Source organism: Brachyistius frenatus, unplaced genomic scaffold (genome assembly GCF_029030835.1).
Source record: "Brachyistius frenatus isolate BFR_SWC_R1_liver_20210118 unplaced genomic scaffold, ASM2903083v1 Contig_6, whole genome shotgun sequence".
Classification (NCBI taxonomy): domain Eukaryota; kingdom Metazoa; phylum Chordata; class Actinopteri; family Embiotocidae; genus Brachyistius; species Brachyistius frenatus.
In genome coordinates, this window is record NW_027210605.1 from 437148 (window position 1) to 697895 (window position 260748).

General features: G+C 40.5%; 1 protein-coding gene across 2 annotated transcripts; it reads left to right on the forward strand.

Moving 5' to 3' along the window:
• The first annotated feature begins 20668 nt into the window (after positions 1-20668).
• LOC138635647 (cadherin-4-like) lies at positions 20669-242043 on the forward strand. Of its 2 annotated transcripts, XM_069723244.1 has the most exons (17): positions 20669-21058; positions 22354-22465; positions 118722-118745; positions 169098-169324; positions 177165-177362; positions 201398-201553; positions 207301-207445; positions 209584-209756; positions 213761-213898; positions 218701-218886; positions 222508-222764; positions 227941-228083; positions 233105-233344; positions 234112-234348; positions 235520-235659; positions 235751-235915; positions 237779-242043. In XM_069723244.1, exons 1-17 carry the CDS (start codon positions 21002-21004, stop codon positions 237983-237985), a joined length of 2805 nt encoding a protein of 934 aa, XP_069579345.1. In that variant the 5' UTR covers positions 20669-21001; the 3' UTR covers positions 237986-242043. The 2 variants fall into 2 exon arrangements, with proteins under 2 accessions (XP_069579345.1, XP_069579353.1); XM_069723252.1 differs by lacking the exons at positions 20669-21058; positions 22354-22465 and adding an exon at positions 58061-58109.
• Positions 242044-260748: the final 18705 nt, after the last annotated feature.

Below are 260748 nucleotides of genomic sequence, written 5' to 3' on the forward strand. Positions count from 1 at the left end.
GCAAATTGACTTCCTTACAACATCAGTGTGAAGATGTAATTTTGCCAGCGTACTCTTGCTATCTTTAGGTCGAAGTTAGGCACGGGTAGTGGAGCAGGAAAACCATAAGAGGTGGATATTCTTCTCAGGTATGGAAACGTTTAAAGCACATTAAAAAGCTAACAGGCTTCAAAGACATATTCCTGACTTCAAAGCTCCCTCACTCAACCCCACCTGTCACCAGCACTCACTCCTTCCACTCTCCCTCTGTTTTTCAAAGTCTTGTGAATCAAGATCAAAATAGCTTTTGACAAAACACTCGTAATTACAGATATAAGGCAGTTGGCAGGTCAAAGTAATCACCTGCATAAATATTACTATACAGTGGCAAAGAAAATGATTTAAACAAATCATTACAGAACATTTCCATTGTGTCCTGTGAAGTTATTAAGATTTTACACATATTTAGCAAAAAGTGATCCATAATCAACTTGACAGAGTTGACAGATTTAGCAAAAATTGCTGTCCTCCATTAAGTCATGATTATCCAAACTTAGATTGAGTATATGCGTTTGTCTTTGCTCTGTATTGCTGTTTTTTATTTATCTTTTCCATTCATTGTCCACTGTTTCTTTCTCCTTTAGATGACCTTCATCTATTATTCAAAATCTGTGTGGGATCGGTCATTGAACACTTGACTATTTCCAATATGTGAGTTGATTCTTTTGTTTTTCATGAATAATTCTCAATAGGAAATTTTAAATAACAACTAGTTGTTTAAATGTGTTAGTGTTTGCTGCCCTGGCTGCTGATAAGTGACATACTGTAAGTTTTAAGGGATTTTGTGCTGCATTTAAGTGATGTGCTTCTGATATAGAATTTTTTTTTTAACACCCTCTCATCTCTAAACCACAGAGCCAAAAGAGCTGTAAAACTGTTGATAGTAAAACTACCAGTAAATAGTGGAGCTGTAGATTAGAATTTTTCCGTCTGTTTTTCAGATGCTGTTACCACTTTGAATAAAATTGGAAACTTTGATCCCCTTTGATGAAATGATAACTGCTGGTGGAAGGAAAATGCACATCACTTTTATAAAAGAGGATGTATAATGTAGAAATACCTGCCTGAAATTAGACCTTGATAAACCTCCACCTTCACCTTTACTAAACTTGTTTTTTCAACTACAAATCAGATTGCTTTTGTCCTGTTGACAAAAGGAGGCCGCAGCATTGAACGCTGAGTACGTTCAAACTTTTTCATTATTTTCTCAGTCTCACAAATTAATTCGCTCTCCAATGATAGAATATCCTTTTAGAAAAATCAAAAACTTGTTTTGTAAAGTTTAACTTTTGGTCACAATAAATATAAAGAATTTCATGTGAATCAATTTGTAGAGGTGAAAAGTAAACGCACATTATCAAGCTGAGAGTGTAGGAATCCAATAAAATTCCATTCTAGAGATAGCCATTAATATCAAGAGTTGTTTCTTCAACATGGAATTAAACATGCGTATTTGATTACTTTCTAATCAGTCAACAATTAAGAGGGAATATCTAATATCTCTCATTGGCCCCTCTATGTGTCCTTTCTGCTAGTCTGCAAATCTGCAGACTTTCCTGAGGGACTTTCCCATAGTTCATAGTGGAATTGTTAATGTAGCCGTGATTATGACGTTGTCCCGCCCCCAAAAAATTCAAACAAAGCAAGCATGGATATTAGAGAAGAAATCCACTCAGAAGTAATAACACCACCTTGCTACTTGCTGCTGTGATTATTTATTGCACGTTTGTAAAGTTGTTTGCATTTAAATTCAAACTTATGCATTGTGTTTGCTAATGTTAACTCCTTTCCCAGGTTTGGGTAATTTAAACACAAACACATTTAATACATTTATATATTATCAATAAGGTCAACTAATATGAACCGTCAACTCCAATATAAAATGCTGCGATTGTCAGATACTTCCTGAAAGTGTGGCATTCTTTCTTTTCCAAATATGTTGCGTTGTTTCTAAGCAGTGTGTGATGTCATGATATTGTGTCCCATTTTGCCTTTTTATACCATTTCAAGCCCTCACAGACTCAAACACTCAAGCACTAAAGCTGCGCACACATATGACATCAGTGAAATCCATGAGGGTTTAGTGCTTAGGCTTTAGGGATTGGGCCTCAGTGTACAACCACGTAGCCAGCAGCTACTGATAGCATTTGAGGCGTTTAGGGAACATCTGTGAATTTTTACGTCTCACTTGCATGTGAAGCATTCAGGGGATTTCTTGCCAAAGAAAAAGGGTTATACTCTCCCCTTCTAAACTTTATGACATGTAAAGAGTTGTTCTGCGCAATTTTCTTTTCATAAAATGGATTTTATAAAATTAATATTGAAAAAGGTATTGTTCAGGAACCGGTATTACAGTTAAAGAGTTGGCACTGGTAATGGTATTTAGAGTCTAAGGGATATTTTAAGTTGGTTCAAAAGCACAAGCAACATATTTTCTATTAGAAAATAGCACACAAATATGACCAAGATTTAAGTGCTGAATCAAGATATGCAAATCATATAAAAGCTTTGTCACAAGAACTCTTTTTGTCTACAAACATAAGATGTGCCCTGTCTTACCCTAACAGTCTTTAATTTACAACAAATTCCCACAACCGCTGCTCAAAGATCCCACAGTATGTACGATTTAAACTCTGCAGCAGATACAATATGAAATATATCTTTAACAACATATGTCCTTGTTGTTGTAGTGCACTGATTTAGTTGTACAATGTCCATGAATACATAAAGATATCATTATGTAGCAACATTATTCTAAAGATGATTCATGTTTAATTCATACCAAACAGCAAAAAGCAAATACCGGTTCATCTTGCCAACAGTTGTGTTTCTCTACATCTTTATACATCCTCTGAGCTCACCTGTATTACAGTCTGTGTGTGAACAATGTGCTGGAGGTTCAGTATGATTTCAGCCTATGTCCTGGTCTTGAAATGTAACGTGTGCATTAAACACTAAGTAGCAGACCAGGGGGTCGACACGTAGATGTATGAGGTCAAACTAACTGTCAGGGCTACATGACAACACACAGAGGGAAACGGGCCTTAGTCTGTTATTAACTGTTCAACTGACCTAAGTTCAACTTCCCAGGTGGGCTGCCATGCACTAATAAGTCTAACCGATCCAAGTTCAGGCATTAAATAGTTGGAGTCGCAGACACCAGCTGGGTTAACAATCTCTGCCAACAGTGTCACTGACCTGAGTTCAGCTCAGAGTTACAGGTGCCAGACAGGTTAATCACAACACAAGCACAACAAAGAGACAAGACATAGAATCGACCTTATGCAGACCCGGCCTGTCTGTCTTCACACTATAAAAGTCTGTGACAACAAAACTCTTAAGCTCCTTTTAAGCAAGTGAGAATTTCTAGAGTTGCCATAAATAGATGTTATCCCCCCCACACACTCACTTCCGCATCTTCAGAAAAATTAATGTAATGTCTCCTTTAACATATCAATATAGTGTTAATGAGACAAAAGTATGTTTACATTGCCGTGTTAGTTAATGGTGGTGAGTTGTTATAACCCTGTTTACTGTTTACTTATATAAACACAAATAGGTCAGCCACGTTTTCAGGCTGTATCATATGTACTCAAACGTCCTGCAGTAATATGCATCTTTTCTATTTTTTAAGATATGATATCATATTTAGATGCAGAAGTGGGAGCGTTGACAGGAAAACCAACCAGGTCCAGATGCTTAACTTTTCTGAGTTATCCAGTAAAGTGTAGCATCACTGGTCATGCCCTAAAACTACACAACCATATGCATAATTCATGGAAATGAAGCTGCAATATGTGTAAATACATTTCTACATACTCATGCCCGCATGGATATGAGCAAAAAGAGCTTATATAGGATTTATAAAATTTGACTGAGGGCTGACATGTACTTTCTTCATTACAGACTTGTGTGTTATCAGCCAAAGGTTAGAGGAGAAAGTCGATTCCAAACTCAAGGTGGCAATATTGCAAAAATATCAAATCCAAAACTTTCTCAAGTGAAAATATATACTCAAGAATATGACAAGAATATCAATACAAAATTTAGTTAATTCATGTTATTATTGACACACTGTGCAGTGTGTTTTTTTTTTGATTTATTGGTATTCTTTGCAACTTGTTATATTACAATATGTGTGCATGCAAGGCCTAAAAGGCAAAATACAGTGCATCCGGAAAGTATTCACAGCGCTTCACTTTTTCCACATTTTGTTATATTACAGCCTTATTCCAAAATGGATTAAATTCATTTTTCCCCTCAAAATTCTACACACAATACCCCATAATGACAATGTGAAATACATTTTTTTGAAATTTTTGCAAATCTATTAAAAATCAAAACCGAAAAAAATCACATGTACATAAGTATTCACAGCCTTTGCCATTACACTCAAAATTGAGCTCAGGTGCATCCTGTTTCCACTGATCATCCTTGAGATGTTTCTACAACTTGATTGGAGTCCACCTGTGGTAAATTCAGTTGATTGGACATGATTTGGAAAGACACACACCGTCTATATAAGGTCCCACAGTTGACAGTGCATGTCAGAGAACAAACCAAGCCATGAAGTCCAAAGAATTGTCTGTAGACCTCTGAGACAGGATCGTATCGAGGCACAGATCTGGGGAAGGGTACAGAAAAATTTCTGCAGCATTGAAGGTCCCAATGAGCACAGTGACCTCCATCATCCGTAAATGGAAGAAGTTTGGAACCACCAGGACTCTTCCTAGAGTTGGCCGCCCGGCCAAACTGAGCGATCGGGGGAGAAGGGCCTTAGTCAGGGAGGTGACCAAGAACCCGATGGCCACTCTGACAGAGCTCCAATGTTGCTCTGTGAAGAGAGGAGAACCTTCCAGAAGGACAACCATCTCTGCAGCACTCCACCAAGCAGGCCTGTATGGTAGAGTGGCCAGACGGAAGCCACTCCTCAGTAAAAGGCACATGACAGCCCACCTGGAGTTCACCAAAAGGCACCTGAAGGACTGTCGGACCATGAGAAACTAAATTCTCTGGTCTGATGAAACAAAGATTGAACTCTTTGGCCTGAATGCCAAGCGTCATGTTTGGAGGAAACCAAGCACCGCTCATCAACTGGCCAATATCATCTCTACGGTGAAGTATGGTGGTGGCAGCATCATGCTGTGGGAATGTTTTTCAGCGACAGGAACTGGGAGACTAGTCAGGATGGAGGGAAAGATGAATGCAGCAATGTACAGAGACATCCTTGATGAAAACCTTCTCCAGAGCGCTCTGGACCTCAGACTGGGGTGAAGGTTCATCTTCCAACAGGACAACGACCCGAAGCACATAGCCAAGATAACAAAGGAATGGCTTCGGGACAACTCTGTGAATGTCTTTGAGAGGCCCAGGCAGAGCCCAGACTTGAACCCGATTGAACGTCTCTGGAGAGATCTGAAAATGGCTGTGCAACGACGCTCCCCATCCAACCTGATGGAGCTTGAGAGGTCCTGCAAAGAAGAATGGGAGAAACTGCCCAAGAATAGGTGTGCCAAGCTTATAGCATCATACTCAAAAAGACTTGAGGCTGTAATTTCTGCCAAAGGTGCTTCAACAAAGTATTGAGCAAAGGCTGTGAATACTTATGTACGTGTTATATTTTTGTTCTTTATTTTTAATAGATTTGCAAAAATTTTAAACAAACTATTTTCACTTTGTCATTATGGGATATTGTGTGTAGAATTTTGAGGAAAAAAATAAATTTAATCCATTTTGGAATAAGGCTGTAACATAACAAAATGTGTAAAAAGTGAAGCGCTGTGAATACTTTCCGGATGCACTATATAGAGACAAATGCTTTTAGCAACAATAAGATTGCAATAAACGAGGGGAAAGATAATTGTAAGTAATGCTCGATATTACAACTGCAGATGTATGCACAAAACATTTCTTTGGCCTTTTTTTAAAACATTATTGCCTATGCGGTTACACCAATGTTACACTACTAGACTATGATGCATCTTGATTGCCTACCAAGTTGTTTTGGATAGGCCAAAGATCTAAAACTCATTGTTTTACTTTAAAAGAGGTTACATTTACAGTTAAACATAGTGTCTTATTGCACGTGAGCTGAAGTGATGACATCAAAGGAAGAACTGTGTTAAACTTTTTAGAAGCATTCTAAATTGAACATTGAGTGAATCAAAAATGTTTTCTTCGTGGTCACTAACTGGGCCATGAATTCAGTTAATAGTAGTACATTTTGGTATTTTTGTAATTTTAGTTCCACTCGGGTGTGTCGTATTGTATCATTCACAACAATATATTTATCATTTTTAATATGGTTATTACAATTCATATTGTGACAATGGTAATATTTCAACTCTCAGACGTAATAATGTCATATTCTTCACAGCATAATTATATTATTTACATTTTGTTTCTTAAAAACAACAACATGCCTGGCTGAAAGTGGCTCCACAGTGGAGGGGTGAGTTCAGTTGTGGGGAGCTACTTAAGTTGCGTGGAAGTGGTTTGGTTACTAAAGATCAAATCTACAACAAACTACTGTGCTATGTTAGTTTTTACTCAATATTTTGATGCAGACTATAATTTAAATATGTAAACCATGTAAATATATGGTGTCACATGAAACTATAATACATATTTTTGCAATTGTAGCTTCTTGAAATTAATAATAAAATATTTTTCAGTATTTTGTCATATTGGCAAGAAAATCCCCCAAATATCCGGAAATATTGTGATATTAATTTAGGGCCATATTGCCCACCCCTTATTTGCAAGAGTTGTCAAAAATAACAATAACATCTACTTTTACAATATTCTACTACATGTGTATATCCCTTCTGTGTTACAAAGATGAACATAAATGCTACACTAGTCTCACTACCATCAGGACTTTGATGGCTCCCCTAATAAAAACATTCACAGCCCCAGCAGGAGATAGAGGGAGAAAAGCAGTGAGTCGAAGCACGTTAAGCTGAGAGTTGGAGAGATGGGCAAATTAAATTAGACACATCATGATGTTGCTGCTCAAGTTTCAGTCAGACAGTAAAGTTCACGATACAGACAACACAAGAATGACAGAATTTACCAAATTAAAATTTGATACCAAGTTTTAAAGAAACAGGTTTATCTAGATATGCATTATATTAATATATTTTTTTCCATTACAAAGAGTAATATACATTGAAATAGTAAATAGAGTCAGAACACAAAACCCTCATGATAGTATTATCAAACTACAACAAAAATCTCTGCAGAGTCAAGCTTTTTACAATGCCTGGAGCACTGCTAAGTGCAGTCCGTTTACCAAGATCCTATTGTGATTCGAGCTAAAGTCTCACTCCCTGAACAATCAAACAGATTTCTTACTGCTGTGAATACCACAATAGTGGGCTGCTCTTCACTTAAAGAATGCTCCTCGGAGGCACCCTTTGCCCAAACTTTTTTTGCACTTAGATAGCAGTAAAAAAAATAAAAAATGTCCTTTTTTAAATTTGCGAGTCAAGTCACACTACACAAAGCACACAATACCAGTGTCGAGAAAATACACCTTTTCTTCAATTCTCCAGCTCACCCACATCCATTTACTTATTCACTCTTATACTATATCACTCTGTGATATTTCAGTGTTCAATCTCATTTTGTGGAAATTATGTATATGATGCTTCTTTTTGAAGGTTTTATACTTGCTGCTGTGGTGTGCCACATGCCAAAGTGTCCTTGAGCAAGACACTGAACCCCAAGTTGCTCCTGGTGGCAAGTGAGCAACTTGCATGGCAGCTCTGTCACTATTGGTGTGTGAATGTGTGTCTGTACGGGTGAATAAGAAGAAAATTGGAAAGTGGTTTTGGACAGCTAAGGTGAAAGAATGCTCTCTAAGTGCAGACCATTTATTACAAACTGTTGAAGTTAAAGCACTTGGGTTAACATATTCTTATGATGCCAGCTGCCACAGAATACTGCCTGAACACAGTTGCTCCATATAAATGAGTAAGTTACAGACATTTCAAGATGTATGGGGAATGAATTCCAGCTATGGCAGTCTAATATATTGATTGGTTGATATTGTGAAATGAGACTGATATTGTCTTAGGTTTTACATATTGTAATATGGCATAAGCGTTGTCTTTTCCTGGTTTTAATAGATTCTTTACAGTAGAATGATGTTCTTTTCTGAATTTACCAGACTGTTATATTATTTATCTTTACCCTCGTAGTCATTATATCCATATTGTTATTTATATTTTAGTGAAAGCAAAAATAGTCCTCTCCATAATATCGAAGCCCAGTATTTTACCGGTGAGTGTAAAACATCTGTCAGTCCACAAGGGAAAACCATGTCAGTGTCAAGTTTCGCATGAATGTCCAAGGTTAAAGAAGGAGTTCAAGTGACAAAGTACATAGAGTGACAAAGTCCAATCAGGTGAAAGTCAACGGGTGGTTAGATGGAGGAAATGCTGGTCTCTCACCCCAAGGAACAGTCTTCAAGTCTGTGAAAAAACTCAAGTTAATGTGAAGTTACTTGCATAATGTAATGCAATGCCTGGAACTTTTGCAATGTCTGTGACAAATGTGACATTACTTACGTAAAATTATTTATTCCTACCAAAACCATGATCTTTACTAAATCTAGCCACATGGTGACAAAATGTAACACTGACACTGTATTTTGGGTGTATTACATGCCTCTTCATGGTAATGGGATGTATACGTAACAGCAAAGTCTAGTATAGTCATATGAATGCTTTAATCACATATAAATAATCTAATATGTGCAGGTGCTTATGCATTTGGAGACAACAAGGCCACCCTCGTAGTTCCTTAGGCGATATGTTTGAAGCTTCGCTGCTTTAGAATTTGGAACTTCTTAGCAAATGCAAGGACACAAAGTTATAGATGATTTGTGCTTAATGTTAGCCTTGCAACTTACCTTACAGGAACTGATACCTGGGTGGGGGTGGAGCGAGAGGGAATAAATTGAGTGTATTCTTCATTTTAGGTCCATTCTGTCCAATCTGTTTAACTGGGAAAGCTTAGTCTTACTTGCACATGTTGTGTAATAAAAGACAACAAAGGCAACTTCTCTTTTGTGAATCTTCACTTCAGAATTTTCACCACTATTATCATTCAAATATCAATGTAGTGCTATTTATTTAAAAAATGTTGCCATAATAGATTGTGTCCATATCACTCAGGCCTTATTGAAGCAAGTCAAATAAAGCCCCAATTCCACGCTGCCTATGTTTCCAGTAATCAAAACATAAATAATATGCAGGTGAAACAAACTATAATTTTGTGTTCAAATATTCCCAACAGTATAGGCTGAATCAATTTGTCCTTTCAAACCATATAATGCAATGGCTTGTCTAAATGATTTATGAAATGCAGTGCACAATTTGACTAAATTAAATATGGCAGGAGTTGAAATTAATATTGTCCAACTTGTCCTTTTTTTTCAACCGCATTTCCTGCTACATCATTTTGGTCTGTCAACATGTGGTTTTTTTTTTCATAAATGTCTGGTTGGAAAAAAAAACATAATTGTTATTGATAAAGTTGAAGGTCCATCTCTCAAAGAAAAAGGTCATTCCTTTTGGATAACCTCACATTCTTCCAAGGGCCACTGAAGGACACTATCACCATAATGGCCCCACATTGATTTTTATGTACTTTCTCCAATGCAGACAAAGCAAGAACATGATGCATTGCCTTCATATATTGAACAAAAGACTTATTTTTTTTTATATGCCTTTGTAAAAAGGTCACTATTCTAAACATATGCAAATCAGGCACAGCTTGACTCGACTCGACTCATCGATGCTTTGTGGTCAATAAAAAAAATAGAAACATAAAATGTTTTTGTCACTTTGTTAAAAAGTAGTGAGGACAAGTGGAGGACAGAGTGAATTGTTGTCATTGCACAAAGAAAGAAGCGTTAAGTTGCAGCACTGTCCCTCATTCTGCTCTGAATTGAGGTCTAGATGGTTGCTAACATTACCATGTACTGTGGAGATGTGTCAACAACGTGCAGGCCCGTATCTCAGTGTTTACAACCCAACATTAAAAAGCACAATGCCAGCATTGCACTCGGTCGCCCCAATTCTACCCAAGGGTGAAATTGCCTTTTCATAATTTCCATTAAACTTGGTCTTTGAAAAATGGCTCTTACAATCTGCAGTAAGATAGAGGAAGTTATTTTTCTTTCAAAGTGTGTTTTGATGATGTGCTGTTTGATGGAGTGTCTCGGCCCTGGTTTGCAAAATGCTGGTAACGGTGCTTTGTTTTTGCGTTTCCTTTCTATGCTAGGTGGAAGTGATGAATGAATGATCTTATTGTAAAGAAGCCTTTCCTGAAGACACCTGAAACTATGATCTGCAAACAAAACGCAATGAGGAGCTTGTGATTTCTGACAAGCCTTTTGTAAAGCAAAGTGAAGCGCAAAGCACCTGAGGGTTCGTTCAAGGTAACTATTTGGATCATTGTTTTGAGTATTCTGTGGTTGCAGCTAAAACAAGACCTGGCTTTGATTGAGTGGCACTGTTTTACTTTTGTAAGTAAGTCAAATCAACTATTGTGGCAACAAAAGCAATTTGACAGCAGCAACCAATTGACTTGAAAAGTGCTTACTCCTTTGACATTTTAGCTTTGAAAAACCTTCCTAAAGCATACTTCTGTTTATGTAATATCCTGACGGAAGCCCCAGCCACTGCAAGGTGCAATCAAAAGGTTCTGAGATGGAGCGTAGCCCAATAACACTCACAGAACAGGGGAAGCAATATGTTTCGTGAGTAACCATTCGAACTTAAGTTGCTTGATCAACATCAGCACTTGAGTTGCATTTGTTTTTGTGACCACTGGTATGTGCACATTACTGATTTCACCATGGACTTGAGCAGCAAGCGCACATCAAATTTAGTGTAAAACTTGGAAAATCACCTACAGTTAAACTTGAAATGCTTTAGAAAGCCTCGGGCAATAAGGCAGTGAGCCAAGCAACGTGTTTTCAGTGACATTTGTGTTTCAAGTGGGGCAGAACATCACTGTCCAAGCCAAGTTGTGCATCATGAATTTAGAATGTCAAGACTGAGTTCTACTGTGACGTTCTGAAGCGTCAGAGGGAAAACATTCTGCGCAAACAACCTGAACTGTGGTGCGATGACACTTGGGTTGTCCAACATGACAACGCATCTGCTCACAGATTGTTGAAAACTGTATTTTCTCTCTTTCTGTTCTCCAAAATGAAGTTCAAGCTGAAGGGTGTTTTGACTCTGTGGAGGAAATCCAGTGAAAATCTCAAGATGCTGCTTAATGCACTTATAGAACAGGAGTACTGGGAGTAATGTATCACTGCACAAGAGGACTGCTTTGAAAAAGATGACGGCCAGATTCAAATCATGGAAGGTTTTTGATTGTGTATATGCACAGACGCTTAACTTTTTGATTGCACCTCTTATTCCAGCCTACGCTAGAAAAAAAATCTGTAGCACCTTGTTCGTTTTAGGTTCAGTAAAGAAACGTTTTGTTTTTTCCAGAACTTGGCTCACAGTAGGTGGACTTGGTATTACAATTCCACACAGTATAAAAACACACTATTTATCTGTACTTCAGGGTAAATCAATGCACTAAAAATAAATCATCTTGTTGAAAGCCCTGTGGGTGCAAGGAAGTTGTAAAGTCTTGGACTGACAAGAGGCTGAATGTATGTGTCACTGACGATGATTTGGTCTATTACCAAAAACAAATAGCAAACAGATGTAGGAAGGCAAAGTATCAGTTTGATTTTATGCTTCATCCAACTACAAAGCATACCAATGTTGATTAAAACCTTTCATGCTGATCACAACAAGTTAAAGTAGAATATGTGTATACTTCATTCAGCCTAAATCTTTTTACTTTCAGAGATTTTTCAAAATCTGTTTTTCAAAGGCATTAAGGCCACTGAAGCACCGAGCTAAGGGAGTTAAGAAGATAGTAGTGTCTGCACATTGCAGTGCAGCCATATGTTCACATTTTGATTTGGACCTCCAGAGGGAGCGTGCAGGATAAATGAGAAATCCTTTGCTGTAGGTCTGTTGTCTGACAAAGCTGTGTGTGTGTGAGAGAGAGAGAGAGAGTGATTGAGGTCATATGGAATATGAACTAATGTGAGAGAGAACTCCCCCTGCAAAATACATTACGGACTAAAGTCATATACCAAAATCAGACAGCTAATATCTCATCTTTTCCAATTCTGAGTTGGAGCTCATGCATACTTTTCTCTGTTTCTATCCTCATGCTTGTGGCCAGGCCTGTTAGTCTCAGAAATGGGTTAACTGTTTGGGCAGTGGAAGAAGTGAGGGTCAAGTGATGGTGGACCCTGTTTTCATGCTCCTGTTGTGAATCCTGTCACAGTATTCCAGGCAGACGCAATTTAAGTGCCAACACGTCAGACGACCAGAGGCTTGGTATGAACCCCACAAGTCTGCCTCATTTAAGGGGGAATGGGGACTCGTTCACTGGGAATAGTTTAATAATTTAGTATGGCCTTAAACTAATCTATTTCAAGCACCCAGATGGTATTTATATTGAGCAAATGTTCAGATAATTGAATGGAATAATTTACTCACTACTGTTGCTCGGTGTCAGAGAATCCTCTTGCTGCACCGACCCTGGAAAAGACATAAAGTGAAGCACTAAACCAAGTCACCGGTAACGTGTTTATAAAATTAAATAAGCTGCTGTGGAATCAAAGCAGTCGAAATATCATATCAAACATCACACAAATCCAGGTGCAGTCAGTCGATATATATAGGTGTGTGTCTGTGCATTTTAATTGGATTTGTATGATTTATTAGTGGATATATATTGCAGGAAGTCATGTGCGTGCGCATGCCTTTGTGTGCGCTGTGTGCTTATTAATGCTGCCTGTCTTACGATTATGATGGGTGTCGTAGAAAGCTACAGGCCATCTGTCCAGTGCTCCTGCCTTCTGTAGGGATAACAGAGCAACCACCTGGGGATCTGGAATGAGCTGGAGCATAGAGGAAACAAGACGGCTCTCCTGACCCTTAGGTATGTGCGTGTTTTCATGGGAGACAGAAGGTTTGGAAAGCGAGAGACAGAAGAGAAGTGGTAGAGAGGAGGTCAGAAAAATGAGAGAGTGCGAGATATAAAAAGAGGAGATAGAAAGACAGAGCAACGGAGAGGTAGAAAGAAGGATCGAGAAAGAGAGGAATACAAAGAGATAGGGGGGGAATGGGCCACTGCTGATTTTTAACAGGCGTGTCCCTCCATCTCTGATCAAAGCACCCTATCAGCCTTCGGGGCAACTCCACTGAGTGCCTCCCATAGCTGCTAAAAATTCTCTCTGCCTAGGAATCATTTTAACACCTCTCCACTAGCCCTTGCATATCTGTCCATGTGCAGGCCACAGCACATGCATCACGCCTGCTGCACATGAAAACGCTAGTACATGCTTCCAGTGTTTCCATGTTCCCACACTGGCAAATATAAATGATAGAGCTTTTGTTAATGAAAGAGAATGGATGATGATTTGTGATTGGCATACTGGTCTGTGCTCTCAGTCCAGCTCTGCTAAAGTTAGAAATGTGACTGACAGCGCCACATAAAAGTTAATGATTGACTATAGATAATAAAGTACCATTCATATCACATTTCCTGTCTCATTTTGTTGCATGTGACTTCGTGGTACTTTAGAGATTTCAAAGGATATAGATAAATATAACGTGCCATAAATGTAATTCCATATAGTGCCTCAAATTATGAAAAAAGATTTTGGCTTTGAAGTGACTCTGGAACACACCACAGGATTTGCATGACTCATTTAAGAGATGAATAAATTTGAATGGCACAATGCCACATTCCCCTGACCATTTTTATTCATTTGCCATGTGAATTTCACAGGCTGTGGGACCCACTGTTCCACATTGTTCGGCTGACCACTTTGCAGCTGGCTTTCTGATGTCTGAATATCACAAGGCTTCATGCCACTGCTATGCCACTGGGGATATCCAGCTGTATTTTCTTTCCACTGTGTCTTCATCAAAGATGGGAAATCAAACAATAGTATTCTGTATTGCTCCAAGCCCAGAATTTCCCAGATCTCTGTCTGGGTCATTGTTCCAAAGCTGTCGACGAGTCTTTAAATCCATCATCAGCCTTTGACGGCCCTGCCTCCTGCGTCAGCCACGGGCAATACCACAGGATACCAGGTCGAGGTCAGGGTAGCCCCAGAGGCCACGTAATCCAAAAGGAATGGATAGGATCATATCCTTATACCCGATAAAATCCAATGCTCCAAAAATGTATGAGTCCTATTTTCTTACAACCTAGTCCAGCGGGTGACAAGAGAATCTCCATGTCTTGAGTGACTCTTCAGACGCAGAGGAGGTTCCCTAGTGGCACATAAAGAGGGAATAATTTAATGGTTTTTATAAAGATTGGTACCGCACTCAGTGGGTTCACTTTTTACCCTTTGCACTTTTACTCACTCTCTTTTTTCAGTATAATTTGCATTAATGGGCTCAGAGTGAAGTGGAGACGGGAATACAAAAGTGAAACCCAAACTGCAACCAAATCAGTTCACTGAGAGTGAGACACACACACACACACACACACACACACACACACACACACACACACACACACACACACACACACACACACACACACACACACACACACACACACACACAGCGATCCCGACTGATTTTAGTGTATGGGACATGCCTGGCATCCCAATGGCTAATGAAAGCATCATTATCAGGAGAGCACGATGACTGGCCCCCTTAGAATATGCTTACAGACAACTTAGAGCGATGACGCCTGTCTCCCTTACTTCCTTTTACTGCCATTAGACCCAGGCTGTCTGGCTGTTTACTACTCCCTGGGCTGGAGTTTATTTGAGTATTTTGAATGCAGTAATATAAGATGACATAATGAAGCACCCCGTACACAGTACAGTGGCAACCGTCAATGGGAGTCTGGCAGAGAGATGCTGTTTTTTGAAGAAATGAGGGCTCTCAATCCTCGCAGCTGCTGTAACTTCTGCTGACAGATTTTGATATCTGCAGTCCATGTGTTTACGTTGGGCAGTTCCTGCTTTAAAATAGGTTACCCAAGAAATGTGTTCTGAAACGTGTTTGTGAATGATCAGCCATATTAAAATTCAATTTTAAAAACAAATAGGCTTTAGTGATATTCATATATTCTAGAGATCATTCTTTTAGCATCCTCGCTGCAATTCTGCTGTCTTCAAACTGATAATAAAACTGAAAAATATAAGTAAACAAATTATATTAATTTAGATTCCACGTCACCACTGTCAGATAGAGTCAATCTTAAAAGACACTAACAATTTTCAACATTGTCCCTGTATAATAGTTGTTTGGCCAACGGTCCATAAGCAGCCCTAACAATGAGCGGTGTTCTGTTTGTGTTTCTGCCAAAGACGTGCTGAAAAATGTACACTACTTAACATCACTGGCAGAGTCTGTGAATTTTGAAAATGCAGCACTAAAAGCCTGCTTTTAAGATGCTGTCCCCGGTGTTTGTACATGTACAGTATACAAATTTAAAAGAAATGAACACACTTGTTTTAGGTGTATATATTGTAATTGTTTCTCCAATTTAGTGTACAAACAGATTTTTCTGGAGTAAACTTAATTTTTTTACTATTTCATTTGAACATACAAGAGATTCTAAACGTGTTCAGAATTTACAGGTCGGTGGTGGGACACATTGCTTTTAACAGAAGAAATCTTGACATGCCAGACTGTAAAGTTGAATAATATAACAGGATCAATGGCAAAGGTGTGCTTGCTTATTGGGAGCCTTAAATGGAACAGTTCTATTGTTAATGTCATTAGTTCCACCTTAGCTTTTGTTTGCAATTTCCTGCATTACAATATCTGTCTGCTGGCTGGCTAATATGTTATCCCCCATGGCTTCTATACCATTCCCGGCTTGTTGTTGTCACCTTGCAACGGTGTTCTCACAACTTAACCATTTGAACGCTAAACATACCACACTCAGGAGTTCCATTTGAAGGCAGCATATGGCAAGTCAAAACATTTCATAAAGGTTTGTTGCAGACATTTGTTTCTGCTGATAAATGCAATGGTATTTGGACTGGGTCAACACAATGCCGAAGACTGTCACATAACATAAACGGAGAAAAACAATAAATGACACCCGACTACTACTGACTACAAGTGCAGCCAATGTGATTTGTACTTATCCAACAATGGAATTACAATGTCATCTTCTGTATTAAGATGGTTGCTAATGTTGCTAACCTATCTTATCTGGTATGCATTAACCAACAAAACCTGTGACACTTTTAAGGTAGCCTATTTATGTGATACAGTTACATTAGTAATTGTAATGACAGGCACTGATCATCCTCATCATCTCCAACCATTACTTTGACTGCTGACCTGACTTTTTTGAAAATTTGGTATTTTTGCTGCAGGCCATGAGGCCATGAAGTAAAAGCTCAGAAGTTCAGTATGAAATGTCCAAAAACATTGGAAAACCATGTTTAAATAGTGAAACTGAACTTTTGCCTTCTATCAATACTGTAGATGTTCTGTTGTTCTTTCTTAAATAATCCCACAAAGGAATACAGGAAGGCTTCAGATATTTCCGAGCTAGTAAAACAAGTCTATGTTTGCATTGGGAGGAACAGTGCTGTAAAATCATCAATACAATATAATGCTGTTGTTCTTTAAAAAAAAAAAAAAAAAAAAAGAATACCAAAGTACTGGACTGGACAAACTCTGTGTTCAGTTTTTCTTTTTTCTATTTCATACTTAATGGGTAATGGACAAATGAAATATAACATCTTCAGACCCTTGAAAAAAAGAAAAAGAAATTGGCATTATATCCAGTCTTCAGTTATCATTCGATTGTAGTCAGTGAGATGGTACCTGTCGTCTGAATTTACTGTATGTCTCTCGTGTCCCCAGAAATGCAATTTTTCAGTGAGGGAATAATTTAGTTCTTCTGTTTGAGTTGAGTACCCGTCTTTTCAGTGACGTTCACAAATCCTTGTATTTAAACAATGAATACAACAACAATAAAAGAGACAGCTACCTGTAAAAACAAGAACAAACACCTACAATCTTTCTCCAAAAAGTTACTATTTCTTCTGTTTACAGACTAAAAAAGCTGTGTTGCATGCAATGTACAAAAATTATATAAAAAAAACCATTTGTACATACATTTTGATAATACCCAAGGTATCAATATACTACTTATGGCACATATGCTGTAATACAATAATATTTAATAATAAATCAAGCTAAGACCTGATAAAATGCAATAACAATACTGAAAGAAAATAATAACATTTGTATTTGTTCATGTAACTTTCCCTTTGTTTTACGGATGTCTCCATGCTGAAAAGTCTGTCTTAGTATAACACAGCAAAGTGTTCTGAGGAATTACGTTTATAATGAGCAGTTCTGCAGCACAGTTTACATCCCATGACAGCTTTCAGCAACAATGCAAAGTGTACTCTATAAGCCAAAATGAAGTAAGAAGAGGTCATGGTGTTAGCTGTAGGGTGACTTTCACAGCAGAGAAGTCTCAGATCATCAAAGGATATTTTTCAACACGCAGTGGTCATGCTGTCCTGGTCCAACCTGTGAATATATCCTTTTCTACTGACGTCTCACAGCAGGGCATAGTCAGGCTGTTGTGGTCCTGCTTGTTAGGGCCAACAGCCCCCACCGTGACATGTGACATACGTGTCGTCATGCTGTTTACTTAAGAGTCTGTCTGTCTCAGTTTGTCTGTCTGTCGGCTCTCTGTCCTTCTGTGGCTTGGACTTGAGTCTCTGTGGTTTGGAGTAGAGCACTTTCTACTTGGGTTTGTAACGATGTAGACCCGTATCATCACCTTTAGGGTACAGAGACTTCACTTTTGCTGTCTAGTGTGCCTACACTCGGTGGTCTACTGTGTGGTACATGCAGAAACCACAGCTGACTCTCCTTCTTCTGTGTTTCTCTGTGGGAAGGCCGGGGTCTAAGACTGAAGTGTGCGGTGATTGCTTGTTGCTGGTAAACCACTTAGTTCGCTTTCAAGTGTTTTATAAAACATTAAATTCGAGAGGAGTGTTCAACTTGACAGTTTAAGATGTAGCCTCTGGATCCTACCAAGCATGATGTTAAAAGCAACATATTTTCCAAGCGGCACATTCCCCCATTTCAAAAGCACCACAGAAATCAACCACATTTATTGACCCAGAGAAACAAGAAAATGTGGCAGGATGTGCTAAACCATTGGGAAAGAGGAATTCACTTTTGCCCCTGCCAACAATGTTTTCCAAGGATGTCAAAAATATCTCCACTACCCAAGAAGATTCAGGTATATCCAGTAATAATCCTGTCCATAGATTATTCACTACATTCCCTATTATTTGGAAGCATTAGATTTCTCTCCCAGGACCACCTGATGGGCTTCGCAGAAAATGTGGGCTGACCCTCTGTAGGCAATTGGGAGACAGGCCATATGAAACAACAGCAATGTGCCTTTGAGAAAACCAGGCAGTATGGAGACCCAGAAATTCCCAGACAAAAACACTATGCTCAGAAGCCAGAGGCCTCTCCATGGTTCCTGTAGAGAGAGAAATGCTTCAGGATGTCAGAGCAAAGGGCAGAGACCGTAAATAGGTTGGAACAGCAGCCTTACATTAGAGTAAAACAACCAACCACCAATGTATGTTATCAGGCAGGAGTTGGAAACTTTAATCAAGGTAGACCTGTATCATTACCTTCATGCTAATGGTTACTGGATGGACCTACAACTGTCCGCACGCCTACTGACATGCCCACAAACACACATCATTTGGCATTTGACAAGTGTATGTCCATGAAACGGTACTTGTAGACAAACAACACTTGTACTTTCAAAGGGTACTACCCCTTTCTTTTGATGTAGTCCATGAATTTGAACAATAGTTGTTTTACTTCAATGTGTGTGCAGTCAATTGCGCCCAAGCATTGCGGCATACGTCCGTCTCGTAGAATTTCATAACAATATCTTTCACTTCACCTCATCTCACTTTCTCTGAGGTTGATCTCCACACCACATAAAAAAAAAACACACCACAGAGGAAGATGGAGAGAGAGATAACTGACAACCATAGCATTTAACAGGACAAAAAATATAACCATGTCACACGGCCCATCAGGAATAAAAAGGTCTATGGATATGAATGCTGGGGCTCATCCTTGGGACCAAGGGATTGGGATGAGAGAGGTGGTAAAACGCCTGCTGGTCACAGAGAGGAAATTGGCTGAGCAGCTACCCACTAATGCAGAGTTGTATCCTTTTTGATAGGATTAGGGCCCATTGGCTCAGTAAGCAGATATGGAGACCGGTCTGCCAATCAGAGGCGGGACAATATAAAGGTCATTAGTTGCTCAAAAGGCCAGAAAGACAAGCCTGCCTCTGTATTATTCTGGGGTTTTTTTTTTCTTCAGTGAAAGGTTTAATATAGACACGAGACTCTGTTGAGGTACACACTGCTACTAGTAGCCTAATAGGTTGTAGGTAATAGGTTAAGCTGCATTTAGACTGCACGTAGACGTAAGGTAATACTTGGACATGGACTTGTCAGCTCTTTTTAGACAACTTTAGGGAAAGGAAGCTCAGTTCAAAGGGAGCTAAATTCCGTCTTTTTTGTGAGCCATTTGGGCTCACATTGAAAATCTTTTGAACTGACATTTGTTTCACTTTTCTTTTGATGAAATTTCTCTTTCATAGTCTCCGTCTCAGAAACTGTTAGATTTGTTGAAAAGGGTAGGCTGAGTGTTTTGGTTAGTTCGTCATAAGAGCCAGTAGAGCTCTCCTGTAATAATCAAAGTCCAACAACAGTGTTAACTACAATTTTACAAAACAAAATCTGCTTTTGAACATCACCCCACGACTTGGGTAAAAACAAATTCAGAAAAATAATCATATACCACACACAAATTCTATCATTAGAAATCTTTAACCAAAACAGAGTTTCTCTACCCTTAAATTCCCCTCACCCATTCACACAACTTTTGTCAAAATGATTATGAACTGTGGCAGTCAATTACAGATTATGACAGAAAGTAAAAAAAAAGAAAAGAAAAAAGAAGCAAAACCTCATTATCAAAAGTAATCCGCAAAAGCGTATGACTCGTGACATAATCATAAAATAACTAGCTACCAATATATTTTGTGTTTAGATATGTCATATTCATTGTTGATGTTGTTGAAATATTACTAACACACATTTCTAAATATGTTCTGTCGTGCTGATGCTCGAGGTCATATGCTACGTGAGGTGCAGCCTACTTGTTGGTTGTGTTAGTTTATCCAAAGATAATCCTGTGGGATTTTTAAATCACAATAATGGAAGGCAAATATTAAAAGAAAAAAAAAATGGAGCTGCGTACTTCTGTTCAATGAATTTACTGTTGAAATCTAATAATGACCATGTGTCGAAACTGCATGCTTGTAAAAAGGAAGTTTGATGTCTAATGGTTAATGAGTTTGCCATACACTCGGGCACAGGCACTCGGATCGTGGCTTGCAGACCCTTTCCTTTGTAACCATAAAACTGCGGAGCCTTTCAGTTCGCTGTAGCAGAGGGATTAAAATAGTGGGGTCCTCGGAGAGACGTCAGCGGTGTTTGATCCGGAGCTCCAACGAGTGTTTCTTTAAGTGCGTGTGTGGAGTTTTCCTGCACCGGGTGATAGGAGGGGTTGGAGAGTGACGCTGGCTGCGCCGTGGTGCTGAGCGAAGCGCTCACCTGCAGATGAGAGAGCCGGGGAAACTCGGGGCAGAGCTGCAGCACACTCACGGAGCGCAAGGAGGGACGTAGCGAACAGTCTGACCAAGAAAGGGGGGGGAATTAAACAATTACTGGAGAAGAATTACCAACCGACCCTCTTTCTGGTTCCTTGTCCAGGCAGCCTTGACTCGCTTGCTCGCCACGATGAGAACTGACTTCGCTCTGGTCCTGACAGCAGCCCTTCTTCTGGACACATTCTGGGTAAGAATGATCGTTTTATAGTACAGCTTGCGATACAGCACATACGCTTTAATAAAGTCATGCAGTCGTGTAGAGGGCTGCAGCAGCAGCAGCGGAGCGCTGGTCCGTATTTACCCGCAAGTACGCTAATTGGTTCCCTAATGAATTTTCAATGTGTAAGACAAAAAAAATAAAAATAAAATAAAGACAAAGTAAGACTTGAAGACCCCTCAGTCTGATCCCCAGGTTTTCTCCAGACTGCTGCCTGTTCATCGCTGGGCTGCAATATACTGCATAAGTAAAATTACGGTGCGTTTTAATCAGTCAGGGTGATCCTCTTGTCTCAAACTAATTTAGTCGTCTCGCTTATTTCAGCTGTAGCTTCCCCCAAAAGTCTTCTCGGACCCAAAAGCAATATCCTACAGAAAGTTAAACTTTGAAGCTGAAACGTGCTTTTCAGTCATTTCTCGTGATTTAATCAATAAAACCTGAAATTAACTCGGCGCGGGTGGGCTTCTCCTAACGGCGATCCAAGTAGCCCCTGAATCTTTCTCTCCGTGACAGAAGCGTCTTTCTCATATTATATATGTTGGAAAATGACGACGATATTTTACTCGTGCGGTATTCCCTCTCAAGAGCAGGGGGTCCAGTGTGTTATTCCCCCTCTTCATTTCAGTCCGGACGGTCTTGGTACCAGTGTGTGTGTGTGTGTGTGTGTGTGTGTGTGTGTGTGTGTGCGTGCGTGTGTGTGTGTGTGCGCGCGCAGCCACTTGCGTGTCTGTTGTGGCTGAAGAAGGTCAGATCGTTCAATTTAACCAACAGGGAGCACTAAATGTTGTGTGGGAAAGTTGTCTGCAGACCGTTTGAGTAGTGTACACACACACACACACACACACACACGCACACACTCACTGCTCAGTTCTTCCACAGGCCTGCACCTATAGTAAGGATGGAAAATTATGCTGCATTCATGCAGGTTTATTGTGTGTGTATAAGTTTGTGCCTGTGTGTGTGCGTCTCAGTCTCACTTTACCCTGAGCTCAATACTTACAACTAAATCTGTCTTCATTTGATTTGGGCTGGTTTCTTTATGGAGCGAGTAACACAGCACATTTTATCACACACATTGGATTGTGTGAGTATTTAATCAGCAGCGGGCCTACCCAGGAGCATGTAGTTGATAAACCTGTTGAATACATTTCTGCTAACTGCTGCTCTGTATGCTGCTTTTCTCCAAGGCGCAGGGCCAAAGAGAAGAAAGAAATCAATGGAATCCATGTTTATCGATGTCTTACATTGTATTTTCTTCCTTCCAGAGGAATAATGGGGAGCATGCTTCCAAAGGTCCCTGCCGACCTGGCTTCTCTCAAAGCTTCTACTCTGTGCTGATTTCAAGGGATATAATGCAAGGCCAGGGCATACTTAAAGGTAAGCCCTTTAATTGGCGAGTCAGTTATTTTACATTTTGTCACGACTGCGTGCAGTGTGAGGAAAAGATCTCCCTCTCTGCGCTACGGCCACTGAAAGGGAATCTGTGCGCGACGTGTTTCCTTCCGTGCCAGAGCCTGCGGGGTTCATATTAAAGTCTTAAAGGACTTGTGCATCTGGAAAATGGATGTAAAAATTGAAACATTTCAAGATTAAATTCAATGTTTTTGGAGGCTGAGCAAGACATCAAAATACTGTAAACAGGAGCAACTCAGTGAGGTAAATTAATTACACTGGTCTGATGTGTAGTCTGGTGTAGTAAAAAATGACTGAGGCTCCAGACAAAGTTCCACACAGATATGTTTTGAAATTTTTTAGCAGAAATGTTTGTGGATACAACACCTGCCTGTTATTTTTGCTCCAAATGCTTTTCTGTTTCTTTCTGTATTGATGTACTAGAACTTATTTTATATTTTGACATTGCTCAACCTCTTCAATATTATTATCATTATCTCCATCTTGATTACAATAATTTCACTCACTATCACCTTCACACTACAGTGTCTTACCCAGTGCGATGTGTGTTGCTCCAATTACACAACGAGCCAACCAAGTTTTGAGGGCCCGATAGTGCAGGAAATGGAATCGACATCCTGTGTCTAATCTGGCACTGCTCCTGCCAATGTGGGCTAATTGCAATTCTCTATTGATCCCAGTGTTTTTTTTCTCATTGCTCAGCTAAGCTGTATTGTTTTGCTGTGGGCGCACAATAGCTCTTTTGTGGGTCGACTGTGTCTTCGGCAGCTGCGCGGTATATATTTCTCACTCTCCTTAGCCGTGAGAGACCTGGCGGGGATACAGCTGTCTAGACTCTCTCTACTGAGTGTGCGCACGCGCACGCACGCACGCACGCACGCACTTATTTTACACTTAAGATATACGGTACAATACAGCATATTTTTGGGGGGTTAATTCATCTTATGTTTTTATATGCGTGTCTTTATTGCTGGAGTGATAAAAGACTGGAGGAAAGTATCAGTTTGATTTCAGTGTTTCATTTACTTCAGTGGATTGTATTCTGGCTCGAAGTGAGATTGGATGTGTGACATTGTCAGTGGTAGTGAGCTTGCTCTCGGTGTGGTAGTGATGTCTTCAGCCCAGCAGGGGGTGTCAACACAATCACAAACAATCACAGAATGAGCCATCACTGCTGCACAGGAGCCATTTATTTCAGAGAGCATTATTTATCTAGTTTGGTCTCCGGGAGATGAAATTGTCTGTGTCTCCCCTTGCAAATAAGCTAATCTTTAGTGGTCTGACATGGTTGTTTTCAGTATTAGGAATTCATTTTAGCACACCACCATGCTGCTGCAGTGTGTTTTTACTGCAAACTTCTAAAGTAAGCCAAATTGAAGTCACCTTCAAACCTAACCCACTAATAAACCACCAGTGTCTCTGCTCATAAATTCCAAACTTGTAATTAATTTGCAGCATCCCCTCACATCAAAATCACAGCACATGCTTTGATTTAACATTTATCATTTGTTATGTCTGCCTTGCTTGAAAAAAATCTTGCTATTGTAACATGTGCCCGTCTTTGCTGTGTCACACTCATTGCTGCAATATCGTCTTCATATGTGTTTAAAACACAGCTGCAGTGGCTAAGCAAGACACGCATCCAGACAAATACACACACACACACACACACACACACACACACACACACACACACACACACACACACACACACACACACACACACACACACACACACACACACACACACACACACACACACACACACACATCCTATGTGATTTACAGGGCTCAGGCAGTTGATTTATAGTTGGTAAGGGTGTCACTGTAGGGAGGCTAGAAGCTGGTCTGGAAAGGCTTTAATAATAACATTGTTTAACCCAAAACAGTCAGATGGGGGCAGGAGTAATGACACCCACTCACACACACACACACACACACACACACACACACACACACACACACACACACACACACACACACACACACACACATATATATTATATATATATATATATATATATATATATACTCATGTTAGCCACTGGGGGGAATAATGGGAAGGACAGAACTAGGACCTTGGGCATGATGGGGAGGATGCCTGGGTCTAGGCAGGAGGTCAGCAGAGAGAGGGGCGAGGGTGTTTTGTTTCACATTTTATAATTTTGACTCTCTCTGATGGACTAAATTGCCTAAAAATCAAAAAGCAAGATTTTGTTTTTGAACCCATCCCAGCAAACATGATGACAAAGTCACAGCCAAGTCTCTTAGCAAAGTCATCTTGCAATTTTTCTGGAACCACTTTTTTGGCCTTAAGAATGTAAAATAGTTTTTCATTTCCCCTTTTCTTTATGGCATTTCATCTTTCAGTAAAAAGCATCTCGTCATGTTTTCATAATTTCCTTTTGCTTCTCTAATGTGGTCAGTAGTCATTTTACATTTTCAGCCTTCTGATGAGTCATTAACCGTTTCTCACGACTTTGTTCTTGATTGATCCTCTTTGAATGAACAATGATGCTCATTTAGATCACTTTCTAAACATTCTGCATGTTGTGGCCAACTGAGGGTTTTCACTGATAAGCAGCACAGCCTGTCCAGTAAACATTTATAGTATAAATTCTGCTCACTGCATTTCTCTGGCTGTGGAAATTGATTTGCTTGCTATTTATCCAGAAAACCCCTGCCAGTTAGAAAAGTTAATGGCTGAAGCAAACACAAAGCAGGACACTTTTGTGCTGGTAGAGGAGAACACTGGATTGTAAGTGGCTGTTTTGATGGTTATTTTAACATTTGACATGCACATCTTACAGCATCTTGAAGACTGATAATGGTGGATGAGATTTAATATAAAAGATGAGTTTTTTCTCCTTTGACATTTTAGCAACAAATTGGCTAAAAAAAGAAATAGTGGATTTTAAAGAGTGATAATTGTGCATCGGCTGACCGACACAAACACACACTCGTACACACAAGTCACACTCGTAACTTTTTTCTCTCCTGTAAAATCAGCATAACCTATCTGAACATAATCTTCACTGAATAAGTTCATATTCTTTTTCAGTCGTGTAGAAAAAACAGTCAGTTGTTAGAATAATTTGAAGGTCTGCTTTCTGGATCATAAATGCTGTCCCGATATTTGGAGTGTTTTGTATCGGACAGACCAGAGACTGTGAGTTGGAACCTGGCCAGACTCACACAGATAAACAGAGCCAGCAAACGTAACCTCATCCCATGTGTCCCTCCATCCCTCTGCTGATTCTGTTCCTGGTAATGAAAGCCAGGCATGGTGGTTACAGCTCAGTGAGCCCACTCTGCTGACCTTGGACTTTGTTTGGGTTACTGGTGGTTTTGGGCAGCCCTTACTTTTTGTATGTGTGACTGTGGTTGTGTTTTTCCAACTGTGTGTTTGTCTGAGAGCGAGAGAGAGCGAGCGACAGAGAGAGAGAGAGAGAGAGAGAGAGAGAGAGAGAGAGATGAGAGAGAGCTTTTTTTGGATAGTACCTGAGTTTTAAGGATGCTGATATTAAGTACAGCTTCTCAGCACAAGCTGGAGATTTTTTCCCTGAAGTCATCACTTTTGTTTTTAGAAACTCCCCTTATGCTTGGTTCCACATTGAAAATGAGACCCCTCCGGTAACTCATCAGCCACATTGAATGGCCAGATTATCTGTGTTGAGGTGACCATAACTGTCTTTAACCCTCCCGGTCAGGCTCAGGGTTGCTATTGTGCTCATAAATACATTTTCTGATGCACTAAGCACTCTTTCACTCACCTTCACACACACACACACACACACACACACACACACACACACACACACACACACACACACACACACACACACACACACACACACACACACACACACACACACACACACACACACACACACACACACGGACTTATACAAACTTTCTTCACACATACAGATACTCTCAATGTCTATAATATGCTCACATTCACTGTGCAGTTGTTGCCATGTAAATCTATGCCTTGCCTCTTTGACCCAGCTCCCTTCAGTCCCACCTTGTTTCTATCACATTATTCTGGCATATTCTGTCTTTTGCCTAGTTGGAGAACAGACAGAAACCAGGAGAAATTCATGAGAGATTTTTACATTCTGAATAAAACAAATTGTTCAGAGCTGTAATTTTCTCCAGGATAATATTTCCAAAAATCTCTTCCAGCATGCGTGCAGAAGGCCCTGGGTGATGAGTCTCACTTGCTTTGGTTGGTGAAGTCTTCCTATGAGGTTTTAGGTGATTTTTCAAAATACAATAGCCAGGGCTGTTACTTTGCTATAGGCTTTGTATTGTGAAACATCATTTTTCAACTTGAAGTGAAGGAGTTGATATACAGCAAGTATCAATTTCACCCCCAGTTTACGGCATAGAACCATTTTCATATGAAGAAATGACTCACCATCACGAATAACCTTACAGGATCCTCTCCCATAGGTTTTGATTATACGCTAAGAACGACAGTGAAATTTCCATCCCTTCCTATCAAAATCAGAGCTCGCACACTCTTCAGTGTTTTAAAGTGCTGATTATGTGGGGACAGCTTGGAAGGAGTGACACCAGGGATCCTGAATAAAAGATACCATTTCTTTTCACGTGCTCCACAGGGATGGACAATACATCCGTTCTCTTTCTCCTTTCACCCTCAAACAGAATTAGATTGTTTTGATTTCCTGTTTACCTTTTCCCCCAAATCTCATGACATGCAGCCTGCAGTGTTATCTGGGTTGATAGCAGAAAGGTGTCCTCATGGAGATTAGACATTGTTAAAATGTTGCCCCCTTTGTTTCTTTCTACTACTGCTTAAATCATTAATTGTTTTCTCTCTGCCCTTATTAGTTTTGGATCATGGTATCTTACCTTATTCAAATTTGTATGATGTATTATCTCACTTTGATTTTCAGTGATTCTTTGCAGCTTCCTCCCCATATAACAAACTAATCTCTGTTATAATGCAAAATAATGACAAATCCTGATTTGGTCCCCGCCATCTGTTTGAACCATTACATGGTTTATGGTTATTTTTTTGTGAGGATATTCAGTCATAGAGACAGGAGCAGACGACACATCTGTTGTCAGCAGTTATTAATTACAGAAATGCACGAGGCTGACATTTGTTGGATGTCTTGTGAAGCGGAGAAGAGGCTGCAGATATGCAGATACAGTTCGGTGCTGCTTTATGCTCTTAAGGCCAAAGGCTAATGTGACCTCAGTGAGCTGTCACAAATACCAGTTGACATATATTTACTTAACGTGTAACCTTATGCATGATGTATGGGTTCAATAGTTGTAAAGACTTTTGCGTGGATTTTCCAGAGAGCCTTGTAAAGATGATTTTGCCACATGGTTGAACACTTCTTTCCCTGTCAGGGTCTAGACATGAGTAGTCTATGACATAAAGAAGGAGGTAAGGTCGAGGGGGGGGGGGGGACTTCTGCAAGAGTGCCTTTTGAATAATATTATTAGGCTTGGGAACCCATGCTGTAGAATAGTTATGTGCTTTTGTATGCTTGGTGTGTGCATTAAGTGGTTAAATTTACGACGTGCTCCGAGGTCGTTGACTGGTGCTCTGTGCATAGGCAACCTCCAGGTTTTTTCCAAGCTGGCCATTAGAAAGGCAAGCAGGAGAGAATGAGGAAAAGAAACAAAACAGGTGGAGGCCATTATTTTTTAATTGGATTTTTGACATCTTTTCCCTTTGTTTAGAGAGGAGGGACGTATGGAGACAGGGAAGAAAGAGAACAGAGAGGGCGCATGAAAAAAATGCAGGAGACTTCCTGCAGATTGAGTTACTCTGTGGCGTGTGTGAACTCTGCATCCTTGTCATCTGCTTGCTACATTAAGAGACCTCCTGCCTTGGCATGATGGGCCTTCTGGGGTTCTACAGGACCAAGGTTATGGCCCTTCTGAAGACATTAAACCCATTTAAATACTTTGGTTGGACTCTAGCTCTTTAATGCACAGATGGTGTGTATGGGCTCTGAAGGCTGTCGGATGACAAGGGGACACTACTAGCTCGCTCGCTCTCTCTCTCTCTCTCTCTCTCTCTCTCTCTCTCTCTCTCTCTCTCTCTCTCTCGGTCTCTCGGTCTCTCACACACACACACACACACACACACACACACACACACACACACACACACACACACACACACACACACACACACACACACACACACACACACACACACACACACACACACGCACATTTGGTCTGACGTTGAGAATTGTATTTTTTTGGGCGGTGGTGGTGTCAGAGTAAGACTGCAGAGCGGCTGTTGTAAGGTGTCCCTGTTGTCTTTGGTGGACTATTTTTTTTTCATGGAGAGCAAGCGCGATGCAAGGCGCTCCCAGGGCTCTTCCTTTGCCGGGACGTGGTGGACAGGGATTACACCAGCAGGATAATGATAAGCCTACAAGGCTGTTTCCTCTTTGCTTGAGAGTCACACCGACCATGTCCTTCAGCTTGGCTACTGTCAGAAGGAGGCTGAAATAGCGGCTGGAGTCGAGGGGAGAGAGACAGTTTCCTCTCAACAGGGTTGAAGAGGAAGTATAAGATAAGGCTCTGTTCCCTGAAGCATCATATGGTGCTGCTTACTGTTATAGAACATTCATGCAAGCATACACAAGGAAACACAGAAACCCATTATGGCACTATGAAACAAATGGGATCCAGATTTCCCCTCCCAGGCCGCCCACTACTCCAGTATAACTTTGGCCTGGGCCCAGACACCATGGTGACTTCTTCCTGCCCACTCACTCCTAACTCCTCCACTGCCTCTGTTTGTCTATTGCAGCATTTTAATTACAGCCTAATTGATTCAGTGAGAAACTAGAAAAAAGTGATTAGTCGGCTATCATGGCTCCATCACTTTTTATTTTGTCAGCGTGCGGTTGAAAGGAAGAGTTAAGGGTGACACCATTTTGCAGCTGAAGCTACTTTTGTCGTACTGTTGAATTTTTTTTAATTTCTATTACTCTTTAAGCACTGAGCAAATCAAAAATGCATGAGCTCACTTTAAATATTTCTCCCCTTCTCAAAAATCTTTAACTCTAGTTTCTTGTAACAAAACATAATTAAGGAGGATTGGAGTAAAATCTCATTTACAGCCATTGTCATGAAAACGCCTCATAACAGTGGTATAAAAAAATAATAAGAAAAGGTTCAGTGTTCTCACCTCTAACCCAGCACTCCATTAGCGCTCCTCTTTGCTGAGTTTCGCCAAACTGAGATCAGATCATTATTTTTAATTAATGAGACTTCTGTCCATTTCTCACACTTTTCTCATCAACAGCAGAAATATATGATCTCTCTGTAAGCAGGACAAATCCAAGAGCATTACAGCCTCATATGCTATTCCCTTTGCTTGAAGATCCCTTGTCTTTGTTAAGGGAGGATGAAACGAAGGATGGAAGCCCTCTGAAGACATGGCTGTCTGGTAATCACTAATTGTGTCCTGAACTTCATGTGAATGTTCCCCATTAAGTTCTTAAGTTCAGCACACAGTAGAATCATCGCCCCTGAACAAGGAAGCTGTGCAGGAACACAGGGGACAGAGGGAGAAAAGGAAAGAGGAGTTGAGGGTCGACAAACAGAGTGCCAGTAATGTTAATTAATCAGAAGACAATGATGAGTCCCATGGTGTCTGCGCCTACGCCATTCAAGAGGCTAAAAGCTAATAGAGGGCTAACAAAGGTGCTTCCACAGGAGCCCTGGTCTTTGCAGACAGTGTCTGTTGATTCATGTCAAGATAGATGTTGGCTTTTTGACAGACTTTATTGATTTCCCCAAAGGGGGAATTCTTATACCTCCCTGTGCTGTAGGGCAGCGTTAGCTGAATAGATCAGCACTCCATTGAGATTGTAGTTCAATGTTACATTTTTGCTCAAAGACTCACAAGGGGTAAGAATCTGTCAGTTAATATTTTTTCTAATTTACAAATATATTTTATCTTTAAATTAAACCAATACCAAGTGAGCTGATTTATTGAAATCACTACAAACTAAAGATATGACATTTCTAAATTAAACAGAAGTATTTTAGAGGGTTGAAACAAAAAAAAATGCGCTTGATATTTGGTTAGAAAGATTAGGTGATTGTCAAATAATTTCTTAGACTAATTATTAATTGACTACTTGCTATACTACATTTTATGGTAAGCATATTTAATGTACTTGAAGTATGATATCATTTAATTAAGCAATAGTGCACGACAGGCTTTGATATTGTGATTACATAACAGCCAAGGAGGTTGTTCAATGCCTTTCAGCTGTGATATAATCTCAATATAACAGTCTGAAAGGAACCATTGCTATTCTAAAACACTTACAAAATATGCCAATATGTAAGTTGTAAACGCATCCAAATTTAAACTGTTTTATTATGCTCATAAAGCATTACCACTAAGAATAAGTCCCTGCCTGCACATGCAAATTTTGATGGAACAAACTACAATTGGCTATTTTGGAGGGTCACCAATTCAGTATCTGAACAAATGGTTAAGTTATGGTCTTAAATAATGGCCAGAAATGTGTTTTTGCATAACCTTATTATGTCACAGAGAAGATGACCTTTTACATTTTTGATGTAAAATTTCATTAGTTTACCATTTCATCCTATACGTTATTTGAGTTCAATTTTGTCATAATGAACGTATGAATTCTTGACTTTCCCTCCAGCCAAAAGTTCTTATGGCCAAAAAAAACCCTGTTTTGTGAAGTCACCTTTGACCTTTGACCACAAAAGTCAGATCGGGTCATCCTCGAGTCAAAGTGAACATTTGTGGCAGATTTGAAGAAAGTCCCTCAATGCCTTCCTGAGATTGCCTTCAAAAGAATGGGATGGACATGAAGTTACAGTGGCCTTGACCTTTGACCCTCTGCTGCCAAAATTGAATCAGTTCATCTTTGAGTTCATGTGAACGTTTGTGCCAAATTTGAAGAAAGTGCCTCAAGGTGTTCCTGACAAACCACATTAAGAAGAGTTGGATGTACATTTGTATGGACAGCCCATAAACACGGTGCCTCTGGCCACAGCTAAGGCATCATAACTTTTACATACTCAATTACTCGGGCAACATTTGCACTGCACTAAGCAATTAATACGTGCCATTATAAACTGATGATGGCTGTTGAATTTAGGGTTACATTGCACTCCAGTGAGTCTATTTTGCATTTCTACTCCAGTGGCCACTGCAGTCTAGTTATTTAAAACGCAGTGAGGTGCTGTAAAAAGACAATTTCACTTGGGTGGGACAATTTTTTTGTGCCAAACAATTGATCAGTGGGAGGCTGCTTTTTCACAGTCTGGTTGTGAACACACTAATTTCTTTGTTAGATTCACTCTGTGGCTTGATATTTGGAGGTCTTGCATCCTTTCAGAACATGAAGAATCAGAGGCATGCAGAATATTCAACTTAACCTGTTGTTAATTTCAACATGAAGGCTACATACATACATACTCTAAAATACAGAGGATGACTGCTGTAGAGAACTATAATTAAGTGTTTACTGATATTCTTTACAACTCGTAACCATGAGCTGAATGCTGAAGATTGGTATGTGCCAATGCAGAATTTTTCTGTTTGTAGGGTTAATAAACCCCTTGTATCACTATTGGTCAAACCACATGATAAGTGAGCGAGTCGTTTTAAACCTTGGGAATAGCACGCTTTTAAAAAGCACACGGGTCAGAATCTCCTTCTTCTCCTTCTGACTTTTGTCTTTTTCAGCACATCAGAGGAGGAGGCAAAGAGCGACGGTAATAAAAGGCCTTGCTTTGCTCCTTTGGGCCTGGGAGAATGTAGAGTAGCAGATAAGTCGTCCAGCTCTGAGTCTGAGAATGATCAAAAACAAAGTGAATCCTGTGGCCGCCGAGGGAACAAGCGCCTGTGAGGGAGTGGGGGGGAAAGAAGGGGAGGGAGGGAGGGAGAAACAGTGGAGGGGTAGTGGAATGAAGGGCTAGAGGAGCAGCCACGCTCAAGTGAAGACAATGTTTGCTCATCTCTAAGGTAGAGGGGGATGAGGAGCTGCAGGCAGGATGACTTTCTCCGCTTAGTTTAGACATGGATGTAAAGGGAGTCTGGTTCACTCTGTACTATTCAAGGATTTATGGGCTATGCTAAATGTCGGTGGTCTTGCGTGATGATTGGCGTATTGGTGGCTTCAGTGCACAGTGGAGATAATGAAGGTTTTATTGCCCTCTTATGGACTCGGCTTTGGGAAATTTTAGTCACACAATTAAATATTTCACATGCACGCACCTTACATACACAAGCATGCACATACATTGTTCACTGTCCCAAGAGGCAGGAGACAAAGTCCCGGTCTGGGGGGGTGATTATCCTAAACAGAGAAATGAAAGGGTTACAAAGCAATGGTGTAATCCAGCTGTCAATCCCACACCTCATTAGCAAACATAGGTTCCACAACCAGCAAAAGTCGAGGGGGGGAGAGGGGCAGTGCTCGGGTAAAGGGGGAAAAGGCGAGGGATTTAGATAGTTGAAGTGGGAGGGGAGTAAACGTAGGTGAGGGAGGAATGACAAGGATATAAGAGAGTGGAAGGAAGAGGAAACGAAAGAGAGGCAGGGAGGAGGAGTAGACATAACAGCCTCGCTATTCTGCTCAGGGGGCTCTGCGGAGAGTTTTTATTAAGCTTTCATCTGCCTTTCCTCTCTTCCTTTACCTCTCTCTGCTTTCCCACCCTGGCAGCACTAACAAAAGCAGATGCAGGGAGCACTAGCCATGTCAGTCACGTTTCAAACCCACAGTTCTGCTTGTAATTCCCTGATTAATTAAGAACAGTGATTTGTTAATTTAATTGTAGGTGTTGGGTCGTTTTTTTTTTTTTTTCTTCCTCGTCGCTGTTGCTTTCTTCTGCCGCTTGCTCCCTATCATCCTCTTGGCAGGCTAATTTGCCCTGCAGCTTTGAGGAGGGGAAATGAAAGGTATAGCAGAGGAAGCCTTCAGATGGTTTATTAAGAATTGATTTGCCACGGTGGCAAAGGGACAGACCGTAGGGAGATACATGCTGACGTGCCTCCCAGGCAGACACCCCCGGGCTGTAGGGGAGAGAAAGAAAGATTGGGAGATGGGGAGAGGGCATGGGAGCAAAAAGAGATTCATGTAATATTGTCTGAGTGTTTTCAGCGAGTGCATTTCAGGGACAGTGCTGATCGACCACCAGCACCTAACACAATCTGGACCCCCTGAACTCTCAGCAGTGTTGATCCTTCAGCTTCTTGTGGCCAATGGCTTCCATATGATAAAGTATTTGGCAGCCCTAATAGCTGTGCGCAGTGGTAAATGAAAAGGCACTCTGTAAGAAAATGTCAGCACACCCCGGTGCGAAACATCTGACTTGTGCTGTTTATAAATGCATGCGCTTTAGATGTGTGTAGCTTTGACTAATCTGGACAAACTGACACGCCTTGCACAGCAGCCAACTGATATTTAACTGTCGCATCAGAATTTTTGTTTTTTTTAATAAATTCACATTAACACAGCCTCCTTGTTCCAAAAGACAAGCCAGGCCACCTTTCCCACTGTGTGTTGGCTGCAGTGCTGTCACATGAGCAGACGTGCACTGGACAGCATGGGAGGCGAGAGATAGATGACAGATCAGAGGAATTAGAGGTTCAAAGCTCGGGAGAGAACAGAGAAACAGAATCCCCCGCAGCTAGAGACAGCTAAGGAGGCAGTGCATCTTATCTTTTGCAGCTCATCTCCGCGTGTGCACACAGAAGACCCTGCCCCTTCATTTACAGCTGGTCAGACACCAGAGCCATGAAAGCTTATTGACTCTCCAGTCAGGTTTTTTTTTTTTTTTTTTTATCCCAGCATGTTTCTTATGTCAGGTGAGCTTGTTGATTCTTTTTCCAATCTTCATGAGTTGATTGGCCACTGCTGTGTTCCATTTCCTCTCATCACAGAAGCGTGGCATTTCTCATTATCCCCTCTCTTAATTTATGCACAAATTATTCATAGTTTGTTAAATCACAAAGTTTTGCGACAGCAATTTGACAGTTCCTGTTGTGTTTTAAGAAAATGGCTTTGGAATCAGGAATGTGTTCTTTGTTTGTTTCTTTTTTACATCAGTGTGTGCTTTTGTCTGTTTGCGTGCAAACTGGTGCAAATGCATATGTGTGTCAAATTGAGGGCGCTGGTTGATGAAGATTGAACTTGAGAAAGTTTGTTTTCCCTTCCACCAAATGAAAACAACAGAAGAGAATGAAACAGAAATGCACAATAAAGACACTCATTGGGACGGTGATAAAAGACTTGGCCTCTCAATGTTACAGTACCTCACAACAACAACACTATGCTATCTATGATGAAAAGGATTTACGGAACAGAGACAGAACATAATAACATCATCTCAGCAGTGTGACAAGCAACATGTATGAGTCTGAATTAGCTGCCAGTCAAAAAAGCTTCATATAACTTAACATAGATTCTCATTACTCACAACCACCTTATTTTGTATGTAAACACTGTACATGCCAGCCATGTATTTTGTGAGCTGAGTAAAAACAAAATTTACATTTTCTTAAAGTAAAAAACATTTTTGAGTTGAAGGAACTCATAAAGATGTTAAATATTCAAAATAAAAGACGTTTCCATAGCTTCTTGCTGTCTTCAACTATAAAGTAATGGTATAGCGGTTGACATGTTGCAGTACAATGACTGTTAAGTCAATAATTATCCTAGTGGTTTGGTTCCCACCTCGAAAGCTGGCAACATTTTAGTCCAGGAATTTCAATAGCTCTGGTCGACTACCTTAACTGTAATCTGTCCAGAAACACCGTGGAGGAGGGTTTGTGTTCTCAGAGGAGGGTGGGCAGAAACGCTGAGTCGGATGTGATAACCACTGGACGGAGAAAATAGAGACAAATGATACTGCATTGAAGGGCACAACTCAGTTCTGTTATAGCTAAGGAGGTAGAATATTCTTCATAGATGCATAGAGAAGAGGACACATCTTTCATCCATTTGAGACACATTTTCCACTCAAGCAGAGTAGAGGCTAAGGTCCTCTAAATGGAACCATGGAGAAAAGCCATTTTTCTTTGAAGCACACAAATTTGCATACACACGATTGCTGCAGTGTGCATTGCAGCTCCATTTTTACCATGCATGAGATTTAAGGTGAGAGCGGTTGCACAGAAAACAATTCGGAAAGTTAAATGTGATGTCACATCAAATCAGATAATTTTTCTGTTGTTGTTTATCTCACGGCGGTCGGCCGCTACAAGTTTCCCTGCATGGTTCTTGCTTGCGTGTGTGTTGCTTTTGTATGTCAGCAATGGAGTGATTTGTCCTGCAGATGCAGACTAATGAATGAGGCGTCCTGCTCATGGGCTTATATTAGCCTGGGTAGCAGTTCTTTTGATGTGATTAGCTCCATGCACTCTCTTGACAAATTGGGCTGTCCTTTCCTCGCAGCTGAAGCACTAATCTATGCCAAAAAAACCAAAGAAATTCCTTCCGCTTTACAGAACATGTAGCTATTAATGTGTACATGTCTGTGAATGTTATAGATAGCTAGATAGATAGCTAGATAGATAGATGGACAGACAGACAGATAGATAGATGACTTTTACAGTATGTTGCACACTAATTCTTCAGCTAACAAACTAGTCATTAGTTCTATCAGTTGAAGGAGGTTTGTGTGTTGATGTTTCTGTGAAGGGTAGCACTTCTCAGTCGTATCCTGTTGGGAAGAAGTCTAACCTCATTGTCCACCGGGTGGGTAATTTTGGTTTGCACTCAATGGCAGCACCCACAAATCGTGCAGAAGCTATCAACAGTTTCCCAGCTGACTAAAGTAAAGAACTGCGTGGCAATTAGCATTATTGATTGAAGGAATCGATTAGTGATTGTCCTCAGTTCCCCATCAATTTTCCCAGAATATTTTTTTTAATTTCCTCTATGTCTGGAGAGTTGAGGACTATTACCCATTAACAGAATTGGCCCCTTTCACCAACAGATTCACTGATTGCCTTCGTCCAGTTCCTGTTGCACACAAGGAGTCTCTGTTGTGTTGTAAGTCCACCATCAGGTCCTTGTGTGTGTGTGTGTGTGTGTGTGTGTGTGTGTGTGTGTGTGTTGTGTGTGTGTGTGTGTGTGTGTGTGTGTGTGTGTGTGTGTGTGTGTGTGTGTGTGTGTGTGACCATGTATTTGCATGCTTTCTTTTCTAACCGCCGGATGTTTGGCCAGGGAACACCACGGCGCTCAGGAAATTCCGAACAGACACACAGCAAATTATTTTCTTCCTTATCTATTTGCAGTCAGATTTATCTTGGAAATGAACACGTAAAACATCCAGCCCCATCCCTCTAGCGGATTTAGGAAGATTTTCTAAATATTTAACTTTGATTTAGATACCAGTGCTCAGAGGTAATTGTATTGGAGAACTCGCTCTGAAACTTTTTGTATAATAGAAGTCCATCAGTTCAGCCGCTTAGATAGTGTTTAATGAATTAAGCAGGCCCTCAATGGGGCGACCTGAGGTGGAAGACAAAGAGGTTGTATATATTACACCTATCTGATGGCACGTCTGCACAATAAGCATAACGTATTCTCATGTCATCATCAGGGGAAAAGGGATTTGCATATCTTGGACTTAAAGAAATGGGTTCCTTTTCTGTCACCCCGTACACGGCCGCAGAGAAAACTTCCCCTGGACTTAAAATGTGTGTTTGAACATTAAGGAAAGTCAAGACATGTTTACAAAATTGAGCATTGTGTAGTGACATTATGATTGTTTTTGGATCAGTTGTTGTTGCACAGATGAAACAGTGCTCCTACCCACACTGGGGTGTCAATGCAAGTCAGATACCGCCATCCCCCAAACACACACACACACACACACACACACACACACACACACACACACACACACACACACACACACACACACACACACACACACACACACACACACACACACACACACACACACACACACACACACACACACCTCAGTCCTTTACTGTGGCAAGTAGAGACTCTTATCATTGATTTTCTCTTTTCTCTCCTCTCCTCTGTTCACTCACTGCAGCGCCTCCCAACTTATCTGGCTCTGACAGAACAATGCTGCAGTAGGAGGGCACTCAAGGACAGATTAGATTGTTCGGGGATTCTCATGCCTCATTTTTTCATACGTTTTCCTCTATGTGTTCTTCTTCTGTTGCACATTTCTACCCCTGTGATATTGTTTACACGCCTCGATCACTTACACTTGCAACTACTTCTGCTACTCCTCTGCTTCTCGGTCTAAAGAATAATCGGAGCTTTGTTTCTGTATATGTTCCTTTGTGCCTGTATTAGTTAAGTTTTAGTTAAAGTTAACATGTGTCCGCCTTAACATGTGTTGGTTTTCATACATCTGAGTGTGTGTGATGGCAGTGCCTCCTCTGTCTGAGCCATGGTAATTACCGTGCTTCACTGCATTTGTAGAAGTCAATGAAGCTGAACTCATTGTCTCTCTCTACATGGAAGTCAACAATTGTGTGAATTCCCTGGTGACATCGCAGCCACCACTAAACCAGCATCCTGCATTTTTTTTGTTATCAGTCTCAGTTTGTTCTTTGTCTCTCTTTTACTCTCACGGTGCCTCTGTCTCTTGCTGTTTGTGTGTGGTTATTGTTTCCTCCTCTCATTCCCAGGGGTAATTGAACTTAAGACTGTTATTTAATTTCCATGTGTGTATTTCTGTTTTTAATTTGAATCATGCAGTCTATTTAAAGTTGCTAACAGCAGCTTAATCTTATTTCCAAACAACAACAGCTTGAAGGCATCTCGGTAAAATTGCAATGTCATCTAAAATGGATTTTAGACATTTAAAGTTATTCGTCTGTGCAGACTTAAAGTGCTAACAATCAGTTTTGTATCTGTTTATGTCTTTAAAAATGGCCCCACTCAGCCTTGTTACGGCCGCATGTACTGTAACTGCATCCCAGCGCTCCTTAAATGGAGAGAAAATGTTACCATTAACTGTGCTAAAGCTAAAACCACAGTGGCCGCACTGGCGTCTTAATGGGGGATTGCTAGTTGTTCGCAAACCCAGACTCCCTTCGGTGATGTTTAACCTTCACATTGCACTGCAGAGCACATTTGATGGGTATAGGTTTGCCTCAAACCCAAGCAACCACAGTAGTGTGTGTGTGTGTGTGTGTGTGTGTGTGTGTGTGTGTGTGGGAGCGGGTGGGGGGGTGGGGGGAGAGCACATCATAAAAAGGAGGTTAGTTGCATGGAATGTGTGTAATGGGATGATGAACTGAGGCCAGAGTGAGATGCTGGATGTGATTTAGGCCGCGGTGCCTGGGTTAGCTAATTGCTGTTTGGGAGAGGATGAGATAAGATAGAAGGCAATGGATGGCCTCTGAGAACTACGATGGAAGTTGACTCCAACTCCTTTTGCCCTTCCTGATGGTGGATGGAAACCTAACGAGGGATGTGTTGCCATGGCAAATGCATTAGCCAGCAGTAGTCTTTAATTATTTATTTGACTGACAAATTCCGTAGGTATTTCTGTAATAAATGAATGTATGTATGACAGAGACACGTTCAAGAAAAGAGGAGGATGATAGTATTTTAGGCTATAAATACAAAACTGCACAGGTAATTGGGGCCTTCAAAATTAAGCCAATAGTTTTTCCTAATAAGTGATGGAAAAAGAGTGCTTCAGTGAAAGAGAGCAAGGCATGGATTGGGGCAGGCACTACAATGCAGATGTTATTCAAGCGATTGTATTGTCCAATAAATTGGCTTGAGTATACTTATGCCTGCTTCAACAGCACGCACGCAATTAGTGCAGAGACAGAGAGAAAGAGAGCGAGTGCTTTGCATGCCAGTCGCATGCCGTGTGGGTCTTTTGGCACCACTTAACTTCTGTTGCCATATTTAGAGTGTATAAATTGGTCCACAGTTGTGTGCTGGCTCACAAACTGTCCTCTTCATTGTACATTTGTTTCCATCGTTATGGCTCCTTAAAAGACCAACTGTGGCATTTATCTTATATGGCTAGCGATGCAGAAATTTACTGAAAGCTAAGTAAAAAGATTTTTTTTCTCTTTAAGAGGTCTATTTAACCTTAACTATGCATAATGCCTGGACAGCCATTCACCAGTTAATAGTACAGAAAATAGAGCTTACAGGAAAAGTACTAGGAGACCCACGAATCCTGAGTCGTCTATCTCTCAACTCTTTAGTGTGGGACATTGTTAAGAGGGGACAGGGGGTTTCCTTGTGTTGTAAGAAAGATCTTCAAAGAAGAGATTAGGATAATGTTATCATATCACTGAGGGAAGTAGAGAATTTCTGTTGCTACTCCTTGTGGAGATGCTTTTGTTTACAATGGCCTTTACTAGGAAATGTCACACAGAGCACTCGCGCATCAAGGGCCGCTCTCAGGTCAGGGCCCCAGGCTGCAGCAACCAGGATGAATACAGTGAACAAATACAAAAACACCTGTGCCTGCACATGCACTCGTACATAGGTACACACCACATGTTTATATGAACACAAACAGATAATAAGAAAGGGCTCCATCGCAACATCTTTCATATACTATACAAAATTAGCGAAAAACAACTGTTTGAGTTCAAAAACATTACAAATACAAGATATGTTAACTTACTCTTAGTTATCGAAAAGACAAAGTGAGTTTTTATCTTAAGTACAGTTGCTTTCTTAAATTCTTTTGTAAACTGACAACTTACTGTTTATCTTTTTTTTTTACAAATGAAACAACCAGCATTGTCTCAGATTGATGGATTTGCAGGATGAGCAGTGAGCTTAAATGAAAGAAAGACTGTACTTCATTGTAATAGTCTCACATGACATTTGACTCATATTTTGTGCTTCTGTCTGTAGTTTTGCACTGTGGTTCTCAGGGGGAGAGGGGAATAGCCTGCTGAACTAGGCCAGTGGAGAGTCTGACATTTAGACTCAAAGGCTAATGGGATGCCTGCGTCTGCCTTGCGCTTGCTGGCTCTTTGTCGGGGTTCTCAGATCAGGACTGACTAGCCCACACTCGCCTTCCAGACCGTCTGGAGCCCTAATGTGCTCTCTCTCCAGACATAGCGTCTTTCAAACGTGCCAACTTTTTGATTCAGACTGTATGTCTGATCGTAGCTGCAGTCAGTATGGCTGTCTATCTGTCTGACTGGTGGCTGTGGCTGAAGACTTGACTCATCTCACACTGAGAGAGGGCCGAGGGGAGGTTACAAAGGAGAATCACATTGTCTCCTCTAATGGAGGCTGGGGACTCATGGAGTTCTGCCCTTACAGTGGTAAAGCAAGGCGTTCTTCAGACCAGCCATTTATTCTGTCTAAAGGTTCATTTATTCTAGCCCAAGGCTATGTTGTGAAAACATCTCTAATGATGATAGTAATACCCAGTGGGTTAAGATGTTGGAACGATCTTTCATGTCCCGTGAGATGTCTTAGTGCGACCTATTCTTGGACCCTCAGGGCCAATGCTGCCTATTGGAGCCAGAAGACTCATTTGACATAGCTCACAGGCTGTCTTCACCCCTGAGGTAAACTCGTATATGACAACTGCACATCCTCGAGAATTAAAGACTTAAATACTCCTCTCCCACAGACATTTTTACACTGTAGGGTAATGGCTCCTGTGGTCAAACGTCTAACACACCTGGTACAGTGGAAGTACTGGAGGGTGCTCTGTAACTCAGACACAATACAAGATTTGGAATGAGTTTTTAAATGACTGTACTTATCAGCATTGTTGAAAATTTGCATTAGTAGAGGACTGAACACCTTCAAATTACTCCACCTATGACTGCTGCTTAGTTGTAAGATGTATGGCAGGTGTACATTTGGCTGCACCATTAGATCACATCAAGTTTTACTCTCTTGCTCAGGCTTTTTATTTGTAGGTGTTTTGCTGTTTTAATTTTGAGTTAATGACTCTCTCTAACCTTTAGGACATTAGTACCTCAGGTTTGTGAGAGGACACCTGTTTGTGGAGAGTCCTTAAATGTTAGTGTTGTCTGTGCTAATGGAAGTGCTCTTCTCCCAAAAAGGCAATGAAATATTTAATATGTTAAAAATAAGTAAAAAAAAAAAAAGTGATAGTGAGGGAGAGAGGTTTGTTTTGCTCCTGGAAATATCAACGTAATTAGGAGTAGCATATAATTTTCAAATCAGGCCTGACATTTAGGAATCAGACAGGTCATATTGTAGAATTATATTTAATTTATCTGATGAGAGAAATGTTGTCCTGATTGGAGAGGGGTGATGTGTACGGCATAGCCCTTTTCCCAGGTGTCACAATCAGTCCTGTAGTACCAGATGCAACACCAGTCACTCTGTCCACTCTGCTCACTCAACCAGCACATCTAAGTTTTCATGGACTGTTTTAGCCACAAGGGAAGGCGCAACCCCAAATCCTAGTCAGTATTGTTGAGGTTTTCCTCAGTAATTAGTGGAAACTAGTGATTTCTTCCCACAAGCCTGGACCAACAAAAGACCAGACAGGTATAAAGAGAGATACTAGCCTGAATCATTTCAATGGAGCACTATGTGTGTCTTAAAAAGTAACCAGTGTTAGTTCAGCGTTGGAGTCAATGCACATAAAGGTTTGATTTGTTATAGGAAAAAAAACTGAGTTTACCAGTGACTTATTTCATTTATTACAAATACCCCTTCTTGGCTGCAATTTCAAATAATATCCTCCAATTTGGAGGATAGTAAAAAGAGAAAGCCATCAGTAAAACCAAACCTCTTTTCAGAAACATTTTAGTTTGCTTAATATGTCCTACTGCTGTTGGAGAACTTGCATAATTTTTGCATAAAAGATTCACCCTTTTAAATGACTCATGGATGTTTCCAGTATGACAGTTGACACTTCAGCAATTTTCACCTTTTGTCATTTTTTGTCCTCTCAAGTTTAATCTGGGCTTTTACAGAAAGCCTGAGTGGTAGCGAGTGAACCTCGAACCATCTGTTCTAATCATATCACCTCATCGGTGATCCATTTAGGCTGTGGCATGTTACTAAGAGATGCGTCCCAGATAGAGCATAAAACATCAATGCAACACCGCAGTGCTACATCTCTCCCAGGCATACACAGAGACAGAGTAGAGCAGGCAGACGTTTCTTATAAACACTTCGTCAACCAAAGTAAGGGCTACGCCGGATAGAAGAGCAACTACAGCCTCTGAACATCTCGGAAATTGCCTGTGTGAACGAGAGGCCCCTGAAGCCCGAAGAATCACTTGAAAAAATATTGGATGGATACTGAGACAGAGCTGTTCATTATCTGTATTTGGGGTCAAAAGAGTAGCTGATGGCGACCTATGATTCAAGTGCATGGTCTCTTATAGAAAGAGAGAATGATTATCCACACCCACTGCAGGCTGTAAGTAATACATGCACAATACCCACAATTAAATCTGTGCTTTATAACTGCATTTTTGGTAACAGTGCACTGGGTCTTGCCATGCTGTTTTATTATAATTTATGATGGGCTCTCATAGCAACAACTGCGGAGAACTACCAGTTAAAAATCTACTGTAGCGGGTTGCTGAGGGAGGCTGCCATACAGACCCAGAGAGCAATCTCACCTTAATACAAATTTGGTCTGCTTTCGCTGCTGGTGATGAATGTCCTCTGATCACAGGTTGTGAAGGTCTTCACTCTGAGCTAATCTCAGTTCGACAAAATGTGAATAACAAGCTACAGTGCATGATTTGTTTCTCATTTTAGCTATGCAGCATGCACTCATATTCATACACCTACGGTTCTTGACTCATTTGAAATGACAGCTAAAATTAAGCTCACATAACACTTTCAGCTGAACTGGATTGACAAATTCAGCATTTTCTCAGACAGCGATGCTGGACACATTGGCAAGCTGTGATAGGTAATTTCTGAGGAAGCAGCCTTATCTGTCTTCTCTCCCCCTTCCTCACAGAAAGAGGAGAAAAGTGGAAAAGAGAGGACAGGAGATGAGAGTAGTTGAGAGAGGAGGTAGATAGATGTTGTGTGATCTGAGGCAGCTATCTGCCAGAGTCTGCAGACCCACTCTGGAGATCCTTTATAGCTGCATGGACTAATCTGGGTCACCAATATACATCAAGTACAGAGACATACACTGAATCTCCATTAGATTCTATTAAAAATAATGAACTGTTATTAATCTGGCAGTGTTTAGAGGGAGAATAGTCTTGCATAGTGCTATCTCCACCATGCTGGGGCAGAACTGGAGAATGGTCATGCTGCACCTATATATTATTTTGGTATTGGGGGAAAAAAACAAGTTTTTTTGTCGTTCTTAAACCAATCAGTCAGTCGTCTTGGCCTATGCCGGGCCCAGGATGCAACAACGGTTCAAAATAGTGTCGTGATACTTGCTTTGGTAGAATATTTGCATGTAGGGAGGTGAGCTCTGCCATTAAAAGACCAAAAAGAACCAAGTCTTCTTTATTGCATGATTCAAATCTCCATGAAAACTTTCATAGTTTTTTGTTTTTTTCTGTTGAAGGAGAGCATTTGAAAAAGGTAACGCATGGATAGGGAAAGGGGACGAGAATGTCGACTGAAATAGTTGTCCAATGGCTCTGGTCAACTTTCTACATCCAGCGAGTCAGACTAGGGGGAGGATAAAAGAAAACCTTGAAGTGTAATATTATTCCTCACAATGGTCTGGAAATAACTAGCATGCTGGAATTGTAAACAATATTTACATGGCCAATTTGTCAATTTGTACAGTATAATTGTTCAGACATTTGTTATAAATTTCTGTTCGTGTAAACCTGTATATGCTAAAATATTTATCTCTATTCTGTTTGTCTTGCTATAGAAATACTACAGTGAAGAAAGAAAAGATGTAACTGCCCACACAGCAGCTCAAGTGAACATCTGTCACAGCTTTGTGCTTAACTGTTTGTGAAACCCTTCCTAACTTGTTTCTGCATCTTTTTGGAGGGATGGTTTAGGAAAGGACACATTTGAAGCGTCTGTTTTTAATTAAAATCCGTGCTGAGTGTGGTTGAGTGAGAGAGTGTATTCTATGATCCACTCGGGAACAAGCTCAGAATAGATCATTTGCCCTTTTCGCTTTAAACCTCTAACATAGACGTTGCTCCAGTATCATTGGTGAAATCTAATGCAGGCAGTTAAGGATAGGGAAAGTAGGTCGTACACTCACATTCATGTTTAGGATTAAAATAGACTGATGATAATCTATTGTCCATTAAATACCTGTCCATAAAGAATGTCATTAACTTTAAGGCTTGCCAACAATATCTGTCTGAATATGACCTTGTACCTCCACACACCTATTGTATGTGCTGGAGGGAGATTAGGTTGTAGTATCTGCTGCAGCCACAGAGCTTCAACAATTTGACATTTTCAATCTATTGGGAGGTCACTGTGTCTGAGATGCTGTTACACCAAAAACATTTAATTTGGCTTCATACAAAAATATATATAAACAGAAATACTGTATCGTTTGGTGACCTTCTGTCTTTTGAAAGGAGTCTTGGTTCCATCCTATTAGCTCAGCATTTAGAGGCTTTGCAGCTTTGTATGATTTGATTGATTTGGCTGCATCAGTGACACTCATCAAAGCTACAGAAGGCCTCGGTATTAGCAGGCTGATTTGCATGCCTCTCATGCTCTCCGGCTGCCTAGTTTGAACAATAGACAAAATTATGACACTGTCCTTGTAACTATATTGGAATTCATGCATTAATTATTTTGAATTGATTATCTCACTAATTATAATGCTTTTGCTTGATTGATAATAAGCAACTTTTAATGAAACTTTTTAAAAAGATCAAATATAGTGTGTAATATGCATTAGCTGAGCTGCAGTTATATGGCGCTGCAGGTGGTCCTTTGATCTGCCAACCTGGTTAACTTGAGGGGCCCAAGAAGGATTGAACTACGAACTCCACTAGCTTGTGATGTGTTTGTGCTGCAGTGCATAAGTCATGGTTAATTGCATGAAGTACATCATGGATACCAATAATATTTGTAACTAAAGAAGTGTTAAATTCTGAATTTCTATGTAGAAGAGTAGTGGTTAAACATCGAGGGTGGATGATGGATTGACTCTTTTCATTAATAGCTGTCATGTATTCTTGTCACTTAAAATAACACGACATAATGGCTCCTTTCAGCGAGACAAATATATGTTTTGTAGTACACCACTGTTCCCACATATTAGTTGTATAGAGGTTTACAGCTCAAAAGCCTTCTTTTAGTTGCTTCAGAGGAAAAACAGACAAGAGGAAACAGATGATGCTCCCTGTTCCCTGTTGACTGAGGCATTTCTGAAAAACTGATAATCTTTTTAGTTGTGAAGAGAGGATCAAAAGGAAGAAAAATGCCGAGAGAGCATTGCTGTCTATCCATCAAGTCATCTCTCTTTCTTCTCTGTGGCTGAATCTATCTCTGCATATCCCACGTGTCGTTCCTTATTCTTTCTGGCCATTCATCATATTCCTGTGTCCAACTGCATTTTGATCGCTTCCTTGCTCTTTTGTCTTCCCATCTTGCTCCTTTCTTCTTTTCATCAGCGTCTTCTGTCTTCCTGTCTTATCAAACAGGCCTCTGGGCTTCTTTATCTATCAGTCGAATTTCACTCTCATGTCATCCCCGCGCTTTCATCCCTCCCTCCCCTCACCTGACATTCCTACCTGCCTTCTCCGTCTCTCTTACAAGCTGGCCTAGATGGGGAAACAGCATAGGGTGCGCCATGCTTATTTCCTGTGGAAATCACTGTTGCTCAGATGTGGTGACTTTTCCGGTCTCTGTGGAAGTGACCTTGTCAGCCGAATCATGGAGTGCCAGAAGAGGAACCCAGCACGGACACCTACCTGTCAGTGTAACCAGAAAGTAAAGACCATTGCGTCACCACAGAGGATCACTCCAGAGAGGTTCCCTTCCACACAGCTAATTGCCATTCAGAGAGAAAATCTGAAACCAGTGAAACCACTAGAGAAGAAGAGAAGGAGATTAGGATCAATAGAGGAGGTGTGTGTGTGTGTGAGAAAGAGAGAGAGACAGTGAGTGAGTGACATTGCCATAAAAAGCATGTTTGATGTCTCTGTCAACACTCGAGCTACAGTATTTCCTCAAGAGCTTCTTTCTAGGCGTCATGTCAGCCCTCACTCATCCTCTCTGTGGTTTGACATATTGAAAGAGTTCAAGCAGAGAAAGACATGGAGTGGGGGGTGGGGGGAAAGACAGAGAAAAGAGAGTGGCCATTAATACTGAGGGAATTGATCTACTCCGGTCTCCATGGGTTTGCCTGTCTGCCAGTGATTGTAGTGTGCTCATTATCCATCTCTGCTCCAGGTAATTACTGGCTTGTTTTGATCGGAAAGCTTTTAATTAGTTGCTCATTAGCATTGTTTAATTAAACTCACCCCATGCCTTTTATAACGCAGGAGTGTTCTTTCCCTACTTCATTAGTTGTTGCTGGATGGGGTTATAGTCAGATTGAGAGATAATTGGTGGACAGGAGTAGTGTATGTTTATGCATGATTAGTATTTAGTAAAGCCGATAGGTATTATACATTTTTGAATATATTCCATTATATGCAAATGTGTCTATCCTTGTAATCCAGCTTTTAGAAAAGTACATGCTTCACCACTACAGTGAACTGGGGAAGATAAGAGAGTCGGGAGGGGATGTGAGAGCACTCAAACATACAGAAACTTTCTCCTGTGCCAAGAGTTTTGTTGGACAGTGACACACTGAGGAGCTGGTAGTAGGGGCTTAAGAGACTGAGAGACGGGGAGAGTAAGATGAAGTGGGAGGAAGTGGAAAAAAAATGTTGGAGCCCAAATCGAAAGGCTATGTGAGAGGCTTTTGAATGGCCGAGCTGCACAGTTGAGAAGCTGGACAAGACGGAGACGGGACAGCGAGAAGAATGCCAAACGCACCAGAAAAGACTGATCCTCTGCTTTTTTTTTTTTTTTACATCTCTCCTTTTCTTCTTTTCACCTCGTCTGTCGCGCCGTCTCCATTTCCTCTGAGCTCTCAGTCCACTCTTGTTCTTTATATTCCTTCGTGTTGCCATGCATCTCTCATGCTGCCCACCTCATGAATTCTCCTACATATTCAATTCTTTATCTGAGCTTATTTTCTCACTTTCTGCTTCTTTTTATCTTTCTGCTTTCCTCTCCCACCGAGCAATAGCTGACACAGTGTTCTTCCAGCTGAGTAGTTTACAGAAGGAGAGGTATTTTGTGTGTGTGTGTGTGTGTGTGTGTGTGTGTGTGTGTGTGTGTGTGTGTGTGTGTGTGTGTGTGTGTGTGTGTGTGTGTGTGTGTGTGTGTGTGTGTGTGTGTGTGTGTCACACACACACACACACACACACACATGCACACTCACTGATGTACGAGTGTATATATTTGTTCCTATATATGTGTCTGTTTGCACATTGAGTGAGTGGTCTAGTTTTGCTTTCTTAGCACGTCCTGGCGGAGTGTGACAGTGAACAAAGTGTCAGTGTGTGAGAGTGGACTGAGAGCCAGCCCAGAGTGTGTCATGGCATGCCCCAGATCTGACACTTGGAAGCCCATAGCTGGGGACAGTGGCTAGCTGTCTGCATCATGTGGATGATACTAAACTCGATGTAGGCCTGATGAAGAGTGAGGGAGGAAGCCAGTATGGATGTGAGGACATTAGGTGGTCAGGGTAGACTTAGTCTGTTGGCGGTGAGCTCTGCTTGGGAATCCTATTGGGAGTCCCTATGTCGGATTAGACAAACAGCCACAGATCCAGCACCCCCTGTGTTATCACTGCTGATCTGCTCATTTTCTTTTTGACATCATGTATGCACAAAGATGCAAACAGATGGAACAAAAACAACAATAAATAATTTAAATGTAAGATCAGCAAAAGAAAGCTTTAATCTTTTTGGTTTGAAAAAAAACACAAGATTAAAGTAATATTTGATAACACATGACATAAATGTAACCTTTTGGTTCTGCATCTAAAAGCACATGGCCTCTGGGTTTGAAGCTCGTACAACAGAGAGTATGTGTTCAGCAAAGCTATTTGTTTGGAGTTTTGTAAATAATAATTCTAACAAAGCAACAATTGAATGGTTTTATTTTCATCTGCTTATTTCGTGCTGTCACAAGAAATCTGCTCCTTATGACCCCTGCAGCAGCAGCAGCAAAGAATAAGCCAGAGCGGGCCATCTTCAGCATTGGGGCTATGTATTTGTGCTAGGGTAGTAATATATTGAATTATCTTGTATTATGTCTCCACTGCTTGGCTTTGAGACAGGCACGGTGATCCCCAATGCAGCAGTGTGTAGTGCATTTATATACATTAAGTTGCCATATCCTCGGAGGTGAATTAAATCTCTGCACAGCTCTTTCACTCTGCTCTCCTCGGCTCTTTTCCTCCTCCAGCTCATTCCGCAGCAGTGGTTTCCACTCCCGCAGCAGAGTTTGTCTCTGTAGGGGAAAAGAAACAGTGTGCCGTCAGCTTTGTGAATTCTCCCAGAAAGCTAAGGGGGTGCTCCTTGTGCAGTGGTACATAGAGACTGTGGCTTGGTAATTTAGACATCCATATCAGGAACTGTAAGATCCATCAATCCATTAAGGAGTGGGGTTAAAGTGCAGAGATGACCCTACGAGGCATTGTGGGCAAAGAAGCAAGCTACTCTTAAGTATACAGATTGGACAGCAGCGTGCCTTGTGTGTGTGTGTGTAAACGTACCTATGTGCACAAATACATGGCAACATGCTTCCACACTCATATTCACATAATCACTGGCACAGTGAGTATGCCCAGCTCATCTGCTGGCTCACTGAGTTTAACGGAGAGCCAAACACGCTGCCTCTTACAAATTCAGCTGAGCAGCAAAGAGAGACAGAGGGAGAGAGACAAAGAACACAGGAGTAAGTCTGCAGTGGAGGATACAGCAGAGGGAGGCGGTCAAAAAAAAAAAAAAAAAGGAAAAAAAAGAAAAATCAATGGTTTTACTCCTATGTTTGAAAAAAGGAAGTGCATGGTGAGCAAAGAGATGTGGACGACCTTCAGGTGCCCTGGCGCCTCCCTTTTATGTGCAGAGCAGATTACCAAGTGATTTTCAGTGGGGAAAAATGAACTCACTGATGCATTGCGCTAATTTCATTTAACATAAAAAAAAATTAAAAAAAAAAAAAAAAAATGAGAAGAACAGGTCCCAGAGAGTTGCCATTGGCGAGGTGGAAATGCGAGGGGGTGGGAGGGTGGTGCCAGCTGGGGGAAACATGGTGGAGTCAGCAGTTTGTGTTGAATGGACTGAGAATGAAGAGATAAGCCGGAAGCCATCAATTCGTTACTCCACATATTACTCATTTTCAACAATCTCTTTACATCTCTTGAACTCTAGTCCGTCAATTCTTCCTTGGACTCTCAATTGGACGTAATCCAGACTAAGAACTGAGCAGCTGCTTCTTGTTGTTCACCGTGGCTGACAACATGTGTACTGTACATGTGTCTGTTTGAGTTCAAAGGGCCAGAGCTCAGCATCACGGAGCAGAATCAGGATTTTTTTTTTCTTGCACCATCAGCACAGCTGTATTGGCTGTGGCAGAGATGCTTCTCAGCGATTTCTGCAGTAGAAAGACTTAAGATGGCCGTGCTCTTGACTTCTACTAATCCTATTACTTGAGAGTGCTGCTCTTAGAGGGCTCCAACCTCACTTTTATTGGAAATCCTTTGCCGTTATAAAGCCTTTTAGCCTTTGGCTGGGCTATTGCTCTCATAAATCTAGTTCCTGGCTTTTGGGTGATTCCCTCATGTTTGTGTTATTGCAATGTTACTTTCAGACATTTGTATACAGACCGAAACCAGCTCTCATGTAATTGTAATGCTCATATCATTCACTAACAAGTTTTCAGCTGAGGATAGCTGGTAATGTGTTTTGTCTTTTTTATTTATTAGTTGCTTTACAGTTTTACAGTTGCATTAGTGCCTTCCAGACAGAAACAAGTAAAAATCAAATAGAAAGAAAGCACGGAAACAACCACGGCTGCCTGTAATGCTTCTAATTTCCTCCTTAGCTGATCTCTAAATGCTTGTACTTTGTCACTGCCACTACACCACAGAATAAATTCACTCTTTCACCTCTCTGTGCCTCCTCCCTCTCGCTCTCTAATTCATCTCATTTCTGCCTCGTGGTTGGTTCAATCCCCACTTCCTTTCAGTGCTGGCTCCTCCAGTGTCAGGCTAGCGCTGCTGGCTGCTCCGTATTCTGGGGCCGTTGTGTCTCCGGTGGAGAGTGATTGTGCCGGTGGCAGGGAGGTCAATTGGAAGAAATTGCGTTGCAGCCACCGTGGAGCTGAGGCGAGAGAGAACAAACTGGATATTAGCCCAATCCATGTAGGCTGGCGTGTTTACACCATCTTTCCCCCACCCCGACCCCCACTACTGCCACCACCCTCGACGAACACACTTTCCCAAATTCCCTCAGTTTGGTCAATGTCTGACTGGGAAAATGAAACCGCGGCAGTGCACTATTACAGATTTTCATACGATCGTGCAAATATGATCGTGTTCAGACAAATACAGATTATATTTTTCAGAGAAATTCCAGCACTTTCTGCTTCATGACTTTGCGGCATGTCCCTGCAGCCTTGTTAGCCAGGCCAACAGAGTAAAGCCACACAGCTCAAGGTTCGTGTGGGTTGGTGCTTACAGTAGCTCAGGATTAAAGGGTGTAAATATCAGCTTCCAGGGGCAAAACTCTTGTTGCCTGCTCGCTTTGTTCTCTTCCTTGGTGGATAGAATTTTTTCTTTTCAAAGAGTGTTTAGTACACGGGTGTTATTCTGTGACCCCCATTTGATGTTGCCGGATAGGTTTAAGGAGGAAAAGCCTTTTTTTTCATGACAGGTAGCAAGTTACCAGATACAGCCAGTTAGCCTCATATTTCAAAAGGTAGGTGTAGTTTTTTTTAATGCAGTGCATATCTAATGTTGAGTTATACTTTATTTATATAACCCTATACACAATGTCATGTCAAGTTTGACTGAGATTTAAGTCTGTATGTGGAAGGTTTGAAATAAAATTTCTAATTTTGACCATGCCCAGCAATCATCTCTTAAAGTTAATCTATAAGTACATTGTTCAATTAAATTAAATTACATTTTATTTTCATATAGCCAAATCAGAACAAAGGTTATTTCAGGGCAGGGTAAAGTCATTACAACAGATGTTTATGACATACAGAGGAACCAAACCATTCCCACGTAAGCAGCGACGAGGAAAAAACTCACCTTTTTAAGGATTAAAACCTCCAACAGTGGGAAGGAAAAACTCCCTTTTAACAGGAAGAAACCTCTGACAGAACCAGGCTCGGAGGTGGGCGGCCATCTGCCTCAACCAGTTGGGGTGAGGGGAAAGCCGAGAGAGAATAGAACAGTGGGGCCAGTAATCAGAGACCAGAGACATGCCGCTCCATGGTCAGGGATATCTGTAAAAGAAAGCACTGAAACTACGCGAGCGAGGGAACTGTATGGAAAGACACCAAACAAAAATCAAAAACTATAGGAGAGAGAAAGCACTAAGTTAATGAGATGTAATGGTGAGATATGAGTACATATTCTTTAAAGACATCTTTTTGGAAAGTTCTGACAGTAAAACTTTTCACAGTTCTTTTGTGAATGCTGACCACATACTTGTGGCCCCAAGAACAGACAGAATTTCCATTTCTGTTCAAGTCATTATTCTGCTTCACGCAGTCTTCATGTTACCCATTTTCTAGTTGGGGGCGGGGGGGGGGGAGTGGGGGAGGGGATATCCATCCTGCCAACTTCATTTTAAGTTGACAGGAAAGCTTCAATTGTGGTTGCCAGGAGCAGTTAACATTTTTCAGAGTGATCAAAGAAATAGTGTCAATTTAAGAGTCATTATTTCTGTTAGACAACCTGTCCATGACTGTCGTATTTTTTTTCTGTTTCTCTTAAATGGCACTTGGTAGAAAGCTATGTATTACAGGAAGGTGACTTTGACAATATTAATTAAGGCCAATCCTGTAAGCCTTAAGTCTGTATAATTTATATGTGGTTTGAGATTCAAAGGTTTGGAAACAGGTGATTATTTGTAACACCAAGGCTGAATATTATACATAATAACTAAACCTGAAACAAAAATGTACTTGCAGCATAAAATGAGTCTCAAAGCATTACATCAAAGTGAAACTAAAATACTAAAACACCATATTTTGCCACTAGTTTTCCGCCCCCTCCTGCTTTATTCATGTATATGAATTCCCTTGTATTACATTATTGGCAGAAGATATCTCAAAACATTTGTACATGAAACCAAAACTCGGTTAAGTGAGATTACCTTTTTTTTTTTCATTCATTTCTTGACTCATGTAGGTGAGTTGATCCTTTGATCCAAATACACAATTTTTTAGCTGTGCTTTTTTTTGTGGTAGTTTCTGGGTAGGCTCCATCATCGGCTACAAACTGGACAGCCTGGAAAAGGTGGTGGAGAGGAGGACGCTGAACAAACTATTGTCCATATTGGATAATCCTGACCACCCTCTCCACCACCTGCTGCAGGGACAGCGGAGCACTTTCTCTAAAAGATTCCTCCAGCTCCGCTGTCACAAGGACAGATACAGGAGATCATTCCTGCCCACTGCAATAAGACTGTACAATAACTCACCTCTGGCAAAATCCATCACAGTACAATAACACTGTTGACTGTGTTTCTTGGTTTGTTTGTATATAATATATATAGATATATACTGTACTGTATATATATATGCATATATATACAGTACAGTATCTATCTATCTATCTATCTATCTATCTATCTATCTATCTATCTATCTATCTATCTATCTATCTATCTATCTATCTATCTATCTATCTATCTATCTATCTATCTATCTATCTATCTATCTATCTATCTATCTATCTATCTATCTATCTATCTATCTATCTATATAGATATATAATGTACTGTATATACTGTGCATTTTATATTTTATATTTTTTACTGCTATTTACTGCTATTTTATTGCTTTTCTATTATTCTATTCTATTCTATTATTTTATTCTATTATTTCTATTATTATCTTATTGCTTCTGTATGCTGATGTAGCGAAAAAAAATGTCCCCTCGGGGATTAATAAAGTAAATACCTACCTACCTAAACTTTGGTGAGGTCCAGTAGTAGTTTGACTCTTCAGCTTCTCAAAAACTTCTCAATCTTTTCTTTCTGATCTTTCGAAACCTTTTTTGGATTGTTGGTCTGCCAACAGTAGTTCCACACATGCCAAGCACACCAGTTTTCAGTAGCAGTGTGATTGTTTCTCTGTTCTGTGTTCTGGGTCAACCAGGAGGGTGTGCATAAAAGCTTCTCAAACACAAGATCTACCTTTGCTCGTTTAACAGGGGGCTATTTGTGCATTTTCAAATCTCATGAACTGAGAAATGGTTAGTAGATCTGCGTAAGGTACCAAGTGTAACCGTGACTTTACTCCTATCACAAAACCCAGACCGTGTCTGCCAAGGAAAAAGAGGACATGCAACCAGCCTTTTGATCTGATAGTGCTATCTGTAAGCTTCATACACTTTTTAATGGAGGTTGGCATTGGCAATTTCCGGCTGAGACCTTTCGTTGTTGTGATGAGTAATTAACAATGGCCTACAAAGATGTTGGTGTGAATATTTAATGGTGACAAAGCGGGGGAGTGAGCAGACAGTGTTAAAACTACAACTTATGTATAATTCATGGACGCTGACAGTGATTGGACTATCTCGCCTCCCTCTCTTTCTCTCTTTATGTGCCTCCTCCCATCCTCTCTCCCCCGTCTCTCTCTGTATCCCAGGGTACATTGGGCTCTCCTTGCGCAGAGGAGAATCCAATGTGGAGTGGCACTTCATATCTTGTTAGGCGATGTATTCATGGTAATGAAGGGTTTTAATGTACTGTACAGCGCAGAGCTCAGGCTTTGGTTGTAACACACTCAGCAATGATCTGTGGGATGGATTATTTGAGAACTGGCTTTAATTCAGATTCAATTACAAGGCTGCTGTTTTAGGATGGGATGTGACCTCTAATGTCTGTCCATGCTGTCTCAGTCTGAGCACAACAGAGCAACACCGGTTCGGGCTTCACAATGTTATGTCGGGGCTAGACAGCCTGCTTTTCCTTTCAGAATTACCCAGGTATTCATGCCCACCCTGTTACCTCTCTCAGTCTCTCTCTCTCACTTCAGCCCCTCCTTTTTCCATTACTTGTTCTGACTTGCTGTTTGCTGTGACTCTCTTATCTCCTTGCCCTCACCATCTCTGTCTCTCTCAGTCCAGGCTTGCCAGTACTGTCCCTCATTTGCAGAACTCTCCACCTCTCCAACACACTTCTTCATACAGGTTTTTGAGCACCCTCACAAACACAATCACACTTTCACAGACGTGTACATGTAGGCGCACATATTCATACCCACACCTTTTAAATGATCTCCCTTCCCCATTCATCCTCCCACTCTAGAGAATACCACTGCCATTTCCTCTGCAGCACTGCCTATCTGGGCAGCATCATCCAGGTCCAGAGACCAGATTTTTACCTGATTGGTTTCCAGCAGGCTGCTCAGACATACCATGCAGCATATGCAGCATATAGCAAGATGGATGGAGTGATTATAAAAGAACACATTATTTGACATTTATTAGTTGCTTCTTAGTTCAGATATTTTTTCATTTCCGTGCAGCATTGGACTTAGGTTCTTTTTCTTACAACTGAAATTGATTGCCTTGTTACTCAGCATCTCTCTTTTACTCACACATATTCCCTCTCTCTCCCACTCTCTTTCTGTCCCAAGCCAGTTGGAGGGAGTAAATAACTATTGATTTGGGCCAACTGCAGCCTGCTAGCTGTGATGCTATTGTGCTAACAGTTCCCTTTGTCTCTTGTCACTGTTATTTTGTGTTTGCCTGTTAGATCTCACAGGAAGTTCAATTTGCAGGTTTTTCAGAGTTTGTTTGGAAATAATAATAGTATAATAATCATGTGTTGGGGTATCATATTCACATACCGAGTTGATATCTTGGTCCGTCATCTAGCTGTGGAAAGGACAATGAGAACAAGGATTTTCGAGGTCCCTCTTTTCTTTAAAGAAAGCTGGCTGAAATTCAAAATATCTTTTGTTCAACAGTTTGGCCGAGCCTCCACAAAGGACCAGATTTTCTCAAATGCAAAAATGTAGATTTACACATTTTATCTCCATCTGAAGACTACGGTCATACATTTTCAGTGTACAGGGAAAATCGTTGTTTTCCAAGACAGCAATCTCGTACCGATATTTTTCAGAGATCTTGACCTTAAACTGACTCCTCACAGAGCAAAAAACATGAAATCAGCGGTTTCATTTGTATCCAGTAGAGGATTCCTTATGCTGACAACATGCAGATGTCTGTGCAGACGCTTTACGGTGAGTGTGCTGATGTGCTTAATGTGCTCATTAAATTAGCGACAGCTACACATGTGTTTCTTCGCATTCTGCCCATATGAGGCTGAGTGGTAATTCAATATGCAGCCTCCCTGCTTAGCCACATGTGCTAATACCTGCACCAGGCCTTGATGCAGCTTGACAATGCTGCGCTCACGATACAATCTGTATGGAAGCTGTTGCCAGAATGGCTCTGGTGAGATAGTGAGGCACTGGGATATCTGGTATTGGAGTGTGTATGTGGTGGGTGAATGGGGGACTTTAAAGGAGGTTAGGGACTGGACCACATCTGGCTTCTTTGACACGCTGGGGGAATTTTGGTGACCAGAGAGATAGCAGCTTCATTAGAGTTTTCATTTCATTTTTTAATCAGGGAATCCAGTGAGGTAAGAGAGCTAAAAAAAAAACCCACCAAAAAAACAGTTATTAATAGCGACACGCACTGTCCACCAGGATCTAGATGTCCTACAGTCAGGACGAAAAAAGAATTGGACAAAGCAAGTGGAAAAAATAACAAGGCAATTACAATTAATTTTTTTACATTTCTCCAGTCAAAACAAATTAGTCCAGGGCTGGCACACACAAATGGCTGACGTTTTTATACCCAGCTTGAAAGGGTGAGTCATCCTTGTTATGGTGTCATCCCTGTCACCTTTGCTTTGGCGCAGACACAAGAGAAATCTGTGTGTGCGTGACCTGGCACTGGCCTCGGTGTCACACTAGTGATTGAGACAAGGAGACAATGCGATCAGCAGGTCGTTGCTGGACTCCTGTTAGAAGAGAAAGCATCATTAGAAATTGTGTCAGCAATGAGACACATTCACTCCTTGGACAAAGATAAAGTAGCTGTGAATAAGCATTTCCAATTCACTACCTGCTCTCTTTTTTTATGTCCTCCCTCTGCTCATCGGATTCACCCATAAAACAACGAACCAGATTTGTGGAGCCAGGAATGAATGGAAGTGACACCCCATGTACCCTGCTAGATTCCTTCAAGTGACCTCAGGCCAACATCCCTACAGTGTATCAGCCTCTATCCTCTATTGCTCTGCTTTCTGTTGCAGCAGGGAATCCACTGTACTTAAGGGCTTTCCAAATCCTACCTGTTGTTTAAAAGGTCATAGAAAAGCCATGGACTTCTAACCCGTGTCACCTATAGCATCACTGTGATTCTAATTCTTAGATAATGTTATGATTCATTGTATTGGAAAGTTTTATATAGTGGCGATTATGTTGTCTTTAATCACATGGGCCCTTTATTAGAATTTTCAAGTATGGTTTGATAGCATTACCAACAGATTTAGTTTATTATGTACTAAGATGCATTTCAACTAATTCATTTAGAACTTTAAAACTTCATAATAATGCTGCAGTGTAAAAAAAAAAAGTGGATTTTCTCCCCAAAATAATCACAAATATAATAATCATAATGCAACTCATGTTTACGTACATATCCTGCTGCAAGACTCTAATGTTCTTTCATCACAACGGCAACTCAGAAAATGCTAAAGATGAAAAAGGAGAAAAACATTGCCGCAGATTAAAAAAAAATAAAACGGCAAAAAATAAACTTTGAAACTACAGAATGAATCTAAAAAAAATATCAAATATGTTCTAATGTTTCATAGACAAAACTGGTAATGATTGTCTTGTAAGGAAAGCCCAGAATTATTTTATTCTTTGATTGTAAGGATTAATTTCATCACTGTCAAAAAGAAAGAGAGAAGAAACAGATGAAAAGCCAAGAAACTTCAGAAAAGAAAAATGTAAATCAGATACATTTTCCGACTCTGTAAATGAGTATCTATCTGATTTCGCTTGTTTGCTTGTAATGTGTGTAACTACGGACGTCTGTGCGCATGTACAGTACGAGTAATAGAAGGTTGAGGATGGATGTGTCGGGTTCAGCTGCCCAGCATATGGCTGAGTGATGCTCTCAGCCTGGCTGCCGCCGCAATCCCACTGCACAAACAACAGCGTATTTCACAAACAAGTGTCGGCTGGTGGTTTAGCCTCAGCGCCACCTCGGATCAACAATATTAATGCACTCCAAATATTAGTTTTCTCCCTCATTACCAAGCCGGGTGCTCTACGCCTGAACCCCCAGCGATCCTTGAGGATGGAGACAGCAGGAGGTGTGTTTGTTTTTGTGTGTCAACCCGGTTTCGCTGTAAAGCCTCTGGTTTCGTTTGCCTATGTTATTTGCTGTTATTTATTCTTATAGACACAAGTAACCATATACTGCTGATGACAAATTCATATCATTGCACTGAAATGGGTGCACTTTTTGCTGTTGTTTTGTTGTTGCGGCAGACAATGAATGTGTTTAGACAAGAGCCATGACAGTCTCACTAAAAAGTTGCTTCTCGCTAAGCCTAAGTGGAAGAATAGTAAATAGAGAACAAGAGGAGAGCTGTATATTATGAAATCCCCATCTGCTGTAAAGTGGGGCGCTGACACGTTCTGTGCTCTCTCTCCTCTTCAATATTGCTCTCATCCTTGATCTTCCCTCCATCTCTGCTTTTCTTTCTCGTAGGTAAAGCCTCCTTGGTCGGCTTTATACAGTAATCACAGATCTGTAGCAGTGACAAGGCCTTGGCTTGAGTCCCACAGTGCAAGGGGCTCGCCGTTAAATGCTCCCCAATGCAATGAATACATTCGTGGTGTTTCAGCATATCCCTGGTGAAAGTCACCTCACATGGCAAGTAAACATTTGTTTTTTGACCATGTTTTCCCCACATTGTAATTACCTTGTGGGAGTTCAGTTTGCCTTGAGGGACCATAAGAAATGTTTTGCTCTGTGTGGGTATGATAAAAAAAAAAAGCCAACATGAGCACTTTCTCCTGGGGCATAGTTAACAAGCGGTGGGTTTTCTGCTGTTTAAATATTAGCATCTTTAGCCTCTTTCCATGGTTTAGGAGCATGAGAAACAAGCAAAGTTGTGAGAATAACCCAGTTGAAGTCTTCACATTTCAGCACAACGGGATGTGGTTTTAGCTTTGGCTATGTTTAGAATAACATAAGAGTGAATTTTGTGACATGTCTTATATTTACTGCAAATGCTGCAGCTGTGGTATTATCTGTCTGTGAGGAAATACTCTCCTTTGCCTCCTGTGTAGAGAGAGCAGTAGGTAAATTCATTCAATTATCAGCCTTTCAAGCTCCGTTGGGTCAGGAAAACCGTTACATTAGATCCAATCAGTCTGAGATAGCAGATGAATTTCTACCCAATTTGCTGGTGTAAATGTGATTTCCACACATACATAGATACATAATGCCCATAGTGGAGATATATTTCCTTTCTTGATTTACCCTAAAGAACTTGTTTATCTAGCAAATTAAGTGTGGAATAGAAATATCCAAGATGAAGACTACATGCAAATATAAATACATTTTTTTTTTCTGACTATTAAAAACACAATGTTTCTTTGACCTTATGTAATTTATCTTTTTATTAGAGTCTCTTTACCAATTGCTTTTGTAATCTTGTGACCCCATAACAACCTGTGACCCCATTAGCTCCATGGTACTCCTTCTATATCCGAGTCCGACTAAGCCAGCTGTGTTTGACGCACACACTCGCACCATTCTGCTTAGTCAAGGGCCTTCTGTGAAGCTGGAATGAGGGATGAGGTCGTAAGGGTCTGCAAGTGAAAGAGGGAGTGAAAGGGTGCTAAAAGGATCACAGAGACTAGTCTGCAATGCACAACCACTTATTCATTTTTCTCCTGGTTTTTATTTATATATATATAGGTAGGTGTGTGCGTGCATGTGCGTGTGCGTGTGTGTGTGTGTGTGTGTGTGTGTGTGTGTGTGCGTGTGTGCGTGTGCGCGCACCTGCTGCTTTTATTGGGACAGAGGCGGGTTTGGAGTATCCACAATGGAAGAGAGCTTTTGCCTGGGCAGATGCACATGTGTGGTTGTCCTCTTTCAGTGCATATTTGTATGTGTGAATATGCATAAATGCCCCAAAATATTACATTATTTTAAACAAAAGATCAGTCCCTAATAATTGCAGTGATGGTTGTGCCTTTGTTTGTTAGGTGGAGTGATTGCAATGGAGTGATTTGGATGCTCAAGCTTAACTGGTGCAGAAATAATGCATATACATGTCTTTCACACATCTGATTAGGAAACATAATTAAAGGTAACTTGAAAAACCTGAAAGTATAGATTTCAACACTCTGTATTCCTACTGCCTAGCTCTGGTTCAGAGTGTAAACACACAGATACACACTCACACCTTTCCTCTTCCACACAAACACTTTTTGCTTTTTTGGACATCCCTGACGGAGAGCGAGTTCCTTGCGAGGCTGTGGCGATAAATGAGGTTGGGATGGCAGTGGAATGGGACCGGATGGAAAATTAAAAAAAAAGGGTAGGGAACAAACAGGAGACACTAATGAAGTATGAAGGGCTGAACATGGCCACATGGTTCCTGCCAAGCACCACCAGGCCCCCTCCCCCCTGAGCTCCACCTGCCCTAGGGAAACAGGGGGGGGAGATGGGTCACTAAAGAGAAAGGACTGCAAATCAAATGCCAAATTAAAAGAAGAAAAACTTTTTAGTTTTTAAAGATTACTCCTCAACTTTTGAACATTTGTATAATTATGCTGCAGTCGTTATCCGAAGGAAGCATTCATGGTTTTGCCCTCTCTCTTCTCAGCATCTCACCCCTTTGTACCTGGCACTTTGTAGAGCTGTATAAAAATGACGTTGCAAAAATGTCAAAGCTGTTACTGTATCACTCGTACAGCCTACTCTCAACTCTGCTCTTTTCCTTTTATTTAAACTTGCCGGTCTTTATAAGTGCCCACTCATTTTTTCATGCACTCAAGTCCGCCCGTATGTACCACTTTGTCCTTCAAGCACAGTTGTGTGTGTGAGTCCAACCTCCACTCTGCCAACCCCCATTCTTTACCCTTTTCTGCTCTATTAATGTATGCCTATCACTTAAGCAGGAAGTGAGCTAATTTATCTGACAGCACATGACTGGTTCATACAGACTTCATCTACTACCCTTGTGGGATTCAGAACTGAATTATGTTCATCAGTTTCCTAAATCCTTCTCTGTGAAGGAAGAAGCAGGGAAGCGCTTCATAGGAAACTTGAGCTAGGAAACACAAGATCGTGGAAATAGACATGGATAAACCAGCTGATGAAACTTTGTTTAGGCTTAACTGGCACATTTGCAGAAATGTCAAGTAATGTCATAATGCCACATGTTTGTAACTTTAAACTATTCAAATAAAAACATATATAATATTCCCATCTCAAAAATTGTGGCTTTGAATTACAAGAACCATAAAAACAGTTTTCACTCTATTCAGGTCCACACTAGTCGTGTCTTGTCTACAGGGCTTCCTCCTATCATGGATGAGGACATGGCTGTAAAAATAAAAACACTTCCAGTCCTATCTGTGCACTCTTTTGTTTTGACAGACCATCATGTTTATCTTTGCAAATTCAAACTCCCAGACACACAGCTGTGTATCATCATCAGTTACTGCCACGGTTACAGAGGAAGCTTCAGTGGAAAGTATGTTTGATTTCACAAAATATGTGATTCTTCCTCACTTGCATCTCTTCCTCACATCATACTGCAAGTGGTGGAAGGAAGTGTGGGAAGTTGAGAAACGAGATGAGAAAATACTCAGGGAAGCTTAACAGGAGAACACTGTGTGTTTGTCAGATGTGTGACAGCTCGTGTACAGTAATGAAACGGACCTTTGCATTTCGGATTTTATTTGTGTGCACTTCAGTGTGCATGTGTTTCGTCGTGTGTTGCTCTACAGTACCTGTCATTGCATATTTTTGATATGCATCAGTGAATCCACATCTGTTGTCATGTCTTTGTTTTGACATGCCCTGAACATGTCAGGAGTGCGGACCTCGCCTGGCCCTGTTCTGTCAGCTGCAGGTGATTGGCAGGTTTTTGATGTGTCCCTTTTGTGTCCTCAAATTCTTCCTTTTGGGAAAAAAATTGCATTGATTTAAATAGTTTGCAATAATTATATTTTAGCTATACTATAGCAGACTCTGGACTTCATTGATATAGTTCTAAAACCTCTGAATTCCTATTTAAACCCAAAATTTAATTGTATTAATGTTGGGTTAAAGGTGAGTGTAAAACTTACATTTCAAATATCAAAATTCCAGTGTATTATGAGTTGACACTGCCAGCCATCACTTTTATCCATATTTGTGGAGGTGTGTATGATGTGCATTTCAAGCTTGACAGTGATGGTGGTTTGGAGTTTTGAGAAAAGAAGCCTGCAGCTTCTCCTTGGCCCAGTGCCAGACAGCAGGACAAATACATCTCTAATGGGGACAAACATCCCACTGAGGATGTGGTGCTAACATCAAACAGCCCACCACACTTTGAACAGAGTCCAGGTCCTCCTAAACTGGTTGACTAAGCTGTTGACAGTGACAGTGAAAAATTAAATTAGCTTACATTGGGGACTGTGATGGATAATCAACTGCTGCCACAAAACTTTTTTTTACAAATAGAAAACAAATAGTAACAACATATCTTTGTGTCAGAGTAGCATTTAATATTATTGAAATCGTAATTCTGCTTTTCTGAAAATATTTATTCATCATGTCCACATCAAAGGAAAAATCTGAAAATGTCACATTAATGACATCTAGGCAGATGCAACCACCTCTGTAAAGACTGCAAACACATAGTGCTGTGTGTGCGTGTGTGTGTGCATGATGAACCACAGTCAAATAAATAGGCTAGTAGTGAAAGGTGGAACAACTGTTTCTCTTGCAGTTCTGTGTTTACCGAGAAGTGCTTTGTGGCCTGTTTTCCTCCTGCCCTTCATAAAACTGCCTTAATCTGTGTTCCCCCCTCTCTATCTTTTCTGAGTGTATACAGTATGTGAATCAGTATGGATGCGTACACTGTGTGTGTGTGTGTGTGTGTGTGTGTGTGTGTGTGTGTGTGTGTGTGTGTGTGTGTGTGTGTGTGTGTGTGTGTGTGTGTGCGCCAGCTCAGGACTAGGCCCAGGGAGAGATAATGAAATAATAAGTCTTATCAAACCACTGCAGACTGAGTGGAGCTCTCTCTTTTGCTCTTCCTCTGCCTCCTTGTCTTTGCTGCTCCTCTCGCTCCTTCAGCACTCGTCTCTCAGGCTGATTCCCTGACTGATTCTTCCTGCCACTCAGATGCTGCTGCCAGTGCTCGTGTTGCTGCTGCTGCAGATGCATACACTGCTAATCCAGCTGTGGTGCAGCGTATGGCGAGTGTTGCTGTTTCTCATTCCCTGACGATAATTGTCGTGAAAAGCGTTCGTTTTGATAGATGCAGCTGTGTTGTGCTCTGAGATCTCCATCAGTGTGTGTGTGTGTGTGATTGGGCATATGGATCTACAGTACATAGAGAGACAGTTAAAATTGCACAGAAGATTTTATTTGGTGATTTTTTAATGCCGGGATAAGGGGCCTTTAGACGATGGAAGATAAAAGTCTTTCATACAGTGGCCTCCACCTCATTATGGATCCAGAGCTGCTCTTCATCCTAGAGATAAATTATTCACAACACGGCCCAAATGAATAATATTCTTTTTAACCCTACTTGCATCCCTTTATCTCGCCATCCCTCTAACTGGCCTCACCCACTGTGGAGAGGGTGTGGGAAGGGGACTGCAGTCTGTATCCTCTGTCAGAACCTTGAGTAATGGACAGTTTGGTGTCAGCCCACTAATGAACAGTGAGTCTTTTATTACCGAAGCTTAAACAGGCTTCCTCTAGTTCCTGCACATCTCATTTGTGCTTGAACGGTGGTTTGAATATTGTCTGGCACGATCAAGATGCGGCCCGCCTCTCTCTCTTTTACGCTTGTCTTTTTTTTTTTTCACCTTAAAGTTCATAACAGAACAGCTTCTCAGAAGTTAACTTGTTTTTGTATATCCGTAAGCTTTCTCCCATCCTTCATCCCCCTACTTCTACATTTTTCATTTGTCTATTGTCGCTCTCTTCGCTCATTCACTGCCCACCTCTCTCTATCTCTGTCTGTCTGCAATGGCGTAACCATTTAAAAAGAACATTAAAAACAGATAAGGAGGATAAGCTGAGTGAGGTTGGAGAAAGTGAGAGAGACGAAGGAGCAAAGGTGGAGAAGGAGGAGGAGGAGGATGAGAAGAAGACAAAGGGAGGAGCAGAGGTGTGAGGCAGAGAGCAGGCAAAGCCTAAGTGGTGCTGACAGGGACACATTTGCTCCAGAGCTGTGGAATTGTGTTGTGTGAAATTGAAACGGCAGAGCATCAGGAGCAGTTATTTGCAATAAATTTCAACTGCTTCAACACTTTGAAAGTGTCCCCTCCCTCCCCCCCCACCACTGCTTCCACGCCCACCATTCCAATTCCCACATATTTCTTCAGTTACTTCTTTTTCCTACTCTCTGTATCTCTTTTTCTGTCTTCATCCTGCTCTCTCTCATCTTTCCTGCTTTTGTCCTCTCTTTCCTTGTCTATTTCCCCTCCTCAGCTGTCTTTGCTCTGCTGGTGTCCCTCGGGCCTGCTGAGCGTCATGTCCATGCTTGACAGTTGACGTTTAAGCTTGGCTTTTCCACCACAGGCCCTTCTCATCCTTCGCTCCCCTCCCAGCATCACATTAAGCAACAGTGACAAACGCAGAGGCTGTCAGCCAGTCAAAGAGGAGAATTAATTTGTTTAATTTCATACCTTTTTCATTTAGCCACCAACACAGCCAAGGCATGGGGTGTCAATGCAGGGGGGTCAAAAGGACGCCAGCAAGGGGAGGAGGAAGAAGATGGGGAAACATTAGCACCTTTCATACAGCGCAGTTAATGTATTTATATCATGTAATAGAGTGTTTCTAATAATACATGGCAATTTCCAAAATCATTTTGCCCGGCTGATTATACAAGTTCATTTGCGCTCCTGAGGCCTTGTGATAACATTGCCCACAGACCTGTTACACAGGAAATGGGAACTGACACGAAGTTCAGCACTGTTACCTCATCTGAACCTGTCTGATTTTTTTTTTTTAAGGCTCTCGCTGATGCTGTGATGAAAATATTAATAACTGTGAATATTTCTAATGGTGTGCCCCTCAACCCTTATCCCTCTACACACACATAAATGCACGTGCACACACTCGCATACAGTAGTAACAGACGCACATGGAACTAAATACAAAGATGAATAAAACAGATGTGCTATTCCAATCTTTCCTACTAAGAATGGCCTCAACACCACTCCAGAGAGACATTGTAAAAGCAATATCCAATCTAGCCTGTGAATTTATGCAGTACTTCCAGCAGCATACGACATAGCTTCCCCTTGGTCTTAATGACACATCTGAATGAGATGTAATGACTGGGATCTATGTTAACACAGGGGATCTTGTCTCACATGACTGTGGTAAAGGGGTGGTTTCATCAATGACACAGTTTGCTGCCCTGCTAGGGGCCGTGGTGCAGAGGTTTGGTGATATAGTGTGCAATTAATGCAACGATTCTGCCTAATTCCAGTGCCTTGCTCACTGTGGGCATGTTTGACTGACAGGCCAAAGGGTTGTGGGAAAAATGTACCTCCAGTAAAGACAATTTAAAAGACTGACTCATTCACCCTGGGGGCATTTAGCAACCCTTTGACTTGGTGAAATAGAAAAAAGAAATTAGATTTGAAGAATTAAATACTTTTCTTTTTCCTCTTTTTTACCAAATGCACAAAAACTAAAACATTATTTGAAACATGTCATCTGTTGGTAAGAAAAATTTAAAAAACAACAACAACATAGTTTATATGTGAAATATCCCATACAACTACATCAACTAATGAGAGAGTGGACATTGACTTCAATACTTTGAAAAAAGTCTGCTCACTACTTCATCTCCTCCTGCTGTTTGTGTTTCTTGACAATACAATCTGTTACCTTTGGACAGCTGGCTAACTAGCGTAAGCTACGCAGCAGGGACAGACTGAGCAAAGTAGAAATCGCACGCCGTTCAATCGACTCCCGTGGCTTCACCCCTTGAAACCTGATAGTCTGTCCTTCTCATTGATGGTATTGTTTAACTCACGACAAGATAGCTCGAGCCACCTAACCACCTGGAATCAGGAGACACCTGGAGTTCAAAGAGTTCCATAAACTTCTGCAGGTGTGCTTAATGCAAAGCCATTCATAGTGTGCAGGACAGTTGGGACTCAAGACAGCTTCACTGCAACATCCATTTTTTGAGATATAAAGTAAATATTGCCTTAGTTTTTTGGCTACTATGCAGCAACAGTATTTTACGTCATATCTTGATAATATCACATCAGAAAAATCTTCTTGTGGTCAGGGAGAGACATTTCAGCATTCAGATTTATCGAAGCCATTAATGATGTATTTTTTACAGTTGGGTCGGTTTTCAGACAGATGCAGATGTAATGTTTTCAACAAGTTGTAGAGTAGGAGTCTTGCGTTGTGTTCTCATCTATTTTTGATTTATAGAAATTCAAAAAAGGGAAATCTAAAATTGTATTGAAAGTGTGTGTCTGTTTGTCCGTCCAAGACCTAATTGCACAATTTTACTGGCCCAGGGAACTCTATTGGCTCTGTGAACCCTGAAGGCTCCCAAGAGGAATGTTAACATGAAATATAAAACACAATATTTTACATTAATTATACCACACCACAAAATCACTTCTATCAGCAGGCATTAAAGTTAATCCACACTACTGTTTTTGTATTAATATTGATGTGTTCATAAAAAGCTGGGCTCTGATTAGTAGGACCTCCAGGCCTTTGATAGAGACTGTTGGGATTTCTGAAAAATGCATGAAACATAAAAGTAATATGAAAAGTTTATTAACTCTAAATTTCCTAGTGCCAAGCACATATATGATTACACAGTGCTAATTAAAAAAAAAATACACTCTTGCACTCTGTGGAATATACTTTATTTACAAGCTTTTATTATTGGTTTTTTTTTGCATACTTTGTTTACTTATTACAAAACATGAAGTGTTACAATCCATAGGGGGCACCTGAATACATAATGAGAATTAATAAAGGCCTTACTTGTTTTTAATAAAGTGAAGTAAACTCAGTGCTTAATTTGCATTTCTTTTTTCTAAATTTGCTCCCTTGAGTTCTGTCACTCTATCCTTTGAGACGCTGGGGAGGCAGCAGAGGTGATGCATCCGTAACAGACTAGCACTAGCTGCTCTTTAAAAGCACTGCACTCGCTCAATGCAGGGAGCTAATGTGTTTGACCCCTCTTTCCCAAAGGAAGTGCTTCCCGGCGCTTGCAGATGAATGAATCAGCATGTTTATAAGAGCTCCTCATCAGTCACACCATTTTCTTTTTTCTGTTCTTTTTTCTTTGCTTTATGTCTTCGTGGTGTCCTGACACAGCGATACTAAACAGTCATTAGCTGAACTCAATATATTGTCAGGGGGGTTTAAGTTAAAGTTACATCATGCTTTTGATTCTAAAATAAGAAATAAAAGCAGAGTAATGTTGAAATAAAACCCACAAGAGTCCCTGTTGGTCTCAGATCACTGCTCAGTAACTCATGTTTTTTAGGGATTTATTCAGTTTTAGTTCCTATTTAACCTCATCTTATGGCAGATATGAACTGTTTGTTACTTTTTCATCCTCTCTCTCTTCTGTCTGTGCTGCATCACGCAGGCACTTGAGGCAGCTGTTTTAATATTTCTCATGCATTTTTTTTTTTTTTTAAGATATTCACAAAAGCCTATTTTATTCTTAGCATTTACTCACATAGTGAAAATAGAAGTTCATGAAATGTTAACTCTTCAGGCTAACTCTCCCACTCCCTCACTTTGCTGCCCCCAGATCTCTCACTATTCTTCCTCCAAGACACTCATCTCTATTGTGATTCTATGTGTTTGTCTCATTTTCATATATATTAAATATTCACTTCTTTTATCCATTTCCTCCTCCCCTTGCTATAGAGTAGCTCCACAGGGAGTGGCTTTATGATACAGCTATCTGCAGTTTTGTGTGTATAATATTTGTGTGTCAATGTTTCTTTGTTGTGTTTGTTTGAGTTGTGTGTTTTTGGGTTGGCTTGTGGGATCCCAATACACAGTTCTCACCTTACAAGGCGGTCCAAGTATTGACTTCCCCCAAAAAGGTATTTTTTTGTGTATCCAGGTTTCTTCCAGATGCTCATGTTTCCTTATAATAGGCACAGACCTTTAACTTAAATACAGTGGTCACGTGTTACCTGTCCTGGTGTTTCTTTGCTTTTTATCGAGTGCATGCTGGGATATAAGCTTCTCAATAGGAATTACAGCTGGACCAGTTAATGGGCCAGGTAGATATGTTAATTAGTGCTGGATGCTGAACTTCAAAGAACCTTCAATGACTCAAAATTTCTTTGATACTATCTCATATCGACAAATGCTTTCAGTACATTCAGTACCACATTTCAATACTTTGGCTGCATTCACAATTATATGTTATCATTTCAAATTGCATAAAATTTGCTTAATTTATGCAGGAGTAAATCTAATCAGTAAATCTAATTAGTGAGCCAATACTATATTTCCCATACACCCGCCCTGGTAGATAAACTCATTGTTTAAACTTAAGCAGATCCTGCATTAACAACATCTTATTTCACTCTTTCCATGCTAACGTTGTAGCATGGACTGTAGAAAGTGACGACTATAGGCTTTTTTGCACACTACTAATTAGCGTTTACCAATCGCCTCTATGTGACGCGTTTGGGAAAATTGGTAAATTGTAGCTACAAAAATTAACCTGGGTTGCACTCTCCCTCTCAAACCTTATGAAAACTAGCTGATTTGTACTGGCAATTTTCTTGGATTTTATACAATTTGTATTGAACAAAGTATTGATTAGGAGCAGGTATCAAAGTCAAGGCATCAGTATCAAAAGGTTTTTAATGCTACCCATCCCTATATACAGTACATCACAACTGGTGTCATCAGCTGGGTTGTTATATGATTTATTGGGTGTCAAAAACACTGCATATATTTTCACATTGCTGCATATACTGGCTATGAAACTACTTTGGTATTTTGTCATTGCATGAAACTTTATATGAACAGACCATGGGTAAAAAAAAGAGCTAGACATTTTTGAAGTTGTCATGAAGGTCAGCAGTAAAGTGGCCAGCTCGTATTTCTGAGATAAAAGAGACACGGGTGTGCTTGTGCAAGCAGGATTCTGTCAGAATTGCCTCTTCATCAGTATTCTCTATCTGTGTATGTTTTTACTAAAAGTTTACATGTAAAACACACACACACACACACACACACACACACACACACACACACACACACACACACACACACACACACACACACACACACACACACACACACACACACACACACACACACACACACACACACACATCTATCTGATGGTCACACAGGCCAGGCTGTGCCCTGAACTTCATGCTATCCAGAGGTTTTGACTTCTTTGTCACCCTGCTTGTCACTGGAGCAATGACTGATGAGGGTCAGTGCTCAGGTTAAATGACCAGGCTCAAAATCCACTGTCCAAGCAGCTAGTCCCCCAGTAAGGGTTGTTGCAGAGAGAAACACACCCACAGCTTGTTGAGTTCCCCCTTCTTATACTCTCATGTATATTCCTGTACACAGATAATAAGATAGAGAATGATATCAAACCACTGGCTCAACCAAGGATGGATAGAAATAGATAGATATGTGCATGCTCATACACACTCAGACAGAAACGCACATTCAGCCCAGGTAAGTGAGCTTATCCCCCTGCGGCAGAGGCTGAGACGCTGCTCAGCGATCAGTGAAATGGAGTGTTGGTCAGCTCAGGCTGAGCTTTATTCTCTGGTCTGTCTCCCACTGAGACAGAAACACAACCACCTCCAACACAATATACTGTAGATCCTCATCCTCACGGGTCAGCAAGTCCAGTTCTGGACTTTTGGAGCTACAGCAATTGGTGGTGTTGTGTTGGCTTGCATTTCAAGTGATATTTTTATTACCTCCCTCTCTGTATGTATGCATTCAGTGAGGCTTGATTGTGTGTCCTTGTGCTTATATATATATATATACACACACACATATACAGACAGAAAGTGAGTGTGTACATTGTGTCTGTCCAGTCAAAATTGTGTTCACACAATGCATGTCACTGAATATGCATTTGTGACTTGTTTTATAGCCCTAGACTGGTGGTGTGGGTCTGTGAACTGGTTAGTTGATCGACCACTTTGGTCAAATCTAACACACTGTTAACAATGTTTGGGTGAGTTGCAATTAAGTATTCCACAGACATTCATGGTCCCTGTGGGATGACTCCTAATGACTATGGTAAGCCCATAATTTTTTACCTCGCGGAATCAGTAGGCTTTCTAAGTTTCACTTATCCAGTAAAATTAGATTGATTGGCTCAGAATTTAGTTCCTACATTCATGGTTTCCAGGGGCTATCCTCATAGCTCTTCTGATCTGTTGATTTATTTTTATTTTTCCGTCCAGCACCGTCAAAAGGTTGTGGTTATGAGTGAAATGTCATGAAAACTATTTGATTTACTGCCATTGAATTTTACATTTGTTGGGTGATGTGGGGGAAATGTATGTGCTTATTTGCTTTATCCTTTAACCCACGTCAACAAATACTTCAGTTCATGGCCAAATATCTGCAAATTGATGATTCCCATTACCTGACCTCAGCTGTACTCTCACACTACTGTGTGGTTACTGATAATTTGCATGCTAAAATGCTGTAAGTGTAATGTGGTGAATATGATAAATAATACTCCAGCACATGTTAGCATGCTGAAGTTTGCATTTAGTTCAAAGTACTACCAAACTCACTGTACATGAAAGCATGAAAGCATCTACACTGTGCTTTGTACTGCCTCACAGAGCTGCCAGCGCTGCTTTTAGTCTTGTTGGGTGAAGTTAAACAATCACATGTTTTGCTCTGAGTTGATAAAAGTGACCAACCTCTTCTAAAGTCATTTTAGGAAGCATTATAAATGATAAAAGGCATTTTTAACCAAGCTTGAGGTGGTCTTTTACAGTTTATATTTTGGAAATGCTAAGTTTTCACCTGTCAGAAACACATCTGAATCTGTCCGCACGCACGTGTCATTAATGTGTTTATGTGTGTGTTTGTGTGTTGGTGTCAGTATGTGTATCAGTTTGGTCTTTAGCAGAGGGCGGTGTCAGTTTTAATCTGGGACAAACCAGGGATGGAAAGGTCAACTCTGCAGTGAAACACAGCGATAGAGACACATACGCACAGACACGCACATACGATACAGACAGAGACAAGCACACATATAGACACATTGAAAAGGAAGCACACAAAAGAAGATATTTATGGGAAACATGACTCATGTGAAAAGGTCAAGATTCACACTTGGGATTTGCAGGTGTATACCACCTGCCTATACAGTGCGCATGCTTTTTTTGTGTTAGCAGAAGCAAGAGAGAAAGCGATGAGTGTCTTTGTGCTTTTTGGAGCCTTGTGATATTCCTCATGGGAGGTGAAAAGACAATGTAACAGTGAAGCAAAGAGCGAGAGGGAAGCAGAGAAGACAGAGAATGGAACAGGAAGAGAGCCAGGAGAGTTGAGTGTGAATTTCCTTAAAGTGCTCCATTTGGTGAGTCATTATTTTCACTAAAGCCACAAAGAGCATTTTGTTCCCCAAAGGAGTCGCTCCTACCCACTCCCTCCTGCCTGTTCTTCTCCCCCTTTTTCCCACAATGCCAGCAAGTGTCTATCATTTGTTTGTTTTTCAGATGACTTTTGCCCAATTGGACCTCAGTGAATGTCTGTGATCTTTTAAGATTTACCTCAACCCTGTCAGTATACCTCTCATGGAGAATACATCTGGAAAAGGAACACACAATCTATATTCAGCACGTCGTCTGTTGCACATCTTTGCTTATATTCATTTTTCTCAGTGAGGATTGCTGATCCAAGCTGATAGATTATGTCTGTGAATTCATGGAGCTGTATTGCTTACTCATGCATATCTGTCATAGCGGTGATTGTGTCCTCTCTGTGGGATCTGGCCGCAGCCATACAATCAGCTCAGTGTGATAAATAGGAACACAGAGAGAACAAACCTAGCTGTCACTACAAATAAACATCTGTGGGGGCACCTCAAGGCCAGCAGAGGCTTTCTCTTACACGCACGCACACACGCGCACACACACACACACACACACACACACACACACACACACACACACACACACACACACACACACACACACACACACACACCATAACACAGATGCAGAGACACACAAGGACACACACATTGACACACAATCCGCATCCTCCCACCCATTCAGTTGTTCAGAAGGTTACTATCCTCTCCTTCCTATTATTTCGATCTGCAGAAACAAATGCCTTCGCTCCCTCTGGATTTCTAGATAAGCAGATTGGTTTGTCTTCTGAAGAAGACAAAAGGAGCTCAGTCCATACAGAGGTTTATAAAATGGCGCCGGCGCAGTTTTAGAAAAGAGAGCAATCTTACAGGAGACTCCAAAGCCTACTTCTAATGCCGGAAAATGTCAAATACCATTTTAACAATAAAGACATGCAAATTCCTACGCAGGTGCTTTTGTGATGGTTTTACATCTGGTTCTCCTGCTGGTATGTGACTCACCATGTGACTACTTCACTGGCTGAATAAATTGTTATTGTTTGCTGGAGTTCTCTTTTCATATTTCAAATTTCACCACTGTTACTTCAGTTTTTTTCCATTAAAGAACAAGACATCAGTTTCTCTCCACTTTGGTTGTTGGATGGGAAACATTTCATTTCTGGTTTGATTGCTGTTCACTGCGTTTCACTCTTCTGCCTCCCTCTCTCTGTCTATTCATCTTTGAGAAGAAGAAGTTCAGCAGACTGTGTGCTTCCACCAAGCTCTTGAAATGCTAATCGGAATTGATCTGGATGGGAATATTAAAAAACTGGGGTGATTGCTGTCACAGAGCTCTGTATGGGGCTGATTCACAACACCATCAATATTAATGGTGGATGCCCGTCAGAGATGGCATGTCACTGACAGTCCCATGATTACCTGCTGAGTGTTGTGCATAGCAACCTGTAGATGTGATTGGTTCAGACACACAAAGATTTGGGTGAGTGAGAAGCCTAATTGAAAACATAAACAGTTCTGCTGATGTGTGTGCTGACAGGGTTGATTAGGTAGTACACTCCTACCTGGTTGAGCTTTATTAGACATCTAATGGAAGATGCCCGGTCTCTTATTGGCACAGCAGGAGACACTAAAGCCATCCACACACACACACACACACACACACACACACACACACACACACACACACACACACACACACACACACACGCCAACCTGTCTCTGGTTCAAATCATCCTGACAACAATTTGACTGATGGTTCAAAACCCTCATGTTTAAACAAAGTTGAATTTCACCACAGTTTGTCACGGGACAGAATCTGTTTCTTGTTTATATATCAGCTAAATTTAGACTCTCAGAACTACGGGACACACTGGACAACACAATGTAGTGCACTGAAAAAAATTCCCCTCGGGGATTAATAAAGTAAATACCTACCTATATAGTAAATAAGGATGTAAGAAATAATTTCAGTTTTAGTCTGTGTCTTGGAAATGATGTTTGGCTTCTGTTTTGTTTACATTTGAGTTGTGTTGAAGCTCGTTAGAGTACTCTACATGTATAAAATGTTTTTGTTTTTTTCTTCACAGTAGGTGAGAGTAGCATTTAGACTGTTGGTTTAACCAAGACAGCCATGCTCTCTAAAGACTCACACTGACTTTTTTAACACATTGTGTAGACACAGACTTGTCCTTCTCAGCCGGGAGACACAGAGTTTCTCATCGTCTGTAAACCGGGACAGGTGACATCTTCTAAGATGACCCCTGGACACAAACAGGCTCCCTCCTCCCCCCTCTGCCTTTTGAAGGGTGCCATTGGCTACGCGAGGCACGTCTGTATTGATGCACATAGTTGGCAGTCTGCAGACAAGATCCACAGAACATCCAGGGCCATGAAGAAAATCAATGGTTCCCATCTTTGCTTGCTCCTAACTGATCTGAGGGCAGAGGATGGGTTCTGTTTATGACTTCATTATTGGCTCTGTCCAAATTATTCATTGAGGTACACCACCATAATCCACTGCCTTCTCAGGTCAGCTCTTATTGTCCATAGTTCACTTTACCATTAACTGCAAAATGTTCACACTCTGGCAGTGACTTTTACACGACTTTTTGCATTAATAATTAAGATCGTTTTCCTTATGTCCACATCCTTGCCAAGTTCAGGTGATTAAAGTTTTACCTCCCTGAAACAGGAATGTAGCATACTGATTCTGCTGGAGATGGAGGAAAAACAACTTTTGAGAGCTGACATTTTGGTTTGATCCTGTGATTAAAAGGCCATGACTTGAGATAAAGTGTACACAAGTAATTTGACATGCTGAGCAGTGAGATAGATTTTATGTGACTATGCAGGTTGATATGATACGTTTCAGATCTGTCAGCACTTGTCTTCAGGTGCAATGAGGAGCATTCATTTTGACAGAGAGTAATTCAGTCATTGATACTGATAGTAGTAAACAAGCCGTAGATATTGTCTACTGTTTCCCACCTGATAATTCTGCAAGTGGCTGAGATGTCACTTGCCACAGTAGAGAAGAGATGTATGTGCCTGTCGGCCTCCCCTCCAGCTGTCAGCCCTAGCCCGGTCTAACGAGGAGAGGCAAGGCTAATTGAATCCTAAACACTTACTCCTTCTGCTTATCCCTGCCTTTCATTTCCACCGCCCCTGAATCTCCCACCTCCACTGCAGGGTACCGTTAACACTCAGGCTTCTAGGACAACACAACATTATGTTGTAGACTTCTTTTATTGCTCTAATGTTTGTTGTCTCCCCCTTTTATTCATCTCTCCTTCCTCCCCACTAGACATTTTTGTATTGTGGCTCCATCTCTCCTATGTCGCAGGGCTTAATTGCTGTTATCCTATTACTGTTTTAATGCTCCGTTAGCACTGAATTTGGTTGATGAAAATATATGAGCATAACTGTTCCGCGTTTACTCTCGAAGCTGAAACCGGCATAAACAACACAACTATGCACCATTTTTGCTTTTCTCCTTTTGTATGCATTTACAGAGAAGTGGGCTTTGAGTGGTCTGCTTTAAAGCTGCTGGGGTTGCGATCTCAATCTTGGCACAGCTTGCTGCAGGTTGCTGGGCCCAAAAGGCCAAAGCGATTACTTACTTTATTTATTGAAAATAATTTTCAATAAAAGAAAGTCCGTTAATGAATAAAGCCATGGTAACTGCATACCAGCTCCCACTTGGTGTGAGCGAGTTAAAACTGGTTGTACTCTGTGCAGCCTTTTTTCATGAGTGGGCTTTAACCCCTGCTGTAGCAGCCAAATAGGAGCTGCTACAGAGGAACCTCGATGAATATCAACCACGCTTGGGAGTCATAGAGTGCCTGTGCTTTTTAAAGTCAAACAGCGTTCCTTAGGCTCTGTGAGGCAATTTTCAAGGTGGACCAGATTACAATTGATTAAAGTCCTATGCTGCAGAGGTTTGATCTTTTATTATGAAAAAAGAAAAGAAACCGGAAGAGACCTTTAACTCATAGTAACTGTTTCTCTGAGAAATGTCTGCATTCTGGAGTACCAGAGAGCTTTGGTAGAGAGGGAGCGCTTTGTGTCCTGAGGGTCATCTTTTAAGTAATGACAGATGAGCCAAGGCTCCACTCTGTCCTCACTCACTGCATTCTCTGATGTTAATGGTCTCTGATGCTCTGATAGACAGAAGCATGTCCAGGGATAAATCATTCAGAGGTCATCGGTGAAGCTGTCACTCGTGTGCTCTGACGACTGGCTGTTGGTGCTTCTCAATCCCCTGTCTTGTTCTTTAGCTGTCTGTCCATTATTTCTGTCTGTGTTACCTGCTCTCGGTTTCTCTCTGTTTTTTCTAGTCTTTATCTCTCTCCACTTGTTCTGGGTTTTTCCCCATCCACCTCCTCTCAGCAACATGTTCAGTACTCTTGCCATTAACTAGTAATGCCTGGATTCCACTGGGCACAGGTTGATGATCTCGCGTCTGTGATGCTGTTTTTTTTTCTATCAATTGCAGTTTTTTTTTTTTTTTTATAACCCATCGGGAGCATTTAGGAACTGTTAAGTTTGAATTGTGTTGACCCAATTTTGTTGACTTGCTGATTTGGTCATTTTTCCTTGATCCCTGTGCTCCTGGCGTGGGAAACTAGGCTAATTGTTTTTCTTTGTTTATTGCTGTTATTACCTATTTTGTTGTCCCAACTGCCTACAGACAAAGTTAATACAGTACACAGACAATGGCAGTTAGCAAGACAAGATCATATTTATTCTGCTATTTGAAAGACGACAACTTGGGGGTAGATGATAATGTAGTGATATGATATAATCGTTCTCTATGCTGTTTCTGTATCTGACTTCCTGCCCGGATCATTGACTCCGTGCAGCGTCTTCCAAAAAAATAGACATTGCATGTAGTCTTAGTGAAGCACCGCTTCTGAGATGCTTCTGAAATGGCTGCGGTGCATCAGGTGGAATCAGAAACATTGTCTAGAATGGCTGCAATCAGCTCCAGTGGCTGTGTCACGATGTACTCGGTCCCGGTGGAATCCAGCTGTAAGTCAGGCCTTAGCAGGCTATTATGTGAGATGTAATGGGGACATTTCATTTTATTAAACATACTCTCATCTCTGTCCACAGAGAAAACCATTGTTATTTTGATATTGGATGATCAATTATTAACAAACAACATTGTGCTCATTGCAGGCTGACACAGTGGTCAGTACAAGCATACAAAAGGGCACATGCATATGCACACACATACTGTACATATATATACACAAACACACACCCTGCTATTTCCCATGACAAACACATCTTATAAAATAGATTTCTAGTAATTACTGCTGTCATGGCGTATTCCTTTTCCCTTTATTTTCTCCTGGCTGTTGTAGATTTAAGTGGCTGTTCTGTGGAACAAGACAAGCACTGCTCCATAATGAAGTGTTTAATATTTGATGCCATTGGATTTCACAGCTAATAAAAGCTGCGTGTGTGCCTCCATTAGCTCGCTGTCCAGGCTTGAGAATAGTGCTGCATGGCTGCGCAATGTAAATCACAATTTGTCCACCGCCAGCTAATGGGGCAACCCAAAAATTTGTCATGATAGAAAGGAACAATATGCACACTATGCTGGAGTTTTACAATCACTGATTATAAATTATTCACACCGGCACTTTGTGCTGTTTTGGTGCATGGTTGTTTGTGCCAGGGGACATGGAGATATTTTGTTGTTGGAGGAGAGCCTCTGTATACCGTTATCTTTTAAAGACTATTTGAGAGGTGTGAGACCATTGCCATTGCATAGCAGCTACTTCTCTTTGTGTAAGTAACTGTTCACAAAAACACTATGAGAGAGAAAAGTAAGTGTGAGAGACGGAGCAACAAGACAAAAGAGAGAACTGAAAACACCAGGGCTTGATCTCTTCGAATGTTGATGTTGCCAACATTTGGCTGCCAATGCAACTTTCAGAACAAACAAATAAAATAAAGCCAAGGCAATTCAACTAGATGTATTTTAAACGCATGCATATTTTTAAATGTATTTCTGTATTTATAGTGTATACCTAACAGAATTTTATTTTTCTCTTACATGTCTTTCCTCCATCTCGTTGGCTTCGTGGAAACCAGGTAAGAATGAAATTATTTATTTATTTATTTATTTAAAATGAATAGCCTCTCCACCATCCTCCTTCACTATCCTTCTTTTTCTTACCTCACTCTTGTCGTCTCCTCAGAGGAAATAGCAAAGGAAGTAAGGGCCAACAAATATCAATGCTAACAGCAGTGCAATGAGAAAGAAATCTGAGCTCATGTGGTTACATGATGAACTGAGTTTGTAAAGCCTTTTTGTGTCCCTGTGAGCATGTGCAAGGTTATTTGCAATGAAGTTCGCAGATAATGTGAAAATACACAGTTTTTAAATAGTTATTTATACCTGCATTGATAAAGAAAATTACATTCCTTCCTTTATACTGTATCTTCCATAGTGAACACATGGGCAACCTATTGTGACTTAAATGTGCTTACAGTTGGTATATGTGTGAATGACAGAAGGGCTTCTCATGAAATGGCAGCAGCAGCAACTCCAGATTTGAAGGACTTTCATCAGAGGGAGCAACAGAGTTAGCTACTAGCCTTAGGCCTGAAACGCACTGCCTGCGTGGCGTGTGTTTTACCTGTTGCTGTATGGCGTGTTTTCATTTTGATGTCCATGTTAACTTATTTGAGTAGCCACATTGCCTGCTAAGACGCGGGTCACTCCTCTGTCTCGGTGTGATTGCCTGTGTTACTTTGTGTCTCACTGTAAAAAAACAAAAACAAAAAAACACCTGTTTGATTTTGGTTACGTCTTACTTGTCAGACCTAAGAAATACTATACTTGTGGTCATTATCAACGAGGAACTGATTGATTCAAAGGTAGGACCTGCAGCCTCAGTGCCGCAGCCGACATGCAGCTGGTGTGCATGCACACACGCAACCAAGCCACAGCTGAGCAGGGCATGAGGGGTAACGCACATGCCACACAGGCAGTGTATCCCAGGCCTACGCTTGCATTCACTATCTATTTGGGATTCACCTAGTGCTTTCCCATCACCGTTGTCTAGAGCATCATCCACTGCAAGAAGATCCAGCTTCAGTCACTGAGTAATTCACACACTTGTTGCGTTGACATGGTTCTAACTGTGGTGGTATTTTTTAGTGTTATCTATTTACAATGCTGAAATTTCAGGCTTTTCTACTGACAAAAGCAACATGCTTGAAATAGATTTTTTTAGCAACCCTGTCAGACAGAAAAACTCCAGTTTGACCCAATTTGATTTGGTTCTTTTCGTATTGTATTCTATTAAAAAGTAGTGATTGCATTTATCTGAGCTTGCATAATAAATCATTCATTAAACATCCAATCATAAAACCGAACACGCATACAACGAATGGCGGCAGGAAGCTTGTCTTATGAGGTGAACTGTGAGGGAAATAGAAATACGAATTTGGTGCCCATAGTACTTGTGCAATTTAATATCATCTGCCAATTTAATCGTGCTATATTGTATTCATAAGTCCAAGATGCATATTAATGCAAGTGGAAGTAAATTGCCTACGCCTATCGGCAACAGACTAAAGTGACAAGATTCCACAGATACTATCACAGCCTTGCGAGCGCGAGCTGCATTTGAGGCGATACTGATCAGATATAAAGCAGGGAGGGTTTAATTTGAAGATACTAGCTTATAAAGACTCATATTCCCTGCTAAGGAAGTGGTGCTCCCCCTCCAATTATATTTAGATTACAGAGTTTAAACTAGCTGGTGTTAGAGCTATTATTTAAGGAGGAGTAAAGGTTGGAAAGACTCCCCGGAGTAACCACATGCAGCATAGTCATTAGCTGGGGACCGAGGGGCATTACAATGCACATTATATTTTCTTTTAGCTGCTCTCATTTTTTTATATTCTCTCCATCTTTTTGCATGAGGCAACACAGCACTATATGTCTGTGGGATTCAGACTGCTGAACAGCCAGTAGTACAGTATTTTTAGCAGCAGTTTAACATTTTGTCGCAACAAGTGACCACTTCTCCTTTTTGTAGAACGAATGACTGAAAACTTTATGAAGCTAAAAACTAAATTCAACTCACATAATTTAGTTTGAGATTTGTTTATTTTGAAACTGTGAATATTTGCTATGCATTTACTTTGTGAAATATACATCTTCTTATATGGAGTATACGGCTGTTATGAAGTGAAATATGTGACCGTAGAACTCCTTTCCCCTTAAATCACTAATGTCTCTGTGTGTCCAAGAGAGGTAACTGGCGGTCTCGAGGGTTTGGCTCCGGCCAACGCTCAAAGTAAACAATGACAAAGCGTAACATCAGCTGTCTTGCCAAGATGTTGGTCAGCCACATGGAGACACATGTGAATTAAGTGAGAACTCTGGGCAAGTGTGACTCAGGATCTTCTGTCAGATACTTTGAATATTAAGAATCATCATGTGACTTTACAGAAGGCAGGAAGGTGTGTCATTACATGCTACTACGTGTTGCTACTCGTCCATCTGCTCTTGTTACCAACTGTCACAGCAGATATCCTGAGGCTTTGACAGAATAGAGACACAAAGCATATTTACCACCAATGTTGTGACACAAGGTCAACAGTGTAACTGGAAGAGACATTTTGTAGAGTGAAATGATTTTTACAGTGTAACCTTCACTGCAAAAACAGTATGTCCACGGATTCTTTCTGATAAAAAAATTCAGCCTGTCACACACCAACACTAAAAGGCGTTTGCAAGATTGCAAGGAAAACTGGCCATACCGGCAGAATCAATACATTGTGCAAAAGTCTGTGAGTGCTAGAGAGGCCCTATGAAGTGTCATCACATCTGGCATCATATCAGTGTTGACACTAATTGCCACATTTTGCCCAAATCAAGATGCAATTTGGAACGAAACAACCTACCTACCATCAGCTGTAACCATCTGGGCACACAGCTCCGTCCAACAGCATTACACACTCACTCATACTGAGTTACACAAGGTTATTGTTGCCTCAGACATCAGCAGATTCATCATCAGGGCCCGACATATTTTACATCAACTGATGGATTCAGACTGATGAATGAGATATGTCATCAATGGTAAACAGTATGATTTATGGAGGTGATTTCACGCTTCGCTTTCACTCACACCTCTTCTAAACTGCCCTTTATTCTGCTCCACTATTTATATGGATTGGAGACGCATAAAATACTGCTTATGTAAAGTTTTTATTATTTTTTTCATCCACAGAAAGGTGACATATCTTCTCTCCGTGGCACTGAAGTTTAATATTTGATACTAGTGCTTGGCTCTTGCATAACAAAGCAGGTAAGCGGGCAATAGAATATGTTAATGTCAAAATAGTTATTCAGCAAAACAGCTCCCTAGGTAACAATGACTATAGAGAGACAGAGTGAGGCAAAGGGAAAAAGGGAGAGCGGATAGGTCTTGCTCTATGTGCCAGAATGAAAAAAGAATAAGCATCTTTTATTTCTGTCTAAAAAAATGATTCCTCGTGGCTTTTATGAAGTTTTTGCTCAGTGAGGTTCCCTAAAACGACAGAAAAATGATTATTTGGCATTTAATCTGTTATTGTTAGTCAGAAATGACAGGTGTGAAAAATCCCTGAATAGCTTCTTGTTAAGAGTAAGTTATGTCATTGTGAGAGTGTGAAAAGAAAGCAGGGTTGAAAGTGGAAATATGCCGGAAGAGGAGAAATATATAGAACTGCTATCTCCGGTTGTGAACTAATTCACTTTTTGAATTATTTATTGGAAGAACTCACCCCGGATTAGATTAAGGGCTTTCTGGTGATACGTAAAACATACAAACCAAACAGCCATGTGTGTAGGAGGTGTCATTAAGTGTTGCCGTTACACGTGTGTGTTGTGGTGTGAAAGAATGGCGTGATTATCTTCTTGGCAGAGTTTATCTGGGGCTTTCAGAAGATGATGACTAATGACCTTCAGCGGTACATTTGTCGCTGACACATCAATATATGCACGTCAGAAAATGTAATACATAAAAAGGGTAACGCACTCAATGACACACACACGCACACACACAAAAGGAAGAGGGACAGGAAAGAGGTAAGAAAACAGGCAGGAAGGAGGGAAAAGGGTTTGATACTTAATGCCTTCTAATGAAAGTATAAATCAGTATTTGCTCTGAGGGATAAGGAGGACCTAATAGTAATTAAGGAATTGTCAAGTTCTGTCGAATTCAACTATTGAACTCAGATTAGCAGATAATGAGAAAATCAGTCAGTGTTGAAGAAAAGCTTTGGTTCTAGAGAGAATACAAGATATCCACATTATCAGCTCCAATATCGTACATGTGCAACTGCGAAGGCATGTGTGTTTGTGCCAGACTGTTGGATATTACAGGCCCGAGTTGTGCGACTGTGTTCAGTCAGACTCCTGGGTTGATTTACTAAGCCTGCTGCAAATTACCTTTAGAGGCACAACCTTTTGCAGAGCCACATGTTCTGAATTTAGTGGGGTGTTTATGAACACCGGAGATGTAAATGGACACAGCCACTGTAGAGTTACTTAAAATGCACTTTGGTTAATGAAGACCTTATGGAGGACTATTTACAGAAGAGAAAATGCAGGTTTGCTGTTAGTGAGCTTTAAACACTGGTATAACAAACAAACATATCTGGTATTAGAGTCATGATCTTCTTTCCACTATAGAGGGGCGGCAGTGAGGAAGGAAGTGGCTGTTGCTTAATGCTGTTATTGTAACAAAAACTTGTAAACTGAGTTTTTGAAAATACGTTAGAAACATGTAGAATATTTTGTCTCTTCTAAATATTGCACCTAAAAAACAATGTTACCCTCGTCTTCCTCAAATAATATAACAGGTTTGCTGACTCTCAAGGATGTTTTGGTGGTTCTTTATTCCTGTAGATTTATTGTGCTGGTGTTTGTCCTTCAACAAAAATACTGCAGTATAGAGATCCATTCCAACAGATAATAAGGGGATTCAGTCTTAATGTTTGGGACAGAACCTTCTGTAATTGACTACCTGGAAGGGGAAATAACAAATTGCAGAAGGCAAAGAATGGTGGAGAATGTAGGATAAAAAAAAAAGCATGTGAATAAAAATCTTAAATGGATGCCAAACCAACACGTCAGAGACCACAGCCGGTCATTGTAGCTTTGTGGTGCTAAAAAAATGCATGTGCATAAACGTGTCATATTGTGAGTGTGTGCGGGAGTTTGCGTCGGGACTTAGTCTGTGTTTAAATGGTAGAAAGAAAACATAAGAGCTCAAAATATAATTAGCGAGAGAAGCCAAGACAGCAGCTGTGAATAATTTAAGGTGGCAGTTTATGCAAATTGTCCAAATCTGGGACATGGTGCAGAAGGTGTTAGCATTTTACTGCTGACAGAAGGAAACAGAGCTGAGTAGTATATGGGGTGTACAGTCCGCACGCAGGGAAAACACTGCCAGCGTCACTCCATTAGTTTCGCATTTGTTTGGGGAGGAAGATATATATTTTTCACAAAGAAGTGTCTCCTGTGTGCAGGGTGTTACTGCAACGTCTCGTGCTAATGATGCATTTAAAAGGCGAAAACACACTTTTTTCAGGACCACCTGGGTAGTGTCTGATGATCTGGCCTTTTGTGATTGATTGTGACACATTTAAATAGGTTATATATCTCATAAATGTAGAGTTTGTAGTTTAAATTTGATAGTCATGAAACAGTGAAGTAATGGCAGACACAGATCTCTGCTACCTTGGGTCATTCAGCATCACTCACTGCCTGGATTCTTGATGGCTACAGTCTCTCTTCATGAAACGGAACAAAGCTGGGAGTTGTCCTTAAACTGAGCACTCACCTCGAGCACAGAAACATTCAAAGTAAAACTTGTTCTTAGGTGAGCAGTTGTCGCCATGGTAGCATAGTGAAAGCACCTTCTCTTCTACCTTGAAGATCCTCACAGGGGAAAAGTTAAGGCTTGTGCTTACTTTGCTCAGAGATGACTTCTCTGAAATGAGATTTAGGGTTTGGAGTAGACTTTATTACCACTCTAATTAGACTCCAATTATGGAATTTTAATATGTATTATTACATGCAGTACCCGACACACATTACCACCTACTGAATTCATTTGCTGGTGTTTAGCCATGCTCCTAGAGCTGACAGAATGGAATTTAAAATGGGAGTCAATGAGAGGGAAAGGAGTGTGTGTGCACATGTGCAAGACAAACCAAAGCTACGTTTTTTTAATTTTTTATTTGATATTCCAGCATTATCGGGCCCCTGTCTTTTAAACGCGGGGGTTGACAGTTTCTGTAACCAGAGACATGTCGTATTGGCTGGATATGTTCAATAATTGTTGCCCTGTAGCGATCAAGAAGAGTGCTGAGCATTAGCCAGCATAAAAGGACCATTGTGGCCACGTCTGAGATGCTGACAGCCATATTGATTTGCATGAATCAAGCCTATATGCCTATGAAGCACAGACATGGCAAACGCACCCTTAATCGGCTCAATCTTTCTCTCTCTATTTATCTTCCTTTTTTGTTTTCTGACTGCTTCCCTGCCTCAGTATTTTACTCCTGCATCTCGGTCTCGCTCTCAAACTAAGCTTTTGTCTCTTGTGCTGTGCTTGTGGTTTTCTCAGTTTGACATTCAAACAGTAGCCATAAAATATTCCTCTGCATCACTGCTTTACCATTACCAAGGAATGCTATTTTGAATTCTAACATGTCAGCAGAAAGAAGTTAAAAACATCAATACCCATAAATCCCCAATATTTGAATATGGATCCAAGTACAAAGGGACTGACCACAGTAATAACAGCAGCAGGGCTAAACTGTAAGCCAAAGCAGAAACCCCTTAACTCAACATTGCATGCTATTATCTGTGTGTTTCAAAGCAAGCTGGAGCTGAGTTAGTTGGTTTTCTGGAGGATAAATGGATTCCAAGGCAAGATCCTTCTTCAGCAAATTACTACAGAATTCCCAGTTCTAAGTATATTCAGCGATACTGAAATACATTTTCAATGTCAGACGGAGGGATGTTTTTCCATTAAAAGACATGCAAATGAGTGCAGGAGGTAAAGGTAAAGGGGAGAGATGGTTCAGGTGTATACTAAAAGGGTAAAGATAGATAGATTATTAAAGAGAGAAAGAAGTACACATTGTGCCTGCCATCATAAATACTCAAACTTAGAGGCTCCTGCTCTCCCCGTCTGTCTCTTTTGTTTTTGACTCAGCCCTTTCTCTTTATGGCTACTTCACACTCACAACAGGGGGACTATTTGTTTCTCTGAGTGGATTTGCTTTTCTCAGTGGGCATCTGAGAGAATGGGAACCAGAATGACAGAATGAGTACACACTCAAGCACACATTCTCTCAGAAACACATTGTACAAACCAGTAGCAGCCAATACACGGTGGTTTGCAGTTTAAGCCCACAAACACACGCAAAGCGTACTACGGGAGTCCAGCACTGCCCTACTCAGCTTTAACATTGCTGAGGAGACGAGCACAACAAACACGACACATCCTGTAGTTCTTTAGTGCGATGAAAGGAGCGTGCTAAAGAAAGATGTGCAAAGAAATATAGAAAGGGAGCTGAGAGGTGATTCACTGAAGTGCAGATGTTCATTGAAATTTTGAAATTTTGTGCAGTAAGTGAATGCCAGACCATCTGCCTGGCTGTCATTCTTTGTTTGACAAATCATGTCAGCCCCCGTTCTCCTGGAAAACATTAAAACCATCCTCAATTCCAAGAGGAGGTAAGTAATACTTACTTCAATTTTCAGATGCTGTTTGGGCTCAGATGTGAACAAAAATTAAAATCTAGCTTTGTAGAAAATGATATCAAATGAAAGCGTTAGACCTTCTCAGATGCATTAAGAGCTAGTATAGGAAACACTTTTCATTTGGAGAATTACTGTCAATGAATTCGTAAGCATGGAGTTATGTAATTTAATCTTTATCATTTGTGGTCACACATTTGGATGACAAACCGAGATGCAAATACAAATGACACTCCAAGTCATCCTAGATTTGATGGCATTTTGCTCATTAGTGTTGGTACACTAACGTTATACATTTAAATGACTCTTATACACTGGCTGACTTATTTATATAAAAGATGGTTTTCCCAGAATACTCAGAAAAAGCCTTTCTATGTGTGTTTTCTTTATATATACATGTGGATCAAGGTAAAGATTAAAGACTGATTTCTCTCTTGGCAGAATTATATTTATGCCCTGAGTGCGTTTTATTTAATACTTTATTCTTGCTCAGGTTATCTTGTAGGTTGTGTTTTTCTGTCTAATTTAAAGTATGACTTTTGTCAGAATAATTCCTCTCCATATTCCTCATTTTTTTGCTGCTTTGTTTAATGTGTTCAGCCCGTGATCTCAAGACTGAATACGCAGCCAGTGTTTCACTCAAGGACGTCTAAGAAATGCTGTTGATTAAAGGACTGACTGCTGCAGAGAGTCCTTATTTATTACCAGTTTAGTTTGAATTCACACACTTGGGACATATAATGCTTAATGGCCACTGTAGTACTGATGTAGGCATCTGCCATGGTCAGCCTGTTTGGGCAGCATGGATTTATAGTTGCAGGATTTATGTAGAAAAGCCTCTTCTCCCAGGGCAACTCAATGCACCAATATTTTCAGCCGAGCTACTTTGTTGCACAAATACCTTATACACATGCATATGGTCACAAAACGGGTAGGATCAAAGCTATACCAAGCTTGTCCCCCAGCTAAACTTTATGCATGTTGACCCGCTCTGCAGTAAGACCCGAAGGAACGTATCTCCGGTGCAGTGGCTGAGTGGGTAATGGGAAACTAAGGATGAAATGTGTGGCCTTAAATTGGAAGTTTGTTCAAGTCAGATTAGGACTAAAGAACTCTGAGAACTACTGCATGCTGTATATGAGAAAAAAAAAATAGGCAAGAACAGAGCCCAGAGCAGTAAAAAATAAGACCCAGTGTGTGTGCTTCTTTCTTGATCATGCCTCCGTAAGTACAGTTTCAATTCTCCCACTCGGTACAGACTGTCATGACCTGAGTGACAAGATATGGACATGAAAGGCTAACAGAAAATGACTTGAAATAAATTGGGTTTAATCTTTGGAATTGAGTATAGAGACCCTCGCTACACATTAGTGTACATGCATTGCTTCAAACGTTCTGCCATACGATTGGACATTTATATATATATATATATATATATATATAAATATATATATTTATTTTTAATCATGCTACTACAGAGCTAAAGGCTGTGGCAGGCAAATACTGAGTCACGCAAGCCTAACTTGGCACACTGGAGAAACACAGAGGTGAGATGAACCACTGAGGTGTAACTCATGGGCCATAATTGTATTTTCTCACTAAATTGCCCAGAGGAGAAGAACAGTGACTGGTTGGGGATTAATTCAGTCTAAACTGATTTAAACGCAGTGCATTTCAGCAGTTGATTAATCATCACCTATGAGCTCTTGATTTTATGTATCCATTAGCTTTTAATATGATTGCTCTGTTTTAGAGACGTAACCTTTTCCAAGATTACATTACTCATCTGAGGCAACATGTTTGGAGAAAATGAGAAAGAGAGAGTGACTCGCAAGCGGAAACATGGGGCCCTGCTTTGCCAGTGCAGTCAAATAAAGGTGATGCTACAGAATCTGATGCTGTTAATATTATGTTTTATGTGCAATGAGACTAGAATTTTAAGTAGTTTGCTCTAGTTCATTGTTCTCTTCAGCACTTTAGAAGTACGTATAAGATGTTGTGCCGCCGTTGTGATGAAAGAGCAGCTCCAGACGTTTCTCTATCATGTGTGTTTGAGTTAGTGTCACGGTTGGAAATGTGCTGGAACATGCGCAAACAGTGATCTGGGAGTAAAAAAAAACTCAGAGGAACAGATTCAGGCGCTTTCTTCCTCTGAATAGTGTGTCACAGACAACTTTTTTCTGGTTGTGTCACATCCCCAGCAAGTTTCACTGATCAAAGTAGACAGCACTGAGGGGGCACATAATTATACATGATAGAAAATACTTAAAAGATTAGAAACTGCATCTGGAGCCAGAGCAACATTAAAATATACTTAGTGACATGTACCAAACATGAGAAAAAAAAATCAAACATATTAGTAACTTAATTGCTGTATCTGCTGTATAGCAAATTACATTTTTATGACCATGATAGTTCTTTAACAAAGTTGGTGTATTGTATTATTGTTTTGAACATCAACCAGGTGTTGACTGTACTATAAATAAAATGCACCTATCCATCTTATCTACAGAAATAACATTGTATACACGTTCTGTACACCTCTTTGATTTCTTTTTCAAGCACTAATACCCTTGAACTCACTTTACTAACTTCCTTCAGTAACATCTTCCATCTCTAGTTTTGTAAGTGTAATATATTTGCCTGTGTGGTACGTGTCGGTGTGTATTTGCAATGCTGCACTAAAGGGGGGGTCGCTGCATGCAGGTTTTTTAATGAATAATTTACAAAAGGGGTTGCATTATTAAGGTATAAATATGCCAGTCAGAGTCACCCTTAAGTAGTTGACCTCCCAGTCCACTAATTTACCCTTTATTATAGGTTCACAGAGCAACCTGAACTTTGACCCCCACCAACACTTAGCAGTTGTCACAGTCCTTGCATCATCATCTTCATCGTCTCATTCTCTGTTAGTCTGCAGTTTTTTTCATAATTTAATTCTCCTTCTCTTTTCGGTCTTCTTCAATTTTCAACTTCTGGAGTGAAAAACAATGTAAATGTTAAACCTCAGATTTCACAATGACGCAGAAACACAATAACTGATTGATGCCACAATAACTCGCTGCTAGAAGCTGATTAAAGTTACAAATGTAAATATTAACAGCTATCTTTTACATTTTTTTTAATGAGCAATAGTGGTACAGCTGTTACGGTGTAGAATTAATCATAAACATTTGCAACAACATTTGGTTAGTGAGAGCAACAGACTAATTTTGATATCATGAATGCTGGGGTAGGAATATTCTCTTTTCTTTTTTTTTTTTGCATCATTTAGGTAAAATTCCATAATAACATTACAACATATTTTAATTCAAGTAGTCTAAAGGACAACACAAAACTTATTTACTCTTCCTGACTCTGTATTCAGGCCCATGATGGAGACTTTAGGCTAATCATGAGTCATTTTTGAGCGAGGGCGTTGCTATTGGCTGTTTTGCCTCACAAGGGCAACTGCCACAGCCCGCTGGCCACAGCCTTCACCAGGGGAGGTCTATTGGGCGTCAGTAGGGGCAATGAGAGGCCCAGTTGGCATGGGTGTTGCTCACCTCAGGAGACCTTCATGGTTGTCACGAGGAGAGCAGTGGAGGGTGAAGGGCCAAGGCCTCCCCCAACCAACACATCCGCTGTACTGCCGAAAGCGGACCAGGCGAGACACCCCCAGCAATCCTTCCATTTCAGGGTAGAAGAGGATCATTATTTTTTTCAGTCTGTTCAGTTCAAATGAAGGTTGAACATAATGCAGATTTAGCTGTAAAGTTGGCAGAACTGATTACAGGGAGATTTTAGTTTTATTTGAGCAAATAGACTTTAAGCTCGCTCTCACTGAATAACACAATTTAGGGAAAATCTGTAAATAATGAGTGATACTCCACCCAATACATACCTTAAGTATCAAATACTCACCTATAGCAGGCCTTAAAAAAAAAAAAAAAAAAAAAGCCTTAAAGATTTTGTAGTTTTTCCTTTACTGAGAATAGTGTCTTTACTGAGCTTGGAGTTTTTACAGTGGGATCTAACAAACGGCCAAATCTCAGGACCTTCACAAAGGTGCTCTAGGATGTATTTTGAAAGGAAGTGGTAGAAAAAAAATGATACATGCTGAGCTGCATACGCTAAGCTGAGTTGCCTAAGCTTTTAACAAACCTATCAAGCCTGTAAGTACACTGTGCCCTATCGTTTTGATGATATAAGAGGTTATCAGTTATAAAGCATTGGCATAGATGTAAATCATTTAAGACAGCTGTCCCTGGCCTTTAGCAAATCTAACAACTAACTGATCCTGGATGACCCCTGCCTTCAGTTGTTGTTGTGGTTTATAGGCAACTTTCCATAATGCTCTGTAAAACAAAACAAAAACAAAAAAAACCTCTTTAGTTATCTTACAAAACTCCAAAAATATTCAATTTACAAGAAACTAATACAGATAAAGTAACTCACATTCGAGATGAGGGAGCAAGCAAATATTTAGTATTTGTACCAAATGCATCAATCCATTTATTCATTGTCATAGGTACTCTCCTATCAACTGACTAATGAGTTAGTATTACATATACCACAGCTTTACAGCTGCCAGGTCCTGCAGTTTCTTCAGGATCTTTTTGTACTTTTAGTCTCTTCCTTCAGCAACACTTACAGGAAGCTTTTCAATGAGAACACTGAATGACTGAAGTCTAGATTAGTGTCTGTTATAGCTGTTTGATGGAGCTGTTCAAGATATGTCAGATGTGTGAGCAGCATATAACCAAAAATATGTTTTTGAACATTTAAGAAGTCTTAAAAAGTATTGCTCACTCCTGAGTAAGACATTGATTCCACTGTAATACTTCACCTAATTTTCTATCAAGACTTTCGGGGATGATATATCCTTGTATTATACCAAATCATTTTTGGTATTTTAGAAATATGATATGTATGTTTCAGCTCAACTTTACCACACTTTGGGTTTGACTTTATGTTGAAAACGTAATGTTTATTGACATAGCTCACTGTTTCACGACTCAGGCAGGAGGCACAGAATGACCTCTTGTCGGGAAGCTAGATGAGGAAGAGGAGGAGGAGGAGGTTGTTGCATCCTGTAGACCACATCTTGACCCTGTTGGAGAAAGTGGAAAAACTGTTTGCCACAAGATGAAACAGAAATTGTGTACTGTGGTTTCTGTTGGCCGGCGGACATCTGCCCTTGGAGGGTGATTCAGTCAGCCATGCACCGTGTTCAAGGATGCTGCCACACACTACTCTTATCACATTTGTTCTCTGCTGACAAAAGACAGATTGGGGAAGCTGATGATCATTTTAGTAGACCGCTTGACAGCAAGTGATATTTCAAAATGACACGAAAGTTCAGTGCAAAAACTGGTAGTCAAATTGCTGGGTGTCAAAACCATGTTGTAAACAAATATGACATTGTCTCGTTGTTTAATGGTCCAGAACTTCAAACTCATAATATGCTTAGCCAGCTAATGATTACATTTATTTACATTGGAAGTACCCCAACCTCTGAGGTTATATCAACATCATTAAAGGAATTTCTTTAAGGGATCCTTGTTCCTAATTCACATTGTATTCTGCCCAATATGAGCGAATTTGAATTAGAGCTTCAACGATTAGTAGATTCACCAAAAATTAATCAACAGTTATTTTTATAATCGATTAATTGTTAATTATGTATTGATACAACATTATTAAATTCTCGGACTCCAGCTTCCTAAACCTGAATATTTTTAGTTCCTTCAGTCCTCCATGATAATAAACTGAATATATTTTGGTTGTAGATTGTTGGTCGGGACCAAATAAGACATTGTTCAGCTCCAGGAAACAATGGGAAACATTTTTCACCATTTTCTGACACTTTAAAGACCAAACAACTTGTCTACTGATCAAAAAAATAAATAAATCAACAGAATAATTGATAATGAAAATAATCGTTAGCTTTAGTCTGAACTGTTCCTCTTAAATTACATAACATATTCTGTTTTCATGAAATGTATGTAAATGTATGATGGAGAATAGTTTTGTGATAACTATCCTGCCTTTACTTTTCATGAGGAGATACAGTATTCAGTCACAAAATAAATTGTTTTTTGCCACAATTCATATTTTCTCCTTATAATAAAAAGATTGGTTTGGCATGAGTGGCTGCACTGTGACAGGCAGTGACAAAGTTAGTCCTGCCACCACTCCAAATGGTTTGCCTCAGTTTCCTCCTTCATTGATCGGTACTTGTATCTGCTTTCCTCTTCTATCTGGGGCCTCTGTGACATGGTGAGTATGATATTGTAACTGTACGATTTGACAAACAGAAACTCATTTCAGTTTGAGTTTTGTTTCAGGATTTTTTATGTTCAAGTCAAAAGACAGACAATCACAAACTGTAGCTGAGTCGGAGCAGGATTTTGTTATTTAGTAAAAGCAACAATAGGCAGTGTCATTTTATATCTCTTAACATATTTTTTATATGAAACCCTTGCTCTTTGTTTTTCTCAGTATGAATTCTTAAATGCTGTTAATGAGTCGGAGGAACATGATTTCAATCCAGCATTGACTGATTTCAGTGCACAACGGGTTGATTTTATTTTTCATGATTAATTAGACATTTTAGTGTGCCAGAACATCCACATCAGTATTGCTTGTCAGTATATCTATTTTCTTCTCATTTTGCTGCAAAACTAATGGAAGTCAGAGATTGGCCACAACCACATAAACTCTATTAGAATATTTCCATTTTTTTGGAATGAGCTCCCACTGATCCCATCCTCAGGTACATAGAGGAGGCATGTCTCTATCATGTCTCTACACTGTTGCCTCCAACAAACTCCAGGGTGTTTGAGGATTAAATACAGATTGAGTTTTACTTGCTTGGAGCTAACAGGGGCATGTTTCATTGTTATAGTCCCGCATTCTGCTGTAGTTTGTGTAGTTGCATGTATGTGCATGTCCGAATATGAGCTTAAATGCATATTTGTTGCATTTCCACTCCTGTCACTCTTTCTCCCGAGGTAGAATAACAGCACACATGCCTCTGTCCTGGACCAACACTATCACAGTGTTAGATCATCACAGTGGAGGGAAGCTGAGTGAGTTCACAGGCCTCCACAGTAAACGGAATCATTATTTTCCATCAAAGGAGATCACACCACCAAGGGGTTAAGAGCGGAGACTTCTGGAGGGAGCAAGTGTTAATGTCGTTTATGACTTTGCTCTTGCCTACAATGCATAATTTGCAGAGAGGAGACTGAGAAAACATAATTGCATTGATTTCCCAGTGATGGCTACAAATAATGACATTTCTCTTGATCCAGGGGAAGAACAGGATGGGTTGTGAGGCCTGAGGGCGCACGCACAGGCTCTTACATGAGCTCAGACTCTGGCTCATGATGCCTTTTAAAGACATTATATTACACGGGCGTAAACACCAAAACATTTGCCGACATACACATTCAGGTCATCAGTCCGGATGCAGACCATACACACACTGGCATGCATGTAGAGGACAGACACACGAATCTACATGGACACACACAAACCCACACCCAGATCTTATTGCTTCATCTCCACCCCAGCTCTCAGTTTCCCCCGGAGGGTTCAGTTTAGATGAAATGTCAGTTTTAATGGAAATGGAAATGGAATAACAAAAAGCAAGTTTTCTCGTATTGCATTTCAGAGAAGAGGGAGAAGGTGTTTCTGCTAGATGGCACAACTCAGGCATTTACTAGTGGCTCATATGGTATGTGGCATTAAATTCCGCCCAAGGCAAACGACATTGCTTTTATGGCTGTCATCTCAGAGTGGAGAGTGAAGCTGGACTGTTTTTCTGAGGTGCACTAAATTATGTAGAAATGGGGAGAGAGGTTAAAGTGTCACAGAAGAATAGAGATTCTTGGAAGTAAAAGATCAAGAATAGAGAGGATGTCAATGGACAGGTCTGTCATTCTTCATAGATGCTCTGTGACGATAGGTCTCGTCACACATGCACACACTCTCGTCTCTCACCCTTCTGAAACTTGATAAGGGACCAATCTCCTCTGTACACCCGTTATCTCCTCGCGCACATCTCAGCTCTTTCTTAGGACAACTGGAGTATCTCTTCATCATAAGAAAAATCGTTCTCTCGGTCGGAAGATCTCAGGCTCCAACTTTATCGTTTCATCGCTCATCACTGTAGCAGCAAAGGCCCAATCACACGTTTAAGAATAAGGGGTTACACTGTTGGACACCGTTGGATGCTTTTGTGTATTTGCACATGCTTGCCACCAGTGTGCTTACACATGATCACTCACTCCATGATTTTCTTCCCAAAAATGTATTTTCTTTGTTTGCCGTCGTCCCCTTCTTTCTCATTTTTTTTTCTTTTTTACAAATTTACACATTTACAAATTTGTGTGTCTGCGTGAGGGAGACTGTGTAACCAACTCGCCTTTCTGTCTGTGCTCCATTAACTCCTGTTTCTAGTCTTTAGCTTTGTTTGGATTGGTGTCATGCCCCTAATCCCCACACTGCATGAAAATGGACCCCCTTCTCCTCCCCATCAATTCCCTTCTGCTCTGCTGTGCTTTCCCTGTTTGTTTTTTTAGCCCTACTTGTCTGAATCTGTCAGTCTCTCCTGCTTTAGATAACCTTTATTTTAATTTCAGAGGCCAGTGTGCTCATCCCACACTTTTATTTAATTTATAAGTGAGTCTTTTTTCTTTAAAAACATCTGAACATCACAAAGACAATTTTACTTGCTCTCTTTTTGCACGATACGCAACTCCATCAGCATCATTTGCACTAAGTGCAATTGCACTATTGTTTTAGGTGTATATATGTATATATTTCTTTCTTAGCTGTATATACGTCTATTTATGTTTTATATGTCTATTTATGGCCGTCTGTTTTTTTGCACACTGAGAGCTCCGGAGTCAAATTCCTTGTATGTGTTAACATACCTGGCCAATAAAGCTGATTTTGATTATAACACCACTCACTGGGATTTTCTTTAATTAATGATCCAATTTTTTTAGATTTACCTTGGGATATTTACACTTGTTTTGTAGGGAAGAAATCTGGAATCATATGAAACTGCATGGAAAGCAGGTGGAATTATCACAGGCCGTTTTGCAGGCATGTTTCATTCCTCTTAATTAAAATGGGATTTTAGGCAGATTTAAAAATGTATGTGAAAGTAAATGAGTTGTTAAGATGGAAAACATTTTTGCAGTGCACTCCATCTCTCCCACTTCCACTGTTCATCTTTCTGCTCCACTAACCACTTTTGACGTACAGCCCTGCTCCTCTCGTCTGACAGTATATGCTGAAGAGGGTAAAAGTTGGAGCCGTAGAAAGAGACCAAGAAGAGCCTCTGTCCACTTTGCATTTCTTATTCTCTACAGTTTGATCATACAGCACTGCTTTTGTGCTACTCATTAGACAGAGACAAAAATATGCCGCTTTACATCAACATGTTGACAGTTATCCAGCATTGTTTAAGATGTAACATCATTTATACCTGTCTCGTCAGGTTTTGGTGTTTGCCCTCTCTTTGCAGTGTATCACCCCTCTGTCTTCCCCTGAACTCCCCTTTTCAATCAGTCTTTCTTCTTTACTTCCTTTCCTCTGTCTCTTTCACTGTCTCCAGCTGTTTGTCTTTCTTTATCTCATTGTGTCTGTATTTCCCCCTCGCAACCACTTCCTTCATCTTTGTCACTGAGCATAAGCAGAAATCCCCCAGTTAGCCGGTCAGGTCATCCCAGTGCTCTGTGCCAGGACAGACACAGCCCAAGGTGACTGTATATAGAGCACTCCTCAGGAGATTGAGAACACCTGCTTGGACACAAAGACACACACACACATGCATATATATGCATCAACATAATATTTCCCTGTCTGTTCCCTATCAAAAGTGGAAAAGCTCTCCTTCTTGAAATTTGATTTGCACAGCCGTAAAACATGGTGACGTGTTGTTTTGACCAAACCCTTTGGTTTCCCGTAGTTGTTTATTGAGGCATTTATACAAAGAGACAGCTCAAACATAATTAAACCTTTCCTATTTTTGGATGACCATATTTTGAGCTCCGATCTTGATCTCCACATACTTTGATAAGGTCAATATGGGCTATGATAACCGGTTTATGCAATATTGATTTGCTATTGAGCCTGATTGTTGCCAGACAGCGCCCAGCAGGTGGCCTTGAGGCATAATCAATTTATCAGCAACTTTAATCGACAGGGACCTCGGCAATAAAGACAGACAGTGTGTCCTCAAGTAATCCAATAGAGCCAGCCTCTGAGACACACTGTCTTTGTGTGGTGTTTGTGTGCATGAGAGAGAGAGTATGTTCTCGGTTGTGTTAGTGACTGTAGATGTTTCTGTCTCCATGACGAACAGTGAATAAAATGTGCATGCCCATTTATTTTGTTTACTTATTGAAGCTTTATTTGAAAAGACGTTAGGCCAACATCTTATTTACGACGACGACCTGATAAGTGCCAGAAAACACTTGGAAGGGATTTCACACAAAAACCAACATTCACGGTATTCAAGTGAAGGCACCAATTATCCTCTTCTACTCCATCTCTCTTTATTTCCTCCACTTTCTGCCCTCTCTCTCTCTGTCTCGCTCACTCGCTCCCTCTCTTTCTCTTGATCTTTCTCTTGCTCTCTCTCTTTCTCTCTTTCTATCTACCTCCATGTACCCTCCATATCTTGTTGTGTAGGTGATGATGAGTTATAGTGGTCAGAGCGATGCTGCTGATAGATGAAGGTGAACTCGGCTCTGGCCTACAACAGGAGACTTTAGAGGACACAGCGGCTGCCATCCATCCTCCTAACCACCTACATACACCTAAACTCTCGCTGCACACTGGTGCAAACTGGAATTTTTGCTGCACTGTGTGTAGCTTTATGAAGTGGCTTTGTTCACAAAAAAGACCCTGTTACACCTTGTTAAGCTTTAAAAAAACAGAGAAAATGTTGACGATTTCTTCCTGGCAAAAATGTAACCCATATTATTATTCAGTATGTGAAATATTTCTGAATAATCTATAATTTGGTGTGTCAGACTGTCAGCCCTGTACATTGCTGAATCTTACATGTGATGTGTTGACAGTAAAGCTTCTAAACCCCAGCTTTATTCTGTAGTACACCCTATCCAAGGTGTCATTCCCATGTGCTGAACATTGCTCTATGCATTGAAAAGTATTCATAGGTTTGCTATATACATACAGCATGCTGAATCACCTGTAGCTACACACAGCCTCAGAAGATCTCAGTTTGTCCCCCCCCTTTCAAACCCACTCACAGGTTGCTCTAATCAACCCAGCGACTGTTAACTCATCATATCCCAGCTTCGGTGTTAGGGCAGTTCATCTTGTCATGGTTTAAAGGACATCCCTTCTGCTGGTATTATCAGTGTCCTACTTCAGTGCCACACCTGCTTCTTTATCAGCCACTCGATAGCGGGGATGGTATGCAACACCGCTGGGAGAAGCCCTCAGTCCTACTTCCTTATCCTGCGCGCCCAGGTGTGGCCCTCTCCCACATCCGCTATCGGCAGGAAATTACACGCACCTTAAGCCCATTACCACTTCAAAAGGAACAGGCACAGGGAAGTGGAGTGGAGTCTTCCCATTAGTGCCCTGCAGCATGCAGTTGTGCTGTACCTGTTCTCACTGTCAAGAAATAATTAATAATCGCAAATTCATTAGGCTGTCAACAAATAGCATATAGGTCATATAGGGGTCACCGGTAGGTGAAGAAAGGTGCTGCACGGAAATGTCAGTATGCATGTCTTATGGCATTCCCTGTATTGAGCTATAAACTGAATCTTTTGTAACAGAACAGGTATATGAGAAAAAAAATCTTGTTGCGATTTATTGCTTCCCTTGCAAAAGCTACAGAATAGATTTATTTATTGCTGTGCATGTTGCATTTTTTGACTCATGAGTAGGATCCGTTTTCCTGTCATCTGCAGATTTGATGGCACACCAGAAAGCCCGATGATTATACTCTTTCCCGTAACGAGATATTTTACCACAGGCTGACATGCACTGCAGTTCAGTATGTAGGATGCATATCCATCAGCGCTGTAAATGTTTACATGTAAATGAATGGCTGTGTAGAATAGGAAAATGGGTAGAGGGAGACAGAGTTTGAGGCTCAGGAGGAAAAAGTTATCACTGCTGTCAGCATAGTTGATCTGCGTCTCATCATGGCTGCTACGTTAGTTTAGAATCCATCACTGCAGGGGAAATGTTCTGTCGCAGTCACTATGGAAACAGAATCAGGAAGTACAGACAGTGCAGCCCCAAAGTAGACAGAGTAGTAGCGAGCACACATAAAATTTAAATTTCTTTCTGAGTCAAGAAAAGAAATAGAAAAAGAGATGGGAGAGATATGCTTGGTTGGACAAGCAATGCAACGCTTGACTGAAATGATTAAATTGTAAGTGGCGGCTCAACAGTGCGTGTGCATGCGTGCACGTGTGTGTGCGAGCGCATATGCTTCTCTGTTACATGTGTGAGTGTTTATGTTTTCTGTGAGTCAGTGCCGAGGAGATGAACGCATCGTTGGGTGTCATAAAACATTAAGGCCTTGTACTTATCTGGCTCTCATCTCTCTGTGTCCCAGCTAAACTGACTTGCCCCCTAATGCAACACACATTTTCAACCCGCTAAATATTTTCAGTGGGAAACTTGGCCTGCCTGGTGTTAGCATTAGATCCCCTCTGACAAAGGTGACATACTTGGCTTGTCATCATTTGGCAGTAAAAATGAATTATACAGCCGTTACATGAAGGAGGATATCAGGAACAGATCAAACATATGCTCTGGTTCCAGTAATAGCCGTGACTGAAACCCCTTCTATATTCTTATGTTCCTCAACTCCCAATCAAACACAGAACAAGGCACATGAAATCCAAACTTGGATCAAATAACTTTACTGCAGACTGTGTCTAAAATCCCCATTTCATTTGTAGCTGCCCGAACAGAGCGGCCAGTCTTCTCGACCACCCCCTCCATCGTCTGTGATTGTTTAATACCCATGAAGGCCAGAGATGGTAATGGGACTGCTGGTCCTGGCACCTCCTCCTGCCCGCTGATGGACCATACCATGCTGCGCTATAATTGCAGTATTTCTCATAAGCAGTGACAGTGACAGGAAATGGCTCTGTGCACCAATCAAGCGCTCTCACTCTGGAGGGTTAGTTTTTTTTTCTTAACAATCTCAAGATAAGTTCAATTCCAGTGGGGAAACCAAATGATGTAAAGTTATTGAGGTAAACGTATATTCAGTGGTAAAGCAAAATACTCATAACTCTCTTATTATTCAAATTATTAGTATTACTGTTATTAATACTGTTTTAATCTCACAAAATGGATTCAACAGCTAAAAAAAAATCGACTAAAATATAGTTAAAGATGGGAATGTCAAGAGAAGTGATACTTTGGTATAAAGTTGATGCCAAAAGTCTGAAAACGTGCGTCTACTTGGTACCAAAGAAACATAAACATAAATGAAGCAAACATCAACATGTGGAATGGAGTCGGCAAGTGCTGGTAGAGCAACAGGCCCGTGCACAAAAGTTGGGTTTGGAGATATTTTGCTTGAGTTGGATGATCAGGGATAGTTATAGACAAACAAAAGCCCAGGTGTAAACAGGGTCAGAACATTTGGGACATAAGAAAGAAACGCATTAAACTTATCTGCAGCTGAAAGACAGACGTCAAGATTTGTACACAGAATTCACGTTTCAGTATTTAACTTCATATTAACATGACATCAGTCACAATGTTCACATCCTGAAATGTTACCGTTATTGTCACTGAGCTGTAAAAACCTCTCATTTTGTAGCAATGTTTCACACATGACATTCACTAATGTTAGCTTATTTAGGCTAACATAGCAATAGTCCATAGAGTAACATTAGGAACAGCTATTGTTACGTGCAGCTCTTTGCATGTGTTTATGTTGTGCATTTTATGTAGAGGCAATTTATTATTTGGATTTTTCATTTATATTTCAATCAGCTGGGGGTTGCAGTAGGCTACTGTAAATATGCTCTGCCACTATAAAAAAAAAAAAGTTGATATTTTTTTAGGTTTTGGCACAGTATAACGAAAAGGTTAAACATTACAGTAATGTATTTTGTATTATCTTAAGGCTCCATCCTACTAATGTGCCTGTTTTTTAAAGAAGTGATGTTTAAAGAAACTAATTTCATTGTTGAATTTTTTTGCCATTGTGTCAAAATTGGTATTGAGGATCATCATTTTAGGTGGTAATGGTACCAAATACCAAAGGTTTGGTATTGTGACAACCCTGGTTTTTGATGGTAATTTTTTTTTTTAATGTTTCTATTACTGTATTTTTAAATTTGGTTAGGTTTGTAGGAAGAAACAGTGAAATTCATGTCAAATTTCAATCTATTCACAACATACAGATGAGAAAAGAGAACTAGTTTTGGTACCAGCATTTTGCCTTATGAAAATATTTAATGCATCAAAAATGCCTCGGGCTCAAATGCATATCAATGTCTTATAACAGTTAAGGTATTTTTTAAGTTCTGGTTCAACTAATCTTGTAACTTCTCTATAGTTTTCTATATTTTTACATCAAAGGTGGAGGTGTTGTGGAGCTTCCTTTTTAGGGACTATAATGGAAGTACAGTTATAGCTTTATGACTTTGTGACAGTTCCTTTTCTGTCAAGTGAATTGAGTATTGATATCTACTCTTCAGTGTGTTTACATGTGATGGCAGATGGTTATAGACTGGGTTGTTTTTCCAGGGATTGTAGTTATTCAGCACAGGTTGATCTGTTATCAGTAAGGACTCAGATTTCCAATTTCTGAGACTTGATGAATATTGGCTCAGGTCGTGGGACACTCCTGCTCATGCATTTTCTGATGTCACTTATGAGTTACCAAAGAGTGTTGTCTTTGAGTTCTCCAGGACCAGTATTACCTCTCAAGTAAATTGAGATGCCCTTTTAATACAGCTATGGTTTGGTTTTGTGTTTGGAGTAGACAGCTGGCTCTTACCACACTCAACATATTTCCCATGCCCCTTAAGGTTTTGAATGTGATCTCTTGAGTCAAATGTTACAAATTATATAATAGTTTGGTTCAAATATGTGGGCAACGAACGATAGGGGAAAAACAAATCTGTGGCTTCAAACAACAAAGTCACATTTTTAAAAGCATAAAAACACTTGGATTTTACTTGAGGCACAAACCTGAGAAGACAGACAACAAATTCTTCAGAGTAATGGGAGCATATGAAAAGACCAAATGTTGATTTTTTTTTTTTTTTTTCAGGATATACCAATGAGTTATACACTACATCTCCGTGCTTCACTGTCACAATAATTGAAACAAAGCGTACAGTACTCCTGATCCTTATCACAACTACACTGAGTGCATTTTATAAGCTACAAAATACACACATTTAACAACTCATTAAAATGTGTCAAGTGTGCCTTATAATTATTATTTGTCCAATGAGGGGTCATTAGCTACTGGTTTGTGGAGAAATATCTTAAAAGTATTGGAGATGATCTTCCCAGTGAGAAAGCACATATGTTTGCTTTCGTGAACAGATTCTGACCTTCTAAGATATCTTGAGATATTCTCTTCTTTGACTCTGATGATTTAAAGTATTCAGAATTGCCACAGCATTGTTACACACTGCACTTGCATTTCGTATTTACTGTGTGTATCCACAAATGGTTGACTTAAACAAACTATCAGTACTCGTCATTATACAAAAACACTGTTAATGTTCCTCTCACTGATGCTTTGAGATGGCTGATCTGTTGAACTCAGTGTCATACATGCTATATCTTCTTTGTATTGGTGTGGGTCATTCACACAAGCCTAACATTATCAGCTATGGCTACTTCCATTTGCAGTTACATTCATACGGCACTCTAGCACCTAGTGTTGCACTTAAATTGTGCAAACCTGGAGTTCTCATTCATTTAATGGAACTGCCTCTCGTTTTCTCCTTAAAGAGGCATCAGCATCTTTCAGTTGGTCTGCAGGGCTCATTTAAACAGCCTAGGGCATGATATACCTTATTTCTCTACAGGCTACAGTTCCTGCTGATAATTATCCTATAGGCTTTACACAACAATCTAGCATGTTCTGCTCAACAGTGAGCCGCCTGTGGATTCTCTCCTGCTGTAGTCCATAATTCTTGTGTCTTTAGGGGATTATACGGATGGCGGTGGGAGTTGCTGACGTACAAAAGAAGATGCACTCAAACGAGCTGTGGAAAAGAGGAGATGAAATTAGCCATTACATCTACATCAGCACTATCCACAGCAGCCAAAATACTCTGTTGTACATTTCATAGAGAATAATGGACCGACATTAGACTAAAACACAGAACAGTACTCGTGTCTCTTTCATTTCCGCTTTGTTTAAAATGTGTAGTAGAGACAGGTAGATCGATTGAAGTAATACAGTCTAGTGATGTCCCAGAGTTATATCTGGCAGTAGATGCAGTCTGTGTGGAGGCTGAAGAGATGACCTTACTTTGTTATCCTGTGCTAATTTTGTATGTCATTCATGGTTTCTAGCGTGCCCTGCTAGGTATCTTGGCAGTGAATGCGTCACTGGGAAAATGTTTCTACCATTGTTTGCCAAACGCATTTGAGCGTATGTTTTTGTTTCCTTCACTTCAATGAATGTTTGTGGTAGGAGATGCCATCTAATGAAGTGTATTCTTATGAAACTATGTGAAACCGTTGGCCAGGTCTCTCTTATCGGTGACACACAGGTTTTTAATTCTTACTGAATTCAGGCAAGACTTTTTTATGGCTAACTTTTAGTTAATGATTGTTTATAGTTAGATTTGGCCTGACTTTTCTATAGTCTTTTAAAGAAAGGTTGTTACTCCCCTCTTAGATTTGTACCCATAATGTCACAGTTTTTACCCAAGACATCACCAAACCTCCATCACCAGACTCGTGTCCAGCAGCTTCAGTGGCAGATCTTTAATAACAAGTGAGCCTCCTGGAGTGTTAGTTATGTTTTAGAAAGGGGAGATCCGAGGTTTGAGGTTGAGTTTTGTTGTCGTCTCTCTCCTCTCTCTCAGTGGGAGCTAAGCACTGTGATGGATTAGGCATAAGGGGTGTCCGCTGGTTTAATGGCAGGTCCAAGGCAGCCTGAGGAGATGGTTTTAATCATATTTGCCTCCTCATTACCCTCCCGTCTGCTGCCTTACTGCTGCGCTGGGATATCAATGGCAGCCAACAGCCCCCGCCCCCCCATCACATTAGAACAGCACGCCATCAAATACTGTAATACTCCTCAGGAACTGATGTCATTTCAGATAGCTTTACGATGTTTACAGATGCATGCTGACAAGGAAAGGCATGTATAGATGGATAGACTGCGGAATCATAGTGTAAATGGGCATAATTATGCAAAGTTACTCTGCCAAAGAGCTCTTTCTTGATATTGATGATGTAAAAGTGGCTTTTGTCGTGTTTAAACTGAGATAAAGATCAATGTTCTAATTTCATGCATGAACACTGTTTTTAAGCCACAAAAAGAAAACTACCGTTTCTCATAATATTCAAGGAACAAGATTCAGAATTAGCTCAGAGAAGCGGTGTCTTTTTCCATAATAAGCAGAGCAGTGACCTTGATGGTGGTATGTTGGGGATAGACAGCTGGTTCTTATCTCCAAGGAGACCTGCTGGAAGTCTGCTGTGTGACAGTGATGCCTATCATTCATTTAGCCACGACCTCATCCTCCTTCACTAACATTTTAACAAATGCTGTCTCACAGCATCTAAACCTTTGATGAGCGGGAAAAAAAAAAAAAAAAAACCCTGGCAGACTGTCTGCTTTTCGATATTCTTTCTCATACTTTAATCACACTAGGGATCCATGAGCTGCATGTAATTCACGAGCCAGTAAAGTTTGACTGTGATTTGTCTTCTTTTTTCTCTCCTTGTTCTTGGTCCTGGGTCCAGTCTATTTACAATTGATTATGGCAGCAGCTCAGGGCTTAAATAGTGTTTTGTTGTTTGGACTAATCAAAGAGTTTGTTGTGCTTCTGTGTTTGGGTTTGGGGGCAATGGGATTTAGCTTGAACGACCTCACCTGAGAAAAAAAACACAGTCGTCATTTTTGGACTCACTGTATCTCCTCTACAATTTGTTCATTCTTTGTATTGTTGTGTCTTTTTGTATTTTCTGGGAGTACATCATTCTTTTAAGCCCTTTTGGCATTTTTCTGTGGTCTTTTAAAAACATTTTTTCAATGAAGCATCTCCCTGCTTGTTGCCGTGAGCAATGTGAGGGGGCTAATTGCATTTCCAGCAACCTCGTTAATGACAATGTTGTAATGGCTTTCAGCTACTATTGAATTGACTTACCACATTGCCATTTTAGTTTACACAACTGCCATTTGCTTAAAAGCTTTGCCTCTGTACTTCTGGACAAGCTGGCATGGTTTAATATGTGCATGTGATAACAGGTTTATTTCTGTGAATGAAATTAGTTCCCAGAAGACTCCGTGGGGACAGATTTTTCAAGTGTGTTTTGGCTTTGGTGCAGTGCATATTAATTTATGAAGTGTGCAGGTGTCACCATTGTTTGGCAGTACAAATTGTACTTAAGGGGATGATAACCTAACAGTATGTAACCAAGGCCCATTAGGGTTTTTTTTGTTTGTTTATATTTTCATTTATTATGTTAGACTTACTTCATTTCAGACAAATCGCATGGACAATTCTCAACTATAACTCAACCATGAACCTTTACAAACTGATTATAATAGTTATACGATCTGTCATGTGTTTTCTTTTTTGCAATGTGTTTTCACAGTTAGTAAAGTCAATTGTGTTTCTACTGTTAGTTATGTCAGTTAACCCCTATTAAAGCATACATAATCTATCCAAAACATTGCAATATTCAGACACATAATTCCTCCACTTCCTCACTGAGTGATTCTATGTACAAATACAGTATACACACATGCACACGTACTGACTCAAAACATAAAATGCTGCACTAAAGTTCAATGCAAAAAAGAAATAGGGATCAAGCTGAAGTAATGACTACTTTTATCCCTCCATGATTCCTCCAAGACCAATTCGAGAGGGCACTGAAAGACACAGATCATGTTCTCACCTCGCTCCTCCACAGTTCTTCATTCTCTGTTTCCTTTCGTTATAGTTGAAAGAAAAACATCCCTACTTGCACAGTAAACGTACAAGTGTGTCTTAAGTTTACCCTTTTACTCAGTAGCCACTGAGACTCAGAAAAATGTTTTATCCTTTAATATGCTGTCACACGTTGAAATCTAAAAAACCTTGAAGGCTGTCAATTTAATATTTTCTTTATACTGGCTATGAGTGTTTTATGTGTTTAGACATTTATTTGTGTTTACTTTGGGTATGTATCTCATACATATACATGTGTTTGTGCATTTTTATATCGAACATTTTTATTTTTTTCTGCGTTTTTAGAGTGTGTACTAGTCCTTATGGTCTCCAGTGTGATTGACAGTGGTGCCTGTTGGGTGTGACACTGTGACAGAGTGTGCTGATACCTCAGTTGGCCTTGCATCACTACATTTCTCCTTTTCCCCACTTTATCTCCATCTCTGCATTTATCTTACTTTTCATTCCACTGGGCATATATACTGTATCTTAGCTTTCTTAACTTGCTGTCTTTTTCTTGTCGTCAAAATGTTTCCTCACTATTAACCATCCCAGTCTCAATCTAAATCCAAGTCTTTGTCACCATGGGAATGCTTCAGTTTTCCCTGTAGAGGACAGCAGAGAGAGCAGATAGTTTTCAACAACTGGATAATAGCTGATTACTACCTCTTCAATCTAGCACACTGCTTTTTTTTTTTTTTTTACCCAAGCCAGGAGAGAGCAAAACCTTTGATTGTCTGAGTTGAAAGAAACTTTAGGAGGTCACCAGTTTTCTACTATCAAACAATGTTTTTAAATTTAAAAATGTGTTTGAGCTTCAGCAGAACTCAGTCACTTGATCTGTTTCTGTTGAGTTGTTGTCTGCTGGGCTCTTCCTTTCCAACTGACTAACCATTCTTTCCACACACTGGGCGGGTTAAGGCTTCACTGATAACATGAAAGCCTTGAGGTGTGTCCAGGTCTAAAGGCAGATTTTACTCTTTTCCCTCAGCATGTTGCAGAGGCTCTTGGAGGTACTGTCAGATCTGACGAGCATCCCAAAAAAAACAGCAAATTATGCTACACAAGTACCACATCGAGGCCACTAGTAATGCGGACTGCATGTGTTTTTATCTGTATGTTTTCAGTACTGGTGGAAATAACGCTGATTTGTTTGACTGCAGAGAAAATGTGAAAAGTTGAGTTATGGTATTTTAGTTATGGTACAACTAGCTTTTGTACTCTGATAGTTGTTTCCAATGTGAACTTTTTTTTTATTGTCTCCATCACCGAGTGAAGCTCTCTTCAGAACATTTTGATTGTGATTGACAGGAAGTCATTTCTGTAGGTTTAATAAAGTTATAAGATGTCCTAATAATGCATCATATCCATAGTGCTGGAGATATGACATGACCTCATCCTATTCAATAGTATGCCAAACTATAAATGTATTCCAGTACTGGAAGCTACTGTGGCCAGACCACAGGAATACATTCCAAGTGCAAAGCAAGTGTCTTCATTAATTTCAGACCAACACAGTTGTCACTTTCCCGTCCAGCATCCATGTTTTTTTAAATAGCAAATGTACATATACTTGAGCCGATTGGCGAGTTGGTCTTAAAATGATTTGTGGTCACAAACAGGGACAGATAACAAACGTGCAAAAGATTAAAGATGAAAAGAGATTATTTGTGTACATCAATTTGCTCAATACACGCTTCAGCAGATCCACTGCCTCTGCAGAGAAGCGTTCTTTCCAACCACTTGGTAAATCCACTTTTATAATAATAATCCGCCAAGTTGCCAGCACACCTGGTTTTTAAAGAGAATGGGAAATGGCACTTACTGGTTTATTTCATGCTTTGTCTAAAACATACTTATATGTATATAAATGAAATACAACCCATTTGAACCATGCGCCTAATTTTTCACTTAGGCTGTCTGCTGTTAGAAAAAGTGGATTTGGACATGCCTAAATGCACTTGTGCCATGTGCTTAGGACTGTGAGTTTAGATCATTCGAATATAGACCTAAATCTGTCTTTTAACAGCCAATAGACTGCAGCACTTTGGGTGCAGGGGAAGTATCTTCCTTCAAGCGCCTGCTCTCCTCAAGCTTTAGGAGCTGTCCTCGGTCCTGAATTAGACATTCAGATAGCAGTCAGTGGAGCTCTTTTGTTGGCCCTGAGGCGATTGTGTGGCTGTTTTTCATGTTCTGCAGTGCATCCACAAGTGGTTTATAAAAACTCTGTGTCTCAAACCTGGCCAAAATAAACTACACTTTTTATGTGTGATGTTTTGAAAGACACCAGACTGTGGATGTGTCTACCTGGACTTCACACTGACAGGAAATTAGTTACTAATCCATATTTTTGGACTTCGATGACTCATACCTAGACAGGTCATATTCCGTGTATTAAAAATAATCAAATATACAGTATTGTAAAAAAAAAAAAAATTCGTACAAAGTATTACTTCCCGAGGATTTATTAGTGGCCATCATCCCTTTAAGACCCTTTATGACCCTTTAAAAAAGTAATTTATCTGGTGTATGATTTCAGATTAATCCATCACACAGCATTTCTATAACAATACACATATATTTGGCTCCATTGAATTTATTTCCAAAAGTGAGGATGCATTCACAGTTGCCATGTGACTTACTTGCAGTTCCAGGTATCCTGGTCCTGTCATAACAAGCTATGCAGGTTTGTTGTACTGAAATGAAAAAAAAATACTTACAAAAACAAGGAAAACAATTGATTGGATAGAAATGAATTTATATGACAAAGGTTTTTATTTCTTTTAAGATTCCCCACATGACATTTTAAACTAAGTTGTTATTCGTAGCGGTTGTACTCCCTTTCGTGTATTTTGCATATGAATAGGTGGGCACAGTCACAGAGTGTTACAGGCTTCTATATGTGGTTTTAAGGTGAATTACTATTGAGAGAAAGAGATTGGCTCAAGCAGACAAGCACAACTATATGTAGTGCACTTAAAAACTTTGTATACTGATTGGGTATTTGCAAATCCATTGTGTTGCTGTGCCTAATAGAAAAGGCTGTTAAAATGAAGGATTGATGGCATAATTTGCTGTATTTTTTACTTGTCTGTTTCACTTGAGTGCACTCTTTTTTTATACTTTAAAAAAAAATATGTATCCACAATAGCTATTCTTGGAAATGTATATACACAATCAAAACTGCCTGTCATTCCAACAGTCAAAACCTATCAACTTTTACACCACAATAACTTCTAGTTTATTTCACTTTTAACATAGATAGGATGGTATTTATGTTTTGCATTTCATTTATTTCCAAATGTTACACAGAAAGTATATGTTCATGATGTCCTACAGCTATACGCTGTGCACGCTGACTGAATAAATTTGTTGGAGATGCAGTCTTCTCTACCCTGAGGCCTATTTTTTTGTCTCATGCTCAAACCTCATCTTTATTATTAGGATTTTAAAGAGAAGTGCACCATGGTTGGAAATGAGAACATTTATTATGAATGTTTGTGTGCCAGGGTAAATGTGAAAGAATAAGTAAGAAATGCAGAATGCAGATGTTCACATAAGCATTTTCTGGAAGCTATTTCATATTACAAAAAGCATTGCTTTTAATATTGTTTTGTGGTATAATATGAGGGTGGATCAAAACATTCCGAGACTGCTTCTGTTGTGTGCAAACGACGCACAACACTGTGATGTGCGTGGAGCAGGAAGAAGGTGTAACCCTAATGAGAAAGTGTTCTGCACCTGAGTTTTGCACGTTTTTGAAAGCGCTAGTCTGGCGCATCGGTGATTTCTCTGTGGACATGACCACAGGGCGGTCATGAAATTTTGTGTTGACCTCTGGAAATCGACAACACAGCCCTCGTATATTGCAACACGGGCTCTAAAAAGTAGATTACAAACTGCTGAAATTATGTGCTGCAGCTTTTAAACTTTCAAATCAGTGTTCTTGGTTTGAGTTTGACACGGTCTCATCTTTTATCTTTTGAGTCCAAGACATGAACACCAGAGTACCTAGTGCATCTATTGTTGTCGTACATTAGCATCTGTACTCCTTTGAAAACAAGCAACATACAAAAAATAAATAAGGTATGAGATTAAAAAAAGAACATAATTTGAAAAGCAAGGTTATAAAAACATGAAAACGAAAAGTAAAAAACATTTTGTTGTTACTACCGTCTTTATTTTAACTTTGATGCGTTCTGTTGGTGTATGTGGGTGTTTTGTATGTGTGTGTTTTGTAGTTTGTGAGTCTGTGTGTGTTTGCACCGATTGTGAAACACGTGTTTGTATTTGATTTCTTTCAGGATATTAAGGAGATTTTTAAGAGAGTGTCAGCTGAAAAATATCTGTTATTAAGTAGAGTGGACACAAATAATATCTCTGATGGAGGACAAGCTGTTAGATTTATAAAAAAAAAAACAACAACCTGTGCACTGAATGAGGGTTTAGGCTTTTCAGGGTTTTATATCATCAGGATTCACAGAGATAAAGAGCTTTCAACAACAAAAATTGTGTAAAATAACAAGGTAGTAACATAATCAGACATTAGTTTAGTGGAGCTGTCAAAGAGGGTTGACTCGTGCCTCAGTGACAATGCAAAAAACAAGTGTTTCCATTTAATCTTGTGTTTTTATACCTCTGCCTCCCTGTGTCTCCTCTCTAATTTTATCACTATAAGCAGTATTGTTTGCATTGAAGTGTTTTATATGCAAACCTTGACTCTATTTATGACATTATTGCTCCTAAGAAATGCAAACCTTTGCCAATTGTTTTTGTTTTTTCTGCCAGGCATGCATACAGAGAGGAAACAATGAGAAAAGGTGGAGAAAACATGCCTAAAAATAAAAAAAAAAAAAAAGATAGGTCAAGGGCAGAAAAGGAGGAAGGAAAGGAAATAAAAATATGGGACGGGAAAGTAAAATAAGAGAAGTCTCTTGGGGACAGCTTTGGGGGAGGTTAAAAAGGGAGAGTACCTGAGGAGGACTGAAGATGCCACTGTCCCTCATCCACTGTCTGATCTGTGGGTGGCAGTGATGACTGATGGAGAACCACTCTAACTGAAGGTCATATCCAAAGCCCTGCCATTTTAGACTGCCACTGTCACAGGGGAAAGGATAAATAAAGCTCAGATTGTTGAGTTTATTCACCCCTCTTTCTCCACGGCTTTGTTGATGGAGGAGGAAGAGACAAACAGATGAAGCAAGTCAAAGAAAATGGAAGATAGGAATGCCAAAAGAATGATTTACAGATGCCTAGGTAGGATTTATCTTTTCATACCTATTTTTTTTTCACAAATGACATTCAAACAGATTCTCAGATTAGCATTCAATTTTAATAACAAAGACTTGATCCTCCCGTTATTATGTTTCCCAACATTTAATACGACACAACAGATGTTTCAAATTGCAGATTTTTTTTTTTAAATGCATCCCTGTTATTTAATGATTAGTCTGTCCACCACACATTGCTACAATAGGAACAGTCAGTGATGGGAATGAAACGATTGCTTTTCTTCAAATCCAGCCAAGTAGGATTTTGGTTATCAGTGTGATTATTTCTACTAGAGACCAAACAGTGTTAGCAATTACATAACCATTTGTCATCAAATCATATGCATTCCAAGTAGGGTGAAACAGATTCCTGGAGGGAAAATTAACTACAGCAGACAGCATGTTTCTGACTTTGCTTTTCCCAGACTGTCACAAGGCTTAAGGACAGCAGTCTGTCACTGCTCCAGTGTCCCTGCAGTCTGGCTGGGACACAGAGCTATTCGTCTGGAGCTGGAACCATAGCTGGAGCTGGAGGTTCAGATGGGGTTGTTATCCCCCAGGCAGGGCAGAATGCTCATGGCCAGATGACCCTGCTGCCCAGCCTCTAATATCTGATCAAAAACCATCTGCTGTGGCTGCCAGAGCCCACACACTCCCCGTACCCCTGACCTCTCCAAGGAGAGCCCAATGGGAAATCAAGCTATTAGTGGGCTATTAAAATGATTCTGATAAGCCTCTGAAAAAACATGTAGCACAACACAATTACATTATCATAACAGGGATGCAACTTTTACATCTGTATTGATTTAGACAGACATGATTCTGTCCAGCCATTTCTTCTCCATCCACTTTGCATCTGCACATGATCTTCCATTATCATAATGCAAAAAGTATTGGTTGATTTTATTTGTTACAAATATTTTTCTCGTCAGTAATTTGTATTCCTCCTGATTACTCCTGTTGACATATAAATGCCAACACTTGGGCCCACAATGACGCAATTAGCTGCGAATCATTTGTTATTGTGCGAAGAAAGGCTTCTGTGAAACTGAAGCCTGGTGGTGAAATGCTGTCATTGTGATCAAGCAAAGTGTCCACGTTCGACTGACAAGATGTTTTATTAGGGGACATATAACTTGAAATTATATGAGAGAGAGGTTGGAAGTATCAAAGAAAGTGTTCAAAGTGCAGTTCCCATGAAGTTTTAATGGCCTGTGCGAACAGTTTTCCGTTCCCTGTGTGTGTCGTGCAGCAACGTTCGCCAGGCCTTGATAACAGTTGGTTAATGGGTAATGTGCCACACAAGAGTGATGCTGCACTTTCTGTTTTCATTTTGTTGCTGTAGTGCAGCAATTAATCCAGCTGAACCCTTTGTGCTCACAAAATAAATGCTTTCCATTTTCATTAATAGACAACTCATTAGTACATAATGAGCAAGAAGGCAGCACTCCCTGCTCTCCCTGTGCAGTATGTAGCAGATGAGCATGCGCTACACTCAGCTAATTATAACCTAGGATTGTGCTCTGTCTCTGTATTCCTCCCTGGAAAAAGCACTGGCACGTGCTTTTAAAACATTAGTTAAGTAAGTCATGGTATGTTGGTCTTTTCCACATCAGAGGTAAAAACATTATACAAATATCCAGTCATGTACTGTACATTTACATGTCTGTGTAGCATTGCTATTGCAATTTGTTTAGGACAACAAAGCACAGTTGCTCAAAAGCTACATAAAGATACATTCTTGTATTTTTGTCAACTGGTCTAAACTTTTAGATCTCTCCAATTTAAAGCTTAACTCATTCTTCCATCGATGGTGAACACTCACGCTTAAATATAATGATTAACGGGAGTGACGAGCTGCCTGTATCTTTCTCGATGATGGTCTTCAGGCTCCAGTGACTTTTCATCTTGACTCTAATGTAGCGCTTCCAGCCACAGTTGACATATTTCCTTTTCTTCAATCACCTGTTGTCACTTGTAGAGAAACAGTGCTGCAATTTTCTATTTTCTCAGGAAAATGTGAACATCATCTGCTGTGGACATTCAGGACGTAATGTCCTCAAGAGTGAAATTTAACATTCAACAATGTTTGGATTCGGATTTGTTACTACAGAACATATGGATCAGTTCTTTATAATATATGATTTTAAATTATATATTTAAATAACATGAGCTGCATCACTTGGTCTCCCTAAAATCATTAGCATCCAGGTTAATAATCATAACTGACTGGTGTTACCATCTATCACCAGTGGTCTCTTCACTTGGTAACTTGAACAGATGGGCTATCACTGTCCACTACTGAGCATAATTAAGAGGTGAACAGCTATAGTGTGTTGGAATGTATCCTAATTACATTATAGTGATGCTATATCAATAGAGACTAATCATCTGAAGACTGATGCATTTGTTTCCACACTTTTCTTCACATAGCACACACACAGATACATGTATGACTACACCCTACATTTGTGTGCATTCACACATCCAATCATTCTCACACAGTAACAATATAATAATACAGTACATGTACGCGAGCAGCGCTTTCCAGTGATGATATGGTTTCCATTTTTCTGTTTTACGACAAAGCGATGATTAGCGATAAGGATTACTCACCTCACGAAGGGGATAAAATCGAACCCAATTTCTGGTTGTAATTAAAACCAATCCCAGAGTGGCTCGCTGGAAAGCCACAACTTAAAGAGGTCAATAGAAGACAGGTTTCCAATAGCAGACTAATTCAATCATTCTGGGAACTATTGTATGAAGGATCAGTCTGTGATTCTTAGATAGAGGCAGCATAGCTCACACCTATGGTCCTGGCTGAAATACTTCATCAGTATTACAGTGTGGCTTTAGGGGTTTATTTCAACTAATAATGTCTAAAACTGTGGTGACTATAATGCTAACCATATAAACTACATCTCATGTGTGCTGAGTTTACAGACTGAAGAGCATCTTAAAACCTCTGAATTCAAACTGTATAACTTTAAGTAATCAAGAGCTGCAATCCCCCAAAATGTTTTTCCCTTAATTCCCAAACGGAGAATAATACATATATTTCTCCATAGAAACAGCTTCTCTATTGCATTTTGTGTGTCAAAAATATCCTGCTATGCTTGCCAGCAGTCGCAAGGGTCACACTGGAGAAGTGTGCGTGACAGTAAGCCAAGTGAAAAATGTAAATTAGAAAAGACATGACGGAGTAAAAAAAGACAGAAGAAGTGCAAAATCCCCAAACTTTGCACCTTCAGATGAAATATACTATTTTTGAAGCTGCAGTCATCACTGGTGTTGATAGTTCTCACCATCACCATTAACTAAAGTTAAATCCATCACATGATATTTATGGCATCAGTCTCGTCTTTTGCAGGTATGCCAATTCATCATTTAGACAGTAAGGCTGGAAAGAAGCAGTTCATTGGTCACAAAAAGAGCAAGCATTCTCAATCAAACTGGAGCTTACCTTGCATATAATGTTCTATATTTTGATGCTCACATGTGACAGATGGTACAAAATGTGCCAAAATGTGCAAAAAAGTGCTGACAGAGACAGATGGCAACTATCATCTATGGTACAAAGTGTTTGTCAACTTTCACAGCACAGCACTTTTTGTACAGTGTGGCAACTTTTGTGTTGTTTTTTCATGTGAGGGCATTACAGTATAAAAATGCAGATTCAACTTGACAGAGAATCGTTTTGTTTTTTTCTTTAAAGTGTGTGGTTCAGCTTAAAATACTTTATAGTGACATGACGTGATGATGTACAGTAAAATCGTTAGTTCAGCTGGCCACTGGTAAAATGGCTAGTGCTAGATTAGATCGACGAGAGGGGCGCTTTACCTGTGATTGTGTTTTACGTTGTGAAAGGGTTCCCCCACCCCTTTGCTTGTTTTTTTTTTTTATTGAATCAAAGCAGTTTTCTGTTGGGAGTTGTAATTCTCCAGCTCTGAGGTGTCTGGGCCTAATTCTGGTTTCAGTTTGGGATTTGATGTTTCCCTGGTTAGGATTACGGACCAGCTGACTGACCGTGAAACAACCAGTCACAGCAATGCCGAATTTAGCGCATGCTGACATACAGCTGATCCAATCTAGCACCAACCGTGGTCTACCACTCCTGCTTTCCAGTGTTTCAAAAATGACCTTCTTTATCCTGAGGCAGGATGAAGTGTTAAGCATAAGAGTATAGGTTGATGCTTTTGGTTGTTGTTCATTTTTTTTTTCTAATTGTGGCCGAATTTTGTACATCACTTAGTGTGACCATGATAACCACTGGCACCAAACAATGGAGGAGACAATTTTACTAGAATCTGCGTATATGACACATCTTCACTGCTGAGCATGAAAACAAAAAAAGGGTTTGAAATGAAGCTGGGTTCTTTTTTATGGGCCAAGAAACAATGTTTATTTTATGAGTTACCTGTAAATGTGCCAACATAAATTCTCGTTGTGATGCTGGTTTCCAATTGAAGTGCGCCAGATAGTGTAGGTGTCTCTGTTATCTCTGCCAAAATGTGGCAACATCCCACACAGGCGGTCAGAGAGTTACTTTTAACTACCTGTTGAGGGCAAGCACCCTTAATGATTTGTATTTTTTATTCATCTGTTTATTTGTTTATTTATTTATCAGTGCCATTATAGGCTAGCCATACTTGAAACATTCACTAATTCAAGTAGAGAAACTTCTAAGGCTTTAAATGTGGTTTCGTTTTGACAGTTTTTCATTTTTGTGATGTTTTACATCTGTATAAACTGTCTTTATGTATTGGATCAAATATGTAATCTCCAGGAAAATAGATGTAATTTTAATGGATAATGAGCGTTATAAACATCAACACAAATATTCTGTAACCAGGCTTGATTGGCTTTCAGGATCTCAAAAATGTGGTTTAGTCTGTTTGCCTCTTGACTTGTTTTCTTTAAAAAATATATATATATATATATATATATATTTTAAGTCCAATTATAAGGGTGTGCATATTTATCTAAATCAATAACAACATCATCTTAGTGTCTGTAGGCCTTTCCTTCGCTTTCTTCTCATTTACTTGATTCTTTCAACCTCTTTGACGGTGAGAGGCAAAATTTCTGAAAGGTAGAACAGAACAGCTGGGAGATCTTTATTTCCTTATATTGCAAATGTATCTTTAAAATGTAGCTTTTAGTGTCCCCAGGCATGCTTTTGGGCAGCCTTAACTTTGCTGTGCTTGAATACATACTTATGGGAAAGCTGTATTGACATATGCTGTGTTTTACATAATACTCAAACCCACAGGAGTGTTGCTCTGGGTGCATGGGCACATTAAACGCTGCTTGCATATTCACTGCAAATTAGTCTCCAAATCCATATAAGCCTCTGATAGCTTGGAAGAAATGCAGTAATCAATGACAGAGGTTTTCTTTGCCTCCCTGAACAGCAGGGTTATTTATGTGTGCTGACACCAATCAGGATGGTATCTGTGCTCAGACCCAACAAGTTCTACAAAGGAACGAAGTGCTTTCTTTTGATTATTCATCATAACTAATCATGTATTTGTTTATTATTTATCGGTCTCTAAACAATACTGAGAGTATGATAACACATTTTCTTTAACCTTCTCTTCTTTCCAATATATCAATGTGAAAGGAGATTAAGCAACAGTGTAGCGTCCTGCTGTTTACTGCAGGTAACTGTGTATAGTGGCAATTAATTAATGCATAATTTAAACCGTGCCTTGTTATATTGAAATTAAATCACAGTTAAGTCGTGCTGTCCCCAGGTTTTTGTTGATTTCTGGTGCTTTCCCTCAAAGCTTCATCTGGTTATTAGCAGCATGTCCACTTTTCTGCGTTACTCAAAGTAAGTCAAACTGATACAGAAAAGTTAAAAAAAAAAAAAAAAAAAAAAAAAAAAGTTGCTACAGAAAGCATTTTCTGATAAGCTCTTCAAATACTGCAAAAATACCACTTTTAATGCAGGTAAATTATTAAAGGTGCTCAAATAAATGAAACGCCTGTCTGATGTCCGACAGTTACCTGTTTGTCATTGTTGTTGTCTCGTAGTGGCTCAGACTTGTAAGATTTGTGGTGTTAGCTTCCATTATAATTCCTGTAAGCTCTTTATCTTCAGCTATGTGGTGAGATCCAGTGGGTTTGCGATAGATTAACATATTAGTTTTGATTTTGAGGCACAAACATGGCACAGTGTGTAAATTCACACATACTGGCACAGACTCTGTTGATTTGCATTTGGTTATTGTTGCCAGTTGAAGACTGCAGTTACTGTGAGATACTACCAAAATGATTTCCAGAGATGTGTATTTTATTTTACAGGTTAGTTTGCAAAGTTGCAGTGGTGTCTTGAAATTTGTGAACCCCTTAGCATTTTTTATATTTCTGTATAAACATGACCTGAAACAACATCAGATTTTAACTCAAGTCAGAGAAGCCAATGAAACACTTAACATAACAGTATTATGCTTATGATCGGTGTTGATCGGTGGAGTCCAACGTCTATAAATATGGTTTTATAACCTTTTTCAGCCTGATGAGCACCAATAACTGAGGTCTGAGGTCCTCAGATATCTCTGTTGTCCCTGCCGTGATACTCTACCTCACAAATATGTTGTAAAGCTCAGACTTTACTAGATCCCTTTACTAGAATAAAAAAAAAAATCACCTGATTATCAACCCATTGACTGAAAGTGCCTGACTCAATTGTCACCATCAAATTAACTGTTAATCCCAGAGGTTCTCATACTTTTTGCCTCTCTCATATGTAATATTGGATCATTTACCTCAATAAATGAATTACCAAGTATAATTGTTGTTATCTTATTTGTTTAATTCGGTTCTCTTTATCTACTTTTAAGACTCGTGTGCAAATTTGATGATGTTTTATGTCATATTTATGCAGAAATACAAAAAATTATAAAAGGTTTGCAAACTTTCAAGCCCCACTGTATATCACAGCAAGAAGGCTCTGGGTTTGTACCTCGGCCGGGGGCCTTTCTGTGTGGAGTTTGCATGTTATCCTTGTGCCTGCGTGGGATCTCTCCAGGTACTCTGGCTTCCTCCCACCGTCAAAAGATTTAGGTCAGTTTTAGGTCATATGTATGCAGAAATTCTTAAGGATTCACAAAATGTATGGCATTACTTTAAATGCTTAAGAATAAAACAATCAAAATGTATATGTATATGTAACCTATGTAATTCTGTGTCATGCGTGTTTGATCCTACCTTTTTTATGTGATGTTGTCATTGTCTTGGGTATGTTTTTGTAATAAGTTCAAATTTCAAATTCACCTTAGATGAAACAGGTAGCAAACGCCTCTCTCCTTCAGTTTTTTTGCCTGTCTTTCTGGATTTTTCTTGTTCTAAAAAGAGAATGTTTGGAGACAGCCCACTTGTACTACAAGCACTTGCTAGAACATTTCTGTTTGACGTCTTTCTTTTACATAATGAATGCCAAAAGAAGGAGGATAGGGGCCAGTAGTCTTGACATGTCGGGTAATATTTTATCGGCTATGCAGCTGCCCCGAAGGTTTTAACAGTGGTGAGAGTTTGTAAGCCTTTGGGCTGAAAAGGAAATGGACCAAGGATTTTCTTTTAGTGATAAGGTTGACTGCACTGGGCTGTGAGAGTGCTTCACTAACTAATTATTTGAAGCCTCCTCTCAGATTAGGGTAGACGTGCAGAGTTTATGGACAGTTGCATAGCAGACAATCAGACCATGTAATAACCGGAGGGCCAATATTTGCTCAAATCCAGCGTAACACCTCACAAAACAAAAGTGTGTAAAGCCCTAATGCTCAGTTCAATCCCACGGCACACTGCCTTGATAAACCCTGACGCCACCTCCACAATGGACGCCATCTTTACTCTGGCAATTAGGCAGAGTTTTGGATTATCACTTCCTTAGCCCAGCATGCCACAAATCCATCCGGATTCAATTATTCCCCGTCCAGTGTCTGTGGCCATTTGTGCGTTTTGGGCCTGTGGCCAGTAGAGAACTGTTCAAAAAGATTTAAACTACTTACAGTAAAAAGTTACCCCCCAAAAAACTGTTTTTTTTTAAATTTATTTATTCTTGTAATCCTGCAAGTTTAACAAGTCTATTAAATTCAAATGAAACCTTGGGAGCTTACAAACACTGTCGTGGTGAATATTTTATAAGAACAATAAGTTAAATTTGCTGTATTCCTCTCCTTCAGAATTTTTTTGTAAGTGCTCTGTGTTGCATAAGAAACATGTTGTAGTACATTCTTACCTCTGAGCCGCCGGTGTTTTGATCCTCCCCCTGTGGGCAGGGAGTGTCTCTGGTGGCCTCTACATAAGAAACTCAAATGCTTACTGAAAGGATTTGATTTGCTCTCTCTGACTGCACCTCAATCGCATTGTTTTTACTTATTAGAAAGCTCAGTCAGGGTAAATTGTGTGAGGGTTTTCCAAGGGTCAGGAGACTCTCATCTTTCTACTTGAGGCCTCTTTTCAATGTGTTTGCTCTGATGTGTTTTTTTTTTTTATTCCACCTGATCTCTCTGTGGAGCGGGGAATATTTTCTGTGTGTGTGTGTGTGTGTGTGTGTGTGTGTGTGTGTGTGTGTGTGTGTGTGTGTGTGTGTGTGTGTGTTACTCAACCAACCTGTGTGATTTACCCTTTTACCTTTGCGTGTTTACATATTCCGACACAACCAAGTGTGTTTGAATGTGGTGTCGTGGATATTCCTTGCAGGTCTCAGATGAAAGACCCACACACACACCACCACCACCCACCACCCCCCTATCCCCAGACTTTCCTTTTGGGTTGCTCGTTTCCTTCCCAGTAAATGGCCAACCATGGCTGTCATCTCCTGCATTTTATGTGTCTACAATAATCAGCCTAACACATTTTCTTTGTGTGTCTCCTCTCTTTTTATCTACAGGTGCCATAGTATCATCACAAAAAGGTAAGACATAATTCAATCACTCACTTGTGGATTCCCTCGCATTTTCAGATGGCTGGCATGTGCTTGTGTCGCTCCGTGTGCCTGTGGGGGGGGGGGGGGGGGGGGGGGGGGGGGGGGGGGGGGGGGGGGGGGGGGGGGGGGGGGGGGGGGGGGGGGGGGGTGCCTTCTCGGTTTTTTGCTAACGAGATGAAAAACATTTCATAGTTTTGTTGATTTGAAATCGAGTCATTCAATGTTTTTGTTACAGAACAATCTGTTTGATTACAAAGTCAATCACTCACACCCACCGACACCTAGACGAAATTATCCTTCTATCCTGCAATGATAGGCAGCCCACAGTGTGTGTTTATGCAGGGCTTTCTGTGAGATCTATGTTCAGACTAATCACAGTTCTGTTTTGACTCCTCCGCGCGTTCATGTGTATGTTAATGCAAGATTCAGGGCGGTGACTGTTTTGCATAGTGGATCTTGTGGGAGACGCTGGGTAAATGTTTGTAGGGACGTACCTGTAGGCTGTTTTGATTTTGCAGGATGACGGGGCCAGGCAGTCAAACTATCTAAACAGCTCGGAGGGTCTTGTTCTGAGTGGTAGCCTGCGGGTGTATGCACCAGGCAGTCCCAGCCCTCTCCTCTTCATTGAGAAGGTACAGTAATGGCAGAGGGTGTGTCACGCTCTGTGATTGCAAAGCAGAAGCAGACAATCAGTCTGGAGAACTCCCTGCTGATTTTGTTGAAACTTTCTTTTATTCTCCGCTGTGCCCATAAGAACTTAGGTGTTGTTTTGTACAAGTTTTTACCAGAGCAAAACATACGCAGGTGAAAATATTTTCATTGTCACCTGGATTCTGATATAATGTGCATGTATATGCGGGGGGGAAAAACGTAACAACAGGAGGCTTTCTTTGGGAACATGTTGACATTTTTACCTTCCAAAGCTTCAGATCTGTCAAAGCTGCTCGTATATATTGCAAAAGGCATTGATAGGATATATCTGCGTGACAGGTTATACTTAGTACACCGTCACCCACATACACACACACATATACAAACCTTTGTGAGCCTATGTATGTGATGGCTATGCGGTGTACGGTGTTGTCCAAATGGCCTATAAAGGTAAGTGATGCAGGTTGCCCGAGCCTTGCTCTCTGATGAATGTTGAAGGGGAGGAGAGGCTGGCGTGGTGTACATCATCCCATCACAGCTGCACTCACTTACATTTCTGAATGAGAGCAGGATGAATAAGGCCGCACAACCCCTGACGGTGAATGTATGCTTACTTTTGTCATCCAGTGTGTGTCCGTGTCTGACTTTTCTGTGTTTGCATGTTTTTCTTTTCTCGCCCAATCCAGTATGTCCAATTCAAATCTGTTTTGTCGGAGGCAACAAAAACATTCAGTCTCTCAGCCCCACACATTGAGACTGCCATAAAGAAAAATAGCCTGCTCTATTCATTCATACACTGTGAGTTATAGATGGCTGTTCTGCTATGACAGTGTCATCGGTACTGAAGAGCCATGGGGCCTTGAGGCAAAGAAAATGTACATAAACCATGTGTTTGTGTGTGCACATCTCTTAAAGGACTGGCATGTAAGTGTGTGTGTGTGTGTGTGTGTGTGTGTGTGTGTGTGTGTGTGTGTGTGTGTGTGTGTGTGTGTGTGTGTGTGTGTGTGTGTGTGTGTGTGTGTGTGTGTGTGTGTGTGTGTGTGTGTGTGTGTGTGTGTGTGTGTGTATGTGTGTTGTTTGTGTGTGCCTCAGCATGAAAGATGAAGAGAGCAGGCCATTTATGCTCACTTGCAATGTCAACAACCCACAGTCTCAATCTGTCAGCATTCAGCATGAGATGTTAGAATAGTACAATGCTACAGTGCCGGTTTTAGACTGAAAGGCGGCACACGATATTTAGGTCCAGGTAGGATTCAAGCTGGGAGCGAATAACCTTTTTACTGTTGTTCCTCGCCAATATCATGATTAATCCAGGACCTCATTATAATTTGACCTTATTATTTAGTTCCCTACTTCTAGGGAACATCCCTACTACCTGCCCCCCCTACCATGACATCCTTTATCCAACACCTCTCCACCCCCTTACACTCCTCATCCCTCTCTGCTGCCAAATGAAGTATATTTATGGCACCTGTGCTGGAAAAACAGTCTCTGGGAGACGTCCCTCTAATTTCATTTTCAAAATGCCAGCAATAAATTTATCAAATGGGCTGAATCGAATCGGATTCACACGCACCGCCATCCGTCATGGGCTGTCCCTCAGGGGCCTGTGGGCGTACTTAAGCCAGCCAAAAACCTCTGCTGGCAGGAGGAAAAGACTGTGTTGAAATGTGGGGGTGGGAGTGTCCTCCTAGAGAAACCAGATGAATGTACTGGAGAAATATGCTGAGAACAAGGATGTGTGTGCATATCTTCATGTGCTTAGATGCATATGCGCATGCATAAATTAGCCTCTGCATGAGTGTGAATGCATTTGTGTGCACAGAGGTCAATGCTAATTATTCAGCACATTGGAGCCTCACGCTGGAATCTCAGCTAAGCACTTTGTCTGTCAATGTGCCAGCGTAATAATTGATTAATTGCAACACAAGTAAATTGATTGTTTTGCTCGTTTCTGCATTAGTAAATCCCTCTTAGTTCAAACACCACTTTGAGCTTCATCCCCTCCCCTGCCTCTGAAAACTCCAGGTTCACACGCTCCGTGCCCTCCCATTCCCCTCCCATCGCTCACTACCTCCCCCTCTGTCCCTGACTTCAGCACCTTTGCCTCTCTCTTATAAACGCCTCTGTCTCTGCTTTTCTTTTGTTTCACCCCTATATCCCTCTGCCTATCTTTCTTTTTCCTCTCAACATTTATCACTATGCAGGTTAAGCCAGGCGTGAGGGAGGGTAAAGCTGCTTAGCACTAACAGTTCTAATGAAGTCAGGCCCCATATTCCTCTAACGGGGATCAGTGCAGCTACTCTGCGAAGCCTGTCAGCATTTAATGATTAGATGAAACATTCAGACACCCGCTACAAGACGACATGCCCACTGATATATGGTAATACCCAGCTGTGGTCTCTCTGACTGTGACACATACACACACTGCCGTGTGCATGCACACATACACTCCCACTCCACCCGCTTTGCAAAGGTCTTGATTTATGACTCAGAAATGGCATCAAAGGTATACACAGCAAAGTGATTAGAAGAAAAACAAATGACAGAGATTCCCGCTATGTCCAGGAAGGTGGAGAAAAAAGTAAATTGTGTGCAAGAGATTTATCCCTCGCCTTGATGAGTAGATGGTTAACAACTCCACACGCTTTATTCAAGATGCATATTGTGATCCATGATTTTTCACTGCTTCCCACTTGCTCTCTAAAAAGCTTGATAGAAAATCACTCAAACGGCCAATATCTCAAAACCTTTTTTACCATTTCAAGATTAATCTCAGATTAATTCTAAATTGTATTAGATTAGGATCTCCTCTCCTCTGTGCATACGAGTGGCTTCTCCGTGTGTGCTTGTAGTGGTGTGTTGTTAGTATGTCAGTAAGGAGGGTGTTTGTTGGTATGTTTAAATGCTAAAACCAAGAAATGGAGTGACAGAGTCAATGGTTGGGTCATCAAGCTGCCAGTTTGTCCGAGTGAAAGGGTGCCTATAGGGCTTGGCCACTTTTTGCCCCATTAACCACACATGCTAATTTACCTGTCAAGTTACAGCAACACAAGGAAACTACATTTTTCTCAACTTCTCTCTCTGTCTCTATCTTTTCTCCTGTTCCCCCCTCTTTAAATTTCTAAATCTCTCGATCTCTCCTTTATTACATTTTGTCCAACATCTTCCTTCCACTGCTAATTGGAAACACATTCTGTCCCCACACCAGTAATTTATTTCCCTCTTTTAAAAGTACCTGTTTAGCTCCAGTTGAAGAATCTTAAGATACCAGATTGAATTAAATGTATATGCATTTCTGCCAGTGTGCAGCCTCAGCTCCAAGCTTCTCATGTATCTCTTGGTTTGCAAAGCCTCCTTAAAACTACTTCGGTAAACTACTTGAAAGGAAGCACTTTCAACCAAAGAAGCTGACTTGGCATAGCATTTAGAAATGCCCACAGAGCGTGATTCAAAATAAATTGGTAACTGATAATCATAATACAGTAATCCTCATGTAAACTTCTTAGCTAATAACTGCTTCGTAAATCCGGCTCAAAAAAGCCTTCCTGACTCTATGGCCACATTGGAGTTTGATGAGTATGTGGTATTGCTCAGAGATAATATAATAAACATTACATTAAACACTAGCCAGGATGTACATAATGATGTGTGAAGGATCTTGTGAATGAAAACCTCACCCTGTTTCTTTGATCCCCTGACTAACATGAAAGTGTTGACTTAATGAGATGTTGGAGGTGTGATTGTTTCCTGCTGTTATTGCAAAATCTACCCTTAACTTCTTAAGGAAATTTTATCCAAATTAGCTGGCTTTATTCATCAAAATTTGTACCTTCTTGCTATCAAATTTGAACAAAACAATTTATTTTTTCACCTCCAAAATACATATTTGCGTCTCATTATAATGCAATAAATTGTACCACAAAACCATTAAGCAGTTGTGAAAATTACACAACTGATTGTTTTAGTGGTTAGTAATTTGCACTTGCACTGGTGGTTATTGCACTATTGGTAATTTTACCACCATTATCTCACGAGCACATGATTTTCAGTCAAATTGCCCATTTAATTTGTGGGAGTAAAGTTGTGGATTAAATTTTTTGAAGCCAAAAAAATACTTGCTAGCTGCTTAAAAACACATTTTATATAATGAAATATACTTTATGGCATTTCATCACTAATAGAATCAGGAATCATTATCAAAGCAGCTTTTGTTTTACAGTGTTATTTTCCTACATTAGAGGAGCAGACCAGGTGCAAAGATTTGTCCGCATTAATTCTTTACTTCATTTATTCCAGACAGAATTATTTGTGAATGGGAGGGATGTTATTTTTATTTAATGAAAGATAATTGCCTTAACCTTCACAAATTTACCTGATGGTAGGACTAATAGGAATAGACTCATTTATTTTCCATCATAAAGTTTGCTGTTTAAAGTGTATTTTTTTACTGTGGTAAATTAGACATGTAATTGGTATATTTTTTTATAGTTCAATGAATGATTCATATTAGTGTTTGTTGATTCAATTAGGTGACAGTAATTGCGTTTGATTTGTTTTTAAATTAAACCTAACATTAAATAATAAGGTGGCTCATGAGAACAAAAATGACAACTAATAAAAATAGAATCTTATCTTTATGGAGAGATGTCCATTAATAACTTAATTTCTTTGTGATGACAATATAAATAGTTATACAATCAACTGAAGCGATGGGTTTTAATGATTAGTAATTATTTTCAAACATCTGCAGTGTCATAGCAGTGTGAATCTAAAGGGCTTTGTTGATTGCATACCTATCATATGGTTCTACAGCTGTTGCTTTGCTTTACTTTGATTCATAAGTTTCACTTAATATCTACACTCTATTAGAATTGTATTGGAATACAAATTATGAATGTGTTGTTTTGGAAGAAAATACAAGTATGTTAACTGTCTTACTAGTAATCTACAGTAGTACTATGTTGAATGACATAAACTATCTGTCTGTGGAAGATTAATTAGTATCGCAGTACATTCTTGCAATCAAATGAAGGCTTTTGTATACCATGCACAAGCTAGCTTAAATAGAGTGTTACATTTGTTCAAATCCCACATGTACTGTAGTAACAGCAGCTGCTTCCTATATAGCAGTAATGAATGAATGAATGAGTATGTGTGAACATACCATGGGCTGTTTTCTGCAGTGTCCTCTTCTTGCGACCATGGATCCTTGTGACAAGAACAGTGATTACTTTGACCTTTAATTGTTTTTGTTAAATTATTTTGAATTCAGCTGTGTGGGCTCTGCGGGAGACAGGGGTCATTACAAACATGATTTTGCCTATATTGCATTTTCTAAGCCAACTCGTAAGGTCCAGAATATATGGATGTTAATGGCAACAGAAGACACTGTAAGGCCAGAGTAGAAACCCCAAATATATGGAACTGAATTATTGAAAAAATACATTAAAGGGGAAAGTCACCTGTGCAAGAGGCAGAGAGAAGCATTATTTTCTGCAACAATGTGAGAAGCTCGTTGTTATGATGCCACAAGGGGCTGATAATGTGTTTTGTTTGCCAGGCGAAAGCCTGCAACATGTCCAACTGAGTGTTAGCCAAAGATAAAGACAAAACTACACAAGGAGAGCCTCAGCAGACCGACATCTTAGACTCATTAAGATTGCCTGGGCATTGAAACATTTCTCAGGCAATAACAGAGCGCAGATAAAAGCAGAGACAAGTATAACAAAAAGAATGGAGACGGAAGTAAATTTATCGCCACCCGTTCTCAAACAATCCCGTTCTAAGCCTCAACTGCCAATTAGATACGAGAACAGCCTGTTCCCTTGACGGATGAACTTAATTTGATATTCTGTGTTCTGCTCAGTAGGGTGCAACACTGATTGCACTGGTGAATGGAATTTTCAGACCATCCATACAGACTAAGTGTAATTGACTATGTAGCGATAGACTCCATCTTATCATAACTTTTCTTTTATCGGTAGAGCAACTCCATTTAAAAGGTGGGTCAGGTTTGTATCTGATTGTGTCTGGCAGGTATCTGGAAGATTAGAGCTCGGTTGCCCATAGATGCATGTGTTGCTGTGTGGCTTTACCCAGGAGCAGAACTGCAGTATTCCCACTGAGTAAATAACTATTTGTCATGATTCAACAATACGTTATTGTCACAGGACTACCTGCTCTGAGTCACTTAGATGATTCATACATCTTTGTCCGTTTAGTGACAAGACACCACAGTTGGGCTCGAAGCCCTACAGGGCTGGCAATGCCAGGGAAGCGGGTGGCATATTGCACCCAGCAGGACAGCTCCGATGTAGGCCTGCATGGCAGAGGGATTTGGCCAGCTTGGATTAGCTCAGCAGGGTGAAACAGAGGGATGCAGACGGGGAGGGACAGACTGGGAGTTGAAGACAAAGTATATCAATCTCTGCTCAGTACATAGACACCTGAGAAACCTGAGAAAGAGCTGCTGAGAATCATGATTAGTCCTTTCATACGCCGGTGAGCAATAAACAGCAGTGAAACATGAAATCACCGCCACTACTATAAACTGAGAGCCAAACTAATGAGCAATACATTACATATTAGATTTCACATTATCTTTTGAAAATAGTTTTGCCCTTTTTCACACTTTTGGATTTCTTCTTTTACATTTAAAACGATTTTTAATTTCTGAGCTGTGGACATGTGCATATTTATTCAAATGCATTGTAATGAGATAAACACATCTCCAGACTCCACAGTCACACTAATTAAGCAGGCTTTTTCCCTGTACAGTGCTGTGCTCTCAAACGCTGTCAACTGCTCAAAGGCATGTCACGACAGTAAAGGTAGATGGGTATTCTCAAGCCAAAAATAAACAAGTTGATAAAATGGTTAAACACACACACACAGAAACAGGAAAGAAAGGTGAGCCAGTTGCCAGTTCCGACAGACTGCTGAGGAAACGTGTCTTTATTCTTTGCTCAGACTGGTCCATTCTGGCCGAAGAATGGATCTAATCCAAGGCTTTATTACCAAACTTCAGATGCAAAGCCTTTTCCTTTTCTGAAACCAAAAAGGGCCAAGGATATGAATTGGAGTCTGGACAAATTGGCATCACTTACACAAGCGCTGTAGGAAGAAATTCTCAAATGTAGAAGTCGTGTCCTCCTCCAGTATCTTTAAGACTGGCTCTGGAAACTATTCAAATTTGTACCATTCACACTTTCACAGTGCATTCTGTTGAGATTTTATTTTACAGTGCAGGCAATTACACGGATGCCTTTACAGCTAATTGTTATGTTAGTACTGTGTTCCTTTTGAACTAAAGCAATACGATTTGTTCTATTACAGAAGACAATAGGAAGAGACAGGGACTGATAAAGTGTCACATTGTGAGGTGTATTTGCGGCACCAGATTATCAGAGCCGGCATTCATTTCTCCCAACATCGTAAATTCCATCTTCCTTTGCTGCTTTAGAATCAAACAAAGACAGGCTTTGAAAGATGTTACCCCATTATAGGAGTAAGAGAAGGCCACTGCAGTAAATAAACAAACATTGATGTCTGAGGGAAAATGGCAGCAAATGATTAACAATTTAGAAAGAGGATGAAGAAGAAACATCCATTACATTTTATTGTAATTTGCAAAAGGTACAAGGATGAGTGGATGATTAGGGAGATCACCAGGTCTCTTGGGGAATGTTGCTGTGTTCCCCTGATGCCCTGATGGGAAGAGGGATTACTCTTTGACAAATGATAAAAGAAAATATTTGCTATACGATTAGTCTTTTGTGTAAGGTAAGATCGAGAATTGTTAAAAAAAACAACAAAAAAACAATAACAATTGTCAATTTATGCGCTTGACATTAGTGATGCATATCGTAATCTTGTAAATCCTGCGAGAGCATTTAAACCCAGTGGTCACCCACCCATCGTGCTCACCGGGTCTGTCTTCTTAAGCATAGCTGTTTCCGTGCCACTTTATGTAACTACTTTACACTCAGCAGAAATAAGTATAACAAATTACTGTGCAGAGTTTCCAGTCAGCTTTCCCCTGGAGAGAGACATGGTACCTAGGAAGCGAGGTAGGCCCAGATGGATTATGCTAGGCTAATTCCAAGCACAAATCAGCTCGCATCCATCAATAATTCATGTGGAAGTCTTTGAAAAGTAAACACTGCTTAGCCCATTAAGAATCCAGATTGGCACAATGCCGTGAAGGCGCAAATACGCTACACAACTTGACTCCATGTGCAGAGGGTCTGTAGCCGCTACAGGGGGGAGTGGGGGGGGATGCTTGCGTTCTATATGGAAATCCAATGCTCATTAGAGGAGGTTGAATCTTCTGCAGACCCATAACCAAGTATTACCTGGCGCAGCATTAGCATGGAATTGATGCTAAAGATGACAGTAGAAGGAGGCAATTAGAGTGACAGCTGGTGCTGGGATGTGTTGAGTTTTGTGGATTGATCTTCTCTGTCAGCTTTGTTTCTGTACACTTCAGACATCTGGGAAACTTGCGCTCCCATTCAGTCAGTAAATGCACGTAGCTGAAATGCTAAAGAGGATCACGCTCCCACTGTATAGTTCATTCTACTCTTCTCTCCCCGCTGTTATTTGCACATTGACTTTACCTCCTGTTTACCCTTAGCCATTTTTTCCCCCCTTTGCTTGTCTTTCATGTACTTTTCTTCAAGGTCTGTTTGTGATTTCTGATGCTAAAAGGAGTTGTTGTGTGTGGTATGTTTATGTAGCTTTTAGCAATTCCCTGTCCTCAGCGCTGCAATTCCCACCTGAGCAATGCAAGATAGGGAGTGGTCTCGGTCTGTCTCTGTCTATGATGCTCATTAGATAAAGAGGAGGTTCATGCATTGTATTGGTTTTGCAGTCTGGTTTTCTGTCTGTATATTTCTCTCTTTCTTGCTCTTTTCCTCTCATCTTTCAATGCTCTGGAGATGGTCTGCTCAGTACAAACAGCATCTGTCCGGGAGAATAATAACATCTATAATCGCTCCCCAGAGAGTGAAAAACAGAGACTTTTTTTTTTCTCTTCTTTTTCTAACTTTGCAGCCCAAAGTTTCAGATGTATGATTTATAGACATCACACACTGGATTTTCTCTAAATGCATCGAGTTTTAAATGATCAGTGACAGCAAGAATAAGCTTTATGAAACTATGTTTATACACACTATATTTTTCTCCTCTGCACTTCTTTTGACGTATATGGATTATCAGTCCATCAGTTGGGATTTTATGTGGAGTTTTACCGGAAATGATCTGTGCAGTAGTGTTCGTCCAGTTTTAATTGATTGCTTTCCCGTAACCTCTGCTTGGATCTGGAAAATAGTCCCTGAATATTACCCTCTGACAGGAAAAATAAAAAGGTTCCTTGTGGGAGTCGTGTCTTTTCAACATTGTATGCTGGGGAAAGGTATATTCACATAAAATCAGATTTTTATGGCAGGATTTGAAGCGTATGGATTTATGTCTCAATGCAGAGAGCAGTGAGATAGAAAGAGTTGGAGGGGTTCCCGGGTGGATTAAATGCATACTTTGTACACCTGTGTATGTGTTAGTGAGTAAGTGTGTGGGCACACAGGTGAGCACGCGCACTTGTCTGTCTGAACATGTATGTGCATGCTCCGGTGTATGAGTGTTATCACTCTAGTTGCAGCTCACTCCATTAGTGGGTAGGGATTCCTGTGCTCCGCTGCTAGCCAGAGGAGACCAATTAAAGCCATCAGGCAGCATCAGGGGAGCTGAGCTGCTCTCAGAGCCCACATAGCTGAAGAAGAGAGGGTTTAGACTGGCTCCATCCTCCTCCTTCAGCTCTGTACTGACTGCAGACAGGCAGTATGGAGTGATTCTGGGACAATTACAGGTACATATGTTTAAGAATTCCCTGCTTATACTTGCCTCCATCTTGTTCTTTTAGTTTTCATCTATTGTAAAGCCCATTGAATTGCATCTATTTGCATTATTACAAATTTATGCATCAAGATTATTGTAATGACTGTTATTATGGTATTCACACGCGTAATCCTCAGTCACAAGGGATTGGATTGCAGCTCACTGGGCAGAAAACCAGGTCAGGATATTAAAGGGTTAACAGTTATTTTCAAGGGCAGTTATGAGTCTCCAATATGGCCTTTTTGGGGCTGGAGGGAGATTGTTGACATGTTCCACAGGCTTTTTAAATAAAGTAATGTATACATTTTACTTTGTAAAATGTATTTTTGTTCTTTCAAAACTGAAAATAATTGCAACGTGTAAATTACTTTGCCATGAATAATGAGTTCTTATCCAGTGAAGGATTAATTCTGGTTTAACTTGCTTGCAACTTGGTAAGAGTAAAACACTGCCCTTCTTTTAATAACTCCAAATGCTCTGCTTTGTACGACCCTATTTCATTCCACCTACAAAAACTGAATGATTTCATCAGAGAAGTTTTCAGTGCTCTGAAGATGCTTGCTTGAATACTTTAAAACCAGCCCTATCCCCCTAATAGAAATGCAGAAAGGAGTAGCAAAGATTCAACACAGTTTGAGGCCTTCCCAGTGGGTGTTATTATTGTGCGGTTTTCCTGCAGCCTTCCACACTAATGCTCCTCTCGTCAGTGATGCTTGACCACGCTTCAGGGCTTTGTTATAGCATGGAGGCCAGAGATGTCATACCCTGTTACAAAATAAGGCACCAGATATGAACTTCCTCTTTCCTCCTCCACCCCCTCCCTTCCCCGATGCCTCTTCTTCTCCCCCAGCCCTGGGGATCACTGCTGTGGAAATAGAGCCCGCTCCATAGTGCCTACTCAGTAGGTAATAACTCGCTGTTCAGGCTCAGATAAAAAGCTCCATTCATTTAAGTGCCTGCTCTCTTTCTACACACGAGTGACACCTATCCCCTGGGAGAGCAGCGGTGAACTATCTGGTTGAAACCACACGCACAGTCCTCACCAGCCCTGATTGCCTCCCTCCGAGTTCTTTGGCGGTGGAGCCTAACCCCCCTCTATGTACCCCCTTCCGGAGCCTCATTCTCCATCTGATTTTTCATTTCTTTCAGTGGAGATCCCTAATTTTTTTTAACTTCCTCCTTCATTTCCCTGCCTACCTCTTCACACACTAAATCATTGCCTCTATTATCCCCTTCACCTGCTACTGCCTTTGCCTCCGCATCTCCAAATGCTGCCCTAATCGCACCTCAACTCCTTTTCACCCATGTCACTTTGGGTGCATTCCTCCTTACTCTCTTTGACTTCCTCTTTCTCCTGCTCATCTCTATTATCAGATTTGATCATTTCCCTCTCCTCCATCCATCTACCCTTCCCCGGTCTGTCCCTCCATCTGTCTCTTCAGCATGACTGTGAGGTCCCTGAACACTGGGAGTCACTGATGTGTGTACCGGTCAGCGGTACTCATGGGGTAATGTGTAGATCATTCATCCTCTGGACAGGTATGTAATAGAGGCGGGACGAAAGGGAGAAAGGGGGACAGTGGGAGATCTCTGGAGGTATGAGAATCAATTTCATCTGGAATCACCAGAGCAAAGAAGCAGAACCTCTCTCACTCTCTCCTCCTTTACTTCCCTTTCTCTCTCTGTCTCGTTCCCTCTATTTCTCTCTTTGTCTTCATTTCCCCACTCTCCTATCTAATTCCTCTCTGACTGCTCATACTGATCAGCTCACAATATACTCTAGCATTACACTAGCCAAGCAGCAGGATAAATCCCAACACACATTATAACACAGAAGCCATTATTTAAGTCAACCCCTTTTCTTGGCTCCAACAAGAAAATTGTAGTCATGTGTTCAGAACAAAGGAAACACTCTTTTTCTCCCTTCCACCATATTTCCCTGGGCACAGTGGTACATCAGAGAAAACTAAAGAGAGACCGACAGGAAAAAAAATAATCCCACAGAGATTGCTACTAAGGTTGGCCACAGTGAACGGCCTGCTACACTTGTACAGGAGAGCCACTGGAGACAAACAGCAGTAACTTGCAAGCAGGCTTTTTCAGTCACCTGTGAAATGCAGCTTTGGTTAAATCAGCCCCACATGCATGCGCTTGGTACCTGTTGCAAAGACGTGCATGATAATGTCTTTAATGGCATGACCATCTAGCACAGGTCCCACTTCATAAACTGAAATGAATGACTATTGGCTGAGTAACACACATCATTTGACCCTGCACACTAGGGGAAATGATGATGTGGGAGACAAGAAAAATTGCTCATCAATCACAACCACGGATGGTCAGGTACTCTCATCTTGTAGTAGTAATGTTCAGTGGATTGATTATGGATTGATGAGGTGAGGTAAAGTGCTGCGTCTCATGTTTATAGCAGACTGAACACTTTAAAAAAAAATGTATTTATGATGGCCATAAAGGGTTTGAACAGATGTTAACATTTCTACACAATGCCTGCAGTAAAGTGTCGATTCTGTGTATTATCTCTTATTCGGGAAAAGGAGACAGTGATGAGGTGAGATCAAGTATGTGTGTGTGAAAAGAAAAGAGAGGAGGGAAGATAAAGTGAGTGATAGACGCAGATAGCCAAGGGAGGTTCTGCCAAGTGGGTTTTCCTCTCTACCAGTACAGAAATGATGCATAACTCCACAGTATGCCCTTTAATTGCTGCTATTAATATCAGTTAAAGTTTTAATACCTATTTATTAAAACTTAAACTTTTTCAGGGCCTAATGTGAATAGAATTATGAATCTCAAGGGCTGTGCTCTATAAAAAGGCTCCATCATAAATTATTAATGCTCTACCACTTCATTTGCAAGCTCTCACTCCTCACAAGATTTGTTAAAAAAGAAATAGCCCAAAGGTCTAATATTAGGATGATTTTTTTTTTTAGCATTAAATACTCTGCTTGAGCATGCCATATTCCTTGAATAATTTTTTAAAAGCTGTAAACATCACCTCCACATTGCTGGAAAGTTCCAGCAGCGCCTCGAATCTACTCATCATTAGCTCACAGAACTTGACAGATGATCTCTACTCTAAACTGGTCATGTATAAAATGTAAACAGAGTGTAGAGGCAGACAGAGAGGAATCCTAATGTACACAGCAGCCTAATTTGTCTGTTTGTATCATTAAAGTCCTTTCCTCTGTCAGATAATCTGTGAAAAGCCCTCGCACTTATCTGCTGAAAAAAACTGCAAAAATGAACATTTTAGGAAGGCGAGGAGCCAGTTATCCGCTGTTATTGTAATTAATTATGGTTTAAAGAGGGGAACTTTCTGCTCTGACATGAACTTATCTTTAGTTTAAAGTTTGAACTTTACAAAATGTTTTTAGGTATATTTAATGGGCAACAGAGCCACCAGCAGTCTGAAATGCCTTGAATAGCCTGAAAGGGGAAGATAAAAGGAACGGAAAGAGAATAGCAGAACAAAGATCAGTGGTGCCATTTGTGACAACACAGTATTGCATTAGCATAAAAGAGAAATTATTATTATTTTGATGGACTGATATCTGCTTTGTATGCCCTATAGAAGTACTTTTACTTCACACGGAAATATTTGAACTCAACTCTGTAGATTTATTATGGCATCCAGTTTTAATTATTAGTTTAGTTTCTGAAAGAACATTGTTTTTTTTTGTTTGTTTTTTTGTCATTTGGACATGTATGGGTCTACTACTTCTTGTCTTCTTTGCATTCTTGTATCCTCAACCAACCCCGAATATTCCCTTTCATCAATTCCCTCATCGTGGTCCCCTGCACCTCCATCTCCACCTCATGGTTTCAGTTGGAGAGTGTGAAATGAAGCTTGTATAATTAAATATTAAAAGCCTGCTGATGAGGGGATTGAGAGTGAGGGTGGGAAGAGGAGCACACCACTGAATCCTCTGCCCTACTTCTTACAGTTAATGTCCACTGGGAATTATTCATGTATCAGCTAACCTGCACTGGCACCTTAGAAGGCACGGGGGTAGCAGTGAGCTGTGCCAAAGTGGCACTGAGTGAGCCAGGGTCAATCAACATTAATAGAAATCCTATTGGAGTGATAGAATTCCAGGATAGAGCGAAGCTTTCATTATTAATTAGCCTGTCAGATGCTGTTCTTATCTGTTTGGATGAGAGTGTTGAAAAGGGAAGTGGCTGCTGTATAAAGCCTTAGCTGCGGTGCAAATGGAAAGTGAATAGCTAATTGTCAACATGCCACAGTCTCCACAGTGCCGACCAGAGAATTTATCATTTGATTCAAAAGTGACTCTTATTACTTCACAACACATGTTTGTAAATAACACACAAAACATGCCTGTATTATTCATTCTTCATCACATGCTCATGAAATATCCAGACAAAAGTTTTACACAGATTACATTATTTGAAATTGGCAGTTATGGATAAAGCCAGATTACTTTTTATGAAGAAGCGCACATTTTAATCCACTAGGTATTATCATATTTGTGCTCAGCTGACTCACAGCTTAGCATGTTCTAATAGCAGAGGAAAATGTGTAAACCCTCCTAAGGGACAATACTTGTTCCAGTTCTGGTGTTTGTTTAGGCATTAACATGTACAAGTCCTCATAATCTCGACAATTAGACCTGATTAAACCAGGGTTTATGCAGTATCTGAGCAGTGCGAGTGGACTGGTATAACTTGTTCTGGTCTTTTATTTTCACAGTGCATCAGGCAATAAATATTTGATTTTAGTGTAATATGAAACGTTAGAACACATGGTATACTTGAGGCACAGTCTGTGCTGAGTTGTGCTCGCTCTGAGTGTTGCTGTTGCGTGTCGTGCTTTAGCTCTCTCTGGAACACAGTCAGGCTATGAGAGACCTCTCTGCTCAAACCCCACAGACCACAGTCTTTGTTTGTGTATGTGCCAGTGCGTGTAACTGTGCATGCATGCATTGGGGTTGCCTTTAAAAGTGGACACAAGCAACGTTCCCTACCACAGCCCCTTAATTTCTCTCTGAGATATCGACGTTCAGAGTGAACGCATCACACAGCTCAAGGAGGCCGTGAAGCAATTAGGGCTCTCTGCCGCCTCTGGTGTGTCATCTCCAGTAAATAAAGCTCCCTGCAGCTCCAGGCGAGCCATGACAGGAGAAAATACAGAACAGTCTCAAACTGCTCTAGGAATTCAAAGGGATGAACACCCACTAACCTTACCCTCCCTTCTACTCCTGTTCAGCTGAATCACAGAACCCAGCAGAGGGAGTGGAAGGTGGGAAGTGGTGGTGTGTGTGTTTGTGTTCAGTGTGTGATCTTCCATTTATGAGTGGCCACCCAGTGAGGCTAATGGTCCCAGTTCTTTCTGCATCTCCAGCTGTGTGAGCAGGTTAACCAACCTTCACACTGCATGTATGGCATGACAAACTTGTTTTGGCTTCACTCCTGCTTTGTTCCCATTGCTTTTCTGCATTTCTTAACTCCATGAAGTGGATGCTGAGCTTGTGTTTTTCCACACATAAAGCTGGCTGCCTGGATTTGTACTCACATAACATAACAAAAAACTCAAACCCCATCAGAAATCAATCTACCAGTAATGACAGGTTAGTTTTAATTCATTTCTCACCTGCTGTCGCTTTTTAATTACCATCCGCACGCGCGCACGCACGCACACGCATGCACACACACGCTTGTCTCTATATACTTGTGAGGACACTCATTGACGTAATGGATTCCCTAGCCCCTTACCCTAACCTTAACCATCACAACTAAATGCCTAACCTCAACCTTAACCCTAATCTAATTTTAATCTTAAACCTAAAACCAAGTTTTAACCCTCATGTTTCAATTCGAAGTAGTGAGGAACAGCCTAAACGTCCTCACAAAGTGTGTTTGTCCTCATCAATATGTTTTTTAACCAAAATTGGTCCACACAACAATAGCAATACATGCCCCCCCCCCCCCCCCCCCACACACACACACACATAGATGCACCTCCTCTGGATGCACAGCAAGTAATACGTTTCCGGCCAAGTGATTTTCTAGAAGGGCCACAAACTTACCCCAACCTTCAAACTTAAAATAGCTGATGAAGGCCATCCTTGATATGTCCACCTTTGGATTTTAAAATCCAAATGTGTTCATTGCTTGTTTTTTTAAACGCCCGCCTGCACCTTATAGGATGCATTTGTAGACAACAAATCTTCTAAGAAACAAAGTTGAGCCAGGGAGAGAAAACTCAGGGAGAGAGGGACATTGGCAGTGAAAGAGAAGAGCTGATGATTTCCCCTGGTACCACTCAAAGAGTAAACGTAATGTTAGTGCTCACCTCTTGCTGTCTGGGTCCCAGTCACACACTATAAGTATGGGGTGCACAGCTCTAAATACCTGCTTTGTTAACCACTCGACAGTGCCTGTAAGGCTGAAAAGGGGGCGAAAGCCTCACAGCACACCACCACTAATGATACCACTACTAATGACAAGCAGCCACCACCACAACTAGCATACATCATCATCATCATCATCATCATCGTCATCATGGTCATTATTGGCAGAGCCATTTTCAGAGAGCTTTAAGTGACTTTCACAAAACTAAATGAAAACAGAAACGATTTAATCAACAGGAAAAATACACAAAAGAGACAGTAGCTTAGCCAAAATAGTAATCATCAAAGTAAAACATGAAAAGGCAGCTCAAGGACTATTAAGTAAAGATAATTAGGTAAATGTTTTTTTTTTTTTTTTTAATATTATGCTGACTTAGCCTGAACTCATTAGGAAGGCCATTTCAAAAGCAAAGCCTTCTTGATCGTAAGGGCTCAACAATCCCATAATTTAAGCACAGCTCAAAATCTGATCATTACTTGAGTTCAGTCATATTGAAATATTATTCTTTCTAATTGCTGTGATAGATTTAGGTTTGTAAGCTGATGCTTCATAAGTGTTTTCTGTGGTCTATTAGCGATATCATTTGTTTGGTGTTGTTGTTAATGTGATTCTGCTAATGACAGTGGTATTGCAGTGGGAGGGAGAGGACTGGCCTGTTTGTTGCTGAGCTTGTAAAAGAAAGGCTGAACATGCACCTGCCATCTCCAGAGGTACTCATTAAAGAGGAGAGATGCCAAGTCCCAACATCTCAGTTCCCCTTGCAGACACACACTACACACAATCTAGTTACACACACCTATATGCAAGCACACACACAAGCTCGCACATCTTTGATAATCAAAATGAGATTCTTTGTTTACCTTTGGTAAGATTCTAATTCACATTTGCCAATTCCTCAGAAACAAATTAAACATTTCTCTCTGCATTCGCTCACTAGCTGCAGTGAGAGTAAACGGCGGGAATGCAAGTTAAAGTGTGAAATTACAACCTAACACCATCTCCTCCTCTCCAACTTAAAATCCGGGGCAGCAGCTAATGCCGAAGAGTATTGACTCACCTTATTATCGTTAGCTATTTTCAGAAACTGCCCCAAATGTATATTGATTGAACAAGTCGAGATGAAAAAGAAGTATGTATGTCTAATTTACTCCACATCCCTGCTCTTGTGAGCAGCCATGTAGATTGATATTGGCAGATCAAAGCATGTTGAGTGGATAGTGTATTAACAGTGAAATAAGATGTGCTTGCTCATTGCACACATATATGCCAGCGGCTCTGATGAGCTCACACCTCCAGTCACAATTTGCATTCATTTGCATGTTGTATGTTTAATTTCTGTTTAGTCCTAATGCCACATGAAAGGAACAGCATGTAAATATGTTCATCCTTTAATTAAAGCAACTCACTCCAATCAACCCTATCTTATTGAAAGTCGCTTGCATATAAACCTAATGAAAGGCCCTGAGCACATACTGGATGTGTACTGGCGTGTAATGCTTTTATTGTTTGTGAAGGTATGTGGATGGGCATGTGCTCTTTCATAAGTGGAGAAAGCTCTTGAAGGCAGAACAAGGTGAATAGAAAGACACGTTTGAACTATGAACTGCTGAAACTAATTGGTCTGTGAGTTCTTTAGGCTTCCTGCTGCTTCTCTGCTGCTCCAACACACCCTGCTTTTACTCTCAGTGAAGTAAAGAGCACTCTTGCTGAGTCTGTCACCTGTTTTTTTTTTTTTACTGTCAATCACGTCTTTCACCTTGATCTTTAACTTTTCTGTCCTCCCCTTTTTACTTCCCTTATCTCCGTTTTTTTTTAAAGCTCCTCATCATATTTAAACAAACCACAGGTGTGAATCCAGTTGAGTGTCTATGGCGTTCCAGTTTTCAACTTTAAATATAATCTCCACTTTCTCCACTTTTCTCAAAGGAAAGAAAATGCAAGTTAGTTTCCAAAAAACAGTTTCACTAAAGATGTTTCTTCAAACTGTGGGCTACAAAGAACACATCGATCCCAGTTGCTTTGTGATTTGGGGGTTTTTATGATCAAGACAGCCCCTTTAAAAAAAATAAGAAGAGGAAGCAGACGAGAGGGAAGAAATGAGGTACAGATATGGAGGTCAGAGGTTAAGAATGTAAAGATTAAGAGGATATCACTAGGATACCCCATCCAAAGCTTTTTCATCTGTTTGTGTGTATGCATGTTTTTCTGTGTGCAGGTCTGTGCCTCTATTGGAGAGCGAGAGAGTGACAAATATTTATTTTTGTAAAAAATCATTGACATTGAGTTGAAAAGCCCTTGAAATGGCCCTGTATCAAATAACTGACGTTCAAACAACCATAAAGCTATCTAGCTAGCAAGGTAGCTTGTGTTAATTCCCTAATCGGGTGCCACTGAGCCACTTCAGAGGAAGAGGGTGCACTGAGATGATGTAATTAAGAATGTCAGTCAAACCTCAAATGGTGGACCACAGTGTTGAAAACATGATGGAAAAATGGCCTTTGTGTTTGTTTTCTTCTCTTCAGTGGAGCGGAAGAGATTTTTGATGTTTCATGTAAATCATTATTCATCTGTTTTCTTCAGCCAAGTGTGAAAACTTTTTTAAATATTCAGGTTTTTGTTTTTGTTTTTTTACTTTTTTTTTACTTTTACAGTTTCCCTACTTAAACTTTTTGAATGTGTTAATGGAAATGTGATGGATGGATGGATAGATTGAAGCACCTTGTGCATCTTTCTTCCTTTCTGGGTGCCCTGTGGCATTTGGCGACCATGGCAACGAGAACCTTGCCCTATTCCCATATCCACCCGAGAGTAGTTCACCCTGAAAATGTCATATCTAATATTGACTCATTTTAGCATGAAACTTTAATAAGCTGTCAGCGAGGGGAGCCCAGCCAGACGCTGTCCATAAATGGTATATCCGGTCTCAAATTATTGGCCTTGTTCTTCTTTTCCAGACCCATGTGCATTTATTTTCCCATTATCTTTCTCTCGTTCCTTTAATGTATAGCTTTGTAATATTTCATAGGGCCGGTATGGGTTCCTTTATCTAATGTTGCTTCACATTAGAATTTTATCCTTCGATAGAAGTTCAGCTTTTCTTTTCTTTTTCTCCCCTATTCCCTCTCTGCTGATACTCCGCCTCTCTTTTCCTTTGTTGTCTGTCCTCCTGCTGTCATCTGATTGATGCCTTTGCCAGTGTGCTGCGTACTTCATTACTCTGATTTTACCATGTCTCAGGTGGGCTTTGCACTGGGGAGACTGTGAAGAACTAGAAATGTGTCAGTAGTGGTTGGGGGCATGGTGCCCTACTGAGCAAATAAAATCACCCAAATGACATCACAAAATTGCCTCCTGTCAGTGCTCTTGTGACAGTAGATGGAAAGAAAGGGTTGCTTGGAGACCATTCTAGGAAGCTAGTAGGGACATGTATTCTCATTGACTGCTGGGACCAAAGGACTGACATATGCTGTATAGTGGAGGTGCACATACCATCCAGCTTGACACATGCATTTTATCCTAAAATGATTTACAGATGATACAGTATATTTGGGATTACTTTAGATTTCAATGCCTTTAACCCTTGCTGTATCAGTTGGAGTGTGTTTTATGGAGCTCTTGGCACCAGGAAAAAGAAACACCACTCCACAGACTTTTGTGCAGTGTAATTACAGAGTTAGTTGAGCCTCACTACTCTCTTATCTCTTTTATTGAGACAAGATCCACATGAATGGACCCCTCTGCTCCCCATCCTCTCCAGCAAGCACCAAATCACTATCAGTAATAGTTTGGGTCTCAGTCTCTTTTGCTCTGTATCTTACGCTCTGTCTGTCTGTCTGTCCGTCCATCTGTCTGTCTCACACACTCTCGACCCCCCCCTCCCCCACCTCCACTTCTTTCTCTCCTGCTGCTTTGCTGCTTTCAGTCATGTTCTAACAAACGAAGCCTTTACCAAAACAGCTGCTGCGCTCACACAGTATTTGGCATCTGGCACATGAGACAGGCAGCGCAGAGTTAAATGCAGTATTATGTATAACTTTTGCAATTCTGCTATTCAACACATTTCCAAGCATTTTCACTCAAGTGCTGTTGTTTTCATAGATGGCAAAACCTCTCCCCAGCATCAGTCTGCCACTTTAAAACAATTGCTATAATCAGTCAGCTCTTTACAACATAGTGTCCTCGTCCATAGGTGTACACACTCCGCGCTAAACATTACATGGTACAGAAGAGCATTGTAATCATGTGCATCCCTTTACTAGTAATGAGTCTGCCATGTTGGGAGTTTGACAGAAACATTCCTCTTTCTTAAGTTACAGAATGCTTTAGCAACTTTCAATTTTTTTTACTCATGATGCCATGAAGCTACTAGTCATTTTTCTTATTATGGTGAATGCCTGAAAAGGACTTGTACATTGCTTTTAAAGCAAGTGTATGTGTGTCCTTCTCTGCAAGGCCTGTTTGTGCATTCAATGGGAAGAAAATCACAAATGAACTGTAAATTTTGTGTTTACAAAAGTCCGCACTGCTGCTTTGCTTCTTTCCTTCTGCTGAGGACAGCAATGGGTGTCAAAACATAGTGGAGTTTGACATCCTGACGCTGCTTGAATCCCAGGCCAGAGGCTGTCAATTCACTGAGAAGGAGAGGGAGGCTCAGTGCCTCGTTTGAAGGCTTGTCTGTTTGACATCGCTTTCCCTCGCCATCTGACTACATTATCTGTATTCTCATGCAAAGCCTGTATAAGTCTGTCATTCAGAGCGTACAGCCACTGCGGTTGTATGCTTATGTTTCTAGTTATGTGTGCGTTTCCACACTAGCACAACTAAAAGGGAACGGGTAGACCTATGAAGTGGTAACACAGCGGTTTTATTCAGCGAGGAATCATAATGAAGTACCACTGCACTTCCTCCAGCACCTCTGCGAGATTTCCATCTAAAAAAAAAAAGAGAAAAAAAGAAATACAGAGGAGGAGAGGTGGAAGTAATGCTAGACATGTAGCCATGTCTCTGACATTTTGCTGGCATACCTGTCATTTGAAATATCTATAATGGAATTCTTCTTGCTACAATGACAGCGTGAGAAGGAATAGGTCAACTGCAATGTCTGACATTCTCACTGCCTTAATTAGGAGTCACCTGGTCATGCAACAGTTGAGTATTTTAGAGTCATGCGTAACATGTTGTATTTTCACACAAACACAGCCAGACCCAATGAAAATGGTTAATTGACTCTACTGACAGCTTCCTCCTATCTGCTTCATATTAACTTTGACAATGTGCTAACAAATGCAGTATCTATTACAAACAGTAGGTCATGTGGTGACGGAAAATAGCGGTCATGCCAGCACAGTGTTTGTGAGTCTGTTGTTACCAAATTGACAAAACATGTTATTAATGAGAAGAGAGAACACTGCGAGTCAATGCTCCCTCCGACACACAATATTGTACAAAGCTACAAAGTGTGTGTGTGTGTGTGTGTGTGTGTGTGTGTGTGTGTGTGTGTGTGTGTGTGTGTGTGTGTGTGTGTGTGTGTGTGTGTGTGTGTGTGCGTGCGCTTGTTTTTTTCTACCATTTCTTTCACTTTAAACTTTTTTTCCTCTTTCAAGCAATTAACGTGTTAGTGAACTTGCCGGCTCTGCGGATTCCTAATAGCCTGTCCTTGACTTACTGAAAAGACAGATGGAAAAAAGGTGCACTGACTGTGTTGGAGAGCAGAAAACTGTTAATTGAAACCAAGTAAAGGGGGGATGAGGCTGTGTGAAGCGCACATCACAGTTCTGCCTACTAGCACTGTCAAACAAATTGTCTGTCAGATGATAATGTAATAACACAGCTGAACAAAGCATTCTCTTCAAAGCCATGGCAGGAATAGGATGATGAGAAGAGAGTTGTGTTAGTTGAATTTTTCCTCCTTCTCTAGACAGTTTCTATCAACAATGCTTCAGCCTGGGAAAAAAAAGAAGGAAAAGAAAACATGTTCCTAGATTCAGAGCTCAATCTATTTGCTGAGCTAGGATTCATGGGGAATTTGTGTTCCCCCCCCCCCCCTTCATATTACCCACTGTGTTCTGGAAAGGGAATTGCTTGCAGAGGTTTTATTTGAATTGCAGAAAATTAAAGATATGCTCATAAATCCAGCAACTGATTGAAATAAGATCTGCTTCAGGAATGTGTTTGTAGACTGAATTCTAAAGGCCCAATCTAATATGGAATGTTATAGATTTGGTCCAACCTTCAGTCATTTGCTTTCTTAATTAAAATGTCTTTCTCCTACTGTTCAGCGTAAGCTTTCTAGGCTCACTCGTTGGCAGTAGCAGCTTTTATTCATACTGCAAGTTGTGTTGTGTATGAATGATTTGGTTTTTTGACTTATTATAGATGTGTGGTCAAGACTTGTCTGATACAGTTACTGTGAAGAAAACCAAATACCCTTTAGAGAAAAAGAAACAGATTAGAGTTCATAACAGATAGAGGAGAAGAGATATTAAGAGAGAGAGAACTACAGCTTACCAGATAGAGATATACATATATTATAAAATTCAGTTTCAAGAAAAGTTCAAGTTAGGTTGTTTTCATAACTTGTAGATATAGGGTTCCAGTGTCATGGATTAAAAAGGGTTATACTACTGCTTTCCAAAGTATTTGTTCTCCAATGTTGACTTCATTGCTCAAAACAAATAATTACATTCATTTGCAAATTATAAAATGTATTTTATTTGATTATTTTACTTTCAGAAGCAGCTTTGCTTTTGTACTTCAGTGATCCATTTTATATATATAATTTGTTTTTGTAGAAAAACTAAAATGTGCTCTCATGTCTTTGAAATATTGGCATATGGATTTGACACCATGACACATTTGTGAAATAATATACTAATACAGTAAGGATCAAAAGGTTGCTTCTAAGATACAGTAATGACGGGCAGTCTCTTTAAAACTAACATTAGAAAACTGTTTATCTTTGAACTTTCAAGGCTTCCACACTTTGGCAAAAACAGACCTTCTGCCATCTTCTCAGAGATACAACTGAGGATGGCCTGAGGCAGAATATTCACCTTTGACATGGCAAATTTATTATCTTAAATACAGCAGATTTTTCTAGCCATAGCTTATATACACAATTTGCTGAACTGCAGTCAGGCAGCAGCAGGGAGGCTTATTAAAGCTCATTCTGTTGTATTATTAGAGATGACATTGTAACCTATCTCCTCCAAAACAATTTAATGTGTGCAGATGATATCATGGTATTCTATATATTTTTTTTATAGATTCCTCCATTCAGAGTTTATTCCATTCTTAGCAGATAGGGAACAACACTGTGGCTGAGCTGCAGCCCTATCTGCTGTTTTTACTGGCAGATTGAATGTTGCTCCAATGCTAGAAATGTAAATACGCAGCTGTGTGCTGACACCAATTTTTTTAAGGTGATGACATATTCCTGCTGTGATTATAACTTCCTCTGCTGCCACAATGTGGTCAAAAATCAATTATCACTGGTTTGATAACATGTAATGACATCTATGAAAAAGTGGTTTCAAAGTTGTTGAGTACATGTTTTTTTTTACATTTCTCAGGATCAGAACAGACATTTTGCTTTTTTTTAAATTTTACATTATCAGAGAGAGAGACAGTGGTAAAATATAAGAAAATAAAACTAAGGAGAACAAACGAGAAAGGGTTATTAACAGAATGTAGACATAGAAAGTCTCCAGATGGACACAAATATACACACAAAAGGATATGCATATATGTATATGCAAATGCACACAAACAAACACACTAATGCTCTATATGGCCAAAATACACACCTCCTGTCCCCTCTCTGATTTCATCTTCACATTGAGTTGTATTTGTATTTGTCCCTTTTGGCCAGCACATTATCTGCTCTAATCTCTTTGTGATTGCCTTTTGGTACGATCTGCAGAGACACACTCACACTGTATCTCTTTCTCTCTCTCTCTCTCTCTCTCTCTCTCTCTCACACACACACACACACACACACACACACACACACACACACACACACACACACACACACACACACACACACACACACACACACACACACAAAAGTCACAGCACCTGCATCAGAGGAAATCCCACTGCCACAGCCATGGGACAGAGGTGTCTTGTGGATTAGGCGGTGCATGCTGTCTCTAAGAGTAATCTAAGATACAATGAAGGGCTGCAGCTGCAGAGCAGGAAAGTATATCCCTGACATCTGAGACATACAGCCAGACTGGACTAAACCACTGCCACCACACTCTGTCCGCCAACAGAGCAATCCCCAGATATATCTGAGCAGCCCTGGAGATTCTTCTGTTCACATCTATCTTCCTCCATGATACACAAACACGTACACACACACACACACACACACACACACACACACACACACACACACACACACACACACACACACACACACACACACACACACACACACACACACACACGCACTTGTCCATCACAGTAGTTTCATGTTTCTGAATGTCAGCATTTATCAGGCCAGGGGCCAGACATAAGGGTCCGTGGAGGAATGTGCAGTGGCCTGTCAGCACAGTAGGATCAGTCTGTATTGATCTCAGCACTCCATGACCTAAACTGTACTTCTGCACCACTATCTTCTATTACCACAGTCCTGGAAGACCCTCTGCAATAGAGATACATGAAGACGACATCTTATGTTTTCTTGATGCACCATGTTTGCAAGAATCTCATCTGCGATCTATACAGTTCCCGTTGTCTCATAACCTGTTTTTCAAAGGTCAACGGTCTCCCTTAAACTGCATGGCAGCAATGAAAGTATGTGATCGGTTTGCATGACATTCATTCAAACATGTATGGTCGTGTGTATATCTTTATGAACAAATGACAACTGTGGTAACCAATCATTCATTTAAACAAAAATAGTGAAAATACAATCACAGTATTTCTCAAAACTTGAGTAATTTCTTGAAATTACTTTACAAAAAAAATCCACTTTCTCTTAATGTGACAAAGCAACACTTTAGTATTTTTACTGCCATAGAGTAAAAGAATGAAATGTCCATAATTAGATCATACCAGTGGTCACAATAACACGTCTAACACAGTTGCCGATGTTGATTAAGGGTAGGAACTTGAAATACTTACAGACGAAGGTTATAGCTCCCCTCTGCTCTGGGCACATCACTGTGCCAAGAACCATTTGTGCACAAAAGGAACAGTATCGGAAATTGTTGATCGCCTCTCATATATATGACTTTGATTTTAATGTTACGATCACAAATGAGAAAACATACCAAATCTGTTTGATGTTTTCTATACAGTAAATTTGTAATTTTTTCTCATCTACTTGAACACAACCAGTTTAATCAATACTCAATCAGCTGTCATTTATAATATGTGTGAGAGAGAGGGAGCAAGAGAAGAAAGTGAAATCCTGCTGAGGCTGCATTTGTCAGGTAAATGGTGACGATGACAGCAATAAAATGGAGATACTAATGGTCATGAAGGCAATAAAAGAGTGTGTGAAGTAGCCTTCCCAGCAGACTTGGGGGTTGAGGGGGTACTAAGACTAACTGCTTCAGAACGGTTATGGCTGTCATTACGACGCCCCTGCATCTCTAACAAGGATTATTGTTCAGAAAAGTACGACTCGGGAGACACTTAAATCAGAGTGTGTGTGTGCATGTGTCTGTACAATAATCTGTATCCAAGTGTGTTTTATGTTGCGCAAGACTATGAGCTCTTGTGTGTTTTATGTGTCTGTAGTGCTACCTGTTTTTCAGTGAGCGGTCCCAATAGTGTCTTTAAAACCAACAGTGCAGGGGAGAAAGCCTGGGAGCGATGTGTGCTAAAAGTACATGTCATCTTCAATAAAGGATGACAGAGTTCACAGGTCTACAACTGCATCCTGTTCCCAGCACCACTGTAGGCAGAAGCATTATGTAGCGCACAGAGTGCCTCTTCACAACAGCGATGAAACATTACTCTATTCATGAAGTGGTGGTTAGAATGCTGCCGATGTCGGGGACGATATGATGCGGTGCGAACTGTGTTCACTTTGCCAGATGTCTGTGGGGAAAATGAGAGCAGCTCTTTTAAATATTTTGCCTGCATGCTTTCACATTTCAATTCTATGAATTTGCATTTAATCATGGTCTAAAAATGCTTTTCAAACCAGCTCTCTGTGGTGTCATTTGTTGCAAATTAACAGAACATGCTAGTCTTTTATTTATTAGCAATACAAAGTGTTTTAACATATTAATCCATATAAGACACAGATTGCATGTTAACACCAGGTAGAAAATCTGTTTTAGTCTCCCTGGTAAAGCTATGACACCGATAATAGAAATGCCAGCAAAGAATAAAACAAAAGCTGAATATTTAAACAATCATAAACATGTCGAGTCTAAAGCTTAATTTCCATTTGTCTTACCAGTCCAATAAAAAAATATATTTTTGCAGCCATACAAATACACACATACTCATGCAGACGGCTTTGGAGAGAAGTACAAACTGCGTACAAAAAAAAGAAAAAGAAAAGAAGCTGCAGCAATTGCATCACATCCTCATTATCACCCCATCCTATTCTACATATTTTCAGGAGGAAATTGTGTTTAATACGCTCGAAGAACAAGTTGGCTTCCAATGATTTCCCTGCAAGAAAGCACAGAAATAAAAGAACAAGGACTATTAGCTAAAAAGAACATTCTGCTCATTAATATATACATAAATACTGTACATAAAATACATAAAAAGCAAACGCCAGAGGCCTGGCCTTTTCTAACTTATGACTTCATTGCTGCTGTATTGGATCTCTCAGCATATGACTGCATTTTAGTCCGAAATTGCAATTCAGGGAAGCTAATTAAAAACACTTAAAATGCTATATGCCAACAATGAACCCTTTAAGTGCAAAACCGTTGTTGATGTTCTTGCTTTCTGGTGTCTTTTTGGCAGGAGAGATGGTCTCTCACAAATCAATCACATGTCACAAATACTATTTAGAGTGACATTTGTCAGTTTCAGAACTGGGCTGAGCGTGCCAGGCAGTTAATCAGGTGGGAAGGGCTGGGATGACTTGTGAAGCAGTAGATAGCCACCTCTGGGCTGACAGAGCCTATCTCAGCTCTGTCTGTCTGCCCATGTGTCATCTCTATTTCCCCTTTTTGTACTTTATACAGCTTGTGTACACCACACTGGAAAAGCTCACGTACAGATACGCAGGCACACACTGACAGGAGGACACACACTGATGGGATCCTGAACGAAATATTTAGGCACACTTTCCCACAATCTCCTTTTTTTTTTTCTTTTTTTTTTTGTGCATGCATATGCATATACAAAGTCACACATGCATATATGCACCCACACACCAGAGAAACACAGGTCTGCTTACACACACAGTGCACACTAAAATACACACAGTGGGTTATATCATCTGGAGATCTCCCCATTTTAGAAAACATGAGGCTGATTGAACATTGACAGACTAAGCTCTTTGGCTGAATGTTAGCATGAAGCTCTAGTGTCTTTATTTTTATTTATTTTTTTTATCTGCGTAGAGAAGAGAGGGACGAGCATCAGACCCAGACTGTGATTCATTTCAGTTCCTGGTGCCTGGTCCTATCTGCTCTTGTTTACTGTGTGCAGCTCTGATAGCATCTGGACAGGAGGCAGACATAATTGTTCTACTGTAGCCTGTAATTCTTTTGGCTCCTGAGATCGAGTGCATGGACAATTCAAAAATGAATGAGAGCTCATCTCCTCAATTCATCTCTATTCATATAGATAGAAAATAACAGTCTGTTTCACTTAGCATCTGCTGTCCTGTCTTTAAAGATTAAAAGCAGGCCGTTCTTTTATTTGTTTCAATATATATAATAACTTCACTTCTTTTCAGATGTAGAGAGGATACGTTTTATATATTTCAAGATATATATTAGATGTTATCTTGTCAAGATAATATACATTAAAGATATGTTATAACTAGGGTTGTAGTGCTATTTGTTCAAGTACCGGAGCCAACTTGTGACACGCGTGTGCACAACTGAACAGCGAAGGTTGTGGCTTTTTTTTTTCCTAAGGGTTGTGTAACTACTTTTATATGGTGGCAAGTTTACATACAACAGTCAATGATGTATCTTGTCATTGCTTTAATTTGCTAAAGTCAACAATATAATCAATCAACTTTTCAACAGTTGTTCTGGATTACTCATTTATAGGGTTAATGTCCAATTCCAGTCACAACACATTCCTGTAAATCCTTCAGAATAAAAGCAATGAAAGATTTCAGTCAACTGAAATGCTTTTTAAATTTTTTTTTTATTTGAAACAGATACAGGAAGTGATGATTATAAACTCGTATTTGAAATAGGAATTACTGTATGAAGGGCCAGAACAGTTAGCTGATTTATTGATTAGTTGATCAAAACAAAAAAATTAAATTAGAAATTTGATCAGTTATTTTATCATTCCAGCTTGATAAATAAGAGTATATGCCATTATATCCTATATCACTGGAACCAAAGTCAGACAAATCAGGGAGCTTACTGTGATTATTTTTTAGTTTTTTTTAATTTTGTTTTTGTTTTGTCTTTAGGCAAAAATATTAATACATTAACTGAGAAACTAATGAACAGAAAAATAACCATAGATTATTATGTATATATATATAGTATTCTATATATCCATGCATATACAGTATGAACAATACACACACACACACACACACACACACACACACACACACACACACACACACACACACATATGCACACATATACACATACACACACCAGTGAGTTCACTCAACCCCCTGCCATGTTCTGATTTAAGAGTAAATGTGGCACCATGTTCCCCATAGCGATAGTGATGGGTAGCGCTGTACCTGCTGCTGCGCACTCCTCGTCTCTTAACTCCAAATTCAGGGTTTAACTGGGATGGACTTGGGGGCAGCGATAGAGGGGAATAGGGGAATCATAGGCTCTTCCATCATCTGGTTTACCTCACAGCGTCTCTCTGCCAGCTTCTCACTCTGAATAATGATGCACCTCTCCCTCCCTCTGATTACACTCCCCACACAGTAACCAACTGACAGACCACACATCTCTTCCTGTCTACGGCAGCACTCCTCTTACTCCATTTTTTCCCCCCTTTCTTTCCATTGTCTCTGCGGCTTCCTTTCTCATATATTTTTAGTGTCCATTTAAAATTTGATGTTGATCATAAACGCTTTCTGTATATCAGGACAATCACTGAACAAAAAATATAAGAGAATGAAGAAAATTGTACTTTGACATTACCAAAAATGTCACTGTGCACACTCGTTACAAACACAGCTGGATGTTTCATCTTGTTCTTTTTTTGCTCAACAGTGCAACCAACCCCATTCTAATCCCTTACACCCTCCTCCTTTACCCTTTCCCCCTCCAGCAGTTCAGTTTTACAAGAGATTGCTTTTTTGAACCTATGTCTGGCCTCATTCTTAATTCATTGGTCGCTATTTGTATGAGGCAGAGGTAGAAGTTTGATTCTATTCCTGGTGTGCAGCAGTGTCCAGCAGGTTTGTCAGTGACAGCTCTATTCTGAATTACCAAGTGTTCCACAGCCCTCAGAGGGAATCCAGTGGGGCTACATTCTCTTCCTTCCCCACCGCAGCAATAACAAAATCACATCCTTATTCCTTGAGGGCAATGACAACTGACTAATAGGTACTACCTTCCACTTGTTGCAACTTATTGTTCCATGCACTGGCAATCTGTGTGTTTTCACTTGAAGACAAGAGCCCCACTGGAACCATCTTTAACTTTTGCCAGAATTGGGTTTGCATATATTTTAACTGTGCTGTTATTGATCATATTTCTCTAATTAAATATTTCTGAATTGATTTGTAATCTGTTTTACATTAGATTTGGTACTATAGCAGGGCTCAACAGTGTGAGTATTTCACACGCATATACGCCTACAAATAGATATGCGAGTCGCAAAAATGAATTGGTAGCACAGTGTGCGAGTAAAGATTACAACTTACTATGTAAAGCATTTTTTTAAATATATAACAACTTAAATTACAACAAATTAGATGTCAGTGGGATGTGCGAAGATACCTCAAGTCTTAATGGTAGCGGCAGGATACTGTGATCACAGGCCCACTGCAGAGAAACCCCAAATATCTGGTTGTTTAATACTATCCATTTTTACCTGCGTTCAAACAAACAGCATTTCCAGCTGCTTCACAATGAGAGCCTACCGCTGGTTCACCAGACCGCAGAAGCAGGCACAGCTCTAATCTGTCACAAATTGGGTGAGCTAAGTTACACAATTGATTTGCCGATTGCCAGGTGAATGACTGATGAAGTCATGATTAGTTGGCTAAATACCGCTTCTTCCTGTATTGTTTCAAAGTAAAAGGTCTCATTTCAAATTAAAAGCCCTTTACCGCATCTTACATGGTCGTGCCGTATATCAGGTTTTGAGCTAGTCTCATAATATAAAACTGTGGCCTTTGCACTTAGTGTGCATGGATCACTGTTGATTTTTTTGCTATTGCACAAAAGTGTGAAGTGTGTCTCAAAGACACTAGTGTGCTTGGTTATCAACATTTTTCATGTTATCTTTGAGAAAGAGGTTAGTGTAGAGCCCCGTATGGCTTTGAGAGATGTTAAAAGACCCTTCCAGTGTTTTTTGTTGTTCAACCTATTTACAGCACATATTTGGTCACTGCTAACGTTTTTCCAAGAACTACCAAAGTTTTTTTAGATTTTTTTTTTTGTGTTTTGCCCTCCTTGAGTTTCAACAACTTTTTATTATTTTAATCCAAACAAACCATCAACTTGCAGAAAGAAAACATGCTTTTCAATGTTGGTCATTGTTTATTACCCATTAGCTTTATTAGTGCTTTTAGAGTCAACGTTGAAAGACTTTGAATGAAAGGTAATGTTTCTGAGAACTGAATAATAGATGCATATATTAAGCTTATTTTGTTCTCCAGAGTTCACTTGATTTTGATCATACCCAAAATTATCTTAATACAATGTTGTACCACAGATTGGACCACATATCAATTGTGTATTCACTAAATTGTTTCTGCAGCTTCAAGTAGTAGTAGAGGGTAGTTTGAAACCTGTTTGCTATATTTTTTTTTTTTTTTTATATATATATGCTAATCTAATCTGTGGATGAATGAATGCTTCTTAGAGGTGACTGCACTGCTACACTAAATAAAGTATGCCCACAGGGCATCGTTAAAACAAATATCTTCAGCCAAATAGCTGCACACCTACATTTTCTTTAACAATAAATCACCCAAAAATTTTTTTCGAAAGTGAGCCAATCACTAAGAGTGAGAAGTACTGATGTAATTTTACTCTTCACTTTTTTTTTTTTTTTTTTTATAGAACATTCATATAGTAGTTAAGGTTATTTTCCCCTGTCACACAACCAAGTACGTTGGACTATGACAAGAAAAGGCCCTGGTTGATAGCAGTGTGGCCTTCTCCTCCATTTCTCCTTCCACACAAGCGCACCAATTATGGCAGCATAAACAAAAGTGCTCTTTTCATCTTTTTTTCAGCTGTGAAGCAGTTGAATGGACAGATCAATGATCTTATGAAAGCCGTTTACACTGTGCTCCCAGTGTGTTTGCGTGTTTGTGCTTGTGCTCCTGCCTAAGTATGTGTTTTTGTCCACATCTTTACACTTGCACGTGTGTGTGTGTGTGTGTGTGTGTGTGTGTGTGTGTGTGTGTGTGTGTGTGTGTGTGTGTGTGTGTGTGTGTGTGTGTGTGTGTGTGTGTGTGTGAAAGCTCAGCCTTTCAAGTGTATCGACAGTTTGTGTTGCACCCAGTAATTATGGCACAAAGATACACTCATTATGTCTCCGTAAGTGTGCGGCACTGCTCTAACCCACTGTGAAGGGAAAAGAGAGATTAAGCTAGCAAAATACACAAAAACAAATGAGCACACAAATTAGGCTTCTACAGTTCTTTATTGTGTTATTCAATATTTCCATTTAAGTGTGAAAAACCATTTAAATTGGGGACTTGGTTTTCCAATGTAATTTAATTTATCATTGACTGTGGGAGAAAATGACTTTTCAATTTATAATCGCTATCGATGTAACCTTGCAGAAGGTTCGAGTGTCCAAAATTAACAATCAACCCGTTAAAAGATGTTTTTATTTTCTGTGTAATGAAATGCCTCACTTTTTAGTTCAATGTGCTACAATGCAACAGCTTTGACCTACCGAAAGGGGAAGAAAAAGAGACAAGTTATTTGTCTCTGTGTGTGCGTGTGTTGGTGTGTCTGCAGTGTTTGGGGTATTAATCACTCACAGTCCTCCTTCACCTCTGACCTTGCCTTTTAACTGCATTTGCACCTGCTGTTTAGCTCCTGCCTCCTGATGTTTCTCTTCATCCTTCCTCTCAATGTCTGCAGGATCTATTGCAGGTGATACTGACCAATTTGGCCATTCATCATTTCAGCTTTTTTCCTTCCTTTATTTATTTTACTTCATCCTTTTATTTATTATTTCCCTCTTTTCAAATAACATTACTAAGCTGTGCATTGTTCTCCCAAGATATGTACTACATTTTGATGAAGTCCTGCCCGCTCTCCTATACCATCCCTAGTCTACTCTGATGGAAAATGAATACATAGGCTTCTGTAGGTAACTTCTGTCCCCTCATTATTAGGCTACAAAGAGTTTATTTTGGTGTTTGTTTGCCTCTCTTTTTCTCTGTGAACAGGTAGTTGACAAATTGAAGGAAACATTTGAATAACTGAGCAAAGAAATATTACAAATGCAGATTATTCCATTCAGGGCTCTGGGGTCACTGAGTGGTTTGATGAATCTGAAAATAATGTGAATCGTATGACTTTCACAAATGCCAGACTACCATTGAACACCTACAGAAGATTTAGTAGGTATTAAGAACCTCTTGCTGCCACCATCATGCACTAAAAGAAGGAATACATTTTGAGTGTTCATCGCTCCATTAGAGTTTAGAGACTTTAGAGAATCTGTGCGAAGAAGCAGTGAGGCTCATGTGATGTATTGTGGTGGCTTAACGACAACACATGCACACACAAAGAGACAGTTTGGTTCTTTTGTTTTAAGGCCGCACACTTTCAGGAAACTGCAGAAAAATACATTAAGGCTGAGTGAAGAAGTGAAAGATGTCTGGCGCAAGAGGCAATGTGAAATGAGTGAGGTTTATGTTTACAAAATTATTTAGAGGAATATGGAGTGTTTAGAGTAAGATGTCGAGGGAAGCTTGTATGTAGAGCCTGTAGCTTGGCTGCCAGAGAGACAGGAGTCAAACACCAGGACAGCAAGCTTGTTCTGGCTGTAGTGTCACCTCCTCCGCTCGTCCTTCCTTGACCGCGGCCAGGACTGTCTGGGACCGAACCCACCAAACATTAATGCCGTCTCACGCTGTCACCTCATTGCCAACTTTTTTTTATCCCCTGTAATCTCATATAAGTGATGTGTGCAGCAGTAATGTCTGATTTTCTCTTAATCTTCAAAGGAGTCATGCAAATTGTCAAGTTTTCTTTTGTTTTAGCTTAGCTCAATGAATGATGGAGCCACGTGCCGGATCATAAACAGAAAACAAGCTCTGGCAGATGAAGGGTTGAAGTGCGTGGTTCACTTCCAATTGTGGTGTCAGGAGCCTGCAGGCAAGGGTCATGAAACAAAATTCAAGAAAGTGATTTACAGCAACAATGCAATGCAAAGTTGTGTCTTAGCGGCGACACAGTTAGATGTGCAGACAGGGCCTGAGGCTGTCTGACCTCAGGATTGGGTCATTAGATCCAAACCAGTCAGACAAAATGTAACGGAACTAATAATGACGGATCCGACTGACCCCCAGCCGTCAGCCTTACTGGCTAGAGCAAGAGAGATGACTTAGCTTTGACTCAAATGGTCAGCCGTGGAGAATCTGTGAATATACAAGCCAGTTTCCTAATGAGCAACCTAATGAAGCACTGACAGGACTTTTGTCTTTTCCTGTTCTGTTGCTCAGTCCGCGATCAGATGTGACAGAGGGAGAGGACCCAATGACTCGGGGAGAAACTTGACAAAAACTCAGCAACTGATGGAAAAATAAACCTTTATCTTCTTTATCTTGTCATCGTTACTCATATTAGCGACTCATGAGATGTGAAATCTGAGTCAGTCATTGAAAATGATATATGTTAATCAGACAGGCGCATTGTGCTATTGTCTCATGCAATGCAGGCATTTCCATCCCTGCTGACACTGTTATTGTGCTCTGTTGTCACATATCTAATTATCTGTTTTCAAAGCTTTGTACTTTATGATATTTCTCCCAGCTTATCGTTGTTGCGGTCCCTCCCCCGTCCCGGTTGGTTGCGTGACTGTACCATTAAGTGTTGTCTTTACTGGTCTAGTTGTAACTAAGCATCTGCTGGGTATCTGATGCACAGCATGGGCGTTCGCAGCCACAAATCACATTCTAGCAGGACTTCAACTAAATGAGCCTCAATCTAACCCGTGGAGAACGTATTTAATATTTGCAGTGTTTGTTTGTTTTCTCTGATGTTGAACAGCAGTAGTAATTAGTACCAATTGTTGCTTTGATGGTTTTATTTGGTTAACTTTTCACAGTCCAAATTGCAGACTAATAACAAAATGCAGGTTTCCACTTTTTATTTTCTCGACAGTGGTCGAAGTCAGCTCACAGGGGTCCACATTAAAATCTCCTGCCTCAAATACTTTACTTCTCATTTCATCTGCTGGGGAGGTAATTGCTCACTTTTCCCTCACTGTGGTGTGGATGGAGAGAAGCAGTTCAGGTTTCTGACCACTGACAACCTTGACAGTGTGGAAGCGCTCACAGCCCGTTAGCTGTGTTTGGATGGATAAGAGGTATGAATCAAATGTTTTTCTATAGTGTCCACGGCAAACGCCTGTAGATTTGAGGAACACGCTCGGTGCTGCTGGCTTAAAACCTCATAGCCTCTCCTCTGCCATACTGTCCTGTCATCTCTCGCCTCTTTCATGTGCCAAGAGATGGAGCTTTAGGCCAGGGCTGACAAAACGGCGTCATTATCTTAGCGTTAGTGCCTGCCCACGCTTTGACTCTCATTCATTTCACAGCTAGCCTCCTGGCCCCAGAGGGAGAGATAGATAATGTGGGCGAGACAGAGAGAGCACTCGGAAGAGAGGTCTTCATTTGTGATTCTACCTTTTCCCACTTCTTCCCCCTCTCTCTCCCCAGTAGTCCTCATGTAGGGCTCCCTCATGGTGTACCAAAATGCATGATGCCATTATTAGCTGAAAGCCGCAGAGAGAGAAAAAGATTTGGGCTGTTTCCAAAGAGAGAGGAGGTTAAGCTCACCCAGTGAAGTCCAAAAGGGGGCTGAAAGAGTCTGTGAGGTGCACAAATTGATCCAGACTCATGTTGTGTTATCTGTTGTGGTACATGCAGTCTCTGTAATCATGTCCTTTACAGCTTAAGGTTGCTTCCATACAAAGTCAAGTAGGTTCATCGGCCGATATATCAAAAGAGAACGTACTGTATTTGCATTCACACCAGTGAAAATGCTTGCCAAATGTGAGTAGACAGACTCAGCAAGGCAAGTGTAGTGGAGTGATTGTCACCAGAGTGTCAGCGGAGTAAGCGTGGGCAGGAATGGGAGAGGACAGGGCACAGCAGTAGCAGCCCTTTAAATCCAGCTGTGAAATCTGAATCATTTGCTTTTTAATGGCAATCATAACTCATTGTGCAGTTGTAATGTGTTCCACATTAACAGTGTGGGAGCTGGCTGTGGTTCATCTGTGCCTAATGCGCTATAGCTACAGGCTAAGAGCTCTCATCAAACACTGTTCAACCATCATTTCCTCCTCTTAAAGTCTTTTGTTTAGTTGTACACTCCTCACGCCCACACCGCAACAAAACTTTGAAAGGCCTAAGACACCTCTCGCAGTATATGGTTTCTGCACCAAGTCTCTTGGGACCATAGTTACCTATATTTAGCCATTAGAGGTTATATTTGCTCATTATTTTGTGAGAGCAGTGCAGTGAAGTCTCACTTGTCAGGGAGAAGAGCACCTTCTGATGCTAATGAGGTGATCCTGTGGCCATGTCTATAGGCCATATCCCAGGAAGGTGTCAGTCTGGGTATAAACCTTTGTGCTTTTGCTCTATTGGAGATATCCAAAGTCTAGGAATAGAAGCTGCACAGGTGAGACTTTGGAACCAGAGAGAACTGTGAATGAGAGGCAATGTTTGTGTCAAAGAAATGGTAGATAATGATGGATATGCCTGGATAGAGATGATAGCACGCAGAGATTTAGCCAAGACCTTGAATCTATGCAAAGACACACACAGGTGGTGGAGCGGTTACAGTAGCTGTGTGCCAACATGGGTTGAAATGCTCTCGTGGAGTCTCAGGTTCGACTCCCAGCCAACCCGACTTTTACTTTATACTGTGTACTATCAAATAAAAAGGCATAAATGGTCCCCTAAAAGAAATTCATGCACAGTTTGTTAGGTTAGCTTATCACCCACACAAACACACACAAATACAAACATGCATTTCATTTTGTCCAATAATCAGGCTCCAGTATCCTTCAAACATCAGTTGCTCTGGACAGCTTCCATGCTTTGAATTAAACCCAGATTTAACCTACTTGAGGACCATAGGTGGCATGCTATGACGCCCACATACAGGTACATCAAAAACACACACATCTTCACCCTGACCATGTTTCACCCACACTAGCACCATCACCCATTTCAGTCCCCCCCCCCCAGGGTTAAAGAACCACCCCTTCACTCTCTCACTGCTTGTTTGCCCGAAGCGTGCAAGGATTAGCTAAAGCGATTATCACAAGCTTTTGCAGTTTTGTGAAGATGAATCATGGTAATGCTACAGAGCGGAGCGCCTCATGCATTCCTAAACCCCTCTTCTACTTGGTTTGTGATTTTCCAAACTCACGAGGAGCCAGTTGGCTTTGCCTCAGTAAGCCAGGTGCAGGTGAGTCAACCGTGGCCAAATTGGCAATTTATCACAAAGTCATGTTTGTGTGCACATGTTTGATCGCACAGATATACATTTGTCAAACTCATACATTCATTACTCACTCACAGAGGTGCATTGACATACAGATGCATGCACACAATACACTTGCACACAATCAGATTGCAGGACTCTTTGATTGAAGTCGTGTACTCTTTCACACTCCAGACTTTCAGTACAATATTACAGCTTTGTCATAACATGTTTAACTCAATTTCACTCGAAATGGAGCTGTCACAGACCCTATGGGGACAACCTGCCTTTGGCAAGTTTTGTCTTTGCTACAATGCTGTACAACACAAAAGCACGTTTGCCTAGAGGCTTTCTGACTTCTGAGCGTCATATGCGTTTTTAGTATTAGGAACGCCTGGTGTGCAAATGTCCAGACTAAATGCAAAATGTAGGTTTAGTTGACATGCAGCTATCTATATGGAACGTTTTTTAATGTTTCCTGTTGGGGTCTTACTTTTCGATATAATAATTTTTTGCTGTTCCCTTTTCACTACTCAGTTTCAACTAGACATTAGCACCTCTTCTGCAGATGGTGTGAACTAATTGTGCAGGCATTTTGCCGTTCTACAGACCACCACCCCCTACCACCACCACCAGCACCACCTCACCCCCACCCTCCTCTCCCCTCCGTGCCATCTTCCAGGCTGAACAGATGATTACGGACTCTGGTTTCTCTCCCCGGCTCAAAAGGCTCTGGAGGATGTTCTCATTAACAGGACTTGTCAGAGCAACCTGCTAGCAGTGCTAATTTATTTCCCCTGTACACACAAAACATATGAGACCACACACACACACACACACACACACACACACACACACACACACACACACACACGCACACACACATTAAACTCAAACCGATGCATGCGTGCTTATTTGCCTGTTTATCTCTCATATAAACGCACTAAAAACAACGGGCTGGCCTTGCTCTCAGAGACGCACACTACATGCAGCACATTACCACTCCCAACAGAGCTTCAAGGTTCTAACTTGCTAGATTGCACAACAGATAGCTGCAATGAAGGTTCGTGCCACATCTCTGACACTGACAAATGATACATGTCAGTTTGTTTCCAAAGCATGTGTGTTTGTTTGTGTGTACTGGAGCATTTGTTTTTCGGAGGTAGGGGAGAGGGTGGGCTGCAGCACTGCTGTCTGTATTTGTACCTCAGGGAGTCCTTCTCTGCCAGCCGCCTTTCAGCCCCCAGCTTATGTGATTCTCTCCATGTGTTGCGTGGATCCATGTGCGCGCTTGTGTGTGTGCGTGCGTGCGTGCGTGTTTGAGAGGAGAGTTTAGATGTTACTTGACAGGCTCAGCATATCAGTGCAAACCTTATCAACAGTTGCAGTAAAGCGATGCTGTATTTCACACGTTCACCTACATGAGAGATATTTGGACTTGTCAACCTGTGTGTATGCACACAAACGCACACATGTAGACACGAAAACACAATTAAACCACCTGCCTTGGTCAGTCAATGGGTTCTATCCTGTTATCATCTACTAGCCCTAAAACACTTTAAGCTGACAGTTTTAAGACCCATCAGTCAGCGAGCCCTCATTCAGCCCTCAAGAGGGTTCAGTGGTGCTACATAATAGAAAAATATCATGTACTCGCACATAATTACACATATGCCCTCAGGAAGATGTTGTTAGTAATCAGCTCCTTCTCCTTTAGCTTGTTCTATGACACTGTACTGCATCTTACACGTTTATACACACATACGTATTCCTCAATTCACTTACACATGCACCAACACTGTTTCCTAGAAATTACGTCTCTACTCCATTTTTGATTCCAAATTACCTTTTGGTGTAATGGAGTAATTGCTCGCTCTAATACATTCAGCCTGCAGTGTGCATACAGAGCACTCAAAACAGACCAGAAACCAGGGTTTGCATCCAAACTCTTTGTGGTTAGGTTGAGTCAACAATAGAACTTGGCTAATGTGAGGGGAAGGTCATGGTTTTGGTTAATTGCAAATATGTCTCAAGTCATGGTGGACTTTGGACTAAAGCAGCCCATGATGTGTTCTTAATCTCAACCAAGCAGTGGAACTTAAATAATACTGTTTTCACCACAATTGGATATCATACTGCAATATCAGATCTCAGTCAGTAAACATATTACTTATATGTTCAATATATGTTTTTAACTGAGTGAAAAAGTTGTAGGAAGCCTTTTGTAGTTCCAAACACATACCTGAAATCGGACAAATTACCTCGCGTGATTAATCAAGCTTCACTCCAATGTTAATGTTGGTGGTCAAGTTGCATTGCCAGGTTTTTAATGGTAACAAGAATGCATAGAATACAAAAGGCAATACCTCCGTGTTTGCTGCAGTAACATTGATATAAAAAAAATTGCATATTGAGTTTGACCATGTAACATGTAATCCTAAATCTCTTAAGAATTGGCATTAGGGAAAGATCATTGTTATGGTTTGTTATAGTTTAAAAAAAAAAAGTTTAATGCTAAGTGCAATTCTTTACAGTACTAGTGTAGTTTGGTCTTTTATCTAGCAGCCTTTTCAGCGATGTTTGCAATGACAAGATGACAGAAACTGGCTAATTTTTGATGCGCACACAAGATGTGTATGTTTTTGTTAAACTTCTGGAGTGTAAGGTGTATGGGAAAAAGTTAGACCCAGCTGAAACTTTAAAACTAAGAAATCCATTCACAGTAATGCAGTTTTAAATACAAAATTCAATGTGCCGATAAGCCTATGCATCATTGACTTCCTTATTTTACAGCTGTACGATCACTTGATAATTCATGTTCCCTGCATTTCTGCTGTTTTTACTTGTTCTCGGAGTCGTTTCACTGATTTGCCCGTTAGTTGAACTTTCAGCTCAGTTCCTATCTCAGTGAAACTTCAGGACCACTAATTGCATGGTTCAGCCATCTTAGTCCACCATCAGCCCCCGGATTTCAGGGATCACAGCCCGATGACTATCTTTCAAGTGAAAGAAAGTAGTGATATAACCTCTTCATACTGAAAAACCATGTTCCTTATCCTCCATACAGATTGTGTAATTACATGTATGTTTTTCCACGGTTTAAGGCTAGAGGGAGTTCCTTGCTTTATGCTCTGACCCCTAAAATTGGAAAACAGAATATTTTCTTAAAGTTCTGATGGAGAGATGTTGATTAGATTTGAGAAATACAGCCTGTATTTCCTCGAGCAGTTGGGGAAAGCAATTTTGTGCTGTTTGCTTCCTTGGGGAAGCTTCAGAAAACAATATGAAAATGATTTCTTTTTCTTTACAAGTATATTTGATGCTTGCAGGCAAACACAGAAATAAAAGCAAAGTTCAAACAGTTTTTATTTTTTTATTTAATGGTCTAAGCTGCCTTTTTTCATTTTACCATATCTGAATGTGTCATCCTTTTTTCCAGTGTGACAAAAAAGTTTAAGAGATGCAGGCTTTGTGTGGTGAATTGGGACTGGGTGGTGACTGGGAGCTCTTCCAAGGGACGCTGATAGATATGTGGGTTGGATAGGACAGGACACACACACACACAGATGTACTGACCTTGAGATGGCTGTCCTAGACAATAAGCACCTGAGTCTTGGTGGCTTTTGAGGATGGCCTGAACAGACAAAAAAAAAGGGGAATAAGGTTAGTGACAATTAGAATGCATGAAAGCAAATCCAAATCCTACAGAGTCCATGTTGATGCAAACTGCTGACAGCAGCAGTCACTCTCAGGGTAAACTCTCAAAGACAATACAGTCACGACCCCTCCTCAGTCTTATTCCAGCCTCATGTAACTATTTACACCACCTTCATCATCATCTCTCATTCTAATAAGCCTTGCAGATGCCAGACCAGTTACTCAAACACATACACGCTCTACTCAGTCCAATGCACTCCTCTGCATTAAGTCCTGTTGGTCAGACTGTATTGGATCTTTCACTGCAGGGCTTTAGGTGCTGCACTAGTACATAGTGATGCAAAATATGGGCCAAGGCTCAATGGAACGATTAACCTATACTATGCGTATCAAATCCATCATTGAATTTTTAGACTATCGATTCAAAAAACATACTGAACCACAACCACAGGAAGGCAGGGTAAAAGGCCAAATGACTGCTGTGAGGGAACGAGAGGAGCGTATGGATATGAGCTGTGGTTTTCTGTGTAAATACCTTTTGACTGCATTAACTGTGTGTGTCTGTGTATGTGTGGTCCACGGCAACTTAACCCGCGGTCCAGCAGAGCAGACACTACTGCCAAGAAAGTTGGGGAAGTTTGTGCTTACTTTCAATCTGCTTGTATTTCCTTTTCTTTTTTTTTTTGTTCTACAAAGGGGCTTTTCTCTTCCTGGGAGAGACTTTATTCTGCCTGATCCCTCTCTCTCTCTTTCATTGCCCTCTCTCCTAATGAAAACTAAAGCTTGGCCTAATTGCCAAAAGGCTTGATTTTCTCTGTCTATTGCTGCCTCACTCTCTTTCTGTCTGCCTTACATTTCTCATATCTCACCACAGGCATGCAATGCTGACGAGAAGAAGTGGGAATTGGATGTTTAATGAAAACAATACAGAATGAAGCACGCATGAATCTTTTTTGTTATAAGAAGATGAGTACTAGAGATGTCGCCACATCTTTTAACTTTTGGACATCCTTTAGAAGTCAAGATGGTTCTGTTCATGTAAACCACTTTCCTTATTTTTTTTGAGGGAGACTCATGTTTTTCATTATGTGTTCATATTAGCTGTGCCATGTTGAGTCATACAAGTAATAACATGCTGGGATTGTTTGGAGTCCTGACACCAGTTCAGTTCCTCTTGCTGGGAGAGATGCCTGAGAATTGATGAGGGCCAATCATGCACTTCTGTGCTTGTTTGGAGGGCATACTAATGAGTCATTAGAGAGATGTTGGTTAGTCAAAAATAAATTTGTTGTGGTTGGTCTCTCTATGAATATGTGAATGTGTCCCTGTGTATTATTGATTTGTGAGTGTATGCAACCCTGCATTCTGGCATACTGTACTGATATTTACAGGAGGGACCTCAAGATATATCCAAGGCATAACCTTTGCACAATTCTAAATTATATTCCACTTTAGTGTAAGGCTGCACGGCACATTATTTCTTGAATTTTAGTAAAAAGTATTCTCCTTCCTACCAAAGATAAAGCCAGCCCCCACAACGTCAGATTTAGCAGATTCAAACGCTGCCCTAAGTTATTGTATCTACGAATGTTGATTGTTCAGTTTCACTAATCAGAAGTACACAGAAGTACAAATCTGCATGGCAATATTAGAGTAGGTAAATAGACAAAATGATGTTCTCTGTTTCAGTCTGATCGGCTAGCTGCACGCATGCCAAGTCTCCAGCAGCTCTGAGATCAGCCTGTCTGCCATGTCTAATCAAACCTTGATTAGCCATGCAACAGCTTCCCAGCTCTAAAAAGAGCCAATGTAGATGGTCAGGTAGGCTAGTTAGGTAGTTTTACATCACATTTGTCTACCACTATTTGAATATGACTTGTGGACCCAACCCATGTTTTGCTATATAGCTGGTTGGCAAGTAGTACATACAAATAAAAGATGGCCAGCACAATTTCAAGTGACTTTAAATGACAAATTGTACTTTGTACTGTAACTCAAAGATATGTTTAATAACCCATATTAAATGCAAGTCAGATGAATAATATGTATAAACTGCACCACACTGTCCATGCACAGCTTCTCTTAATTGGTGTTTACCCGTTGCTGACAGTTTAAAATAAACACAGATGTCTTGAGGAGGTGTATGACCTCCACACATGCAGCCATGCCCCTGGATTTATACAACAGTGTGCATCCACTCTCCTATTAGTATTTTTGTGTTTGTCTTAAGTCCTGACTTTTATCTAAGACATCGCTCATTCATTTGGTTAAAAGTTCATGTCAAACAATAACAATAACAGATTGGATTTTTACAGCAAACCGAGAGAGGTGTTTTTGGGGTAAAAGTTGCCAGGCTCTATCCACAGGCTAATATGTCATGCTGACATTTTGGATTTTCACCCAGAGAAAGTGAAGCGGTGAAGTAAAGTGAATCGGTGTTCAACCAAACAAAACACAGAGTAAAGCTGCTTAATTTTACATAAGACACCACAGGCCATCCATATCCAGAACACACACAAGTCCACATTCACTTTATGGTACACAGTTGACTGCAGTAGCACAGGGCTGCTGTATAAGCAAGGCTGGGGAAGTTAAGATGAACAGAAACTGGGAAACAACGAAGCTGTTACATGACTGAAATTTAAAACAAGTAGACATCTAACGGACTGTCCACACTCATCAGGTTGGGTTCGGTTAAAATGAGCTCTGGTGCGATTGTTCTGTAAGTGCGGTTCATTAGAACAAGTGTATGCACTGCCATCTGAATCCAAACAAGCGGACCGAGACCCAAGTGTTCCGGAAGTCCACTTCCAAATATACAATAGAAAAATGAACGCAACTCGCAAAGATGTCTAAACGAACACAGAGGCTATGTTGCACAAAGCATTGTTCTAGAAGTTATCCGAGTTTGGTATGTTCCGTCACAAAATATATGTTATAAAAACTGTCCAATCAGGTTGTGATTTATCCTTATGCCCTTTGTTTACATCTATTGGTGGGATGGTAAAAACACTTCGGCATTGGCCTAATTTTTCAGAACCGGAAACTACATCCACTTTCAGATACAGTCTACGGTATAAACGCACCTTAATGCCCAGAATAGAAGCATTATTTCTAAAAGGTAATCTTATTCCCACACGCAATTAACACTTATGTTATACCTACTGATGGGTACAAAAAATATCTTTCCGTCACAAGTTTCCTACTTCCTCCCAACCAAATGAAGCTCCATTTATCTTTGAGAACTTGAAGGAGTTAAACACTCTCACCTTGTTAAAAGTGTTTTCTGAAATTGTTTTGCCTTTGTAGTTGGCAAACATGACTGCAGTTCACTGTGAATTTCCCAAGTGCATATGGACATAAACTACACAAAAAAACATGAAACAGTCAGATAACTGAACCAACACAAGCAGGTTTGAAAAGTTGTGCTAATACAACAAGCTTTGCTTTGATTCATATTTGACTGATAAGCAGTTTTTAGTTTTATGTAATACTTAATGCTTTGGTGCTTTGTACTATGAATCCATTCTCCATTTCCGTTTATAAAAAGAATGTTGGAAAATTTGGTTTGATATACATTTTTGGATGGTAGTACAAAGTTTGAAATGACTCATTGTCCAGTGCATGGTCCCTCTCAGTCTTTGTCTCTGTGTGCTTGCATTTTTGTAATTCGAGCTGGTTGCTGCCATCATCCCTTTGAAGCATATAGAGATGAGCCACTCTCCATGATTGGCTTCAGTGAAACAGTGTCCCCGGTGGGCTTCTAGTATTGCTTTACACAGCCTTCCATTACAAGTTTGTTCTCCCTTCATAGTCCGTCAGTAGTGGACAGTGGACCTGGCTCTGTTTAGTTAGTCATTGAGGGCCCTGCCCACTATAGAGCTCTGCTCCACTCTGATTAGACTGCATACTCCCCATGGTGCCTGTGATCAGTGGCCATATTCTTCTCTCACCATCCATCTCTTCATCTCGCCTTCAGTTTCCAGTTCTCAGCTCCATTGCTTTCCCTTTGTTGCTCTTTTGCTCTGTCTTTCTCTCCTCTCTCATTCTATCCATCTATCCATCTGTCCTGATCTCTCGGGAGGCCAGCCCAATTAACCTATTTAAACAGCCATCTGAGCGTCCCATCCATTCCAATGTGGGTGTGTGAGAGAGAGCCAGTTCACTGAGCCAGGAGCCCAGCGCCAGGCCCCCATCCGCCACCCAACCCCTGTCTCCACCGCCACCTCCACTCCCAGTCCTCACTCCTCCTACTCAACATCCACAAACCCAAACACTCTTTCCACTTCGTCCTCTCTAGTCCACAATGCGCCTGATTGTAACAGAGATCAGCAGGATCCACTACTGGTAAAAGTGATTTCTTTATTGTTTTGTGGGGCAGGGTGACATCTGATGCATTCAGTGCACCATACTTTGAACAATTTAAATGCCTGCAGCAATAAACTGTGCTGCCTCAGGAGATATCCACCCTAGCAACTGCCGATGAGCTTTTTTGCATTTCCTTTTTTCCTCTTTAATGTTCTTTCATTCATTTCTCTGTCTCTCTGATTGCCACCTCCACACTCTCTCTATCCTCTCATCCATCTCCTTTTCTGTCCTTCCCTTCTCCCGCCTCGCATCTTACCTTTTCTCTGTCACTCCTCAGCCTCCTCCCTGTCCTCTGCTCTCCCCTGACTCTATCCCTTTCTCACTTCCCTTTCAACACTTGTCAGCTACTTCCTGTCAGGCTGTCCAGAGAACACCACAAGAAGGTCACATCTCTTTTCAGTGTTCCTCTCCTCCTTGTCCTTGTCTTGTTGGAGGGAGACAGGAACTTTAGTGAGAAAACTGGCCAAAAAAGTGATGATGGGCTTTGATTTGTGATGTCATCTGAGCAAAACACAAGGCATCATTTTACTGTCATCCAGACACTCGTGATGAATAAATTATTAAATGAATTCCTTTCCTGTGTGGGAACACGCTTAGCATGCTAGAATTTGTAATATTTCAGGGAGTGACTTTTCATATTGATTAAATGGTGGAGAAATGCTGGGCTGGCTGTTTGGCACACATGGTTGTCTGTCTTATTTACCAGATCAATGCACAACCTGGACCCCAGTGCTTTAGACCACTTGTTAATGTGCAGCACTGTGCTGTTGGGCTCCATTGCTTTGTTGCTGGCCGATTTTTATAATCTCTCTTATAGCAGTATTGACCCAACTGAGTGAGAGAGGAGAGGTGTGTGTGTGTGTGTGTGTGTGTGTGTGTGTGTGTGTGTGTGTGTGTGTGTGTGTGTGTGTGTGTGTGTGTGTGTGTGTGTGTGTGTGTGTGTGTGTGTGTGTGTGTGTGTGTGTGTGTGTGTTGATAGAGGGGTAAAATTGGCACTGTCTTCTTCTTTAATTGGTGCAAGAACAAGACCCTCTGGGTACTGTATGTGCAGCCTGTCATTCCAGTTACGTGTGGGTATTGGTGCAGTTAGTTCAGCTTGTCATTGTGAAGACATGCAGACAATCATAGAAAATAAATGCCTGCGCACACACACCGATTGATTATACACCTACAATATACAGTGTACAGCTCATGAATTTTGACTTTACTATCTTTTTTTTTTTTTTTGAGGAAAAACAAATTAGTTTAAGTTGCATTTCAACCAGATTTTAGGTGTTGTTTATGCTTTTTATATATTAACGATAACAAATCCTTCAATACGGTCATATAGGTTGCTTGTTCCTATACCTTCAAACACAATCCACAGGAACACTTTCGAAATTAGTGCCCCCAGTTCAGTTTAGCCATAAAAGCTACTTGGGTAGGCTTAAGGAAAGATAACAATTTGGGTAAAAAAAAAAATGGCTTGACGTTACAACTTCCTTTATGCAACCTTTGTCAGCATGGCAACAATAAACACGGCTCTTAATATTTGTTTAGACTCATGGTTGGAAACGGGAAGCTAACACCAGTGTCCTGCACCCAAGACCACTGTTGTATGAAATGATCCACCTAACAAACCTCCTTCTAACAAGGAAAAACTCACATTATATAGACGGCACCGGAACTGCATCACCTCTCTGGGATACCAGATTGTAATTATTCATATAACGACTAGAGATCCCTTCACTTTAAAACCTTAATAAACTGCCAGCACAAAAGACGTATGGGGTGTTTTTTCACGGCCAGACAGTCTCACACAATTGAACACACAACAGAGCCGTGGACTTTATTATATTTCACGTTTATACGTATTTCTTAACCAGCAAATTGTTGAAGAGTAGCATGTGCTATCACCTCAAGAGACCTCACAGGCAAAAGCTAACCCTATTTCCTGTTATTTATTTTTTTTATCATAAACCCTATTTACGTGGTAGTGAAGATCTAGGAGTACACATTTTCTTTAGATTAAGATACCCCTCCTTGATTACCCTTCTCCCAGTGTAAAGCCTCAGCCTACAGGTATTTTTACTAGCCATAACCGCAATACTGCTGCACTGTTGGCCATGTGCCGAGCTCAGAGAGAGGAGACAATAATTTGGAGGACAGTGGAAAGGGGGCAACAGACCACCTGCTGCTTGTGGGTTTTTTTTGTGCAGATGTTTGAATTTTTTACAGATACAAGCACTTACAAATAAAATAAAACATGCTTCGAGTTACATTTTTGACTTCTCATTGTTAATATATTGAGGCAGCCTTCCAAAATTATATTTGCACAGACACATGTTTCCCAACTGGTGTGTTTGTTATTGTCGCCCCCACCTTCCAAATATAATCTTTGAAAATCTGCAAGAATAAAGACAGAAAAGAAATGAGAGGGGATTAGACAAAAAGGAAAGTGAATGAGACGAACACAAGACGGCAGCAAGGTTTTTAGAGGTTTGTTTGGGGTATGATCAGCAATACAAAGAGAGAAACAATCTGATGAACAGCAGAGGCTTTCTGCCTCTTGTATGATTGTAATCCATCTCTTGTGTCCTGTTTACTTCAGTCTAGACCAGGACACTTGTGCAGCACCCTCTATACTCGGTGGACAGAGTGTCGCTGAAGTGTCGTCCCCTCTGACTGAGCTTTAAGTGGCTGTCTGGACATCTGACCTCATAGTGGAGGATACTGACATGATCACAGGCGTATTTAAGGCCAGACAACAAAAAGATGGATTTACTCACGGTTTACTTTCTGTCATGGAAACCTTATTTCAGCTGTTGTAGGGACGTGGGAAGAAGGAAAGAGAAGATACAGCAGTGATTTATGGCCTTCAGCTCAGGGTTTTCTGTGATATGTCGTCTAGACATTATAATCCCCAAGAGGGAAGGCTGCAGGTGCCGAGAGGGAGGAAGGAAGTGAACATGGGAGGCCTGTATGGACTATACTCATCTGACTCACCTTCTCATGAGCTGTTTTATAAGCACCCTAAACGCTGATTTACAGTGCCAATTTAATATGACAGAGGAGGAACACATTTTGGTTTGTATTGCCTGTTTATGGTCAATAGTTTGTGGAAAGTGCTGGTTACCTCTGTTTAATCTTTTTTGCCTAACTGGTAAAACTGAATCACAGTTTTAATCTATTTATTTTAAATATATTTTTCTCAGGGAAAAAAGAGGTGCTTATTGGACAGAATTGTTTTATTTATATTTATAACAGTAACAAATATTACATAATAATGAAATGGAAATCATTTACAGAAGACCCTCCCCCCCAAACACACACACACACACACACACACACACACACACACACACACACACACACACACACACACACACACACACACACACACCTACCTCCCCCTGTTTGGTTTGTGTGAAATACACAATGAACGTGGCCATCGATGGAGCAAAGAAACCATTAAAGTCCTCCTTAAGCTATTCCCCTAAAAAAATATGTTACAGTGAGATGGTGATGTGACGTGTTGGGTGCTTCACCGTATTGTGTTTGTGACTGTGGTTTTCGTATGTGCCTTCAGTTTATCTCATCAGTGTGAACACAAATTGTTGAAAGAAGAGGATAAAACGACCTGTGAGGCAATCATGGTGAAGGCAGATGACCTCATTGCGAAGAGCTGAGTCCAGCTGTCAGAGATAACTGGAGAAAGACAAGAAGTACAGCGATTTGGCCTGCAGATTAAAAGCTAAAAGCATAGTATTTGTCACTCGGGAAAAAGCACAGTACAGTTGGATGCCAAAACACAAGTGGAATCAATATTTCAGGAGAGTAGGCTATATGAGTATATTATACATGCATTCTGTGCAGATTACTCCCTAAATATGTCATCTCCTCTTAGGTGTTTTGCATTGTTTTAATAAATTGGAACTTTGGTGAAAAATAATGTATTAGTTATATTACAACTAGATCTTCTGTTAAAGACTAACAGTTAATTACAAGACATATTGCTTGGTCTTCTTGCAAATAAATTCAGGTACAAGCTTTTTTAAGGCCAATGTTTCATCTCCTCTACAATAACGGCACATAACATCACTTGGCAGCGACGCTTTTAACTTTTAACGAATGAAGACTAAATGGCAAGATGCAGCAGCGCAAACTGGGCACAATCATACAGTCTTTCTGAAGGGTAGTCACTCGACTATTTACGTCCTGCTGAGATGTGTGCACTGCAGGTGTACTGTGCGTGTGTTTGCATATTTTTTGAGTTAGAACAGCATCCACTGCATACCTACCTGCCATAATTTTTGCTGATTTTCTTTTCTTCGTTGTAACTGATTTAACGAACTGTATGTTAAAATCTTTTCCATTCTCTTGTCTACAGTGAAGTTTGATGACTGCACGGGAAATGAAGCTGTGGTTTTCCAGAGCAGTGACCCCAACTTCAGTGTGCGGACAGATGGATCCATCTTTGCCCGGGGAGAGGGAGCCAGCCTGGATGAACCGGTCCAGTTCAAACTGACAGCGAGCGGTCCACACACACAAGTGTGGGAGACTGTGGTCCAACTGGCACTGATTGACCTACCAACACCTCAGCGAAATGAAAATGAGGTGAGTACGAGCGCAGGCACACACAAATATCATGCTTAAATTTTCAATTATCTTCCCAGAGTTTCTTCTTCCTATCACATTTTCTCCAGTGGTCTGGTGATGGTAACAGCCAAGAATCAGGTCAAAACTCCTTGGGGGTTTTAGAGAACGAGAGAGAGGGGGGAGATTGGAGTAGAAAGAAGTTGCAGTAGCACATGGTTAAAAGTGATAGAATCACACTGCCACAGGGGGGAGGGTACGTTTCCCCTCAGCCATAAGCTGTTATTGGAAAACATCCTGTGCCTTGGATACCCCAGGGGTCCTCTGCTCTTCCTTCTCTATTTAAAAGCTGTCAGAGGTCAGGCAAAGACTGAGCAGCCTAAGTTTAACTGTCCCCACGACTACAGAACCACGAGGCCGGGTCTGATGGTCAATTTGAACACGGGTGTTAATCAAATGAGGCAATGACAACACAAATGAAATGGAGACTGTGTTCACTAACTCAGTGCCATTCTAGACATTTCACACAGTCATTGGCCAATACGTTCCTGATGAGACCAAATCTAACTGAGACAAACATGTCACTTACAAGATATAATGACTGGCAAGGATCTAGTTAGCCTTGACAGGCACAGTTAGGTTTAGGTAGTAAGCAGTTCTCACTCCCCAGCCAAAGAAAGTCCCAAACAATATTATAGACACTTTGTAGTGCTTTTTAAATAGACTGTCAACAATGTGAATGGTGTTGGTTTAGTGGCCACAGAGAATTGTTGCTCAATTTCTGGCTTCTTTCAGCTCATTATTTTGTTTTTTTGGGATTCACATGTTGTTTACAGCTATTTTTTGCAGAAAAAAAAAAAGCTTTAAACCCCCTGCCCAGTGGCAGCAAACAAGTAAAGTTAGTTGCTAGCTGGCCAAATTAATGGAGTATTAGGCATCTACTAGTTAGATATACTGTACTTCTCTGGAGAGTTGGTGAAGACCCAAAATAGAGCCAAAAAAACCCAGGGTGAATACTGCATGCACATTCGCCAGAAACACCAAATAAATTCTAATGCTGCCATATGTCTGCTGATGTGTAAATAGGCAAGTGTATACCATATCAAGTTAAGTAAGTAAGTGCTGTGTTTACTGCTTTATTTGACTGCCTTTCATCCCCTAATACTAGTAAGTGTATCAACAAATAGAACAAAATTTAATTGGAAAGTTGGAAATGTTGAAACGGACATTCATTACTTACCTCACTCCAGTTTGTAGTCATGGGTGGTTGTATCTCATAAGAGGCCAGGATGCTAAGTCTGTCACTGTTACAGGTCCATCTGTAACTAGAGAGATCTTCTCATTTTGATCAACTTCAGAGGTCATTTTTCTTGAGCTAATATTAACTTGACAATAAACAGTAAACTTTTTTATATTGTTTTCAGCAAAATATGAAAATAAAATTAATTTAAAAAAAATGTCTCTGATGCCAGCAGTCTTTGAATGACTGGAGGTCTGATGTTTTCTGAGTCTTCTAAGTAGTTTTTCGGCTATTAAGATTTCCAGACCTTTTAATACTAACAAATAAATAAGTTTTCAGGTGGGTTTGCTCTGTTGTGTACACAGGCAGAAAACAGAAGAGAAAAAAGTCATAGAATCATATACAACAGTAGACAGTGAGACATTAGCAACAAAGGATCTATGGATGTAGGTGTAAGGACAAGTATGTTGTTCTGGCTCTGACTACGTTGTTTTTTATTTTCACACTTTTATAATTCAAGTCAGTTTCAGTGATCCACTAGATGTCTGGTATGAGCTTCAGTATGAAACTACAGATAGTTTAAGGTCAACTGACTGTTTTAATTTATTTTCCATTGAGTCAACTTATAAGGAGCTGTTGAGGAAGCATGAATAGACAGACAAACAATGAAAGAGCTAGACATGGTCAGAAGTCAGAATTATGCTACAAGTTGCACCATACATGTATGAGAGCAGCAGGAGAAAGCAGGGCGCTGAAACAAAATGTGATGTTTCATTATGGAAATGGCGCTTTGTGGTGTGCTCTGTTGAATAATAACTTCCAGATGTCTGGGTCGCCAGGGGCTGGCTGATATCAAAGCGTGCAGGGTTTCAGGGAGGCAGTGGCGTGGAGGGGGAGAGCTGGGACCACCGCCAGCTGGCTAAGGCTGATGGCACCAGGGCTGGGGGGGCGCATCCATTTCACACTCAGTGACTCCTGTTCACATAACGCTAGTGTGCATAAGCATGTGTGTCTGGTAACTGTGCGAGAATGTTGTTTTATGTTGGATCAAGTGTAAATTGTGCTAATTTTGCGTTAAATTTTCATTGCTGTCAAAGGTCGATGTGTGGTTGTGTCTTTGTTCAGGGCATAAAGTGTCTGTATATTAGGAGCCTTGAGGTTTAATCTGTGCAGGGCTGCAGGCGAACGGAATGTCTGCCTTCTCTGTGTTGGATTAAAAGAAATAGCACAACCTTTGAATTTCTAGAATCTATAAGGCTGATATTAAAGATTCTGATATCTAACTACAATTTTGCTTCTGCTCCTTACCCTCCATCTTTCATAAAAGTTTGGATAAGTGCAGAGACATCTCCGCTTAACCTGCTCCTTTAATCAATTTCATCACCTTCCTGTACTTTTTCTCTATCTGTGAGTGTGAATAAGGAGGAGCAAACCGGAGCTGCAGGGTTTGATCAGCATTACACCATGGCAAGAGAAAAGCCCACTTAAGCCTTTTGCAGCAGTGATGGGCACAGCTCTGTCTCTTTGTTTTTTCCTCCATCCTTTTCTCTCTACATTTATCCTCAGGGAACTCACTAGTACCTGTTAGCATGTGTAGATAAAAGGATCTGGAGCATGACTTATTTAGGCAGGGGGAGGGGGTTTGGGCGGGGGGGGTGGAGGGGGTCACATCTGCTTCTGACAACTATTCCTCATCCCCCTCAATCCATCCCAAACATGTCTCGTTCCACCTCTGCCTCCCCTCATCGCACTGGTGGGATGTGGGGCAACCATCCCCTGCAGTCAACCTCACTAAGCCTTCCTCTCTCTGAAGAAAAAGAATACATTTGTCCAGAACCAGCTCACATCTGTCTCATCTCGCTCTGCTGACAAACCCTGTTTGCGCACACAGGCATGTTATGCTTGGCAGAGGTTAGTCTTTTGAATATGGACTGACTGCAGCGGATCAGGTGCATGTTTCAGTGAATGTATCACACAGCACAGCACACATGGAATATGGCAACATGTGTTTTGGGGGGCTAGTCTGTTACTTGTAAAGACTGGTAACAAGTGGACAAGGTAGAGTGTTGGTGTTTCTTGGACCATAATGAAGAGAAAGAACTACTTTCACTACATCAACTACATCAAGAGTATGATCAGGATTTTGTCTGTTACAGGAGTTATAGCTCCCCTAGAGGTCAAACGTGGATATGCTGCCATACCTCAAGTGGTAACTAGGGACTGTATATATATATATATATATTGTATATACATTGTAAAGCTAGATTTTATTCGTATGATTGAGCTTTTGGGAGAGGTTTATAGTTAGATGAGATATTTTATTGAATCCTACTGAACATTTTTATTATACACTTCTCTGTTTTAGTGCATCTCAAAATGGTTATTTGCGCCCTTTAGATTTGTTTAAATTATTGTATGTTATTTTTTGTCTTTACATATTTATAAAAACTACTTTAAACCACATTTTGTGAGAATTGTGACAAAAAGATGATTATGTCTATTTAAACACCATCTTGAGTTGAAAAAAGTTCAGGATTTCTTCAACATATTAGGTTACGATACCAGATAAAATATTTATTTAAGTTGAAACTACTCTCATCAGCATTGTTTTTAGATGCAGGCTGATGTTTTTAGCAGACATTTTTTTTTATAAATACTGCCTATCCAGTATACAAACTTGGCTACAAACCAGTGAACATTTTGTAAAGTGAAGCATTTAGCTAGGAAACTGAGGGTCCATGCAGATTGCCATCAAAAGGTGGTGTCGACCAAAAATAAGAGCTAAAAAGAGAGTCAATATCGGACTTACCAACATTATTGGACACAAATTTGACCCCAAAAGAATGCTGATATTGCTGAATGGCCTAACACAATGGCCATAAGAACTCAAAATATGGTCAGAGTTGTTTACAGCTGTTATCTGCTGCCCATAAAAAAAAAAATATGTTAATGCAGGTTTGAAAGCGCAAATTCTGTAAACTATAGATTAAAGACTTGTCCATTCTGCCCAGGTGGAGAAGCACATCCTGTTTTCCTTTCAATTTAACATATGAGCTCCTCTTACACCACGTTTCTTTACCTGTGTAACAACCTGTCCTTTTGCCAAGTTACTTTAAGTGCCCTGGATTGCATCGTGCAAGATGTCTGAAACAAAGCACTCGGTTGATGAAACGGAATATGACACCTTAGCCTTTGCCCCTCCACACCCCACACACCTACCCACACACACACAAACCCATACACACCATATGCTGGGTTGCTTGACACATTTTCTTTAAAGCAGCCTTAAAAGCTTTTTTTTCCTGGGCGTCCATCTAATGAAGTCAGCCTTGAAAGCATTGTTTCCGCTGGCAGATACAAGCCAACCCTCTGAGGGACCTTGACCAAGCAAGAACAAACAGTGAGAGACAAAGAGAAAACACTTTTTATAGACTGCTTCGTACAGGACCTTCAACTTTCAATATGTGCCAGAGGCCATTGCCATCTTCCAAGACTGCAGCCTGCTCCTGTGTTGTATTTTATTTTTACACTCAAATGTCAACTGCTGGGGAGGAACTGTAAGGATATGTATTTCACAGAAGCCATATAAAATGAAAAACTGGAAAAGGTATTAACAACACTACCCTCTTTGTATGTAAATGCATGGTGATTGAACCTCTTATTTTCAGTCTCCTAAATTCAAAAGCCGAGATTTTTCTTGTACCCTGACATGAACACCCTCCCATCCACACTCGGATCCGTGTAAATACACGAATAGACACACCGACACATTTCCAGGCATACAGAAATTTAACATGGACATAAATTCTCCACCCTCTGCCTGCACTGTTTCCTCTACTGTAATGAAATCATTTTCTCTGTCATCTCTGGTGAGTGGTTTTCAATTGTTTTGTTTTGTCCCCACACCCTGTCTTGCATCACCTCACAATCTCTGTAACTCGGGACTGTAGGCTACAAACTCCCTTAGCCAATAAGCAGATAAATAATAATAAATGTTTTAATATACCCTTGTAAAGATAATATTTGAGTAAATACAGTGTACTTTGTTTTATTGTGGGTACCTAACTACTGTTGATGCTGCTATCCTTGTTTTAGTATTAATACACAGACAAAGCTGCTGCCATATTGGTGAATATACAGTATACATCAATCATTGCTTTACCAGATCTTAGGAGTGTCTCATTCTTGTGTTTCTAAAACTCTAAGCAGCAAAATACTGACACTGGACAACTGGAAATTGACTTGTGTCCACCATCGACTCTTCCTATAAGTGCAAAATGATGTGTAGATCTTTAAGGTTGACTAAGATTATTAATTTATTCATTAGTCTTTCTAACCCCTTCTCTATTTTATAATTGATTTTATACTTTCAGTTTGATAATTTACTTTCTCTTTTCAAAACTATTTGACTTTTGGCTTTATAGTAACCACCCTCTATATATTTAGGCTGACTGAATTAATCTACTCTCACCATTCATGATCCTGGAGACATGACAAAGACATGAACTGGGAATTTGTCAGGGCCGTAACAGTGTTCGGTGGGTGAAACTTTGCACAGTTGTTTTACCTGCTGGTACTCCATCAGCCTAACACAGCCCAGCGCATGAGGAATCACTGTTATTGAGACAAGCTGTCAGGACCTACTGACTGGAAGGAGAGACAGAGAAAAACAATGACACTGTGAGAACGGGGCAGGAAGGGTGGGAGGGAGGGGGGGGGGCATGGGAGCAAGGGATAGCTCAGGGGAACGTGATTGAGAGAAGAGAGTGCAACTGATGCATAGCTTCAGCAATGATGTTCATGACTGAATTCTTGACATGTTTGCTTGTAACCCTGAGATATGTTGGTGAGCTTACTGTTGAACAACTCTCCAGATATTCACCTAAATATAACCTCTGGATCTCTACACTGTCTAAAGCACATTTACTTTAAGCCACTGAAACATGTAGTAGTGTGGATACTACGTAACCTTGGCACTGAAATGTAGGCTTATACTTGAACATAAGGAGCTACCGTGGGTGTCTTAACTACCTCAGGGATACACATTTTAAAATCTCTCACTGTACTTGCAATTACTTTTGTTTGTTTGTACCCATGTTGGAAGCTTTTGTAATGATTCACATTCTTTGTACACCTTTCGCCATCAATATGTTTTGCAGTATTTCACCATAAGGACGCTGATTTAGATCAGTGATGCAATTCAAAGCTTCAGCATTTGATGTAGCTGTTCTGACTCATGGGTGAGTTAATGTTCATGAGGAGATTGAAAATGGGCTCCTTTCAAGTTCCTTAGTTGAGCATCTTTCAAAAAGACAGGTTTGTGGTGGTCATTTCTCTCTGCCTGCAAGGCGTGACTGAGGGAGCTGCATGATGGGAGCATGCAGTATGATTGAAGTGTGTGTCTGTGACTCAGCTGTCATTGTCTGCTGAGAAAGGCTATAAATCAAACCTAGAGACATGCTCTCTGTTAATAGGCTTTTTATACCCGCTGTAAATGACAAAGTCGAAAGTTTATGGTCTCTTTCGCATATGCACACATACATATACGTACAGGAATTCAGATACTTTACACCAACTCTATCCTGCACAGCTATGATGCATGATTGCACAAATTGTTGCTCATATATGGCATACTTCATACAGTAAATGTGCACTTCCCAAAGGCTCAAGATATCATTAAAAAAAAATGTATATTCACCTAATACAACGTATGTTCACACTTTATGTACCTGTACCTGCTCTGCTAGTATCATACTACTTTAGCAGTTCTGGAAGCAGAGACTTGTGTGAATGATCTTGCTCTGTTGCCGAACCTCCTTATCTCTAATCATGAGCAGAAAGACTAACCGCTAGTTAACAAATGAATGGGTTATTCAGAGACCGTTTCAATGAAAGGATGAACAAATGTGTGTGTGTGAGTGGGTCAATCAGGTCTTTCAAATTCAATATACGAGATGTCCATTGTGCACTTTGTTGCCTTAGCAACATCATGTATTCTCTATAGAAATATTTAGGTTACACAAACAAACAATATGTTTGCATGTATCTACCTTTTTTGTTTTTAATAAATATATATGAAATAAGATACATAGGCTACATCTGTGTACCACAATAACAAAAGAAAGACGGCACAAACTGATTTTCATTCAGACACTGTCACATATCCTTCTCTCTACATTACAGCACATTATATATTCAGAGGGCTTTCAAACAGTGAAGCATTGGGGGCACCAATATCTGTTTTTGCCACTGCCTTCGAAGCTAATAATGGTAACCATTGACCAGAGCCGCCAAAGAAAGCACTACACTGAACCCTAGGCAGGCCAACCATATACAAAGTTTGACCACTTGACATTGTCAAGTGCTTTACACACAGCTAACTGCTTACTGTTTCAAAAGACCTTGATACTTCTCGAGCACAATTACCCAACTGCTAAAAAATTGACAGGAAGTCACAATTTACAGGGATTTTAAATGTAGCTGCTTGACCTGATTAACAATATAAAAATGTTCTTCTTGTTGTCCTGCTTTGAGAGTGAAGAGACTCAGGCATTACATCAGTTCCTGTTATCATTAACAGCATATCCAGCCTCCTAAATAAAGCCTTGTGTTGTCTTTAAGGTCACAAAAGAAGAGGGGAAAGTCGCTGAGAGGAAAGAGAAGAAGGAGACGATCCAAGCATCACCTCCTGTCATCATGTTCTCAGGGTCCGGCCTCAATAACACGAAGGGTCTACGGCGGCAGAAGAGGGACTGGGTGATCCCACCAATCAACGTGGCAGAAAATTCTCGAGGACCGTTCCCTCAGATGCTCGTCAGTGTAAGTGACAAATTTGATTGGCCTCATCGCTGATTTGTTCTGAATTTACTGCGGGGATTTCTGGAGGGCACTTCACAGATGATTGGGGGACATGTGTAATGGAAAGTAATAAAGAACAGATTTGCATAGTTTGTTCTCCACATCCTTGCAGATGATTATGTTGTGTTCCCCTGATGCAATTGTGGCTACAAAATTTGTGTGTATTTAAACAGCCCTGACTGACCCTGAGAAGTTCTCCCTTTAGAGACAGATCAGCCCTCAGAGCAGCTATTCAGTGAACTCTCCCACTGTGTGAGGTCCATCGAGTTCACAGTGAAATAAATTGTTGTTTCTCTCACTTTATGCATCCTTTAGTTTCTATATCAGTCCATTTTAGAAAGGTTGCACAAGGTTCAGTTTTATTTCATATCTCTTTTATATCAAAACAACTTGTTACAGCATCTTTACAGGAGTCTCTTGAGAGATGTAATGAGAAAATATGAAAGGCTGCTATTCTCAAACCCAAAGGACCAGGACAGTTTCTCATTCCCTTTGCCCTAATAAAGAGATATAGGCTTAGCACGTAAAAGAAATCAGAGGTAAAGTTATAAACGGAACACATACTTTAATCTGCGCGGAGGGATTCATGAAGATGTTTGTTGTGTGTCCTCCTTCACACTACGTCCACATTTTTTTGCTAACTGTATATCGGTCCTTGCGGACAACCCTACGTTTATTTTTAAGATGTCCAAAGTTATCCCAAGTTGTTTTTAAATCGCTTTTTCGGGGGTGATGATGATGATATTATCAGTTTCTTTTTGTATTTGTGTGTGGCGCCCATTGCTGAGTCTGAAAGGCAGCCGTGGAAAAAGGAAAGTTGCAACGCACAGGCGATTATCTTCACACATTGCATTTATTTTCAATACCAGTAATAAGCACTTGTGCATGTTATAATAACCATAGATTTTGATAGCATAGTATACCGATGCAACCCCTATTCCCTATGTGTAACAATTTCTAAAGAACTAGAAATATACACACAGTAAAGCCTCAACGTGTGTCCTCATTTGGCATTCATGATCTGAATGTGGCAACATCAGCTAAAATGAATTTCTTTCCTGCAAAACTGCATTTTGATATGGACAATATAAACACTAAGCACGGCATGTTGAAGGTTGGAGGTCGGGGCTGTAAACCTGTCATAGGACTGAAATCATGGAAAAATATATGTTTGTGTAAATGTTTTCTTGTGCAAAGCCTTGAGTCGCAGAGTACTTAAAATTCAGAGATTCTGTCACCACAGGGCGCGTGGTTTGTCTGTCTCATAGCAAAGCTCTAGACTGTGAGCTTATGGTGTGCACTGTAATTCATCAAAAAAACATTCCAGGAGTCTGCTGCCTCTTTCCATGCTCTTTCTTTCCCTCTCTCTCTATCTGGAATATCTAGCCATCAGCTTTCCCTCGCTGTTTACAAAACTCTCAGTTTATCTCTTTGGGGTTTTAAATCGTGCAAAAGAAGCATTTTTTTTTCTTTTGTTTCTGTTCTTTGTTTTTCAACCAGGTTTCATCTAGTCCCCAGGGAAAAGCCTGGGGAGCTACTTGAAGGAAACTTTTTTTTATATATTTTTTTTTATAGTGAAACATAAACATCGAGTCAAAGAGGAGAGAGTTTGTAAGTCTGTGTTTTGGAGTTGGAGTGCCTTTACAGCTGGAGTGTGTCCCATCAGCCTGGCACAGTGTGGCGTTCTCATCTGAGCCCGCTGAGCCCTTCAGTAGTGCTGCACCAGCAATAAAACCGGCAGACAGTTGGGCTGTTTCCGTGAGCTGGTCCGAATCAGAGAGAGACGGAGGAGATGCGGCTGGGAGGGAGAGAGAGAGGGTATCAAAGGAGCATTTGGAAGTATAGTGTGCAGCCAAACACAATCCACTTTGTGCAGTAAATAGGTCCGTCAGGGGCTGGTGGATTGCTGAGAGTTGAGCGTTCAGAGCAGAGGAGAAGTGATGCGTGTTGATGCCTCTGTTGGGCTCACAGGCTCCCGTCTTTCTCTTTAATGATGACTGGAGGGCAGGAAAGGCCACACCAGGAACTATAGAATTTAACAAGCAGACAGGGGTGGATGGCATGGGGATTATTTTACCATAGTTATTGTTTATGTGTTTAGTCCATTTTAATGACCTTTTTTCTCCTCTGTTGAGAATTGAGGGTTTTGTGTATCTGTTTCCTTTCCCTCAATCAAAACAACAAAAAATCCATTCAAAGATACATATTTTTTTTACTTCAGTGTTCTAAAAGACAGAATATTAAGTTTTAGTTTTCACTCTCACATTTGATATGCTCATTTTAATATTTTTCATTATTATATCAAACATGTTGCAATGCGGAGCCTGCAGTCTTCTTGTCTCCCTTCAATTGTGCCGTTACTCAGTGCTCCATGTGCTGTGGCTGTGTGATGCTTCCTCTAATGGCCTGTGAAGTCAGTTCCTTTCCTAATGGGCTGTTCTGTCATCCACCACAGCACTGAGTGACACGCTGACAGCGGCCTTCCCCGCCATCCCGCTGCTTTTCTCCCTGTCCTGACCAAGTTGCCATCAGTTGGACAGGTGGGGTGACAGCAGCCCTCACCTGCATCTCTGCAGGTCTGCAGCACTGTCACTTTGATCAGGCCAGCACAAGATCGGGCAGGTGTCAGGACAGAGGCCCTACTGTCTGGTCTCCGAGCACACTGCCTGACATGGCTCAAGGGAAATGTTGACTGCTAAAGTAAAGCCTTGGCAGAACTGTACTCCAATCCACCTCTCAGCCAAGGCAGTGTCAGAGTTTAGTGGAATGTTATTGACTGCAATTTATTAATAGCAATGCTGAAATAATTGCCTTCAGAACGCCACGCTCTCTTCTGTACATCAAGATGTTGTGTGCTCTGTGGCTTAATATTAGACCTTATCAGCCTCTAGTGCCAAAGACTTGTTAGGCTGAATGTAGCTCTTCTGTCTTTGCAGATAATAGACAGAAGTACTGTGCTTACAACAGAAGGGAATGAGTGTGGCATAACTTTAAACAAAAAGACAAGACTAACAAAAAAAAGGCAATGGAAAGGATACAGAAACACAAGAATGTAATAGGAAGAGATCCAGAAAGACTAAAACAAGAGTGAGTGGCGTAATTTTTCACAATAAACAGGTGGTCTTTGTTGTTCTCTTTCTTCCATGGCCAAACAGCCATCAATAGCATGTAAGGGACATTGATTTTTCACAGAGGCTTTTTGAAACCTTCCATTGATCCACACACTTTTCCTACGGCAGAGAGGCATTGATTTCTTTTGCTCGGGTAAATAAAGACTCAACGTAACCATCCCACAGCCCCACCACACCTCCACCCAATCCCACCATTATAACGACTCAGCAAAAAAAAATTTTTTTTTTAAAATTAACAAAACCCTGATGGAACAACAATTTAAATGAGGTTTAAGATGTTTATGAAAAAAAATTGTCCAGTAAAATGTCTTTTTCATTGCACTCTTGGCTGACTGTTGTCTTCTTGAAAAAAGGTGGGCTTATGGTACCACAATGAAAAGACACATATTTATCCAAAGCTATTTAAACAGTTAACAGACTGAGGAATTAGAAACATTTAAACGACAGAAGAACCTTTTGGGAAATGATTTGCTTTCTTACCAAAACGTGAGATGAGAAGATAGATTATGCCGTCCAATAAGAATTTAAACTACAGCCAAAGACAACTATCTTATCTTAGCGTTAAGTCTGAAAACAGATTAAACTACCGCAAAACTAAACAAGAACATACAGGATAATGTGTGAATCAGCAAGCTTTGTAGATGCTAGCCTGCAGATGTTGTTACCTTTGGATGTAGCCATGCCAGCTGTCTCTTTATGCTGTCGTTATGCCAAGGTAGGCTGGTCGTTAACTCTTGACAAAACGGTGAATAAGCACATTTTCCAAAATGTTAAACTAAGGCTAACAAGCATAAAATGTGACTTTAAACCCTGGTAGTTATCTTTTTCCACACACAGGATTGGCTGAGGTGTATTTAGACATCTAAAGTAGGCACAAAAACGATCTCTCACATCGTTAGCCCCCTTTCATCTTTTTCTCATCATCTCTTTTCCTTCAATTGTTTACCTATCGGATAAAACAAATTTATCATTGTCCTCAGTCTTCTTTCTCCCTTTTCAGTATCTCTCACTTTGTTGATCCATTTCTAAACCTCCTCTGCTCTGGATAATATTTTAGTGTTTTGTTTAACAGAGATATTATTTTGAGAGAGAAGACATTTATTTTTGCGAGCTGGACTCGGGGATGTAAAACAAAAATTGCAATTTCAGCTAAACTGTTGTTTTTATTGGATGATATTTCTTTTGAGAGATTTTTTTTCTGTTGGCTGTCCTTGAGACAGAAAAGCCAGATATTCTGATAAACTGCGGTTGCATCCCTCAATAATCACAAAACATTATATTGACAGGAATACCTTGGAGATAAACAGTAGAAGTGAGAACTCGAAGCCAAATGAATGGGTACTTGTCTGAAGCCCTTCACTGACTGATATGACAGGAAAAACTTTTACCATATACTTTTAAAATGTGTCATTTGTGTCAGTAATATGTTCGGTATTTATTTCCTGGTAGTAGTTGTACAGCCTGCATGTTAAACCGTTCACAAAATATCGCCATTTGTGTCTGATTCGGTGTGTGTTGCAGTGCATCTGATTGTGTTTATTGCACTCGCTGCAGCACCTGTGCTCCATTTTCTACATCCCTCTCCATGGAGCACGTTGAGAGAAGTGTTTTTCGAGCAGGATGAGAGAACTCCCCCCGAGGTGTCTGCTTTCTCTGCGTACATTTACCAGTGATTAATGACTGCTCTGCTTCACTGACAGACACAGCAACAACAAAAACAGCAGAAAGACAGAAATAATGTGAAAGAAAACGAGGAACAATAAGCAACATATTGTACAAGTGAGCAGGAGCTGATTGCATTGGAGATTTTTTTTTGGGGGGGTTGGCAAAGATAGAGGAAGCAGAGGGAAAAGGAGATGAGCAATGTAGGGCTAGATCAGGATCAGAGGCATGTCTGTGTTTGTGTTTAGGTCTGATAGACTTCCTGGAGAACTGCTGTTAGCGGCCTCTTCCCTTGAGTCTAATGAAGCCTTCTGGCATCTGCCACCCCACCACCCGGCCAACACCAGCACTGCACTGCTCCAGTCTGCCCCCTTCATCTCTTTCCCCTCCCTCCTGCTGAGACATATGCTCATACAGACACACTCACACACACACACACACACACACACACACTCAATGACAAACAAACATACACATGCATACGCAGGCACAGAGAGAAATTACTTGTCCTACACAGACAGCAAACAAAGGATCAGTAGAGCGCATGTGCCATGTTGTTTCCTTTGTATATGCTCATTGTTTGGGATTTTGTTTGGTTGCATTTCTGCTTTATCCCTGAACAAAGAGAAGAAAAGCAAAGCCAGAAAAATAGGACTCCATCTTGTTTTGTTTTTTAACCTAGTCCACCAGAGAAACCGCAGGATGATGAGACACAGGGATGTGAGTATTTAAGGATCACAGTCCGATCCAGAGCTCGGTCACTAGGAAACCACATCGGTGCCCGTATGGAACGCTTTATGAATGTTGAAATGGCAGAACTCATTTTCTGGGCAAAAATAAATTCAGGCTGTGAAAACATTCAAATATGTGGCACCATTAATTCCATCAAACACACGAACTGCACAGGCTGTACACTGCTGTATATATATTCAAGCATTTCTTGTTTGAGCACTGTGATTTGTCTTGTACTCTTTTAATGCTCTTGTGCGCTCCTTTTCTAGGCTGCCAGACAATTTCAACACACACTGACTATCCGCACAAATTATATAAAGTCTATCAAGCCGGGGAAGAAAAGAAAGAAACAATAAACTTGTTTCAGATAAGAGTGAACCTCCTGCTGAGTATTAAGTGGAAGGAAAAGGAGGGAGAAACCCCCGTCCAGTCTTGGTGGGGAGAGCAGACAGTCATGTCAGCATTTCATTTGCTCTTTGTTTTTACTTGGTGAAACATATCTTGGCTTGTTCTAAACTCTTGGCTTTTTGGTTCGATTTCACCTCCTGAAGAATTCACACAAGGTATTTCCTTTCCAAACCCCAACTGTGAAATGTCTTCCAGCACAAATATCCAGAGTTTGGTGACATGACAGATCATTCAGCTAAAAATACAAGTTTGATATTTTCTGATCCTCTTGTTGAGCCATGCTCTTTAGAGAATTGCTCTGTGGATGGCTCAGTTGGTCAGCCTGTCTGCTTGTCTGTTGATTGGTCCACCATTTTGGTCCAGACTAAATATCTGTTATATCTACTGCTGGATAGATTACCATGAAATTCTGGACAGTCATGTATAATCCCCAGAGAGTCAGAGAGTGAAGCGTATTGATTTTGGTGATCTTCTGACTTCTCTCTAACACCAACGGCAGGTTGTTATTTTTGGATTTTAGTTAACAGTATCTAGAACTACTGGCTGAATTCCCATGATGTTTTGTCAGGCATTTATGCCGTCCCCCTCCCCCACAGGATAAATTATAATAACTTTTATCCAGTAATTGATCCACTACTTTGCCTCACAACGGAAAACCTATCAGAAGTACATTACATTGCTATTTAATTAGCAAATATTAGCATAGTAGCACATTTAATTGAGGTGAGTTAGACTTAGTTCAAACCACCATTGTTTTTAGTGTGGCTGTAGACATATTTTCTTATTGTCTCTCAAATAACATATTCAGTCTTAAAATGAACTCAAATATTAACTGTTCCATATGTGCACATGTGCATCAGCCTTGGGCATGCAGGTTTTAAAACAGAAGTATTCAGATGTAATGACTTCATTTATAAAAAAAAAAAAAAGAAAAATGTCTGCTCTGATGACTGCTGGGTTGAAGCTGCACAGCCAGCACAGAGTTATGATGGCATAAGTAAAACAGCAGACAAAGTCAAAAGTGCTTTACATTGTTACTCTTTCTAATGGAGGCTTAGTGATGGAAGAACATGCTCGCACCTGTCTTTTTTTAAGAGGTCAGATCATTAATGAAACATTTCACCATAAAAGCAATTTGACCATCTTCTGAGTAGCATGAGACTCGAGTATTTAAGAGAAGAAGTCAGCACCTGAAGGTACATTAATATCTCACGCAAAGAGGTGGCGAGGGCAATCATGAAATAGAATGAGAATCGTGTTAAAGTTTCCTTAACAGCTCTATTTCTGTAAGCTCAGTACTGATTCTTGTTTCTCCTTAACAATTCCCTGCTGTTTTCCAATACAACTCACTAAGGAAACCTCCTATTCTGTGTACAGTCTTGTCTTGGCATGTACCCTCTAAACTTCCTCTCCTCTAGTGAAATTAGTGAGATCAATGTAATTACATTTATGAGCCCCAGGAAAAGGAGTCTTCAACAATCTCCTTGTGTTTATTAGAGAAACTAATTGTTACTACGTTCATTTAAAAGCTGTTGTCAACAGCATTTGGTCTTTGTTTCCTCCTGTGTTCAGAGAAGTGAGACCGAAATGTAATTTTCACTGTTTAATCTCATTATTTTGAAATTAGTGGCGTGAAGTCAAGGTAAACATGTTCATCAGGCATACCCAGCAAGGGTTTATTTTTCAAGAGAAAACATTTCCAGCCGTGGCCTTGATGCACACAACTAGCCCCAGAGCTGCTACTACTAAGGCTTTACAGGGAAAAAAAAACACCTCAACCACCCACTCACTCATATACATAAGCACAGACTAAAGAGAGAGAGAGAGAGAGAGAGAGAGAGAGAGAGAGAGAGAGAGAGAGAGACACACACACACACACAGATAAACACACACATGTTCACAAATCCCCCCCAAAACACATTCCTCTCTGATATGACATCAGGCAGCACCAGGCGGGCTCCCTCTGGGTTCAGTTGGTGTTAAATTAAACAGTAAATCATCTTACCAAAAGACACAAGAGTTATGTGTTAGTCAAGGGCAACAGTTCTGGGCTCTTTAATAGGAGATGAGAAGGACTTTATGAAGGAGATAAATAACAGCTTAACAAACAGCCTATGTCTGGTCCCCTGGAGGTTGGCCTCGGCGACCCTGTGGATCAGTAGGATGAAGGAGAGCCAAGAATCCCTATTTCTCTGAAGACATAAAAAAATAATGTGCAGTGAAATTGAAAGAAAAGATATTCGTAAGGGGACACAGGGAGGTGGGGGACCAGTAATGAAGTGAGGGTGGCAGTGATTGTTGGTGATATGAGACAAGGTCAGTCAAACAGAAAGGACAGGTTGGTAGGCAGACAGACAGAGGGACAGATTAACAGTAGAGCAAAGAGGAGGACACAGAGGAAGTCATGCAGGCAGACAAAAGACATGCAGACATGCCGGATGTCCCATCAGGTAATATTTTTCTTCCAACTCTGATCGGTAATTTTTGACCGAGAGACACATAACAAAATAAGATGTGATTCATCATGAAACAACAGCTTCTGCATGGGATGGAAGAAAAGAGTAATTCAGAGGGGAAAAGTCCTTCGGCATTATATTGAATTGAAACGCTTTTGATGCAAGTCATGTGATGTAAAATTCTAATCTCACTTAATGTGCTTGTATTTTTCCATTTCCCCCTCTTTGGCTTTTTTTTCCCCTCGAGGTAAATTGTGAGGGAAATCAAAATTGAGACCTACACCAGAATAATCTGATCCTATTTACAATGAAAGGCTTCACTCAAAATCTTTTCATGGAAGTATAATAGATATTGTCCTGTGGTGACCGTGTCCCTGTATATTGGTAAAAGCCCTCCCAACCGCACATACAGACAGACAGAAAGAGCACAGAAAACATGAAGATCTGATAAAAGCAGGCATACATCACTGCCGGTGTATGTTTGTAATAAGATTTCTCAGTGTGTAATGAAATGGCTTACTTAATCTTAAAATGAAACGGCTCCTAAGATAAACACTTTAGCACCAGATAAAAAGTTTGCAGGTTTCTCATTGCTTCTCATTATGAGTGTTTCTGGCCAGCACTCCCTGATGGCACCTTACACGTATTTATTTGCTCTTTATTTCCAAGAGAAAAGAACATTTACTCCTGAGGCTCTATAAAAGATTTAACAACCCACATTATTCATAAAACTATAATGTGAGTGATCCATAGTTCTTTGCACAGTGTCTTGCATTGCGGCCTACAAGGGACAATGTTATGGTTCATCTGTGTCGGTGCAGAACACTTGTTTTATATAATGTGATTTGTACTGGTTACTGTGCAGACAGTGTCACTATAAAGTGGACTCAGCATCGAGCCAAGCGGCTGCTGGGGGGGCTAGTCCGGTTCCAGATTTTCAGCAATGTTTTCCTGATAACTTCCAGAAATAGAAAGAGGTTCACAGAAACTGACCTTCTGGTGGCTCTGATCCATTTTCTGATTCGTATTAATCAAGGAATGACAGGCCGGTTGCTTTTGAAAAATTTTCGCTCTCATGCACACCAGCCATCTGTATGTCATCCTTATTATACACGTGCCTATGCTCCAGCAAAAATGCACAAGCGTGGATCTGCAGACACACTTGCATGGCTGTACAAACATACACACACACACACACACACACACACACACACACACACACACACACACACACACACACACACACACACACACACACACACACACACACACACACACACACACACACACACACACCACCTCACTCTTCCAAGGTTCATTTGTCAAGATGACAGCTGGACTCTCGCTGAGGTTGAGTTTGCCAAGCAGAATCCCTCGCTTGGTTAGTAGGAGCCAGAACATCCTGGGAAACATTCTGACATACACTTAGAGGCTGTGTCGCAACTGTGTGTGTGTGTGTGTGTGTGTGTGTGTGTGTGTGTGTGTGTGTGTGTGTGTGTGTGTGTGTGTGCATGTGTGTGCGTGTGTGTGCGTATGTACACACGGGAGAGAAAGTGTGTCTTTGTGTTGCCTGCATGTACATGTGAATGTGCAACTTTTCAAAACACCCAGCAGCAGCATGGCAAGGTCCAGCCCCTCTTCAGTTTCTGCCTGTGCTTGGCAGAGGCCGGCTTGGCAGGAAGCAGCCCATTTTGTCAGGCTTCCAGTCAACATCAAAAGTGCATACTGCTCCCTCCTCTACCTGAACACCTTCTCCTTTGCCTTCCTGCTCACATCTGTGTCCTTAGACATCTGTTTACCTCATGATATCTCCAAAGTATTTGTCCCTGTAGGATTTGAGGAATGTATGGTAAGCTTTCTTTTTCAGCTGCGTCCACTGGAAATAGGTCTATGCCGTGATGTAACTGGATGTTGGTCTGAATGAACAGACAAAGACAATGCTAGACAAATTTACTCAACTAGCATAGAATCCCACAAAGGTGGCAGGTCAGTGGGGGGAAATCTGTCTACTTTCTCTTAATATGGATCCGTCCTACCAGACAGATGGATGTCCAATCATACAAGTCCTGGCAATTTCTCTGCACTTCCTGTTTTCCAGGTTTGCAGCCAAAAGGGCTAATGTTCTGCTACACAGTTCTGCTGATGCACTCAGTTCACAACCACTTTCATTTTCCCTCCCATATTTTCCCTGTTCTCCATCTTTCTTCCATCCATTTTCCCTCCAGTCTGCATTTCTCCTCTTCACTGCTGCCTGATGCATTTAGAAAGTGAGAAGAAGGAGAAGGGGGGAGAAAGTGGGCAATGAAAGGTGGACAGCTGGAAAGTGTGTGTGTGTGTGTGTGTGTGTGTGTGTGTGTGTGTGTGTGTGTGTGTGTGTGTGTGTGTGTGTGTGTGTGTGTGTGTGTGTGTGTGTGTGTGTGTGTGTCTCTCTCTCTGTGTGTGTGCGTGTCTCTCTGTGTGTGTGCGTGTGTGTGTGTGTGTGTGTGTGTGTGTCTCTGTGTGTGTGCGTGTGCATGTGTGTGTGTGTGTGTGTGTGTGTGTGTGTGTGTGTGTGTGTGTGTGTGTGTGTGTGTGGGTATTGGGAGGGGGACAGTAATGGCTGGGAAAAGTGCAGCAGCAGCAGATTTTGTGCCACTGTTATCCCCGCTCCTTGTGCATCTCTCTCTCCTACAAGTCTCCGACACTCTTTACTCTAATTACCCAGATTGGGTATCCTGGGGATAAAGGGACAAGGGAGGAAAAGGGAGTAACGGGGGGGGGGGTCCTTGATATTGTCCTTGTCAAAGCCTAGGGGAGTGACTGGAGAAGTCATTCATGCATCCATCACACTCCCAATTTCACAATTTAATCAATCTCCTAATGAAAGCGAGTGATGAAGGGAGTAATTTAGAGAGGGGTAATAGTGAGATGGCAGCGCTCACACTCTAACCCTGCTAAGCCAAAGCTAAGGGGTGCGGCCGCTCTTTGTCTGCCAGTACAATGCCCGTCTTATTTTCATTCTCCCAGCCTGGAAGAAGGGAGTAAAGAGGGCGAGTCATTCCATTGTTACCTCCAGGGAGAATAGCACCTCTAATTTACCATAAGCCTGCACTATTAAAGACCAGCTCCTTTCACACTGCAATAATTGGAAAAGTCATTCACTGCTTAACTTCTATTACTTCATGTTATTTTTCAGTAATGTGGAGGAAGGTCTTTTAATAATCTCACCTGCGTCACTTCTAGCTATCATTCGAATGACACAAAAGAGCATGGAGCGCACTGTCTCTCCATTTCATTCTCTTACAAACTGAAAGAGACCGCTAAGCCAGATAAATCTGAAATCGCATCTATTTGGCCATCCGTCCTCTCTGCTCTTTCCATAAATATGAAAATTGAATGACAAATCTGTCTTTATAAACGGTCAGGAGCTGCGGTGGCAGTAAAGTTAAAAACACACCTTTCTCTCTGTAGTCATTCATTTTAATACGAGTATTGCTCAAACTTTATACTCAAACACACCATATACTGTAGGTGCTGGTAGTAAGCTGTATTTTTATTTTGTCAGAAGTAGTTATTTGGTTGACATCTAAATGCCCCGTTTATAAACCAGAATAAAACAAATTACCATTTATGCTAGCTGATGTAACAGATTTATTTTTTTTACCTGAGAACAACATGAGTTCAGCTATTTTGAAACAGTGATTAAGGACACGACTGAGGTTTAACCAGCTGGGATTTAGCAGTGCAACCTATCTGGGAGAAACAGGAGTGCAGAGATTTGTTGTTTTATGTGCAAAAAGAAAAAGGAAGAAGGAGAGATTTAGCACTCAACCTGTTGTCTGGGCATGAATAATGACCACGACTAAAAAAAAAAAAAGAGGGGAAGAGTCTACAATGTGATCGGCTGTGTGAAGCTGCACAGTGATGCTCTGGCTAACATCATTATGCTAATGTGCCCACAATTATAATGTTAACATGCAGATTTTCATTATGTTTTCCATCATAATTTAGCATATGCTAACATTTCCTAATGACAACAAAAACCTGATGCAGCTGTTAGGCATGTCATTTGTTTTGACCATAGATGGTAAAATGTACACACTCTGGGTCTGAAAAGTAAAGCCAGTGCAGAAGTGCATTAAATATGCAATACCACTGAGGGCCACTGGGATCTGGTTTTAAAAAAACCTCTGGCTCCAATAGACCATCATTCAAAAAGCGTCATCTTCTCCTATGAAATACAAAGTCAATACATGTTGCCTGGTTTAATTGACATGCCTGGGTTGCAGTCAGTTTCCCGTATAGGTGCGAAGTGTCCTTAGGTTTTCAGTCAGATCCACCCCTCACTCCTCTCCAGCACGTCCAAGTATAATCAATTCTAGCTCCAGAAAGTTTTTGCTTTCTGACGGCGAAAATGCCAGACTCAAGTCTTGAAAATGGCAATTCACAAACTAATGAATGGGCTGTCACTTTTCTTCTTTTTTTTTTCTCATCAAAACATACATAGAAAGTTAAAGGGTCTGGATGGGGACATGAATGTGTGCACTGAATTTAATTCACAAGCTGGTGAGACATTTCATTAAAAACAAAACAAAATGTACATCAAGCTGTTTGTGATGCAAGAGAAAACATCAGGGGATCTTTAAAGTCATTAGATTATCAACTAGGAAATTTTTGTATTAATCCATCTAGTAGATATAAAGTATTTAAATGAAAACTTTTCTTTTTTTCTGATTGCCCTATAGAGGAAAAGCCAAAGATCACCAAAGCCATTTAGATATGCCATAGCTATACCATGGCACCATAAAACTATATATAAATGTTCACGGTCACCCAACAGATGTTGTTTTTTCTCTCTGGCCCAAAGTGATGAGTCAACTGAAAAGACTGACTGACAATTTAGCTGGATGGAGGATGTTAATGTTGAAGCTCACACAGAAACACCGTTCCCATATTTAACAAGCTTATTCTTTAACACAGGTACATCTGTTCATGTAGAATCCATTAAATCCTCACCAACTTATGAACACTAAATGATAACCAGCTTGTGTTTTAGGTTTTAAGTAACGAGTCCATTTTTTGAAAATCCAAACTTCAGTGAGATACTTCACATCAACCCTGTCCTGCCTTTTGAAGAGATACAATGCTCAACATCAAAGTCTGAGAAAAAGTCTGTATTTTAAAAAGGCCACAGGAAAGCTCTTAATGCACAAACTTTTCTGACTCACAGCAAAACACGCAAGGTGTCTTTTTATCACCAGAATGCATTTGATAGACGGAGTGTGTACATGAAATGCGATGCCACATAAAGACATTTGTCTTGTAGAAGCTCTTTCTCTTCTGTGTTAACCAGTCTATTTGTGACCTGTTGACAAATAGCTGTATTACTTTTGTGGTTGTTAGGCTTTACTGGTCCACTTGAAGGAACATCTCGCTCTCACTTTTTGTTCCTATCAGCATTTGTGTTTAGAGTAGCGACCCTTGTTTGTTGGGCTTTAGAGCTCTGAGAGGCCAGGCTTTCAGCTCTTTAGTTTTTTTTTTTTTTTCTGCGAATGTGCTGTCTCCTAGTGATAGACTGTTTTTACTGTCCTACTGAATCAGCACTGAGCCAGTGTCATTCGCTGAAACACCAGAGCAATAGGGCGCACCTAACTGACAGGCCTGTCTCTGTTTGTGTGTAAGTGCCTGTATGTTTCTTTTAATGTTTTTTAGGGTGAACATTTTCTTAAAGTAACGAGTCAAAATAGCTGAACTCAGTTTTGTTTGTTTCATGATGATAATTATTTTTCTGTGTTGCTTTTTCAAATTTGCTATTCATTTTTTATCACATCGCAATTCTCATAAACACATTAATACGAATGCTGAGTACTTGCAGTTATACTGTATAACGCATCCAGTGTATTGTGTGTTTTCTCTTGAGTTTTTTTCATATTTTTAAAACTTTGCAAAAATGACTTTCCATTCATCTAAAACTGAGGTGTCTTATATTTTCAAAAGGAGTTTCAGAGAGGCAGCCCACCAATCGTTTGAAGCTGTCTGGACGATAAAATGCACAAAGCTAAAAGATGATTCATGTTGAAAGGACACCTTTCTTTTTAATGTGTTTGAAGTTGAGAATTTTATTTTACTGAACGCAAAGGGTTTTCAACAATTGTCTGTCTCACGTTAATTCTATAGGTTGCTCAACTGCAGGTTTTGTTGTGGTTAATGTTTGTAGAATCATCTCGTATGAACACAAACATTTGCCAGTTTGTTTGGATGTTGAAACTGCTCTCAATCACATCTGGCTCTGTCATATGTGCTTCAGTAAAATTTGTTAAAGCAACATTTAGGCTCTTATCTATTACCCACCAATGCATGTGGCCTTGTTCATACCCTAAATACTAATACAATGTACTTACAGTATATACAGAACAAACAAACAAAAAATACATCTTTGAAACCAACTGTCTGATACACAAGGATTTACAGAACCAAGACTTCAGTTGTGTAATTTCTATGGTAATTGCTTCAGTTTGACTCACAAAGCCGTGTGAATATTATAGCAATACATATGGTAATTCCAGTTCTCTGTACATGCTAACCTGCAGATTAGGTTCAATCTTGTATTTTCAAATATGGGAAAGATCAGTTGTAATATGTATTGTCTTGGCGTATAATGGTCCCTGCACATGCATGGACTTACCAAGGAACAAGATTGGAAAGCACCTGGTCAGCTCCATTAATTATACATCTTTCAGTAGCCTACAGGAAGTGGCACATTTATAAGGGAGCATAGAGGCACATACAAAATGTAGCACATCAAAAAGCTGCTCTTTGGCATTGCATTGTGGTCCGAAAAAAAAACGATTGAATACATCCCTAATGTGTATAATGTTTAAAAGAGATGCACTGACTTTAATCACAGGGAGATGGACCTCCTGTGAACATGACTGATGGATACAAATTTTAAGTCAGGGGTTTCATTTAGCGAGATCATCACACTGGTTGGTGCACATTCACCTCCTCATCCATCAAGTAATACAATATTCAAGTAAATGTATTCATATAGCCCAATATTACAAATCACAAATTTTCCTCAAGGGACCTTACAATCTGTACAGCATCCGGATCCCAATAAGAAAAAAGCAAGTGATGGATGTCTCTTCCAGAAAGGACTGTCTCGGTTTCATGCTCAGAATAGACTGACAGAGTAAATTTACAAACAATAGGGGTGAACACATCAAGCAAAAATGATATTTGATATTTGTTGAAAATTATTTCAGTTATTTTGAAGACAACCACGCCCATCCCTGTACTCTCACACACACACACACACACACACACACACACACACACACACACACACACACACACACACACACACACACACACACACACACACACACACACACACACACACACACACACACACACACACAGAAAGTTAAACAAGGGTTCAACAAATGCCACAGTAACCCTCACTTTTGACAAAGCTAATGAGAAGCATGTCTTTAGCTATCATCTTTGAGATGAGGGCTGTTTTTTTCCTCTGCATGTCGTACATCAAACTCACCTCGTCCGGTGACAAAGCTAGCCATTGATTGTTGATTGGTGGATGGACCGACTGCTCAGTGCTTCGTTCTTAAATGATTGTCCATAGTTGTGGTAGACTCATATTATGCTAACTTTACCTGGCAGAGTTGATACTGTTCCCCAATTTTGATAATTTTTGTGGAGGTGCTTCGCGCACACTTTTTGACGGTTGTAGTCGTCTTTGCATGTTTCTGCTGTTTGTCCCAAAGCACCAGCCCCCACAGCACTACTCTGGCTTTACCAGAGGCTGGTAGTAACATGTTCTTCTTCTCCTCCATTTGTTGTTTAATGCAGTTGGCAAACAGCTTTTAGGTGCATTACTGCCACCTTTTGGTGGAAGTATCACATTATTATCAGGCACCACTTAAAGCAAAGGGAAATAAGACAAGATGATTGTCATTTAAACTTCTTTTTTTTTATTTGCCATGACAAAATTATATAAACATGACCCATCCGTAATGGGCGGGATCAAACAAAACTATTTAGATTATAAAGATAAGTAAAGAATATTGGTCCAAGAGGATGTTGGGCAAGTTCCAGTTGCCACCAAACTAAGGTGGGGATTAAGCTGTATTTTAATGAATGTGAATCCAGTTCCAAAGCCATATCTTTTTGAATCTCAACTTTCAATATTAATGTAATTTTTTTTCCCCCTAGGGAATGAGCACATTTGTGTACTGTATTTATTTTTGCGTTAATAACACAATTGGTCATTTTAAATGAAATATAGACTCTTAATTACCATACTTGCATTGACACTAGTAGGGAATTAATAATAAAAACTAAACTCTGGACATTGTGCAGTGCTGAAGGATTGTGTGGCACTAACCACATATTTCATCACTGCTCTGTGGCACTGCTCATTAACCCTGTACTAACAATTTTTTTTCTTTTGCTGTGAGGGTATAAATGGTTTTCTCTACACTGGAGACATTGTGCTGCAGCTGCAAAAGCCATAGAAGCCAAAGTAAAAACATTAATTCTACTTTATCAGTCAGTGAATATCAGTTAAATAAATTGCATATTTGTTCCTTCACAGTGCACTTAACATGACCTGACAGTGAACTGTTTGCACTGCTACGGGTTTTAGAACTTGACGGGTCACAGAATACATTGGTGGGCTGAGGCTGACCTCTCATCCCTCAAAGTTAAAAAAAAATAGCATGTTATCAAAAATCCCACAAGTTCTTACTTTAAAATGCTGGATGGAAGATAAATATTTCAACGAAGGACTTGTCTTTCCCCCATCTCATAAATTTTGCTGTTGTTTCGTTTACTTTGGAACCATTAACCACAACTTCTGCTAACAACAGCATTGCTGAGTTATCACACATATTATGTATGTGTCTCCAGTGTCAGAGAGAGAGAGGCAGAATACATGACCTATACAGAAAACGTGAATGAAAAATTCAAGATGAGATTTTTTTGGGCCACGGAGCGAAACAAATACGTGTATTTTACCTACTTGGAAGCTTTTCCAAAATTCAAGCGGATTTTGGGACACCTCCCTCAGCCAAACAGATGGGGCCTGAGCAACATGACCTCCTCTCCACCACGGAGACCTGAGGGGTGTACTACGAAGCAAGTCCAACATACCCAGACTTTCTTTGCCTGAGCTGGCTCAACAAAGTGGAAACTCTCAGTCAGAGATAATCGGTACTACGACTGTAGTTATCAGCTTTCTCTGTTAACTCAGGCTTTCTGCTTTAAGCTCTGAGCACGTTCACATAAAAGTTTGCAGCATCTGACCAATCACAAACATGGACAAGTGTACTGACAGCAGAGCCACATATTTTAAAAACGAGGAGCAAACTATAATTTAAAACAACCATAATTAAGTTAAACACATAATCCACACTGAAAGCAGCACATCTGCAGCTGATAAATGATGGAAGGACGTGCAAAACAAATCGCTGCGTGTGAATGTGTAGTATCACCTTACCATAAGTGCACAGGAAGATCAGACTAATTACATGTGCATATATCATTAAATTAATTGATTATTAGATGTATTCTCATGACGTGTATGAACGTTTTTGTCTTACCATTTCACCTGCAGCCCCGGATTGAGGAGCAAATAACAAATAAATCATAATTCAAAGCGACAAGTAAGTTTATTGTCAGATCTTATAAGTAAGCAACAAGTGTAATATTATAGTGCATCAATCAGTCCCAGATATTAGTAAAAAAAAAAAAAAATGAAATGAATCTATACCTCATGAAAATCACCGCCGAAAGACAGGTTTGTCGGTCTCTGAACACTCTGCACCCCCTCTGCAGAGGACTGTGTCACTCCGTGCAGCGAGCTCCACTGGATCTTCTCCGATTGGTGATGACAATTGTCAGAGAGAATTGATTGGTCAGTAGGCGGTACTTTCTTACGTTTTGAACCCACATCTCTAACATAACCTGCTCCGGACCAGGTTAAATTTACAGCATAAATTACCATGATAATCTAGCCTGTTTTAAAGAGAGACACTTTTGTGACACTGCCAACCCTGGCTTTAGTCTCAACATACCTCGCTAACCCACTAATCTCACCCCTCTGGAAAGAGGACAGACAACACAAACGCACAAGAAGCGAAACACCAAAGTAGAAAGAAAACAAACACATAGAGAGAGAAGAGAGGAGAGGCTGAATCTCCTGGAGGACAAAGATCCAGATTCAGAAACTCTGGAATGAGGCACCAGCAGCTGAGGGAGAGGGAGGCCGGCACGGAGAAGAAAACAACATGAACACAACACAGTAAAATAATTTCTCCATTCTGTAAAACAAAAATACTAGGGTTAATTACAAGTAGAATCCTTCTTACAGTATCATTTTCCTACTGACCTCTTTTTTATGAGGAGGACAGACCTGCAAATTTAATCATCAGTGTCTGCGAACATGGCAAATCTTTTTTGGAGTAGTGTATACTGGGGCCCTAAGCCTCTCCATGTTCCTCCCCTTCGTTTACTTATAGCGCCTTCTCTCCTAATCTGCCCATGGTGAAAGTTGCGTGGGCTCAAGAAAAGCTTGAATGCCGAGACAAATAAATGCAACGGTAATATGCTCAGGAACACTCTGGTATCACACAAAGCAGTGAAGCCTACCATTGCCTGAGTTTAAACTTTAAACACCTTTAGAAAAGCCAGGCAAACTCAAGTAGAGCTGCCTAAGGCTGTGTTATGGGCTGAGCTGGTAGACATGAGGATGGTTTTAGATTTTTATTACCTCAAAGTAAGAAAAAGTATACATGAAAAGGTAATATTCCCTAAACTAGGCTTTAAAGAGATCAGTAGATCACAAATGAGTAAACAGCAAAATGAAACCATTCATATTCAGCGGATCGAGCAGTATTCAAACTTGCATTGTGTTAATTATCATAGATAGGTAGTACAGGTCATGAACTGTGCAGTTACTTTCAAGTTAATTTAAACTATAAACCACAAAAAAAATTATAACTTTAAGCACACGTAATGGCTCATAAGGAACTACTTACTTTGTTGGCAGGTTTATATTTTCCATGAAGATATCATATGTCTTTCCACCGAAGTCTGATTCACACTCTGCCTTTTGAAAGCAGTTCCTACAATCTGCCCGTTACCTGCAGCACAAAGGGTGCGTTTGTTTTAAGTCCCACTCAGCATGAGTTGGTGGTGGGTTGGTACTGTAGCCGCTTCATGTTAAAAGGACACAGCGGTGCTGATGTGGTGATGAGATATTTCAGTGGAAAACAAAATGAGCAATCACACAATTAATAGCAGAAACTCAAACAGGGAAAGTAGTTTTAGTATGTTAAAATGTGTAAGGAATAATATGCTGAGTGAGGGGCGGTGTAAATGTTATTTCTGAATTTGAGAGCTGGGTAAACAGTGTTAACATGCATTTAGCCTTCACTATGGCCCTGACGGTCTGGAGCCTATCCCAGTGTTTTATTGGATACTCTGTATGGTGTTTCCAGTAGTTTTTCCTCTCTTATGAATGTGTATGGGGTTGGATAAGCTATAGAAGCTTGCATTACACTGAACTGGAGTTTTGGTTTCTCTTCACTCGGTATGGAACCCTTTATGTATTTATGTTTTATACAACTACTTATATCTTTGTATAATTCTAACATTATTGATACCCAGTCAGCAGATAGTAGATCATCTTATCTCTTACCTGCAGTTTGGATTCTTTAATTTAAATATACTGTATATATTTATTATGATATGTTGTATTATGCATCTGTGCAGTCACATCTAAGTTGCTGTAGTTGAATACTTTTTAAAGTGTAAGTTACCATACATCTTTCAATGAGAATTAATTCCTCTTCACCCCAGCAACTGCGATGGTAGAATGGTTCTTCTCTGTTATTCATTCCCTTCCCTTCATCTCCTTTTCTCTGTTTTCCCCGAAGACCCGGTGGCATGATAATTTCTCATTTGATTTAGTTTTGCCTGGCAGAAGGGAGCTAAGCTCACTGATAAGATCTCCTTAAGAACCAGACAAGTTGTCAGTAATGAAGGGAATTGCTTTGATCCATCGACAAATAGGTCATTTAGACAGTGTCTGGTTTCTGATGTCGGATGATACAGTCATGACTCTCTCTCTCTCTCTCTCTGTCTCTGCCTCTCTCTACCGCTCTCACTATCAATCTCTCTTAGCTGAGCGCTTCTCGTCCACACAGACTCACACATACACGTACACAAACTGTCAAGACAATAGAGGAAAAGTCAGCGGGAAAGAATGAAAAAGACAAAGAAAGAACCAAAAAACAGTTTTTGATTATTATTGGCACCCTTGAAAATGAATTCCTTTGTTATTTATTATCCACTAAAGACATTTTCTGCGCGAGCGTGTATGTTTCTCTCTCTGTGTGTGTGTGTGTGTGTGTGTGTGTGTGTGTGTGTGTGTGTGTGTGTGTGTGTGTGCGCGCGCGCGCGCGTTCCTGTGTGAGGTACAAGATAATAGTGCAGCAGGAAAGAGAGAGAGAGTTTGCTCGTTTCATTAAAGGAAATAATAAGTACTCATGCAGTTATGAGAAGCTCTTCGTGTTCAGCTCCTGCTGGGCTTTTTTCAGCACATTCCCTCCCCTCTGAAGTTAAAATGGCAGAATGGCAGTGAGAGCTGAGACATCCCGCCTATCACAATATTCTGTGATGAAAGTAGGGGATTGATAACATGCAACAACAGCTTGCTGATTCATTTTCTTGACATCCATTACTGGATTCCTCAATGCATGAGCACGTATACACATGAGATGCATTACATTCGTTATTAATCATGAACATGACATCGTGGCAGCAGCACTTTGTCATCACTTTGCTTGTTGTCAACTCTGAACTATCCAAACAAGCTCCATGTGAGAATTGGATGCAAAACAGTGTTCAAGTCTACATATTTCTTGAGATCATTAGTTGGCATAAATAATATCTTGAAAACACAATTGTGCATGCTTGAATGCGTGTGTACGAATATTTGGTAGAAAACAAAGGAGGGTAAGGATTCTAGCGCAATCCCCCAACAGTTCTAAATGCATCTACGTGAATGTGGGAGGGAGAGCTAATTGGCTGAAATGGCTGTGGAAACATGCACACAAACAAACACACACACACACACACACACACACACACACACACACACACACACACACACACACACACACACACACACACACACACACACACACACACACACACACACACACACACACACACACACACCCCACACCAAGCAGGACAACTTGGAAACGGGTGGGAAATCAGGGGGGCGGGGAAAACCCAAATGGAATTAAGGAGAGCTATCACTTCCTAACTGGTGAGGATTTATACGCCACTGCCAAGGCCAACGGATTGAAGTAATTTCATTTTTCATGCATGGCTTCTGTCCCCACAGAGACCTGAAGCAGAGAGAGAGAGTGTGCGATGAGAGAGTAGAGCAGAGGGGAGAGATGAGAGGAAAGGGGCGGAGTAGAGAGGAGAGAGAGAGGGCGTTGGAAAGGAGAAGGGAGGGCAGAGGAAAAGGGAGACAAGGAGAGGGGAGGAGAAGTGGGGGAATGAATGAGAAGGGGGGGACACATTGGCAGTCGGATGTGTAATAATTGCTTGTATTTTCTAATGCGACAGGAGAGGTATAGGAGTCGCAGTGCTGCAGTTCCTTTTTGCTTTGCACGTACAGGAGGGTAATGACAGTACATCCAGAGTTCAACTAAGCAGCTCGCTGGGTATTTGTTAGTTTGTTGGTGTTTAACGGCTCGAGTTTCTTTGAAGTAATAGCAGTCGATGCCTGCAGCTCGTTAATTATCATAGCTGTCAGCAGTAATTCACTGAGATATGTGCAAAGCATTCTGACGTTCTCCTCCTCCTATTCCCCAAAGAAAACACCCAAGCATACATGCACAAATAGAATTAGTGGGCTGTTCTGACAGCTGGGAAGAGGGAAGGTGTCTATAACTGATCAGATTTGTTTGATTCGAAAGTCAGACCTCTACCGGATTCTTCGAACAGAGAGCTGATAATGACATTAATACTGATCAAGTTGAAGGGAAGTAAAATAGTGACAATAGCAGTAATGGTAACAGGTTTTTTTTTTTTTTCAACTGTCAGAAGAGTCAGGATGACACCTGCCTCATACTGTGTGTCCTTCCCTTGTCCTTGTTAGTTTCTCCAACTATTTTCTCAGTAGGGCAGCATTCCTGATGTGTCAAGAGTGTGGCTAAATTGGTTCTTCGAGTGGTGAAAGATGGAGACAACTTTCGGCAGTCTTACTCTTCTGGTGCACTCACGCTCTCCACTGAAATAGTCATTGAATTGAAGAAAAAGGTTGCCCATTCCTCTGTGTGTATGTGTGTATATGTCTTTCTATTTGTCTGTACAGTATGTGCCTGCATACTAGAATAAGTGTATGATTGAGTCATTTTGATATACCAGCTAATTTCACGGGTTGTCATGTAGTTAATGGACGGAAATGGGATGCTTGGAGGTTTGGACTCTATTCGGGCACTAAATTGAATAACTCCTCCAAATGAGCCCCAATTACACAGCACTTCAGTCCAAATCACAGACCTAGCAGTGCACTTAATGCACCTATTAGTTGCCTATCTGGCAAGGAAAGCTGAACCAAAACTCTGGCCTATTTTTCAGAGAATATTCTTCTTCTCGTGTCCTACATTAAAGAAATTTCTTCTTGCGCCTCCTGATCTAAAACTTATTTTCTTTTGGCAAATTTTTGCCTTTAATAAAAACATTTTATTGCGAGATTTCCTTTTCCCTATGCAATAATTACAACTTTGTATTTTCACTTTCCTACATAATTGTCATTTTTGTACACAACATGACAAGTCCCACTATGGCTTCAACAAGTCTTTAGAAACCACGACCTGACTGTCAAAGTGAACAGTAAATGTATGCCAATTTCATTTCTGCCACCCCTGAATATCGATGTCAACTTTTTCTTTTGATGCGGTCCAATTCAGCCAAACAGAGTTCTCATGTGTTTCCTGGGCAGCACGAATGGATTCCTTGAGTAAGTGGAGGCTATAATGTCAGATTGTGATAAGTGTGTGTGTGTGTGTGTGTATGTGTCCTTGTATTACTCATGTTGTGGGATCATAAATCTGTTCACAAAATGGCATTGTAAGAACCCATTTCCTTATTGTTGGTCCCCATAATCTCAATGAATCAATTTTAAGGCAAAGACTTGGTTTAAGGCAGGGTAACGATTAGGGTTAGGCAAGTAGTAATTATGGTCAGGGTCAGGCTAAGTTTTCAGGAAACTAATGTAAGTCAATGTAAGGCCTTCTGACATACTTGTGTAAAAAATGCTTTTGTAAATACTGTGATGCAATATCAAGTTTCTGGGGGCAGAATTATGGGCTGTATATCATAAAAACAGTCCTTGAATAATAAACACTTCACAGTCTATATTGCATCAATAGGCATAGGTTGCCAGTGGAAATAGTCTCGCTTCTTGGTTGCAAAAGAAAAATGAATACCAATACAACTAATAAAAGAAACCAATAAAAACAAATACAGTGTGAGACTTAAACACCTGACTGAGCAAGTGTCCTTTTTGTCTCTTGTGATGCAGATTCGTTCAGACCAGGACCAGGACATTTCCATCCGGTACAGCATCACTGGCGTGGGAGCAGATCAACCACCCAATGAGGTGTTCAACATCGATCCTGTGCTTGGAAAGATGTTTGTCACCAAACCTCTTGATCGAGAACATCGCTCCTCTTATCATGTGAGTGTCTCCACCACGCAGATGGTGGAGTGAACCATATTATCTACAATTTGCACCTTTTTCACTCTCATTAATGGCAGCGCTGTGTGAAAAAAAACAGGTGAAGTGAAGTATAAACCAGAGAATTAATCATCAAACTCACAGCCACTCACAGACCTCTGTCATAGCTGTTTAACTGTTGTGCAAGCATTAGTCACTCATGACAGAATGACTCATAATATGGGGGTGGTGGGTGCTTCGATGGTAAGATGTTCATACCTACAGTCTATATATATATACTGTGTATATATACTATACATTAATTTGCATTCTTTCTAAAATGAGGACATCTACACTATATCAACATCATATCTGTGAGTAGAAACACTTTGACATTTGCTTTTCTGCTGTGAGTTAGATGAGAAGTTTTATACCGCTCATGTCTGAACACTGAAGCTGCAGCCTGTTGGCATAGTTTAGCAAAAAGACGAGAAGCAGGCAGAAAGAGTTAGCCTAGTTTAGCTTGCCTATGGATGCAAATGTTACTAATTAACACGTATTTTGTTCAATCGCTCCATTCATAAACAGGAATGTTAAAAAAGACATGGGTAATTATGCGCTGTGTTGGTGCAAGACTGGATCAGTGGGAGCAACGCCCTACCTATGACTGGTTGTTAGGTTGTAGGAGGGTTAATATTAGGGTTAGGGACCAGGTGACTAACAGTGATACAACCAGCAGCACAGAGTTTAATGTGTGTCCCACCAGCTAATCCAATTTAGCACCAACCTATTTGCTGTCTCTGGGCATTGTGATGTCCTGGACTGTTGTTATAATAAGGTTGCCAAGGAACTAAAAACAAAAACAGCAATGACAGGTAGTCAGTTTATATTTTATAATTTATATTTGGATGGAGTCATGACAACAGCATTATTTTTTTCATTTAATTCCTCAGAAAGTAAGCAAAGTATAAATCCCAAAGTGTTAAAATAATATTTTAACTACTACTGTAACTGTTCCCTTGAGCAAGGCAGCTGACCTCCCAACAGCGATGCAGCCAACAGTAGAGATCCAGGACTGAAGTGCTTCCAGTTTTAAAGCTACCATTTAATGAAGACTATATACCTATCTTGCCTCTTTCCACATTTCAAACATTTACCTACTATATTAATGCCTCAACAGCTTTTCACTTTCAATTAACACGCTCCATCTCTTTTGGTTAATCTGTACTCAAACCCAGTTGTAAGAATGTTTTTGACACAATGCAGCACGTGAATCCATCTTTTTTTCTGCACATTCTGTGCTTTTTGACAAAACCCCCCCACCAAAAACAGCTTCACTGCTTTATTTGAATGAAACCCTCGTCTCTCTGTGCCTCTCCTGTCACCTTAATGCTGTGCATGCTATTCTTGCCACGGAAATACCAAACAATTGGGAAAAGTGCATTTAAATTTGAATTACTAACCTGCTGTAATGCTGCTTAAGCTAGTCTTCCCCCTCGTCTTTCTTAAAGGAAAATCACTGTAATGTAATGAGCAACAACTCTGGGTTCATCAATTTAAGTTTACGTCTATGGTTTTCTCTGTCTTTGTACCTGACACTATCTTTGTATTTATACGGGCTTGAGTTACAAGTGAGTTTGCAAGTCTCACCTTTCAGTGGGAGGTGAGCTGATTTATACCCTGTAGAAGTTCCAATCAATGTTGTGATTTGTTAAGAAAGGGGATGCTTGCTAAGGGGTGCTGAAGTTAACTACATGTTTGTTGGAGAGGAAGAGTGTTTATTGGTGTGGAATACAAAGTGTGGTGGGAAAGCAGGTGAGACAAGGTAAAGATCTCTGTGTGAGATGGAGAGAGGTGTTACAGTTTAGCTAATGGGCTTTCACACCAGATGCTGTTAAAGCAACTTGACAACAATTAAATGAATTGCATGAAACATGAACAGTCTAATGACAAGAGCTTAAAAGTCAGGGAAAGTTAAATTTGTTGAGCATCGTTATCGAGGAAACTACAGCACACACAAAGTTACATGACTTTGTGGTCTTTCTTTTGTTTACTTCATATTTCATGCAAGGACGGAACAAAGTTATGGTCTAGTTCTTTTTATAAAAAAAAAAAAGAAATGGGCACTCTGAAATTCAAAACCAGCCATGCAACAAGATGCATTCTTATGAGGAAAAAAAACCTTGAAGCTCCTGGGTCTGCTGTTATCTCTATCACAGTGCTGCCTGTTGCCAAATGCAGAGCGCTGCCTGGTACGGTCCTGTTTTCTCCCCCATGCCTTTCAAGATAATAACTTTAATGTGGACCCAGAATTACATTTGCCTTCTTTAAACATGGCGGTAATCTCTGACTCCCGCTGTTATTGAATTAGGGTGTGGGTTCATGCGGGATGGAGGGATGAGGGTGGGTGAAGATAAGGGGCCTGGCTCCCAGCCTGTTACAGCACAGCCAGATGCGAAATGCGATGGCAGCACACGGATATTGGGTGCAGGACGGATCAGACAATGCAGTGGAAAAAGTAAAGTCAAATTAACCTCGGGGAGACCTGAAGATGCAATTTTGGTGGAGGTGCAGAGTGGAAGCAGATGGTGGAGAGGAGAGGATGAGCAGCAGTGGAGAGGATCTTCACCTCTCTCAGGACAAGGAATCGATGGAGAATGCTACTTATTCTAGTTCCTGCCACATCGTGCCTGGAGGCTATTTCATTTATCTGGCTCTCATGCTCCTGCAGTGGCCAGGTAGCACTTTCCTATCAGGCATGGTCAGATGGAAAGAGTACTATTCCCTCAATTCTCCATACATGTTGAGAAAAACCTGCTCATGTTGTACTATTCCATCCGTCCTCACTATCTGTTCTCAGAATGTTTTCTATTTTCTCCCAGTCCCCTCCAATTTTGTTACCTCTCCTCATCTCCTCTAGCTTTGCTTTTGATGCATATATCGACCATTAAATAAGGAGGATCACTGCGATTTTAAAAGAATAGATATTTACCACCCTATGTGGTTAGGAGCAGGATGTAGATAGTATCACATTTCTTTTTTCTATTTCATATGATATAAAGTAAACATCCCCAGTGATTCCAGCTGACAGGAATATCACTGAATAAGTCATGTTCAGGGATATAAACTTTCCCAAGTAAAGCGAAGTGAATCAAAACAGCTTTAAAGAGAACCTGCAGTCTGTTAGTTTGACCTTCATGTATGGAGAGAAAAAAACAAAACAACAGGCATTTATTTAAACTCAACATTTCCCTGGTAATTCTGTAACATCCTCTGTTCTCATTCTCATTCATTTCAGTTGTTGTATTTGTTTTCCTCTTCGACTTCATAGGAGTAAAAGCAGTAAGGACACATTTTACAGCATGTATTGATTCCAGTAATAACTTCATGTGCAAACTTTGTGAGAAATCCTAGTTGGTGATTCCATTGATCTGAGCACAGCTGAGTTGAATTTGAGATAGGCTGGCTGTGTTTGTGGAGTCAGAGGGAAGTGAATAGATTCCAGGACTCTCTTTCAAACAAAACCACACAGAATGTTGGCCAGGGATCCGACACAGTGATTCTGAAACAGACACCTTGCCTTTACAACAGAGCCAAATTCCATTGAAATAAGATGTTCCTTGTTTTGGTTTCTGCTGAGATAAAAATAAAAAAAAAATAAAAAAAACTTCTGGGGACGAGGTATAAAACAGATAAAAAGTCAGGAGAAAGAACATGATCACAAAAGCAATTTCTCTGCAAGAGGAATATCCTTAATCTTACTCCTGACCCTGCCTAATATTGTTGTTTCAGTTTAGAAAATCTTTTTGAAGTTTTTATACTGCATAATTCAATAATGCAGATTTTATCAGCCTGTGAAAACAGTGCAGAGGTGTTTTTCAGCTTGACTTTAGAGTTACACAGAAAACTCTTGCTTTTCTTTGGTCTGCATTTTATTTATGCTGTTGTTTAGACCTTCTCCAACCTGACAGAAAATAAATACCGTTTGTACTGCAGATGTTTAGATTGTTATCTGACACATACTGTAATACCATCAAGTAGGTATCCAATCAGTCCCAAATTCATTCTGCAGGAAAATAACAACCCCAAACATGAAGCCAGAGTTTTCAGCACTGAGAAGAAGGAGTCCCGCAACAGATGGTGTGGCTTCCTAAGAGCCCTGATCTCAACTTCATCAAGTCAGTTTGGGATTACATGAAGAGACTGAAGCAATTCAGGCTAAAATGCCTAAATCCACTGAAGCACTGTGGCAAGTTCTCCAAGATACTTGGTACAGTCACTTGCCAAATACAGTACTTTCAAAATCTCTGCAGTGCAAATGCATGCAATGGTTTCAAATGCAGTGGTAACACCAAATATTGATTTGACATGTGTTATGTTTACTGCACTTTGTATTAAGTTAATTTGATAAAATTACTTTATTGGCATTATTTTAGTATTTTTGACATCATCCTCACTTTTCCTTAAACTTCAGATGACCACTGTTTATTATACTGGCATAGAATTATACATATGGTCAAAGTATTTTTTAAGCGCTAACTTTGAAAGTTATATGTATGCTGGTAAAAAGAGTCCTCTCGAGTTCACAGCGAGAATCTTTTAGAGGAGCACTGTTGCATTGACTTGCAATATGGTTTACATTCCCTCTGATATAAATGAAGAGTTGGTGTGTTGGTCTAATCCAGTTATAATAGACTGCCAGTTAAGGGAAACACTCTGCACATTCTCCGGAAAGGCTAGATATTGTGACACTTTAGGTGATACATTTAGTGCTTATTATTCATTTTTAAAAGGCTGATCTTTGACAGTACCCAGCTGCTGGCTGTGAGCACAGCTGCAGCTGCCCTGCCTGGCTGTGCAGGGTGAAGCTGTGGCTGGATAGGTTATTGTTTGGACTTTGGCTTCTGCTGTGGTTCAAACTATAGTGCTGTGGATATGTGCAGCTGTTCCTATTTAAACCTGCGGTGATTTTATGAATGATGTGGTCTCAGTACATCACAGGAGTTCAGGAATACAGCATTTTCATGGCAACACCAAAAACTGCACACTCACAACTGCTGCAAGTAGTCAGTGTTGGTGATGAACCAGTACCAAGTTTTATTTCTCATTGCAATGAAATCCAGATGAATAAGTATTAAATTAGACCGAAATCATGCAGAGGAGGTTGAAGTATTTTTTAAACGCTGGTTCGTGCTCTGCAGAGTTTCCTTTAAGGCTCCTCCTACAAGCTTTACCCATCAGAAGTTAAGGGCAGCTTATGTGTAGCCTGACAGACACAACTCAGGGCTCACATTTTCCTGTCCACTGCCCTTAAAATGTTGACCTCACTGTTATAACTGAAGATTAGTCAATTTACTGTGTCAACATTTTTATCAGCTTCTGTCTTCTGACACCTGGATTTTGGTCGCTGGGCAGTCAGCAGCTACTGTTTACAGAGGATTTAAGAAGCAGATCAAACTGAAACTGGGAACTTGTTGGGGTCAAAAAATGTTGTTTTGTAATGTGACCATTTTTTTTGGTAGAAAAGCAACCTTCATGTTGTTAAATAAACATAGAAAATGTCAACCAATCTTTTTCCATAGACGCTTCTTCATTTGTTTGTTTTTTCCATAAAACACCAAGTGCTTCAATAATTTTCTCTACAAAACTAATACAGGCACTCATCAAAGACTCATAATACATTATTTATCAATTCATAACTCTGCTCTGATAATAACAATTATGGGCTGTAATCTGAGCTAATTTCTTCTGTTTCCTCTTTCTTCCAGCTGCGAGCCCATGCTGTTGACATGAATGGGAACCAGGTTGAGAACCCCATCGATCTGTACATCTTCGTCATCGATATGAATGACAACAGACCCGAGTTCAAAAACCAGGTCTACAATGGCTCTGTGGATGAAGGCTCTAAACCAGGTAATGACGCACAGATGGAGAAAGCAAGAATAGAGATGTATTTATTAAGGATAAAGTTCAAGAAGTTTGTGGAAGGGTGACATATTTAGAGATGGGTGGACAGAGGAAGAAGAGCGACTCGTATTTTAGGAGAGATTGGTGTCGTTAAAAGTATGACTGCACCAGTGAATCTTTGACGCAACAGAGAATGTTCCATTCCCCTTGATTTAGCAGACAGACAGAAAATATGTCTTCTACAGTGGCTTTTCATTTAGCCTGGTGCAGCAGTGGTCATAAAGCAAAGAGGGTGCTCAGGCTGGAGAGGAGATAGAGGATTAAGTGTACCATGCTGTAGCACCACTGGGTCATTTTATGTCTAACCTCAGAGTGGAAGAATCACAGAGATGAGCTTTGTGTGTGCAAGCTTGTGTGAGTGTGAGCCTGATGAGCCAGAGTTTATTGCACCAGAGGTGATCTCAAGAGGTGTCTGGGTGCTCATTTCCTTTTCTTGCTTGTCTTGCTTTTCTTGCTTTCCTTTTTTCTTACTTTCTTTATTTCTTGCTTCTTTTTTTTTAAATTCTCTTTTGTTTTTTTGTTTTTTTTTCTATGCCGCCATCCTCTCTCCCTCAGCCTCGCCCCACACAGCACGCAAGTCTCTATGACATGCATGACATTCAGCTGAACAATAATCATAAAAAAAAGAGAGTTTTAGAATTTAGAGCTCCAGTGGTTTCAATGGAAGGCCAATTACAGACTTGAATTAGTTTGCAAATTAAAGAGTCATTATGGGGACCTAATCCTGTCAGGCACAGCTTACGATGCCCGTACAAAGGGTCCACATTAAACCCCCTAAGAGTGCGGCTTAATGAAATTACCCCGGCGATGTGTGACACATTGTGATTCTTCATCTCTTTCTCTCTATCCCGCCATCTCTTGAAAGAGAAAGTGATGGGTGGAGGACTGATAGTCACTCCACTTGGAATCAAACCAAATATGGAGTCTGTCCTCTAGTTCTCTCTTTTCCTCTTTCCCCTTCTGTTCCTAACAGCTTTTTTTTTTTTTTTTTTTTTTTTTTTTCTCTCTGTCTCGCTGAGAGGCCTTTAGAGTGCTCCCTCTGGCCAAGTCATTGACAAATGTTGCTTTGAAATGTAATGAAGTTTGAAATGGGAGCTGCGGTTACAATTATCCTCGGACAGGGGCTGTCACTGGCATGATATCACTATTCTCTGGCAATTAGGATCGGCTACAGGAGTGAGAGAACAAGAGGGAGAAAGAGATGGAGAGATTGGGTGACAGGCGGTGATCCCACAGAGTTATATGAGTGTGCGGAGGCAGGAAAGCAAACAAGTGGTGCATTCATGGAAGGATAGTGGTTTATTCTCCGCAACAGAACTGTGTCTCCATACTTTATGCTTGTGCTTGAACAGGTTTTGAATGTATCTTCTAAATGGAAAATATGACCTGAGTTATGTTGCTATAAAAACAGATAATAATACTCTATGTTTATGCTCAGTTTGCTTTTAGTTGAAGTCATTATTATTATTATTATCACAACCCAACATTTCTGTCGGCATAAATATGTGGATATCATTGAACATTATAGCAAGTGTTAACAAACTATTATGAAACATCCAATTGGTTTATTAGTCATGTTTATGCACACATTAACAGATATCTCGGCCATTATTGCCAATATCAGTCTTTTAAATCTGTTTGCACGATGATTTATGAAGCAAAGCAGTGCAAGTGCAGAGTTCAATCAAAGTCTCTGACTTTTGTGTTTCACTTCAAACTATTTTTAGGAAGCAAATAGTAAATAAGAGTTAAAGTGAGATTATATTTAGCTGTTGCTGAACAGCGGCCTCTGTGGCCTTGAGTGGAAATTACATGATAATGATAGTTTCCCTTCAGTTCTGAAGATTTGCCTCAATCATACGTGATAAAAACCTTTGAAACATTTGTATGTGACAAGATGAAACAGTGTGACAGCAGCAAATGCTAAGACTCCTGAGATTATGATGATTATGATGATGATATAAATCTATTGCAGCAAATTCCCTAAATTTCATTTAAATGTGTAAGGGTGTGTTTTATTGCTTTAACAGCATGCGTACATGTCTATGGAGATAAATATTGACACGTGTTCTTTTCTATATCAGGAACATATGTGATGCATCTGTCAGCATTCGATGCAGACGACAACACCACGGCTAATGGGATGGTGCGCTATCGAATCCTGTCCCAGACGCCGCACAGCCCTATCCCCAACATGTTCACCATCAACAGTGAGACCGGGGATATTGTGACGGTGGCACCTGGTCTTGATCGAGAGGTGGGTGGTCTTTCTCTATTCTAAAGTTTTTAATTTTTCATACAGGGAAAATACTGCTAAATTTGGCCAACTCATCCCCACAAATAATGATGGTAAAATACTTTTAGTCATCAAAATTTGTACATAGTGTGCACACTGTCTGAATGAACTATAGCTGACCAGAAGAAACACCTTTATCTTTGTTTATGGAGCACAGTTCCTAACAGCATTGTTTACTTTGATGACACCCTGAAATGCGACTTTCAAATGTGCTGTAGCCATTTGTCAACCCCCCTCTCTCCCACACACCAACATCGAGTCCTCCTTTACAGTAAATTGTCTGCGGTCACCTTGTTTGTGGAGCTCTAAAAGTTGTGACAAGATCCAAATGTGTTTATTCTCGAAACATGGATGTGCCAGTGACAACTCTGCAAAGAAATCTCTGAGACAGATCATCCTCCCAAACTGTCACCAGTGACAGACCTATTAACAACACATCACGCTGCAGCAGGCTGTGTGTGTGTGTGTGTGTGTGTGTGTGTGTGTGTGTGTGTGTGTGTGTGTGTGTGTGTGTGTGTGTGTGTGTGTGTGTGTGTGTGTGTGTGTGTGTGTGTGTGTGTGTGTGTGTGTGTGTGTGTGTGTGTGTGCACGCGCGCGCGTGTATTTGTGCGGTAAAGACAGAGTGGAAATATCTGAGATAGAATGCCCTTGACACCTGTCAGACAAACACAAAAGCACATATAATCACATCTGCAGTCGATAAAACACAGGCAATGGAGGGGGAAAAAAAGGAAACTGAAGGGAGCGATGGAACAAAACCCGAGCTGGGAACACGGGGTATTACAATGAGGAGGGAGGAAGTGAGTGAATTTGGCAATGAAGATCGGGTGATGGAGAGAGAGAAGCAGGATGAGATGTGACAGTGCCAGAAGCGAGAGAGAGGTACGAGGGGAACATGGACTAAAAATGTCTCAGTTGAACTTCTACTGCTTATTTTTTACTCTGTTTTATCTGTACTCTGCTAATCCAGGCAGTCACCCCTAAATGTAGGATTAAACTCCTGCCACCCTTAAACACACACACAGACACAAGTATGTTTGTATTTCAAGGGACTCGTATTGACACAGTTATTCCTCTTGCCTTGAAATTGTATTTATGATGTGTTTATCAAGGTTAGTATCAACAGGATCTGTGTTCGCATTGTGATCAGACAAGATATAAATACAATGTGAACAGGTTGACCGTATTCTTAAGAACAACACACACAACAAGAAGAAAGCTCAACTAACTCCACCTCGTCCTGCTATTTGGAGCAAGCGTGACTATAACCACCACAGCAGAAGAAGAAGTTGAGTCAATAGAGCGGCAGCACTTCACTTGACCTGAAACATGTCATGTTTGCTGACAAATCCACCAGCCCCGCCTACTTTATCTGCAGTCTGAGATCCAATTACAGTAAGGACTAAATAAAGATGATGTAAATGCTTTTTGATGTCAGGTCTAAGACCCATCAACAGCTGTCATTACCCAGAAAACATATCTACATTGCATGATAACATCAGGTGCAAATGCGGCCATGAGATTTTGGGCACCTGTTTTGACTGTTGTGGTGACTAAAGGGGGGTATCATCACACATCTGTCTCACGTTTATGGGCCAGTAGGGGCCTGCAAAATCTATCACGCTCAGAAGGCAGTTATCAATGGGCCTTTGGCGCATTGGGCCTTCAACGACAAGGGACCGGATGTTCCTCATCACAGTAACAAAAATAGTTCAAAGTTGAGGTTAAAGTTAAAGTCAGGCACCAAAACTACTTGGTTAGATTTAGGAGAAACTTTACATTATTTTAAAATGTTGCATCAATTTATTTGCATGTTTGTGGCTTGTGTTTTCATGTGTGGGACACAACCTATATTTGATCCATCCAACCAACCCCGACCCATCTCCTTACATGGATTTTGTCGCTCTGTATTACATCACCTGACTTCCTCCTTTGCTCCTGTCATAAATAACACAGCCACTAGAGGGGACACTAATCGGTTCAGTAGGCCCCTCCTACCCTAAATATATTTGGGTTAGATGAGTGACAATAACTGTCTATTTAGTACCCTCATAACAGTCAGATGGTTACAAGCCTGCTTCTCTAATCATTATAAACTTTCATCATTAGCCCCAAAACTGTTTATTAAAGAAAATTAAATTATAATGTTTACCTTATACTAACAATTAAAACCCAAAGAACTAGTAGAAGAAATGAGGACCCACCAGAATATGCTCAAGACTAAAACTGAAATTTGCGCACGCACACACACACACACACACACACACACACACACACACACACACACACACACACACACACACACACACACACACACACACACACACACACACACATGCTGGACGTGCACAGACTTCTCTACATGATGTGCTCTCACATACAGTATATATTTGTACTGATATTTTCTTAATATCCTCATTTGTGCACATAGTTTCTTTGCAGCATACAAATACATACCTCTGCTTTCCCGTAACGTTATTCCTAGACAGCAGATAAGAACTGTCAAAGCTTGCACGAAAATAAATAAAAGCTTCTGTGCTGTACATAAAGCTACCCAGCACACTGCAGTGCTTCCCTGGTCCACTTTTAGTCAGCACTTTGGCCCTTTGAAACTTTGAAAGTTTCTGTGTCTACTACCTTCCCTCCTTGGATTGGGTGTTGGAGATGCTACCAAAAAAAAAAAAAAGCAAGAAAAAAATAAACCTGCTATTTTTGGTATTCCCCCTCCCTTGCACCTCAGTTGCATCCCCTACTGTCTCTTATCCTCTCCTCTGTTCTTTACTTTTGAAATGTCTTCTTCCTCTTCTTTGTAAACTCCCACACTGATTCTCTTCTAAAGATTTCCACGGGTCTGCAGTGGACTTTTAAGAGCTTGTTGACAGTAACAGACCTCAGTCCTCCAGAGGAAACTGGGTATGCTACGGTGTTGTTGCAATGCTGAGAGATTCAGAGGAGCTCTACATAATTACTCCCTTGTCTAATTAGTGAGAGTGTTGTGTACACGCTGTACACAGGCTGATGGGACAGCCAGGCAAGCACAAGATATGGAGAAAGAGAGGTGTGTTTGTGGATGCTTGTGTGGAAACGTAAGGGTGTTAATGAGAGTGTGTGTACAAGGTTGGAGTTCAGCATCTCATCGAGCATCGAGATGAGAGGAACTGAGAGGAGCTGTCTAATCCTCCTGATGTGGCGTCCTGGCCTAATTGGGATATTTACTCTGTAATTAGCAGGTGAGGGAGACACTGGGAATGTAATTGGGAATCTCAGTGACGAGACACATTATCCAGACAGTCAGCTCCTGGGCTCCATCCTTCCTGCAGCCCATTAACTGCACCCTGGGACAGAAGAGATGGAGGAAGCCACGGAGAGAGAGAGAGAGAGAGAGAGAGAGAGAGAGAGAGAGAGAGAGAGAGAGAGAGAGAGAAAGGGATAAAAGGTGGGAAGGGAGCTGCATGGCTAAAAGAACACAAATGCCCCCAAGTACAAAAATACAAATATGAGCACCATATTTCAGCTTCCCGTGAAGTGAAACTGTGTCGTTTCAAAATATGAAATGGCATTTATTACTCCCTCATATTATTGCTCTGTAGACAGTCTATTAATCTCTGTCAGTTAGATTATTTGCCCATCAGTGGCACTGAATAAACGCTGCCTTTGAGGACTTTGATGACACACTGTACCGGTGGGGAGGCCTCACAGTGCAGCCTTCAGATGGTGTGAAGTCTGGATATATGTTTCACTGAGGACGTTTCAGTTCAGTCAAAAGAAAGATTTCACCCTTGTGATTCTGTTTCAAATAAGACCATGGACAGCAGCAAGAGAACAGAACACAGGCCCACTGTTTATTCTCTCCTGGGAGACACAGTTTGTGGCTGCTGCTGCAGACTCGAGGAAGAGAAAGCTTTTTGCAGATAAATAACTGCTGTTTTTTTTTTTTTGTCATTTTCTATTTCTTCCTTTTACAGAAAGTGTCCCAGTATACCATCATCGTGCAGGCCACGGACATGGAGGGCAACCTGAACTTTGGCCTCTCTAACACAGCCACTGCCATCATTACTGTCGCGGACATCAACGACAACCCTCCCATGCTGACCTCCAGAACGGTGAGTTATTACAAATAAGGGAAACGGGGAAAGGGTAACAATTCAGAGAAGGAGAGGGGTCGGGCGCAGAGAAGAGGGTGGAAATGATTAGAATGCTGGAGAAAAGGAAGTTGAGGGAGAAATATAATGGAAGGAGAGAGGCAAAGAGGAAGTGATGGAGGAAGCGATGAAGGGAGGAAGGGCGAAAGGAAATGACTACAGCAATGTGTCCTGCTGTTACACCGGAAGATTTATACAAGGACAGTGAGGTAGGCTTATAATGTGCAAAGGATACTTACTCATTCCCTTTTAGAAGACACACACACACACACACACACACACACACACACACACACACACACACACACACACACACACACACACACACACACACACACACACACACACACACACACATATACAGGAGGAATAACAAATCCATATCATTGACTTTCATCAGCAAGAAAACCAGAACCAGCAAATGTTTAATGATTGTTGTCATCATAGTGATATTTAGAGTGATGATTACATTACAGAAGGTCGCTATTAGGAGCGAGGTAACAATTAAAGTCCAAAATAATGCACTGTATGTAATGTATTATATCACTGGTGGTGCAATTCTGCAACCTCATCACTAAATGAATTAGTGCAGCAGGAGATTTCTCTGTTAACTCAGTCTTACTCTGAGTGTTTCTCAGATGTCTGGGTGGAACAGTCGAGTTGGCAGAAATGTTTCTCAGTCATAGTTAGAGAGCAGAAAAAAATAAAGATTTATTGTTTGCATGGTTTATTGGATATGACATAGACACGCATTTGTTTAGAAAATTTCAGACGGTCCAAAGTGGAGTCTGTTTGCTGCAGTCTAGATGTTATGTTATGATGGAAACTCTCTCTAGGTTTCAGTATGTCTTCAGGTGTCAAGATTATTCAGGATGTGTGCTTTCCTATCAGTCATGATGAGAGCACGGGCCTGTCGGGTAGATAAGGTGCTTAGCTCTGCAACTGCGGGAATAGCGACTCAGGCAGTATCAGCAATACAGTGCGCTCAGCTCTTTGAGGTGGTAGCAGAGGAGCTAGCATTAGCATTTGCCCTGGGGGCTATTAAGACCCTTGTGATGATGAGTTAGCATTGGCGGTAAGCATGTGTCAGCCGTAGCGCTCATCAGAGAGCCGCTACATCACACACAGCAGGGGATGTACAGAAGGAGGGCAGAGGAAGAAAGAAAAAAAAACACACGGAAAAGGAGATGGTGAGCAAAAAGAGAACAAAGCAAGTGGGGGAGCTGATGAGTGGACCACCATGTAGACTCTGAGAGGAAAAATGAAAAGGAAAAAGAGTGATGAGAGAATGATGGCGAGAGAAGAAAGAATGAGGGATTATTTAGTCACAGAAGCTATTTCCTACAGCAGCAGTGATAAAGCACAGACATGCCCCGCTGTAAATCAGAGGACTTTCCTGACTCGGCACCCCCCTTCCTGCATTAAGACTCTCTACTGATGGCGGTATATTGATGATAGTGGGCAATAATAGATTGATATTCTCTAACTGTATTTTACCGTGTTTAAGTGCATTTCCATCAGCGTCACAGGGGGGAGTTAATACTATCATGGATATTGATGATAAACTTTAGTGGAGGTTTTGGAGCCACGATGAGCAGAGCACTTTTACCCACTCCGTTCATAAATCATCCATTTTAGGGGGGGATAACATAAAAGCCATTTTGTTGAGAATACAGGCCATTATGCAAATATTTAGTGTTTGCAATAAACCCCATAGATCTTTCAACGTGTCCCAGAAATATAAAGTTTGGAGAATTTGTCTTTAATGTTGATGATTAATATTTCATCATGCCTATCAGACGCTGGCCTATTTTTCAAGGCGGCAAAGGGTGGTGCATTAGTACAGATGTGAAGGCTTTGGGTGCCTATTCAGGGTTGTGTGCAGTATATACAGTACATGCATTATGTCTATGATACAGATAGATGAGATAGAATGAAATAAGTTATTCATCTATTTTTGTTTGTTTATGCATACACTACTGCAGCAATCAGTGCAACTAATATGGTATGGGGTGTTTTATAGTTATGTTGTCAAGACCTACCATCATCCACTCAAGGGTATCTCTCTGCAGGTTTCACCGCTGTGCTTCCTTGGCCTCCTTCCTTTACTACCTCACAAAGTTCATATAATGATTAAGTTCCCTTTTACTTCTCTGCTCTCTTTCTCACCTCCTCTTGCCTCCTTTAGTCTTTCCCCACTGCCAAAATAGTGACAGAGGGGTGAAGGTGTTGGCAAGAGGTGTTTTGTCAAGTGTTGTGCAGCCAACCGCACTGTGCCAATCGCAATCAACAAGCTTCCCCCTGCTTTTTACTTTAGTCCGGCAGTTGGGGAGCAGATATCACAGAGAGAAATACTGCCTCATCGGACACAGTCACACAACAAATTCAATAATCACCAAATCCAGCACACTGCTAGCACCATTAAGATCCAAAGCAGTATTCACCTAAAAAAAAATCAGAAAGAGAGAGAAAGCAACAGAACAGTTTTTCCAACAGAAAGACTGACTGTTCCATCCATTATTGACAATAACCCCAGCAGATGTCACTGATCACTAACATGAAAATTAAAGTCTTAAAGAGAAAGAACAATCACCATGTTAAAACAAATATAGTGCGTCATTTAGAAGAACTGCTGGTTCTGGGGAAAGATTTACTGAGTCTAATTTCTCATTTGAGAGTTTACTTCAAAGTTTAAATATAATAATTCAACAATCATTGATGCAACTAAAAGATGTCACAGAAGAAATGCTGGCAGGTGCTCTCACAGTTTATATCATCTTCAAAGTAACCATTTAACAACATACACTAACTCTGATCTGATGGATAATGATAGTTACATATGTCAATTTACCCCCTTTTGTGCAATACGTATGGTTTTTAGTTGTAGCCTATTTTAATCATCTTTATTTGTCCTAATTAAACTGTTCCAAAGCTCCATGTTTTATTGAAATAAATAGGCTATTATCTTTGCACATAATTTTATTTGGTTACTTTATTTTCAAAAGCTGCCAGGTTAGAAGGCTCGCTGGGAAATTCTAATATTTTTGTCCATTGACTTTGCTCCTGTCATTTGTGGTAACTTGCACTGACATACTGGTAATTTTTTTTACAGTGTTTCAGCCTTTTTGAAAAAAAAGTCAGCTGCGCTCCTAGATAAAAAAAAGAATGTGGCATTTAAGGTACTGCAGCTACATCAGAGTAATGTTAACTCCTGAAAACAATGCAATCTAAGATTATGAATGAGAAAAACTCAGGGATAAGAGTTATTTACTGAAGTTTTATTATGGACGTAGAGTCACCTTCCTGTACCTATATAAGTTGATGCTTATACAGTCTTATACAGGTAACAGTTTTTTAGATGAACTGTTTGAAATGCATTTGCTATGTAACTGTACATGTCAGATTGCTTACATGAAAAAAAAATAACTCGCACTCTGGATGCCAGGTGCAACACCTCCCACTCCTCCTCTCTATAAAGAGATAATGAGACAAGAAATCTCAAACTTCAGCACTGATAATCAGAGCTGTGGTGGACCCTTCAAAGTCTTCCATCAGATTTGGTTAACACTTGCCCTCAGTTGTTACTATGTGCTGAGAAAGAAGATGCTCAAGGGTCCCTGAGGGAGCCGAAGAGCCACCTCTGAAGTTTTATTTTATGGAATTGCCGGTGGGGAGTTTCTGAACCAAACCACAGCAATAAACCACACAAGCACACACACACTCTCATACTCTTACTCACTCTGACACTAACGTACGACAGCCTGCCTACTTATCCAATGCAGGCAGTGCATCAGGACCACCCGGACTTGTCTGTTGTCTTAAGAATGTCAGAGTCTCTGAACAGCTCTCCTGACGCAGCCCCCTAATCTGCCCGCTGCTGTCGGCTGTTTGCTGGGTGATGCGAGGGTTGCCAGGCAGGGTATTATGGTCCATTGGAGTGTTTGGTCTGGGGCTTTGCTCTTTGATATCCTACACTCACATAAGCGGCTCAGTGGCTCTTCCACGCCTGTTACCCAGAGTGACACGGTGACTGTATGCTGCTCCATGCCTGTTGCCTCCAGATGAGGTGAAGACCTGCCAACATGTTCTGACTTCATGTCACTGGTTAAGGTTGATAGGTTGTTTGTGTAGGTGGGGCTGAGGTCAGCTTGTGTTTTACGGGGTTGCGGTGGCGTCACTGCTATAGTTAGTTGTTTTTTGTGGGCTTTATCCCCTGAGCCTGTACGGCTTTGATCAATCCCCACCATAACAGACACATGACAGACAGCAGCTCACTGCTCATCAGGCTTATCGGGACAAAGCACATGTGTTTGTACAGCACGGAGACAACTAAAAACCACTTATATACACTCAAACAGCTGTTTTAACCCTCCCCGCTGCTGGCTCCTGTCGCTTCATCCATTCTTTCCTCCTTTGTCGCTCTGGCTTTCAAAGGAATGAAATATTATTGCTCATCAAGGATGGGTACTAGGAATTCAGAAAACACAAAAACTGGAACAATGCCCTTGTGTGCGTGTGCTTGCTAGTGTGCAGCTGTGTTTACTGCTTGTTTACTACTCAGCAGTGGTAAAAACGGCATCATTAAAATTACTCTACCTGAAAACCTGAAAGGAGGACTGTCTCCATAAAGAAAAATTAAAAAGAGAGATAGGCGCTCACCGGATTTTTGTAGATATTGACACACTCAAACAGCTCACTCACAAGAATGCAGGCAGAAAAAAATTAGGATATTTTGAGGTAACATTTGACTGTATTTTCTGCAGTTTTCCGGTGAAGTCCCAGAGAACCGAGTGGATGTTGTAGTGGCTAATCTGACGGTTATAGATGCTGACCAACCACACTCACCCAACTGGAACGCCATCTACAGGATCATCAGCGGAGACCCATCGGGGCACTTCACCATCCGCACTGACCCCGTCACCAACGACGGCATGGTCACTGTGGTGAAGGTAAGACGCCCGCCTATTACACCATGCTCAGCTTTCACTCTTATGGAGGTCAGTGTAGAAGAAACAGTGTCATCTCTTTCTCTACGTTAAATGTCAGATCCCCTCTGGATTTAGGCACAAGCAGTAATAATAGACTACAGTGTTAAATGGGGACAGGCTGGGATCTTTGCCTTTCATATGCCCCTTTATGTCCAAATGAGAAATTGGAGGCTGCCGTGCCCTTCAGAAACAGCTCCTACATTCCCACAGACTTAAACACAATGACTGGTGAGACCACTGTAGCAAATTAGGTATTGATTTCTCGATTACACAGGCAACGGTTTTTATACAGTCATAATGTTCTAGCTGCTGTGGTAAATGACAGCAACAACAAAGTCATGTCTTGTAACAACCTGCTGTATTAGTGTTCAACCCCTCAGACGGATGTTGTCCAGTGAGTTTTTAACCCTTTCAGGAAGACAAAAAAATGCACGATGGAAAGAAAAAAAACATCATACAATATTCATATTCTGTGTACGCATATGGTTACTGTAGATGTGTGTCCTGTTTAATAGACTTTAGGATTTACATTTGTGTGTTCATCTATGAGTGGCTTGATGTAAATGCCCTTCCATGTTGCATGTGTCCTACAGACAAAAAAGTATTTATTTGCATGACCTTGAGGGCCCTGGGGTATTCTCGTCATATATCTGACTCCTGCAGATCACATCTCATGTCATACAATAATGTTAAAAAACAGGAATAACATCTCCCGATAATTCCCAAAGCCCCCTGAGGTATGAGCATTGGCATTTTGCTTCTCTTCATTATCTCTAGATGACTGCCTTTTATAATCCATTCCTCTCACTCCCTGATGTAAAATTCAGTAGGCAGTCTGGTAGCCGTAAGCTTGCATGGAGACCCATGGGAAGTTATCAGGAAATCATAAAATAAGAGACGGAACACCCCCTGGGAAGAAACTAGCAATAGACTGTCTCAACAAGTAAACAGGGGTGCTTCGGCTCGCTCCAAGAAAAGTAAGCCGGAATATTCACGAAAGACAACTTGTGATATGAAAAGCCAAGAAGCCACGAGAAGGTGTTCCTATTTTTACCAAGGTGTCTACGTCTGCTAGTACAGACACATCGTATCACGCTGACACCCAGGTATGCGTCAGTCTCTCACAAGGGACCTGGGTTCCTTTGTAAAAGATGGGGTTAATCAGAAAATGTCACACATTTAAACTGCTCCCTGGGGAGCGTACGAGACGCATTCTCATTTTGCTGCATGGTAATGGAGCCAGTATACGAACAAGCACACATAAAAACACAAATCGAGCTGCTCGGTTCGAACGAGTCATTAAGATATGTAAAATCACAGTTTATGATAAACACGGGAGATGACAGGCGAAAGTGGAGAAGGAGGAGAAGCGAGGCCAAGACAGATTTCCGAGGATCGAGAAGTGCAGCCCGCAGAGAGCAGATCACAGAGAGCTGGAGTAGGGCAGAGGTGAGAAGACGAGGGGGTGGGAGCCTGAAGTCCAGCGGAACAAATTAGGTAAAAGGGAAAGAGAGGAATGAGTGAAGCACTACGGAGATGTAAGATGTGATGGCTCATGGGCAAAAGATGGAAGCCGTGTTATTGACCTCTCACCCCTCTGGCTTCCCTCAGGGTGTGTGTGTGTGTGTGTGTGTGTGTGTGTGTGTGTGTGTGTGTGTGTGTGTGTGTGTGTGTGTGTGTGTGTGTGTGTGTGTGTGTGTGTGTGTGTGTGTGTGTGTGTGTGTGTGTCTGGGTGTGTATGTGTGTTTTAGTTAGCCTACAGCTATACGCAAGACCTCCCTGTGCTCTGAATACTACTGGCTGTAGATCAAAGAGCCATGAGCGTGGTTAGCCTGTAAATGGGTTCCCAGTGCGCCATGGGGGTCACACACGAATACACACCCGCGTGCTTACATTCACTTAAACCTGCGTGCGTGTACGTACACAGGCGAACGGTAGCTCCAACTAACATGCACACAAACACCTCTGCTCCAGTGCCTTTGTTAACCAATCTCTCTGATTAGTGATGCTTTTTTTTTTCTTTTTCTTTTTTTTATATCTGAGCAGCGCTCTCAAACTGTCCACTGACAAGCAGTGCAACATACAGATGTGTTCAAAGTCATTAACATCACTATGAAACACCACAGACACAAGCTTTGCAGCGATAATCATCATCCGCCTGTTTAGAAATGTGCCAACAGTACCTACAAGCAGCATATTTGTTCTCTTATTATTTCCTCGCTTGATGTTGTCATTTGAACCCGACCGTGTTGTCGTCATTAGGAGAGCACAAAACTGTCACTCTGGTTTAAGCTCTGCTGGAAAAATCCCCTGTAGAGTGCACAGTGTACACACACTCTCATTCTAAAGGCAGGGACATTAAAGCAACCTGTGTGTGTGGTCATCAGGGGACCACTTGACACGACATCTGTTCATTTATTAAGGTCGGATGTGTATTCCACAGACACAGGCGAAAAGAGAAATGTAGACAAGCTTTTTCACATTATAATCAGCATGATGTTTATAGTACACACGCTACGCTTGAATACTTGACATGGTTTCTTCATAAAAAGTAATACTGATAATGCAATTATTAATTATTGTAATGATCTGACATAAGAGATGATAGATTGCTTTAATTTCTTCTTTATCTTGAGGGCGGATCAGAACGTTTCGAGACTGTTCCAGTTGCAAGCAAACTGTGAAGTGCACGGAGTACAGAAAAAACTATAACCTTTGTGAGGAAGCACTAAGTTTTGTTGCTTCATCGATATTAGTACCTGAGTTACACGTGCTTTTGTGATGCACCAGTGATTCTTTACACACTTGAAACTTAAGCAGAGAGCGCACATCAAAAATTGTCAACTTTGGACATTAGCAACGGAGACTCTTTAAATTTCTCAAGCACCATATTCTCTGTTTCTTAATAAAGTGTCACAAACTTAGTTGTGCGCATTCTTCTCAAGTTTTGGGTGATAGTTTTGCAATAAATACTGAATAAATTTGGCTTTTTTGGTTTGTTTTTTAATATCACCAATTGTTAGTCACCTCTGTTCTTTTTTTTGCATTGCACAAGTCCATGGTATTGTATTAAGCCACTGTATATGCTAATTATAGTACAATATAACAAATCATACATTTGCCTTAGGGGTCTCTGCTGAATACAATGCCATTTATCCTCAGACTCTAGATTGAGAAGAGCCCTCCAAAAAGCACTTTAACTTGGAAGTTTGGACAGTTTGGGTAACAAAATGATAAATTACTATAAATATATATAAAAACTAGATACTAAAGGACTTTGAGCAACTTCCAAGTGCCAGCAAATAGATTGCCACACGACCTCCTGTTCACCATGGAGACCTGGGAAGAGGATAGACGCACAAATCCACCAGAGGCAAAGCTGAAGCACGCCATTCAGGCAAAAGAGGATAAAGGTAACACAAAGATGATGAAAGAGACAAGGACAACATGAACACAAAGGAGGCAGAGACATGAGAGGAGCAGCAAGAAAATGACTGATGGCCAACAGCTTTATAAGCCTTCTGCTATTTCCATGCACGTCCCTTCTTTCACACAGCCATTAACTCTTTCCTCCTCCTCCAGCCTGTAGACTTCGAGATGAACCGGGCCTTCATGCTAACGGTGGTGGTGTCCAACCAGGCCCACCTAGCTAGTGGCATCCAGTCCTCGCTTCAGTCCACAGCGGGGGTCACCATATCTGTCCAGGACGTCAACGAACCCCCTTACTTCCCCACAAACCCGAAGCACATCCGCTTTGAGGAGGGTGTCCCTGCTGGCACCAGCCTGACGACCTTCTCAGCCTCAGATCCTGACCGACTGCAGATGCAGCAGATAATCAGGTACGGAGTGAAAACTGAGTGACAGATCCTGATTAAATAAAGTGACATTAGTTTAATTTTTTTTTTCTTGTGCAAAATCATTTCGATACAGTTAAATAACGTCTCTTACAAATGGCAATCTGTAGACACAATACAATTAGCCTTGAAGTCTCCCTAGCTGCTTTGTAAGCATCTCTCCATATGCAGCAGCACTGGGCTAAAAAGCCTCTTGGATAGGTTCCATGTCAGTAGATAGGGGTCAAAGTTCAACAAGAGTGCTATATTTTGGCATGGCACTAGCCATCTCTCAAAGTCTTACTGTGTGAAGTTTATGAGCCAGCGGAGAACTCTGAGTAAAGAGGGTAAGAAGGTTAATAGGGAGCAATAGTTTGCGGGGTAATCAGAAGTGCGTGCATTTTGTAGGCTGCATGAGCACATACATGCAGGTGCGCGCACACACACACACACACACACACACACACACACACACACACACACACACACACACACACACACACACACACACATACATACATGGCACGAGAGAGAGAACAGAGGAGATAGAGAGGTCGGGGCGGTAGAAAGAACAGCTGGCTCGAGCCCAAACACCTGACACAGCACTATGTCCACCTGCAGCGTTCTTTCTCTGCGCTAAGCCTCCCTGGATTTTAAATCTAAACCAACCTTTAAATGACCAGCAGGCCTTTTCTCAGTCCTGCTGTCAAGCCTGATGGTGGAAGTGACTGCACCAGGCTCTCTTAAACTTAGAGGTAATCTATTTAGAACAGTTTGCTCTGAATTGATGTAAAAAATAAAAAAATAAAAGGTTTTCCACTTTCCACTTGTGCTTACATGTAGGATGTCCGCACAGACTGTAGTGACCCTCACTATAATCTTTTTGGTGTGATTTGTGTCTGGCACAGGAGAGTGGGTAATTGAGTTGATAACACGGATGTTCGGTGTGGCATTAATAACACCTAATTCCAGCCACCTCACGTTGTAACAGTTCCTTCCTCCCCATTTTCTCCGGAGAAAAGATCTAAACAAATTTCCCAGCTAATTTCACAGCAAATGAGAGTAAATTGGGTGTGCATTATAATTTAGGAAGATGCCAAAGTCACCAGCTGGGCTTTCTCTCTCTCTCTCTCTCTCTCTCTCTCTCTCTCTCTCTCTCTCTCTCTCTCTCTCTCTCTCTCTCTCTCTCTCACTCTCTGTTGAATGAACTTTTAAATCATTGGTTTCCTCCCTGTTTGTCCATGACTTGCCCAAGACTGCAGCACTATACATCCTGGAATTAAGTTAGCCTTTTACAAGCAGGCTGTGGTCTGGCACAGTCTCTTTAACAGAAATGCCTTCTGCTGCTCTCACCACATGAGGAACAAATAGAGAAATGGCAAATTTGACATTTCGATTAAATTATCTAGTCTAGACTGTTATGCAGGACCCCTCTAAACAATTGTACAGTGTTTTATCACCTTTCATCAACGGCCATTTTTTTAATTCCATCAAAGAGAACTGATATCACTGCGTATACTCACAGCCCCCATCAATCAAATAGTCCACTGACATGGGGGGGTGTTAGATCTGCCACACTGGTTTGTGTTACATGTGATTTATGGCACATGTCTTTACAAATGACAAAATGCTGTATGTCCTCATAAATGGATGGTGGCGATACATAAAGAAAAGACAGACAGGGAGATGATTTAGAGGGAGCCTTAAAAGTCAAAAGTAAGGTGAGAGAAGACCTAAGGGACTGTGAAGGGAGGGAGGCAGGAGGGAGCTAAGGATGGCGAGCCGACTCCGGGTCAAGGTTTGAACCTGCCAGGTGCTTATCAAAGATGGGACAGACTGACAGTGTCCTGTTGGGATTGGGGCGAAGGCAATGTGTACAGGGGTGGGGAGGAGGAGGGAGAGTGAGGCATCATGCCTCACCTGTTAGATGCCCTACCAGTAAGGTCGAGACACAGGACTGGAATCACGGGCATAAATGATTACCCAAACTGGCTTGGCTAAGCTTGAGACATGCATTTTTCATCCTCAGGGTCGGGGGTTTGAAAAATAAATGTCATACCTCTCCCTGCTGCTTGCTAAGATCACTAACCTGCCAGGCCTAATCATCCATCCAGCTGCACTCACACACCTACCATCTCCCAAATGAGAGAAGCCTTCTGGTGGAGGAGAGCTTTGGAAAGCATTGGAAATAAGGAAGAGATAGTAAAACTTTGGTATGCAGTACAGCATTTACACCAAATTTTTGTAAATCCCAATTTTCACTAGAGAAAACAAGAACTGTTTACCTCCAAGAAGATGAAAATATTACACGCAACACTTAACTTAAAAGTGATGGGGATTGCCAGTTGCCCACAGTAATGGTGTTTACAGTTGGGACTCACGACAAACACTGTGTGCTTTTGTATGCATCACTCTCATGGCCAAAGCCACTGTCGTTTACTTAGCGCTATCAGAAAAAAGGCATTCTGCCCTTAACTTCATTTGCTTCATATTTGGTTTATTACAGCTGCAGTGAGGGCTGTTCAAGAGACTTAATCAAAGTGCGGCGGTAAGCAGAGCCCTCTATTTTGTGAACAAGCCTTTGTGTTATGGCTTTTATCATCAGAGGGCACACATCCCCTTGTGTTATTATGGACGGAGCCCAGGAAAAGGTGCCTGTGGCGTTTTATAGGCCATTAAGGATGAAAATGTCTCACACATCACTTTCTACACATTTCTCTCTCTCTCTCTCTCTCTCTCTCTCTCTCTCTCTCTCTCTCTCTCTCTCTCTCTCTCTCTCTTTCTTTCTCTAATTTTAAATATTCACTTAATGAAACATTGCAAATAAAAAAACAACATTGAAGCCGAGCAGATAGTCTTTGTTTTTCCCCAGATTTTTAGATAGTCACCTTTGATATTTCAGCTTCCACCCAAACACATCGGAGCTCGGTAGACTTTCCTTTGTGCTGCTCATATTCAAGGCATTTTGGGAAATTATTTTCTATCCTGCTGAAAGTTAGATGAAAAGATAGATGCCACTCTCATGTTTGTGTGCCACCTACAGTGGATGTTCTTAAGACTAACTCATTAACATTTCAATTCTTTAATCTATACACAGATTGAACACTAAAAACAACAAAGAGAAGTTTTAGGGGGTTATTTCTTGGCTTTTAGCCGTGACTTCTTGGAGTCCTATCAGCACTGTGAGGTTGCCAGACAATTATCAAAAACTCCAGGGCAGAAGACTTCAATTTTGGTACAGATAAAAAACAAAACAATATGCGGCTTGTCAATTAGTGACCTTTAGAGTTGCTGGTGGGCAGAATCTTTTATATTTGGATGTAGCCAGTCTACTTTTTTCCCCTGCTGCCTTGAGCTTCATATTGACAAACAGGAGAGACGTATTGATCAACTCTGGGCAAGAAAAGGAATACATTTATGTCCCAACCTTTTTTTTTTCTTTTTTTTTTAATGGATTCAAAAACGTGTTGTTGTTTTTTTCCCAAGAACAATATCTATGTACTGTGCACTAATTTGTCTGCACTCCACTAAAACAGTGTTTGGCATTGTAAAGCCAACAAGAATGCAATAGCTGTAGGTATCAAGTCAGTCCTAATGAGGATATTAAAATCACATCATACAGCCAAGCTACTACTTCCGAATGTCACCTCTTGCTGTCCTTTTCTCCCCTCCCGCCCGTTCTTGATCATTTCCTTGACCTTTTTATCCCACCCTCCCAATGCGATGGACTTCACCGCGGCCCTGGTGGTGATTTCACAGTCCGCCAGTTAGTGGCTGTGGGCTTGGCTAGTCTGTTTGAAACTGTCTGGAGTGTGGGAATGTCATCTCTGTGAGCCCCTTCCCCGCACTGCGCTACGCCTGGGATCATGCCCACTGCCTGCTGGGAAAATCCCACCTCCGTCACTGCAGGAGAGAGATTATTCTCTCAGTCCACACCCCCACCGCCCCACTCTCCCTACAGCCACCCATCCCTCCAGGCTTTCATTCTCCTCCCTGTTAGCAGAAATGTACCTGTGGTATTAAATCAAACACAAAAATAAGTAGGCTTGAACTAAGTAAACTACAATTCAGTGAACATAAAATCAAGGTTAAGGTCCAATTCAATTTCAATTTCAATTCATTTTTAAAGCTGGAAGTCTGTCACATAACAACATTGGCCTTTCCACCCAAACTGACATTCAGTGAATGAAATCGCAGCTAATGCAGAAACCCTGTTGTGTAAGTCCAAGGTGTTACATGTCCACCGACGATGTTTCAAACGCTAAAGTGAGATTGCAGACAAGAGAGGTGGCGATTGATGTACTCAGTATCACAGAGAAATGAGACAAAAATGAGAAGATATAGACAGGGATAAGAAAATGTTTGAATACAAAAGCACAGATAGATGAGGTGAGGCGGCACAAGTTGAGTGAGATCAGATAGAGCTGAAAGTGTGGAACAAGCCGAAAGCGGCGAAACCCCGAGAAACAAGAACAGTTAGATCAGAGTGAGATTGGGATTCAATCCTGGAGATGATCCCCTATTCCGTCTCTGCCCTTCATCCCAGGGGAGCGTCGCCACCTGCTACCACAACCGCTTTCCTGTTTGATGATCAGAACCATGATCCTATCATCCTGTCTCCACACTATATTCAGCTTCCCCATACACACACACACAAGGCACATTTGCAAACATGCAAGCCTTAAAACATGCATGTATATAACCCATTTAAGCAGTCTGGCATTCTCCAGCTAAAGCAAACACTTCCGAGTAAACGTGCATGCAACACACGCACACGCACACACACACACACACACACACACACACACACACACACACACACACACACACACACACACACACACACACACACACACACACACACACACACACACACACACACACACACACACACACACACACACGGGCAGTTGCAGCAGTGCTTAACTAGGGAGGTAATTGACTTCAATGCCTGGTACACAGGAGTGAAAAATGAGGTGAAATGGACTGTATCCTGCAAGCTCTGGAGAAGAAGTCAATGAAGAATTAAACTGTGTGAAGGTCAGGCTGTTGGGATTTTGTGAGTGTGTGTATGTAGCAGCGATCTATGTATGTGCAGACACGAGATCAAATTTATAATTGCTTGTAAACATGGAAACGCCAATGCTAACTTCTCCATCGATCTGTCCTTGTGTCTATTTAGGTATTCAAAGCTGAATGACCCTGCGGACTGGTTGTCCATCAATAGAACCAACGGCCAGATAGTAACCACGGCAATGCTCGACCGGGAGTCCGTGTATGTAAAGAACAACATCTATGAAGCCACTTTTTTAGCAACAGACAACGGTAAGAACCTCTCTTACTGCACCTTTTGTATCCGTGAAGTTTCTTCTTTTCAAAAATCAAAGTGTCAAAAGGTTGCTCGTGCCTATATAGAGTTTTTCATCCGTTCTTTTTATGTCCTCTCTCCCACATGTTGTAGCAGTGTTGCACCGCACATTTTACAACCTCAACAGATCAAAACTCAGGTTAGAATATATTATAAATTCAATTACTATTATTCTGACTTTACAAATATGAATTTATTTGGTAAAAGGCACATTGTATAATTGACATATTTTGACAGTTTCAGATTATGGAGATGGTATCATAGTGCGAGAAGGTGAATGCAGTTTTGATCAGAAGGTGCTGCTCTGGCAGATTTTTCTTTATCAAATATTTGCAGTGTTTGACTTATTTTTATAGTGTAGGATCACAGAAGTAGCAATTCACTAAAATATATACCTAAGCAGTGATTAATGGTAAGCAGTTTGAATCTTGCTCTCACTAATTTTGAAATAATTTCATATTATCTGCAGCTTTAAGTGTGACTGAATTCTAAAACACAATTTTGAACATATATCAGCTCAATAAAAATTGAGACATTTGTGAGGATTTAGGGGAGTATAAGGGCATCCAGCATTCAAGTGCAGTGCAGCTGGGATTGGGTGAGAGAAAATCCAGGATCCACACAACTGGTCACACTGTTGATCCTCTCCTCCTCCTTTTATCTTCCGTCCAAGCCTGCCTTCTTCTTCCCTTTCTCACGATTTCTGTGGCATATGTTATTTGTTCTGCCTCGAAGTTGAAACTCGAGCTTAACCGAGCACAAACTCAATCACAGAAAACAAATAAGTTCCCTTTTTGTCAAGTGGAAGTGAGCACTTTTTCTGTAGTAAAAAGGGAATGCTATTTTGTTGTTTTTTTCCTCCCGAAATGCTTATCAGTGACGTGCAGTGCACTGGTGGGTTTACCTTAAGTTGAGCTGGCTTTGAAACACTGGTGTATTTTTAGGTATTAGCATGTGTGAATGCACTCATTTGCAGCACATTTATGTGAGCATGTGTGTGTGTGTCTCTGTACTGTTATTTGCGATGATTGACAATGTCAGGCACTAAGATGTGTAACCGGCTGTGTGGATGGGGAGGAGGCGGCGGCGGCGGCAGGATTAGAAATTGACATGCTCGTGTTGTTTGGAGTTTCCTGTTTTGTTTTTTTCTCTCCCTGTTATTTACTTTACTTCTTTAGAATAAAGATGTCTCACCTATTTCCTTAAATAACTTACAATTTGTATTTTCCAGTTAAAAGTCCACAGTTTATACAGGCATGTTACTACTAGGTTTGGCTGATACTAGGACTGAGGCAAGCGTAAAAGATGGGAAGTCCACACTTCAGGATGGTGTGTGTGTGTGTGTGTGTGTGTGTGTGTGTGTGTGTGTGTGTGTGTGTGTGTGTGTGTGTGTGTGTGTGTGTGTGTGTGTGTGTGTGTGTGTGGTGCGCATGCGTGTATGTATGAGTGTGTGAGTGAGTGTTTGTGTATGTGTACATCAGTCTGACTATGTGGGTGTTGCTAGAGTGCCAGCCATCACAACATGAGAAGGATTATGGTAAGAAGTACTATGAGACAGTAAGGATAGTAGGATGGGACATGGAGAGGTGGTGGTAGCATGATGAGAAGTACACTTTTCATGTCACCCCCCCCCCCCCTCGACAAAATCTTTCTGCCTCTGGCCCTTTTGACACGTTTTCCTTCTTAAAACACCTATGGCATTGTTTATGTTTATGTGCTCTTGAAAGAGCATATGGTTGGCTTGCTACAAGTCTTTTTTATTATGTCTTGCATCTCTCATCCACCATCAAAAAAAGGGAGTTAATACAAATCCTTTTGAGGAATTTACACAAACATCATTATTTATTTAGCTGGTTAAAACCCACATAATTCTCCTATCAGCTGTGGCAAGCTGCTTCCACATGTCCCCCATACATGGCTGGGATTAACAAGCCAGCCGAACAGGAAGGCCTCTCTCTTTGTGTGTGTGTGTGTGTGTGTGTGTGTGTGTGTGTGTGTGTGTGTGTGTGTGTGTGTGCGTGCGTGTGTGTGTGTGTGTGTGTGTGTGCGTGCGTGCGTGTGTGTGTGAGCATGCGTGCGTGCGCGCATGTATGAGTGTTTGAACCTGTGTTTATGGTTCAATATGCACGTGTTACATTTGCCTTTAATGCTATACATTAAGTATTATCTGTAACGTGCACAAAAAGCCGCTAATGATAAAATGTTGGCTAATGTTTAATTATCCAATCAAATGACATTGTCGTCTAAAAAGATTACAATGTATTTAAATCTTTTAGAAGCTGTTGGATAGTATTTTAAAAAGTGACATTATTATATAACCAGGTTTATATGGCTTCCAAAAGAGTGATTTTCAATCATTCGTGTAATTATAATACGTAAGATTATAACATTTTTACAGTTCAATTTCAAAATGTGTTTTCAGAATGAGAAGGATGCAATGTTTGGAGATATTACCATTAAGAACTAGAAGTACAATTTAAACTGCAGGCAGTGATATGCGGGCCCTCGCACGCTGCACGTCGGGGATCCAGCGGGTCGGGACCGCCGGCTCCCCGACGTGCAGCACTCGAGGGTCAGCCTATTCCCGCTTGCAGTTTAAAAAAAATTCTCGATCTCGTTCCTTATTCTTCTTTAAAAAAAAATTGCCTTTTTTTGGCGGCTTTAACATCTTCAAAAACTCATGAAAGTTGGTGCCTGATGCAAGTTTCGTGAGGATTGGAGCATCGTTTGACTTTAAACATCAACTTCCTGTCACGGCGAAACTTTATTACGTCTTTATTAATTAGCTGAATTTTATGACGCGCTCTACAATATTAATCATAATACCAGTCAGACAGAGCTCAAACTGTCAACAGACTCACTTCCATCCCCTGCCCTCAACTACGTTTTACTCTACTCATGGCAAATGTCTTACTCTGCTGCCGTGTTTAATTGGCAGATCTGTAAGCTTTGCATAAATCTTTGTAAATTACATCACCCTTATCTCATCCCAGGGATGGGCCCTGGGGTCGCTTGATTCCATGTGATGGCTCAACCAGTGGGGCATGACAGGGAAATGACTCGTAATTGGAGGCAGCTAAGGGTCGTCGCCCCCTGACACACACTCAATGAACAGCTCTGAGCTTTATACTGCTAAGCACCCTTTTTATTTGTTGCATTTTGCTGTGCTGCATTTTCTTACTGCATATACTGTATGCATTCATGCATTCTTTTCTCTGCTCAGCTATCGCGCTTCCTAAATGTTTAAAGTGTCTATTCTTTACTCCCAATTCTCTGTAAACGCTGTTGCTGATGGTCTGTCGCTCTGTTCAAGCAATGCGACGGCTTCAGGATATGTCTGCAGATGAGGTGTGAGTGCGTCTGTGTGCACCAGTGCATATTATTGCAGTCCGCGGCTGACAGTATTGTAGTTGAACGAGCATCTGCAACAGCATGCCTTCAGTAGCATCTGGCTAAATATCTACAACTACCTCAGCAATTTCCTCAGACTTCCACAGACAATATGAACTTAGTATGGTGCTGCATTGGTTTATAGTCTAGAGTAATTTGTTTCACAGTTTTAGCAGTTGCCTAATATGCAACATCTGTTTGTAATAGGTGATTGTTACTAAAATTGTGTGCAAGTAAAAGGAGGTAGTTCAGGTCTACAGTTATTGTATCTTCACAAGATTACTAAAGAGTTTGTCACACTTAAATAATTTTTCACAAATAAAATCATTATTTCCAATTTTCTACCTCAACCTGCCCAGGGTGACACAGGTCAAAATAATGATCTATTTAGCTAGATCAAACACACTTCCATCCAAGTGTGTGGTCTCTGTTAAATGAATAAAATACATTATCTGATAGGTTTGCATTAGCCTGGATCTGACAGACTATTACACACAGCTTCAGTTTTTTTTTCTGTGATTATAGTCTGGAAACACTGTTCGCATTAATGTTTTCTCAGCCATTCTGAAAGACAGACCAATCAGCGACCAGTGTCAGTGGCAAAGTGTGATGAAGCAGAAGTCAATCAAAGTTTGTTTTTTTAATGTATTTTCAGCACTGGTTAATGACTGCTTCAATAATTTTCAAATTAATTTAAGGACTTCACCCATTAGGATGCAACAACTGGAAATGATTCCCAACAGAGCACAGTCAGACCCGTACTATCTTCACACAGTGAAAATATGGGTCTGAGAACTCCAGGCTAGGCTCGTATATGCTGTGCCACAACTGCTTTCACAATGCTTTACTTGCTCAGGTAACAATGTAAGAGTTAGGGCTATGAAGATCTTTCTGACAGTCACAGACAATGCTTGATTATCTTTGTAAAGGGAGGTAGTTTGTATGAGAAATGTGTGCAGTAAAGATTTTCTTTTAATATATAAGCGCTCATGCATTCAGTGTATGCATGCATTAGTATTTAGGTGATCGTGTACGTGACAGTGCAGGACTGACTGTGTGTAATGAGAACGCACTGTTTACCCTCCAGAAATACATGATTAATATTGCAAGCTGAAGGGCCTTTATGTCCAAAATCATAGAGGACTCTCAGTTGTTTGTAACTACACACAGACAAGAACATGTTTGATTGTGTTACAGTCATCATTATTGTAGCTAAGCCTTCTCTGGGCGATTGGATGTGCTGCGCCTGCATCTGGAGTGGCTGCGATGGGTTTGATTTGGCTGTGAGGCTAAAAGACAAACTGAAAAGCACAACTGTCACGAGTATTTCTGTCAAAGGCAGAAATTATTCCCCAGCTCTACAGAATCCCTACCTCTACCATCATCATTGTGAATGAACAATGCTCCTTTCACCTCTTCGCTTTCCTTTTTTGTATCCTTCTTTTTGTCCTCTTTCATTATTTCCCACTCCTGTCAGCCTTCAACTCCTCTCTCCTCCCTCTCACTCGTCCCTTTCAATGCACACATCTTCTCTTGTCATCTTTTCCTCCTGTCATGATATTATTTTTTCCTCTCTTCCTGCTACCAGGCTCTCCTGCTGCCAGCGGCACCGGCACACTGCAGATCTATCTGATAGATATTAATGACAACCCCCCGGCGCTCATACCCAGGGAGTCTCAGATCTGTGAAAGGATGAACAAGAACGTCAACGGTGTCAACATCACTGCCGCTGATGCCGACACGGACCCAAACGCCGGACCTTTTGTCTTCGAGCTGCCCAACTTCCCCAACACCATCCGACGTAACTGGACGATTTCTCGGATCAGTGGTGAGGAGGTGGCAGCGTACAAGTGAAATTACTTTCTTTCTTTCTTTTTTAAACCTAGTGATGCACTTGTCCAGATCATTAACCATTGGTATATATAATGATTCTGAAATCCTCATCATACGATTACATTATACCATAGAGCTCCACACATCTCTCTTGTGTGTGTGTGCACTCTCCTGTAAATGTTAGTAAAAAAAAAAAAAAATCATTAAATGTGGAAGTGAAGTGGATAAATAAGACATACAGACAGGTAGACAGGCAGACAGACTTATTGATCCTGCAAGGGAAGTTATTGTGTTTCAGCAGCATAATCAACAATAGATTAAGAATAACAATTCTGAATTCGAAATAAAGAAATGTACAATATACATCAAAAACAACAATAGTAATCATGAAAAAATACAAAAAGAACAGATTTGTTAAAGAATGACAGAAAATAATATAGAATAAGTATACAGATAGTGCAACAGTGTGTTCACCTGTCACACAGACGTGAGCTGTTGTACAGTGGTATGATCACAGGCAAAAATGATTTCCTAAAACGTTCCTATAAATTTGAAATCACTGATTTAGGTGACGTTCCAAGGAATCTTAAGCTTTTGCAATGTATGTTGACTTTGAAAAAAAGTTCATATGAAGATTTTGTTCAGAATGAACTTCTTCGTAAATTATTAATTATTTAGGTTTCTGGTAGAAAAATTACACTTGGAATAATAAATGTGACTATTATCTTGTAACTTTTCTCTTTCCATCTTTACTCTGCACAGGTGATTTTGCCCGCCTGGGGTTGCGGTACCAGGTATATTTAGAGCCGGGCGTGTATGAGGTCCCGGTAATTGTGTCCGACTCGGGGAACCCTCCGTTATCCAACAGGTCCATCATCAAAGTGAAGGTGTGTCCCTGCGATGAAAACGGAGACTGCACCACTCTCGGGGCCGTGGCAGCTGCTGGCCTGGGAACTGGAGCCATCATCTCCATCCTCATCTGCATCATCATACTGCTCAGTGAGTTTTAACTGTTTCATACTGACTTCATCCACTGACACCTCGCTGCTCTCAAACATGTCACACACCACACAGTTACCTTATAAAGAATTGAAGTTGCTTGTGATTCGCTTAGATTTGCAAAAAGGTACAGTGTAGGGCACAAGTATTAAATATTCACCGGGCTGTAATACAACAACACAGATAATAATTCATGGATTAATGCCCCGGCTGCTGAAATCCTCTCCAGCATCCCCGGACAAGCATTTTATTTTTTGTCTTCTTTTCCTGGTTGGGTAAACATCTGCAGGTATATGTTTTGCCACTGATTCATGTTACTGCCCACCTTGTTGCTGTGCTGTGCTTTAAGCATATACACAATCTTATAGATAAACTGACCTGCAGCTGTAGGAGTTTTCCAACATATTTTAAAATGTTTTGTTGTATATTCATGATTTATTGTGTATTCGTGATCACGATCTATAACTTTTACTTCGGGTTTTGGAGTGACCCACTTTTTAATAGTTTTATGTTTGCACACCCGGTTTTGAAACATCTTTTCAAAGAAGACACAAACAGCATGCAGATAAATTACATTAAACAGAAAAATACAACACAAAGCGACAGAAAACGCAGTTAAGTAATGCTAATGAATAAAATTATGGTGAGAAAATGGGTTAATTAAGTAAAATCAACATATAATCTAATAAATTTTGAATAAAAGCTTACTGAAATGTAGTTCTTTGTTTTTTATATTGCTTCCATTATGGTTCTTGGAACAGTAAATGTTGGCAACAATTGGATGCAATGACATTTGGTACACATTCATGTCAATAAAAGATTACGCAGGTCAAAAGTGTTAATGTTTGTTTAGGAAGTTGGTTTTATGAGCAAATATTCACAACGTTGGCATCAGCCTCAGATGTTATGCACTAATGAGCATGTTGCAATGCTAACATGCTAAACTAAGATTGTGAACATGGTAAACCTGCTTACCGTTAGCATTTTTTTAGCATGTTAACTTCCACTTGGAGCTCAAAGCTCTGCTTGGTCCCTGTACAGCCTTGAAAAGCTGCTAGCAACACTGTCTTGTTAGTGAGTGTAAAGTGTTTCATGATTGTTAGTTGTTGTTGTTGCAGGTTGTTGCTGCACAGCCTTGAAGGTTATCACATTCATGTGTCTATCATTGCAGGTATGGTACTGTTGTTTGTGGTGTGGATCAAGCGCAGAGAGAAGGAGAGGCAGACAAAGCAACTGCTTATTGACCCTGAAGATGATGTCAGAGACAACATCCTCAAATACGATGAAGAGGGAGGAGGAGAAGAGGACCAGGTGAGAACAAGAGAGACACGCACAGATACATATAGTACATGCTTTCTATGTTGACCTTTGGCCTGCTTACATCTCTGTGCTGGTTGTTTAGGACTATGACTTGAGCCAGCTGCAGCAGCCCGACTCCTTGGAGCACATCATCAGCAAGCCGCCTGGTGTGCGCAGGGTGGATGAGCGTCCCATCATCTCCGAGTCCCAATACCCTATCAGACCTGTTGTGCCCCACCCTGGAGACATCGGGGACTTCATTCATGAGGTGAATTTATAGACACACACACACACACACACACACACACACACACACACACACACACACACACACACACACACACACACACACACACACACACACACACACACACACACACACACACACACACACACACTTTACATCTTGTATGCACAGGGCTCGACAGTCATTAGATTGTTTCTCCCACAGAAAGCGAACCTCTCACTTTCACTTTCCATCGATCTGACATTTAATGTGATTACTCACTTCTGGATGCTGCTTAATATGTAAACTCCAGGATGCCGATGAGAAAAACAAGTTTTGTTTTACTTTACAGCTACTCACTCTGCCAGGTTTATTTGCCACACACACACACACACACACACACACACACACACAAACATGCATTGTCACACACACAACTCCAGCGTTGGCACACTGATGCGAGAAAATGCTGATTGACAGGCTCGTGACAACACGTTCACACTCGAGAGGTGTTGGCAGCTGTTCAGCTTTGATCCATCCAGCCTTGACTCTCCTCTCTCTCTCTCTCTCTCTCTCTCTCTCTCTCTCTCTCTCTCTCTCTCTCTCTCTCTCTCTCTCTCTCTCTCCCCGCCCCCCTCCCCTCTTCCTTACTCACCTGATCTCGCCTGAACAGTCTGGTAAAACACAAACGCAGCAGACACATGGTGTTCCTGCCACGCACTGTGCCCACAGGGGTTGAGGCTTTTTAGGTTTCTATCCATAGCATCTCTCGTTATTTCAGTGAAGTGGGTGCGGTTCATTCTCTTCACCTGCCTAACCTTCAGGTCAACAACCCTAATTGATCATTCTTAGACACAAGTGTAGAATTAGAGCCTTGGTAGAAAACAAAGACCCCTGTAACAAAATATTGATGAATATGATTTGATCACATGTTGAAAAACTGCTCCTAATTTAGTTGATAGTAATTTAATGACATAATACTGTATACACAAAAACACTATAAATGAATGGAAATATTTACAATACTTTCCAATATACAAACAAAAGTCAGTATATTGGTTATGGAAAATACTGCTTTACAATTCTACATTTGCACAAGCAGTGGCGCCGGCAGGATACATTTGAATGTATGCAAATGAACCTCCCGCCTGCTGATGGATTACTTTTCATTCTAGTTAGCTCTAGTGAAGGTTTGCCACATCTTTTCTTTAATTTGTGTACCCGGGCTTTAATTATTAACAACTGTGCTTAATCCTAGGAAGTTTACTTCGTAGTTCTAATTTGATAAGCTTTATTTATTATCTACACTGATTTGGAACTCAGTGTGTTTGGTATATAAAACACCTTCCCACCTTGTGCCCAAAACACAAAGCTTTTATTAAAGCTATCTTAATTTGTCTTTATTTAATGTTCCAAAACTGCATGTTTTATTAAAAATAAAATAACACTAAACGCTTACACCTATTTTTTTGTACTGTTTCTCCAAAGTTATGAAGGAAGAGGGCATGCTGGGAAATGCAAAGAGAAGAGTCCAAAAAAAAAATATGTGCACTGGGGTCAATCATAATGTTCCTCTGCTGTCATATGTCTACTGAAAGAGAGACTCTCCACTCTGATTAGCCTATTTGCATCATAACATTAGTGAGTGGATACAGCCAACTAATAAGAATGTTCTTACAATTTTATTTTTAAAAATAAATTACGTACAGTGTGTACCGGATTACAGCTGCTGGCACCACTACTATACTATATATACACTATAGTAAATCACTAACTGAGCACTTTTCACTTCTAACATCTTGTTTTCCTCAGGTATGGTTTGTCTCTGGTATTTATTTGTATCATAATCTCCTCTGTAGACATGTAATAACTGACCACTACCTTTCCGTCTCTGCTCCTCTTCAGGGTCTGAGAGCAGCAGACAACGACCCCACGGCCCCTCCGTACGACTCCCTGCTGGTGTTTGACTATGAGGGCAGTGGCTCTACCGCCGGCTCCGTCAGCTCCCTCAACTCCACCAGCACGGGGGACCAGGACTATGACTACCTCAACGACTGGGGCCCCCGCTTCAAGAAGTTGGCTGACATGTACGGAGGAGGGGATGACGATTAAATTTTCCCAGTCAGATGTGTACACACACCCTCGTCCCGTCAGCTGGCCTGCCATGCTCTGTCCCCTCAACACATGGGGCTATTACACCCTTACTGAACACACGTTAACAATGACATGTTCTTACTGACCAACTGACTGACCAACCAACCAATCAAATTACCCACCACAGAGGACCAGTGCCGTGAGTCAGTTTCGGGTGCTCTTCTCGACCGTCTCCTGCTCTAAGCCTGTCTAAGACTGAACTGGAAGCTCTGATTTGCAGGGTTCTCATTGTGTGTATTTTCAAATTCTTCTGCTTTTGTTTCATTTTAGGTTTTATGCTAGATGTAGATTGAAAATACTTGTGTGAGATTTTGTTTTTACTTTAGTTTGTGTAGCTTTTTTTTTTTTTTTTTTAATTTTTTTTAGTCCTCACTCCCTTTCGATTTAAGCTCTTCCCCATTCCTGAGGGTTTTCACTTTCCCCTCACTGTCAGCCCCAGCCTGCCTCTCTGAAGAAGCTTTAGGTTGAGCTGCTTGCTTTGTTTGGGGCAAACGAAAAGAAAAAAAAAAAAAAAAAAGAATATAAATATGAAAGTCCTTCCTGCACGGAGGGCCCTGGTTTATTCTTTCTTGAACTTGAATTACTTAGAACAGAAGCACTGTTGTTTAAAAAAAAAGTGCCTTCAGTGGTGCGTATTTTAGCAGACTCCCGCTAACTCAGGATTGGTTGCCATTTTCTGGGCTCACATGCCCCCATATGACCCCTGACCCTTTAATTCCGACCTCCCTTGTCATTTCTCCCGTCGTGCAGGGCTGTGGCAGCTGCGGGAGATGTCAGAGCTGGTTTCAGAGGAGCAGTAACTGGCTTACGAGGGCGCTTTATGTAGACGTACTGTACATAGGCCTACAGTGTGTCTGTAAGTAAGTTATGGACAAATCATTAACTATTCAAGTCAGGCATATCTGTGCTCCTAGATCACAGCCAACTTGAATGTGATTACTTTAAATCACAAAAATACATAATGGGACTGTCTTAGAGAAGAAATGCATCGTGTGTCTTTGTTTATTGTGGCTTCAATAGCAGCTGTGTTGGTTTTGAGCTCTCTGTGTTTGCACCGAAAACTTGAGAAGGCTTGTTACTAAAGTTGAAGATCGACAAGTCATGTGTTACCTCTATAATGTTACTGTATATGAAGTACATATGAGGGTTATTTAAGGAGACTTTTCCTTTAAGATCATCTAAAGTGTGCATGTTTATCCCTACACCCATTGGTAATTAACATGGCACCAGTTATTGTGTGGTAAAAGTGTCACAGAAACTATTTAATCTGTACAAACATGAAGGAAAAGAAACTACTAAATGACCACAAAAAAGCTCTTAAAAGCATTACATACAGAATTGTGAGCTTGTGTAAAGCCCCATTCCGAGTCTCTTTCTCCTCTATTTTCTTTTCTTTTGTTGATTCACTGTTGTTTCTCGACAAACTTTTAATATACAAAACTTTGGTGCTGGTCCCTGTCACAGACACTGGGGGAATTGAGCCTCAGCCAGGGACTTTGCGCCTTTACAATCTGTCTCTCTTCAGGCAGCATTTCATTCATCTGAAATTTTCTCCTGAAATTTTTGGCTTCTAGTTCAAGAGGTTTTGAAAAGAAGTTGGAGGAAGGGAAAGTCTCTGTGAAGTTCTGCGCTGTATCGAAACCTAAAGCTTCAGTAATAGCGCTTTTTACAAGACAGACGTTTTGAAAGACAGTTTTGTTGTGATTTAATAAAAAAAAAAGCAAGTGCTACTCGTGGGCTTTCGTAATCATATTTCAGACCCCCAGAACTGTGTATAGAGAACCGAGGGGAAAAAAAGAGCTTTAGTGTGTGTATTAAATTATTTAAATATGCAAAACATTTCACAGAGGAACCAGAGAGATGCTGCTGAATGATAGAAAGGTTTAATCATTCCTTATCTTCTGAGTGCCCATGGAAATGCTCCTCAGTGGTGGCTAGTTTAAACTCAGTGTGGGTTGACTGAATTTGTATTAATTATGAATATGATGAATGCTCCATAATGACGTTCTTATGAAGATATAACGAAAAGGATCTGCCACTTGTACTCCTTTTTCTCCAACCGCTCTCCAACTGTTCCGCACCTGCTCACTGTTCATTTCATTAGCTATAGAAACAAACAGTCTCTAATTTCCACAAATAATAATGCAAATGGTCAAAATAAATGAGCCCAATGTGATAAAAGTATACTTTTAGAGTGATAAATGGACATTTGTACCTGTAATGCGGATGAATAGAAATAAAGATGAGAGCGTGATTTATCTATAAACAAGGAAAGGAACATCAAAGTGTAATTAATAAGGTCAACAGGGTAGCAATCTCTTTATTTAGATTCATAAATAGATGGTTGTGAACTGCACCTTGCATGGTTGAACCTGAAAGTGGTGACGTTCAGGACAGCTGTCAACTCAGACATGAGAAAAGGAGTGGGTGCCACAGCTTGCTGTTGGATAAGCTCTTATCTATCCGACTGCTCCTCAGCCTACAGAATATCTTCACAAAATAAACACAGCTGTTACTTTCTGCTATTTGTGATTATTTCTGACATAAATGTTGTATATACAGAACATTTTTTTATATTCAGTGACAGGTTTTACCTGTTTCTATGTGGTCGATTTTCTTTCACTGCAGTTTTGTTTCAAACAAATTATTGGCAAATTATATTTCACAAAAAGCCATGTGCAGTGAAGAGGATCTGTATGATTCCGTATGAGCTTACAGCCATACTTGTGTTGCCGTTTAAGTTTTGCTTCATCACGGCGAAAAGTTTCCACTTCAAACCAACTTGTACAGACTATACTAGCACACACTCACTCCTCTAGGCCTTACTGTATATATGTGAGTGTTCTATATTATATGAGCCCGTTCAGATTTATTCTAATTCAGCTGCAGAGCTGCAACATTACTGATGGCCATCCAGTGTTCACAAAATAAAGACATGCTCCATGGAGTGCTCACTGTTCTCGTCTCAGACATTCAAATCAGATTCAGGGCCAAACATAGCCGGTGCCCCCCACACACACTTTACACAAGGTAACAGACCTGTATAACTGTGTTGTAAACATTACACAATGCCATTATGATACTGAATGTTATCAAAGACTCACAATTACACACAGCAGCAAATCGTTATCGTGAAAACTTGACCCCCACCGAAATGCAATTTGGGAAGGGAATTGAAGGGAGACTGATCATTTCTTGTTACGTACTTGGTCCACTTGTCTCATCGACGTTCCCCTGCTTAAGTGGGGGTAGAATTAGCAAATGAGAAAGAAGGAAGAACTATTGCACTGCTGTAGTCTGACCCTGACTTCTGTCTGGCTCTTCTGCTTCTGTGGTCCTAGTTAAAGGACGTTTGGTCTCACTCTGGACACTGCCTGACCACGGACACACACATCCAACAGAAGCCAAACTTTTGTCCTGCTGTGGCCAGAACCACAAAGACAGATTGCAGTGTTTCGTACTAGTTCTCCTAATACTATTCAAGTCCAAGTGTACATAATGTAGTATTTGCTTGAAGCTAAACAGACCAAGATAGGCAAACTGTAACTGTACAATTGGAGCTTTTTGCATGTGTCTTTTTATAATGGACAGATGAGTTCTAATTCAGTAACCATACAACGTTTCAGAAAGTGTTGCAGCCCGCATGACGGAGGCTGCAGTCCAGAAGGGATTGTGGTATACCATATTCACATAGTTTCAAGTGAAGGAGAAAAAAAAAGCAGAAAAAATTATTGCACAGTTATCGAGTCAAAAGACTTTTTTTGTAAATTGTCAACAGCACAAATATTTTGTATTGTTGTTTGTACCATTTTGTAAGAAAATGAAGGAGAAAAAAAAAAAAAGGGAAAGAGTCTGTTGTTTCAAGCGTGTGTTTATAGTGCCACTGCAATCTTGGTTTCCAAATACAGTACAGTACATGCGCAGCCTTGCAGATCAACCTTGTAATATAGACGCTGAGCTGGAGAATCCCTGTCAGCACCATGTGTTATAAATAAAAATTTCCCCTCCTTGTAAGAACACTGGGCTCTCGTCTTTTCTTTGTCACCCACTGATTCCTGCGAGCGATGCATTTCCTCACGCTCTTGTTATTTTTAAAGTGTTAATGTGGCATACGAAGCATTTTATTTTGACAATATAATGTTAACTGAAAAGGTTTTTTGTTGTTCAAGCAACTTTGGGCAATATTAAATTGTTGCTTTATTCTATTTTCATTTTCGGTCTGGACAAGATGCGTCTTCTCAGGAGAAAGGGATGAAAAAGCTGCATTAATTTGCAGTTAACACAATCAAGAACACTGCTACTTTTTGTATTTTCACAGTAAAGTACATTAAATTCAATTTACTGCCTGCAAATAGGTAAGGTGGAACTATGTATATGCACTCAACCAGTTGTGTGCACTTGCAACTGGCATAAATCTCATTAGTACAAATTGACAGATGCATGTCATTGTTGCAGCGTCTTAATTGAAGAACACAGTATGTTCCTTACATGTAAATGGTCTTTCTAGTTCAAAAAAAAAAAAGACACAATAACGTATTACAAGAGTCAAAATTACAGAGAATTAGAAATCATGATGTGCCTCTGTTTGCACCGGTTTAATATGTTGATGATTGAGTTTTGTATTCCCAATTAGTTTTAGTGCCAGGCATGAACAAACATAAGCTGAAATGATCAACTCAATTAAGGCTGTTCATTTGTCAGCTGTGGCTGACAGAGCCATCTTCCAAGGTGAAATAATGAAGTCTTTCCCAGCTGAAGCAGATGAAACGCCGAGACAGAACAGCTCCGTATGAAAATGCAAAGTTTCTTTTTCCTTCTTTTTTTTTATTTTTTTATTCCATCTAATTTTACTTTTGTGTTCCAAATTGTATCACCATGGATTTCAAAAACAGATGTTTGTGTTCTAATAAGACCGTACACAACTGTAAAATGGTGATTTTGTCCTGTTCATTTTTTACAATTGTTCTTTTTCTGTTTTTTATTTTGTTAACTTTCTCTGAACCTTGTTTGTTGGTGCACAAGAAAATAACGTGTTTGAACTTAAGTCAAGTAAATGTAGTGTTTTTAATAAGTTTCATAAACCTTTTATTGGATTTGCGTTGCTAGGAAACAGGAATAGGAAATACATGTTGGTTAATTTTGTTCATGTTAAGCTTGATGTTTGAAACTGTGAAATGGGCATACTGTACAGTAAAAATAAGAGCATTTATTCTCACTAAATACATGATTACAACCAAGACTTTTTGGTTGAATTATTTAATTAAGTTTCAGTGTCGGGATACTTACCTCTCAAAAATGTCAATTAATGAGCATCCTTGACTGCACCAATATGTGGTTCTAAAAGCAGTTGCTGTTCGTTGATGATAATATGTTTCCCACCAATTGTTCAGAACAACAACACATGCTTGTTGTTTATGGCCTAAAACCATTAGCATATAGTCCTTTAACAAGATGTTTCTGGCACTGCACCTTAAAGTGAATTATCACACACTTCTTCTCATCAGTAAAACCTCTTTATTGACAGTTCTTCTTTAAATCATAATTCAGCATTGGTCACTATAAAAACAGACAAAACCTGACATTATAAAAACATCAGTTCGCAATCAGTGCAGCCAGCTATGGCAGCATGAGAAATGGGATGAGATGACCCTTACTTGTTCTGTTTTAGCACAACAGGTCAATGAACCAACAGCAGACTGCATCTCCTCCTCATTGATTGACCCGTCAGAGCACATCCAGGCACACAGACAGAATAAGCCCTGCTGTTACACACTGCTCACACAGCAACACATGAACGCACAAATATCTCTCCTCAAACTGCAAGTAAACCAGAACCTCCATCCGCACACACAGCAGGCAGCTTGCAGGGTTGACAGGTTGACTTATCTGACTTTCTGACGATTAAGTCAGAATGGATTAATTCAAGTAACAGTCACATAATTATTAGAATCGCCCCTTGCTGAATTTTGACCCCGTGTGGATTTATATGTGTGGGTGGCTTACAACTCATATTGATCTGCGCTGCAACTTATTTTAACATCTTTACCAACTACATAGGTTCTGCAGGTCACCACTTCCTCTGTATACTGTTTGGAAAAGAGAATAAAAGCGATTTCAGGAAATGTGCTTATTTTGTGTTCCTGCCACAAGTTAAATGAGAATATTGATACCAATTTCAATATAAGAGTATAAGTTTTCTCATCGAACTCTCTGAAACTACCACGTCTTCTTTCTCACACTTGACATGACATCACACAGCAACCTGGATCTTTGTCATTAAACAGCATCATCGCAGCAGTCGTGGAGCTCAGCTAAGGCAGACAAAGACAAAACACACAAATAAACACATTCAACTGGGTCTGAAACTGGTCCCAGGAAGGAAGATAGTGTAATAAAATGTGAGACCTCTCTCCATAAATCCAAAGAGAAAATAAAAAAGTTTAGTTTACACTGCAATGTCCCACCGTAATCACAGTGAGAGGCCCATTAAACATAAATTAAACTAGCACTACAGTTGTACAAATGACATCATTAATTAAGCTAACTAATGGCTTAGCATCCCTTTCACCAGACTTATCGTCAGAAAACATGTGGATGGTGCTTTTCTCAACCGCATATTTTAAAGCTCTAAATCGTATTGACTCACCAAATGATGCCTGCAGTGAATTCAATCATGAAAAAAATTAAGGATGTTTGGAATAACTTGCAATAAAACATTTGAGTTGCAGAAGTACAATCTTTTTTAATCCAATCAACAATATCGTCCTATCCATTCATTATTTACAGTTGTATATCAGCTATATCTTGAACAAGGGTGGGGAGGTGGTTGTTGGTCTAATCTTCTGTAGCACAACACATGAGCCACTCAGTTTTATGTTGTGTATTTATTTAAATCTAAATCGGTAAAGTATTTTGTCTAGCTGTCAAATAATTGAAAAAGATGACTCTGAAATGTATTGGAGTACATATAAAGTAATGACATAAAACATTTTCACCACGTACATGTTCATGGACGTTGCTTCAGTGCACAGATATCGAGCACAGCACTTAATTCAAAATTAACACTGTCTTACGATAATGAATTAATACGCCTGAACCGAGCAAGATGAATGATAACGCAGACGCAGTTACACAAGAGACATAATGGATCAACAGTTATTTCGATTGCTTACTCAAGGTTTTGGTTAACTAACGAGTGCTTCAGATAATACTGTAACAAAGCAGACGAATTCTGAATCACTAAACAACAAAATTCATAGTCCGGTCCTTTTTTATTTTGATCTAATGTAGCCATTAGTTGCCTTGATGCAACAATTGGCGATATCTGAATGAACTTCTCGTGGTAGTTTTATGGAATTATTTTCAATTAACTTGTGCCTTGTCAATTTTTTTTTGCCTTCTTAATACGTTTATGTCTTTGTGTCCTACTCTCCATTTCCAGTTTGTAATTTCCTTAAGTTAATGTTGGTATGTGTGCTGAGAGGAAGATGCGCATTCCTTTCATTCATTTGATCAACATTTATATGAACCAAGAACTTGTGATGTTTGGTAAATGCTCAGTCACGTGTGTTTCTGCTCACAGGTTTTCTGCAACGTTGATTCTCTGACCTGCTTGAACTTTGAGGGAGTTCAGTTTCCCTTTAAAATGTTTTTGGGGGTGTTTTTTTATTTGTTGTTGTTGTTTTTGTTGTCAGTGTGATTGTAGTCAGTTACAAAGAAAGTAAAGCGATGTTACTAACAATATGTAGGTTTTGATTAGGCCTCTTAGGAGAGTAAATTTGATTAATATTTTTGGAAAAGTAAATGAGTGCCATGTAGCTCTAAATGAGGCGAGATTGATTCCACCTGTGTCAAGGTAGCACTAATTTCAGAGACCCCTCCTGATTGGTGACAGGGTGTAAAAGGTTTTGAAAGGCAGCAAATTGGTTGGTTTGTTTTGTTTTGGCCTTTCTAAAATGCATGAGGGCAGCGTTTTGTGTGTTGTTTGTTGCAGGTCTGAAATTTATTTGAAGAAAAGCAGCACCTGCCTGCTGGTCCAACAGTCTGACACCATCATGTGTTGTGGTAGTGGTCAATATATGGCCCGAATTGACTACTGCTTTAATCCACATCGCACGAACTGCTCATCTAAGTAAAAAGAAACGACAGTTCATCATTACTTGAAGACATGAGGGTCAGTCAATATAGAAAATTTCAAGCGTAGTCAAAAACAACTTCTGTTTGGAGAAACTGGAGAATCACCCAAGGTTTCAGAGGATAAATGCATTAGAGTTACCAGCCTCAGAAATAACCAATTAACTGAACCTCAGATGAGAGCCCACATCAATGTTTCCCAGAGTTCAAGCAAAAGGCACTTCTCAACATCAACTGTTCGAAGGAGACTGCATGAGTCAGGCCTTCATGGTCGAACTGCAACAATTAAACTGAGGAGAAACAATAAGAAAAGGAGAACATCTACGGCCCAGAAGCACAATGAGGGGACATTAGCCCTCTGGATATCTGTGTTTTCACCTGGTGAGTCTGAATTTGAGATTTTTGTTATCTTTTTCTTTTTTTTGAGGAAAATAAGTTGGAAAGATGATATCTGTGTGTATAGTGAAAACTGAAAAACATCAACGAGGAGGTAAAGTGTGTGTGTGTGTGTGTGTGTGGGGAGGAGGGTGTTAAGGGGAGGGAGGCTTTACTTGTGACAGTGGTGCTGAACGGGACCATCATCAGTTTTTCAACAGGACAATGAACCAAAACACCTCCACAATCACCTGCCCAAAAGATAGGACTGTATATAAAGATAAAAGACACATCCCCAAGTCCTTCCACTGTACAAAATTGAGGCCAAAAACTCCCGGATACTGGTGCTACCATCTTGCACTAAGGATGCCATTTGGAAAAAGAGTCTACAGAGTGAACAGGGGTTAAAGCCACAAAATCGAGATCGCACCCATACAGCCATGCTTTTACTTCTGCTTCAAGTAATATTATCGATACTCGACTGTTCCTGTCCTTAACATGTTAAAGAGGACAAGGTACCCGGTTTTACCGAGGATGAAATGCTTGCGAGTTGCTCTTTGTCGAACCAGGCCAGGAAAACATGAATTCGGTGGAGCTGTGAATGCTACCATTACATAACTGCTGAAACTCCAGTGTTTCCTGGATTTTCCCAGATTATAAATCTATCTCTTGGCGCCTTCCCGTTTTGTTGTTTCTCCCGGAAAACTCAGATTTACAATGACTCAATCTGACTGGGAACCCAAAGACACTACAACTGCCCACCTGGAAACTGCTCAAGTCAATCATACTAGACACAACCTTAAATATACTGATTTTTGAGGTCTAATATCTAATAATTATGGTTTTATTGTTAGATGGACCATCCGGAAACTAATCAGAGGGAGCAAATTGAGCTTATGACACCGCAATGACTTGTTGAACAAATTTACTAACTTTGTATTTTACAACAGAAGTTAAATGGGAGTCCATGGAGCCTGAGGCTTTTTGGAGCCAGCCCCCCAGTGGCCTTTACTGGTATTTCACATTATGGCACTCCCACATAGGATTCACTTTTTCCAGCCATTGGTTTTTTAACTATTATGCCATGTTTCCAACTGAGCTGCCTTGTTATAGTTTAAAAAGAAATGTGTTTGATGATTAATCCAGGTGGGGGTTAACTAAGGCCTGATGGGCAACCTGGCTTGCAATATACACATACACATACACATACATATATATATATATGTATATGTATGTATGTATATGTATGTATATGTATATTCATGATATTTTTACATCCCTGAGGGCATTCTGTAGATACAGCCATCTATCTATACCCTTTCTTCATATTTTCCATCAGTGACTTTCATTCCCTCTGTGATGGCCTGAGGGTGTGGCGAATAGAGGAGGATGCAAGAAGAAGGGAATGGACCAGGTCTGATTGTATACCCATTTGAGGGCTGCTTCCGTGGACTGCTGGACCACCTCTGGACACAGACAAAGCACAAATGGAGTGAAATGGAGATGGCACAGGCAGTCTGTGTTCTGGATCCTCTTCAAGTCATGCATTTATTCTGAATGATCCAAAGTGCACCACTCTGTGTAATAAGAATAAACAAATAGCCACACCGCGTTGGATTTATTGTCTTACATCAATATTGATTTATTCACAGATGTGATGGGCTATTGTATGCAGATTGCCTGGTGCCCCTGTAGTGAACTCCTCGTCTAATCCTTTCAGAGAGTAACTGTGCTGCAGGGGAGGAGTGGGATCCACAGAGAAATGAGAGTGGGTTCAAACAGTCAAGAGAACCACAAAACCACGCATGGTAACAATCATGAGGCCTTTCCACCAACCACCGCATCAACAGAAGATATTCACTTTCTAAAGACTCGCAGCCTGGGTGGCAGAGGCAGGTAGAGTGTTTTGATATGATGAGAGTCATTCCGAAGAGGCATAAAGGCGTCTACAAGCTAAGATTGGAAGCGATAATGTGTCCTCCTGGGTCAGTGAGACCACACCACAGAGAACAGCTGCATCTGACCACATTATGGCTGGCGAGGGACAGAGATAAAGGAGAGAAGCTCTGGGCCCATAGTACTGTCTGAAATCAGATTTAGATTCCATTCTTACATTCAAATCATATTATGCTGCACTGCTATTCACAGAGTATCTATCTATCACACACATACTCACGCACTGTCAACATGATCCGACCATCTGTCAGTACTTACCTACACAGAGATTGGAGAGATTGGAGCTACTGTATTAGCTATTGCTTTGACTTCATTTCTTTTGTATGTGGTCTTTGTTGTAGAAAACAGATACAAAACTCTAAATCACATTTGCAACACATTAAACTACTCTAACAAGCATGGACCGCAGCATCTTTGCATCCCCTGATGAAATATTCAGATTTCCTCATGTACATATATGGAAGAAACAAACAATTCACTTCCAGACAATTTATATCCCATTAAATGCTCGCCAGAAAGTGGACTGACATGTTAATGCACAAGTTGTTCGTGCAGCAATAAATGCTTTGCTTTCATGACTAAAGTCTGAAATATTAATCTGAAGATACAGTATTGGGAATTGAAAAAGTACGACAGGCAGGCTGAGAAAACCCCTGACAGAAAAACTGTTCGTATTGTTTTTGCTGGGTGTGAATTTAAATCCCTGAAGTATCTGCTTGCTCTTCTTCTATTTTTTTTTTTCATTTTCACACAAAATAAGGCCTAAACAAGTTTACCGTCTACCTTATGGGGGACTTAACTAATTGAGTCTCTCTTCCTTTTGGCTTGTTTTATGTTACCACTGAGCTCCTCTAACTGAATTTCTTGATGTTTTTTGTAATCATTGCCGTCTCTACAACTGGAAGTTTTCAAATTTTGAGTTCTTGTCCAAAAGTTATCGGTCCCAAATATCTATTCTGCACAAACGAGACAATCTGTAGATAACAGATTCTCTCTCTTTACCCAGCTCTCCCTGAATGTCGAGCCAACAGATCACACCCACATCCCCCCCTGCTGTGTTTATGACTGCTCTTGCAGTAAAAGGTCACTTGTTGATTGGTGCACTGTGTGACCACATAATCAAGGAGGAGGATGATTGGAAATGGCTCTCAGATGAGGCATCATTTGGCTCACCAGATAATATGCAGTATTTCAAAGGGTGAAGCTGGCTGTGGTGTATATTTTTTCAGAAGTTGTTCCTTTGTGCCCTCATTTATTGCAAAATTTCACCAGCTCTGGAGAGACAGTAATCATCACCAAAGCATTCGTGAAAATATGAAACACGCACGTAAAAAAGTTACTTCTAATGTTGAAGAATAAATCTGTGCTTTGCTATTGCTGTGTTGTTGCTCTGCTCCTGACAGAAACACATTTTTGATCTTGTCATACAACACCAGCAGATTAAGGTGAGAATTTGCCAACAGTTTTGTCTCGCAATCACTAAACTACAATGGAAATATGGTAAACCTGTAAAATCAATCAAATACTAAACATATCTGCACATTGCAAATGGAAAAACACATGTTTTTCAAAAAGGTCTAAAATTATAGCCAACCTCAATTTTGAACAACGTAACTGATTAAACCTACTGCTTACGACTCAATAAAATAATTGCATATTTGAATGCTTTGAACAGTTTGTATTTTGTTTGGTCAAATAATTGGGCCAAAAACAAGAGTTCCACCTTATCTTTGCGAGACTGTACTTAGTTTGCCAGCATGTGAATTGGTAGATCTTGAACCCAGTCACTGGAAAACGGAGCTTCAAGTGATTTGTAACTTCAAACTCACTCAAATTAGATTGTTTACACTGTACCGGTATGTATACCGTTGCTTTGCACTGCAATTCAATATTGCCCGGATGGATTACATTTCTTTCTCTGCTCCCTTCTCCATTTGATTTTTACCAGTTTAACCTTTTCGATTTATATTCAAAGGGCTCTTACACCACCGTGTGGCAAGAGCACTCACAGGATTGCCCCGCTGTCCCAACATGCAACGTGGCGTGACATATATACCCACTACTGTCTGGTACTCAATCTCTTTTAGCTCTGTTTTGGTGTCCACCGACTCTTTAGCTGCGAAATGCACCACTATCCTCAGCGGCTTAGCAGCTAGCTAGCAGCAGCTAGCCCACGTTGCCTGCTGTTTGGCGCAGGTAGAGTAATTAAGAATTCACTGAAGTTTAAGATCGACTGAAAAAAAAAAAGCTGCTTCATGGATACAGCCTTGATAAAAGCAGGGAAGGTAAACCCAGATAGTCACGTTAATGACCATTAAACAAAAACAACGAGCTTAAAGAGGCCAAAACACTCAACAGATCAGAGGGTAAGGATTGGGTAATAATGTGCGAGTGATCAAGCAACCCCACATTACCCAGACTCTTTCTATTGATCATTTGAGAATATAGAAATATTAATTATTGCAGCTTTTTGTTTGGTGATTTTCTTTTCTCCAAGGTGACTTTTATATATTGCAATAAAAAGTAAATTGTTTTTCTGTTTCTAAAATTTTGAATTGATGTGGCTGGAGATTTAATAACTATAAAGTTATTTCTTTATCTAATTTTTCTTCTTTTTTTTCCAGATAATAAATGGAAATGTCTACCTTCGACGTGCTCTTATGTTTAAAATCTACCTCCAGGTCAGATTTTTTTTCAGTCACTCTCAGACAATTAACTTGTACTCCTCTGATTCTAACTACTCCTTTACATCCACTTAACTGTAACCGTACGAATGCCAAAACTTTATAAGTGGCAATTATTGCACAATCTACAATCTCACTCACTTTCCTTGATGAGTAAAAAGGATGATGCCACAGCAAGTCCTTTCTTCACTTCATGGAATCGGGAGAAGCTGTGATGTCAGGCCATGAGGTTCATGTTCTACAATGATCACAAGCTATAATCGTAATCTTAAAAAGTGAAAGAGCATTAGACTTTCACTTGGAGTAACATTAAAGACCGTTCTTTCTCTCGAAGAAAATTGGTTGACAAAGTCGAAGCAGCCAAGTGGACTCGCTACCATGGCTGTAATTGATGGACACTTGGCATGCTCTGTGCGCCTGGCGATTTGTAGAATCCATAAAAAGAGATGTTGAGGTAATTATGTTTGTCATGATATATTGAAAGCAGGAATCGGCAACCTAATCAGAATGGCTGACAGCTGTAGCATGCAGATGCTATCAGACCTCTTGTCCATGGTGATAAAATGAAAGCGGGTCATTTTAACAGGTAACAGCTGTTCATAGCTAATTTGTTCAATTATGCGCAGAGAATGTAGGCGGAGGTTGATTCTCTGCCCTGAGGGACCTCCTCTCTCTTTGCTTCCAGAGTGTGCTGAGTAATGGAAATCCCTATCCAACGAAAAAACAACAGCATGAACACTCAGGTCTGTGATGATAAAGAGAACAAATCTTACGCTATAGTTACTGCCAACATAATTATTTAGAGTGATCAATGGGCTCTTTGTCTTTGGTTGGTTGGCCTACTGCGGCTTTATGTAGCCCATTCCTTATAAACGAACAACTGTGATCATATCAGGCCTGAGAGAAAGCAGCATCATATGTCCAACACTGACATGTCTGAGAAACCACTGGGTAATCATGTCTGCCTCGCTGAGAGGAGTGATGTCATCCATTGCACAGGAAAACTGCATTATGGGATGATGGTGATCACTCAGAATTGTAACGTTATTCTTCGCGATGAGAGTTTGTCTCAGTCCAGATTGATTTAATGCCGTGAAGTTTCCCTACAGCATGGGCTTACCCTGACCTTTTAGAGACAAATTTGATTTGGGAACCTGCCTCCTGCGTAGCTGCCCAGTCACTGTGCAATTGCCAGTCCAGCACTTGTAAGCCAGTAAAACCACCCTAACCAGTCAATCATCAGTGGAAATAAGCAGTTGGTTTCATTTTAACAGGTGCCATGACTTACAAAATCCTCAACATAAATCCTTGACATTATTTTTGTCAGAAGATCTTAAGGCAAGTAATAATAGATTTTAAAAGCCCTCCATTTTTCTCCTGTTCTTGTAGTCCTTTAATGTGCACAGTGAACAATAATTTGCTGAAATGTGTTAATTTAGTGCTTTAAAACACCACTAATTAGAGCTGATATTTATGGCTGTTATTCATTTCACCTTTGAATTTCTCTCTTTTTTCCAAGATCACTTTGAAATAGCAGAGAAACTTATAAATAAGTTTGCTTACTACGAGCACATTGTGTTCTCTCATGGTCTCCTTTACACACGCACGAGCATGCATGCACATGCACACGCACGCACACGCACACATACACACACACACACACACACACACACACTGCCTGGTAAAAAAAAAAGTAGTGGGAGTATTTAAAAAGTAGAATATTGCTGATTATAATCCTGAACCAGACCGTTCAGATCTGACAGTAAGGAAATGTCAAGACAGACTGGAGTTTTTCCCCCTGAATTATTTACTTAGAAATCAAACCGTCATTTCTGATTCTGTGAGATAATATATAATCTTGCTATCTATCTATTTATTTTCATTGCTTCGCTGTCCAAATTCAATCTTGGATATTTTCAGACTTTTGTCTTTTTCTGGCTGTTCTGTTGTCTGCATAGGAAGAACATTTTTGCTGCCAACTGTGGATATTCTTACTATATGCACATATATACATAAGTGCAATAATTGATCCAAAATATGAGATGTACTGTATATGGATAAATAACCCCCCCCCCCCAAAAAAAAATGCAATCATATGCCATTAAAATGATTGCATTTCATAAAAAATAAAAATCTGCCAATGTGTTTCCATTACATTCATTAGCGTTCAACTCCAATGAGCTAATCTGTTCTCTAAAAGTAATTTGAGCTCACTGTGCTGAGTTTTAAAATGTCAAAGGTGCAGCTAAGAGGACATTTCAGAGGTGCTGAAAAAGGCCGAGTTTGAACCCTTGCATTAATATGGATGAGGCCAACAGTTACGTCCTCAGCTGTTCAACGTATTTAAATATATGCCCTACCGTCCTATCTATGAACATTGATTTTGGATTATTGTTGGTATCTTAATTTTTAAAAGGGCTACGAAAAACACTCCTCTCCTAGCTTGAACTCCATCCACACCTTCTCCTCCAGTGATCTGAGCAGAGTTCAAAATATAGAACAACCGATAGTTGTAAGGCCAAAACCTCCAGTAAGCCTCCTGAAATCCTCTGACTGAAAATATCTTCAGATTCTGCTAAACAGGTAGGTATGTTTTCCTTTTTTTAATCTGAACTATTTCTGTGGGGGATGCAATATTCATCTGCTCCACTCACTGTGGTAAAGTTGACAGCCAACTGTTTAACAGTGGCACATCACACTATTGTTTTGTATTAGGCTATGTACTGTAAATGAACTACTGAGCAGACCAGCAAGGGAAGAAAACATCGTCTACTATAAATTCTGCTCATGATGAAGATGCGGTCAGATGGCAAAATGCCTTACTAATACACACTGAGAATGTGTTTTTTGTTTGTACCAGGCTTGTTAAAGACGCACATAAACATACTGTGACAAGCATCTCGCTATCACCAGGGGGTTCTTTCCAGCACGAATGACAACAGTCAGCCGACTTAAGGTTTCCAAGGTGTTTATTCCACCTAATACAAACAACCCAAAAATACTCCACAATTTCTGTGTCTTTGTGTGTCTAGCAGCCACCCTGCTACTCCGTCCTCTGTCCCTCGTCTGGTCACCTGCTTGGGTTTTTATCTGGGTTAGGGAGGGACAATCAGGGATTTGATTCAGCTGGGGCTAATTATTTCCCCTTCCAGGCACCGTTCCCTGAACCACTCCCCCAATCAGTCCCTCCTGCAGCTGAGCAAACCACGTCCCGCCACCACACATACATTAGAACAACACTGGTTATTTCACGAGACTTTTAGCCACAACAGATTGCAAAGTCTGTGTGATGCTCGATTTGTCGGTGTTCCCACTGCTTTGGCCCGCATTTATGTTCAATTGGTTGCCCTGGTCTCCTGAGGATGTTTCCCTGTGATTGTATCGATCCCCCTGCCATAGTGAGGTTGAAATCAGCGCATTTAAGTAAAATGTTGCGACAGCTATTGGAAGAGTGAAATCTGACATACACATTAACACCCCCTCTCGGAATTAATTAACATTAGTGATACTTTTCAAAAGCATGTATTTAATTATTTGTGTTGTGTAAAGTCATATCCAAAAATCCATATTTAATTGCAAACACACGTATCGGTGTAAAAATGTATGCATTTGTGGATCCATTTGTACATGGTTTTGAGTCATTTCTGTAATCTGATATATGTTCTCTGACCTGATAATTGTGCTTTGTAAAGTCATTCCCCAAAATGATGCAGCCATTTGCAAATTTGCATAAATTAATCTGTGAGTAGCTAGCGTGTTTTGGTTTTTAAGTTTACATAAAAAATGTATTGTTTTACAAATGTGTATAGTTTCACCACAAAAATACATAGTGATAATTACACAGTTGTTGTCGGGATCTCCACCTGTCCCTGTTTGTCATTCCCTCTGTTTCCCCCGATCACCCTTCTCCTTAATGTTTCCTGTCTTCTCCCCTGTTTGTTTTTTGTCTGTCATGTGTTCTATGTTTTGGTCTGTGTCTGGAGGGTGTGGATTCATTCCACTGCAGCCTCCAGTCACCTCTCACTACCACGCCTCATTCAGCTGGCACAGCTGGTTCTCATTCCAGTAATCACCACCTGGCAGTATATGAACCCCGGTCCTGCACTCCATCTGTGTCAGTCTGTCTGTTCGTCTCGCCTGGTACCACGCTGCAGGTCTGTCAGGCGGTTTGCTAGTTCTGCGATTCTGGTTCTGACCCCCTGTCTGTCTCCTGCCCGCTGCAGTCCCACCTGTGTGCAAGTCTGCCTGCTACCCCGTGGTACGTACCTGCTCTGTCCAGTGTCAATGCACGAAGAATCCGTCCTGTGTCGTTCCTTGGACATCACCAGTTGACGTGTCTTGGCAATCCTGTGCAAGCCACACAGTCGACGCTGTCCCTTTGTCAGTCCATGGGAAGCCACACAGTCGAACATGCCTGCTGTCCTGCGTCGGTCCACTGAGATCACCAGGTGTCCAGTCACCCTGCTCAGCGTGGGTCCCCGGAGACCAACTGCCTGCTGCAGCCGCGATTCCGCCCGAACCCACGCTGCCCGGTGTGGAGAGCGGGCACGTGCCCACAAGCGAGCCTGTCTCGGCCCGGTGAGAATTACGGGGACTACCTTACCTGCCTGCGCGGGTTCCGCTGACTCTCCCTCTCTTTCCGGACTAGCGCGAGTACCTGACCTGACACAAGGTGGATCCCGAGTTGGGAAAGAGACGATTATTGGTTTCCAGCCATCCTTGACTATTTGTGTTTTTTGTTTTTTTTACACGTTCAGTTTATTTTCCCCCTGCTCCATTGGAAAATAAAACTATCTGTTTTCTTGTCACCTGCTCTGTGTTTGCATTAGGGTCCGTTCACCAACACCACCTCATAACAGTTGTAGGTCCATTTGTACAGGTAAATTGTGTTTTATAGATTTTTTTTTTTTTTTTTTGCTCACTTCCTGTCAGTCCAATCAGAAAAAAAATAAAATCCACATGCGCAATGTGCGGTGACTAGCAGGTGGTGACACACGAGCTGACGCAACTACAGCATGTCAAAAGGAAGTTAAAACAAGAGTCTGGCTAGTATCCTGCATGAGACAACTACAAGTTGGCTTCAACCAAAAGGTGAAAGACGAAGTGGAGCATCTTTCTTTAACCCAACGCTTGTGATTCAGGCTCCACTTCATCATTGTCATCTCCAGGTGGCTGTGCTTGCTTACTGGCATTTTTTCACGTTTGCTAATTTTGTGTTATCTGTGGTATTTCTACACAAGCAATGTTGTATGTGAAACATGAACAGCTGCTGTCAAGTAGTGGGAACTTGCAATGTTAATGAGTGTGGGGGAGGGGGGGGGCATTTGCCTCGTGTATGATAACCAGGGAAGGTGTCTACTATATTTAAACCACATGCGAGACTTTGCGAGTGCTATTGGGACTCCAAAGGAGTAATATTCACTGATTTTAAGAATGTATACTGCTCTTCTAGAATATATCTAATGTGAAATATATTCACTCATCTTCACAGCTGTCAGTCAAAGACATTATCTGGTGAGCAGCCAGCAGCCTCTCATTATGCAAAATCAAACAAGGCAGTGGAATTGAGTTTGGTGTCCCAGTGTAACATAAGCAAATATAGCCTGACAACTCATATTGGAGAAGACTTAGAAGTCTGCCTATGCCTGGATATCAAGACAACGAAGACAACGGTTTGGGCAACCACAGGCATGAGATACCTTGTCTGCGGAGTGAACAGAACAAACACGTCTCTAAGCCTCAAATCCATGAAATCTGAAGGAATACGAGAAAGTGCTTTGGCATGATCCATACGGAGATGTCCATCTGTATACGTGTGTGTGTGTGTGTGTGTGTGTGTGTGTGTGTGTGTGTGTGTGTGTGTGTGTGTGTGTGTGTGTGTGTGTGTGTGTGTGTGTGTGTTTTGTGTATAAAGATCCTTGACTCTTTCAAGCAGTAGAAGTCACAAAGTCAGTGCTTGCATAAAATCAAGTTGCAGCTGGTCTCCTTAGAAACAAAAGTTGTATATTAATATGCATTACAAAATTCCTATTTTAATTGGTACAACTTGGTTATTTTTCAAAATGTAACATATGGTGTTAAAAGATATGGACTCTGGTCATACACGCAAGAGAGAGATGTCCTAAATTCTCAGGTTCTGCCACTGTCAGACATCCTGGTTCTGATGTGATGCACCAGTGCCCCCCTGTGGGGCCACTCTGCTCTGCCCTTTAGGTACAGTGTACGCTATGCTTTCTTCACTGACATTTGCTTTAAAAGGCCACTACCACAAACAAAGTAGAAAAACTGAGGTATAGAAGGACAAAATTTTAAATTGCATTGTTTCATACAGAGCTTGATTTTATGCCACTGTGCTTTAGCGCTCCGGCAATGGTACACTGTTGCTCAGGAGTTCACCTTCAAACTGTGCAGTTCATCACTTCAAAATATCCCATATCCATAAACTGTCAGAGCAGCTAGTGAATAATGACAATGGAATTTTGTGACTATTGTACCATGAATAGCTTCATTCTTTCTGTCCCAGAACTCATAAATAATACTTTAATTTCCCGGAATAGGCAAAGTCATTCTTGTGACAGGATAAGAAAAAGAACCCAATGATTAAGGCCTGATTTGTAATCCAGGTGTAACGTCAAGAGGTAGGGATAAATTTATTGTAATGAAAAAAGAAAGCGTGATTATTGTATAGGTGATGATTTTTGGCTCATATTATAAAATATACTGATCAACCATAACATTAAAGCCACCCACAGGTGAAGCGTTAAGCATAATCCAACGGCCCAGTAATAAATCCTCCCCTTCATAAGGATGATAATGTTCATTTGTTATTCAGTCTGAATAAGAGGTTTCATTTTGGAGACGGTGGTGGTGATGTTGAACTGCACTGGATTATACCAAGAAGTGTTCATTCAATTTTCTCAACCAAACTAATTTAAATGGGAGGGATAAAGTTTGAGAAATACCTCTCGGTATAAACCAGTGCAGCTCAAAAGCACAACAAACTACAGTCTCTAAAGTTACCACTAAAATAAATCAACCCCTCTTACAGCTGTTGCTGTAAGTCCTCAACAACCAGCTCCTTTTCACTGTTAGTGAGGCAGTTGGGGGTATTTACACCTCAATCACATGACAGTTTTGCAGATTTGTTTGCCTTTAAACCTCCGAAACAGTCCCAGTATAAGCTCAATGTGTCCCCTAAAATGAGATACTTTTCTCTTTTGTGTTATGTCTCCGTTTCCCCCCGTGTTCTGTAGCCGAGGTCAACGTGAAATTCTGACTTCTTTTTTTACTCAATAGCTCTCGGAGTTGCATCATGCCAATGAAATAGTTTAGAACTGAACTGTATAAAGTAATTTAAAAAAAGAAATACAGTTTGTATTGTAGCACCTCTGAGTTAGCATGACATAACGTTCTCCTTGAGTTCAGCTAAACTTTAGAAATGTTAGACTCATACATACATGAGAGAAAAGGGAAAAGATTATGGCGACATAATGGGATTTAAGAACACAATGTGACATCTGAATAAACCTTCAAATCTCAAAGGTAATTTTTGTCAGTTGTGGGCTGAACCTTTTCATTAATATTGCTGCCACTACCAGTCAAGCAGGTAGCAGGGAGATTGTCAGATCCAAAGATTAAGATCTTATTTATTATGGGCAAAACATAATTTATGTTTCAAGGTGAGAAATAAATTAATTCTTAGTTTTCTGTCATCTAGCTGTAAAAGCCTTTCAATTATTTTATTTTGAAGATCATTCTCCCTCTGCTGTGATACTGAATAAATTTAAAGTACGTAACGTTAGAAATGTAGTTTTTAAAGGAATGAATTGGCTCAGACAGAGACGATGACCTGGAAAACTTTCACAACACACAATTTCACTTTTTCTGGGAGGACATTTTGGTTTGTGATGCAATTCACTTTGTAGAGCAGTGTGTGGAAAAAATATCACTTTAATCAGAGCACGAGATGGAGAGGAATTGATCTCTTGAGGTTATAGAATTTCATGTGTTTTTTCTTTTAAAAAATACAGTTTTATTCAATCCACTTAATTGTAACCTTTCACAATGTTTGCAATGACATATGTGCTTCCTCCTTTTCTACCAAAACAATGTGGGATGAAATGATTGAAAAAGAAAGAAAGAAAAGTAATTTATCTCTGCTTGTTTATCATCTAATTACAAATGTCACCGTTTCAGCAGATAGAACAAGACAATTAAAATCTCCCTATCAGATCTATCTAGTCAGGTTTTTAATAGATTGGAAAATAATTACTATAAAATGTGGAAAATCCAGATAATTGCTGAACGGATAGTTCCGATTTTTTGACAAACAAGACACGAGTTCGTTGCTGGTAGTGAGAGTAATGTGTGGACTTATGCTCAGTTCTGTGGCTAAAGAAGATAGCCCACTGCGCTGGCTGCTGGTGAGACGGGATCCAAAAACAACAGATGGGACCAGCATTTCAAAGCATGGCACACAATTCAAAGAAAAATGTGACCCAAGCACAGAAAACAGAATCTTCATCATATTTCTGTTGCTTGTTTCTTCTCTGAGCTCTTTGCATATTGTGAAAATGTTTGGCTTAATAATACTTTATCACTAACAGTGACTATCTCAGGGCCCCATGTAAAAAATACACTGATCAGCCACAACATTGAAACCATTGGCAGGTCAAGTGAATAATAGTGATTACTGCGTCACCTGGCACCTGTCAAGGGGTGAGATATATTAGACAGCAAGTGAACAGTCAGTTCTTGAAGTTGAAGCAGGAAAATATGTGATGCCCAGATGAAGAAAAAAAATGGCAGGTCTTGTGGGAGGTTCCTGGTATGCAGTGGTTAGTATTTACCAGAAGTGGTCTATGAAGGTAGTTTTATGCAAGCATTTTAAGAGCAGATTTCTCACTGCAATCAAGTTATGCTGGTTTTGGTCTCAAGAATTTTCAGAAAATAGAGAAATCTCAGAAATTTGCTTAAGAAGCCTCTATCGTGTCACAAAGTTTTGATTGGGCAGTAGAGCTGTTTAGTTGCGAGTCAAATATTATTCTCACTTTATATATTTTTACTTACAAACTTTGATTTTGATTGCAGTATAATAAATTTAACATCAAAATTGTCTCTTCTGCTTGCATAAACATGACACAAAACTACCTTCATAGCGGTTTATGGAAGAACAACCTTGAACCGGCGACGGGGTCACGGTCGTCCAAGGCTCTTTGATGCATGTGGCCAGCGAAGGCTGGCCTGTGTGGTCCACAGAATAGTTACTGTAGCACAAATTAGTGAAAACCTTAATGCTGGCTATGATAGAAAGGTTTCACACCACACAGTGGATCACTGCTTCAGCTTATGGTGCCACAGTCTGGTCAGTGTGCCCATGCTGACCCTTGTTCACTGCTGAAAGAACCAACGTGTGAGAAGTAGCTCATGGAGCAATGAAAGAAGGTGGCCTGGTCTGATGAATCACATTTTCTTTTACTTGGACGGCCCGCTGTGTGTGTGTGTGTGTGTTTTATCTGCGGATGATTTGGCATTGAAATGCATAAGGAAAGAAGACAAGCCAGCGAAGGCACT

Coding starts and splice junctions, on each gene's coding strand:
- LOC138635647 (XM_069723244.1), top strand. CDS start 21,002: ATGAGAACTGACTTCGCTCTGGTCCTGACAGCAGCCCTTCTTCTGGAC. Junction 213,899..218,700: donor CCATGCTGACCTCCAGAACG/GTGAGTTATTAC, acceptor TATTTTCTGCAG/TTTTCCGGTGAAGTCCCAGA. Junction 233,345..234,111: donor GACGATTTCTCGGATCAGTG/GTGAGGAGGTGG, acceptor TACTCTGCACAG/GTGATTTTGCCCGCCTGGGG.